At 39.7% G+C, this 288,358-nt stretch overlaps 1 protein-coding gene and 1 pseudogene across 2 annotated transcripts; one reads left to right on the forward strand and one right to left on the reverse strand.

Annotated features, from left to right (window-relative positions):
* Positions 1–6,288: 6,288 nt before the first annotated feature.
* AR (androgen receptor) lies at positions 6,289–176,149 on the forward strand. 2 transcript variants are annotated; one of them, XM_050776867.1, is made up of 8 exons: positions 6,289–8,543; positions 100,448–100,599; positions 137,729–137,845; positions 156,988–157,275; positions 163,070–163,214; positions 167,457–167,587; positions 168,453–168,610; positions 169,379–176,149. In XM_050776867.1, exons 1-8 carry the CDS (start codon positions 7,006–7,008, stop codon positions 169,532–169,534), a joined length of 2,685 nt encoding a protein of 894 aa, XP_050632824.1. In that variant the 5' UTR covers positions 6,289–7,005; the 3' UTR covers positions 169,535–176,149. The 2 variants fall into 2 exon arrangements, with proteins under 2 accessions (XP_050632824.1, XP_050632825.1); XM_050776868.1 differs by lacking the exons at positions 156,988–157,275; positions 163,070–163,214; positions 167,457–167,587; positions 168,453–168,610; positions 169,379–176,149 and adding an exon at positions 141,310–147,872.
* An 81,646-nt stretch (positions 176,150–257,795) lies between these two features.
* LOC126945798 (polycomb complex protein BMI-1-like) lies at positions 257,796–258,761 on the reverse strand (annotated as a pseudogene).
* Between the last annotated feature and the right edge of the window lie 29,597 nt (positions 258,762–288,358).

The following is a 288,358-nucleotide window of genomic DNA, read 5'->3' on the forward strand; positions in this document are numbered from 1 at the left end:
ATCTCTATCTATAAAATTAGAATACATATCTGGTTGTGATAAGTATTTTAAAAGAGATAGAAATAAAGTACTATATAATTTAATTATGATTAATCAATTTAGAGAAGAATTCCCAATATTGAATCCCAAAGAATTCAACATTTGGGCTGTTGTTTGAAAGATAAGTTGAATTTGGTCATGAAGGAAGTGAGGGGGGATGAAATTTCAGTAAACGGTAACAGCAAGGTCCAAAGACAGTCAGGTCTTCAGTAGTGTGGAGTATATTCAGAGGGAGCCCAAGATGTCTGATGTGGCTAAAAAGATTGGTGGTTGGTAGGAGGAAGAGGTGTCAGAAGAGACTGTAAAGAAAAATTGAAACTTGATTGTGATGGACTTTAAAGGCTAGGCTATGGGACTTGGACATGAATCTGCAGGCCAGTGGTTGCAGACTGGCAGCCCACTAACTGATTCTTATCAACAGACATGTGTTGTTTGGCCTGCAGAGGTTTGGCCTGCATGATTTTAAACCATCTGAATTAGTAGCTATCATTTTCAAAAATCAAGAGGTGCCACATTAAAATATGAAATACTGCTGTTCTTGAAGATAATGAAATATCTGGAACATTGAGGCCACATTCCTGACTGACAGCAATCAGTTGGAGCTGCGTAGTGGCTACCCACTTTACATGGGGCATCTGCTCCCTAGTCGATTACAGCTGCCACCACTCCCATTTATCTCTCTAATACCAAACTCTTTTCACTCATTTTTTTGTTACTTAACAGACATTTGGGTTTGAAACCCCAGATGCAGATAATTGAAGGTTATAGAGCAGAGGACAGATGCTATCAGAGTTGTCTTTTAAGGAAGAACTCTCTGTTCTCATTTTGTTGAGGATAGCCTGGAAGAGGGCAGCCAGGGGAGAAGTCAGCGCTGGAGCTATGAGAAAGGATAAGATGAGATGAAGGCTTCAACACTGAGGACAGAAAGAATATTGAGATGAGAAAGTAGTCCTTTATAAGCATCTATATAAACAAAGGAAATAGCAGATGTCCACAAATCAGCAGAGGCAAGAACTCTGAAAGTTTATTCATAAGCCCCTCTTTTCATCTCCAACCTAGTTCAAATGTAATTATTTAAATTGTTCTTCACTCTCCTTCCTGGATCATGAATGAGCTCCTTAAAGACAGGGTCCACAGTGTCCCATTGATCAGTGAATTCCAAGTGCCTAGCACAGAGCCTGGCAAATAGTAAATGCTTAACAAATATTGGTTCAGTGCATGAATTGGAGTGATTCTCTACTTTGTTCATAAGTTGAAAAAAGTTTATTACATTCCTAAATATGCTGAAATCACAGGACATTTGGCAAACCCCTAAAACCAAACTCCCAGTTTGGAAACAGAATTTTAATTCTGTGGAAATAAAATCCATTCATTTATTCAAAAAATATTTATTAAACAATGACCATGTCCCACACCAGGCTGAGTCCTAAGGAATCAATGATGAACAAAAACCAACATGATTCCTGCTCTTAGGAAACACACAGTTCAGTGAGGAAAACAGACTGTCAGAAGTCCTCTAACAGAGAAATACTGCGTGCTATTAAAATATATTAAAAGGTGAGTGGGTGAGGGACTTGAGCTAGCCTAGGTAGTTCAGGAAGTCTTCCCCGATGTGCTGATATGCATAGGCATTAACTAGATAAATAGAAGGATGAGCCAACATTGCAGGTAGAGGGAACAGAATATGCAAAGGCAGGAAGGATTATGGGGTCATTGGAGGAACTGAATAAAGGCCAGTGTGAGTGACTCTCAGAAAATAGGAGAAAAGGTGTATGAGGTGAGATCAGAGAGGCAGATCATGTGGGGTATGGTTAATGTTTTGGACTTTTCTATTAAGAGCAATGGGGAGCCAGTGACAGGAGTAAGTAGGGAAATAATATGACCAGATTAAACTTTCTAAAAAAACCCTCTATACAAATATATATTAAGAGTTAATTATTGATAAAGATTCAAAGGCAACAAAGTGGAGAGAGAATAGTATTTTCAAAAAAATGGTGCCAAAACAATAGGACACCTGTATAAAAAGTTGAGTATCTGTCTACAAAACTTAACTCAAAATGGATCACAGACCTAAATGTAAAACTGACAGCTATACAACTTCTAGAAGAAAACACAGATGAGAATCTGTGTGGTCTTGAGTTTGAAAATGATTTATTAGATCTCACACCATAATCTATAAGTGAACAAAGTGATGAGCTGGATTTCGTCAGAATTTAAAATGTTTGTGCTTCAAAAGACACTGGTATGATAATGAAGACAAACTACAGATAAGATATTGTTAAATCATATTTCTGATAATGAATTGTGTTCAGAATACGTAACTTAAAACCCCCATAATAAATTACAAGTAGCCCAATTTAAAAAAACAAAAAAAAGAGAGAAAAAATTTGCACTCTTCATCAAAGAAAGTATACAATTGTAAAATAAGCACAATGAAAAATGTTCTGCATCTTTATTCATGGGATAAATGAAAATTAAATGGGAAAGACGCCTCTAATTAGAATACTAAAATTAAAAAGACTGACCATAGCAAGTATTGGTGAGATGGAAATGTAAAATGGTACAATCACTTAGAAAGATGATTTGGAAGTTTCTTACACAAGTAGGTATATACCTACCCTGTGACTCACCCATTCTGTGGCTAAGTATTTACCTGAAATGAAAGATGAAATGAAAGAATACATCCATACAAAGACGTTTATACAAATATTTATAGCAGCTTTATTTGTAGTAGCCCCAAACTGAAAAGAACCCAAATGTTCATAAAAAGTGTGGATAAACAGAGTGTGGTACAGCAATGCAATAGAATACTACTTAGCAATAAAGAAGAATGAACTAGTGATATACATAACAGCTTAAATGTATATCAAAGGCATTGTACTCAGTGAAAGATGCAAGTAAAAAAAAAAAAAAAAAAAAAAAAAAAGAGTACCTGCCGTACATTTTCATTGATATAAAACTCTGGAAAGTGAAAAACAATCTATACTGACTGAAAGCAGATCACTGATTGCCTGAGGAGGAGTATGGGAGAGGTGGAGGGAAAATGTACAAAGTGGCACAATAGAAACTTTTGGAATCATAGATATGTTCACTATCATGATTGAATGATGGTTTCATGAATGCATGCGTGTATCAAAAATGATCAATTTATGCAACTTTAAATATGTGCAGCTTATTGTATATATCAATTATACCTCAGTACAGCTATTAAAAAAAAACCCTCTGACTGCACAATGCAGAACTGATTCTAGGAAAGAGTGGAAGGAGGGTGACTGTTTACAGTGCTCCAGGTGGAAGAGAACGGTGCCTTCTGGAAGTGAACTAGGTTGGCAACAGCAGAGATGAAATAAGTGGGCAGATGTGTGAGATACTTAGGAAATAAAACCCTATGGTCACCATTTTCCAAAGGTCAGCTCATCCTGGCTTTCCAGAGCAAAGATCTAGGGAAGACTTCATTAATAAATCCCTCTTGAAGTTGCAGAGGAAGCTTATAGCAGAAACTTACTCTCCACCTGACTAATCTGAGAGAACACCTCTGGTTCCATTTGATTACTAAAAAACTGCAAAGAAGAACAGGAGGAGAAAGAAGAAGAAAGCTGGTACAAACGGTGAACTTATATAATATTATTCAATAATTGTCTCTTGTTCTTAAAAGCAATGGGAAGAAAATAAGATTTGAGCTAGAAGATCACAGCTCAAAATCCAAATAAAGTATGTGGCCCTAATATGCTTACAGTAGTTAACTTTTCCTGATAATGGTATAATTGTTGACAGCACCATCTTTAAAAATAAAAATAACATAGTGATCCTTCAGATTTGTTGAATGCTTTCCTGTTTACAAGTTTGTACTATACACATTACGTCTTTTAAATGATACACTAGCTTTCTGAAGGTAGCTTATATTGGCAACACTTTTCAGATGTGGAAACTGTGAAGACAATGTTGGTGATGTGGAAACAACATAAACTTTGGAGTCTTTCAGACCCGGATTTGAATGCCAGACTGCTTTTTATTCAGAGTAACTTCAGAGCATTATTTCTCACCTTAATTTTTTTCAGGTCTCTTAGTGTCTGTATGTCCTCCTCACTCCTGTTCGTTGTTCATTCAGTGATTTTTGCACCTTCCTTCACTGTTAATCTGTAGACAAATAGTTCTCCTGACTCTGAGACCTATGTTAATTCCATTCTACCATCCTGCCAGCCCACTCAATTCCTATTGAGCAATGCTAGTTGAAAGTTGTGGTGGGATTAAATGTTGCAATGAGTATTCAAATAAGGTTGAAGTATCTATGCATTCTACTTACATATGGTTGAGGTATATTCAAGGAAGGCTGTAGCCATTAAAATCTCAGGGAACAATTTTTCACCTCCTCGGGTGAAAGGGTCTTCAGGCCTTTGTGTTCTGGAAGGTTCATTTATAGCCATTTCCCAAATAACATTGAGACGGATGAGTCTAGAGTCTAGCTCAAATGGCAATGGGCTGGAAGACTAGTTTAGTTTTTACTAATGTGGAACATAGAACAAAATTATGTCCTTGTTTCAGCCTGCTCATCTGTGAAGTAGAGCCTATCATATCCAGTCTCCCTTGCCTTTAGGTTTGAGTTACCTTCTTTGGTCAAGGTAAGTAAATGCCTATGATGTTTTGCTGTGCACAAGATAAAGCTACAACAAAGCTACAACCTGTCTTTTCTCTGTAGAAGACTGCAAAAAGCGAAAGAGACCCAGGCAAAAATCTCGGAATGACTTTTGAAACAGACAGCCTCCCCAGAATCAGAAGTCAAAGGAATTTAAAACATAGGGAGGCCCAGGGTCTCTACTGACATAAAAGAAAGCTGTTTTCGTTATAGGTTTACTTTTACATTTTCTCTCTCTTTCCATTCCCACCTGCCTCTCCACCTTTACACAGGGCTTATGGGACCTCCTCCACAAAAGAGCAGTTGCAATAACCCACATCATCCTCCACGCCTGGCTGTCCATCAAGAGGCGAAAAGCAGCCCTATATAGGTTCTATCCTTGGATAGTTCCGGTTGGAAAGTTTAAAATATGCAAAGGCAACTTGGAAAAGCAAGCGGCTGCATACAACACAAACCTTTGCAAAGCTCTGCACAAAATTGAGGGCCTATGCGTACATGGCAAGTGTTTTTAGTGTTTGCGTGTTTACCTGCTTGTCTGGGTGGTTTTGCCTTTGCAAGTCTGGATGAGAAATGCATGGTTAAAGGCAATTCCAGACAGGAAGAAAGGCAGAGAAGAGGGTAGAAATGACCTCTGATTCTTGGGGCTGAGGGTTCCTAGAGCAAATGGCACAATGCCAGGAGGCCCGATCTATCCCTATGACGGAATCTAAGGTTTCAGCTAGTATCTGCTGGCTTGGTCATGGCTTGCTCCTCAGTTTGTAGGAGACTCTCCCGTCTGCACGCTCTTATCAGTCCTGAAAAGAACCCCTGGCAGCCATTAGGAGCAGGTACTCCTATCGTCCTTTTCCTCCCTCCTCCTCTACACCCCGTTGGTTTTTTAGATTGGGCTTTGGAACCAAATTTGGTGAGTGCTGGCCTCCAGGAAATCTGGATCTCTGGCGCTTAAAGCTTGGTTTAGCAAAGCAGGAGCTATTCAGGAAGCAGGGGTCCTCCAGGGCTACAGCTAGCCTCTCCTGCCCTCGCCCACGCTGCGCCAGCACTTGTTTCTCCAAAGCCACTAGGCAGGCGTTAGCGCGCGATGAGGGGAGGGGAGAAAAAGAAAGGGGAGGGGAGGGAAAAGGAGGTGGGAAGGCAAGGAGGCCGGCCCGGCGGGGGCGGGACCCGACTCGCAAACTGTTGCATTTGCTCTCCACCTCCCAGCGCCCCCTCCGAGATCCCGGGGAGCCAGCTTGCTGGGAGAGCGGGACGGTCCGGAGCAAGCCCAGAGGCAGAGGAGGCGACAGAGGGAAAAACGGCCGAGCTAGCCGCTCCAGTGCTGTACAGGAGCCGAAGGGACGCACCACGACAGCCCCAGCCCGGCTCCAGCGACAGTCAACGCCTTTTGCAGCGCGGCGACTTCGAAGCCGCCGCCCCGGAGCTGCCCTTTCCTCTTCGGTGAAGTTTTTAAAAGCTGCTAAAGACTCGGAGGAAGCAAGGAAAGTGCCTGGTAGGACTGACGGCTGCCTTTGTCCTCCTCCTCTCCACCCCGCCTCCCCCCACCCTGCTCCCCCCTCCCCGCCCCGCGTCTTCTCTCCCGCAGCTGCCTCAGTCGGCTACTCTCCGCCAACCCCCCTTACTGCCCCTCTCCCCACCCTCCCTCCCCCGTCGGCCCAGCGCTGCCAGCCCGAGTTTGCAGAGAGGTAACTCCCTTTGGCTGCGAGCGGGCGAGCTAGCTGCACATTGCAAAGAAGGCTCTTAGGAGCCAGGCGACTGGGGAGCGGCTTCAGCACTGCAGCCACGACCTGCCTGGTTAGGCTGCACGCGGAGAGAACCCTCCGTTTCCCCCCACTCTCTCTCTACTTCCTCCTGCTTTCCCCACCCCGAGTGCGGAGCCAGAGATCAAAAGATGAAAAGACAGTCAGGGCTTCAGTAGCCAAAAAATAAAACAAACAAAAACAAAACAAAACAAAAAAAACGAAATAAAAGAAAAAGATAATAACTCAGTTCTTATTTGCACCTACTTCAGTGGACACTGAATTTGGAAGGTGGAGGATTTTGTTTTTTCTTTTAAGATTCGGGCATCTTTTGAATCTACCCTTCAAGTGTTAAGAGACAGACTGTGAGCCTAGCAGGGCAGATCTTGTCCACCGTGTGTCTTCTTCTGCAGGAGACTTTGAGGCTGTCAGAGCTCTTTTTGCGTGGTTGCTCCCGCAAGTTTCCTTCTCTGGAGCTTCCCGCAGGTGGGCAGCTAGCTGCAGCGACTACCGCATCATCACAGCCTGTTGAACTCTTCTGAGCAAGAGAAGGGGAGGCGGGGTAAGGGAAGTAGGTGGAAGATTCAGCCAAGCTCAAGGATGGAGGTGCAGTTAGGGCTGGGGAGGGTCTACCCTCGGCCGCCGTCCAAGACCTACCGAGGAGCTTTCCAGAATCTGTTCCAGAGTGTGCGCGAAGTGATCCAGAACCCGGGCCCCAGGCACCCAGAGGCCGCGAGCGCAGCACCTCCCGGCGCCAGTTTGCAGCAGCAGCAGCAGCAGCAGCAAGAAACTAGCCCCCGGCAGCAGCAGCAGCAGCAGGGTGAGGATGGTTCTCCCCAAGCCCATCGTAGAGGCCCCACAGGCTACCTGGTCCTGGATGAGGAACAGCAGCCTTCACAGCCTCAGTCAGCCCCGGAGTGCCACCCCGAGAGAGGTTGCGTCCCAGAGCCTGGAGCCGCCGTGGCCGCCGGCAAGGGGCTGCCGCAGCAGCTGCCAGCACCTCCGGACGAGGATGACTCAGCTGCCCCATCCACGTTGTCTCTGCTGGGCCCCACTTTCCCCGGCTTAAGCAGCTGCTCCGCCGACCTTAAAGACATCCTGAGCGAGGCCAGCACCATGCAACTCCTTCAGCAACAGCAGCAGGAAGCAGTATCCGAAGGCAGCAGCAGCGGGAGAGCGAGGGAGGCCTCGGGGGCTCCCACTTCCTCCAAGGACAATTACTTAGGGGGCACTTCGACCATTTCTGACAGCGCCAAGGAGCTGTGTAAGGCAGTGTCGGTGTCCATGGGCTTGGGTGTGGAGGCGTTGGAGCATCTGAGTCCAGGGGAACAGCTTCGGGGGGATTGCATGTACGCCCCAGTTTTGGGAGTTCCACCCGCTGTGCGTCCCACTCCGTGTGCCCCATTGGCCGAATGCAAAGGTTCTCTGCTAGACGACAGCGCAGGCAAGAGCACTGAAGATACTGCTGAGTATTCCCCTTTCAAGGGAGGTTACACCAAAGGGCTAGAAGGCGAGAGCCTAGGCTGCTCTGGCAGCGCTGCAGCAGGGAGCTCCGGGACACTTGAACTGCCGTCCACCCTGTCTCTCTACAAGTCCGGAGCACTGGACGAGGCAGTTGCGTACCAGAGTCGCGACTACTACAACTTTCCACTGGCTCTGGCCGGGCCGCCGCCCCCTCCACCGCCTCCCCATCCCCACGCTCGCATCAAGCTGGAGAACCCGCTGGACTATGGCAGCGCCTGGGCGGCTGCGGCGGCGCAGTGCCGCTATGGGGACCTGGCGAGCCTGCATGGCGCGGGTGCAGCGGGACCCGGCTCTGGGTCACCCTCAGCGGCCGCTTCCTCATCCTGGCACACTCTCTTCACAGCCGAAGAAGGCCAGTTGTATGGACCGTGTGGTGGTGGGGGCGGCGGCGGTGGCGGCGGCGGCGGCGGCGCAGGCGAGGCGGGAGCTGTAGCCCCCTACGGCTACACTCGGCCACCTCAGGGGCTGGCGGGCCAGGAAGGCGACTTCACCGCACCTGATGTGTGGTACCCTGGCGGCATGGTGAGCAGAGTGCCCTATCCCAGTCCCACTTGTGTCAAAAGCGAGATGGGCCCCTGGATGGATAGCTACTCCGGACCTTACGGGGACATGCGGTAAGTTTCTCCTTCCAGAAATGTCGCCTTTCGGCCCAGGGCACAGAGTCGCTCTGCATTCTGGGGTGTCTAGTGGCTCCTACCTGCGCGAACACTCAGACTGCCCCTGGGAGAGCTCAGCAGGGTAAACCTAGAGCTCTCCCCGTGGACTCCCGGCCTGCCAGAGGTTTAACCTGAGCTCTCCTAATTTCTGCTGCGTGTCCTGGGTGCTGATTCCTGCCCTCCCAGATTCTTCAACTCCCCCAACGGCCCCAAATTCTCGCTACCTCCTGGTACCCGAGTCCCAAACTTAAATCCTATTGTACGGGCCACCTTCAGAGACAAAGCTCATAAGCCCTCCACTCTTCCTTTCCTCCTGTCCTCCAAGTCTGAGAACCTCAATCAGAAATTTGGGCAATTTCTTCTCTTCGGGTCTGTTAGGACTTCCCTTTCAGCCTGTGCAGATTAGAGTCAAAAAGACTGGCCCAAGAGCTTCTCAGCGGGTCTCCTCCAAAGAGGTAAAATGAAATTCTCGGTTAGGGAAAGAAAGTGGTCTCTGGGTGCTGAGGTCTGCTATGTGAAGGAGTGAACTTCTTTCCCGGAAGCAACTGGGGACTTGCTCCAGGGCTGGAGGTCAGTAGAGATAATCTGAACCGTCATGTTTAGAGTAGGCAGAGGGGCAACTTTCTTGGTAAAGACTCCACAGGATTTGCATTCACAGTTTCTCAACGTTGGTTGACTATGTTGAAAGTAGTTGCTTGGGTAGGTTTTCTCTTATAAAGTGTTTATTTTCTCTGTGGATTTTAACAGATCCACAACCCCCTACTTCAGGTTTGCATCAGATCTATAAAGAGGAGAATATTCTTTTAATGTACAATTTAATTAGGCTTGAGTCTGACTTACAAAAGTGTTGGAAAACGTATTTTTGTGAAACATTTCCTGCTATTTCAGTGTGCCCCAAAATCTCCACTGGGGAGGGAGGAGTGGGGTTTTTTTTATTATATTCCTTCATTTTTAGGACATGTTGGCATTTTAGAATACATGCTGTTAGCTCTAACAAATTGAGTAAGAACTCTTAGTGACCTATGAGCCATAATCTTACCCCAGAGTTTTAATTAGCATATGAGAAAAGTGGCAGGCAATTGCATCGTGCTTATTAAAAATTATTCCTCACCGCAATTGTTGAGCTTCTTGGAGACCATGCTGAAGATTTTCTCCCCCAGCAAATTAAGATATTAGTTTATCTAGTGAGGGAGGACATACTGAATTGGGGAATTCACTCCTCAGGTAGACCAGGTGCTGATGTCCCTGTGGACTTATGTCTTATTCTTTGTTTCTATGGCTGTTTTCTTTTATCTGTGACTTCTCCGAAATTTCTTTGTTAGCCTTAACATCTTCGTTTGGGGACTTAAATCCAGCAATTTGCCTTCTTTCACTGATGCTTTCCTTGTTACAAGGTAGAGATAGCACACTATTAGTGAAGAAAGAAAGAGGAGGGTAGGATTTCATATTATTTTGTGGGCTGTTGAAGAAACAGCTTCTTACCAGGCTTTACATTTCATTAGGTTTTTAATGTTTGGCTTACAAGATTTTGAAAGGGTTCATTTGATATCGTCAAAGTATTTTCCAGTTAATTTAGACTCTTTATTTTTGTAATGGGTTTATCCTATGGGACAAAAAAAGTATTCTTCATTTTATAAGAATAAATTTTCTTGGCAGGGTTAATTTTTTTTCTAAGCCTGTCACTAGACGGTGGAACCCTTCTTCTACTGTAAACTTTTCTTGGGGGAAAATGTCTAAGGTGCATTTTGACCTGCCATGATACTAAACCCAGACTCTGGAACCTTCCATCTTCTGCATGCCTCCCCCACAACTTACTTACTTAGCAGGGAAAAAACTGATGGTTCCACATATTTCTTAAAAAATGTGTGCCTTCAAAGGCAAAACCAAAATTTTTAGGGAATAACTATAGAGAGCAAAAGTTACTCCCATCAGGTAGACAATGAGCTTGGTGATTTTATTTCAGGTCTTAATGAAAAAAGCTTCTTTATGAGGAAGATTATCATATCTTGGTGCCTCCTTGACAGTCTGCTTAAATTAATGACATAAACTAATGAGAATTTAGCAGTTCCTGCAGAAAGTACAAGATTTTTTTTTCTGGTTTTTGATTGCTGCACTGATTATGAGGAGTCTAGTTAAAAGGAAAACTGGTGTTCCTGTCTCGTAAGTTGACGAAGACTTTCCATTTCTAGGATAGAGAAAATCCTTAAGTCAGTTTATTGAAAATTAATCAATTTAATCAGAATGCAATCAATTCCAATCCAAAAGTTGATATTTTCTTACTTTCTCTTTTTTTCCCCTCACTTTGTAGGGGTGCAATTTGGTGAAAGGCAAGAGATTTCTTAAGCCAAATCAAGAGTGTCTTCCCTTTCTGTATTGCATGCATTATGTGCCATTTTTTAGCTAAAAATCTCAAAATTGTGCAGGCTTCCAGTGACCTGTTGGGTTCCTCCCTTTTCCATTCATGTGTGTGTTTATGCACATTAGTTAATTTTGTGAAGGGATTTTTTTAAACCTTAGTAACATCTGCACTCACTCTGTGTTCTTACACATTTACAATGTTTCTGCTGAGAGGATGGGAGATGCAAAGGTGGTCTCTTTTACTTAATTTAGCATGTGATTTAAACAGAAGGAAAAATAAAAAGTGATGGGACTTGTGTGCAACCCTGATGATATTTTGTGGAGTTGTCTGTCTTCTCTCTGAGATCAAACAGGACTACAACTTTGTTAATTGACCACTGGCTCCCTTGGCAGAGGTAGGGCTTCTTAGATTCCAGCAGGCAGCACAATAATATGACAAAAATTTATTCTTGGGAGTTGGGTTCTAAGAGAGTCTGCATGCCAGAATTAGAGTTTGGGGTTTAGAGAAATTATCCAGATGCAAAAAGAACATTTTAATTTTTCTCTTGGTAATTTGTTCTGGTCTCCATAGTAGGTAGTACTTTAGCAGTGCTTTGATATTGACAAGTCTTGTTCCCTTTTTCTATTAGATTTTTCAAAATAAGGCATTTTATTAATTCCTCTTTCCTTCTCCTCTCTCCTCTCAGTTATCAAGCATTTTTATGACTATCTTACAAGGGACAGTTTGTCTTGTAAAGCAGAATTTTCCTTTGAAACCAAGACAGACTATTTCTCCCCATAGGCTTCAAGAACCAATATTTTGGCAAGAAGCATCTTTTCCTTGTGGTCAGCAAATAGGTAGTGAGTTCTGTCTGGATTCCAACAATCAACACCTGAGGACCAAATAGCCACACTGGGTGGCACCCCATCTGGAAGTATACACAGGATGTAGCCCTCTTTCTTGTCCACAGCTCAAGTCAGCCAAAGATTAACACTGGTGAGAGATATTTTCGAAGAAGTTTGCAGGCTTCCAATTGCAGGGTCGTTTTGGGGTGCTTTCTTGCCTGTGCTAATTTTATCTCATCAGGCTTCCATTCTTTGAGCTGTAAACTTTGAAATAATATATTAGATTCGCTGGTACGTTTAATTTTCTTTGTCAAGTGTTTTTCATTCCAATAGTAATTTTTCATCTGGTGTACATATATGCATTTAAAACAAAAAATTCTTTGGTCTCCTTTCGCGTACATGCACTGTGGCTTGTACATGTGCAAGCCACTTGGTGGGATTATGTGAATTGGGGTTAGAAATGTGGACAATTTTATTATGATTATTTTTAATGGTGATATCAAGATCACCAGTTTCATTCAGAACCTTGCATAAGCAGGGAGCAGAATGTGGACTGGGTGTGGCAAAGCAAGGGCTTATTTTATAGCCAAACCTGAAATCACAACTCTGAAATATAAAAAAAAAAGCAAACAAAAAAATCAAGTTTTGTGAGCTTGGTCAGAGAAGGAAAAGAAAATCTCTCCCCACCCCCCACCTCCACCATTTTCTCTTTGTCTGCAGCTTCCTCAAGTGCTGCCTGTCCCCGATTTTCTTTTATTCCACTCCTTTCATGTTTTTGACATTGAAATACAGACTCTTCTTTCCACTTCTCAGGGCATTTTTCTCATTACACCTGTGGCATGCTCCTAAATAATTTCTTTAAAAAAAAAATCTGTAAAGTAGCCGATTAGATCAACCCCAGCATCTCTCCCTTAAGACCTAGATGACATGAGGGGATTGCAAAATGAATAGCTGGGTTTTTTTTACCTTGAGGTTAAAGCCTGGTTCAACAGTTGCTGAGGGAGTTAACTAGATGGCTTGAGGACTTGGCAATTTCATAAAGTATTTTGTCTTATGCTGTCTCTGTCTCTGTCTTGATCTCTGTCTCTCTCTGTGTACTGTAATGTTGGCCACCTTCTCTCAGAACCTGAGAGATAGCTCTGAGACCCTTCCCAGGTCGGTTCGGTTCAGACCTCGGTAGCCTGGTCACAAGCAGTACCTAATATGCATATGAGGGTGCGTGCTGTAAGTGTCCGGCTGGGCTAATCTGCTTAAGCTACATAAAAATTAATCATTTGAAAACAAAGAAAGATATTAAAGAAATTATTCTACCTCCGACTTCCCATATCAGCATTCCATCAAGTTCTGGGATGTTAAATTCAGAGAAAGTTAACCTCATCTTAAACACAAAGTTGACTTTTAAACAAAATTGCTTATAAAGTTCCGTACAGTTACCAGCATTGGTTGCCCTTTGTCATACGGAAGAGAATTATGAAATCTCATATTTACATAGCATTCTTAAAAAAAAAAAAAAAGACACAGTGTTTTCCAGTTTATTCACTGCATTCATGTTAGTTTGAGTAGGCCAGGAGGGGTGCTTAGTGATTACCCTTTTGCTAGGTAAAGAAGTAGAAAGATAGATTTTCTATGATGTTTGTTTACCACGTAGGGGAATCTCTCTAGATCAACACTCCCAGGCTTTTTCTTCTTGAAATTTCCCACCTGACAAATACTTTAGATTGTTACTCCTAAGGACTTCTCTCAGTAGCTGCTACATAGAGACGATAGTCTATGAATTATTGCTTGCACACTCATGGGTGATGCCACACGCTCTCTCTCCTGGCAGTTCTTGCTGCCAACCTGCAGGCCACACCAGGACTGAAGGCAGCTCATCTAGATAAGTTTATAGCATTAAAGTGCTGGGTCACTTGAGAATGTTGTCAATTTAGGTTACTTAGTACCTAAGTGTTATTTTTTAAATAATAGCTTTATTGAGACGTAATTTACAATCCATACAATTCACTTTTCTAAAGTGTACAGTTCCATGCTTTTCAGTATATTCAGAGTTGTGCAACCATTATTGCAATCAATTTTAGAACATTTTAATCACCCCCAAAGGAAACACTATGCACCTTTGTGTTCAATGCCTTATGTTCCCTCAGTCCTTAGCAACCAATAATCTACTTCTATCTATGGATGTGCTTATTCTAATATTTTGTATGAATGAAATCATGTAATATGTGGTCTTTTGTGACTAGCTTCTTTCACACAGAATATGTTTTCAAGGTCATCCATGCTGAAGCACGTATCAGTACTTTGCTATTTTTTATAGCCTAATAATGTTCCACTGTATGACTATACCACATTTTATCTATCCGTTTATCAGGTGATGAGCATTAGGGTTGTTTCCACCTTTTGACTATTATGAATAATACTGCTGTGAACATTCATGTACAAGTTTATTGTGGACATATTCAGTCCACATATTGTGGACATTTTCAATTCTTTTGGATACATACATAGGATTGAAATCTCTGAGTCATACGGTACCTCTATGTTTATCCTTTGAAGAACTGTCAAACTGTTTTCGAAAGTGTCTGCACTGTTTTACAATCCCATCAGCAACGTATGAGGGGTCCATTTCTTCCACATCCTTGCAAACACTTGTAATTCTCTTTTTTATTACAGCTATATTAGTGGGTGTGAAGTGGTACCTCATTGTGGTTTTTATTTCTATTTCCCTAATAACGAATAATGTTCAGTATCTATTCATGTTCTTATTGGCCATTTGTATATCTTCTTTTTTGAGAAATATCTATTTGGATCCTTTGCCCATTTTTTAGTTGGGTTTTTTATTATTGAGTTTTAAGAGTTTTAAAAAATATATTCTGGATGCATGTCCTTTAATAGATTGTGATTTGTGGATATTTTTTCACATTCTGTGCGTTGTCTTTTTTACTTTCCTTTTTTTTCTTTTTGTGTTCTTAATGGTATCTAGATTGAAGCACAAAAAAAGTTTTTAAGTTTGATGAAGTCCAATTCATCTATTTTTTTTTTCTGTTTTGGCGTATGATTTTGGCATCATATCTAAGAAGGCTTTGCCTAATCCAAGATTACAAAGATTTACACATATGTTTCCTTCTAAGAGTTGTATAGTTTTCGCTGTTTACACTTAGGTCTTTCATCAGTTTTGATGTAATGTTTATATATGATTGAGGTAGGGGTCCGACTTCATTCTTTTACACATAGATACTCATTTCTTACAATATTCTTGTTGAATTTTTCCTCACTTAACTGTCTTGGCACCCTTTGTGTAAAATCAGTTGACTGTAAATGTGAGGGTTTATTTGTGGACTCTCAACTGTATTCAGTTGATCTATATGTTTATTCCTATGCCAGTACCACATTATCTTGATTATTGTAGGTTTTTAGTGAGTTTTGAAATTAGGAATTTTGTGCTCTTTGACTTTGGTCTTATTTTTCAAGGTTGTTTTGGCTCTTGTGGGTCCCTTGAGTTTTCATATGAATTGGGATAAGCTTGTCAATTTCTACAAAGAAGTCAGCTGGGATTCTCACAGGAACTATATTACATCTGTAAATCAATTTGGGGAGCATTGCCATCTCAACAACGTTAAGTTTTTTCATCCATAAATATGAGATGTCTTCCCATTTATTTAGATCTTCCTTTTGTCAACAATTTTTTATTGTTTTCAGATGATAAGTTTTGCAGTTCTTTTTAAAATTTAGTCTTAAGTGATTTATTTTTTGATGCTATTATAAATTGAACTGTTTTGTTGATTTTCTTTTCAGATTATTCACTGCCAATGTATGAAAACATAATTGTTTTGTGTATTGATCTTGCATCCTGCAACCTTGCTGAAAATACCTGAGTTTTGAATACTTCTGGGACTTATGGGGAAGAGGGCTTCTGCTGTTTCACTGAACGTTAAAGCTTATTTCATTTCATCCTGTATGAATGCTGCATACAAGCCTTCTGTATGAAGGGGACACTGTTGTCATTTTTACTCAGCTATAAATTTGAACTGGTAATCCCATCCCCTTTCAGGATGAATAGGAGAGTGTTTTTAAATGTTCATCTCTTTAGAGAACAGCGGGAAAGAAGCCTAATAAGGTTTGGGTCGTTTATAATCCCTTTTTTAGAATTTGGATTTGGGAACTATTAGCAAGGGAGTGAGTAATAATAATAATTTCTATATAGAAAACTAACATGTAGAGGTGACAAATGAAATCACTAGCTATATTTGGCTTATGTTTAGGTTTTTATAAGCAGCTAAAATCATAATTTTGTGTTTTTATCTCTTGTCCTTTGGACAAAGTAAATTCCAATACTCCTTCTGATGTGCATTTCTAGATGGGGAAAGGATTCCTTTACTCTCATATAATTTAAGCTTCTTTTTAGAGATGTACTCCATAGCCATGAAGCAAAGATAAAATTCATCTATGTAGAGATTGAACTTTGTCTTCATTAACACTCTAGGCTAAAGGTCATAGCTAATCAGCTACAACTGTCATGTCCTGATAATTGTGAGTTAACTGCAGGCCACCCAGCAAAAGGTTTAGTTATAATCTGATAGCTGTCTGTAGAGATTACCCTAATAAAGGGAATTTTTTAAAAAAGAATCTGGCAGGGCATAGTAGCTCACTCCTGTAATCCCAGCACTTTGGGAGGCCGAGGTGGGCGGATCATCTGAGGTCAGGAGTTCAAGACCAGCCTGGCCAACATGGTGAAACCCCATGTCTACTAAAAATACAAAAATTATCCAGGCGTTTTGGTGGGCACCCATAATCCCAGCTACTTGGGAGGCTGAGGCAGGAGGATCACTTGAGCCTAGGAGGCAGATGTTGCAGCGAGCCGAGATCATGCCACTGCACTCCAGGATCCGTCAAAAAAAAAAAAAAAAAAAAGACTCTATCAATCAACCACTTTTCATTAAGCACCTGCTATGTGTCCAGCATGTACTAGGAAGAGATAAGATAAAAGGGGACACAATTCAGACAGAATCTTCTTGAGGTAATTGCTTACAAGGAGCTTATAGCCACTGAAAACAAAAACAAACAAAAACAAATAACCAAAACCCAAACAGAAATGCAGCACCATCATGCCATAATGCCTGTATGAGATCCTGGATTGTACGGTGTGGATTTTTTTAAATGTAGATATTTAAAAAAAAAAAAAAAAGAGAGAGAGAGAGAGAGAAATGAATCAATAGAGGCTGAAGTGGTCAACAATGTTACCTGTGGCTGCTTTTATTCCTTTGTGGCAGTAAGTAGGAGCATGTCTAAACTCAAGCAATAGATTAAAGATCCTGATGTATATTTTAAATAACAGAAGTTGGTACCTCTGGAAAGAATTAACTGGAGGCATGGGTTGAAATCTATTTCTGCTTATTAAATAGTGCACCCCAGTCAAGTTAGTTGCCAATTTTTTTTCAGTTTCTTTGGCTATATCATCGCACTTGTTGGGTACATGTTTTTGATGTCTTTATCTGAACAAGTCCGCAATAATATGAGTAATAAATTAGAATAGAAGGTGATTAATAGCTCTGAATTTGATATAAGATGCCCAGTGTGGTGGTCAGATCAAGAGTTGTTTTTCTGCCTTCTAAGTTTCCATTGATCCTGATGGATTGCACAAATAGAACAATTCGGGGAGTATGGGGGCACATGACGATCTTATAAGAGCTTTGCTGTAATAGACAACGTAACATTCTGAAACGGCCTACCACCTAACATGGGCTCTGGTTCTCTGCAGGTTGAGTGAGTTCCTTGCTTGTGGAACTGTAGTCCCGCTATCTGGCCGCTAGGGGGACTGCAAGTGCCCCGTGGCAGGATTTCCCTGGGAATGGTGAGCCTCCATTGACGGTTTCAACACACAGCCAAGGCCCTATCGCAGGATAACTTCAACCAGAACTGCTTAGCACCAGACAATAAATAAGCTACTATGGTACTTACTGTTTCATTTGGGATGTTCTTTCTCGAAGTGTCAAGCATTTTAAAGTAATATTTTGACTTTTTAATACCTCTCTTTGCATATGGAGCAGGACACAGCAAATATATTCAAGTAGCACTGTCCAGTTTATAGAGAAGTTTCATATTCCATTATTGCATTTCATTCTTGTTTCTACCCTGTACAAGTAACTAGAGTTTGGAGTATTATAATAGTATTCATACTATTACAATACTTTTATTCCCATTATAAAAATTATGCTAAGAGTGGTTAAGTTACATGTTTACAATCAAACAGCATCAAAGTGACAGATCTGGGATTTCAGTCTCATTCTTTCTTCTCCAGATCATGTGTTCCCTGCTTTTATCTCACAGCTCTTTTTACCTTATAGATAGGAAACATGAGAGTCAGAGAGGCAAAAGAACCACAAGTGGTGTCAATACTAGAAATTTATGAAGTTCTTAAGGCTTCTAGGTTTGTTACCCATCCACCAGACTGATGGATTTGGTTGTGTGAGAGTTCTGGGTGTCAATAACCTTGCCATTCTACTTTACAGACTGCATACATTCAATAAATGCCTATTAAGCATCTACTATGTGCCAAATTCTGTACTAGGCACCAATGATGTAGCAGCAAACAGAACACACAAAAATATCTGAATGGAGCTGACAGTTTAATGAGAGGAGACATGTAGTATACATCTGAGCATGAATAGTGTCATGCAGAATAACTTCACAGAGTATAGGGTATAGAGATTCATGGTGAGAGGGAATATTTTATATCTGCTGGCCAGGGAAAACCTTACTGGAAAGGTAAATTTTGAGCAGTGACCTGAAGGAAATTAGGAAATGAGCTGCTATTTGGACATCTGGAGTTAGAATATTCCAGGCCCAGGGAACCACAGGCACAAAGGGCCTGAGGCAGGAGAGCATGCTTGCTGTGATGGAGGACAAAAAGGCTCATATGGCTGGTTTAAATAAGTGAAGGATGGTAGACAATGAGATCAGAGTTAATGAGGTTGCATGGTAGGTCTTCCTTAAGACTTTGGATTTTACTCCTAAGCAGGGTGTATTGGAAGGTTTTGAGCAAAGTAACATGACCTGACTTACACTTTAACAGGCTCCCTCCTCTTCATAACATCTGTCACTCTGATATATTATACGTTTGTTTGTTTACTTACTGTATGTGTGGAGAAGAGACTGTGGGAGCAGCAAGGAGGGAAGCAGGGAGACAAGGCCACTGCAGTGATCTGGGTGAGAGGTGACCATGTCTCAGACTAAGGTAGTATTGGTGGAGAAGATAGGAAGTGGCTGAATTCTGGATGAGTTTTGATGGTAGAGCCAACAGCATTTACTGACAGGTTGGATATTCACTGTGAAAAAAATAGAGGAGATGAGGATGATTGCCAAATTTTTGGTCTGAGTAACTGGAAAAATGAGATTGCCATTTACTAAAATTGTGAAGACTGTATGTAGAGCAGGTGCATGGGCAGGATAGAAATCAAGAGTTTGATTTTTGACTTATAAAGTTTGAGTTATCTGATGAGCATCCTGATGGCTTCTCAGTTTTCATTCAGTGCCCTCAGCTTTTCTGTTCTTCAAGAAGATTAAAAAGGACCTTAGAGATCACCTAGGCTGTAGGTACCCTCTCCCTTCTTTCCTTTTACTTTATAGAGGTCTATAGAAGGGTAGGGACTTATCCAAGGTGAAACAGTGAGCTGGTGACAGAACTAGGGCACAAACCCAGTTCTCTTCGATTCTGATTCAGTAGATTTTTGTGTGTATGTGTGATTCTGAGGACTCATTTGGGCAAGAGTGAGTTTTTTGTTTGTTTGTTTGCGCAAACCTAAAACCAGGTGATTAAACTAAATAGTGACTAAAACTGGAAAACTATACAAATTGGTTGCTCTCCCCAATCAAACTGAAATATTATTATTAGGTTTTTACTGAACTACATACCAAAATATTTTTTTCCTGTAAAAACACAGTAAGTGGGCTTTTAAAGGCAATTGAGCTTTTATCAAAGCTAGAATCTACAGGGCACCTGGACAAAAATGGCCTAAAATCCTAAGAAATTAGAGTTCATGGAACCTGGAAGACCATCTTGTCCAGCTAGCTCATTTTATTGGTAGAGTGCCTGAGGCACCGAGATGGAAAGGGACTTGGCTAAGCTCATACAGCAAGCTAGTGCCTGACCTAGTCAGAGCCTGTTCTAAGTATTAGTTGTATGTTGTTTTCTTGAAAAAAGTCTATATTGGAAAAATGAAAATTCTTTGTTCCATACTGAGAACAAAGAATTATATATAATCATATATAATAATAATGATAGCACTTACTGAATGTTTGCTGTGTAAACTTCCGCACCTTGCATGAACTGATTCATTTAATTCGCATGTCAACTTTAGGAAGCAGGCCTAGAGACGTTAAATAACTTGTCCAAGGGTCACACAGCTAGGAAGTAGCAGAACTTGTGTGCACTCCCAGGAAGTCTGGCTTCTAACCACAAGGTTCTAACTACTGTGCAATATCAGCAGCTTCTCAGATTACTCTTCACCTTCACCATCCCAAAAGACTGGCGACATAGGTGACTTCATTATGCACTGCCCCTATTATAGTCCACTGATCCTCACCAAATAGCTGGGTGGCCTAGAGGTTAAAGTAGGGGCACAGTGATGGAAAGGGGTGGTTAGAAGAGGTTGATAACTTATGATAGGGATTGGAAAACAGAACTATAGGAATTATTGAAAAGGGCCTAGAGATCCCAAGGAGGTTGATCTCAGACTGCTACAAACCTGGGCAATTCGATGCCTGCTTAAATAGGAGAGTTAAGATAAGAAAAATAAAATTGCCAGTTTTTACAGTCAGGCATTGTTTTATTTCTTTTACATGTATTAATTCGTTTAATCCTCAAAATAATCCATGAGGTAGCTACAATTATCATTTCTATGTTATAGATGAAGAAACAGGCACAGAGCAATTAAGTAACCTGCCCAAGATTAGAGAACAAGTAAGTGAAAGTGCCAATATTAGAATCTAGGTGATTCAGCTCCACAACTTATGTTATTTTCCAATACATTTATGGAACGAGGTAATTTTCATATAACAGAAAGTGTTTAAAGTGCAAAAACATTGTGCCTGAACTTCAAACATTGAACAACTCATATCCTTAATATACACCAGCTGCTTTTAAGGACTCTTAGAAGTAAGGATACTTACCTAAAGTCATATGTTGAACAAGTAGCAGAACCGGAACTTGAATTTGAGACTCCAGACTGCCAGACCTCTTTCCACTCTATCACTTGGGCTCCCTTCTAACATTGATTTGTCTCTCTCCATTCTTCCTCCGTATTGCTCTGCCCTTCACCTTTTAATTACCTGTCTCCATCAACAAGATTGGACAGAGAATTGGGAGAGTGAGCAGAGTCCATTTCCTTCCAGAGACTGGACAAAAGGAACAAAATGTTGGGAAAAAAGTCAGCATGTGGATTTTGTGGGATTTACACTAAATAAGAACGGACACTTGCCAGGACTGACAAGATGCTACCTCAATCCCTCTAGGCCCCAATGTGTTATGCAGGATCCCATAAGAAGTCATGAATGTGGTTGTCAGATAATCTTTTTGTTACTGTGGAAATGGAAGCAGGATACTGCAAAAATCTGTCTCTCCAGGTTTTCTTTTAAAGAAGGTACAGTCTTGCTAAATGATAACTGTTTGGACATTTATTTGAAAATGGGCAGTGCAGGAGAGAAAGAATTTTTCCAAGCTTGTCACATTGGGCCATCTCTCTGAAGCATTGTCCAACCTCTAATTAGATGAGGAGACTGCATTAACCAAGAGTTGAGAGTAAAGATGGAAACACTTGATGTTTGGTGTTTGGGTGCAGAAAGGATTCCAAAGCATGTTCTGAGTTTCTTTACTCTGCCCATCCCTCCTTCCCTTTCATCTTTGTTTAAAAACCATGGTTAGCAAATGTGTAGTCTGTTTGCAATTGTTCATCTGAAAAATTTGTTTGATCAGCCTTTTGAAAAAAAAATCAAAATAGACTGAGATATTTTAGTCACCAACTATCTAATAATAGACCAAAAATTTAAACCATGCTCATACTTTCATATGGTATGTGGTTTGTTTTAGACGCTTTCTGGGCTTCGCTGAGGTGCTAGATTGACTCAAAGTATGGCAGGTCAGATGTGGAATTGAGCAGGGTGGACTCTTCTCTATGCCTCCAGATTCAGAATTTCCCATCAGAGATGATCTCATAGTGTTTGGAAAAACCAAGCTGAAGGCTTTGGGAATTAGGGTGGTGAAGGGATATGTTGTTTCCCAAAGCCTTCTCAGTCATTCCTTCTCCCCCAATTCAGATTCTTAACACCTCTTGCCGGGATTAGTGCAGTGATCCCACATCCTTTCTCTCTAGCTCTCTCTGCTACTCTCTAATTCCTATTGTATTTGTGCCACCAGATCTTTCCAAAGTTTAGCTCCAACCGTTTCTGTATACTGCTTTAAATGTCTATTAGTCTTTAAGCTCCATAAGGGCAGGAGTCCTGTCTTATTTTTTCCCTATTCTTCATGCTTAATACAAAGGAAGCTTTGTATGATTAAAATTTCGGCTTCTCCCCATTGGCTTATGGGTAAGTCCAAATTATTTAAATCTGGTGTTCAAGTCCTTTTATGATCTGCTTATTTTTCCAGCCTGAATTCCTGGAGTTCCCTTACAAAACTCTTAAAACCCAGCCAAATGGATCTAGTCACTGTCACTTTAAACCATCCTCACTCTCTTGTTTTTTGAACATGTTACTTTTATTATTATCCCTTTGACCTTGAAGGCTATCCCAATTTCAATACTATCCATTCTTCTATAACAGTCCCCTACAAAATGAATATTATCAACCCCCCAACCCAAGGAGAAGTGATCTATATGACACAACATGGTTGAAAGAATGTTGGTTTCACTACTTTATCTGTAAACCAGGGGCTAGAAATCTCTAGTTTATAAGATTTTGTGGAGAGGGGATCACATGTGATTATGGATGTTAGGCTCAAGTCAAGAGTGCATAAGACTTTTTGGATTTATCCCTTTCTTCTTTCTCCATCAATATGGTACTTAGTCCCTTAAGTACTTGTGGTACTTGTGTTAATGACTGATAGCATCCTTCTAAATATACTTCTAAACATCTGTCTCTTTTTAGGGCAAAGGTTGGATATATCTGCAAAGATTCTCTTTGGATATAAGATATCCACAGCACATAACTTAACAGTGTTGTACATAGTAGATATTCCATAAGTATTTCTTTATTAAATGATTCAGAGTCAATAGTAGTAAGTGACTGCCGAAGACAACTGATAGATTGTAAGTTCCATTAACAGAAATACAGTTAGCCCTCCACATCCATAGGTTCCATATCCACAGATTTAAGCAACTGCAGATGGAAAATATATTTTAGAGACACAGTAAAAATAACAATTCAACAGTAAAAAAAAAGTTATGTAAAACAACTATTTACATAACACATTGTATTGGCTATTACAAGTAATCTAGATATAAATGAAATATATGGGGGATGTGTATAGGTTAAATACAAATGTGACACCATTTTATATGTTTTAGGTAAGGAACATGAATATTTTTGGATTTTGGTATTCCTGGGAGTGGGGGAATGGAACCAAGCCCCTTCAAATACCAAGAGACTATTATATGGGATACAGAATAAAGGAATTGGTTGTCTTGCTCTGTTAAATTCTGGTCAGACACATTTGCAATGTGTTGTTCAGCCCCAATATTCATGGAGCATCTCCTTTTGTAAAGCATGGAGGAGCTATGAGAGAGACATGGAGCAGTGAACATAACTATTGTTTCAATGAACCTGAAGGATTATCATGGAATAAAGAAGTTAGATGTTTTTCTGTAGCACCCCAAAGGGCAAACGCAATGAGGACAGATTACAATTCAGTAAAAGAAAGAGGTTTTTTTTTGTTTGGTTTGTTTTGTTTTTGTTTTTTTTTGGTGTTTTTGTTTGTTTGTTTGTTTTTTTTTGTTTTTGTTTTTTTTTTTAGATGGAGTCTTCACTCTTGTTGCCCAGGCTGGAGTGCAATGGCGCAATCTTGGCTTACTGCAACCTCTGCCTCCCTGGTTCAAGTGATTCTCCTGCCTCACCCTCTGGAGTAGCTGGGATTACAGGTGCACACCACCAATCCTGGGCAATTTTTTTTTTTTTTTTTAGTAGAGATGGGGATTTCACCATGTTGGCCAAGCTGGTCTCAAACTCCTGACTGCAGGTGATACGCCTGCCTCGGCCTCCCAAAGTGTTGGGATTACAGGCGTGAATCAACGAGACCAGCCTGAAAGATATTTTCTTAGAAGAGCTTCTTTCATCCTTCATCAGAAGTTGTTAACATGGACCATATGAGTTTTGTTTGGTCTATATGGGGTGTGTGTGTGTGTGTGTGTGTGTGTGTGTGTGTGTGTGTGTGTGTGTATTGAATTACTTGCTAACATTTTACTTCAAAATTCAGATTTCCACCGTAGGGAATGAAGATCTGACAATACAGAACTTTCATTCTTACATGGTAATGACCAGCTGCAGGTGAAAAGCAGCTGATCCTCTGGATGGGCCATGCACTTTGCAGTTTGCCCAGGCACCAGTGACCCACTTTATTCATTTAAGTTACCTGCTTGACTCTTCTAGTCATTCGAGTATGTCATCCCTGTCAGATCGGAGACCTAAGCAAATCTTGAGTCCCTTGCTTACTCCAAGGGCTTTCACTCCTCGTATAGGAGGGGCTAAAGAAATGTACAAGCAACACAACAATAGGATCAGACCTGACTTTCAATTCTAGCACAGCCATGTAACATAGTTGGATGACCTCAGGTCAGTAATATAACCCCTCTGAGCCTCTAGATCTTCATTATCTGTAGAACACTCTCCTTACAGAGTTATTGTAAGAATGAAATAAAACAACTAGGATAAAGGGCATTACACTTAGTAGGTGCTGAAATATTGGTTCCCTTCTTCTTATTCATCACACCATTTCTGTCTGTCTATTGGCTGAATTACATAAATAGTAAATTCACATTCACTGAAGACATTTAAGAAGAGTCTGGACCCTTTGGGAACCATGTATAGGACAAAGATTTGGACTCATAGATTATTTTTACAGTCACTTTCTAACAATTTAAAAGCCTATGGATGACTCCAAAATGCCCATTTGGATGATTTGAGGCACACTTTGTGTAGTTAAGGATTTTAAATACATAACAGAGAGACTGAAGGGCCTTTGGGAAACAAGCTGGGGTAAGAGTCAAAATGTAATATGTTGACTGATGTTCAGGAATAGGCTTTGGCATCTGATAGATTTTGTTTTCAGTACTGCCCCTGGGTCTTACTAGCTTCCAGTTCTGGGCCACTTCACCTCTCTTGAGTTTTAGTTTCTTTATTTCTAAAATGAAGATACTAATGCTTCCTTTGTTGGGTTTTTGTGAAGATAAGTGAGATAATAAATGTAAAACATCTAGCCCAGGGCCTGGTGCATAGTAAAAGCTTCATAAATTGTACCTATTATTATTATTAGTAGTAGTAGTCCAGACAAACAGAGCTTGGGAAAATGCTAGACTCTGGCTGACATACATGGACTTTTCCCCAGGCCACTGCTGCCTGGCTTCCCCTTCCACAAAGCTTTGAGTCTCCAAAATGCTTTGGCTGGAATGTAAGCGTGAGGTCATTGCAGATAACAGGGGAGCATGATTTGCTTCGGTAATGCAAGTTATTAAGTTACTTCCCTCAGCCCAGCTAAAATCTCTTATTGGTTGATGTTTGCTTCAAAGTGTGAGACTGAGCTAGTTTGAGGAGAGAGGGAGAGTAAGAAGATTCCTCTTCTTGGCCAGAGGTCATGGTCTTCCACAAGGAACAGAATGACTCAACGCAAATTATGGGACCTCTTTGAGTTTGGGGCCCCTACATTTAAACCAGTCACTCCATTGCACAAATTGGTACCCTTCCCCCAACAAAATTACTGGGCAGGAATTTTCTTGACTCCTTCCATGGCCTGGAATGATCTCCCTTCTCATCCTTGTGATCCACACAGCTGGCAAATGGCAGGCAGCAGAACAAAAACAAGCCTCTTAGCATAGAGAGAGAGAGAAAGAGTCACAGCAGTACTGAATTTGCTTGGGAACCTAATGTTAACAAAGGATCTTCCTCTCAACACCCCAAACAGATTAAAACATTTTTTTTTTAACAGCAAGTTGTGTCTCAGAGCAGCTCTTTGCTTGGGTATATTTAAAGATCTGCTGAGTCATTTAAGAGCAGGCTGGCAGATCATAAGAGGCAAGGACTATACCCCAGTCTATGGGGGAGTAAGTTGAGAGGTGAAATCTGTTTGGCTTTCTCCCATGTGAAACAAACAAGGTGATCCACTTCCATCTCCCACAACTCTGGAGAGCATCTACTAAGGCTTCTTATTCTATCAACTTTGAACTCCTCAGTGTATAATAGAGTAAGGGTGAGAGGGAAGGAGCAGTTGTACCAGTGTGTCTGCTGTCTGAAATTGTAATGCCCCTGCATTGGTAGCTGAGAGTAGCATGGAAGTGTCAGGTTGATGGGTTCATTTCATTCTTTTCTTTTCAGTTTCTGGTCACATGCATTGTTACCATGGCATATGACAGTTGCTAGAAAGTGAAATAATTTTTTCTACTTTATTCTTAATTGCACTTCTAAATCTATTAAAGGAGAAATTAGCAGTCAGCAACTGTTAACTATAGGTACACATTGGGGTTTCCTTAGAGCCAATTTTCCCCTTAGTTTTCAACTTGTAAATCTGATAGATTTTGTCCTAAAAGTTGGCAAAACCTGGAGCTTCTCTTTGGTCCTGGCCTTTTTGAACCCTGTTCCACAGAGCCCAATCTTCTTTCTTGTTTCAGACAACTATCCTTCTCTTTGCCCACTGCCATTTTCCTTCATCTACTTTTCCCATCTCTAGCACCTCAGACTGTCTTCCCACAGTGGCACAGACTCCCACTCCACTTTCACTGTGCCATCTTCTTGCTATCAAAACCATCCTCACAGACCCTTACTTTGCTGAAACCACTTCTAGGAAGGGAAATCACAGTGGATCCATGAAGGATGCTTTCTGGATGACTTTAAAAGATTGGTATTAAGATATTTTATTAGTGGTGGCAACACTGACTTATTCAGGCAGCCATGCCCAGGATCTATAAGAAATCAGATAAGCTAAAAGTTGCTTGAGCTGGCAGGAGACCTAGTTCTCTGTTTTCCTTTCCCTCATGCATTTTGTTTATCAATGGTTTTCAGAGGACTTAGAGGCTGGCTTTGTTATAGTTAGTTGGTAAGAGAAATGGTGGAGGACTGGAAAATGGGAGTGGAACCATTGAGCATGTTATTACAATTCCTAGGATGTATAAATCGCTTGAAAGTCTACCAAGTACTTTCAGACACATTATCTTTTTTACTCTTCAAAATCAACTTGGAGGTAGGCACAACAGGGATCAAATCCTTAGTTCACAGATGAGTAAAACGAGACTGGAGGAAAATAAAGGACATTCCAAGGTAACTCAGACAATAAGCAATAGAACTAGGATTTGATTAGTTTTTTGGGGGGTGGGGAGGACAGAGTCTCACTCAGGCTGGAGTGCAGTGGCAAGGTCTCGTCTCACTGCAACCTCTGCCTCCTGAGTTCAAGTGATTCTCATGCCTCAGCCTCCTGAGTAGCTGGGATTACAGACATACGCCACAATGCCTGGCAAATTTTTGTCTTTTTAGTAGAGATGGGGTTTTGTCATGTTGCCCAGGCTGGTCCTGAATTCTTGGTCTCAAGTGATCCACCCCCATTGGCCTTCCAAAGTGCGTGGAACCACTGCTCCCGGCCCCGGACCATTAATTTTTGATGGTAGGTCCACGTTTTTTCAAGTTCACAGCTCAGATTTGCTATATAATGAATGAATGAGTATATATGTCATTTGGGAACATTATTCCAACTTTCGGTTGAAGATTTGTTTTATCAGTTGTGGAACTTTTTTTCATTTTTAGCATTATCAGTTTAGTTAAATGAACATTTCGTTCATGAATTCACTAATTAATTATTTTATTCATCAATACATTTCCTGAGTACCAACTTTCTATCAAATGCTGTGCTGGATTCTGAGGCTACAAAAAGAAATACGACACCATCTCATGACTCTAAAATATCACAGACTGGGGACTGACATCTCAGTAGTAAACATATGAATAGCAACTTATGAAATGCCATTAGAAAAATCTCAAGTTATATTCCTCAGTGAGTATGGCCATCCTAAAAATGAGAAGTCTTTTATTTTGGGTACATGAAAAAGAAGCGTTGTGAGAAATTGCATTTTAATCTAATCTTGTCTTACTAAGAACAGAAGTGAAATGTTTCAGCCTCTGTGTGTGTATTTGTGTGAGTGAAGGTTGAGTGTGTGATGATGGATGGGGCTGCGAGATTGCTAAGTAGGATCTATGGGGGGCCTTAGATGGTCCTGGTGAGTCCCAACTTTCTGGTTATGTATTTGGCTGCAGTATGGGAGTGACAAAGATTGTTGTTTAAGAGTTGATTTTAGATTTTTTCCAAGTAAATAGTCAGCAGACTTGGAGCATCATCATTCCACTTGCTTTGAAAACCTACCACTTAAGGCTCCTTCTTGTCATAGGTTAACTCTTTCTGGTCAAGTATTACTCTTTTTGAGCATTTGCCTGTCAGTGACAGGTGCAATGTTAGATGTTGTCTCTCTGTTTTCTTGTTTAATCTTTACTTTGATCCTAGGTAGCTCTTATTAGTTCCACTTTATAGGTAAGAAACTGAATTTCAGAGACTTTAATGACTTGTTCAAGATCACATAGTAAGTAACTTGGTAGTTGGGGACTTGAATTTTGATTGTTCAATTTTTTTTCGTTTCCTGGCCTCACTGCTGTTTTCACTATTCCACATCACTTCAGCTTTATTTTTCACAGAGGCCGTTAAATGTACCCTCCATCAGCCAAAGCCTCTTGCCTCCCTTCAACGTAACTCTTCTCTAGCGTGTTCCTAATAATCTTCTGAAAAGGTTTTACAGCCTTTCTGGGTACTGGGACCCAGAGTCTTAATCCAGGCTCTTAAGTGCCTTAGTTAACTGTAATATGGATAATCAAAGTCACAGCTAATTCAGGAAAAATGAGTTTGGGATGTGAATTTCCTGGGCAACATGTCATCTCTTTTTTACTCCCTTAGCTTCATAAACTTACCCACAATGTTCCCTGAGGACTAACAGTAATGGAGGGTGATGAGGAAAGGCTTTCCTCCCTTCCTGGTTTCCAAGAGTCCTTTAGCCAAATGCCACACCTCCTCCTGTTTCCCTAGTCTCTGTGCAGAGATGGAGGTGGGAGATAGACATGGGTTCTTTTCAGCCCTGAGTTCATGCCAGAGTTTTTTTTTCCCCTCTAGCTGGAGTGAAGTAGGAAGAGAGGTTCAATGTCCACCAAGAAGACCATGAGTGAAGAAGACTAAAGTACTTGAAAGAACATCAGACCTATGCGTAAAATACCAGGGTTTGTGTCCAGACTTTGTGGGTTACTATCTGTATAATTTTGGGCAAGTCAACAGTTCTGAGTCAGAGTTTCCTTATCAGCAGATTGGAAGATAAATTCTAATTATATGGATGAAACATTAAGTCTAGAAGTATTTTGTAAATTCAGAAAGGGCTTATAGATTTAAAGTGTAGCTGTTTTATCACATACTAAATCCTATACTTCAGGGATAAAACCTTCTCCTGTTTTTTCTAAAAGCCTGTGCATGTGTGGTGTAAGGGATGGGTTTTGCCCCTGTACCAGCCACTTAGCAATTGTAGTAACTGGGGGCTGAGGGCAGTGGCCTGCTTCTGCACTGAGCAAGTGTGAAAAGAGGGTAATGCATTCAGGGGTCAGCAGATGACAGGCAGAGTAGCCCCTCCAAATCTCCCTCCCATACCACAAAGCCCCTTATTTATTCAAACTTAACATTGGAAACTCATTTCAAGTAGGTACGTCTGTGTCTGGGCGTCTATTTTCCTTCTTTGTATATAGCAGGCATTTGTCAACTTGGTGAAAAGCATTACTCTTCTTTCCATTTCTGAGGACTAATTGTGCTTATTCGCTAGACATGAGTTCAAAACAGTGGGTTGAAAGAGGGCAAGTTTATGCCAAAGAATCAGAAGTAGTCATAATTTAGAGAGAATTCTAGAGGTCAGTTCCCTTTCGTGTGGATTGGGCAACTGAAACCCAGATAGAAAAGCGGATTAGACCAAGTTCACAAGCACAAACACGTTACTGGCACATTCAGATTGGAAGTTGAGGGCTTCTGCTCCCAGGTCAGAACTAAATGCCCTTTCCAGCTAGGGCGTTCTTTGATCTCAGTGATTTGGACTCTTTCTACTACACTCTGGGGACAGTGGGTTCTGAGATACCAACTCCAATTAAAGTAGGAATATGTACCAGCTCCTCCCCTTGGTTTTTTTCTAGAGGCCTGGCATTCAGAGGCAGTGTGATCTCTATATGTAATATTTTCACACTATTGTTTTTATTTAAATCACCTTTGAATTTGGGCAATTAACAAGGCAGTAATTGGCATCAGGAAGGTATGTTAGTTTGCTTATCTGCCCCATCCCCCCTCTTCCCGACCCACTGTACATTGCAGAATGTTTTATCAGCTCTGATTTGCCAAGTTGCTCTCTTCTCCAGTAGGTGCTGCAAGCAGAGAGGGATTCCTCGGAGGTCATCTGCTCCATCTTCTTGCCTATGCAAATGCCTGCCTGAAGCTGCTGGAGGCTGGCTTTGTACCAGACTTTGTACAGGGAACCAGGGAAATGAATGCAGAGTGCTCCTGACATTGCCTATCACTTTTTCCCATGATACTCTGGCTTCACAGGTGGGAGGTTCTTCAGCTGAAAACTTAGAACTCATTTTCTAGGGTAGTGAGTGTTGTAAGGTTTGGACTGTGACCTAATATTATGCAGCCATGACATTATCTATTAGGCATCTAGACCAGCTTGCTTGAATATCTTAGCATGTTGACTAATTTGGGGCAGACTACAGTGTGGGTGGAGGATTGTGTGTGTGTGTGTGTGTGTGTGTGTATGGGGTTGAGCAATTCATTATTATTAACATGCAAAAAGCACTTATTTCACTATGACAAGGTTGCCTTTTTCATGAATATTGGCCTACCTGCAAGACCCCTAGAGACAGTAAGCAACATACATGGTGTCTTCCAGTTTTCAGCCTTTGTGCAAGGAACAACTGTGGGTTTTTGCATGTGTGTTGTGGTTTGATGTTTGTGTGTGATTGTGTACCAGGGTATGTGTGTCTGTTACTGTGAGTTCACTTCTGAGCAGTTGTGACACACAGAGATCCAGAAACAGTGTCTTACTCTGTGTGCTCTGCTAGTGGGAACGTGTCTTCTCTTTTGTGCTCGTATCTCTGTGTAATCAAGTGTCTTGCTAAGTCAGTGTGCCTCTGTCTCTTTTTACCAGTTCTTCCGTCTTTGTGTCTCTATGCCTTCTTGCGTTTCTTTCCCCTGAGTTTGCACATGTCTCTGTCTATGTGGATATCTCTCACTCCAGGCCACTGTGTCACTGTGTCTGTATTTACAGCTGTTTCTTTCTGTCGGTGTGTGGATTCTTTCTGTCGGTGTGTGGATTTCTATGTCTGTTTTCATCTTAATTTGTGTGTCTAAGCAAGAAGACTGTTTTGGGGTGACTATTTCCGTTTATGTCATAGCCCCGATTGTCCCCATCTCCATGTGTCTCTGTGTGTATATGTTCTAATGTATCTGCCTACTTATCTTTATTCGTATTTCTCTGGGCATATATCCCTCTCTTGCAGTTCTTGGCCTTTGAAGTTTTTGGCTTATGTTTTTGTATATATCGACTAGAATTGGCCTCCTTATGTTTTTTGTGCATGTTTTAGTTTTTTGTATATATCCACTAGAATTGACCTCCTTATCATTTTTGTGCATGTATGAGTGAGCATATCCAACTCTGTCTTTGAGAAGCAGAACTGTCTATGTTTGCAGTCAATTGTGTTGGCTGTCCCTGTGTTTGTCCCTGTGTGTGCATTTCATTGTATGTGCACCCATTCATGTATCTTTCTGCTTCTATATGACCAGATACTTCTGTGTAGCTGTCTATGTATATTGGCTTCTATCTGTGTCTGTGTTGTTGGCTACATGTCTGTGCATATGCACCCACTGAGTTCATAAAAAGCTCACCTGCTCTCTAAGGAATCTACCAGATTGTTTTGTGAAATAACTCACATCTCATTTTTTACTTGCTTAGTTATCTTCTGGCTTGCCAGATGCTTTGGTACTTAAAAGTGTGTTGGTACGTAGGGGTGCATAATTTATTCATGTAGGATGTCAAAAGAGTCAGTTAAAAATTATACACAGTGTGTCTTTATTAACAGGACAGTTGTGTGTAGAGAATCCTTGAGAAATGAACGGTTAGATGATAAATCTTTTCATATTAATTTCATGATTTGAGTGAAGTAAATTTGAAAGGTACGGGCTGCATAAGAGCTATGTGCTTTTTAAAACTCAGTGTATTGATGGTGGAGAAAGCATTTATTTGTACTGCAAAGTCTTATTTGTGATGTTCATTACTGGGTTAGAAGGTGTTACTTTTCTGATTTTGTTTGGCTTTTTGAAGAGTTACTACAAATGACATCTTAGAGACAAAGAGCTCTGAAGGTGACTTAGAACACATGGAGTACAGATAAAAAGGAGAATGGAAAATAACAGAGAGATGGGCATATTCCTCATTTGAATGGAGTCAGCCAGGGGCTCAGGATGGGGTGCACAGGAAATGGAGAGGTGATGGTCATAGAGAGAAGCTTAGCAGGACCAGATCTTTCCTTGTCCTGGGCTGCTGTGACCATATAAGGAAGGCAGTAAGGGGAGGGGTAGGGATGAGGAAGAGACCAGCTCTCCCTTTCTTTCTGATGGAAGGTTACCACCTCTATTTAAAACTTCTGTTCTTTTGGTTCTCTTTCGTTGTTTGATTATATTATTTTCTGGTCTTGTTCTGCCATAGCAAGAAGGAAATTCCACACGTGGCTCACTCATTTATTATACTTGTTTCTTTGCATGATATTATAGAGAGCTTGTTAAGTGTCACTGCAAACATCACACACACTGATCCACTGATATGGGCAGGGTGGTCTTTATGCCAGCTCTGCTCCCTTCCCAGTGTATCTGTGGTGCTTAATGGGGACAACCATGATTTTTCTGATGTCAGTCTGTGATGTCAGTTGTCCAGTGTGTATGCAGACTGCTTAAAAGTACATACAGTTCCTTTGTAATTATGGTAGTCCCTGAGAAGGAAGTGCTCACTAATAAAAGACTAGGTTCAGTAGAAACATGTAAGTTGTCTAGGTGTTGGAAATTAATATAGTACTCTGCTAAGGGAATATATATCTAGAAGTTAACTGGATTATGCTCAATAAAAAGAGTACAAAAGTTTCATAAATATTTTTAACTAATTCTATAAGATTAGGAGAGGGATATTTCAGATATTCAAATAATTTTTTTAATTGACAAACACCTTAGACATATTATTTACATACAATTGACATAATAATTAAATCATTATGTCTGTTTTATGATAAAACAGGATCTTTTGGCTTAGTTTGAATTATTGAATGTAAAATAATGAAAATTTAAAAAAAACAGAAGAGGAATCTATCCTATTTTATAATTCAGACCGTTGAATTGAATTTTTCTTTTGTTGTATTGATTTCAATGCAGAGAAGTCTGTGGTGCTGGATTCCAGTCAAAAGATAAACATTTGTATGTGGGCTCTACATTGCAGCCAATCTTGATAATTTCAAACCTTGATTTTCTCATCTGTATAATGGTAATAATAAAGACTGTCTCAGTAGCTACCAAATGATTGCATATGACAAACCTCTCACTTATGTAAGGGAAAAAAGAAAAAGAAGGACAATGGGGTGGATTTTTCGTATAGTAAAATTTATTCAGTTAGGGTAATATTCTGAGCTTGTCTTCTGAAGCAAACCCTGCAAACTCTGGCCATTCTGTTTTGTTTAGGAAAGAGTTAATCAGTTCTGATTCTGCGTTTTCTGGGGAAGGAGGCTGAGTATGGATTGAAGAGGAGTCACTACTTTTCTGAGATGATATATCTGTGCTAAAAATTAGTAATGCTTTGCACATGCAACATACAGTGTTCAATTTTGTTAGTCAACAGATATTTAAGTGGCAGCTGTTATGACCTCAGGGGTGTAGTGACTTCCTTATATAATGTCCTTTAATTATTGAAAAAGAAATCTACATCAGATTATCAGGTAAAATCTTATTACATCAAATATTATAACAAAGATACTTTTTATATTCTCTAAAAAAAGTGGAGATCTCAGATGTTGGTTCATTTATCAATATAATATTGGATTTGAAAATTCCAGTATACAAAGGGAAAAAGACAGCTTCTTAAAGTTTATAGTGATTTTCTATGAACTTTCAATTCAGGTTTTTTTCTGTTTTACTGGTATGATAGAGCTAAATTTCGAATTGTAAGTAGTAGATCATTTGACTGCAGGGTAAGCCTTGAGATTGCTTCTTTTCAGGTAGGAAACTCTACTGTGTATTTGGCTAGTTCAACATATCATGGGTAGTCAAAAATAGTTACATATCCAAGTCAGCATTTTTTAAGTTGTTCAGTTGTGCTTAAAGATTGGTCCTTTCCAGGACCAATCCAGCTTTATCAAAAAGTTATTATGTACATCTAAAGTGTTCTGACATTTTAATGCTCACAGTAGCCGAATGATGTGAGTAGGAATCTTTGTCTTCATTTTATAGATGAAGAGACACAGAGAAATAAACTAACTGGGCCAGGGTCCTACCACTAGAATGTGACAGATGACAATTTGAGCCCAGCATATAGTTGTTTCCCTATAATATTCGTTTTATGATTGTATAGATATCTGCTGACCAACCTTAATCTCTGCTCCCTGAGATTAACCGTTCTACAAAGCAGAAACTGGAGGTCGTTCAAATGAAAGCTCTACACTTTTAGAGGGCCATTAACAATGCTCAAGTTAAAGAAAAGCAATCAAAGACAACTGAAATACTGGTACCTTCAGACAGTACATATGGATTTTTTTTTTTTTTGTATTATACTTTAAGTTCTAGGGTACATGTGCACAACATGCAGGTTTGTTACATATGCCATGTTGGTGTGCTGCACCCATTAACTCGTCATTTACAATAGATATGTCTCCTAATGCTATCCCTCCCCCTTCCCCCTGCCCCAAAACAGGCCCTGGTGTGTCATGTTTCCCTTCCTGTGTCCAAGTGTTCTCATTGTTCAATTCCCACCTGTGAGTGAGAACAGGTGGTGTTTGGTTTTTTTGTCCTTGCGATAGTTTGCTGAGAATGATGGTTTCCAGCTGCATCCATGTCCCTACAAAGGACATGAACTCAGCCTTTTTTATGGCTGCATAGTATTCCATGGTGTATATGTGCCACATTTTCTTAATCCACTCTATCATTGATGTACATTTGGGTTGGTTCCAAGTCTTGGCTATTGTGAATACTGCCACAGTAAACATACGTGTGCATGTGTCTTTATAGCAGCATGATTTATAATCCTTTGGGTATATACCCAGTAATGGGATGGCTGGGTCAAATGGGATTTCTAGTTCTAGATCCTTGAGGAATTGCCACACTATCTTCCACAATGATTGAACTAGTTTACACTCCGACCAACAGTGTAAAAGTGTTCCTATTTCTCCACATACTCTCCAGCACCTATTGTTTCCTGACTTTTTAATGATTGCCATTCTAACTGGTGTGAGATGGTATCTCATTGTGGTTTTGATTTGCATTTCTCTGATGGCCAGTGATGATGAGCATGTTTTCATGTATCTGTTGGCTGCATAAATGTCTTATTTTGAGAAGTGTCTGTTCATATCCTTTGCCCATTTTTTGATGGGGCTGTTTGTTTTTTTCTTGTAAATTTGTTTGAGTTCTTTGTAGATTCTTGATATTAGCCCTTTGTCAGATGAGCAGATTGCAAAAATTTTCTCCCATTCTGTAGGTTGCCTGTTCGCTCTGATGGTAGTTTCTTTTGCTATACAGAAGCTCTTTAGTTTAATTAGATCCCATTTGCCAGTTTTGGCTTTTGTTACCGTTGCTTTTGGTGTTTTAGACATGAAGTCCTTGCCCATGCCTATGTCCTGAATGGTATTGCCTAGGTTTTCTTCTCGGGTTTTTATGGTTTTAGGTCTTACATTTAAGTCTCTAATCCATCTTGAATTAATTTTTGTATAAGGTGTAAGGAAGGGATCCAGTTTCAGCTTTCTACATATGGCTAGCCAGTTTTCCCAGCACCATTTATTAAATAGGAAATCCTTTCCCAATTTCTTGTTTTTGTCAGGTTTGTCAAAGATCAGATGGTTGTAGATATGTGGTACTGTTTCTGAGGGCTCTGTTTTGTTCCATTGGTCTATATCTCTGTTTTGGTACCAGTACCATGCTGTTTTGGTTACTGTAGCCTTGTAGTATAGTTTGAAGTCAGGTAGCACGATGCCTCCAGCTTTGTTCTTTTGGCTTAGGATTGTCTTGGCAATGCGGGCTTTTGTTTGGTTCCATATGAACTTTAAAGCAATTTTTTCCAATTCTGTGAAGAAACTCATTGGTAGCTTGATGGGGATGGCATTGAATCTATAAATTACCTTGGGCAGTATGGCCATTCTCACTATATTGATACTTCCTATCCATGAGCATGGAATGTTCTTGTTTGTTTGTGTCCTCTTTTATTTTGTTGAGCAGTGGTTTGTAGTTCTCCTTGAAGAGGTCCTTCACATCCATTGTAGGTTGGATTCCTAGGTATTTTATTCTCTTTGAAGCAATTGTGAATGGGAGTTCACTCATGATTTGGCTCTCTGTTTGTCTCTTACTGATGTATAAGAATGCTTGTGGTTTTTGCACATTCATTTTGTATCCTGAGACTTTACTGAAGTTTCTTATCAGCTTAAGGAGATTTTGGGCTGAGACAATGGGGTTTTCTAAATATACAATCATGTCATCTGCAAACAGGGACAATTTGACTTCATCTTTTCCTAACTGAATACCTTTTAATGAATTATTTAACCTTAGATAATTTGGCTTTGAGCTAGAAAGGTAGAGAAAGATGGAGGAACCAATTCTTCCCTGGGTTGGTACTTATTTATCTTGCTCTTTTGAAGTCTAGGTCAATCGTCCTATTTGTTCTGAATGGCCCATTCATGTTTATCCATTTAGGGACAGCAGGTTTGGCACAAATGGATTGGTTTTCTGAGGTCTCATGTAGAGAGCTGCACTGACTGACTTCTGAAAGTCCCCTCTAACCCTTCAAATCTCGGGATCATTTGATCTCAAGCCTTCATTCATGCATACATTTCTATTTCCTTTTTGAGTACCAGCACAACACTGCAGGCTGACCCACTGGATGGATAGAATGGATAGAATGTTTGCCTACCACCCTTTGGCAAACAATTTGAGGGTGGCATTGTCACTATCTCATTGATATAGGGTCTCTTGAGGCCCAGAATGACAAAGTAATTTTCCCACTCTCACACAGCTAGTTATTGTCAGAGTAAATAGCAATTTTGAATTTGTAGAACACGTGGTTTTACCTCTATCATTTCTGTTTATTATGAAAATTTTAGAAGTAATAATTAATTAGAAGTAGAAATGATGATTAAAATAAATGCGTAACTACTAAAAAGTAGTTCATTGCAGCATCACCTAAATTCATCTCACCATTCTACCAGTAGTACACATTTCGCCATTGGGTTAACATTGTTTTGGATCTTATAGCTGTTGAAGAAGACAAAATTCTTTCCATTCTCTAGATTATATTTTCCCCATTTGTAAAACATAATGGAAGTGTATGGAAAATAGGAGTTGATAATTTTTAAGGCCTCTGTCAGCATATTGGCACATAGGATTCTTGTAAGTGGTGGTTTACTTCACTTCAGCTATGGAAGGCCTATGCGACACCACCCATAGAGGATAGTTTGAAAGAAACTGCTAGTGACTGCGTGTGTTTCCTTCCTGACATATTTGCTAGAAGGTGATGAGTTCCAGCTTTTTTTCAGACTTGGATCTGGCTTTCATTCCCCTTCTCCTCCCACCCTCTTAAACAACAGAGGCAGCAACCATTTATACACTTTCCAGAAGTAAGTAAGACTCTATTCCAGAAACACCCTATTTCAAAATGGAAATATACTCAGTGCCCCAATGACCCATTGGGCGAGTTTGAACGTGTGCATTCTCTGTGCTCCCCGTTTTAGCTTAGGCCTACTCCCTAACCTGTCATATGTCACCCAGCGATGGAGCCTAGGGCAATGAGTGCCATCATATCTGACTTTGTGGCCTCTCAGCTTTCAATGACTAGCTTTGTAGCAGAAGTTTAGCCTCTCATCCCCAGACCTTTGGAAGTAGTGTTGAGATAAAGAGAGGTTGAATTGAAGGTTGTGTTTTCTAGATTTCTTTCAATTGCTCCTTAGGCTTTAGAAGACAAATTCTCCTAAAAGACAGGTGCTACAATTAATCCAAGCAAAGGGAAAGATGTCAATAGAGCTGCCCCTTTTCGTAGAGGTGTGGCAACTGCTGGGAAGGAAGAAATTAGCTGGAGGCCGTGTGATCACTAATAAAACTCAAAGCGGTGTTTTTTTACTTCTTAATATGAGGTTGAAACTATAAGCTTAAATTGCTGACTTTCTGGCAGCACCAAACAGTAAGGAAACCACAAAGATAAACCCAAATAATAGAGCCAATTTTCTTTTTTTGTGGGGGTGGGGGATGACTTCTAACTGGTGATATGAGGAAGGATAAGAAAATGTTTATTTTAATCTAAAAAAAAATGGATAGCACATATGATCTTTGCTAAGTGCACTGAATGTATGTAGAGGAGACAAGTCTGCTAAAGGTATGAGAATTGGGCCAAGATTTAACACATTTTCAAAGCTCCATGAAGAAACCTACTGAACAGTGGGAGTGGAGCAGGTTGGGGATAGTGAAGTATTTGTAATTTAATTTTAAAAAGGAGAGGGAGAGAGAGAAAAGGAAAAACTGGGCCACCCATCCTTTGAAAAGAAACCTTGAAAGAGGTCCAAATATCCTTAGAAATCCTTGACTTCTTAAAAGTGATAAGAGTTTGTTTTTTCCCCCTGACAATTATAGAGGTCAGAGAGTTTTCTTTTCTATTGCAAAACATTGAGAGTGTGTAGAAATAATTGTAGGTAGCTTAGCCTTGGCTGTAGTCAGAACTTTTGTACTGTGACTTTAGGATCTGTATAGAATTGTATGATATGAGGATACACCAAAAACTCTATGGGCTATCAAAATGGGATAGCATTAAAAGAAATAGTGCTTTTGTTTAGAAGAAGAAATGAAATGCTTGTGTCCAGGTGCTTAAAGGAAGGCAGTGCAGACTTTCAGAAACTAGACTTTAAGAGCTATACTCAGATACTTAGAAGGTCTGATGGCTGAAGGAGGAACAATTTAAAAGAATAGCCATCTCTCCCTTCCCTGTAAATTAGACATAAAAGAATATCCCATTCATCTCAGAAATGTAATACAACATTTTAGCTTGCTAGTAACTTTACATGCTATTTCCTTTACCTCTTATATTTGAGGTGTCTATTTGGAGTGGGCTGTGTTTCTAGCTATTCTGTTTATCTGGTTTGTTTTTGTTTGCATAGGAAACTGGTGTACATTTTATTTGGGTAAATATCACCTCAATTTTCAAATAAAGCTTTATTTAAGTTTCACATGAAAAAGACAAATGAGACAAAGAAGAGAAAAATTGCATTGTCAGAATCAGAATTATAAGAAAAAAATCAAATAAACATATTTGAAATGTCCAGAAAACCTAGAGTTTTATGTATATTATACAGGAGAGATATTCTGTCATCTGGTTGCCAAACTATGGAGGGTGGGAGACTTAGAATTTTTGTCCAAAAGTATTGCTTCATTAGAAAGATACATGGGTGTGCTTCCACATCAGCAACATGACTGCAGACCGGGAAGTCCTCACGGAGAGCTGGAATATGGGTATTTTGGACTCTCTGGTAAGATGCGGCTTTTACTTCACTTCCTCAGTGGAACTACTGTAAATTTTCATTTTCCTATGGAATACCCTATTTGGTTCCATTGTATATAGTTGACAACTAGAATTCGTTCACTGTTGCTTGAACTCAACTGTAACTTCTTGGCACTATTCATATCTTCTGATGCGCCTGTGGAAGAGCTACCATAATGACTGTGTACATGGACAAAAAAAAAAAAAAAGAGAGAGAGAGAGAGAATTAAATCATGAGTTTGTGCCTTGGGAGCTACAGTTTAAACATTTGCTGGTTTTCTCACTTAATGAAAAATTTATTTGAAAATAACAGCACAGAAAGGAAGAAAGACAGGCCGGCAAGCATCCTCCTCCTAATATACTTATCCACTTTTGGATACCTTGATCTCAGTCTCAGAGGTCATATTTTTAGTAAAATGGCCACCAGAAGTAAAGGATTTTATTTTCCAGACTTTGGTGTTTGGAGCTGGTGTGCTGAGAGCTGGTAGAGAAAGCGCTACTCAGGTAGATGTACCAAAGGAGGATGGTTGCTGGTGGATATGGCAGAGTACCTTTTATGTGGTTATCTCTTCCTTGTAACGCTTGGCTGCATAACTCTTATTTTCTTTTCTATTTTTGTTCTCTCTCTTGGAAAAAACTTGGTGGTAAATTTTCATATGAGCCATATTGTCTTTTTAAATAGTTTTATTAATATAAAATGTACATACCATAAAGCATACCCATTTAAACTGTAAAATTCAATGGGTCTCTCTCTCTCTCTTTTTTTTTTTTTTTTTTTTGTATACTCAGAGTTGTGCAACAATTATCAAAATCAATTTTGAAACATTTTCATTGCCCCAAAAGGAAACCCTCTGCCCATTAGCAGTTACTCCCCATTTCCCCCACCCCCAGTCCCCTTCAACCCTAGGCAACCACAAATCTACTTTCTGTCTCTATAGATTTAGCTGTTCTGGACATTTCATGTAAACGGAATCATGCAGCATGTCACCCTTTGTATCTGGCTTCTTTCACTTAGCATGATGTTTCCAAGGTTCAGCCGCATTGTAGCATCTGCCAATACTTCATTCCTTATTTATGACTGAATAATATTCCATTGTATTAATGTATCATATTTGTTTTTTCCAATCATCAGTTGATGGACACTTGGGTTGTTTTCATCCTTTGTTTTTTTCTTGGCTATTTTAAATAATGCTGCTATGAATGTTCATGTACAAATTTGTTAATGAACATCTGTTTTTATTTCTCCTTGGTATACACCTAGGAGTGGAATTGCTGGGTAATATGGTAGCTTAACATTTAACCTTTTGAGGAACTGCCAGATTTTTCCAAAGCAGCACAATCATTTTACATTTTGACCAGAAGTATATGGGAGTTTTAGTTTCTCCACATCCTCAACAACACTCATTATTGTCATTGTCCTTTTCAGCTCTTTTGATAATAGTAATCTCAATGGGTGTGAATTGGGACCCCATTATGGTTTTAATTTGCATTTCTTTGAAGACTAAGGATATTGATCATCTTTTCATGTGCTTATTGGCCGTTTGTATATTTTTTGATCTTTTGCTCATTTCCAAATTGTGTTGTCTTTTCATTATTGAGTTGTGAGATTTTAAAATATATTTTGGATATGTTTGTCATTTTAGGGATGATACGTCACAGTTACATGATGTTTTCTAGAAAGCATTTGTGTTGTTCTACTGGTGTTACATATCTTAGCTGCATTAGCCACTTCGTTGGGTATGAATGCCAGCAGAATCTAAATGACCTTGGCTTCACTGCTGAGAATGCAACCCAAGAACAGAAATTTGTCAGAAATTTAACACTTAAGCCCCCCACTTCCCAAACTCATCTGGGACAAGGAGAATCTACATTTAAAGTTCTATATTTTGTGTTGCTGTGTTTGTTTTTTTTTTTTTTTACTTTAGCTTGGTTGGGTTTAGGATCTTTTCTTTTTGTTTTGCCTTAGGCATACCTAAGCAGAGGCAAGGGAGGAAAGGGATATGAAACTGATAGAAAAGTGAGTAAGCTTTATTCAGATCGGCATATTCATCTTAATATGGTTCAATTCGCTGAAGAAATATCTCAACTAAAACTCTGGAATACTTTGAAGTACCAATAAAATGTACCTAATGTACATTTTATTTATGTTTGGTCTCTATGTACTTGTGTGTGAAACAATGAGCACAAATAATTCCCTCCTTTTTTTTAAGCAATTTATATTGGTGATTTAAAAATAAAATAAATGCAAGTGGGAAGTCATGAAACCCCATGTAAAACGAATAAGAGCATATATTAAAATCCCACAGTCTTTAGTTTCAAATAGTGGTTTTGCTGTTTCTTAGCTGTGTGTCACTGTGCAAGTTACTTTGCTTCTCTGAGTCTTTATTTCTTTATTGGTGATGTATGTAAAAACCCACCTTCTCGAATTATTGTGAGGACAAAATGAATTAATTAACATAAAGTTCCTGGTGTATAATAAGTGGTCATATTTTGTATTTGAGCACAGGGCAACTGAGTTTTTGAAACTGCACATTAATGTTGCAGTCAAATCCGGCATGAAATTAGAGAGTGCATAGACAGAGTGGGCTGGGAAAATGAAAGGACTTTGAACATTTATATTCTGCTTTATTTAGGCATCAGTGCTTAATAATTATTGATAGTTTCTTCTGGTTATCTGACGTTTTGAAGAGACTATTACCTAGCAGAAATTTCTTGTAATAATAATCTCTTACACTTATATACTGTTTTGTGCCTTTAGAAGTACTTAATGCTCTTTATTTCACTATCCATAAATATTCTCTGAAGCAAGCATACAGTCAGTATCAATTCCATTTTTCAGATGAGACTGCAAGACATAGAGTTACTTGTTTCAATTCACATAGTAAAGTGACAGTTTGAACCAGAGCCCAGGTCTTCTCTCTGAACGTAGCTCTTTTTCTCCTTCATTATATCAGGCATAGCGGCAATGTATTATTTTACTAGCTTTTTATCTTGAATATCCTTTTAGTGACCTGCCTTTGGTGTTAGTGTGCCTATAACATTGTCGTTGAATATCTTAATACATTTAGTGGTCTTAGCAAGCAGTTTTGTCTTCAGAAGGACACTGAAATCTGTGGAAAGGACTGCAGAAGATTGGGTGGGCAGACACCTATCACTTTCTGGGCTGGTAGACTTTCTGTTGAAGCTATTTGCAAGGCTAGTTTGTATTATCGAAAAGCACTACTTCAGAAGAGGGTTGTGATGTCAAAGTAGGCACTTTGAGTGAAGAAAGGGCTGTAAGCATGGGTGGAAAATGTGGTAGATGATTGTCTTGAGTTATTTTCTTTAATGTCAAGCAGGCAGTCCTTGGAATGCAATTTCAAAAAGTGTTGTATAATGTTGAAGACACAGTTACAGATTTCCAACACGAAGCTCATAAATCTGCAATTCCCTGTCCTCCTAGGCACATGAAGGAAAATTTATGAGCTTCAGGTTTCTATGCAGCTATTAAAGCATATTTAATCTGCTTTGAGCTCAAGCTCCCTCTCATTTGCTCTCTTCGTTTGTTCCTCTTACATGAGCAAACTGCCTTTCTTTTTCTTTAAAAGTAGTAAGTAGATTTGTTTTCCTCCAGGTGTCATGAATGCAAACATTGTAATACCTCATCTGTTAGTTCAGTCTTTTGCAAAACAAAATGGCAGCACCCAGGAGGTTGAAAGAGTTAAATTGTTTCCTTCTCTGAGTGGTACCATAAGTTGTTAGTCTGCTACTCTTTCTCCCAGTTGGCACATGACCCTAACATCCAATCGCTAGTGATGTGGCCATTTTTTGCCTTATTTTGGCCTTTCCTCAGCCACCAGTCATCAGTTCTCATGCATATTTGTCAGACCCTGCTTCCTCAACTCCACAGTTCTTAGTTCATCTTAAGCAAATCACTGTCTTTTCTCTAAAGATCCTCAAGGAAAATAAAAAGCATCTCCAGGGGGAATTTACTGCCTCATAGCCCTGACAGAGATTTCTGACCAAACCCTAACCAAAAAATTTCTTCCCTCCATTTGTCTTTTATTGTTTTTACAGGGGAGATATGTAACATAATAACAATTATATTGTACATAATAATTACTTTTACAAATAATAATATCTGTCATCAAAAATATACAGAGCTTTGGATTTCCTTAGTATGGCACTTCATTAAGTTGTGGTTTAAGAATAGCTATGATTATTACTTTTGTGATAATTACGTTCCATAATATGGAAACTTATAAAATTACCTTTAAAATGTTACTCTTATTCTGGCCACAGGATGGAAAGATGTTCGCTAGTTACTCATTTATAACCTGAATGTACTTTTTACTGAATCTAAAGGTATCATCTTTGCTTGGCAATTCCCATGACTTGTCTTTCTGACTCTTCAGATCTCAGCTTAAAAGCTCTCTCTTCAAAGAAGCCTTCCCTGACCACTCTGGTTTTGTCTTCTTTCCCATTACTTGCTGTCATAGCATTCTGTTTGTTTCTGTTGAAGTGCCTGTTCCAATTTGTCATTATGAATGAGTGTTTTTGTTCTGTTGCTTATTATCCATTTTCCCCACTAGATTGTCAACTGTGTGAGGGCAGAGATCATGATATTTTGTTCACTCCTGTATGCATTCCCAGCACTATCAGACTTTCTGGCACATAGAAAATACTCAGTAAATATTTGTTGAATTAATAAGTCATAAGGAAGAGTTTATATTTTAACTCTTAGTTGAATAATCTAAGCCAAGAATTATCAACCTGGGTTGCACATGAGAATCACCAATGAAGCTTTAAAACAGTGACAAGGCTATCCCAATCTATTCATTAATTATCTCCAGGTCTAAACTTTAGCATGTATATACATTTTTAAAAGCTCATAAGTGATTCTTACGTATAGCCAGTGCTATCTGTCTCTTCTCCTGTTCTTTCCCCTCCTCTCCTTACTCCTTTCTCATAGTTTTAAGATAAGCATGGCCCCACAACAAGCCTTTAATTCGCATGGCAGTTTCTAGGGTTTATCATGGAAAATGAGCCAAATTGCCTTCAAGAAGTTTTTACGTACCTCTTATATAGAGTGTGACATTTTATATGTACCTCTTATAAAATGTGAGCTTTTAAGAGTCATATCTTATTGCAAGAAATTTCAATGTCGAAAAAAGTATTGAATATTTATAAAGTCACAAATACAAACTTTTATATGATTCTCAAACCTGTGAAGTTATGTCATGTTCAGGCCTTCTTTACAGCATGTGGCTCTCAGCCCTGGTACTTTCCTTAACCATAAACCTCATATTTGCCCTCTATAGGGAGAGGATTGTGATTATAATTACTCATTTTAAATAATGTATATTAGTAATGTACCTTATTCATATATTTGTTGAGCACCTCCTATGTGCCAACCACTATGCTAGAAATTTTTTAATATTCTTCAAAATCTTCAAGATATTAACATATCCCCATTTTACAAATGAGGAAACTGCTCTCAAAGAGCTTAGTTTACACAGCCAGTAAGCTGCTAAGCCTAGATTGGATGGAGGGTGTGTGAGAAAAAAAGCAGCATCCATAAGGTTTTCATTCTCCTACCCTGTATGATAGAGGTACTAGAAATTATTAAAGAAACAATAGAATTTTACAAGACTTTAGGAAGGGAGAATGTGAAGGGTACAGTTCCCAGTTGCTGGAATGAGTATTGGAGTACCAATACATGGCTTGCCATGGGGTTTGGACTACCTATCTTAACTCCTTTGCTCCTCCCAATCTTGATCTCATTTGTTTGAAAGATCATCTGCCCAACATAAAAATGCATTTCTAATTCTGTAATTTAAGTCAGTGGCAAGATCAGATTCAGTTAAAGTTTACTTTCCTGACAACTATTTAGGATGATATCTATTTTGCAAAACTCTAGTGATAAATGTATGCACACTTACACATCATACAGCATCTCTTCTGATTCTGACTAAGATGTGACGGAGCTGTGCAGATGTGATGGGCTCTTTGGAAGAAAGGTTTGATATACTACTAATCTAAGGACTGAATTTTCTCTCTCATCTTTGTTTTTGTCCCTTTTGAATGATGATGAGAGCAGCAGCACATAACATTCTTTTGTGCTAACAGTATCTCTGCATCACATTGATCAGGAGAATTGGCCCTGGAATGGTATCTTCTCAGCTGATTTTCAGGAAAGATTAGGTGATTATTTTCTCCATAGGAAGAGGATGTTTGATGTGTCTTGGCTTTGGCAAAAGGAAGCTTGTCGACTCAACTGTAAGTAGATATAATTGCCTTTGACTTCATCTGTTTCAGTCGTTGTTCATACTCAGGTCCTCCAGAAGGCCTTTAAGCATTTTTATTGACTTTGTGGTCTATTACACAAAACTAAAGATACTGATTCTCAGTCGTGAGTCTGCTTCAAAATTGCCTAGAGAATCAAAAATAATTGTACCAGTTCCTGTTCCTGGACATTGTGATTCATTTGGTCTGGTATGAAGGCCAGGAATCTGTATTTTTAAAATTCACTCAAGTAATTTTTGTATATAGCTATAGTTATGAAATTATAACAATAATGAAATAATAATAATGAATAATGAAATAATAATGAAAATCTGTGGCTGAACTTGTCCACTCCCCTATCCCCTGCAATACTTCCCCAAGGTGGCATTTAAGATGGGCCTAGAAGGTTATATAAGATTTGAATATTAAAACATGGATTGAAAGTGAGGACTTTTTGAGAGGTGACAATGTGCTAGCAGCCCTGGCTTGCTCTTGGCACCTCCTCGACCTTGGCGTCCACTCTGGCCACACTTGAGGAGCCCTTCAGCCTGCCGCTGCACTGTGGGAGCCCCTCTCTGGGCTGGCTGAGGCCAGAGCCAGCTCCCTCTGCTTGCAGGGAGGTGTGGAGGGAGAGGCATGTGTGGGAACCGGGGCACGGGGCTCATGGGCCAGCTCGAGTTCCTGGTGGGCACAGGCTCCGCCGGCCCTGCACTCAGAGCAGCTGACTGGCGCCGTGGGCCCTGGGCAGTGAGGGGCTTAGCACCCGGGCCAATAACTGCGGAGGGTGCACCAGGTCCCCCAGCAGTGCTGGCACACCAATGCCACGCTTGAATTCTTGCAGGGCCTCAGCTGCCTTCCCGCGGGGCAGGGCTCAGGACCTGCAGCCCACTATGCCCAAGCCATCCCCCTGTGGGATCCTGTGTGTGCCAAGCCTCCCCAACGGGCACCACCCCCTGCTCCACAGTGCCTGGTCCCATCTACTGCCCAAGGGCTGAGGAGTGTGGGCATGTAGTGCGGGACTGGTGGGCAGCTCCACCCACAGCCGCAGTGCCAGATCCACTAGGTGAAGCCAGCTGAGCTCCTGAGTAGGGTGGGGACTTGGAGAACTTTTATGTCTAGCTGGAGGATTGTAAATGTACCAATCAGCACTCTGTGTCTAGCTCCGGGTTCGTGGATGCACCAATCAGCACTCTGTATCTAGCTAATCTAGTGGGGACTTGGAGAACTTTTATGTCTAGCTGGAGAATTGTAAATGCACCAATCAGCACTTTGTGTCTAGCTCAAGTTTGTAAATGCACCAATAAGCACTCTGTGTCTAGCTCAAGGTTTGTAAATGCACCAATCAGTGCTCTGTGTCTAGCTAATCTATGGGAACTTGGAGAACTTTTGTGTCTAGCTAAAGGATTGTAAATGCACCAATCAGCACTCTGTGTCTGGCTCAAGGTTTGTAAATGCACCAATCAGCACCCTGTCAAAACAGACCAATCAGTTCTCTGTAAAATGGACCAATCAGCAGGATGTGGGCAGGGTCAGATAAGGTAATAAAAGCAGGCTGCCTGAGCCAGCAGCTGCAACCACTCTGGTCCACTTCCACACAGTGGAAGGTTTGTTCTTTGGCTCTTTGCAGTAAATCTTGCTGCCGCTCACTCTTTGGATCCACAATGCCTTCATGAGCTGTAACACTCACCGTGAAGATCTGCAACCTCACTCCTGAAATCAGTGAGACCACGAACCCACTGGGAGGGATGAACAACTCCAAACGCGCCACCTTAAGAGCTGTAATACTCACCGCAAAGGTCTGCAGCTTCCCTCCTGAAGCCAGTGAGACCACAAACTCACCAGAAGGAAGAAACTCTGGACATGTATGAACATCTGAAGGAACAAACTCTGGAGATACCATCGTTAAGAACTGTAACACCTGCCACAAGGGTCTGCAGCTTTATTCTTGAAGTCAGTGAGACCAAGAACCCACCAATTCCGGACACGTTTTCACATGGAGATAATTTGGAAGAAAAACTTGCAAAAATGTGAGAACATTGAGAACTTTTATTTTCCAAGGAAAGAAGTGGCAGCTTCATTTTTGGTCATTGCAAACAGCAGTGCCATACATGAAAGGAAAGTGGTGGTGCTCATCAACTTAGAACACTTGAGACTCTTTTCTGCTTATAAAGAAAAAGTGTCAACTGTAAAGTTGATTTATTTATGAACCATAGGCTACTATGAAATCTCTGTTCACAGCTAGAGGCCTGGGAGAGTAAGATAACTACTTGTTTATTCCATGAAGCCACTTACTGGTTCTTTTCTATTGCACATACCTCAAATGAAGCATTTCAATAGAAGAACCACATTCTATTCACTTGCTTCATTTTATTCTGATTTCTGTAAAAACTCAAAAATTCCTCAAGCAGTGTTTCTTTGCAAGGCAACAATCTTCAGTTCTGTTGCAAAGGTCAGGAGTGATAGAATGAAAATGGTACTAGATTCAACAGAACTTTGGTATTTGCATGGCTATAACATTGCCATGGGGCTGCAAGACTTGTGAGAGCTTGATATTTTGCTTGTTGATGAATGAGTCTGTGTTGGTGCTGGTGGAGTGATTTGAGAGGTAGTTCTCCACTGTCAATCAAGAGGTTGGTTTTGAAAGCTGATTGCCAGTAGTCATTCTGCTAACCACTCTGGTTCTCCTTTAGATAGAGACCTACTCAGATTCAAGTCTCATGTACTTTGTGGCATAAACATTGTACACACCAGATGTATTGAACAACCACAAAGAAAACTATTAGGACTCAAGTAGTATGTCAGAGAGTAGTCATTGATGATGTATAATTCTCCACTTCCAAGAAGATGTAAGCGCGCTGTTGAGTGGCTACATCCTACATATTTTGGCCAGAATTTAGGAATACACATGTGCTCTATACATTTTGAGGTACTGCCTGACCCCTAGAGAATCCTCGTGAAGTTTTTCTGGTGTCAGTTTGGTCTTAATGTTTAGGAAATGCCCACAGACGACTCCTGCTTTCTGCTTACTCATGTAGTAAACACAAAGCACAGGACTAGTTTGTCTTCTGGATCAAGGAGAAATGAGTTAGCAGATATAAAACAAATCAGAAAGGAAGTAGTTCTCACATATTTAACCATAAATAGTTGCTGGATGTTCATTAACTCTATAGCATTTGTTACTACTTATTGGGGATCCTGGAAAGAAAATATACTGTCCATGTCCACTGTTCACTGAGGGCCCCCCGCCACCGAGAAACTCCCTGTCTTCATCACTCACTCTCCACATTCATTGACCTAGCGGAACAGTTCATGAATGAGTGAGAGCTTGAGCTATATCTTAAAGGATGGAGTTGGATTTCAAGGCAAGAGGTATAAGAGAAAATTCAGAGACAATATTGACTATGATCTTTGCGAAGAAAAGTGCTTTGGGAGATAAGGTTGAGGAAAAGTACGTTTGAATCTTCATCCAGAGGTAGCCCCTAAGTATGTTGACTTTGTTGAAAGAGTACTTGACTTGGATTCAGACAGATCTGCATTTGACTCCTGTTTTGCCATTTATAAGAACTTGAGTAATTATTGTTTCTGAATAAGAGTTTATTTAGCCAAGCACTCAGTAAATGCTTGAATGTGAAAATTTACTGCCCTGTTTTTCTATTGTCAGATGGTCCCCTTCCTTGGATAACTTGGTAATCGTTGATAACCTTTTCTCAGGAATCAGAAGGTAGAAGGATTGGGAAAATATAAGAAACAAAAAGGCATATTCTTATTTTTATTTTCATATTGTCTTCCAACTCTCCAAGGCATCTTCGTTTGCAAGGCTGACTTATCTAATACTTGTTGGGTAGAGCAGGTCTTTCTTTGGTTTTCCCCTGTTTGGGGTTAAACTCTGAGTAACGTTATTTTCTAGGTCTCAGCCAACTTTGAAGCGCATGAACTCACAGTAGCCTCACGAGGGTCACTTCAGCAGTGAGAAGTTACCTTTCCCATATAAAAGTGTAAGAGTTGATGGCGGCCAGGCGCAATGGCTCATGCCTGTAATCCCAGCATTTTAGGAGGCCGAGACGGGTGGATCATCTGAGGTCAGGAGTTCAAGACCAGCCTGACCAACATGGTGAAACTCTGTGTCTACTAAAAATACTAAAATTAGTTGGGCGTGGTGGCACACACCTGTAATCCCAGCTACTCAGAAGGCTGAGACAGGAGAATTGCTTGAACCCGGAAGGCAGAAGTTGGAGGTTGCAGTGAGCCGAGACTGCACCACTGCACTCCAGCCTGGGTGACAGAATGAGACTCTGTCAAAAAATAATAATAATAAGAGTTGATAGCAAAATAACTATCTGTAGCGTAAACCTCAGTATTCTTTATCATTCAGTGTCAACATTATTACCAAAAAAACGATAAGCAATAGGGACTGAGCTTCTGTGGGGTGGAAATGTGAAGTGGATCTTGGCATGATATAACTTGTGATTTGGCTTCCTTTATAAACATTATCAACTACCTCAGCTCTATCAATCACTTGGCAGTCCATAGTGAACATTATAACTCAAATGACTAGTCGAGTCTGTTCATTGTCCATGTAAAGGCGTATACCTGAAGTGAGAAGTCTGAGGTAACTTAGCAATAAGTTTGCAGTACAGTGTTTAGTGAAGCCTGAAAATTCAAGGCTTCGAGTCATGCCAGATTGCTCCATAACCATAGCCTATCTCTGTCACAAGTAAGAAGGTTTAAAAATCACATACCATTATTGGTCACAATGTTTGGAGATGGGGAAGAGTTTGTGGATGGATCATGGCAGTGCATGGACAGTGATTAGCCCACAGCACAGCCAGTGAGCACTGTTGTACCCAAAGCACGTAAATCACCACATATACTATCAATATATTTATGGATGACAACAGACACTATAGTTTTATGTCAGTGCTTTCTGCTGCTGAAAACAAAGTTAGTTAAGGGTACCTTTTGTATATTTGCAACATATCTCCACACCTGTTCCTTTGTCTCCTTCTTGCAAGTTCTTTCTTTCAGCTGACTATCCGCTGTTCCTACTATGGCTCCCAGTGGCTTTTCAAGAGGGTGATTGTTTTTTAAGAGAAGATCCTTGAAGGACAGAGAAAGCCTGAATCGTTCAAAATAATGAATTACTCAGGATGAAATTTCAATAATTTGCAAGTTTGTGGAGACAGATATTTTGGGGAAGCATAATTTTCTATGTACCCCTCAAATCATGGCTGGAGATGACAGCCTCTTCCACCTCCATATAAGACCATTTCATTTCTTTCTACTTTTTTCTCCCTCCTTCCCCCCAAAACACAAACATACACATATCCTGTGCTTCAGCCACCCAGAACTTCTTACTATGTCTTTTCAATTCTCTGTGGCTTTGCATGTTCTGCTCCTTCTGCCTAGAATGCTCCTTTCCTTTTCTTACCTGGAAACACCCCAATTCAAATGTCACCTTCCTTATTTATACCAACTTTGTCCATAACTCCTTTATCACACTTCTTCTTGTGATTAGTCTATTCACTTGTCTGCTGTTACACCTCTATGAGAGATGAAAATTCCTTCTTCATCTCTGGAACTCACGCCCTTAGCATATAGTAGACAATCTGTAAATGTTTGAAGGTTGAGTGAATTAATGAATGACCTTCAACCTTCCAGGCTTCCAATTTTCTCTCTGAAAAGGACAGCTAAATGAAAACTCATAATTTTAGAAGATGAGGTTAGACAGTTGGTAGGTGCATGCAGAGACCAATTATTATTTAGGCATTATAGAAGTGTATAGTTCTTGTATGCTGAGTGCAGTGTAAGAGTGGCCCCAAATATAGTTAATGCCCACTCCAGACCCAGTTATTATAGAGTTGGCCCCAGCTGTATTGCTTCTATTTAAGACTGAGATAAGAAATGACACTTTCCTATTTTTTTACCTTATTGAAAGGGTAGGGGCTGGCTGTTATCAATCTCAGTTCACTTGTTGATTGCATTGGCTTGCCAAGTGAGAATATTAGCACCCCTGCACATTTCTATAGTTCTGCCACTTATGAGATCCTTCCTTCCCATTGTCATATTTAATAATCAGGATAGCCCTATAAAATATGCATTCTTATTTCCCAGATGAGGATACTAAGGCTCAAGTAGGAGAACTTACTTGTTTAGTAAGATCGTACAACTAGGAAGTGGGAGAGGCAAGAGTTGAACCCAGATCTTCGTAGCTCCCGGTACATCGCTCTGTCTACTGAGTCACACTGGAGCAGCCAGGAGGCAGGAAAATCATCTGGGGAATGTGGTGCCAACGTGTGATGTTTGCCTAAATGTGTGCATCCTTGCTGGAAGCCAGCCATGATTCCATGCTGCATAAGTATTCATTAATGTTCATTTCATTTATTTGGCTATCCATATGCTTTCCAGGGCGAAGGCAAGCTAGGACAAGGGCAGACAAGCAGCCTTAAAGTTTGGGTGCTTTCCTTCAAAGCTGGGCTGCCTGTTTGAAAATCAAACATTTTTGGTGATAGAAGATGGTTCCAGTACAGATTTTATTCATTACTGCATCTACATGGACAGACATTTTCCAAAGCATAGCTGAAAATATGTGTAAGTCCCAGAATATTTCCTGATTTAGACACAGACTTTGAGCATGATAACCACATTTAGCATGTTAGGAAATTCTGTCAGAATGCATCTGGAAAGGCTACCTTTCCAGAATGAAATGAAAGAAAAAAAAAAAAAAAAAAAAAAGGATGGACTTTGAAACTGATTAGATTTGGGTTATACTCACTCACAGTGTGACCCTGGCAAATGATTTAACTTATCCGAGTTTCACTTTTCTTATTCTTTGAAGTGAAATTTTAAAATGTCATCTTGCCTGACTTTTGTGAGAATGAAAATGAGATCCCACACCAGGAATTTAGAAGCTACTCAGTAAATATTGCTTCTCTCCTTTCCCCTTCCCGAGTCCTGTCCCCCAAGTCATTCATTAGTTATTCAGAGGCATGCATTCTGAAATCTGCCTACTGCTCCACGTTGAAATGCTCTGCTCTTGCAAGGACTGATTATCTATTTTTCTGTCTTCCAAGGCCCCCTGTGTTCCACTCCACCCTCCCAATTCTGGGGGCTTCCAAAGTGGGCAGGTACAGAATGTTCTGTGGAGCATCGGAGGCTGTTACTCAATATCCTGGCCAGCACTCTCAACTGCTCTTTGCACATACTCCATATGAAGGCAAACTCCAGATCTTGGAGTCCATGTTTGTGTCATGCATTGCACTGCTTCTTTTACCCAAATCCATCTCAAGGGTGAGTAGACCAAGCTCAGACTTGTCTTTGGAGCAGATTTCTCAAGCTGCCCATGTCCCCACACTGCTTGATTAAAAGGAGGTGCTTCAAACTCTTTGGCTTTATATAGACTAGAAGCAGAATGATTGGTGGTGCCTCTGTTCTCAAGGTATCCCAAAGCACTTTGTAAGGAAATATGACAAGCACTGAGGCCACGCAGGCTAGTACAACAGCCGCCACCCAGCACTTCACAATTAGTCATGCCCAGCCTGGGATCATCAAGCCTGTTTTTGTTGGAAGAGCAAGAGAGGGAGGGAATGCTAGCTGGCAATTTCCCCCGGTACCCTTTATGAAAGTGCCCTTGGCTCTTCCAATTTCACCTGAATAACCAGCTCAGGCAAATTTTCCTCTATCAAAAAGCAGAACGTTATAGTGACAAGCTGATGCCTGGCTGATGCCCCAGGACATTGACCAAATAGGCTTGGCCTCACAATTGGTTTTTATTCCCCATATCCTTTCTTCCCTTTTGTTCTTTTTCTATGTTTCTTTCCCCCATCGCCATCTGCAGAGTGTCCTCAGTCAGAAGTCAGCTGTGGGGTGGACAGTTTGTCATTTAAAATCATCCCTATTCTGTCTACCCTTCTTATCCCTCACATAATTGCTTTTAGAGCAAGGACAATTCTGGAAGTGAAACTACAATAACACCCTGGGCTCCTTTCCCTCTAGTAGTACTCAGCACACTTGCAATTACATGTTCAAATTTGTCTTTCTTATTTCTGTTTAGGTTCATGAAGGCAAGGGACATGCCTGTGTTGCTTACTTTCTCTTGGCAGGCACATATAGCAAGTCTTCAAAAAATGCTTGTTAACTATAAATTAAGTGTTTAAGAAGCCCATCGTTAGTATCTTTGCCCCTGCCTTATTTGTAAACAACCGGCCCCTTCTATTTGTAAGTTACCTTGTTTTGATTTCCATATCCCCCAAAGCAAACTTTAGCTCATGGCCTTAGAGTGTGTATATTAGTATGTTAAAATGAAATCAACTCTCCTCCCCCAAGCCTTCTAATTGACATGAATTTGGGAGTTGACTTGCATTGGCCTTTGTCCTGACAGCCAACAGAGTCCTCTTCTGGTGTATTCACTGTTGGCTTCCATGAAGATGCTATGGAGAAAGTTTGCCATTGACATACATTTTGAGGGCAGACTCAACCTGAGTAGACCGGATTGAGCTTTCCCGATCTGCCTGCCAGAGATCACTACCTGTGTGTTGCTAAAAAGAGAATTATAGGAGTCCTCTCAAGGCAGAAAGAACTAAAATTAGACATGGCAGCCATGCCTTTGGTGTGTATGGGGGTGGGATACAGGCAGCCAGTTTCCCCTCTGTTTTCTCCCTTGCTTACACAGCCAAGGAGTGGAGCCAAGCCTCAAAGGGAAGAGCTGTATACTGGAGCATGCCAGTATACAGGTTCCTGGCCCTGGCTGAGTTACTATTTTATATATTCCAATAGAGAAGCATAGAAGACTTCTAGGTTGCCACTGTCATTTGAAATTGGGTATTTTTAAAAGAGAAACTTGAAGACTCAAAGAAAGCTTTCTTTTGCCTCCCCTTACAGTTGATTTTTGAGCTTCATAAAGCTACCTAGTCCAAAGTACCCACACTCTTATTATTTTTGTCTTTCCTACCGGTTTTTTTTTTTCATCTTCCCAGGTGTTTGATGATCACTAAGAGCTTCAACATTGCTCACCTTGACCAGGTATGAAACCAAGAGTTTTGTTTAAGGCATAAAAGAATGTAGGAACTCAAGGACTAGGTTGAGATGGGGAAGGGGGACGAAGGCTTCTTTTTTCTTGGGTTAAACAGAAATGACTTAGATCTCAGAGTGAAAGCCTTGAATTGTCACATATATCACTGGCAAAGACTAGTTCTTTGCTATGATAAGAATTGTTCATCATCTCGCCCCTGAGGATTTAGGGTCAAGGCCTGGCTACACCTTTTAATGATCTCAGTCATATGACTTAACCTCTTTAAAGTTAACCTTTGGTGAGCACTGTGCCCCCTGCAACCCCAGTAAGGCCCAACAGGGCTCTCCAAGGAGGCAAAATTCTGATGATACATTTCTGTTTAGTGAAAATGGGTAGGGAAAATTATGTCTTAGAATCAATTAACCAAACATAAAATCCTCCAAGGGGCTTGGTAGGATGCCTAGGGAAGAGCAACGAGATAAAAACTCCAGGCTGGAAGGGCATTGTTGCAGCACTGTCATTCTCCAGTTTCTCTTGGAGTTGTCACTACCCTCTCCTTTGTTCTCACTGCTGACATCATTTGTAAAATAATTTCTTCCCATAAATAAACAAGACGTACAATCCTCTAAATGACTAAAGAACAGTTATCTAGAAGAACAGTGGAAAGTATTTTCTTCACCTAAGGGATGATTCTCTTTACAGAGGTGGAGTAAAGGATGTGCGAGGAGGCATAATCAAGCTAAGAGATGAATGCTGACTTAAAAGGCATGACATGTGTGAAACTAAGATAATGTGTTCAAGAGTGATGCTTTGTTGACGCAGAACCCACTGAATTCCTTACTATTATGTTTGACTGACTATCAGCTTATTAATAAAGAAATTGTGGTTTGAGTGTTCATTGAAATTAGCCATGTTAGGTTTATGTGGGGATGTGAGGATCTATGTCTACCAATTGCAGCTTCTGATGCAGATTGGAGGCAGAAATCTGGCCTGAACAATAAGTGAGAGTGTCAGCTCTACAGATATCTCACATGCTAAGCAAGCACAATATAGGGCAATCCAGGTTTACACAAAGGATTAATTTGGGAACAATTATCCTCATTTTCACTTTCTTAAACGATTTTGAATAAGGTCTTTTAAGTAAGAAGCTCCCTGAATGCATTTAAAATATGGTTTGATTATGTACATTTAAGATTTTTCTACCTTTGTAGGAGTATCTCTGTTGTATAAAAACACAAAATTCCGGAACTTTTGAAAAGATGTGCCTCTCTTCATACATTTGTCATTCTTGAAAGATTGTAAAATGAAGTGACTGCATATCATGTCATGTTCCCTATTGATTTCTTTTCTCATTTTAGGAATATTCCCAGAATAAAAAAAAATTTTTTTTAATCTACTAAGCATGCTAGGTAAGACTGAAGATGAATCTATTTAAGTTATGTCAATATCTATTTATAAAGATTTTTGTGATATTCTTTTTACTGTAGAACTTGAAGCATATCCTAAAGGGAATGGTTAGCTATGTCTGCAAACTGTGGCAATGACTTACTGAGTAATTGCTAGCAACTGATTTTTGGTGCTTCTTGTTTTGATAGTATAGCAGTGCGAGTAGGTTTTAGAAAAGCAAAACTAAGAAAATCCAGGGAAATGCCATTTGAGAATTTCTAACTTTAAAAAACAAATAAAATAGTGTCAAGAAAAAATATTATCTAACTAACCCCAAAGTCTACAATGTAACTCTTTTATTTTGATAATGCTGTTCTAACTCTATCTACTTCAGTCCATTGCCATCCAGCTGGTTTAGGAATCAAATTCCCAATGTTTCATCACTGTTAACATTACTGTTTTACTCTTCACTTTAGTTCTTAAATGGCATAGTGTCTTAAATTCCCTCAGCCTCTTTCACGTTTGATTTCTTTGGAAACTTTTTACCTTTTCATTGAAGCCCATATGATCTTTTCTGAAACAGACCCTTATCTTTACCTTCTTCTTTGGAGTCTTTCTCCTACTTGAATTTCTGAACTTCTTAAAATGGCCGCTTTGGATTGGTGTAATAAGTTTTCTTTTCTTTCTTTCTTTCTTTCTTTTTTTTTTTTTTTTTTTTTTTTTTTGAGAAGGAGTCTTGCTTTGTCACCAGGCTGCAGCCTGTAGTGCTGTGGAGCAATCTTGGCTCACTGCAACCTCCACTTCCCAGGTTCAAGCGATTCTCCTGCCTCAGCCTCCCAAGTAGCTGGTACTACAGGAGTGCAGCACCATGCCCAGCTAATGTTTGTATTTTTAGTAGAGTTGGGGTTTCACCATGTTGGCCAGGATGGTCTCGATCTCTTGACCTCATGATCTGCCAGGCTCGCCCTCCCAAAGTGCTGGGATTACAGGCGCGTGCCACTATGCCTGGCCAGTAATAAGTTTTCTTAAGTGCTTTCTTAATGTTCTGATATTTTAAAAAAGATCTGGACTATTTTGTCATACAGGCAACAGAATGTTAAACCATTTCATAAAGCAATGACAAATATACATGATTTTTCATCAGTTATAAATGCTTTTCCTTTATAACATTGAACATGTTTTTGCAACTGAAATAAGTGTGATTTTCATTTTTAGAAGGCACATGATAAAGTTAAGGCAGTGGTTAATTAATTTTTTCAGATTAATTTTTCAGAAAAGTGACTGTTTCTGTCTGTTCACTTAACCCCAGGCATCAAACGACTTTAATCAGAAAGAACTGAAGAGTAATTTGGTTATTTTAGTGCCCTTTTTTGAGACAAAGTCTTATTCTGTCACCCAGGCTGGATTGCAGTAGTGTGCTCATGGTTCACTATAGCCTCAATCTCCTGGGTTCAAGTGATCCTCCAACTTCAGTTTCCCAGATAACTGGGACCACAGGTGGGCCCCACACTCTCTGCTAATTTTTTTTTTAATTTTTCATAGAAATGGGGTCTCACTATGTTGCCTTGGCTGGTCTCAAAATCCTAGGTTCAAGCAATCCTTCCACCTCAGCCTCCTAAATTGCTGTGATTACAGGCGTAAGCCACTACACTTGCCCTATTTTAGAGCTTTGTCAAGCTTTGGAAAGAGAACCATTTACAATATAATAGGTAAATTATGGATATTTGTGGCAGTTTTTATCATAGTATTTGTAGTAAACCACAGCCCCCCCTTTATAATATTTGTATTTAATAAAAATGAAAATATTACTTTTATCTTGAACAACAAACATAAGTTTTAACAAAGCAAGCATATTTAGATTAGCACTAATAACCAAACGAAAACCTTTATAATGATAGCTGTTTTTAACATGATTACAAAAAATTTGCTACACAAATTTTTATCCTAATCAGTGTGAAAAACGGAAAATATTAGCTTATAGGGCCAACTTAGTCTTCAGAGTCCTCTTCCTACCTACTACTGCTAATAAGCCAATGAAAAACTCCCTGATGTGTGTGGTTGCTCAGGCCTGTAATCCCAGCACTTTGGGAGGCCAAGGTGGGTGGATTGCTTGCACTCAGGAGTTTAAGACCAACCTGGGCAACATGGTGAAACTTTGTCTCTACTAAAAATACAAAAAATTAGCTAGGTGTTGTGGTTCACACCTGTAGTCTCAGCTACTCAGGAGGTTGAGGTGGGGGGATCGTTTGAGCCCAGGTGGTCGAGGTTGCAGTGAGCCGAGATCACAGGACTGCACTCCAGCCTAAGCTACAAAGTGAAACCTTGTCAAAAAGAAAGAAAGAGAGAGAGAAAGAGAGAGAGAGAAAGAGAGAGAGAGGCAGGCTTCTCCGCTTTTTCAGTTCCTGAATAATTTTCCAATCTAGAATGCAAAAGATTCTGAAGGAAGACAGTTACCATTTCAGATTGGCAGAAGTTGTGACTTTAATCTGGACTTGAATATGTTTTACATCAAAGGGTTGCCTCAACAGTGCTCAAACCTGCCTCTCTGAAAACATGCTGAGCGCAAAGGTTACTTGAAGTCTTAGCTTGAGTACTTAAGAGAGTGCTATGGAGGGATTGTTGAAGAGAGCTGTGTCACAGCTAATTCTTCTTTAGTAATTAAAGGTTTAGAAAACTCTTACACTGCATATTGACAAATTTAGCAACAAAATGAGCTTGAGAAAAAAATCAAGGCCTGCTGTGGAATCTTTTTTTTTTTTTCTCTAAAACAAACAAACAAACGAAACCTTTTTAGAAAGATTATGCAACTGTATTATCTGTAACTACTGCAATGGTGTAAATTCTGATAGTATAATTTGCTTTTTAAAGCTATCTTTACTTCAGTGCAACTTAGATTAAATTTATTTTAAATTTAAACGATATTTTTCTCTTTGTTTATTATTTTATAGTAAGTTTCCCATAGAATTCACAAAATTCATTAGAAAAATTTTCTTTTTTTTACTTCCTTAGGTCATTAAGTTTCTGATTTGTCAGTGGATTTCACAGAAACCCTGTCTTTCCAAAAATATACAAAAAAAAAAAAAAAAAGCCAGGTGTGATGGTGTGTGCCTGTAGTCCCAGCTACTCAGAAAGCCGAGTTGGGAGGACTGCTTGAGCCCAGAAGTTGTGGCTGCAGTGAGCTATGGTCACACCACTTCACTCCAGCCTGGGCAACAAAGCGAGACCCCATCTCCAATAAATAAATAAACAAATAAGTAAAAAGTTTTTCACCTTGAAAAGCTTATAAACATATGAAACACCATTAGGGTCTCTGATATAGTTTGGATGTGTGTCCCCGCCCAAATTTGGTTTTGAATTGTAATCCCCAGTGTTGGAGGTGGGGCCTGCGGGGAAGTAATTGGATCATGAGGGCAGTTTTTTCATGAATGGTTTAGCACCATCCCCTTGGTGCTGTTGTCGTGATAGTGAGTAAGTTCTCATGAGATCTGGTTGTATAGCACCTCTCCCCTTGCTCTCTTGTTCCTGCTTTCACCATGTGACATGCCTGCTCCCCCTTCACCTTCAGCCATAATTTTAAGTTGCCTGAGGCCTCCCCAGAAGCCGAGCAGATGCCAGCACCATGCTTTTTGTACAGCTTGCATAACCATGAGCCAATTAAACCTCTTTTTTTAATATAAATTACACAGTCTCAGGTATTCTTTATAGCAAGGCAAGAATGGACTTACACAGTCTCTTTTGTATCAGGGAGAAGGTCTCCTGGGTGACTCCACTTCTTTTCTTGTTTATGTATCCTTCCAGATGATGTATTTATTTCCTTTGTTTTTCAATTGATATTTACTCTTAAATTAAACTAATTTATTAATAAAAAGCATTTTAAAGTCTCATTTTAGATTATTTTGACTATCTGATTTTTTAAATGGAGTAAAAAAAATCTACCTTGGCCTCCATATGCAATCAAGCAAGAAACACATTTTAAGCATATTATTTGCCTTGTGGATTCTGCCTTCCTCGATGTGTTCAGTCTGTATATATTCATTTCTCCCACACTGTAAGAAGCTAGTCAGATGTATAATTGGATTATCATGCTACATGATCTTAGCACACTCATTTTAAGCTTACATAGACTAGTGAGCACCACTCATTACATGTCATTTCTCTAGAGAAACTAGTTGGGCCATGGCTGCAGGACTCTCACTTGAAGAGACACATGTGGTGATGTTTTCTCAGGCAATTAAGCAATAAAGTGTACCCTGATTTGCACTGAAAATAAAGATTCCTTTAAAGGGAGCAGTTCTAGTTATCTCTCTCTTTAGATACCATATGCTAAACGTTTTTCTATGCACTAAAACAATAACTAGGTTTTATACTCTGCCTTACAGCCTACTTCACACCCATTTCACAGGGAGAGGAACAGAGAGGTAAGTGATTTGCCCCAACTTACATAACTAGGAAGTTATTTACTCAGTGTGGAAACTTGTTCAGACAGTCATTTCATTGAAATGTAGGAAGAGTTTCTGGCACTTCTCTTGAGCAGGAGTCAAAAACTTCTTTTTTGCACTAGCCCAGATAGTAAATATTTTAGGCTTTCTGGGCCATATGGTCTCTGTCAAAACTCCTCTACTTTGTTGTTGTAGTGCATAAGCAGCTATACACAATCCTGAAATGAATGGGTGTGGCCGTGTTCCAGTACAACCTTACAGAAAAGGCAATAGGCTGGATTTGGCTCTGAGACTGTAGTTTGCTGACCTCAGCTCTTGAACTGAGCTCTTTAACTGACCTCAGCTCTCGAACTATGGTCCAAGATCCCGTGGTCCTGTTTGGTACCTCCATTTGCCCTCCTTTTCACTCTCTGGGAGCATAGCTAAGTTCAAAATTGAATTAGGTACTTGTAGTAAGAGTACACTTATAATCCTGGGATCTTCATGTTGCCAGATATTAACCTCTTGAAGTTTATCACCACAGCCTGGGCACTTTTCTGATTTGCTCACTTCTAGCCCCACGTTTGGGCCCCTTCACAAGCAAACATGCAGATTTTCCAGAGAGCTGTATGCTACTGAATGTAGAAAATTTGGCTCATACTGGCCTATGGACTATCTGCTCACTGCCCTGATAACTATTTTCCAAGGGAGTGGGTGCCCTACCTTTCCTACACAGAGTTTTTTTGCTAGTCTTGCCCTAAAAATTCTAGGTATCCCTTGCTTTTAGGATAAATATGTTTCACTAGGACCAGCCGAAAAATGAAAAATAGAGTTATCCAACTACCACTTTAAAACTGGACAAGGATTTTTGTTGCTGTTGTTGGAGGGGGTGGTAAACATCATTTTGGCAGACCAAATATACTTTTGGTGTAAGGCAGCCTTTTGCAAAGACAGAACACTTGGACAAGATTTTGAAGTCCTGGTTGCCTTTACTACTGATTTAACTACAGTATTTGTGGACTTGGGCAAGTCACTTCCCTTCTGTGAGCCTCAGGTTATTCATCTTTGAAATGAGTATAATACCTGTGATTATAATTACTTCTCTGGATTCTGCAGAGAACTGAAGGAGATAATGGATGTAAAAGTACTTTAGTGCCCAGCACTGCTCCTTATGAAAATGAGGAAATAATTGAGATGAGTGAGCCATTGAGACAACCGTACAAAAAGTGCTGAAAACTCACTGCTTAAATAAGCACCTCTTACTGCTTTTGTGGCACTTTGTAGCAATGTGTTTTTATTCTGATTAGAAAGTAATGTTTGGTTTTGTTTGGCTCTTTGCTCAGTAAACCCATAATAAGGATACCTATTTGCCCTTGGACCATCAGTTCAAATATTATTTTACTACTATGGAATTATTTGGCTCCAGAAGCCACAGTTTTCTTAGCTGCTCCCCATCCCCACTCTCACCTCAAATTTTTTTTTCACTTTATTTTTTTTTTCTTCTCAGGGAAAGGTTTGAGGCAAAAAAATGCCTTCTTATGATCCAAAACCAAGCATGGTGGTGATTTATTCACCAAGCGATTCCTGAGTACCTGTGTGATGGACATGGTAGAATCTTTGTCCTGATCCATGCCTTCTGATATGCAGCCAGTAGCCACTTGTGGTAATGGAGCAACAGAAACATCACTAGTTCAAGTGGAAATGTGAGATGAGAAGTAGGAGGTGGAGAGAACTAACCAGAAGAGGGTACCCAAATAAACCAGAAATAGGTATTTGTTAGAGAAGGGGCCTATTGAGTGGGTGGCAGTGGTATGTGTGGCATTACTTGCTCCTGTATTCTCTGCTTTTTACTTAGTTGTGGCTTTGGTGGTATAGTCTCAGATCTCTAAGTTATGCAGGTAATATTGTTATGTATCATGTTTTGGCAATGTAGACTGAATACTTGCTCATAAGAGTACAGGACAATGAAGATAGTTTGGTTTTATTTACTGCATGGAAAGTACAGGATGTTTAGTAAACAGATCCATGGCATAGTGAGTTCACCACTAAAATCAGACTCTGAGAATGGGTTTGATTTAGATGGCTAGTTTAGAATACTGGATTCAGGCCACTTGATTAAGAAAGGCCATTTTGGCTAATTATAAGCCACCAACATTGTGTTTTCAATGTTAAAGCTTATATTTGTCTTCCAGTTACCAGAATGTAAGCTTCTTGAGGAAGAAAAGAGGAGTTTTCTTAATCTCTGAACCTATACCTGTCTTTCTTCTGTGACTAGCCCAGTGCCTGGCACCAAACAGGTGCTCAATCAATGTTGATTCTATGCTACCAACAAAAATGAGTTCATGATGTTTACTATTCGATAAATGAATGCAATTTTAGAGTCAATTTTTACTACTTACACTACATGTAGATTTTCTTTTTAGAGATTTCACAATGCTGATTTTTTTCAAAATAAGCTTGAAGCTAAGTGACAAAGCTGAATGATGATTTGTTTTTTATTTTTAATTCTAAACTTACAATTTTCCATGTCATTGCCAGAAAAATCATTAAATAAATTATGATATACTCATATGGAATACTTTGCAACCATTAAATCAACCATTAAATACTATGCAACCATTAAATCAGCCATTAAATATGTTGGTATATGCAACATATGCACATTTGCATATACCAACATATTTAATGGCTGATTTAATGGTTGCATAGTATTTAATGGTTGATTTGCACATTTGCATATACCAACATATTATATAGTTGAGTGAGAAAAGTTAGTTTCAAATGACTATGTTAATATCCCCTGACTCTTGCAAAAAGAAAACCATACATTTGAATGTACATATACGCATATGTTTATACGTGCATAGAAAAAGCTATGGGGGGATATACCTCAAGTTGCTAAAAGTGGCTCCACCTGGAGAGGGACATGGAAAGGAGCTGGCTAAAAACTGAGGTTTGTTACGTTATACACCCCTGCACAGTTTGATTTCTTAAAAGCGATGATTATAAATTCCTTTTGTTATTTATAAAAATATTATTTAAAACTTTGGTACTAAAAACAGAGCTCCATCAACAGATCAATGGATAAAGAAAATGTGGTACGTATATACAGTGGAGTACTATTCGGCCATAAAAAAATGAGATCCTGTCATTTTTGCAACAAAATGGATGGAACTGGAAATTATTATATTAAGTGAAATAAGGCAGGCACAGAAAGGCAGACATTGCATGTTCTCATTTAATCTGTGGAATCTAAAAATCAAAACAATTGAACTCATGGATATAGAGAGTAGAATGATGGTAACCAAAGGCTAGGAAGGATAGTTGGTGGGGCAGGGGAGGGTGAGGTGAGGATGTTAAATGGGCACAAAAAAATAGAAAGAATGCCATTCTAACTGGTGTGAGATCAGGAAACAACAGGTGCTGGAGAGGATGTGGAGAAATAGGAACACTTTTACACTGTTGGTGGGATTGTAAACTAGTTCAACCATTATGGAAAACAGTATGGCGATTCCTCAAGGATCTAGAACTAGATGTACCATATGACCCAGCCATCCCATTACTGGGGATATACCCAAAGGATTATAAGTCATGCTGCTATAAAGACACATGCACACATATGTTTATTGTGGCACTATTCATAATAGCAAAGACTTGGAATCAAGCCAAATGTCCATCAGTGACAGACTGGATTAAGAAAATGTGGCACATATACACCATGGAATACTATGCAGCCATCAAAAAGGATGAGTTTGTGTCCTTTGTAGGGACATGGATGCAGCTGGAAACCATCATTCTCAGCAAACTATCACTAGAACAGAAAACCAAACACCGCATGTTCTCACTCATAGGTGGGAACTGAACAATGAAATCACTTGGACTCGGGAAGGGGAACATCATACACCGGGGCCTATCATGGGGAGAGGGGAGAGGGGAGGGATTGCATTGGGAGTTATACCTGATGTAAATGACGAGTTGATGGGTGCTGACGAGTTGATGGGTGCAGCACGCCAACATGACACAAGTATACATATGTAACAAACCTGCACGTTATCCACATGTACCCTAGAACTTAAAGTATAATAATAAAAAAAATTTAAAAAAATTAGAAAGAATGAATAAGACCTACTATGTGATAACACAATAAGGTGACTATAGTTATAATGATTTAATTGTACATTTTAAAATAACTAAAGGGGTACAATAGGATTGATTGTAACACAAAGAATAAATGCTTGAGGGATGTATACCTCATTCTCTATAATGTGATTAGTACACATTGCATGCTTCTATCAAAACATTTCATATACCCCATAAATATATACACCTATTGTGTACTCACAAAATTTTTTAAAAAACTGTACATTAAAGAAAAACAAAAATAAAAACTGTAGTTCAAGTTATAAACAAAATAAAAGTAATTTGGAGGAAAACTATCTTCAGTTATATTGGATATTTGGGGGACATTTTTGTATGTTAGTTAGCAAAAATCACTTGAAAAAAAGGATTCTTCCTTCCATGATTCAAGGGAGCATAGCAAAAAATAAATGAAATAAAATAAAATAATAAAAAGAGAAAAAGAAAATTATTCCATAAATTCTGCTTACTTATTTCTGGCAAACTTGTTGACAGCACATGTGACCTTTTTGGTAAAAAGACATATTTTTATATTTTTAGTTAAGTTTCAAATATAAATTGTTTGTGTTTTTAAAATAAATTAAATGGATGACTTCAGCCAGGTCATCATGAAAACACATGAGATATTGGGTTATTCAATGACTAACAGTGTGTACGTTTTCTTGGTATTTATTCATAAACTGGGGAATAAAAATACTTTTTGGCTCATTTACTCCCCAAATAATTTTATGTCTCCCAAGGAGAATTGTAAGTTGTTTGATAGTAAATGCTATGTATTTTGTATCCTAGTGTATGTATGGGATTTCAGCGTTAGAAGAGCTCTTAAATGCCGTCTTCATAGTCCAACCTGTCTTCTGATGCTTGAAAGCCCCTTGCAATAGGAAATGCAAAGTAGAGAGTAGATACTCAATAATGTAGTTATTGAATTATTTAGAAAGAGGCATTTTGAGCCCATAATGTATAATAGGTACTTCTAGATTTATTATTTTATTCTTTGCAGAGCTGCAGAAAACGAAGAAAAAAGTTTATTTCAGATTCATGTGTTTATTTGATTAATCTCTTCATAGGTTTCATTTTTCAGCTCCTGTCAGAAAATACAGATTCTTATAAGGTTCACCTTTACCCATAAGAATAATAGTATAAAAGGGTTAATGTGAAATACAATCACTTCACAGACTGTTTCAATCAAATAAGAGCTCGTAGATAATTCAGTCCACCCCACCCCATTTTACAGATGTTGAAATTGAAGCCCCCACCAAAAGTAAAAGACTTGCTCAAAGTCACACAGCAAGTCAGTGGTGAGCCTAATTAGGCCCCCTGCCTTCCATTTTGGTGAGATTCCTGTGCTGATAGTCATACCCATGTCAAATCCTCTTCGGCAGTTATGGCTTGCCCACAGTAATGTGTCCTGAAAAATATGACAATAAATTAAGTTGGAGACAGAACCATAACCTCTTTATAAAAATTTTCTGGAAAGTTTACATGACAGTACGTAATATATAATTAGAAAGGATAATTCTTATTTCATATTTATCTTTTTGTTTCAGAATAATAAACTAAGCTATCTCTACTCAGTCCATTTTAATACAAAAATATTTTTAACCAGATTGAGTTTTTATGCTTTTTAGGAACTTTTTGTCTACCTCACTTAATTAAAATACTAGCTGCACTAATCACTTACTGTGGTAGGCAGAATTCTAGAATGACCCTGATTACCTTGTCCTTGTATGATTCCTTCCTCTTTAAGTAAGGATAGAAACTGTGAATATGATATCACTCCCATGATTAAGCTTTGTTACATGTCGCAGTTAACTTTAAGAAAGGACCAGTCACACAAGCCGTTTGAAAGCAGAGAGTTTGGGATTTTTTTAACTGGTGACAGAAAGCCACGCAGAGATTTGAACATTGAGGGTAATTTGAATTTGATATGCCAGTACTAACTTGAAGATAGGGGAGGCTGCACGGAAAGTGGCCTTTAGGAATGATCCCTGGCTGACAGCCATCTAGAAAATGAGGGCCTCAGACCTATGGCCATAAAGAATTCTGTCAACGAACTTGAACTTGGAAGTGGATTCTTTCTCCAGAACTTCCATATAAGAGTCCAGCCTGATTGACACTGTGATTTTGGCCTTGTGCGACCCTGAGTAGAGAATCCAGTTGACTTCTGACTTAAAAAAAAAGTAAGATAATAAATGAGTATTGTTTTAAACTGCTAATTTTGTGATAATTTGTTACGCAGCAATAAAAACTAATATATTTACCATACAAGTCAAGGCATTTATCCTTTCATGATTCAGTTTCTTTTTACCTGACATAATGGAATTAATTTATACTGTTGTGAAATTGTAGTTGAGAAACACGACTTCCAAAGTAATAAAATACATGTATTATTAATTTTAATAGTATTAATAGTAATGATACTGATTCTCCGAGGCCTATACAAATCCTTTGATACACAAATGAATAGTAAAGGAACATAAGTTGTCTCTAGGTAGACTTTCCCACAATGCAATTTTAGGATACAGAAGTCATATGCCTATTATTCTACTATGGCAGAGAAAATAAGGAGCCTGGAAAACTGTTCATTTGCATCACATACATCTTAAGAGCTCACTCTGAACCTGGTACCTTAATAAGCTCTGTAGACAGTATAAAGAAGAAAGGAATCAGACATGGTGTCTGACCTCAGGTGTCTCATAATGGAGTAGAAGAGGTAAAATATGGGTCACACTAACTCTACTGCAAAATAGGAAGTGCTCATTGCCTTGAGATTGACAAAATTTGATTAAGAGTTCAGAGGACATTTTCTGTGAACTGGGCCTTGAAAAATAGGATATGAGTAGGAGAAGATGAAGAAGGAAGGCATTCCAGCTAGAGAGAAGAGCACAAGCAAAAGAATAGATAACCTTGAAAGTCATCATATGGGATAATTCAAGAGTTCAGTATAATGGAAGTATAACATGCATAAAAATAAGTGTAGTAGGAAACGAGTTTGAAAGTACAGATTGGGGTTAGTCATAGAAGGCCTTGAATTTCAGGCTGAGGAGTTTTAACATTAACATTTGTTTTTGAACAAAGGGGTTAACTGATCACATCTGTGATTTAGAAAGAAAATTCTAGCAATAGTGTAGATAAGGTTGATGGTAAAGTTTGGAGGGTGGTGAGGCAGAGACTGGAGACAGGGAGGGCATTTAGGATAGAAAGATGATGAAGAGATGATTTAGAAGAGTTGTTTTGGAAAAGGAGGAGAGAGAAAATGTTTTAGATGTGTCACAGAGATAAAATGGGCATGGCATGGTGCAAGGAGGTAAAGCCCAATAGCTTTGTAAGGTGCTGAGATAGATTGAAATCACAGAGTTAAGAAGTTTTAGAGTCAGGATTAGTACCAAGACAGCTTGGCTCTAGATCTCATACTTAACCATTATGGTATAATCCTGAGAGGGTGGGTAACAGCAATAGTCAGAGGAAAGAACCCTTTTATACATGATGGTACAGGAACAGCACTGTCTTCCAACCCCACAGCTGCTCTTTAACAGAAGGTCAGAAACTGGGGAGAAATTGTGTGTGTGTGTGTGTGTGTGTGTGTGTCTGTGTGTGTGTGTGTGTGCCATTTCTGGAACTAAGGATGGGAAGTAGATTAGATGAGGCCACTGCAGTGGAGTCTGCAAGTTGCTAGCACTCACCCGTTCCAAGAGGCCTTAAGGGTGTTGACCTGTTCCCTGGGCATCACCACATTCTACAAATTTATGTTCCTCTGAGAGAATAGGGTGATTCAATTTCACTGTGCCTGAAGGTTACTTTTGGGGTTCATGTTTGTTTGTTCTAACTCTATGCTAATGATCTGTCAACTGTTTGTCACTTTCTCTAACCCTTAGGATGTCTAAACTGATCTGTTGGGAAATGTGTAGCATTTACAGGATGGTAGGATTTGTAACATGCGATCACAGGGCTGTCTATATAGAGTCCTTGGGAAGGGGAGAGAAGAGTATTTCTGTTACAAATGCAGATTCCTAGGGCCCTCCTCAAACTTACTGAGGTTCAAGGATTGATATTTATAATAAGCACATATCCATTTTCAATAAGCATGAAAGTTTCATACCCTCTTTTAATGTTTGAAATCCTCAAATAAATTAGTCATTGATGCCAGAGTATTACATAATTATGGCACAGAATGTGTTTCTCTGAATGACACTTTCTCCCAGAGATTCTGATATATATTCCTCTGCACTCACCCTGTTTGATAATTACCAGTATATGGACCATTTACCTGAAGAATAAGAGTAGGGTTTTCTACTATTGTTGAAAATGTTCTCGACTCTTAACAACTTGTGTGTGACTGTAACAAGATCACACAGGGTAAACAGTATTAGCTTATTCAACCACTGGCTGAAGAAATTTAGGAAAGTGAACACATTTTTCTTTACATTTCTCTTTGTTCTGTGAGCCTTTTATGCTGGAATAGTTTTCACTGCAGGCTGTTATTGTCTGCCCCCAGAGGAGGGAGTTGACCTAGCGATGGTAACTGGAGAGTGTTTTTTGAAACCTCTTTCCTAGGTTGGTTGCCAATGGCATCTTTGGAACAGTGTCCTTCACTTTAGTCCCTCAGGGACCAGTGTGAGAATGGGAACTTTATGATCTGGAGCTGGTTAAGTGAAGTCCAAAAATAATTAGGAAAGTGTTTCCTTCCCTGGGAATGAGTTCAGTAGGAATCTCAATATATTGTAGAGCACGAAGGACTCAGCATCAGGCATTTGCAAAGGATTCTTCCAGTTGCCTGTGTTACAGAGGACACAGTTGGAATTTCCTTTTAGTGTTGAGGGGAGATGTGTACATGATTGTGAGATGACTCACCCTTTTTGCTTAGATGGTTCCACTTTCATTGTGGACAGACTCTTTGGAGGGCCAGTTTGGCATGCACGTGTGTGTTCATTCCATCCTGGAGCATTCTTTATGAGAAAGCCATTTGTTGAGTGGTTTGCCATTTTGTTTTACAGCCACTCTGTGGGCTATGAAATGGTCATCTGGCCGCTTTATTTGTCCCTAAAAAAGCAGTTTTTCCCTTTCTTATCTTCAAGGCTGCCAAGCAGCAGAAAGAGTAACTCAGGGAAGCCATGTGATAGCCTTTTATCTGTCTGTTCAGAAACTGATGATGTATCGGATTTGATAATTCATGAAATGTGAGGTTTACTGGTTTGCATTTGCCTCAAAATGGGCATGCAATATTTTGTCAGGTAACATAATAGATAATTGGCATTGCTTTATTGAAGTGAATTAATTCAATAAGCCTATAAGTGCCTGACATGTGCCAGGCACTGTGCTAGGCATTCTGTTAATAGATGAGACAAATCTCTGTCTTTTAGGTGTTTTTAGTCGACCAGGGGAGACAAAACACCTTTAAAAAGACAAAAACACTTTTTAAATTGCTATTTTAAAAAAAAATTCATAGTGTACGTGAATATAAGGTGCTGAATATGTGATTGATTCTGAGGGAAAAGAGTGATAAGGGAAAATTCTCAGAGAAACTCAAGCTGAGGGAAGAAAAGCACCCCAGACAGAGGGACTAGGCTAGAGCTATGCTACTACATTGCATTTAAGGGAATGGCACATACTTCACTATTGCTTCAGCAGAGAGCAGGCCTGTGTTAGGTTACAAAGGGCCTTGGATGACATCCTGTGGGGTTTTAAAATTTTATTTAATTTTTAATTGACAAAATATAATTATATATTTCAGTGGGGTACAATGTGATGTTATGATGTAGGTATGCAATGTAGAATGATTAAATCAAGCTAATTTGCATATTTATCACTTCACATACTTATGGTTTGGTTACAACATTTAAAATTTATTCTTAACAATTTTGAAATAGACAACACATTATTATCAACTATAGTCACCATGTTGTGCAGATTTCAAAAACTTCTAACAAATACTTTTTGCCCTTTGAAGATATTGAACTTTGTCTTATGAACATAGTCTTAGAAGGATTTAAAAAATAATTTGCTATTCACTGAGTACTTCTTATGTACACTGTGCATGAAATGAGTATTACTTTTTCTAATATTAGTTTTCTTGATTGAGGCTTGGCAATTATTAGTTTGTATGCCTGTAGAAGGATTATAAACAGAGGTGTATCCCAGTAGGATTTGCATTTTAGAATGATGACTGCGAGTAAAATACAGAGAAGTAAAACCAAAGATAGTGGGATCATTCAGGAGTCTGTTTCCTACACTGAACAGTAGTTGAGCAAAAAAAGGATGGGCAGAATGTGTTGCTTCTGGGTACTGCAAATTCATGGCACTTGAATGAACAAGTTTAAGCCTTTTATTGGCTCTTTGTGCATATCTTCAACATGTATGACTACAAAGAGACCACACGGTTTTGTTGTTGTTGTTGTTGTTGTTGTTGTTTTATCTGAGGTGGAGTTTCACTCTTCTTGCCCAGGCTGGAGTGCAATGGCTCGAATTTGGCTCACTGCAACCTCCGCCTCCTGGGTTCAAGCGATTCTCCTGCCTAAGCCTCCCGAGTAGCTGGAATTAGAATCATGTGCCACCACTCCCAGCTAATTTTGTATTTTTAGTAGAGACAGGGTTTCCATGTTGGTCGGGCTGGTCTTGAACTCCCAACTTCAGGTGATCCTCCCGCCTCAGCCTCCCAAAGTACTGGGATTACAGGTATGAGCCACCACGGCCGGCCCACACGGTATTTTTGAAAGAACAGTGAGCTTGGAATTAGAACACTAGTGTCTGGGCCCTGGTGCTACTGCATAAGTAATTATGAATCCATAGCCATCTTGTTGCTCTTCTTCTCTAAGCCTTGGTTTCTTTAGCTATAAAATGGAAAGTTGAAACTTTCTAGCTACTTCTTTGAGTTATGAGTAACAAGTTAGGTAATACACTTGAAAGAGAACGTGCTATACAAATACTGGTTCTTAAGACAGCTGTTGTTAATGTACTGAGTATTATGCTTACCTCACAGGGTTGTTGTGAGCATCAAATGGGATAATGGATTTGAAAGCATTTTGTTTAAAGTGTGATTCAAATGTTAAGAATTAGTAAAAATAGTAAAAGAGAACAATTCATTCTCCATCCAGATGTTCCGTCCCCACTTATGTGCTCATTCAGAGTTGTACAGAAAAACCTCCACGTAATTTTCACAGACTGGAGTTCCACATGTAACAGAATCATATGGGACCAAAAAAGCTCTCTATTGACTTCTTTCCTGCCATATTTTGGCTCTGGGACCAACAAGACACCCATTTTGCATGAGCTGCCTGCCACCAACTTTGGGCTCACATCTAGTTCTGTTGCCCATGTGCATGCTGAATTTGGGCCCATGTCCCCAGATCTAACATGAAACTCAAGTTTCCTTCTGTTCAAACTGTCCAGGCATAATAGTCTTGAAGTGTGATGCCCAGGAGAGCTGTAGATTTTTCACTGGCCAAAAATCAACATGAAACCAGATGTATCTGTAAATCTAGTTTCATGCCACTTTGTAGTCAATGGAAATACACTAGCAGGCAGACAAGACCAGAGTTTACTATTTCCAGCGGAATTAATAGCCACATGGAAACTTTGCCTTTGGTATCTGTGAGATGGAAGATAAAGGTGAGAAATCAAAGCAGTTCCCACCTCATCCTCTAAATTCCAACATAAAGAGGCCTTGAATATCCTTCTATCTTATTGTATATTTCATTAACAGAAGTATGTTCCTAATTACTTAGTCATTCTATCTCCATTCTCCTTTGTTTTAACTTCAGTGGTGCCAGGTTAAGATGCTCTGGCTTTCAGCTTTCATGGAGCATGGCATGTTTTTAAACTTATTTTTAAGGACAGGTATGTTGGGAAGATCCTAGTTCCTCATCTCTTTGCTCCTGGCAAGGAAATTTAGAATTGCCTAAAGAAAAGCTGTATTGGCCAACATAATAATAAATCAGTATTAGTGAATCTAAAGCGTATTGGAGAACTTTGTAACATGAGTTGAAATTCAGACCTGCAATGAAGTTTTTTTTAAAAGATTTAAAATTGAAATAATAAAAAAAGTTAAAAACAAGTAAAACATATCAGTAGTTAATCATTCTACCAAAATTTGGTTTTACGTTTGCATATTTAACCATTTTTATTTTCTGTATTTGTCCATGAACATGTGTTTTTGTATATTGTTTATATTAAACATGGTTTTAATCATGGCTTATTTCTTTTATGTTTTACTTCTTTTCCTTTGACATAAAATATTGTATTTTTAAAATTTTAACTGCTTCTTGGTATACCATTCCAATATAGGTGGCTACATAGATTGAAGTTAAAACTAATTACAATCAGAGAAAATTAACAATTCATCCCTTCAGTCTCATTAGTCACAAGTTAAATACTCAATAGCCACATGTATCTAGTTGCTACCGTTTTGAATAGAACAGATATAAGACATTTTCATCAACACAGAAAATTCAGTTGGAAAGTATTGCCCTGGAGTAAATGTGCCATACTGTACTAAATCATTTTTCTCTTGTTGGACATCTAAGTTATTTCTTATTTTTTTAATATTTTATATAACTTGACGGTGAATATACATACGTACATAGCTATTTGCTTTCCTGAATTATTTCTTAGAATCAATTTCAAAAGTGGAGTTATCAGGTCAAAGAGCCTGAGAAGATTTTTTGGAACCTGTAGTGTATTGCCATAGTCCTTTCACAAAAGTTTATGTCAACTTAAAGTACTTCTAGCAGCAAATGATTGTACTAATTTCGCTGCAATCTCAACAACACTGGACATTATAAGTTTTTATTCTACCCTATTTTCCATTAAAAGATAACTTATGCTTGATTGACTTTGCATTTTATTTTATTATTAATAATGTTGTGGTTTCCTTTTTTCTGATTTTATTTTTAGTTAAGGTATCCTTTAATTTTAACCTGATATTTTTCTCTAAAAATTATTCTAAGAAAAGACAAAGGTGATGTCAAATATATCCTGAGTTTTCATTTTTTCTTGCATGGAATTTGTATATTTGCACCTTTGCCCATTTATATTATGATTTCTTAGTGTCTTCCCTATCAATTTTAATGAAGATTTCATGTATATCAATTTTTCCACAAATATAATCTTTTTAAAAATATATTTTTTCCACGATATAATTCTAATGTATTCTCCGAAATGTTGGAAAAACTTAAGTAGTCATCAAAGCATTTGAAGATTTTTTAAAGGTTGTTTTTATACCAGTCTTAAATGTTAATTTAAGGGTCGTAAAAAGAGGTGAAAATTAAATCATTTTTCAGTAAGGGGCAAGACCATTTAACTCTTGGAAAATACAGGAAACATGTAGATTTCTAGAGGCCAAGAAGGAGGTAGGGATTAATTATTTTGTAACTGCCCCCAACCTTCTAACCTATAATGAAAGAACCACTGAAGGCCCTTAAATATTTTTAGGCTTAATTGGCTGTCCTTGTACTTAGGGCACATCTAAAAATCCTGAGGCAACCACTTAAGAGAACATGCTTTTGTTAATTCACAGGGAGCTGTCCTAAGAGTGTCCAGAATCCTCTGTAGTCTTGGGCCTGGTGCTTGAGAGACCCAAAGGAAAGGTCAATGGAATTGCAGCTTAGTGTTAGAGTTTTCATGGATCACACTAATTAGTTAATGTCATAAAGGTCTCTCTCCTGTTATGGGAAAAAGCAGCAAATAGGAACTTCTGGTAGGGTGCTTAAAGTTGGTTTGATATTTTTCTTAGTAATTTTAACTAATAAAAGTAATACATGCTTATGGTAGAATGATAAACCTGAACGAAAAGGTATGAAAATGTAGAAGTTCTCCTACTTATGACGTCACCCCTTCTTTGCACTCCCAGTTTCACTCCTCAGAGGGTAACCATAGTGACTAGTTTCTTGTGTTTGGTTCCTGAGATTTTCTGTGCATATATATTGTTAGATATATGCATATTATATTTTCAAAATTCCTATCACATGACAACTACTGTTCTGTAACTTAATTTCTTCACTTAATTAATAGACCTTATATATGCTTTTCCATATCAATATATATAGATCTATATAAGTTTTCCTAAAGGTTGCACAATTTTCAACTGTATGGCTGTCTTGTAATTTACTTTTTGTTTCGCCTACTAATGGATATTTCATGTTTTCATAACTCTTTTGATATTAAAAGTAGTGCTGCAATTAACATCCTTGAGAGGCAGTATATATGGTGTTTAAGGTGAATGGCTCTGGAGCCAGACTACTTTGGACTGAATATTGATGCCACCAATTCCTTGCTGTATGACCTTAGGCAAGTTGCTTAATTTCTTTGCCTCAGTGTCCTTGTGTGAAAAAATGGAGGCAATAATGGTCACTATCCAGTAGGGTTTTTATGAGGATTTAATAAGTTAATAATGCACATTAAGAACTTAGTTATTTTTAGATTAAGTAGTGAAGGACTATATAATTGTTAGTATAATTGTATACCTTTATTAGCATACTTTTGCATGTATAGCAATAAGACAAATTCTTAGATGTTTAACAGTTGGACATAAGGAGTGTACACATTTTTAGTACTGGTAGATGTTACCTTTTCCCTGCCAAAAATTGCAAATATTTGATATTAACTTTTAAAATCTTAGTAAATCTGATAAGTATAAATAACAATTTATGATCATTTTAAGTTGCCTTTCTTAATTTTGTGTGAAAATGAGTATCTTTTCACATGTTTTTTGGCCATTTATGTTTCTTTCCATGTGAACTAACTGTTCTTGGCCGTTGCCTATTTGTTGTTCCTGTTACTATATGGCTTTTCATCTGTTTCTCATTGGGTTATGGAGCTCTTTGTATATAAAAGGATTTAGCCTCTTGTTATATGTGTGACAAATACTTTTTCCAATTTATATTTCAACTTTGCTTATGTTTTCCTATTCATCAGTCTAAAATTATGTAGTTAAATTCATCATTGTTTTTTCTTATGGCTTTGGAGTTTGGAGATCATGCTTCAAAGGTCTTTCTAGGTGGGGTTGATTTAAATCAGGTACTGGAAGTATTTTTGCCAAAAAGACTCATGAATTATAGATGTTAGAGCTAAAAGGGACCTTAGAGATTTGCTAGTTCAACCTCCTTTTCTTCATACCTTTTTAATTTTTCTCTGCAGATGAAAAGAAGTTTAGTCCCAAAGAAAGAAAGGACTCTAAAGGTTCTCCAGTAAGCTAATGGCAAAAATGTAGACTGGAACTTCTAGCTCCTGATGGGTATTTCAGTGATCATTCAATTTAACCAGATGGTTTCACAAAAGGAGCTTTCTACTAAAAAATAAAATACATATTTAAGCAACTCAGATAAATATTTTTTATTTATCAGATTAATTTTTACTTAGAGATTCATCAGCATATGTACTATATATGTACAAATCACCTATGTGTTTTGGATATTTAGTTGAACAAATGTGCAAATATTTTAACCAAAGGAGCATACCTATTTTCATTTTACTTTCTTAATGGTTTTAGTTATGAATGTGAAATGTGTACTTACCTTAACAGAAATTAAGTAGATTTTTGGTCTGACATATATGAGAACTGAAAAGCATTGGCTTGGCTGCTAACTGCATTCTCATCTTTCTTTCCCTGCTTTGGCAAAGTCTGGGATTAAATCTAATACCTTTTAAACTGTTTGGGACTTCAGCCAGAGTGACCTGTCTTGAATTCAGAACTGTGCAGATCATTCCCCATTCTAAGGTCCTCTCATGGCTCCTCATTGCCTGTAGGATGAGATCCAAGTACCTTAGCATAGCTTACGCACTGCAGTCACTTGACCTCTAGCACCTATGCAGTCTTCCAGTCTTATTTCCACATTCCTTTGCACATGCTGTTTCCCCATGTGGGGCAACTTTTTTCTTGCCTGTCTGCCTGCCTAAGCCAACTTAAATAAACATGATTTCTGTAACTTCTGTGAAGCCTTTTCCAATCTCTCCATTCCAAGACGAAGGTGTTTCTATAGGCATGACTTCTGGAATGGCAGATCAAGGATCTGGTGGACCCTCTACTCAGTAAAACAACCATTTAACTGGTAAAAATGATTTAACTGGTAAAAATGATCAATCAACCATTTAAAATCTTCAGAAAATATCCTAAGGGCACATAGCAAAAAGAGAAATGTTTATTCAAGAAAAGCTATTAAGCCTCAGTAAAACAGCAAGAGTCTATGGCATTTGAGTCATGACCTGTTCCTATTCCTTCCCTTAGCTCCATTCTACAGGCAAGTGCAACCAAGAAGACGTACGCTTCCTCTCTTTCAAAATCTTACTCCATAGTTATAATTTCACCCTACAATGGGGCAGGCCACAAGCATCTCTTTTTTCCCCCCAGCCCTATATTACAGAAGCACTGTTCTAGGAAGGCATAGCTGAGAGGATTGGAGATTCCTTCCTCACCCACTTTCTACATATGAGGGCTTTGCCCCAGGGATGGTAAACCAAGAATACAGGGGTCCTGCTTGTGCCTGCCTCAGCTCATCTATAAGGTAAAACTTCCACACTAGGAAAGGCTAATTAAGAGGACTAGGGAATATACCATTATCCCCAGGGTCCACTTGTAGAACAGGGGAGTTATTCTGGGAGAAGCAGGTCACTGCCCCACTTGTGGAACAGGGGAGTCACTCTGGGAGAAACAGATCACCGTCCCTGCTCCCAATTCTATTGCAGTGACAGAAGTTCTGTCCCAGGGAAAGGCATTAGGATGGAGAACTCTATAGTTCTCCCTGAGGTGACTGACTTTATTTGGAACAGAGCATGAAGAAGCTTATGCCTAAGGGCACTGTCAAAAATAATGCAGATCTTGGTGGTAAGCAATTAAGAGTGGATTGGTAGCTCCATGATACTAGTAGCAACAAGCAAAACAGCAGACCAACATGGAGGATACCAGAGAACCAGACAAAGGAATCACTAAGAAGAGCCCTTGTGGAACTACACTCACTGCTGGGTGTGTGGAAAGTTATGCATGTGTGCTTTACTGTACCCTCTCAAAAGCAACCTAAACAGGATGTGGCGTAGGCTCTAAAGCATTCCTCAAGCCACACATGGATCCATCAGTAAAATATGGAGGGCTTAAGGTTAAAAAGGCTTAAGTACAATGTCTGGCCCTACATTTTCTAAATGTTATGCCACCCTGACCAAGGGGCAACTCCTACAAAGCCAGGCATAATAATAAAATCATATTTGTCTCTTTTGGAATGGATGACTGTGCCTAAAACTGTGCCCTTTGAAAAGCAACTAGAGAGATAATTTCTGAAGTGTTTGTCCCTACCTGAATGTGGGCAAAATTCTAAACTCCCTGAAGTGTGAAAGTGTTTTCCAAGTCACATGCACATCCAGTAGTGGTAAAGGGTAAAAATCTAACTGACTAAGAGGGCTTCACAGCAACATTAACGAAAAAGTGGTTTATGTAATCTTTGCCTACCTCATAATTCCCTAGGCATTCTATGCTATTCTGTACTCAGAAGGCTTAAAAGTCAGGTTAGGGAAAGGAGGCCTTTGAGGTTACTGTGCAGAGGCAGTGCTGGGAAAGGAATGAAGTTCAATAAATTTAGGCCATCATGGTTTAAAGAATGGATTATGTAGATAGGAAGGATAAAGGAAACCCAGAGTCAAGAAAAGTAAAGCTTTTCATTGGTGCTATGCCAACCCATATCTGAGCCTGAGGCAAAAGGAAAAATGTGCTCCCCAATATACATTTATACAAAATATCAACTAATTTTATTTGTTGAACTGAATTTAAAAAGTCAACAAAAATTAAAAATAAAAAAATCGTGACTATATTCTTAATAAGTGGTTTATGTAAACCCAGAGTTGACCAATGGGATGCCAGTCTCAACCATAAAAACAAACAAATAATGTGAGTAGCAACACCAGAAGTTTCAAAGTGTCAGGGAAACCAGTTTCACAGAAGTGGTTCAGCCAAGTCACTAAACAAAGAAATGACTAAGCAAAAAACAAAATGAGTCTCAGAGAGGGTCAGGTCAATATCCAGAGTTGTTACAATATAGTAACTAAAATATTGTTTTGAACTAAAAATTTTGAGGCATGCAAAGAATGAGGAAAGTGTAACTCATACATGGTATTATATGAAAAAATCAACAAAAAACTATCCATGAGGAAACAAGGATGTTGAACTTAACTAGGCAAAAACTTTAAAAATCAGCTATTTAAACATATTCAAAGAACTGAAGGAACTATGTCTAAAATACTAAAATAAAGCGTAATAACAATTTCTCATCAAGTAGAGAATGCTAATAAAGAGATAGAAGTTATAGAAAAAGAAGAAAATGGAAAATCTGGAGTTGAAAAGTATAACTGAAATGAAAAATACACTAGAAAAGGTCACAAGAAGATATAACTTGGCAGAAGAAACAATCAGCAATTTAGAACATAGATCAATATAGATTATTCATTTTTAAAGATAGAAGGAAAAAAAGAATGAACCAAACTGAAGATTCCCAAAGAAATGTAGGACATCTTAAAGGCACATCATTAGGAGAAGAAAAGAAGAAAAAGAAAAGAGCAGAAAGAATATTTTTTAAAAATGGATAAAATCTTCCCAAATTTAATGAAAAACATCAATCTACACATCAAAGAAGATTTTTTTTTTTAATTTCAAGGAGGAAAATGTAAAGATATTGATACTTAGATACATCATAGTCAAAATATTGGAGCCAAATATAAAGAGAAAATTTTGAAATTAGCAAGAGAAAAATGAAACGGAACCACAATAAGATTAACAACTGATTCTCATCAGAAATAGCAGAGAGCAGAAGGCAGTGCAATGCCATATTCTAAACATTGAAAGAATGAAAAAACTGTCAGCCAAGAATCATATATTCAACAAAAGTATCTTTAAAGGTAAAAATGAAATGAAGACATTCCTAGGTAAACAAAGGCTGAGAAAATTTTTTGTTAGCTGACATGCCTTGAAAGAAATACTAAAAGCTTCCTAGACAGTAGCTTGAATCTGCATGAAAAAAGCAATTCCAATAAAGGGAAATTTGTAAATAATAAAAAGGTATCATTATATATTATTTTCCACTTAACTTACTTAAAATCAATTTCTTAAAGCACTATCTGTAAAAATGTATTGTTATTTGATAATAAAATGTAAAAGAGGGGAGTGGGAATTAAGCTAAATTGGAGTAAGGAAATGGTATCATATGGTAAATTGAATTTACAGAAAGAAATGAAAAAAATTAAGTGGCAAATATGAAGATTAACAAAAACTTCTATAAATTAATTGTGTTCTCCTTCCCTTAGCTTCTGTAAAAGACATAAGACTATTCAAAATGACAATAGCTTAAACGCATTGTTTTATTGGTAACAAATATAGACAAATTATGTACAACAATTATTATTATACAAGGAGAGAGAATGGAGCTATAAAGGATTAAAGTTTTTATAACCTACTGGAACTAAGTCAGTATAAATCTGATGTCGATTCTGTTAATTTAAGATATATGTTAGAAGCCCCAAAGTAATCACTGAGAAAATGATGCAAAAATACAGTTTTAAAAAGTTAAAAACATAGTTTAGCTTATGTATGCCTAGTATTCCATTTTTTTTTTTTATACTTTAAGTTCTGGGGTACATGTGCAGAACGTGCAGGTTTGTTACATAAGTATACAAGTGCCATGGTAGTTTGCAGATCCCATCAACATGTCATCTACATTAGGTATTTCTCCTAATGCTATCCCTCCCACAGTCCCCCACCCCCCTCGACAGGCCCTAGTGTGTGATATTCCCCTCCCTGTGTCCATGTGTTCTCATTGTTCAACTTCCACTTACGAGTGAGAGCATGCGGTGTTCCGTTTTCTGTTCTGTGTTAGTTTGCTGAGAATGATGGTTTCCAGCTTCATCCATGTCCCTGCAGAGGACATGAACTCATCCTTTTTTATGGCTGCATAGTATTCCATGGTGTATATGTGCCACATTTTCTTTCTGCTTGTTCCTAGGAGAAAGTGGCTGAAGCTTCCAGAGAGAAGCTGAGAGTAGTTTAATTCTTTTTGCCATAAACACGGCAACCCAGTTTTCTGCAAGCTGTGTTAGTTTGCTCTCTCCTTGGTTCATCCATTCATTTATTCATAGCTTCCATAAATGTTTAACAAACATTAATTAGGGGCCAAGCCATGTACTAGGCGCAGGGGATAAAACTGTGGACAAAACAAGCCCCAGCTACTCTTAAGGAACTGATAGACAAATGGACCAGCAAACAGGCTGGTCCTGTTTTGAAGGCAAAGTGCCTGGTGCTCCTGATCTCATGAGCACAAAGCATTTAGCCTAAATCTCATCCTCCTAAGGCCTCAGAAACAAGGCCTTATTTTAATAACTGCAAGTCAGTCATTTGAAGACTAAATCATAGAATCCTAGAAAACTAGTACTGGGAGCAAAACAAAAGAATGGGATGAACATGAAACATATATTCAGAAGTTGTGGTGTGTAGGTGTATAAGCCAAGCTCTTTTCTTCACTTGCTTGCTAAGTCACTTAGCTTTTCTGCCTTTTTGTTTGCTCTGTCTGGAAATTGAGTTAATGAAATATATCTACATGATAGAGATATTGAGATGATTAAATAAGATGCTGCTGTCACCCAGTATGCCCTTACCTGCTGTACTTAGAAGTATCTGTAATTCATTTTCTAAACTTTTTGTATGAGTGCTTCATGCATGCCCACCACCATGGAAGCTACCTTAAGACAGTGAGGGCCTTTGTTTAACTTGTTTGTACTGTATCCTCAGTCTAATGGTGTCTGGCTTATAGTAGGCACCGAATACAATTTTATTGACAGAATGGATTATAATGAATGTGAAGGCATTTTTAAATTTATGAAGTGTTGTGCATATTGTTGTTAATTTTAAGCTGTTCAGTTAAAGAACCCCTAATTCAACTCTCTTGAGTTTTATAGATATCATAGAAGATATATCTTCCCTTGACACAGAAGCTTTCCTTGAAGCTTCCCTTGACTCATCTATTTGCCTCACAGAGTGATTGTGCAGATCCCACAAGATAAATTTATGTGAATGTGCTTTATGTGTTTGAAGCGCTCCACAAATACGGGTTTTATAAGTTGAGAAAATAGAGTCAGGGAGAAAGGTGACTGATCCAAGGTCATGCAGCGAGTTAGTATCAGAATTTATGATGGAATTTCAGGCTCCCAATTTCCAGTCCAGTATACTAAAGCAGATTCCAGAGAAGAAACAGTGGAGAGCAGGCACTGACGAGGGACGAAGAAAAGCAGGCTCCGTCTGGCTGCAACTTGTCTCTTCATGGCAAAGAGAAACTAGGACAGTACTATGCCAGAGACCACATGATAACTTTGCAGAATGGAAAGAGCTTGTTTACCAAATTGAACACTTTATCTGTGTTTATCTAACAATGACAGTTCCACCAGCTCCTTACCAGCTCACTTTTGCCTAGTTTAACAATATACCAACTATGACACATTTTCCTTCTCAGTTTTTATTCTAGATTACATTTTGTTCAACTTCATCTTAATGTGTAGTATAGAAAGAGTAAGGTAAGAGTATAACAAGTGGTTATTTTCCATTTCTACTGAGGACAGAGAAATAATCTAAGGGATTTGTATTAGATATGAAGAAGTTCATGGCCGGGACATGAGAGATACTGTGATAGAATGGATATTGTTAAGTCTTTGGTAGTTTTTGAGGGGAAAAAAGAGAAATTTTTTATTTGTCTGATAATAGTTTAGCAATGTCTTAATTTAGGATTCAAAAGTTGTTCAGGGTCCATCTTGGCCTTCAAATTAAGATGCCTGTTGAGAGATAACGTTGTTGTTTTCAAACTCCATTCTGTGACTTAAGAATGAGAGAAGGAGGAAGAAAAGAGGAGAAAATTGGAGGGAAAAGTGCCCAGGCAGTGTCAAGGCTAGACACTGTAAATTTATCAATGAAAGCCACATGGTGGATGGGAATCAGATATGTGCATCAATTATTTGTGTTCTAATCCATAGAGAAGTACCGTATAATGCACCAAGATATTAGATGCTTTGAAAGAAGACCATATAAGTGGAGATGTGTTCCTATTCTATCTAGGGATAGAGTCAGAAAGGGCTTCATTGAATAAGTGGCAGCCTCTTGGGCTGAGACCTGAGTTATGAGATGATGTGGCAAAGGAGACAGATGATTGGGGGCAAGGTGGGGTCATTGAAGTTGGAGGCAGTGACAATATAAGCAAAGCTACAGGGGCATGAAACAGCAAGGTTAGATTAGGGAATTGCAACAGGGTGGTACTGCTGGAAGGTCACATGGAAAAGATTATGAGAGTATTGAGATAAGAAGCTAGAAATAAGCTTTGAATGCCATCCTAGTGCTTTGAATTTGTATCCTGCAAGCCAAGTGGTTTTCACTTGGTCATTTAATAAAATTGCAGATTCTCAGGTCTCACCTGTAACTTCAGATTCAGAAGAGTCTGTGCTAACTGAAGGTGGAATCAGTTTCCATATTGCTAATTAGCTCCTCAGAGGATTCTAATATATCAGTGAGTTACAACCACTGCTGTAAGCCATAGGTAGTTATTGAAAGCTGCTAGGGAGAGGAGCCACAGAAGCAGATGTTTTAGATAGGATCCCTCTGGGGTTCTGTGTAATTTATGGACTGGACTGGAGAGGATCAGACAGGAAACAGAAAGACTTGAATAAGGCAGTTGCAGTTAGTTTGGAGGCAAAGATTCTCTCTCTCTCTCTCTCTCTCTCTCTCTCTCTCTCTCTCTCTGTGTGTGTGTGTGTGTGTGTGTGTGTGTAATTGCAGGAACTATTTAGGCAGTAAAATTAACAGATATTAGTCACTGATTGACTGATTGGATGGCAGTGATAGGTGGGGTGCATTGAGGGAATTGTATTACATTAAGTCCAGGATGACTCATGGTTTTCTAAGTTGAGTCATTGGGGATTGCCATCCAATGTGAGAAACTATATCGTCTAATAGTTGATCTTGGAGTTAGACTTGGATTAAAATCTTGAAGCCATCAATTGCTGTATGTGGTCTTGGGCAGAACACTTAAGGTTTCTAGACCTCAGCTCTTTCTTCTATAAAATAAGGATAATAATGCATACCTCATGCATTTGTTGTAAAGACTAAATGAGGTTAAATTATGTAGAGTGTAGTATAGTAACTAGGACATACAGTGGCCCAGTAAACGTCAGCTGTTATTATTGTGCTATATGTTGTGGTGTGTACTGGAGTGAGATGGGGTAGGGGATTTTTTAGTCTCTGACAATGACTCCTCTCCCCATGATCAAAATCAGAAAATCAGTCTCTTATGTGCTGAGAAGAGAGACACTTCTCCCAAGTGTTTAAGGCTAATACCTTGCCTTGTTTTGCCTTGGGCCAGACCTCACTACACATCTGTTTAAGAGATCAGGGTAAGCTCTGTTCTTGGTGAGTATCTCAGTGGGGCTGTTTTTCTAGTTCTTGTAGTTTCTTTGGGCCAACATGAAATGTCTAACCTTGGCTTCTTGGTTGTGGATTCTCATCAACATTTCACTGCTACCCAAGTTGTGTCTGCTCACATGATGCTATCTTCCTTCTTTTGGGTTTCCGAAGCCCTCAGACACTTGGCTGAACACTTTTTTCACATTTCTTAAGCTATATCATCTGTGTTTTCCCTGCCACAGACAAAGTCACAAAAGGACTTTAAGATAGGGTCTTTTTCCCCCCAGGGTTTTTATACATTTTGAGTAAGGGCAAGTGGTAAATGCTGCTTTTCTGCCTTAACCAGTAGTGTCTGACAGAGGAGGCAGCATGATGATTGCAGAGCTCACTGAACTGAAAGTCAGATGCCTTACCCACCTGGACTCTAGTACCAAGGGGAAGATGGAGTGGGATGAGGAAAATGGGGATAAATTATCATTTATTTTGAGTGTGCCAGGCCCTTTCCCATGTATTGTCTGGTGCATTTGTCACAATTCTCTTTGGGTTTGAAATGTGATTTTCTTCATTTTATAGATAAGGAAACTTATGGGAAGGGAGATTAGGTTCATCTCGTGCCCAACTTTACATGGCTAGTGATCAATAATAGTGAGATTCAAACTCAGGTTTCTCTGTTCCAAAACCTTTGCTTTTTCATCTTTTGACACTGTAACTTATTAGAAGATGTCTTTGACTCTGAGTCTCATTTGCCTCAACTGTAAAATGGAGCTCTGTAACCCTTGCTCTGTATGACAGTAAATCTCCTGAGACCAGATTTATGATAGGGGACAAGGATATTTGTATCTTTGGGCCCCTAATGTATTGAAAGTGCCTCTCAGTGCCTGGCACAGAGAAGGGCACTCAATAAATATTTACTAATCATTTTCCAGAAAGAGGGTAGCTCCATAATGAGCGAGATTCATTTTGATGGCTGCTGTAGTGTTTAATGTTTTTACCACCTGTTAAAATGATTTTGGAGTATAGATGGATAACTGATGATGGTTGTTATATAGATTTTTTCATAGGTTGCCTGTTCCAAATTCTATGCCCTGGAAGAAGCTAAATATCCAGAATTTGACAGGAAATATTATTCTACAACAGATCCCTGGCATAAGAACGGTAACACCTCTGTTCTATTCTCAGACTTGCCTCTGAATAACTGTTTCTCCTAGTCAATTCTCTGTCTCTATCTGGGATTGAAACTTCCCCCTGAACAATGAGGGAGTTGAACTAGTTTAGCGGGGTTCAGCCTTGAGTGGCCATTACAATTATTTGGGGATCGTTGAAAAAAATTGGATGCCCAGATTTTTGTCGTTGTTGTTGTTGTTTGTTTTTTAATTATACTTTAAGTTCTGGGATACATATGCAGAATGTGCAGGTTGGTTACATAGGTATACACGTGCCATGGTGGTTTGCTGCACCCATCAACCCGTCATCTATATTAGGTATTTCTCCTGATGCTATCCCTCCCTAGCCCCCTAGCCCCAGACAGGCCATAGTGTGTGATGTTCCCCTCCCTGTGTCTATCTGTTCTCATTGTTCAACTCCCACTTATGAGTGAGAACATGTGGTGTTTGGTTTTCTGTTCCTGTGTTAGTTTGCTGAGAATGATGGTTTCCAGCTTCATCTGTGTTCCTGCAAAGGACATGAACTCATCCTTTTATATGGTTGCCTAATATTTCATGGTGTATTGAACTGCTTACCCCAGTTCAATCAAATAAGAATACAGAATGTTGAGAGGAGCATCAGTATTTTAAGAAGGCCACCTAGTGAGTTCAATGTGCAACCAAGGATGAGAAACACTGAACTAGATGATTGGTAAGGGCCATCCAACTTTTATAGTCGACAAGAGACAATACTATAGAGTATGGTGGACAGGGCATGGGCTTTAGAGTTAGCCAGGCATGCATTCAGACCCTGGCTCTGTTACTTACTAGTTGTGTGATCTTGAAGAAATCAAAATGGAGATACACTTTGTCCCTGGCAGTAATAGTTGTGGGGATTAAGCACCGTTGCCAGTGCTTAGGACATAATAAACCCCCAGTAAATAGCTTCTTTAGTATCAGAAGTTCAGATGGAAGATGTGAGAAAAATATTGGTTCAGTAAGATTTAATATGTAGATTAAAATCAAGTATTTAAAAAAATTTTCCTGTTTCTTTAGCAATGGATTCCAGAAACATAATGTTTCTGGAAATAGCTCTGAGTCCTAAGATTTGATGACATTGCAGAAAGAAATCTGGCTAGTTGTCCCAAGGCTGATTGGCTATGATGGCTAAGAAGCCATTGGAAAAAAAATTGGCTCACAGAAGACAGCAGATGTGGCTTGGGAAATGCAAGGACATGACTCTAATAAGGATTTGTCCCATTTATGAGAGTGATTCCAGGAGAAAAGGACAGATTTGTATTGTCAGTGGGATATGCTGTTAAAAAACACTTTTGCTACCACCACTCCAGCTGTCTTGGCATGTTTGTTGGTGATGTAAGCTACAGAAAATGGAAATCACCAAAAGGGCTATAGCAGCCTGATGCATAGTGACAAGTAATTGTTCTATTCATGGTTATGTGTTGTACAGAGCACTTGCTGCATGTCAGGTTTGAGGTTTGAGTATGCATTAGGGCCATGGACACCCCCATCTTCTCTCTAAGTAGATTTCAAAGTAAATATTTGATGAGTATGTAAAATATTTAGTTTGGTCAGTCATAGGACTGAGAACATGGTGGGGGTTACCTCCTAGTATCTGCAGGCAAAAAAACTTTTTTCTTCCTATAGCAATTGCCATCTCAGCCCCTTTTGCAGCGTTTCTCTTGCTACACTTTGCATTAACCATCTGTGCACTTGTCTTAGCCTCAAACAGGCCATGAAAGCTCCTTGAGGATAGGGGCTATGTCTTTTTCATCTTTATATATGCATCATTTAGCAGAGCTGCTCCTTTATAATGTACTAATTACTGAATGAAGGGATCCATAGATGAATAAATGAATGCAAAGTAGGAGTGACCTCTCTTCTGTCTTTCTTCATGATGGGGATTAGTGTGTGTGTATAAGGGAATAATCGTGTCACATAAAATATAACCTTACTTAGAAGGCAAGACTTCCAGAATGGTGGAATGAGAACCAACCCCCGCCCCCATAAATTCACCCTTTCATGAAAGCAATGAAAACACTAGGAAACGTTGTGAAAATTAACTTTTCCAGAACTCTGGGAAGGAAACAAAGGTTTCCAACAATCTGAGAAGAATGTATTCAAGAAAAACTTCGGTAAGTTCTCTGATCACAGTGGAAATAATAAACAATTAGTAATAGAAGGATATTTGGGAAATTCACCATTTGTAGAACATAAACAGTGGATCAAAGAAGAAATCATAAGGGAAATGAGAAAATACTTTGATATTAATGAAAATGAAAATACATTATACCGAAACTTACAGGATACAGCCAAGCTAAAGCAGTACTTAAAGGGTAATTTATAACTGTGAATGCCTACATCAACAAAGACAAATGATCTCAAATCAAGAACCTAACTTTCCACCTTAGGAAACTAGGAAAGGAACAGCAAACTACAAAGAAAGAAGGAAGAAAGATTAATAAAGACTAGAAGGGAAATAAATGAAATATAGAATAGAAAAACACTAGAATCAATGAAATTAAAAATTGTTTCTTTGAAGAGATCAACAAAATTGAAAAAACTTTAGTCAGATTGAATAAGAAAAAAAAGAGAGAAGATTCAAATTATCAAAATGAGCAGTGAAACTGGGGCCATCACTACGTACCTTAAAAAGAATTCTCAAAGGATTAAAAGGAAATACCATTGCATTAGTTTATTCTCACACAGCTATGAAAACAACTACCTGAGACTGGGTGTTTATGAAGAAAAGCGCTTTAATTGACTCATAGTTCCACAGGCTGTACAGGAGGCGTGGATGGTGAGGCCTCAAGAAACTTACAATCAGGTGGAAGGCTAAGGGGCATGAAAGACATGTCTTCACACAATGGCAGGAGAGAGAGAGAGAGCAAAGGGGGAAGTGCCACAAACTTTTAAACCATCAGATCTCATGACAACTCACTCACTATCATGAGAACAGCAAGGAGAAAATCTGCCCACGTGATCCAGTTACCTCCTACGAGGTCCCTTCCCCAACACTGGAAATTACAATTCAACATGAGATTTGGGTGGGGACACAGAGCAAAACCATATCAACCATACTGTATGCCAAAAACTTAGATGATCTAGATGAAATGGACAAATACTCAGAGAAACACAAACTATCTGAAGTGTCTGAAGTGACCAGTGAAGAAACAGAAAATCTGAGTAGTCCTGTAACAAGTCTTGTAACAAAACTGGATTAATAATTAAGAAACTTCCCACAAATAAAAACCCAGGTTCAGATGTCTTCACTGGTGAATATTATCAAATATTTAAGGAAAATTTAATCCTTCACAAATTCTTTCAAAAATTGGAAGAGGCTGGAACCCTTCCCTTCCCAACTAATTCTGCACAGTCAGCATTACCCTGATGCCAAAACCAAAGATATGACACAAAAATAAAACTGCAGGCTAATATCACATTTGAATATAGATAACTTTCTAAAAATCTTAACAAAATGCTAGCAAACTGAATTCAACAACAAATAAAAAGGTTTATAAAGGGTGACCAGGTAGGATTTATCTCTGCAATGTAAATTAATATTCAAAAAGCTAAGAATAGGAGGAAACTTTCTTAACTTTGTAATGGACATCTCTGAAAAACACACAGCTAACATCATACTTAGTAGTGAAAGACTGAAATTTTTCCTTGTAAGATCAGGAACAAGACAAGGATGACTGCTGTCACCATTTCAATTTACCATTGTATTGTAGGTTTATTGTAGGCTCAAGTCAAGCAAAAAAAAAAAGTAAAAGACACCCATATTGGAAAGGAAGAGGTGAAATTATCTATATTCACAGATGACATGATCTTATAAAAAGAAAACCCCTAAAGAATCCATGACAAACTATTAAAATGAGTAAACGAGTTCAGCAAGGTTTCAGAATACAAGATTAATGTGCAAAAATCAATTGTATTTCTGTGCACTAGCAATGAACAATCTAAAAATGAAATTAAGAGAACAGTTCACTCACAATATCATCAAAATACCAGAATACTTAAAAATAAATTTAACAAAAGAAGTGTAAGACTTGTATGCTACAAACCGTAAAACACTGTGGAAAGTAATTAAAAATCTAAATAAATAGAAAAACATCCCTTGTTCATGTGCCAGAGGACTCAATATTGTCAAGATGGAAATACTCCCCAAAGGTTGAAGGAAATCCCTGTCAAAATCCTGGCTGTTTTCTTAGCAGAAAATGAAAATCTGACCCTAAAATTAATATTTAAATACATAGAATCTAGGATAGCCAAAATAATATTGAGAAAGAAAAACAAAGTCAGTGTACCCACGCTTCCTGATTCCAAACCTTACTACAAAGCAGTGGTAATCAAGAGCGTATGGTATTGGCATAAGTACAAACAGATCAATAAATGGAATACTATTGAGAATCCAAAAATTAACTCTTACATTTAAGGCCAATTGATCTTCAAAAGTGTTGTTAAGACAATTTAATGAGGAAAGAATAGTCTTTTCAATAAATTGTACTGGAAAAATTGGATATCCACATGAAAATAAAAGATGTTGGACCACTTCAAACCTGCAAAAAAAAAAAAAATGATCTAATGGTGTATCATGGATCTAAATGCTATAGAGCTAAGATGATAAATCTCAGAAGAAAATATCAGAGTAAATCTTTATGACCTTGAAGTAGGCAATGTTTTTTTGGCTGTAACACCAGAAGCACAAGTAGTAAGAGAAAAAAAAAAAATTGGACTTCATCAGATTTGAAATTTTTGTGCTGCAAATGATGCCATCAAGAAAGTGAAAATCTCACCCACAGAATGAGAGAAAGTATTTGCAAATCATATATCTGATAAGGGTATTGAATTTAGAATATATAAAGAACTCTTGCAACTCAATATAAAAAGACAACCCAATTTTAAAATGGGCAAAGTATTTGAATATAAATTTCTTGATAGAAGATATACAAATTTAAAACTGCTCAACTTCATTAGTCATTAGGGAAATGCAGATCAAAACCAAATTGAGATACCGGTTTACACCTATTAGGATGGCTATAGTGAAAAAGAACAAATAACAAGTATTGGCTTTAATGTGGAGGAACCAGAACCCTTATACATTGGTGGTAAAATGTAAAGTCGTGCAGCCCTTTGAAAAACAGTCTGAAAGTCTTTAAAAATTTACTATTTGTTATTTGGTTTTTCTTCACTTTTAATTTAGGTTCAGAGGTACATATGCAGGTTTGCTATATAGCTAAATTATGTGTCACAGGGGTTTAGTGTACACATTATTTCATCACCCAGGTAATAAGCATGGTACCCAATAGGTAGTTTTTGGATCTTCACCCTCCTCCTAACCTCCACCATCAAGTAGGCCCCGGTGCCTCTTGCTCTCTTCTTTGTGTTCATATGTACTCAATATTTAGCTTCCACTTATCAGTGAGAATATGCGGTATTTGGTTTTCTGTTCCTGCTTTAGTTTGCTTAGGATATTGGCCTCCAGATTCATCCACGTTGCTGCAAAGGACATGATCTCATTCTTTTTGCATAGTGTACTATGGTGTACATGTATCAAAAATGTTACTGTTTGACCTAGTAATTCTATTCCAAGATAACTACTCAAGAGAAATGAAAACATGTCCACACAAAAACTTGTACACAAATGTTCATTGCAGCATTATTTATAATAGCCAAAGAGTGGAAGACAAATGTCTTCCAAATGTGGGCTCCAAATGTCCACCAACTGATAAATGGAAAAACAAAATGTGGTATATCCATGCCATGGTTTATCTGTCAATAATAAGAAATGAAGTAATGATACATGCTACAATGAACCTTGAAAACATTATGCTAGGTGAGAGAAGCAACTCACAAAAGACCACACTGTATGATTTTATTTATATTAAATGTCCATAAAAGGAAAATATTTAGAGATAGAAAGGAAATTAGTGTTTCCAGGGTCTGGGAGGAGATGGTATAAGCAATGGCTGCTAATGGGTACAGGATTTCTTTTTGGGGTGATATAATTGCTCTAAAATTAGTTTGAGGTAATAGATGTGAATATGCTAAAATGGGTGAATTTTATAATATGTGAAATATAACTCAGTAAGCCCATTAAAAACAACCTAATTAAATTAAAACCAAGCTATAACAGAAATATTATATAGCCTTGGCAGTTTAGAATAGTGGGAAAATATGGAGTTGGGGCAGGGAAATAGTCGCAAGTATAATTCTGGTTTTGTCACTACTAGTGTATGGACTTGGATGAGTCATTTCCTTTCTCTAAGTCTCAGTTTGCATATATGCAAAATAGAGGTAATGACACCTACCTCAGTGGTAGCTTTTCAAAACCTTGTTCTCCCTCATCTCTCCTCTACAACTTTCTCGTAAGATTATTACAGTAATAACCATTTATTAAGCACTGTGTCAGCCATGGTGTGGGACCACAACTTCACTGAATCCTCATTGCAATCTTGTGGGGTCTATATTTCTTTGCCCGTTTTACATGTAAAGAAATTGACGTCAAAAGAGTTGTTCAAGGTCATTCTGTTAGCAAGTGGCAGAGATGGACATGAAAACTAGATGTTCTACCTATATGTCTTTCCACTTCAACTAAAGAATTTATTAAAGAGAATTAAAAAGCTATGAACTAAACGGGTAATACTTTTAATGGTAAACATTGCTGTCCTCGTGAATGAACACACACTAAATTTCAAATCTCACGATGGCAGGGAATAAAGATGCTACCTGTCTTAAGCCATTACTTCACCAACTTCTCCACCAAAATATTCCTTGTAACCACAAATAAGTAAGTACAATAGATCTATAAGGAGAGAATAATTGAGAACTCTCTGATTTTATCTTAAAAGTCATGTAGGGATGTCATGTTCCACAATGTAATTAATACAATATATTTTGTTACTAAACATAAGGAAAAATATTATGTTCCATAAAGATGTTTGGTGGTTGCCTCAACCTCTTTTAGTTTGAAAAGTAGGTATGTATGAGAAAGATATGTGTTTACATGTCTACCCTTGCCCTCTCTGTCTCTTCCCCTCTCTCTCTCTCTCTCCCTCCCTCCCCACCCCCTCTGCCCTACACCCCCCAACCCCCACATGTATTTACCTTTCTCTAAAAGCTCTGCATAACCAAGAAAAATGCTCTTTTTTATTTTTAGGATGTTAGATATTTCATTTTCTTATGGTAAGACAAAAGATTAAGGCAACCAAGACTTACAATGTATCTACCGTGTGGCAGGCACTGAGGCAAGGGCTTTTACATGTGTTATTTAATGTAATTGTAATTCTCACAAAAGCCGTCTAGAGTTGAAAATATTTCCAGCTCTAATTGAGGCAAATGGAGCACAGAGAGCCTTAATTATTTCACCCAAAGTTCAGTGGTAGAGGCAGGATTCCAACCCAGGTCTGGTGGGCTCCAAAGCCTTGTTGGTTTGCCATTCCTCTCGCTAACAAATGAAACTGGTCTGTGACTTTTGCATTTCACCCCGCTTCCACAGTCACTGGTGGGACTTATTTAAATTAATCAGATCCTTCAAAGTATCCCCAAGTCCTCCTTTAAAAAGTAAGTTAGGGGGCAGGGGGAGGAGCAGAGGAGAGGAGATAAAAAGGAAAGGAGTCAGAGAGAGAGAGAGAGAGAGAGAGAGAGAGAGAGAGACCTGGTGGTCTCAGCTGGGTGCCAAGGTTTCCTAAGCCCAAGTTCCCCATGGTTGAGCCTGCATTAGCAGGCTGACAGCTTCTAGTAATTCACTTTTATTTAATTAATAGTGAAACTGTTGAAGAATTGCAAGTGGTGTTCTAGTTCAGAAACCTTCCATTCTATGGGGCATTGCTTTTGCCTCAGACTCATAAAACCAAATGCCCTGCCTCAGGATAATAAGTGAACATGTAACCCACGAGAGGTAAGAAAAAACACAATGTCACGTGCAAATTCTGCACTTGTTCTCAAAGCAAACCTCTCCTGTGTTTGCAATTAGGATGTTATCTAGGAGCATATTCAAAACTTTTGAGGTTTTTATTTTAGTTTTTCTTTTATTATGTGCTGTTTTAGTAATATCAAAGAATACATGTAATATATGTTATATGGCATAACAATAAAATTAATGTTTATGAGCCCTGATTAAAGAATCAACAACATTAACATCATCATTGCAACAACCCTATTAGAATGGAAGCTCTGTGAAGGCATGGATTTTTTTCTGTTTTGTTCACTGCTATATCCCCAGGACCTAGAGGAGTGTCAGCCACATAATAGGAGCTTAGTCAATATTTTTTAAATAAGAGCATAAATCTACTTATATCCTCTTTCCTCTTATCATCACTCCCAGCCTCCCCTCAGAGGTAGCCACTATCCTATTTTAGGGTTTTAATATTCCCTTGCATTTTGTTAACTTTTCACATGTGTATTCCCAAATAATATATTGTTTGCTTTTGCTTCTTTTTGAACTTTATATAATGGAATCATATTGTATGTATCCAATTGTGAGTTATGACTTTTACGCAACATTAGTATTTGAGATTCAACTATGTGTAGCTCGATTCCATTCCTTTTCATTGCTGAATTGTATTTTATTGGATATGTGTGCCATAAATTATTTTTCTCCTGTCAGTTGATGTTTATCTTTTATGCTTTTATAAACAAAACGGCTATGACTGTTCCTGCATGTGCCTCCTGGTACATATGTGCCCAACTTTCTCTAGGATATAAGCCTCAGAGGGGGACTGCACTTGGAATTTTCATTTCCAGAGCCCAAAGTTTAGCTCATGAGTCAGAGCTGCAATGTGCCCTTTGTCCACACTAGGTCAGGATCAGTGGGAGTGCTACCCAAAATATTTTCCTAGTGGGGGAATCAGGGAGAGGCAGAGACTGACCTAGTGAGGCCAGGAGTTACTATCTCAGGTCTCTAGTCAAAATGGGTTGCAATTAGTAAAAGTTCAGATTCTGAATCCCCTTCATTATTTATCTTCTTCTTCCTCCTTTACAGTTATTTTTGTTCAAGGTGCACTTTATTAAACTCATACCTAACAAACAAAACTCTAATGAATATTTTGTCTTTCATTGATTGTAAATTCAATTAGATTCTTTGAAAAAATTTTAACTGTATTTTCACTTTAGCATGGATGAAAATTTCGATTTCTTTAAAAAACATTTTTAATAATAACACAATAAGGTCTACCCTCATAACAAAATTTAAGGGCACAACACCATATTGTTAACTATAGGCACAATGTTGTACAGCAGATGTCTAGAATTTTTTTCTTCATGCTTAACTGAAACTTTATAGCCATTGAACGGCAACAGTCCATTTCTATTTCTTAAAAGTCCTTTACAAAATGAGCTTTCTGCATGTTTCCATTTTGTTTATCTGATAATTTTTTTTCGTTTTTTATTATACTTTAAGTTCTGGGATACATGTGCAGAATGTGCAGGTTTGTTACATAGGTATACACGTGCCAGGGTGGCTTGCCACACCCATCAACCCGTCATCTACATTAGATATTACTCCTAAAGCTATTCCCTCCGCTTGCCCCTCACCCATCACTGGCCCCAGTGTGTGATGTTCCCTGTCCTGTGTCCAGGTGTTCTCATTGTTCAACTCCCACTTATGAGTGAGAACATGTAGTGTTTGGTTTTCTTTTCTTGTGTCAGTTTGCTGAGAATGATGGTTTCCAGCTTCATCCATGCCCCTGCAAAGGACATGAACTCATCTTTTTATATGGCTGCATAGTATTCCATGGTGTATATGTGCCACATTTTCTTTATCCAGTCTATCATTGATGGGCATTTGGGTTGGTTCCAAGTCTTTGCTATTGTGAATAGTGCCTCTGTAAACATACGTGTGCATGTGTCTTTATAGCACCATGATTTATAATCCTTTGGGTATATACCCAGTATTGGGATGGCTAGGTCAAATGGTATTTCTAGTTCTAGATCCTTGAGGAATTGCCACACTGTCTTCCACAATGGTTGAACTAAGTTACAACCCCACCAACAATGTAAAAGCGTTCCTATTTCTCCACATCCTCTCCAGCATCTGTTGTATTCTGACTTTTTAATGATCATGATTCTAACTGGCATGTGATAGTCTCTCATTGTGGTTTTGATTTGCATTTCTCTAATGACCAGTGGTGATGACCTTTTTTTTATATGTTTGTTGGTTGCATAAATGTCTTCTTTTGAGAAGTGCCTGTTAATTTCCTTCACCCACTTTTTGATGGGGTTGTTTTTTTCTTGTAAATTTGTTTAAGTTCCTTGTACATTCTGGATATTAGCCTTTTGTCAGATGGATACATTGCAAAAATTTTCTCTCATTCTGTAGGTTTTCTGTTCACTCTGATGATAGTTTATTTTGCTGTGCAGAAGCTCTTTAGTTTAATTAGATTCCATTTGTCAATTTTGGCTTTTGTTGCCGTTGCTTTTGGTGTTTTAGTCATGAAGTCTTTGACCATACTTATGTCTTGAATAGTATTACCTAGGTTTTCTTCTAGGGATTTAATGGTTTTAGGTCTTACGTTTAAGACTCATCTTGATTTAATTTTTGTATAAGGTGTAAGGAAGGGGTCCAGGTTCAGTTTTCTGCATATGGCTAGCCAGTTTTCCCAACACCATTTATTAAAGAGGGAATCCTTTCCCCATTGCTTGCTTTTGTCAGGTTTGTCAAAGATCAGATGGTTGTAGATGTGTGGTGTTATTTCTGAGACCTCTGTTCTGTTCCATTGGTCTGTATATCTGTTTTGGTACCAGTATCATGCTGTTTTGGTTACTGTAGCCTTGTAGTATAGTTTGAAGTCAGGTAGCGTGATGCCTCCAGTTTTGCTCTTTTTGCTTAGAATTGTCTTGGCTATGGGGGCTCTTTATTGGTTCCATATGAAATTTAAAGTAGTTTTTCTAATTCTGTGAAGAAAGTCATTGGTAGTTTGATGGGATTAGCATTGAATCTGTAAATTACTTTGGGCAGTATGGCCATTTTCATGATAATGATTCTTCCTAGCCTTCAGCATGGAATGGTTTTCCAGTTATTTTTGTCCTCTCTTATTTACTTGAGCAGTGGTTTGCAATTCTCCATGAAGAGGTCCTTCACATCCCTTGTAAGTTGTATTCCTACATATTTTATTCTGTTTGTAGCAATTGTGAATGGGAGTTCACTCATGATTTGGTTCTCTGTTTGTCTGTTATTGGTGTACAGGAATGCTTGTGATTTTCACACACTGATTTTGTATCCTGAGACTTTGCTGAAGTTGCTCATAAGCTTAAGGTGATTTTGGACTGAGACGATGGGGTTTTCTGAATATACAGTCATGTCATCTGCAAACAGAGACAATTTGACTTCCTGTTTTCCTATATGAATACCCTTTATTGATTTCTCTTGCCTGATTGCCCTGGCCGGAACTTCCAATACTATGTTGAATAGGAGTGGTGAGAGACGGCATCCTTGTTTTGTGCTGGTTTTCAAAGGGAATGCTTCCAGTTTTTGCCCATTCAGTATGATATTGGGTCTGGGTTTGTCATAAATAGCTCTTATTTTGAGATATATTTCATTAATACCTAGTTTATTGAGAGTTTTAGCATGAAGGGGTGTTGAATTTTGTCAAAGGCCTTTTCTGCATCTATTGAGATAATCATATGGTTTTTGTCATTGGTTCTGTTGATGTGATGGATTATGTTTACTGATTTGCGTATGTTGAACCAGCCTTACATTCCAGGGATGAAACCCACTTGATCATGGTGGATAAGCTTTTTGATGTGCTGCTGGATTCGGTTTGCCAGTATTTTATTGAGGATTTTCACATTGATGTTCATCAGGGTTATTGTCCTGACATTTTCTTTTTTTGTTGTGTCTCTGCCAGGTTTTGGTGTCAGGATGATGCTGGCCCATAAAATGAGTTAGGGAGGATTCCTTCTTTTTCTATTGATTGGAATAGTTTCAGAAGGAATGGTACCAGCTCCTCTTTGTACCCCTGGTAGAATTCGGCTGTGAATCCATCTGGTCCTGGACATTTTCTGGTTGGTAGGCTATTAATTACTGCCTCAATTTCAGAACTTGTTATTGGTCTATTCAGGGATTTGGAGGTCTATTTAGGCTTGGGAGGGTATATGTGTTCAGGAATTTTTCTATTTCTTCTAGATTTTCTATTTTATGTGCCCCAGAGGTGTTTATAGTATTCTCTGATGGTAATTTATATTTCTATGGGATGAGTGGTGATATACTCTTTATCATTTTTTATTGCATCTATGATTCTTCTCTCTCTTCTTTTTTATTAGTCTGGCTAGTGGTCTATCTACAAAATAGATAGACTGTTTATCTGATATTTATTTTGTAATTATCTAATAATAATCATCATTATCATCAGCATCATCATTGTCATCTCCTTTACCCATACATACATTTGTGTCTTTCAAATAATAATCCCATCTTTGAAGTACATCCTCATCTGTAGCAGTCTTCACTCTGCTTTCTTATATCATTTACTATCTTATTTTATAATTATTTACTTCCCGTCTTTCTTCTCTAACAGATAGTATTTTTTTAGGGCCAAGGAAATATCTCGATCACCACTATATCCCCAGCATCTACCCCTGTGCCTGGTCCATAGGGCTAGATGCTAAGAGTTGAGTTGAACCAATCTACCTAATCTTAACCTTCAGTAGCACAACATGGTTTGTCAGTGGTTAAGAATCTACACTTTGGAGTCAGACTCACCCAGGATGGAATCCTGGCATTGCCACTTATTATTAATAGATACATGACCTTGAACAAGTTCACTTAATTGTTCTTAGCATCAGTTTCCTCTTCTGTGATATAGGGATGATACAGAGCTACCTGGTAGGTTGTTGGAAGAATTAAATGAGATGATATGTATGAAATGGCCTGGCACATAGAGTGCCTAAATACACGTTGTTCTGATTTTATTTGGACTGTTTGTGTTAGTAACAGAAATCAAAAAGGTGGAGAAAGGAGAAAGGTACTTGGGAAAATTTTCTATTTCTTCTCCATGTTTCATTCAGGACTGAGGAAGGGGGCACAGTTTTTACCGAAGGAAATGACATTTTTAGCCAAAGGAATTATGATCTTAGCATTTAGCTGAATTGTATATTGGAAGTAAGCTCCTTCCTTGTGGAACTTATGGCCTTGCTAGCCTTGGTTTGTTGGAAGTGCTCTTGCTGGCTTTCTAGTTAGGGTAGGGAAAGGAAGGCTTGTGGGGAGTGAAGATAGGCCATGATATCAAGCCACTGAGTGTGCAAATCAGTAGAACTTTTCGATTGCTTTCTGTTGTACTTGGGACTTGAATAAAGGCTGATATTTGTGTCTTGCTGGTAAAGTGCTTGTAAAGTGAGTGAAAGTTTTCTTTGTTCTTGTCCTGCCAGAGCTGTTCACTTGGGGCTGAGGGGAGGATAACCTTTCATGTTTTTATTTTTTTTTATTCTGATGACTGTGCTGAGCATTTGAACGAAATGGCCATTGGTGGAAAGTAAAGGTGAATGGTGAGAAGACAATAGGATAATGGAAACTGTGATGGACTTGGAGTCAAATTCTTCTGAACTTCTCCTCTCCAAGTATTACTTCTTTCATCTGTACAATGAATATTAAAATGAGAAAATAAGCTTGTCTTCACAGAGTTATTGTTAGGTGTTGAAATCACCCGACACAGCAAACAGGCTCCCATTAGGGCTCATTTTCCTTCATTCCTTAGTAAGGAAGAAGTACTTATAAAATACAGCAGTTGTGCTCTTGTGAATGATAGCATGGGCAGTTGTCATCTCTCTGAGGCAGATTAACCCAGAATGCCACTTGAGTTTTGTTTAATGCTTAGGCATAAGACATAGGAAAGACAAAAGTTGACCTTTGGGTAGTGAGAACAATGTTCCATTTTGTTCAAACTTGAATTTTTTACTATAGGAGACTGAGAATTAACCTTCCATGAAGGTTTTAGGATTTGCTTTCTGACTCTTCTCTTTCATATCCACCTGAAAGAGCTTGGGCACAGATGTTCTTGGAGAAAGGTAGTTAAACAAGGTGACTTCTGAAGCTCCATCCTTGCCCAAAGAACTTATGAGTCCCTTAGTGGCCAAGTATTTTGATGGTAGTAGCCTAAAAGATGTCCAGGATCACCGTGCATCATTTTTTCAACAGAAGCCTCAGGCATAGGGATTATGCTTGGTACTTTATGTTGTGGAATGGAATCCGGCAGATGTCCATGTGATCTAGAGAAACACCTAAGGAAAGTGAAGAAATGGGGGAAAAAATAACAAGACTTGTATGATAATACTAATCACTATCCTTGTGTATTTATTCCAAGGACATTTTCTCCATTATCTGATTTATATTACCACTCACAGCAGCAGCTCAATAGGATGGGAGATATTATCCCTATTTTATAGATGAGATTTGAGGCTCAAGGAGCTAAAACAAGGAACATCAAATTCCTTTGATATTTGGTCTGATTTTGTTATAGTTCTCCCTTTGGATGAGGTAAAGTCACAAAACTGGGTTCATATCATTTAATTAGTCTGAAAATGTTGCCTGAACACCACCTTAAGTTAGATATCTTAACCTCAGGTTTCCTACTTTCATTGCTGCCTCTTATAGACATAGACTATGAGATTGGCTAATCCCAGAGAACTTCCCTAATCCCTTGGCAAGATCCAAAAAGGCTCAGTCACACCCTACTACCACCATCTTTAGGAGAAGTCTCAGAAAATTCAGCTTCACACTAACTCACTTGAGCATCAAATAATAGTAGTTTATGCATGCAGGTTAATCCTGAAGACCTCAGACTTCACTTGCCTATTTCTGCCATTCAATGACATGTGTTGCGTTGGTTTTTTGTGTCTTTCCAGTTTGGAGACTGCCAGGGACCATGTTTTGCCAATTGACTATTACTTTCCACCCCAGAAGACCTGCCTGATCTGTGGAGATGAAGCTTCTGGGTGTCACTATGGAGCTCTCACATGTGGAAGCTGCAAGGTCTTCTTCAAAAGAGCCGCTGAAGGTAAAGGGACATGCACATGCACTTCTGTTTCCCTTTCTCCTTTACCTTCCAGAGAGAGACACTAACCTTTCAGGGCCCAGTATTTTATCATCTCAGAAACAGAGTCATTGGCAAGGCCCTATCAAATAACTTAGGAGCCTAAGGAAGCAAATTTTTGCACTTGCTAGTTCCCTGGTTTCAGCAGCCTTGTTTGTACAGGCAATGTAGGCAGTGAAGGTGGTCCCAGCTGGGGCTTGGGGCTCAGTGGGTCCTAGAAATGAAGGAAAAATTAATGATTTGAAAAGATTTAATTTCCTCCCTTCTTGTTTTCTACTCTGCTGGCTAGTAAAGGAAAAATTTGTCCTTATTAGAGAGGTTAGAAGTGGAGAAACCCCAACTGAGTCCCCAGCCTGTTCCTTGGGATGAATATGAGACTGTTTCTTAGCAAAGGCTTCCTGGCCTCGGCCCCAGAAAGAGAGTGTTCTCACTCTTCAGCAGACTATCAGTCTCTGCACCTGCTCCCTCCTGTTGCTGCCTCCTTGGGACCTGTCTTTGCGTTAATAGTTCCTAGGTAGGTAAGAACTCAGAGTGAAGAAACACATTTATTCTCTTCTCCAGAGACCTGACCTCAAAGCCTGTCCATTAGTCCCTAACCTTAATCTAAGGTAGCATCTTATATCTGGCTAAATTGGCTCAAGCCCTAGCTCCTTAGTTTTATTTAGCTTAGAACAACTCATGTCTGCTCAACCCCTAAAGGTGCTCAGCCTACATTCTGCAGTAGAAACTCCCATTTTCAGGCCTCTTATATATGGTAATGTCTCTTCCTCTAACCACCCAGGGCTTAAGCTTCCTGCTTATCCACTTCACTCTCCACCCTGTATCGAGGGCTTTCTTCTCAAAAGGACATTGATGAGGAGCCCCTAGAGAGAGATTTTGTGCTCTGGGACCAGACCCGTTGTTAAACGCCAGTATTCACCTCTGCCCCGACTTTCCCCAAAGAGGTACTTCCCGCCAAGGCCTTTCTCTTTCCTCTCACTGGCTGGAAGTGTTGAGTTCCACGTCAGAACCAGAATAGAGAACCTTTCCTTCTATAAGGGCTATAAACCTTGAGAACAGTCTTAAAGATAGGTATGTAGGCCACACCATTCACCACAAATGTACTGATACTCATCAGAGGATGGAAGAAGCACCAGAGAGTTTGAAGCATCTAGAGAAAAGGTAGAAAGAGAATGCCCTTTAACTGACCTCCTCGATGATAGTCAATCACAATGATGAGTGTTGATTCATCATTTTGGCTGGGTGGCAGAAATATCTATAAAACAGAAGCTGCCGTGTTGTTTACTTCCAGTCCTTGGGGCCCACAAGAAGGCAGCTATCATTTGGTATTACTAAAAACATGCCCCATGTTCAGCTCATACCCCCAAATGACCCATTGCTACTGTTTATGCTGGGCTAGCATGAAGCCCAGGGCCCTAGTGTCTAGGTCTGGTCAGTGAGGCCTAGAGCAGAGCCTAAAGAGCCTGAGAGCAGTGCCTTCCTTTCTTCAGAGTATTCATGAAAGGATGGCTGTCAGAAAAGGAAGTGAGGAGGGGCTCCAGAGACTTCAGACCACCCCAACTTCCCCAATGAGACCCTGGCACTTCCCCATAACCTCTCACTCAGCGGGCCCTGTCTATAGAGCAGAAAATGAAACAGAGCAGTCATCTAGAGGTAGTGTATCAGCAAGCCCAGGCACCACAGTAATAGCAACCATATCAGATGGGAAAGGAGTTCAAGTGAACAAACAAGCAAATTCAATAGTCAGATAGGTTAGATTATACTTGATGCTGTTTCTGGGTTTTACAAATCTGGGTTACCAAATTGTTATTTTCAGAAAACAGAGGAAATGCTCTATCACATTGTGAAAGGGAAGATTTTACTGTCGTATCATATATCCTACATGGGAGCTTTCTGCAGAAGTTAGAGCTGAAGGAGGGAGACAGGCAGAAGGGCAGCTGGCAGGGCTGCCATGAGGTGGATCCTGTGCCATTTGAGAACAGGGAAGAAAGCAATGAAGTTGTGGGGAGGGAATCACTCAACTCACAGAACATACAGAAATCCAGCAAGGTTTCAAAATGCTCTACACCCTAGAGTCTCTTAAGTTAGGGAAACTCTCTGAGCTCATGGGGCCAAATGCTCTTGCCTGCTTGAAATATGAAAAATCAACAATGGATTCCTTGCAAAACCAGGAAAAGGGAACCTTCTGAGCCCCTTGGTTATTTTGAAATACGGACCATAAATTTCAGTCCTGAGCCCTTTGAAGGTAGGAGAAGGTGGTTTAGAAAACACAGACACAGACACATACACACACATCCCCCCAAAATAAAGCAAAAAAAAATACTGGTGTTTTCTTTCTCCCCACATCTGTAAAGTTGTTGGATTGATTTTACTGCCATCGTTATCCCTATTTGAAGGCAGGGGGCTGTCTTATTACCCAAAGAGGACATTTATTGATTTGATTATCTTTTTCCATTTTTACAGTGCATCTTTTTCACCCATATGGCCTTTCTGGAGGTGGTTCTCAATCTGGCTTGTTGAGGCATCAAATTACACCTGTCTTAGAGAGAGTAGAAACACAAATCTTTCTCTTCCTCATTTGCTTGTTGTAGTCAGTTAACTCAGACTGTGTATTCAGACTCTTGATTATCACTTAATTCATAGTTTCAGAAATCTCTGGAATGGGCACAAGTACAGGACTTAAAAGCCTGGAATCTCAGACAGAAATATATTTCTAGCTTTGATGGTTTATAACACATGGGACTTTTAGGCTGTCATTGATGCAGGGCTCAGCACAGAGTCAGTTGTAATCTGGCCAGGTTTTGTTGTTGAGGAAGAGTGGGAAGGGGGAGTCCTACATTTTCTCCTTGTCAGTAATATTGGAGAATTGGGGTGAGGGTGAAGCTGGGCAGGGAAAGGTCTGCATAGAAAAAAGGGTCTGGCGAGAAAAAATCATGCTACTAAGCCATGAGGGTAAAATGACCAAGTTATGGTTGACAGAAACTTGGTCATAGTGTGTGGGGGGAGGGTAGGGGGTGAGGGCAGAGAGAAAGTTGGTCTAAGTCTGTGTTGGGGGGCAGTGCTTGGTGGGATGAACTCTGGGTTAGAAACAGGCATGTAGGGAAATAGTTGGTTTATGGTGTGGGTAGGATGAATGGGGCGGTGAAAGGGAAGGCATTTTGAATGCTAAGAGACCAGGAAGTCAAAGCAAAGCAATACCCATAAACAGAGGTAAGGGCTCAGAGAGGTTTTAGTTGTATAGTCTTGGGTAAGAAATTTCCCCTTTTGAACCTCAGTTTTCCTTGACTGTAAAACAACGGACTTGAACTAGATATTTCAAAATGTGCTTCCAACTTAGACATTTTGTGATCGTTCTACAAATTACAAACATAATCATCATCATTTCAGCAAACTCACGTGTATTTATACCTGCATATGTTTTTGGTCTTGCTTTCCTAGAAGATGACTAATCCAAGATCCTAATCAATTAAAGAAGCAATCTTCAGATGGGGATAGAGCCAGCTGAGAGAGTGTACTATGTATGGAGTGGGTTAAAACTCAGGACTCTGAGATTTTTACCTTGTGATCATTGCTGGGTAACTTCCTTTCTTTTCTATTTCTCATCTGGAAAATCAGGATATGAATCCCCATCTCTACCTCATTATGTTTCAAAGAGGGTTAATTAATCCATCATGTGCATTATGTGCTCAAGAATTTACTATTTTTCAGATATTTTCTAGTAAAACGTTGGAGATTATATGTCCATTTGTTTTGTACACATGGAGTGCTGTTTGGTACACATCATAAAATTGAAACTGTAGTTTACATTCTGAACTCAAAGAATTACACCATCCTCACTGATGTTTACAATAGGTCCCAATTTAGTTTCTTTGGCAAATTTTATGTAAGTATGGCTTTGATTCTCTCTCTCACCCCAGGTTTTTGTTAGGGAAGAAATGCAAGTGAACCCTCATTGAACTCTTTCTGTCCTTTAAATCCATTCTTTCCCACCTCAACTCATGTGGAATTGAATGTTACCTCTAGTTTGGAGTCTAGCAGAGAGTTTTTGGTGCATATCAGTGTCCCCTTCACTCCCTGACTTTTTGAGTAACATTTCCCAGAGGCAAATTAACTCTGCTAAGAGGATCTGCTTGCAGCTTCAACAGAGCCTTCATCAGGTATCTTTGGCCAAGGAGTTGACTGATCCTGACTTTGCGAGTCCTAGAGATCTTTTCACAAAACTCCTCTCATGTTTCTGTCTCTGGTTTTCTTAAAAGTCGCAGACAGACTTTAGATTTAGGGGTTGGTTAACTTTTTGTAAAGGGCCATGTAGTAAATATTTTAGGCTTTGTAGATCATATGGTCTCTGGGTCAACTACTCAGCTCTGCCTTTGTAGGATGAAAGCAGCCATGGATAATACTTGAACTAATGGGAGTAGCTGTGTTCCAATAAAACTTTATGGGCACTGAAATTTGAATTTCACTTAATTTTCACATATCATTTAATATTATTTTTCTTTTTAACCATTTAAAAATTTAGAAATCATTCTTATCTCGTTGGGCCTCACAAAAACAGATGGTAGAGTGGATTTGGTTTATGGGCTGCAGTTTGTTGACCTCTGCTTTAGATAATCACTTCTGTACTTATAAATCTGCAAAGGTTTTATGTTTTCCCATCTCTTGGTATTTTAGTAGCTCTCTAGGTTATCTAATTTAAAAATTTTTTCTCAGTAGGCCAAAGTTTGCACATCTTGTTAGCACAGAATGCCTGGCCTAGTGGCTTCTTGGCCCTGAGCCTTTTACTAAACAGGAGAAAAACTAAATGTCTAGAAATGCTAGAAGAGGATACTATTTTGTTTTAATGATCTAGTAGATCACTCCTCCTTGCAATACCCAGAGGAGAAACTGAAAATATATCAAGCATTTTCTAGACTTCTGTGTTGTAAATGTGTGGATAACTATGAACTATACATGAAAGAACTTTTCTGGATGACACATATATTCCAGATGGCAAAAAGGAAGCACTTTGGGGACTCTCTGGTACCAAGTATCATGGAAAAATTGTGTGTCTCATAGAAAGTAGATCCCAGGAAGCCAGCTGAGTTGTGGATCTGCCATATATTACCTCATGATTCTGTCTTCGCACACTCACTGGCTTAATTCTGGGCCTCCCCATAACACGACTAGACCACAGGCTTGCAGAAGAAATAATTTAGCTCTGTAACTCATTGCAGTTGGTGCCCACCCAAGTCTCTGTCAGTGCCCAGTTCGGGAGCCATGCCAAGAATTTGCCATTGCTGCTTCGTAGTGGCCCTGTGCCTGCTTATTTATAGCCTGTGCATTTTATGAAACAGAGATTAATAAGAAGTTGCCATAGTACTTGCACCATTATGTAAATATCTGCAATGCTTACATAGCCTTTGTCACTTGCAAGATCTTTTGAGTCCATTGCCTTCTGCTACCATGCCTTACCAATTTCCTAGTCCCTTATTATTATTTTTTAATTTATTATATTTAACTTTTGTGATACATGTTCAGAATGTGCAGGTTTCTTATATAGGTATACACGTGCCGTGGTGGTGTGCTGAAACCAACAACCCGTCATCTGCATTAGGTATTTATTCTAATGCTATCCCTCCCCTAGCCCAGTGTGTGATGTTCCCCTCCCTGTGTCCATGTGTTCTCATTGTTCAACTCCCACTTATGAGTGAGAACATGCAGTGTTTGGTTTTCTGTTCCTGTGTTTGTTTTCTGAGAATGATGGTTTCCAGCTTCATCTATGTCCCTGAAAAGGACATGAACTCATCCTTTTTGATGGCTGTATAGTATTCCATGGTGTATATGTGCCACATTTTCTTTATCCAGTCTATCATTGATGGGCATTTCGGTTGATTCCAAGTCTGTGCTATTGTGAATAGTGCTGCAATAAACATACGTATGCATGTATCTTTATAGAAGAATGATTTATAATCCTTTGGGTGTATACCCAGTAATGGGATTGCTGGGTCAAATGATATTTCAGGTTCTAGATCCTTAAGGAATCTCCACACTGTCTTTCATAATGGTTGAACTAATTTACACCCCCACCACCAATGTAAAAGCATCACTATTTCTTCACATCCTCTCCAGCATCTGTTGTTTCCTGACTTCTTAATGATCACCATTCTAACTGGCATGACATGGTATCTCATTGTGGTTTTGATTTGCATTTCTCTAATGACCAGTGATGATGAGCTTTTTTTCATATGTTTGCTGGCCGCATAAATGTCTTCTTTTGAGAAGTGCCTGTTCATTTCCTTCACCCATTTTCTGATGTGGTTGTTTTTTTCTTGTAAATATGTTTAAGTTCCTTGTAGATTCTGGATATTAGCCCTTTGTCAGATGGATGGATTGCAAAAATTTCTCTCATTCTGTAGGTTGGTTGTTCACTCTGATGCTAGTTTCTTTTGCTATGTAGAAGCTCTTTAGTTTAATTAGATTTCATTTGTCATTTTTGGCTTTTGTTGCCATTACTTTTGGTATTTTAGTCATGAAGACTTTGCCCATTCACAATTGCTACAAAGAGAACAAAATACCTAGGAATACAACTTACAAGGGATGTGAAGGACCTCTTTGAGGAGAACTACAAACCACTGCTCAAGGCAATAAGAGAGGACACAAACAAATGGAAAAACATTCCATGCTCATGGATAGGAAGAATCAATATCGTGACAATTGCCATACTGACCAAAGTAAATTATAGATTCAGTGCTATCCCCATTAAGCTACCATTGACTTTCTTCACAGAATTAGAAAATACTACTTTAAGTTTCATATGGAACCAAAAAGAGCCCATATACCCTAGACAATTCTAAGCAAAAAGAATAAAGCTAGAGGTATCAAGTTACCTGACTTCAAACTACACTACAAGGCTACAGTAACCCTTATCAATTTTGTATTGCCTGTCCATATTCTGCAGCCAGAAGCTTCTTCAGTCCTTTAAGGGAATTTCTGGGTGACTATCAAACTCTGGTAGTTCATTTTTGCAGTTGACTGTTATTGTGAGGATAAGTGTCAGACTCACTCTCTCTTCAGAGATAGAAATTATGTATTAATTATCTGGATTCTAGACCCACAGCAAGGAGCAAACTGCTCCTCAAAATAACTGAATTCTTCGAGAAGTCATCATTGTAAAACAATATCTTCAGTTATAGTAGCCATGTGTGCATGCTTCTGGAAACTGTTTTTCAGATTTTCATCTTCCTTCCCTGTCTCTTCATAGCTAGGCAGCTGCTTTCAGCCTTGTACAGATGCTAGTGAGCTTTGTACCTACAAACCTGAGAAAATTGAACTGAGATTTGGAGGTGAATGACTCTTGATAAAGGGAACAAGGTTTAGAATTATCAGTCCCTTTGCTCCCAGGCTGTGTTGTGACTACTTAGGCACTCCAGTGAAATCACTATTCCTCCTATCTAGACTAATGCCTGTCCCTGCAGAGCACCTCATGAGAACAGGCCTGGTAGTAATATCCTCATGCATTCAGTCAGTAAATATTTACGGAGTGCTTACTACATGTAGGATATTGGGCTGACATACTCAAGGTACAGGGCTTGCTTCCAGGAGGTTATAGTTTATTAATCATAAAAGTGGCATTTTTTTTTGAGACGGAGTCTTGCTCTGCCTGTCGCCCAGACTGGAGTGCAGTGGCATGATCTCGGCTCACTGCAAGCTCCGCCTCCCAGGTTCATGCGATTCTCCTGCCTCACCCTCCCGAACAACTGGGACTACAGGGGTGCACCACCACACCTAGCTATTTTTTCTTTTATATATATATATATATTTTTTTTCAGTAGAGACAGAGTTTCACCATATAGGCCAGGCTGGTCTCGAACTCTTGACTTCGTGATCCACCCACCTCAGCCTCCCAAAGTGCTGAGATTACAGGCGTGAAAATGTGACAATCTTTAAAGCTCTTCAGTGGATGAAAGGCCACCCTATCTACTGTCCATTTGAACTTTGCAACTATCTTGGTACAGAGTGAGAAGTTATTCTCTTGGTTTTCCATATGAGTAAACTGAGGCTTTGCCAGTTCATCAGCAGGTAATAAATAATGTATCTGGAATTTGAACCCAGGTCTTCTGGGGTCAAAGGCAGCATTCACTCTGTTCCATCACAGCAGCTCCTCAAATAAGCCAACATAGAAACCAAGTACTATGCCTAGGCAACAAGAAAGGCAGCAATGAAGAGCAACAGCAGAGTGAAATATGAGAGAAGGAAGTTAAGAAAGATGTTAAGTACTGTGGGGAGTAACCGAGAAACCACCAAGTATCGCTAACATCACAGGGAGCTTGTCTTCCTAAGAAAACTCCAAGCACTTAAAACAGCTGGTAGTTCATCAGCAACTCTCTTTATTAGATGTATGAGGGACATGTGGGCCATAGTCCTTCTACCAACTTATATGCTTCAGGGGGAAGTTCTGATTCTGATGAGACCCAGCATGGTCGCTTTTAATTCACTGTTGTCACACAACTATAGAACAGGAAGCACAACTTAACACCTGTGCTCATGAGAATTTTGCTCCTTATGACCAAGCTAAAGAAAGAGCTTAGACAGGATGTGAGGATATAAATGTAGATTCATGGTTCCTTGGCTCTTTGGTTTGAGCCTTCTCAGCAGAGCATGCCACAGAGTGTTTTCCATGGGGCCAGTAGCAAGAGAAATCCATTTCCCTCCTCCTCGATGTCAGAAAACAGAGAATATTGTCCTTCAGGATAGAATTAAAAAGTCATAGAGGCAGCAACTTGTTTTCCTATATTAGGGTTTTAAAATTCTGTTTTTCCTTCCTCTCCTGAGTCACATCATTGTGTGGATGGACCTTGATTTCATTGTGGTATCTGGATGTGGGCCCTGAAGGCCATGGACTTCTAACAGTTCCTTAAGTTACAGAAGCACATTCCTATAGGTCACAAGCTCATTTACTTACAGGATGGTTGATTCAGTCACAGGTTATTTCATGAAAATACTTAAAAGATTTGCAGTGTTCAAAACTACAGGATCTTTAAACACTAAAACTTGAAGGAAGGGAATTTGGAAATCAAAAAATCTGGTCAAACCGTTTCATGGAAAAGTAAAGTGAGGCTCAGAGAGAGGAAATTACTTTCCTGGGTTTCTATAGCATATAAATGGCAGAAGTGAGAGCCTCCCTGCCATTTCTAGTTTTCTGCCTGAGAGATCCTCCTGCTTCACAGCTAATTAGCAGAGTTACAGAGGTCATTACCTTGCAATTCTCAAGAATTATGTGAGGCAGTATAGTAAGCATTTATGGCCCTTGGTTCCCAGAAGGAGCTTAGTCCCTGATAGTCCTCTCTGCCTTTGCTGCCATTGTGTGAGACCATCTTCTGTAACTGTATGTCTTCCCCCCTAGTAAGTTAACGAGTAATAAAGGTATTCCGTAGTGAGAGGACTCTGTAAGAGAATTCTTGGTGTAAGGATTGTTGCAAGGTTGTTTTGTGTGTATGTGCATGTATAAACATTTTTAGGGAGTGTATTCATAGCTTTTACATGGATCTCAGAGGCTCTGTAACAGAAGATTACAGAATACTGGTCTTGTCTTTGGTAAGGATTTTATAGACCCATAAGGGAGTATTCTGACTACAGTAATATCCAACATGGCTATTTAATGCCTGGCATTTTCCCCACATAACATACGTTTATTCAACAGTCAGTGCCTACTGTGTACATGAGACCTATACCAGGCACTGGGATAAGAGACATGAAATAACAGCTAAAACTGTTTATTGAGCAGTCAATATGCATTAGATGCTTTGTAGGCATTTTCTTATTCAATCTGTATACCCTCAATTTACAAATGAGGGAACCGAGACACAAAAGAGTTGAGTGATTTGCCCAAAGTCATACAAATAGTCAGTGGCTATGTGGTGAATAGTTACCAACATGAAAGAGTGAGATTACTGCTGTACTAAAAGTAGGCACATAATTCCCTGAGCAGATAGTATGAGAGAATGATTTATTTTACCTGGAAAGTTTAGGAAGGCTTCACAGAGGAGTTAAGGGTTGATCTGGATCTTGAGGGATGGATAAGAATTTGCCAGATACAAAAAGGTAGAAAGAGAACTTCAGGAGGAGGGAACAGGTTGAGCAAAGACAAGGTGATATGAAAGCGGGAGGCTTGTTTGGGGAGCATTATGGAATCTCGAAGTCATTGTGGGGAATCTCATCAGATGCAGCAAGCTGCTTGACAGGCCTTCAATTGGCTCTTTGTACCTTGCTCCCTCCCCATGCTGAGCTGTCCATAGCTGCCTTAGGCTGGTGTCTGGGATTTTCGGAAGGTTACTATCCAGGTAGTGTAACAAGATGCAGTGTAAGAGCACCAGATCGGGGCTCTGGCTCTGCTACTGACTTAACACCTGGCATTAAGCATGTCTAGTTCCCTCTTTGTACATTAAAATCTCCATTGGAGCAGTAACATGGTTGTATTAAATGATCTTGAAGATTTTAAAAATAAATATATAACAATATAAATCGTTAACAATAATTTTAGTAGTAAATCTCTAAAATTTTACAGATAATCCAGATTCATCCATTGGCCAATGGTTCACTTTGTATGCATAATTTTTTGGGAAACAGGCAGACCGAATTTCAATCCTTAGTTGTAAGACTTAATACATATGTGACCTCAAGCAAATTATATTGAATGCCGCTATAAGGATAATAATATCTTACAGAACTATTGTAAGAACTAAATGATGTGTAATAAAGCTCCTGGTACTCAGTAAGTTTTGGATCCTTTTCCTAGAGTGACTCTTGGTCATAGGCACGCATATACTTGCAGAGGTCCCTGAGTAGGCAGAAAGAACAAATGAGAGATGGTATCTGTGGTATTCCCCAGGTAAAGGAGGCCTTGGGTTGGTGTAAGATTTCACTTCACTTTAGAGTTACTTAATTAGGGACCAGAAAGGCCATCGCATCTGTATGAGAATATAACAAAGGTCAATTTCTTCCTCTTTACTTTTTACGCTGTGAGTAACATTCCCCAGCCAGCCCAGCCGGCACGTGTTCTTTGCCTCTCCTGACTTCCAGACTTTGGTCTTGAAGGTGTCAGAGCTCTCTGTGTATCTTTGCCCCCAACAGGAAAAGTCTGACCTCCCCAGCAAATTCAACTCCTAAGCCACTGTCCAGGAGAAGAGCTAGCAAGGTCATAAATTATTCTCCATATTTTCCAGCCATTGGTTTCCCTTGTCCAGCCAGAGGTGTGTCTTAAAGTATGCTGAGGCTAGATTCAATAGAAACCTGAGCCAGCACCTGTGTAACTAATTTTTAAAACTCCCTTTCCTGAAGCTGGATGAATATTTTTTAAAACTAAGCTGGATTATCTTTTATCTAGCATGCCGTTTCCTACATTCCTAGTGCTATGGACCTCTTGGAGGAATGTAGTTTGGTTATAGTGGTATTGTCTTGCTTGTCTGTTGTGGGGGAGGAGGACATTTCTTTCAAAAACAAGGTAATACTTCAGTCTGGACTATTACTATTTTGTTTAAAATGAAACTATGGCACTGTACTGGTACTCATTCTGCTTCCTATAGGTTAGCTTTACATCCCTCTGTCTTCACCCACTCTACAGTTCTGATCCTTTTAAAAAGCAGCCAACCAAAACCAGCAAGTACATACTGCTTATCTCTGACTTCTACCTGAATCAACTTCAGATCTTGTCCAAAGCTCCATCTGAAGAGAGGGGGATAACACCCTGCCAAGAGCCCTCAGGGCCCATCAGTAAGTAGACATCCTGTCCTTGAGGTCTCTTAACTCTGCTCAGCTTCAGAATACAGAAGGGGTTGGTTCTTCATTTGTGTTGTTTATAACTAAAAGCCTCCTACTTCCCGCTTTTTTTGCATAGCTTCTTCTGCCATCCCACCTGTGTAGCCTCTTCAACTCCCCTAAAACTCCTCTGTAGCCCGTGTCACTTGGAAAGAGTTTTCTTTGTCTCTTTTGCAACTTGACAATGACTAGCCAGCAAGTTTAAGTTCAAATTATTGTTCCATGGGAACAGAGATAGATATAGGAAACAAAAAAAGGGATATGGAGGTATGGAGTAATTTCCCACCTACCTAGTGAGCACTACTGAGATATTCAAATGCTCTCTACTCAAGAATTCTATTGATATAAACGTAAAAAACTTGATCTTAGGTCTAATATCCATTAGTAGTGTGACCTTGGGAAAACGATACCACTCCCAAAGGCTTAGTTTTTTTAACTATAAAATAGGAATAATGATGACCACCCCCAGAGGATTCATAAGGATAACATGAGATAAGGCAACTTGAAATTTCCTAGCATGGCGATAGACTTTTGAAAATAAAATGAACCAAACACTGATAACAGTACTTCCTAGTGCACAAATGAGAAATCAGTCCCTCATCAAATTACAGCACATTTCCAATGCTCTGATTATGTCACTGTAGAAATGCTAATGTGGATTAAATAATTTGTCTGTTGCTATTTATATGGATAATTTGATAGTAATTATTTTTGGACATGGATAGTTTTGAAGCCTTACAGATGAGTCCATCCCCAAGTACCCAAAACTAAAGAAAGTTGGCTAGAGTGATGGCAAGGTGGCAGCACAGAGCTCCCTGGGTTCTGGGCCCTGTCCCCTAGCTAGGGAGAACTCCAGGCTATAAGCATTTGTACTCTCATAGTCCAATGGCAGGGAAAAGGGTTGAAGGTGAGTACTTTTCACTCATTTATTTTTTCAACAAGCATGTATGGTGTCAGGCCTTGTATGCATCCACAGACAAATGTGAGCTAGCCCTGACCTCAAGGAGATTTCAGTTGCAGCTTTAGCACTGCAAAGAGTATCTACCTGCGGCAGATACAATGTGATGGGACATGGCGGAGGAAAAAATCTATAAACAGAGCCTCCCCATCCCCAGGCATGGAAACAATCCTAACCCAGGCTGGCATAGTACAATGGGCCTGTCTCTATCAGCAGGTTTGGAAGCTTTAACAACAACAAAAAAAACAATAATAATGATGATGATAATCATAGTGCCTAATGTTACCAAACATTTTCCGTGTGTTAAGTACTATACTAAGTGCATACTTAATCCTCACAACAACTCTATAAGGTAGTAGATACTCTTACTACTACCCTGATTTTACAAATATGGAAACTGAGGCACAGAAGACTGAGAGAACAGGAATACACCTAATTCACCTCAGTTCAACAAACACCAAGCATCTGTTTTATGTCAGGCCTCGTGCTGGGTGCCAGGGAGAGAGAAATGAGTAAAGCATAGTTTCAGTCCAGTGGGAGCAAATGACAGCATACAGTGGACACATATATTGCAGCCCTTCTGCTTTATGCTAAGAACTCATTGTCAGTGATGAATCAAACACAGTCCTTCTCTCAAAGATCTTAAAGCTTAGTAGGAGATATCTGTGTGAAAACAAAAATTAAAGACTGCTGTGATAAGTGTCATAAGAGATAAGTGGAAAATGAGAGAGAGATCACTGTAGCAGTTGATTGGTTTAAATCAAAGCCCCCCAAAAAACAGTGTTATTGAGAATTATAGAACAACTAATTGATTTAAATCAAAGCCCAAACAGAACAGTGTTTGCTAATTTTATTTCAGGTTGGTTGATAGATTTTCATTTTTTATTCCATCCCGACAATGGAAGATTAGTGCTTGTTTCCCACCCAAGGATACCAGGATATTTCAGGGACTGTATTACAATATAGTTAAATTATTCCTTTATCTCAAAGCACACCCACACTTTCCCCTATCCTTTCCTTTACTCAGGCTATCTCTTCTGCCTCAGGTGCTTTTTCTCCACATTTCCATATTCTTAAGTCCTACCTTCCTTCAAGGCCTCACTCGAATGCCTCCTCCTCCATGAAGCATCCACCCCATCGAAAGGTACCTCGCCATCTCCTGTACTCCCACATCACTTCATGGGTGTCTCTCTGTGGTTCTTACCACTTCCTGCTTTATCTTTCAGTAATGCACTTACAGTTCTCTTTCCTCCACTAGACAGAGCTCTTCAGACAAAGATTCACTTGGCTGAAACCATGATTTTACTTTAAACACATTGAAAACCTCTACCGGAATGCATTGTGTCTGGTGGGCTTCAACCTTAATTCTTAAGTATGTGAAAATACATTACCTATCTGGAGGTTTACACTTTCTGCTAATGACTTTATTTTTAAGTCCACCACCCTAACACAACAAATGCTTAAAACATGTCTTCATTTCCTTTAGGTCTGGCCCTCATGTGTGCATATAATTTATAGAGTCACTGTTTTGCTCGGTTGTCCTCATGCCTCTATATTATTGGAGGTTTAGATTGTTTCCACACACTTAGGTTGTATTCATGTACATTTTTTTTTCTTTTTAAATTTCCCTAGCATCCATTCCCACCATTGGAAATTCAGGGTCAAAACAGGGGTTGGGAATTGGAGCATGTGTATCACAGATAACCAATCATGTGTTATGACTTAAGAATTTATGAAAGGGCCCTCTACCTGAAGATATCTTGCTACTGATGCTGTCTCACAGTGTCTGAAACTCCCATCATATGTGGAATTGTTTTGGAAGATTTTGCCTCCTGGGGCACATTCAGCCATAATCAGGAAATAGTATTGAGCATTAGACGGTCAGTATGTCCATTAGCAAGACTGTGGAAGAATGGAATCACCAATATTATATTTTATAGGGGATACAGAATTCAAGAGAAGTTCTGAAGAGAAAATGCTTATCTAGAATAGGAAGGCTTAGATACAGCATGAAAGCTGCAGGCTTTGAGGAGCCAGAGGTCAAATGAAAGCACTGAGTATTTGTTTATATGAAAGAACAGAAAGGGAAAAGAGAAGCAGAGGAAGGGATAGTAGAGAGAAATGAATAAGTTTTATCCATTTAACTTGGAATTGTGTTTGGCTATGGGCACAACAGAAGCAGTGAGATCACTTTATTTTATTTTATTCTTCATAGACAGGGTCTTGCTATGTTGCGCAGGCTGGAGTGTGCAGCTCTTCACAGGTGTGATCATAGTGTACTACACCCTCGAACTCCTGAACTCAAGCAATCCTCCAACCTCAGCCTCCTGAGTAGCTGGGACTACAAGTGCACACCACCACACCGAATGAGATCACTTAAAAACTAGGGAGAGATGTGTGAGTTCTGGGCAACCAGTAGTTAGAAAACCAGGAGGGGTTTGGAAATCAGAGAACCAGCAGAGGCAGGAAAACTCAGGGCAGCATGGCAGATTTAGTATATACAAGTAGGTTCACACCAGTCATCAGACAGAATTGTAACTGCTGATGTGGAGTAGAGGCTAGCTTTGTCTGCTGTTTGATACCCAAACCTTTAAGAATAGTAGGTGTATACGGGGAATTGGAGGGAGATAGGTGGCTGTATTTACTAATTGGTTGATTTCACTGAGATGGTTTGGGTATTGTGGCTTCCAGATGCTCATATTTTCTTTTTTGGGTAGAGACTCCAACATCATTACAGAACTATAAATTACATATGGAAAAGAAAGGCCTCCTATGTTAGAATAGAAAATAGAATGCTGTGGGGTTGAGGGACAGAGGGTCTGTCTAGGAAGTCAGATAGCATTTTCCCGTTCTGTCCCTCAGAGTTCCTTGTCCCCATTGAGACTCAATTTCTCTTACTTTGGTTTCTAGTGTTACCACCCACTGTTCTTTTCCATCTCAACCCTGAGTATAAGTACAGATCACATTCCTTGGGTTCTTAGAACATAATAGAAATGAACTCTCATTCATCAAAATGCCCATTAGTAAATACTGAGGGAGAACAAACTAGAAATCCAGTATAGAAAGTAAAAATAGGATTATATTCCTTGCAATCTCAGAAAAAACAATGAAGAGCTTTCTTCGGGCATTAGACACCTTCCCATAAGGTGGCTGACTCTCTTTTAGTCATGTCAACTTGACCAAATCTTCACTTGGTAGCACTTCTTTCTTGTTCATTAACCCATCTGCTATGCTCCTATGGGGTCCTAGAGAAATGCCACTCATGTACACGCATATCCAATAACACAAAGATCACTCTCGACTGGCAAGCCCTTTTATGATGCTGTGAGCATTTGATACCCTTGTTGCTAGTAATATCAGTGAGTGACCTGACCCATTTTTGGAACAGAATATGATCAGTATATTGCCTCAAAGAGGCCCTCACTGTTCTAAAAAATATAATTCCAGAGTTTGCTGACTCACACCGTGGAATATGTGCAAAAATGAATCCTGCAGATAAGCCTTTCTCTGACTAGTTTCAGAATTTTTTTCTGGGTAATTTTAAAATTATTTTTTTATTTTTGTGGGTACAAAGTAGGTGTATATATGTATGAGGTACCTGAGGCATTTTGATACAAGTATACAGTGTGTAATAATCACCAGCGTCAATGGGGTATCCCTTACCACAAGTATTTATCCTTTCTTTGTGATACAAACAATCCAATTATATTCTTTTAGTTATTTTAAGATGGACAATGTTATTGTTGACTGCAGTCACCTTGTTGAGCTATCAAATACTAGATCTCATTCATTCTAACTATATTTTTGTACCCAGTAGCCATCCCACTTCCTCCCCTCCCACTACCCTTTCCAGCCTCTGATAACCATCATTCCACTCTCTATGTCTATGAGCTCAATTGTTTTAAGTTTTAGCTCCCACAAATATGTGAGAAAATGCCAAGTTTGTCTTTCTGTGCCTGGCTTATTTCACGTAATATAATGTCTTCTAGTTCCATCCATGTTATTGCAAATGACAGGATGTCTTTCTTTTTTATGGCTGAATAGTACTTTATTGTACGTATGTACCACATTTTCTTCATCCATTTGCCTGTTGATGGACAAGAGTTGCTTCCAAATATTGGCTATTGTGAATAGTGCTGCAATAAATGTGGGAATGCAGATATCTCTTCAATATGCTGATTTTCTTTCTTTAGGGTGTATACCCAGCAGTGGGATTGCTGGGTCATATGATAGCTCTGTTTTTAGTATTTTGTGGAACCTCAAATCTATTCTCCATAATGGTTTTACTGACTTACATATCCACCAACAGTGTATGAGGATACTCTTTTTTCCACATCCTCACCAGCATTCATTACTTCCTGTTCTTTGGATGAAAGCCATTTTAACTGTGGTGAAATGAGATCTCATTGTTGTTTTGATGTGCACTTCTCTGATGATCAGTGAGGTTGAGGACCTTGTCATATATCTGTTTGTCATTTGTATGTTTTATTTTGAGAGATATCTACCCAGATCTTTTGCCCATTTTGTAATCAGATTGTTATATATTTTTTTCCTATAGAGTTACTTGAGCTCCTTATATACCCTAGTTATTAATACTTGGTCAGATGGGTAGTTTGCAAATAGTTTCTCTCATTCTGTGCATTGTCTCTTCACTTTGTTGATTGAATCCTTTGCTGTGCAGAAGCTCTTTAACTTGATGTGACCTCATTTGTCCATTTTTAGTTGCCTGTGCTGGTATGGTATTATCCAAGAAATTTTTGGCCAGATTAATGTTTTGGAGAGTTTCCCCAATGTTTTCTTGAAGTCGTTTCATGGATTGATGTCTTAGATTTAAGTCTTTAATATGTTTTGATTATTATATTTGTATTTGCTGAGAGATAGGGCTCTAGTTTCCTTCTGCATATGGATATCCAGTTTTTCCAGCACCATCTTTTGAAGAGACTATCCATTCTTTAATATACATTCTTGGTACCTTTGTTGAAAATAAGTTCACTGTAGATGTATGGACTTGTTTCTGGGTTCTCTGTTCTGTTTCATTCATCTATGTGTTTGCTTTCATATGAATACCATGTTGTTTTGGTTACAATAGCTCTGTAGTATAATTTGAAGTCAGATAATGTGATTCTTCCAGTTTTGCTTGGTTCTTTTTCCTCAAGATAGCTTTGCCTATCCTGGGTCTCTTGTGGTTCTATATACATTTTAGGATTATTTTTTCTATTTATGTGAAGAATGTCATTGATATTTTGATATAAATTGCATTGAATCTGTAGATAGCTTCAGGTAGTGTGGACATTTTAACAATATCAATTCTTGAAATTCACGAGCATGGAATATCATTCTATTATTTGGATGTCTTCAATTTCTTATATATGTATTATATATATATTAGTTTTCATTGTAGAGATATTTCATTTATTTAACTAAATTTATTGCTAGGTATTTTATTTTATTTTTACCTATTGTCAATGGGATTGTTGTCTTGATTTCTTTTTTAGGTTGTTCACTGTTGGCATACAGAAAAGCTACTGATTTTTATATGTTGATTTTGTATCCTGCAACTTTACTGAATTTGTTTATCAGTTCTAATAGGCTTTTGGTGCAGTCTTTAGGTTTTTCCAAATATAAGATCATATCATCTGCAAACAAGAATAATTTGACTTCTTTCTTTTCAATTTGGATGCCCTTCATTTCTTTCTCTTGTCTGATTGCTCTAGCTAGGACTTCCAGTACTCTGTTGAATAACAGTGGGGAAAGTTAACATCCTTGTTTTGTTTCAGATCTTATAGCCAATGCCTTCAGTTTTTCCAAATTTAGTATGATACTAGCTATGGGTCTGTCATATATGGCTTTTGTTATGCTGAAGTATGCTCCCTAGTTGTTTGAAAGTTTTTGTCTTTTAAGGAAGATAAAAATTGAATGTTATCAAATGCTTTTCATGCAACAATTGAAATGATCAAGTGCTTTTTGTCCTTCATTCTGTTGATATGATATATCACATTGATTGACTTAGATGTGTTTTGAGCCATCCTTGCAGCCCTTGGTAAATCCCACTTAGTCATGGTGAATGAACTTTTTAATGTGTTGTTGAATTCAGTTTGCTAGTATTTTGTTGAGGATTTTTGCATCAATGTTTATCAGGGATATTGGCCTATAGTTTTCCTTTTTGTGTGTGTATATTTTGGATTTTGTTATCAGGTTAATACTGGCCTTGTAGAATGAGTTTGGAATGATTCTCTCCTCTATTTTTTGAAATACTTTGAATAGGATTGATGTTACTTTTTCTTAAAATGTTTGGTAAAATTCTGCACTGAAGCCACTGGGTCCTGGACTTTTTACTGCTGAGAAGACTTTTTGTTACAGCTTCAATCTTATTATTTGTTTTTGGTCTGTTCAAGTTTTAGATTTTTTTCGTGGTTCAATCTTCATAAGTTGTCTGTTTCTCGAAATTTATCAATTTATTCTAGGTTTTCCAATGTATTGTCATATAGTTGCTCATAGTAGCCTCTAATGATCCCTTGAATTTTTGCAGTAACCATTGTAATATTTCCTTTTTTTAAATCTCTGATTTTATTTGAGCATTCTCTTTTTTTTTTAGTCTAGCTAAATATTTGTCAATGTTGTTTGTTCATCCACAAAACCAACTTTTCGTTTCACTGATCTTTTTTGTATTTTTTCCTTTTAATTTTATTTATTTCTACTCTGATCTTTATCATTTCATTTATTCCAGTTATTTGAGTTTGGTTTGCTCTTGCTTTTCTAGTTCTTTAATATGCATTGTTAGGTTATTTATTTGAACTTTTTGATGTAGGTGCATATTGCTATAAACTTTCGTTATAATATTGCTTTTGCTGGATCCCATAGGTTTTAGTATGCTGTTTAGTATGTTTTCAATTTGGTACATTTCAATAAATTTTAAAATTTTCTTCTTTATTTATTGACATAGTCATTCCAGAGTATACTGTTTAATTTCCATGTGGTTGGTATAGTTTCCAAAATTCCTCGTGTTTTTGATTTCTAGTTTTATTCTATTGTGGTCAGAGAATAAGCTTGATATGATTGCAATTTTTAATACTTTTTTAAAAACTTGTTTTGTGGCCTAAGATATGATCTGTCATTGAGAATGATCTATATGCTGAGGAAAGAATGTATATTCTGCAGCCATTGGATAAAATGGTCTTTAAATATCTATTATGTCCATTTAAGACATAATGCAGATTAAGGCCAATGTTTCATTGTTCATTTTTCTGTCTGGATAATCTTTTCAATGCTGAAAGTGGGGTGTTAAAATCTCCAAATGTTATTGTATTGGGATCTTTCTCTTCTTTCAACTCTGATAATATTTGCTTTAGATATCTGGGTGCTCCAGTGTTGGGTGCATATATACTTAAAATTGTTGTATCCTCCTGATGAATTGACCCTTTTATCATTATATAATGACCTTCTTTTTCTCTTTGTGTAGTGTTGGTCTTGAAATCTATTTTGTCTGATATTAGTATAGCTGCTAATTTTTTTGGTTTCCATTTGCATGAAATATCTTTTTCATTCCTTTATTTTCAATCAATGTGTTTCTTTATATTTAATAGGTGAAATATGTTTCTTGTAAATAAAAATTATTTTAACATATTTTAAAAATAATACTTTTTTAATAATAACAGTTATTATTATTTTTTAAATTTTCATTAGTTTTGGGAGCCCAGGTGGATTTTGATTACATGAGTGAGTTCTTTAGTAGTGGATTTTGAGATTTTAGTGGAGCAGTCACCTGAGAAGTGTGCATTACCCAACATGTAGTTGTATGTATATTATATATACAGTATATATATAAAGCATATATACACACTATATATAGTATATATGTACATATAGTATAAATATATAGTGTATATATGCTTTATATATAGTGTATATATGCTTTATAATTGTATATATATGCTTTATATATGTTGTGTATATCTAGTATATATTGTATATATAGTATATATAATATATAATGCTTTATGTATTGTATTTATATATTGTATAATATATAAAGCATATATAGTATATATACTATATATAAAGCATATATTTTGTATATATATTATATATGTTGTGTATGTATATTATATATATAATTAAATTCTGGGATACATGTGCAGAACTTGCAGTTTTCTTGCATAGGTATACATGTGCCATGGTGGTTTGCTGCACCCATCAACCTGCCATATACATTAGGTATTTCTCCTAATGCTATCCCTCCCCTAGCCCCACCCTACTCCCTGACAGGCCCCAGTGTGTGATGTCCCCCTCCCTGTGTCCATGTGATCTCATTGTTCAACTGCCACTTATGAGTGAGAATATGCGGTGTTTGGTTTTCTGTTCTTGTGTTCGCTGAGAATGATGGTTTCCAGCTTCATCCATGTCCCTGCAAAGGACATGAACTCATCCTTTTTTATGGCTACATAGTATTCCATGGTGTATAGGTGCCACATTTTCTATAACCAGTCTATCACTGATGGGCATTTCGGTTGGTTCCAAGTCCATGCTATTGTGAATAGTGCTGCAATAAACATATGCGTGCATTTGTCTTTATAGAAGAATGGTTTATAATCCTTTGGGTATATACCCAGTAATGGGATTGCTGAGTCAAATGGTATTTCTGGTTCTAGATCCTTAAGGAATTGCCACACTGTCTTCCACAATGGTTGAACTAATTTATGCTCCCACCAACAATGTAAAAACGTTCCTATTTCTTCAAATCCTCACTAGCATCTGTTATTTCCTGACTTTTTAATGATCACCATTCTAACTGGCATGAGATGGTATGTCATTGTGGTTTTGCTTTGCATTTCTCTAATGACCAGTGATGATGAGCTTTTTTTCATGTGTGTTGGCAGCATAAATGTCAAGAAGTGTCTGTTCATATTCTTCACCCACTTTTGGATGGGGTTGTTTGGTTTTTTTTTTCTTGTAAATTTGTTTAAGTTCCTTGTAGATTCTGGATATTACCCCTTTGTCAGATGGATAGATTGCAAAAATTTTCTCCCATTCTGTAGGTTGCCTCTTCATTCTGCTGATAGTTTCTTCTGCTGTGCAGAAGCTTTTTAGTTTAATTAGATCCCATTTGTCAATTTTGGCTTTTGTTGCCATTGCTTTTGGTGTTTTAGTCATGAAGTCTTTGCCCATGCCCATGTCCTGAATGGTATTGCCTTGGTTTTCTTCTATGGTTTTTATGGTTTTAGGTCTTGCATTTAAGTCTTTAATCCATCTTGAGTTAATTTTTGTATAACATGTAAGGAAGGGGTCCAGTTTCAGTTCTCTGCGTGAGGTTAGGCAGTTTTCCCAACACCATTTATTAAATAGAGAATCCTTTCCCCATTGCTTGTTTTTGTCAAGTTTGTCAAAGATCAGGTGGTTGTAGATGTGTGGTGTTATTTCTGAGGCCTCTCCTGTGTTCCACTTGTCTATATATCTGTTTTGGTACCAGTACCATGTGGTTTTGGGTAATGTACCCTTGTAGTATGGTTTGAAGTCAGGTAGCGTGATGCCTTCGGCTTTGGTCTTTTTGTTTAGGATTGTCTTGACTATATGAGCTCTTTTTTGGTTCCATATGAAATTTGAAAAGTAAACAGTACAATAAGATGTAAATAGAAACAACAAAGTGATAACAAGCAGAGAGATGAATTAGAAAAAAAATAGTTTTTTCTAATTCTGTGAAGAAAGTCAATGATAGCTTATTGGGGATAGCATTGAATCTATAAGTTGCTTTGGGCAGTGTGGCCATTTTCATGATAATGATTCTTCCTATCCATGAGTATGGAATGTTTTTCCATTTGTTTGTGTCCTCTCTTATTTCCTTGAGCAATGGTTTGTAGTTCTCCTTAAAGAAGTATTTCACATCCTTGTGAATTGTATTCCTAGGTATTTTATTCTCTTTGTAGCAATTGTGAATGGCGGTTCATTCATGATTTGATTCTCTGTCTGTTATTGCTGTATAGGAATGCTTGTGATTTTTGCAAATTGATTTTGTATACTGAGATTTTGATAAAGTTGCTTATCAGCTTTAAGGATATTTTTGGGTGAGGTGATGGGGTTTTCTAAATATATGGTCATGTCATCTGCAAACGGAGACAATTTGACTTCCTCTCTTCCTATTTGAATACCTTTATTTCCTTCTCTTGCTTGATTGCCCTCACTGTAACTTTCAATACTATGTTGAATAGGATTGGTGAAAGAGAGCATCCTTGTCTTGCACTGGTTTTCAAAGGGAATGCTTCAGCTTTTGCCCATTCAGTATGACCAATATGTAGTCTTTTATTCCTCACCTTCTCTCAACCCCTACCCCAACGGAGTCCTCAAGTCCTTTACATCACTGTGTGTTATTGCATCCTCATAGCTTAGCTCCCACTTATAAATGAGAAAATGCAGTATTTGGTTTTCTATTCTTTGCTTACTTAATTAGAATAATGGCCTCCAGCTCCATCCAGGTGTCTTGTTTTTCATTCATTCAGCCAGTCTACATGTTTTGCTTGGAGAGTTTCGTCCGTTTAGATTCAGTGTTATGACTGATAACTAAGGACTTACTCCTGCCATTTGGTTGTTTTCTGGTTGTTCTGTGGTCTTCTCTTCCTTTTTTCCTTCCTTCCTGTCTGCCTTTTAGTGAAACGATTTTCTCTGGTGGTGTATTTTATTTTATTTTCTTCCTTTTTATTTTTTATTTTTTGTGTGTGTATTTGTTGTACGTTATTGATTTGAGGTTACCGTGAGGCTTGCGCATAATATTTTCTAACTCATTATTTTAAACTGATGACAACTTAACACTCTATTGTGTAAAAAATCATGGAAAGAGAAAACTAATAAAAACTGTACATTTTAACTTTATCGCTCTGCTTGTTATCACTTTGTCATTTCTATTTACATCTTACTGTACTGTTTATGTCTTGAAAAGTAGTTTCAGTTATTATTTTTTATTGGTCCATCTCATAGTCTTTCTACTCAAGATATGAGTAGTTCACATACCACAATTACAGTGTTACAATATTCTGTGTTTTTCTCTGTACTTTTAATTACCAGTGAGTTTTGTATTTTCAGATAATTTGTTATTGCTCATTAACATTCTATTCTTTCAGATTAAAGAGGTCCCTTTAGCATTACTTATAGGAAAAGTCTGGTGTTAATGAATTCCTTCAGCTTTTGTTTGTCTGTGAAAGTCTTTATTTTTCCTTCATGTTTCATAGGTATTTTCACTGGATATTCTATTCTGTTCTAAGGTAAAAGGTTTTTTTGTTTGTTTGTTTGTTTGTTTTCTTCAGCCCTTTAGGTATGTCATGCCACTCTCTCCTGACCTATAAGGCTACCACTGAAAAGTCTGCTGCCAGACATATATGAGCTCCATTTTATGTTACTTGTTTCTTTTCTCTTGTTACTTTTAGGATCCTTTCTTTATCCTTGGACCTTTGGGAGTTTGATTATTAAATGCCTTGAGGTGGTCTTTTTTGGATTAAGTCTTCTTGGTGTTCTGTAACTGTCTTGTACTTGGATGTTAATATCTTTCTCTAGGTTTGGGAAGTTCTCTGTTATTATCCCTTTGAATAAACTTTCTACCAAGATGTCTCTCTCTCTCTCTCTCTCATTCTTAAGGCCAATAACTCTTAGATTTGCCCTTTTGAGGCTATTTTCTAGATCTCGTAGGTGTGCTTCATTGTTTGTTATTCTTTTTTGTCTCTTCTGACTACATTTTCAAATAGCCTGTTTTAAAACTCACTAATTCTTTCTTCTGCCTGATCAATTATGTTGTTAAGAGACTCTGAGGCATTCTTCAGTGTGTCAGTTGCATTTTTCAGCACCAGAATGTCTGCTTATTTTTTTAAATTATTTCCATCTCTTTGTTAAATATATCTGACAGAATTTTGAATTCTTTCTCAGTGTTATCTTTAATTTCCTTGAATTTCCTCAACACATCTATTTTGAATTATCTGTCTGAAAGGTCACATATCTCTATTTTTCCAGGATGGTTATCTGGTGCTTTATTTAGTTCATTTTGTGAGGTCATGTTTTCCTGGATGGTGTTAATGCCAGATGTTTTTCAGTGTCTGAGCATTCAAAAGTTAGGTGTTTATTGTAGTCTTCACAGTCTGGGCTTGTTCATACCTGCCCTTCTTGGGAGACTTTCCAAGTATTCCAAGGGATTTGGATTCTGTGATCTTAGTCTTTGGTCACTACAGCCATATCTGCTTTATGGAGCATCCCATGCTCAGTAATGCTGTGGCTCTTTCAGACTCATAGAGTTACTGCCTGCATGCTCTTGGATAAGAGCCAGGAAAATTCCCTGGATTACCAAGCAGAGACTCTTGTTCTCTTCCCTTACTTCCCCCCAAACAGAGTATCTGTCGCATTCTCTTTTTCTCTCTTTCTCTCTCTCTCTCTCTCTCTCTCTCTCTCGCTCATTCTCTGCCGACCTGCCTGGATCTGGGGTAGGGATGACATAATCACATTTGTAGTCACCACCAATGGGACTGTGCTAGGTCAGACCCAAAGCCAGCACAGCACTGAGTCTCGCCCAAAGCCCACAGAGACCACTCCCTGGGTACTGTCCGTGCTTGCTCAAGGCCCAAGGGCTGTACAAGCTGGTGAGGCCAGCCTGTCTTATGTCCTTCCCTTCAGGGTGATGAGTTCTTCAAGCAGGTCAAGGGATGGTGTCCAGGAGCCAAGGCCTCGAGCTGTGACTGAGCTGGCACCCAATCCATAAGACAACGATTTTTTCCACACTTTCCTTCCTTTTTCTCAAGCAAAGGAGTCTCTCCCTGTGGCCACCACCACCCCCATGTTCATGGCAAGTATTGTCTGGCTACCACCAATCTTCACTCAAGGCCCAAGCGTTCTTTAGTCAACTTAAGGTGAATGCTACCAGGGCTGGGTCTCTACCTTCAGGGAAGTGGGCTCCTCTCTGGCCCAGGGCAGGTCCAGAAATACCATCCAAGAGCCAAGGCCTGAAATCAGGTTCCCCAAGAGCCCATTTGGTGCTCTACCCCCACTGTGGCAGAACCAGTACCCAAGCTGCAAGACAAAGTCCTCTTTACTCTTCCTTCTCCTTTACAGAGACTCTCCCTATAGCCACCACAGCTAGGAATATGCTGGGTCACTCTTGAAGCAAGAACAGCTCTGAGTCTCACTCAAAACTCCTGGCAAGTGCTGCCTGGCTACCACTGATTATTCAGGGCCCAAGGGCTCTTTAGTCAGCAGGAGTTGCATCCTGCCAGTACTGGTTCCTTCCCTTCAAGGCAGCCGATTACCTTCTGGCCCAGTGTGTATCTAGAAATATCGTTTGGGAGCTAGGGCCTGGCATGGTGACCTCAGGACTCTGCCTGGTGCCCTTTTCTACTGTGGCTGATGTAGTGTCCAAATTGTAAAACAAAGTCCTCTGTACTCTCCCCTCTCCCATCTTTAAGCAGAAGGAAAGTGTCCACCCTGGAGTTGGGACATGCATTGCCTGAGACTGGAGGAGGGGTGGCACAAGCACTCTCTTGGTCACCTCAGCTGGTGTTTCACTAGGTCACATGTTCCCCAAGTCCACTGGCTCTGAGCCCAGCACAACACCAGGAGTTGACCAAGAATTGCAATTCTTGTGGTTTAGACTGCCTTTCAAGTTTATTTGGGACTGCAGACCACTTTAGCCCACAGTGACAGGGCTTGCCAGAATTTAGTTTCTGACTGCTGAGATGGGCAATTTGCCTCTGATTAGGATGGATCTAAGTGCTCCTTCTGTGGGCACTGGCTGAGTTCTGCTCCATGTTGCTTTCTGCTGTGACAGGGCAACATTGAGTGCCAATGCAAGTCCCACAATCACTGTAATCTTCCTCTCCCAAGCCTACTCTGAACACCATGTGGTTGCTGCTGGGAGATTGGCGAGGGATGTTGTAGGCAATTCAAGAATGTCTTTCCTACCCTTTTCAGTGCTTCTTTCCTTAGTATGATGTTAAAACCAGTTACTGTGATTGCTCATCTGATTTTTGGTTCTTAGGAAGGTGCTTTTTGTGTGGATCACTGTTCAATTTGTTGTGCCTGCAGGCAGGGGTGGGGGACAATTGCTGGAGGCTTCTCTTTAGCCATCTTGCTCCACCTCTTCCCTAGTATTAGAAATTTCAAAGCAGTTAGGATGAGGGTAGAAGGAAAGGGTGCTTGGAATCAGAAAATCCATGTCTTAGCTTTGAGCCTTAGGAAATTCATTTGACCCTTGTAAGCCTCTGTTGCTTCATCTGTAAAAGAGAAATAATATAGTGACTGAAAATATCAAAGGTGATAATGCTGTTGAAAGCACTATAGAAAATGATGAAATATCACATGAGTATTATTTTCTAGTTTCTAGGAGTCTCCTTACCATTGTACAGGACAACCATGTCTATTTTTAAATAAATTATTATTTGCCTCTGAGCACCCCTGCAAAGAGTTGCCTATAGGAGAAACAGCTTAACTTGCAAATCACTCCACTGTTTTCTTTGTGCACAGTTTATTAATACATAAGGCACATGTCCTCCAGTCTGTAGTAACATTGGAATGATTACCTCTTTGGAGTACCTACCAGAGCTTCTCAAAGTGAATTTTGTATATCACCACCAAAAATAGTCTGTTGCAGAGATAACCTCCAAATTCAATGACAATATTTCCAATCACTTTTGCATGATACAGAAATAGACAAATATATAATTTTGGTTATACAGATAATTATTGTCTCCCAACAAGTGATTAGTAGTCAGAAAATGGCCAAGAAATACCATGGGGTGTGCCTTCCCATAACAACTTATCTTTGGGTTTTAGTTGCAAGGTTACTAAAAGCCTGTGTAGGGTTCATGGCAAAAGTAAAACTTGTTCCAAGAGCAAGCCCTTGTTTCATTGTCTAATGTTCTTAATCCCCAGCAGACATGATTTGGATCTGGCATTTGGCAACAGGACAGTTTCCAAAGTTGCTGTATGCAACTTGAGGAAGAGAGGTGATATTATTGGAATGAATTTATTTGTTGTAAGTTATAAATATATGGGCTTTTCCAATCCCATCACCCTTAAAACTTTTTCTGCAGTAAGGGTGTCTCCCTTGTCTTTAATATGCTTGCTTTGAGTTCATGGATGAACATTCTTGCTTGGCTGACATGTGGACTCTCTGAAATTGTTCTAAGGTCTTTTTCTTTGTTTTTTTCTTGATTCCCAAGCTGCCAAGGGTAGTACTGGTAGTGGTGGGCAGACAAGGAGGTGATAGCAAGCTGAACTTTGTCCTCTGGCTTCCCTTGACCCATTGCATTCATTATCTAAGGGACTCCAAGTCAGCATTCCACAGAATGGCCTTACCAAACTCACTGAGACTGAAAGAGAACCAAGATTCCAAACAGCCAATATGAAAGGAAAGAGAGAGAGACTTAGGGTTTGCAGAATGGGATACTCTGTTGATTATTTTTATTCCATACAGATACTAATATTCTTTAGGAAAACATTAAAATCACATGATCTTCCAGGACCTGGGCTGCTTCTTTAAGAAGCATGTTACAGAGAGCTCTCTTGGCCAACAACATATTGAAAGATAAATTAATCAATCATTCATTCAAATAAGGTATATTCAGAATTGAGGTATATTGTAGCCAGACAGTGAGACTATAAAAAAGAATGCACCTTACCCTTGTCTCTTGCACAATCTAATGAGGGAGATAACCACTCTTCCAATTTATAGTGACCTATAACATTTCATACGCTGCTGAATATCTTTACATGATAATGACACAATAGAAAGATTGCAAAATAGACAGAGGCTGGGGGAAGAAGGATTGAGTGTGAATATAGCCTCTCATAAATCGAGGGGGAATGGTCTGCATCTCCTGATCATGCAGAGGTAATAAATACAGAAATGATTTCAAACTAACAAACCAAATGTGCAGAAAATACTGAGAATATAGTGGGCAGGATACCTGAGTTTTAGTTCTATCTCTGTTATTGACTCATTGTGTAATCTGGGTCAGGTCTGTTCTGCTCTCTGGATCTCACCCTTTCCTATCTGTAAAATGAGATTATTGAATTAGACGATATCTATAGAGGTTCTCGCCTATTCTGACATTCAAGGAGTTTTTCTTTAAGTAATAATATATGTGATCTGTATAGTGCTTTACACTTGACATGATATTTTTGCATCTATTATCTCATGTGAGAAAATCACTGGACTGCTGGACTGGGAATGAGGACACCTGGATTCTTGTCCCTATTTTGACACTGATTCATGGTGTGACCTTTAAGCAAATTCTCTGAGTTTCAGTTTCTCAATCTGTAAAATAGGGAGGTATGAGGATTGGACTAAATCAGTAGGTCTCTAAAATGTTCCACAAAGCCCTGGGGTTGGGGACTCCTACAGAGTTTCGCTAAGGCAAACCACAAGGCTAGGCCTGCATAGAAGAGGAGAAAAAGAGTGACCTGGCAAGAGAAGTTCCAAGTTTCCTATGCCAACCCCAGACAGATTAGGTTTAATTTTATCTGTTTTATAAACAGAGCTTCTATGTAATGTTTTATTGGTAAAAAGACTTTACTATAAAAAACTCAACTAGTTTGATTTTTTAAAATTGCACATATAAGTGAGATCATACAGTCAGTATTTGTCTTTCTGTGGCTGGCTTATTTCACTTAGCATAATGTCCTCCAGCATCATCTATGTTGCTGCAAATGACACACTCTTCTTTTCATTAAAGGCGATATAGCATTCCATTGTGTATGTACACCACATTTTCTGTTTTGTAACTTTCATTTTAGGTTCAGGGGTTCATGAGCATGTTTGATACATAGGTAAACTGCATGTCAGAGAGGTTTCTTGTACAGATTATTTCATCACCCAGATAATAAGCATGGTAGCATAGTACCTAATGGATTTTTTTTTTCTGATCCTCTCCCTTCTCCCACCCTCCAACCTCAGGTAAGCCCTGGTGTCTGTTGTTCCCCTCTTTGTGTCCATTACACCAGATTTTCTTTATCCACTTATCCATCCATGGACACTTAGTTTGCTTCCATATGTTGGCTATTGTGAATAATGACGAAAAAAGTCAAACTCATAGAAGCAGAGAGTAGAATGGTGGTTAACAGGGACTGGGAGGCAGTTCAGTGAGCTAGGAAAAGAGAGCTAATAAAAGGGTACAATGTGTGAGTTATATAGAAGGAATAAGTTATATTGATCTATTGCCCAGCATCGTGACCATAGTTAAAAATAATGTATTATATGTCTTAGTATTGCTAAAAGAGTAGATTTTAAATATTCTAACCACAAAAAATTATAAGTAGGTGAGGTGATGGATATGTTAATTTACTTGATTTAATCTTTCTACAATGCATACATATATCAAAATATCCCACTGTATCCCATAAATATATACTATTATTATTTGTCAATTAAAAAATTTAAAAACTTGATTTAGATGAGCTCTAAGGCCTTAAGTATTAAAATATTATTAAAGTGATATGTAACCAAGTATATTGCTTGGTAACTTCATTTTTGTTGTTGTTTTAACAAACCAATATATTGTGAATATACTTCCAAGTGAAAAGAAAAAAAGACATTACAGTCATCATTAATTACTGCAAAATATTCCTTTGCATGAATATGGAATAATTCATTTAATCATTCCCTTAATGTTAGACATTCAAATGTTTCCAACTTTTTCTGTTTAAATAATGCTACAATAAACTTCTATTTTGTGCTTATTGTATTATTTTCTTATAACACATCCCTAGAAGTGGAATTCCTAGAAGTTTATACACATTTCCAATTTTTTTCCAAATATGTGGGAAAATTTCTCTCTAAAGTATTTATGTTCCTACCAGAAATACCTCTTTACCAACACACAGTGTTTAATCTGTACCAATCTGGCTTGAGAAAATGATATTTACTTTGTATTTCTGGGATTTCTAGCTAAATTAAATAATCTTCACATGCTTATTGGTCATTTTTATTTCTTTGAATTGCCTCTTCCTGTCTGTTGCCCATTTTTCTATTGTGCTGTTTATTTTTATATATCAAATATATTGACCATTGATTTTACATACTTGATGCTAATAATTATTCTTAGTTTATGGTTTGTCTTTGAATTTTATAATGGTGTTAATTTCACATGAGAAATTTTAAATGTTTTCTAATGAAATGTATGAAGTCTCTTTTCACTTATGTTTTCTTCATTGTCAATACCTTAAGATGCCCTTGTCTACCTTTAAACATTTTGAAATTTTCCTCTGTATTGTCTAATAGTACTTACATGATTTCCTTTTTTAAATTGACATATTTAATCCATTTGGAATTTATTTTGATTTTAACTAGTAATTTAACTTTATTTTCTTCTCCAAATGATTCACTAGTTGTTCTGACATTATTTAGTGAATAATTCATCCTTTCTTCACTGAATTGGAATGGCATATTCCATATACTGTGTCTGGTTTTGGCTTTTCTGTTCTCTTCCACTGATCAACCTAAGCTGGAGCCAGTATCAAACTGTTATAATCATTATGGCTTTAGATACTTTAAATGTACAGCAGGGAATGTCTTATTACTCTTATTTTTCACAAATATCTTGACACTGTCTCATGTTTTATTCCTTCGATAAATTTTGGGATTATTTTGTGATGATTTTGTCTGAGTTGTTTTAAATTTTTAGATTTCACTGGGGAAGAACTGAAATCCTTGAAATACTGCTTCTTATTAGCCAGGAATATGGTACAACTTTGCATTTAATTCAGGTCTTTCCTTAAATACCACAATGAAGTTTTTTGTTTTGTTCATATAGGTCCTGCATTAACACTGTTTATATAAAGTGTGAGAAAGACTATAGTCCTCAGGCTTCTCTATAGGTTAACAATGAAGATGATGACTCAACCTTTTCTTTATTTGCATAATGTGATGCCACTAATAGTGGGTAACTTCCCTGTCTTACCTCCTCTGTTCCAAACAGGATTTTTTGGAACGAACAAGTTAAAAGAATCGTAATCAGACACTAACCCCAAGCCATACTGCATGGCAGCACCAACAGGACTGACAGAAAACAACAGAAATAGGAAGGAAGCCTGCAGAAAAACAAACTTGAAAGCTGTCTCATGGCCTTTGTTCCTGCTGGAGCTTTGAGTCATACTTAAGTTTTATGATGGAAGAATAGGAGTGTGAAGAAAGATACAGAGCACCATCAGACAGTCAAGAATTTCAGAGCCAGCTGGCATGCAGTGGACCTCATGCCAGCCCATTTTGTTACTATTTAGGTAGTCAAGGATTTAAGATTCTTCTAATAAGACAGTTTTTATGCATTTAAATGAGTGATTTCTTTGCAGCTCTAGTGTGTGGCCTTACCTACTTCAACATGAGAAGATTTTTGTATTTTGTCACTCATTTCACAATGACTTATAGTGAGCCCTTCATTATACACTGTGGATACAACTTTGCTGTTGGAAATTAACAGTGTCAAACAACTGGGTATAATGTTTGTAGTATCTGAGGAGGGAGAGCTGCCTAGGAAGTTGTATTCCCTGTGTTAATTTTTCAGTCTCTTAGGTTATAGAAGACCTTCTAGAACCACCTTACAGCAGGCCTAGATCTCATTTACACACTTCTTCTGTCACCTGAATACAGAGAAGGGATCCACAAGGTCATATACTTCCTAGACAAAGAGCAAAGATTTCTACCACACTCAGAAGACTTTGTCTTCAGACTGTAATCACCCACACCATATTTCCTTTGGATCCAGTTTCCAGATTTTTGTGCTGGCACTAACACCAACTTGCTGTGGCTTGGGGCATGTAATTTCAATATTTTGTGCCCATTTTCTTAACTGAAGAGTCAGGCATCACACTGGGCATTTTAAGATTCTTTACAGCCCAATGATTCTGTGTTTCTAATTAGGCCCAATGGGTTAGAGCTATAAGGAAACAGTGAGTTTCCTGGAAGGAAAGGACACATAACACAGTCCAGAGATAAAACGGGCTGCATTCAAGAAAAGATTGGGCAATACTTTGCAGGGATGCTACAGAGACAATTCAAGCCTTGTATGGAGGAATGGATGTGATACAACCAAAAAGTCTTTAAAAATTCTTTCCAACTAATCTGGGATTCATAACCTTATGGACTGTGATTTGCAGCAAACCAAGGATGTGATGCCAGGCAGAACAATATCTCTGATCAACATCAATGCAAGGTTCCTCAACAAAAGACTAGTATTGTTTCTGGAATGCAAGGATGGTTCAACATATGCAAATCAATAATATTAACAGAATGAAGGACAAAAACTATATGATCATCTCAATAGATGCAGAAAAATAATTTGACAAAATTCAACATCATTTTATGATGAAATCTTTCAAGAAATTGGGTATTAGAAGGAATGTTTCTCAACACAATAAAGGCCATATCAGACAAGCCCACAGCTAACATTATATTCAATGACCAGGAATGAGATAAGGATGCTCACTCTCATCACTTCTATTTAACATAGTACTGGAAGTCCTAGCCAATTTCATATTAATGAGTCTCATTTTCTTCATCATAGAATGAAGTATGTAATAATCCCTATTATACTTACTTTGCACAGATTATTATTATTATTTTATTATTATTTTGAGACAGGGTCTCACTCTGTCACCCAGGCTGGAGTGCAGTACCACAATCACAGCTTACTTAAACCACGACCTCCCAGGCACAAAGGATCCAGCCCCTCAGCCTCCGGAGTAGCTGGGACTTCAGGTGCACACCACCATGCCTAACTAATTTTCTTTTTTTCATTTTTTTATAGAGACGGAGTCTCACTATGTTACCCAGGCTGGTCTCAAACTCCTGTGCTCAAGCAATCTTTCCACCTTGGTCTCCCAAAGTGCTGGGATTACAGGAGTGAGCCACTGTACCTGGCCTTGCAAATTATTATTAAACTTTGTAAACTAATCAAATGAGAGTGATTATTGTTACTGTTAAGAACTCTAATAGCCTCATTCATATATTTGGAGAAATTGAATAAATAGGAAAGAAATAATAGCAGACCAATGATTTTACCTTGGCTCTATCATCATTTGGGGAAGTGATAATTCAGATAGGAGAAGTGACTTGTAAGCAGTCTTGAGAGATTGCCTGTTCCATCCCCTATATTTGTCCTTAAACCAAATTGTACAGATAAATAAGGTCTTATTTTTAGGACTTACAGAAAAAAAGATTCCTTTCATATCCATCTTTGGAATCCTCAGCCACTTCTGTCACTATTAAATGTCATTTTAAACGTTAAATTCATCATTCTGCTTTGAAGGAACACATGTGTCATGTGTACCTATTTGTATGTTTTGGTGTGTTTTATGCTTTATATGATCACCCACATATGCACAGATAATTAGTGTGCAGGTGTTGTATTCCCTGTGTTAATTATTCAGTCACACACTCTCACACACCTATGCACTCACACATACATGAATACACACATGTTCATTAGAATGTTTATGCTTATGTTGCATGTGACTGGCAACATCAGTGCCTTTCTAAGGCAATATTAACCACTTTGAGTTTTGGGAGAGCTTTAGAAAACAAAGACAAGAGACTAAATGATTCTAGATGTAAGAGACAATGTTGCAATAAGTTACTATCCTAAAAAGACAGAATACAAGGACAAGAGATTATTATTTTGGATAATTTCTTGCTTACCAGTAATACTTAAGTCCTTTACATTAAAAAAAAAAAACTCTAAATATATTACAGAAGAAATCCAGATGTCCTTCAAGATTCTTAGAGTTGGAAAAGATTTTAATGACTTTCCAGTCCAATCTATTTCATGTAATCAATGGGATCAGAGAGGCAAAAGGACTTGTCCAAGGTCATATAGTGAGTTAGTGATAAGGCTGAACAAGGATTCAGATGTTGGGGCTTCCAGCCCACTGATCTGTCTCTCATCTGGGACTTGTATATTTTTGTTCATTAGAGATTTTCCTCTGTAACCTCAATATCCAATGCAGGGCCTTGCACATAATAGATTACCAGTAAATGTTAAATTAATATGTCATGGCTTTGGTTTTACTGGGCTTTGCACTTACTCCTGAGTAAATTGTAAATAATATCTATGTTTTAGGTCTCCTTGTTTTAGACCAAGATGTACCCAGAGAAAAGGTATGAACTATGCTAAGGAAATTATCTGAGTCCCAAATTGAAAAAAAAAAAAAAATCATGCTTTTCCACTATGACCTCTCTCATTCACAGAGTGATTCTCTTTCAAAAGGGCAATGTAGAACCATTCTGGCATTCTGGGAGCCATATTCCATTGGCTGTGCAATCATTTATTGGCAAACTGGGGTCCAGGAAAGTATTTTCCTGGGGAAGATGAGATTTCTCAAAGAAGTCATGCACTTTCTAACCTAAGCTTATTTCAGTAATCAGTGTAGCAAACTGGTCTTGAGGATTGCAGCAGTACCAATACTGTGGGAGTGTACCAGTTCTAGAACAGCTACAGCATTGGAATTGAACTCACTAGAATTGGATACAGGACCTGTTTTTGAGGAGCTAACACCCAAAGGCTGAAAGCACTCGTAGCACTGTCCTTTCTGTGCACATATCGTAGTCCTCAGTTTGCAGCAGAAAAAAAAGCTGTTAGCAAATTATGTGCTCTGTTTATGCAAATAAAATCCTGTGGTATACTAGAAAGAGCACCGGCCTAGAGGCCTTAGTTTTCTCATATGTTAAAAAACCCTAACACAGGCCTGGTTCATAGTAGGCACCCAATAAATACTAGTTTTTTTCCTTTGGGGGCCTCTGATTCAGTGTGCTTCTTCAGGTAATTCACTTCCCTGGAACTCCTCCTTGGAATGAGAGTTGTTCTGTTGTGATTTTTAACAGTTCCTTCAAGCCAAGCATTTTGGAATCCTTTCATAAAGGGAGAAAGGAAGGAAAGGAGAAAGGAAAATTAAAGGAAAAAAAAGGAAATAAAAAGTTCAAAAGGAGGAAAGGAAAAAGAATCCTTTACTACAATAAATCTAATCTCATGCTCTTGCAAGTAGCACTTTAAGTAAAAGAAGTTCTTTGCTGACCTGGTTACTACTGAACCTACTACATAAAATAGCCTACTGTAACACATGCATTTCTGTGCCTAATCTTCACCTTTTAGACTTAGTAAATGTAGAGGAATGCTGATGTATAGTTAAATTTATGTTTTTAGTTGCTTTTTTTTTCTACTCTCAAATGTCAATCACTCTTTAGTTTCTCTTTCTTTTTCCGACCGCAAGTATTCTTCCTCTGCCTAAAGAAGCTTCCCTAAAATCCCAGTCTATCCAGTAAATCAAAGCACAGCAATAAATTTGAGGAAACAATACCAGAGACAAAAAGGAGTGAGGGGATGCAGAAGCTCAAGCTGGAGCAGGATTGTAAGCATGAGAAGTTCTGCGTGCTTCAGAGCAGCGAAGGATGTATTTTTGCTTATTCCTGCTGGTGACTCTTTGTCTATGCATCCATCTGCTGCAATTGCATGTTTAGTCAGTCAATCCACGTTTGTTGAGAGACTGCTGTGTGCCAGGATTGTGCTAGCATAAAGGAGCGAAGTATTGAGCAAAATATGTTTGAGCAGCTGTAATTCTGAGGATCTCTAGGTCTGAGCATGTGTATGTGTATGCACTTCTGTGTATCTGTGACAACTCCAGGTGTGCATGACAGTGATCTTTGTTACTCTGTTGGCTTCATCAAACTTCCTTTTAGTTGCTGTGATTCACTACATAGAGTGGGCTTTATCTCTGATTTTTATAACCTGCATGACTAGGGGTATGATCACCAGAAATCTAAAAACAGTTAGAAATCCCATGGAGTTATCTTTTATAGAAGTTTTCCTGTACTAATATTATGAAAAATAAGCATCTTGTTAACTTGAGTGTAATTCTATGCATGATTACAGGTGTCAATAGGAAGAAACATTGACTGAGTTCAGATCTCTTCTACGCCATGCTAAAGGGGTGACAAGTTCCACAATGGATCATTTTCTCATGGGCATTTCTGGCTTTTGGTAAAAGTAGGGCATCTTATTTTAAAAACCAGTGAGTAGTCCTAATAATGGAGGTATCATCAGGATCTGAATTGTTCATCCCTAAAAAAAAAAAAAAAAAAAAAAAAAAAAAAAAAAAAAACAAAAAAAAAAAAACACCAATGGAAATCAAATAATATAGTGCCAAATTAAACTGCTTTAATATTTAGGTTCTGTAGGATCAAATTGTTTGGTGCCATACTCTGTCCACTTTTCTGTCCACTTTTCTCATGTGATAGGATATAATTTTATATCTTTTCTGTTCTAGAAATACCCAAAGAAAGAGACTCTGGAAACTCATTAACAGGTCTGTCCACTCTTGTATTTGTTATCCCAGGGAAACAGAAGTACCTGTGTGCCAGCAGAAATGATTGCACTATTGATAAATTCCGAAGGAAAAATTGTCCATCTTGCCGTCTTCGGAAATGTTATGAAGCAGGGATGACTCTGGGAGGTAAGATACTTTTTTTTCTCTTCTTCCTCCTCCTTCCTGTCTCCCCTTTTCCTCCCTCATTTTCTAGTCTCTCTTTAAACCAGATTTTCTTCTTTGATGCTTCCAAGGGGACCAGCCATGCTCCAGACACAGGCTGACCCTTTCATAGCCAACGTGGCCATCAGCCAGCTGGTGCCTTTTTTTTTTTTAATCCTTAACTATACCAATCCCCATTCTGGGGCTCAGCATTAGAGCAGGAGGTGTGAAGCAGGGATAAGGAGCCAACAGAGGGTGAGTGAGGATGCATGTGACTGGGCAGGGTCCCCAGGGGACTTAATGGTACTGACCTGATGTTGTTCAATGGTAGCTAGGATGAGAGAACTAAGAAATCCAGAACAGTCACAGGTGCAGGATGACCCAGGCATAGGTACAGGATGACCCAGGCACAGTCTGACCCTGAACACCTGGGAATATCCCTCAGCTAACTGCTGCCTATGTTGTAGGGCCAGCCACCTGGAATGAGAAGCTGCTTCTCTTTGGAGCCTGTGACTAGGCTGACAAACAGTGCCAATTTCCTATCCTATCTCTCCCAAAGATAAACAGGTGTTTTAATCATTTCCTTTTCTTTGCAAAGCTATTGATCATTTCCAAAAGCATTTTTTTTTTCAGTAGGACAGTAACATTACAGAAGGAAGATACAGCTCTTTCAAGGGTGTTCCTCTATCATAAGGCTCTCTGTCCCATGAACCTGTCTGCCATGAGTGTTGTCATCATTCCAGAAAGGCTTGACATCAGTTGATTGACATTTATATTTTCCCTCTCCAAACTCCCCCATCTCTCCATGTTTACATCTGCCCAATGCCAGGGTCATCACTGCAGCCTGCTGCTTCCAAAAATATGTGTCTTTCCTTAGAAAAACAAGATCATTAATCTACTTCAATTTGGAAATGGAATTTGAAGAAAGGCAAGCCTATTTCTGAGTGCCTGCAACTGTAGCCTCATATCCGATTATTCATTATTAGCCTGGAAAACCCAAGTGCCTAGAATCCAACCCTTTCCCCTATCCTCTTAAGGCTAATTTAGACCAGTTGTCTATCTCTGGCTTTCTGTGAGTTGTTCAATACCTTGTCTGCCTATGTGCACATCTATAGACAACAACTAGTGCTCTTATCCTGGAACAGGGCCATGTGTGAATCTATATGTAGATAACTATATCCTTCCCATCCTCACAGGGCAGTGGTATTATTTAAACAGAACAAAGTACCTCAAATGAATTGACCCAGGCTGGATGAGAGACAATTTCAAAAGAATCATCTCAAGTAGCATCCAGTACTCCCAAACATCACAGGTAGATGTTCTGTGAGTGGCTTTCCAAGCATCCTATCAAATGAGAATCAGATATCTGAGAAAACTCAACCTTGTTTTGGTTTGCTTAGTGTACCCCAAAGAAATCCAACAATTGAGGTCTACAGTGGAGAAGAAGTAGGACTGGGGTCAGGGAGTACAGAGGTAAAGGCAGGAAGGGTGACAAAGTGATTGACAAGAGAAAATGTTCTCCATATGAATGTTGCAGCCCCATGTTGAGGGTTCTTATACACTCAGCTTTCAATTATTTAGCCTTCTGCGAATTATGTATAGTATAAGAGATAGAGACTCTCAGGTAGGGAACCTCTTGGCTGGCCATCTGGCAATATGAATTGCAAGTCCACTTTGATGCAGGTAAAGTTTAATGGTAACAAAAGTCCTCATAACATTTGGATACAAATCTTAACATTAATTCCATGTCTCAGCCAACATTCTCCATTATAAATCAGGCTGTGATATGATTACAGTGACCCGCTTTTGAAAAGGAGCCTGTGTATAACAGATAATTTCACTATACTATATAGTACTCAGATGCAGGTTTGTAAATTAATTTATTGGTGAGAATGGTTCAGTACATTTTCAAATTGATTTATTAGTAGAGTACTCAAATTTGAGTGGGCTTGGTGAACACAATGAAGACAAGCTGAGAAGTGTTGTGACTGGCCTTCATTTCAGTTGCAGGCCCATGATATTTTGAGCATCTTCCATGTACAAGGCACCATGCTAGTCATTAGAGCTTGAGGCTGGCAAACTTCAGGAAATGTTCACAAGATACCAGCATTCTTGATGTTGTGTAAATAGCCTTGCCTTTAGAGTCAGGCAGATCTAGTTTAAAGGCTCAGCTCCTTTATTTAATGTGTGCCCCTCTGAGCCTCAAGATCTTCGTCTGTGATTTAGAAATACCATGCTCATAGAATTATAATGAAGATCAGATGACATGATGAATGTGAACATCCTTGATAAATAGCAAAATGCTAGACAAATGTGGGGGCTTAATATGTCATTGAGGTCACTAGTAATTTAGCTGGAAAGGCTGTAACACAGCACTTCCCGATGGCTTTTACCCTAAGTAACTTGGTATGCCATATAATATGTAACAGATCCATTGCCAGAAAACACTCTTGATTACCTCAAACCAAAAAGTTCCACCAGGATCCTGTTCAGAAGCTAATTTTAGTAATTAAGGGAATCATATGCTATGTTCAAGTACCATGCCAGTAAAAACCCAATTGTGTACCTTCTTAAATCACTGCTTGAAGAGCAAATCTTTCCACTTTGGTGAATGAACTTATCTCCACATTCCCTGCCCTACTGACACAACTCCCTCCCACGTTTATTGTTAACTTACACATTCAATGCACAGCACACCTTTACTCAAACAACGGAAAAGAAAGTGTCAATACAAAGTGGCCCTTGTCTATTCCTTAAGGAGTAGACTTCCATTTTCATGAGATTTGGATTTAGCATAGACATATTGATTACCTTGAAGAAGAATTCATATAATTTTATCTTCTGATTCTCATCACTCAAATCAAAATTATATAATATATCCCAAAATGACAACTAGAAATGTGGCCTTGGGCAAGTCCCTTCTCTTCTCTGATGCTTGGTTTTCCCATCATAGAATTGGAATTGTGGGCTTCACCAAGGACCTTTCTGGTGCTAACATTTTGTGATTCTGTGTAAAAAGCCACGCAGAAAGGATTGTTTTTCAGCCCTTTCTTAGATTGTCTGTTCCCTGCTCCCAGAAGTATAGATAGTGAGACTTGAGTGCTTTGATACATCGTAATTGTATCTACCTCCATTCATACCTACTTAAGATATCTGTCTAAAAGTAGACTAGACAGATTATTGAGAGAGTGGAGGGCAGAAGGGCTGTCTCTGTATCTTAAAGAAGCTGGCACTTTTCAGCTGATGGCTGCTTGGTCTTGAGGCCTCAAGATCTCTAATCTGGCTTTCTCTATAGTGTTTCATTCACTGTTTGGTGATGGAATCTCTTCAGCTCAGAGATACTTAATAGATATAGCTTTTTATTTCCTGCTTCCAGGCCTACCTACCTGTTCCTTGCTTTTTTTTTTTTTTTTTTTTTTTTTTTTTTTTTTTTTTTTTTTTTCTACTAGCTGCTGTTGTTTCTGAAAGAATCTTGAGGGTGGTTGGAGTCTCAGAATGGCTTCCTTAAAGACTACCTTCAGGCTCTCAGCTGCTCATCCACAACAAAGATAAGCCTTTATTTGTAGATGATTCATTCCTGGCTGCATTTGAAAACCACATATTGCTAATTGCTTGAAGAATTTAAATCCCTTGACTACTTTTCATTTCAGAAAACCCTTACAAAAAAAGTCCAAATGAGGACCTTCCCTCCAGTGAATTAGCTGTGGCTTTCTCACAGTCCATAGTTAGGATTAATGTAAAGCCATCTCTCATTTTTCTGGACACTTCCCAAGGATACACTCCTTGTTTCCAAAATGGAATGAGAAAGAAAGAAGTGCCCTTCCTGCCATCTTCTCCCCTGACCCTTTTCTCCTTCCCACTTTCCCTCCTATTCCTCCTCAAACATGATTTATTTCTGTGTTTTGCAACTCTTGAGTTCTCATCATTTAGTAAATGGTGTTGGCCCCTATTGATTCCTTCCTGTCCTGGACCATGGAGAGTAGTAGGCCTTTCAGAAATTTCAGGTAGCAGCCAAACCCCGGAAGAAGAGAAGGAACACGGAGTCCTAGACCATGTGAGAACCTGAGGTGTGCAGCATTTCCTTCACAGATTCGTCTAGCATATTTGAGAAGTATCTTTCCCACTAGGAGACTGAACTCTGCATCTGAGAAAAAAAAAAAACTTAACATATCTACAGGTTTTGACAACCTCTATGAATTACCTAGTTGAGAGGATGGCTCAAGGAGCCTATGGCCATGGTCTGATGTCATTATGGACACTATGAACATCCTTGAGGTTTCCATTGTTGAAGACAGCCCTGATGCCAGCTGTCTCATCATTCCCCATGTTCAAGAGCATCCCAGCATCGCTACCTCAGGATCCCATGTCCTGAATGCAACAGAGTGATTTCGCTGCTGAATTACTATTCATGGCACGGCTCTTCACAGCATTTATTCATCCATGTCCATCCGTCCTTCCAGCCAGCCAAGAAGCTCATGCTTTCATCTTTTCATCCTGAGTACCAACTATGTGCCAGACACTCTGCTAGGCATTTTGGGGAAGCAGAACTGAATAAGATATCATTCCTTTCCTGAAAAATTTAAGCAAGAGGAGAAAGGTAGTGATGAGGAATATACCTTAGCCATAAAGGAAAAATAAGAAATCACTTAGAAGAAGTTGAGTGAGATGGAAGGAAAAGGACATCCAAAGCAAAGGGTACAGTTTGAATAAAGGCAGAGAGACATGAACAAAATGCATTGAGGGTTTGAGGAACAGCAATTGGTTTAACACGGCCAGAGCTGGGGAAATGGTAAAGGCAAGCTGAAAGCACATTGAAAGCAAACTTCGTTACTATACTAGGTAGTTTAGACTTCAAAGAGTTGAAAATCTATGACCATGGGACAGGTATGATGACATATTATTTTGTTTATTTTCATGTTTCTTTAAAGAAAACTGGCAGCAGCACAAATGTTTTGTTGATGAGGGCTTAAATTTTAGAAAGTGAGACAATTTTAGAAAGGCCAGCTAGAGAGAAATTTTTAGCATCAAGTTTTGCTAAACACCTAGAATTTATTCCTGGAGCTAGTTACCTCCATTTGGGTTGTTACCTGCAAGTACTGACCACGTATATGAAGAAATACTGGTTTAGACCAAGGCAATTGGCTGTATAAGAGGCCTACCCTCATACCAAAAGCCAGTTTCCTTGGTCTAGGCCAGTGTTTACCAGTATGTGTTCTGAGAAAACTAGTTCCATGACATGTTCCATGAAAAATACGATTTCTATTGTCAAATAAGTGAGGGAAACTTGCATATTATGGTCCTGCTCAGGAAGATTTACAGTCCTTATTAGCATATCGCAGGTCCTGGTGAATACTGCAATAAAGTAACCTGAGGAGCTTTGTAACTCAGGATTCCCAAAGTTGATTCAACCACAGAACCTCATTTATTCACATAACACCTGTTATCCTACAAAACCACTGTTCTCTAGAATACACTTTCGAAAACTTGGGTATAATAAAAACTCTATCCTATAGGCAGAGAATACCTCTAGCTCAGGTCATCATTTTGCAGATGTGTGTATCATTAAGAATCAATCCATAATGCATTAATGATCAAAAGCAGACCATCCTTACCACATGGTGCATAAGATTATGCTATTAGCTACTAAAGCCACTGAAGTTAATCATGTTGGGTCTGTAATATTGTTGTCATGCACAAAGGATAGGCTGCAAAAGTGTCCTAGGCCAAAGAATGGCTATTGCCCAAGTTATCTAATGTCTGCAGGTACATATTCCTGACCTAAGGATTGTGCTAAAGAAGTTATTTCTAAGAAATATAGTGACTTCCAGCATCATGCAGAATGATCATTTAATATTTTGAATATCTAGACATTTTGCTGTAGAATTTAATAGTCCTTTTATACACTGTCTGACCAACATTTTGACATTTACTCAGAATCCCATCACAGTGCTACCACATAACCTCATTACTAAAGTAGGAGGCCTAGAAATCACAGATTTGTAGAAACCATCCAATGATTGAATCCCCTCTACCTCCTGTTCAGCAGGCAGCAGAGTGTCATAAATAATTAACAATGTGGAACTCAGTTACTGGGATTTCTTCCATTCTCCTTTGGCTCTCTAGACTAGATTCTAAAGACCCTCAGGCTGGTAATGCAAGTGGTAAGTCTCATTTCTGAGAAATGCTGCTTCCTACACACAGTTCTCTGATACCTGAGTGCTTTGACTGATCTGCATAACTGAGGCATGCACCAAGGAGCAGAATTACTCTATAAATTTTGGCATCAATATGTGCAACGTGTGACTCAGCACTTTGAAACTCTGGGGATTTTTTTGTTCGGTTGGTTTTTGTTTTAAGAGGTCCTGTGGTATAGTGGAAATAGTATGATAGACTCAGATACAGAGAGGCCTTGTTTCTAGTCTTGGTTCTGTCACTTACTATCTTGATGACCTTGGGCAAATGACTAGAACTCTCTGAGCCTCAGTTTCTCCAACCACACTGTAGGAATAATAAAATCTTGTTTACGGCATTTTTGTAAATACCTAGAGAAACTGGTACACAGTAGGCACACAGTAAATGTCACCATACCCTTCAGTCCTTCTTTTGTGGATGAAAAATGGTCTTTGTTTGTGCTCCCAGTAACCACTGGGGTCTGTTCTCTCTCTCTGCTGGACAGTGTGGCTTCTGGTTCTTGTTTCTTTGTTCTTTGGTCTCTAAATTACCCTTGAAACAACCCTTGAAATTTCCACTCGATGACCTAAATTGTCATCCCTAAGTTGGTTACATGCATATTTGGTGACACTTTGGAGGGGAAAAGCTTTATGTCTCTCTAACTGTAGTTCTTAAAGGAATTTGCATATGGAAAAACAAGAGACTCCATCTCTTAATTCCTCCAAACCAAATTATCTGGGATAGTACATATATGTTGTACTCTGTCTCTTAGCATTTGCTCTTAGAGAAATATGGTTAGAGAGAAGTAATTTTTTCTAATCATAAAAATTAATGATACCGCATATCTGATACTTGAATGAGTACCTCCTTGTAAAATTTCTACTTAAATCCTTGAGTTTTTAAAGTGTAATAGCAATAGAAAGATTTTATTATTGTTTACTTTTGCTATGAGTGCTCCAAAATCCCTCAGTAGCTCTTGAGAGAGCAAGATGATGTCATAGGCAATATTTTCCAAAGGTAGTAGGCAGAAAACTAAGTACACAGCACACAATAGGCCATATATACAAAGGCAAGTATTTTACAAATATAGTAATTCAAGAAAAAAGTTTCATTTTCACTGGTAACCTGACTGTTTGTTTAAAAACATTTTATTATTTATTATTTAAAAAGAGTGTCACTTGTTACAGATTGTGGGATGTGTTCCTTAAGATCACAAAAATGTAAAATATTTTCTTTTTATATTGAACACATACATAGACAACTAACCTGAGCAAGCTGCTTTTTAGAGACATTTGCACATCTTTTGGGATCACGTTGTTAAGAAGTAGAACTAAGGGAAAAAGACACAGCCACCCAGAAACCGGTAGAGCTTTCAGTTCATCTGTTATTAATATTTCCATGACAACAGATATCTAGGAAGTAAACAGAAAATAGCATCGCTATCCTGCGTCACCTTTTTTGGAATCAGGTTCCATTCTTCTCAGTCCAGTTCATCCTTCTGATACTTTTAAGATCTCAACCAAGACATAGAAATATCATATTTTCCCTTGCTTAATACCCCATGGAACCAATGCCCCTGTGGCTGAAGTAAAAATTAATTGTTGAGGGACATTTCAGCCCTCTAGCAGTCAACAATTAAAAACATGTAAGCACCGAGCACCTGCAGAAAACTTGCACTGGCATTTGGATCTAAGAAGAAAATCTGCATCTTAAACAACATGAAAAGTCGCCAGCCCAAGCTTGTGCAGTGAAGTGTCATGCTGGCCACAATGAAACCGAAAGAGACTGATGACTCTCCTCAGGGTGGAAAATGAGGCATGGAAGCTTTGATTAGTGAGCTGTTAGGCACACAGACATTAATTTCAAAGCATTCTCATCTCCAGTCTGAGTAATAATTCTTGTAGTATTATGCAATTGTTTGGCTGCTGCAAGAAATTCAGCAGACTCCAACAAGTAGTCTTTCTTGGTCTCTGAGTGACTGTAACTTAAATTCTACCTCCCTTCTCTTCTCCTACATCTTCCCACTCCCCACCCGACCTCACCCCACACACACACACAATTCTTGTACACTGTGTTCAGAGAGATGCACACACACATATATATGTATATATATAGTATATTTGTCAATAAAGCAGAAAAGAAGAAAGAACTCCAATTAACAATTTTCCATTTCCCCATCTCACCTCTGTCTTACAAGTAGATAGGAAAAGAGAAAACCCCAGTAAAAAATGGCAACCACCCGCCTCCCCAACTTTACATGCTGCTTCCTATGTTAGAGGACTTGGCTTAGGCATCTGATTGTGGAGCCTGCTAGATACAAGCCCATATTTAGACTGCTACATTCAACAATGTCTCTCTTTCATATTAGAAAAATTCCGGCTTGGCAATTACAAGCATCTCAAAATGACCAGACCCTGAAGAAAGGCTGACTTGCCTCGTTCAAAATGAGGGCTCTGCTCTAGTGGATAGTCCGGAGAAACCTGGAGTCTGAGGCTTAGGAGCTTAGGTTTTTGCTCCTCAACACAGACTTTGACGTTGGGGTTGGGGGCTACTCTCTTGGTTGCTGACTCCTTCCAACGGGACCAATAGTGTTTTCCTACCTCACAGGGATGTTGTGAGGACGGGCTATAGAAGTAATAGTGGTTACCATTCATGTAGTTATGAGTATCATGATTATTGTTTCCTGTAATGCGGCTTGGCATTGGCAAAGTGCTTTTTGATTGTTCTTGATCATATATGATGGTGGCCAGGCACTGACTCAGGCAGATGCAGTGAAGCTCTGGCTCAGTCGCTTGCTTTTCGTGGTATGTTGCTGGGAAGAAACTTTGCTGATGGGACTCAAGGTGTCACCTTGGACAAGAAACAACTGTGTCTGTCTGAGGTTCCTGTGGCCATCTTTTTTTGTTTATTAGGCAATTCGTATTTCCCCCTTAGGTTCTAGTCTTCCAGATCCCTGCCAAGGACCTAGATCTTAGCCTCAGGCCCCATCACTGAGCTGAAGGTAGTAGCTGATCCACAGAAGTTCAGTAAACAAGGACCAGATTTCTGCTTCTCCTGGAGAAGAAGCCAGCCAACCCCTCTCTTCAAACACACTGGGATACTAGAGTCAGACTTTCCCTCTTACATCTAGCCTTACTGTAGCCACACTCCCTGATTGCTCTTTCACATCACATGCTTCTCTTTGTCAGTTGTGAGGCCCTCTCATTCTTCTCCCAAGCCAGACTCAAACATTATATTGATGTCAAAGAAGAATCACTTAGAGTTTGGAATATCTTGTTCTCTCTCTGCTCCATAGCTTCCATATTGAAACCAGTTTCTTTCTCGTGGAGAAGTGGAGTCTGTGAAGCCAGAGACAGGCACATACGAGAGTCAGAAGCACTCTCCCTGACTTGCCTGGGGCCTGTCTTTCCCACCTTCTTCTCCAGTTTGTCTAAACTCTCTCTCTCTCTCTCTCTCCCCCCCTACACACACACACACACACACACACACTTTTTTCTCTTTCCCCTGACTCAGCAACATTCTGGAGAAAAGCCAAGGAAGGACTTCAGGAGGGGAGTTTCCCCTTTCTCAGGGCAGAATTTTAATCTCCAGACCAACAAGAAATTCCCTAATGTGGATTGAAAGGCTAATGAGGTTTATTTTTAACTGCTTTCTATTTGTTTGAATGTTGCATATTTCTGCTAGTGAAATTTTCCCTTAATAAAGCCATTAATACACCAATCGTATTTTCTTATTTACAACAGACTGAGAGAATTAATGCTGTTAACATTGGACCTTTTTTCTTTTTTTCTGTTCCTTTTTTTTTTTTTTTCCTTTTTTTCTCTCTTGTTTGCTTTCCAGGTCATGCTGACCTGTTCAGCTTGGACTGTTTCACATTTGTTTTTAATGTCAGTTTAAATGTAATTGTAAAAGCATGTATGCTCTAAATTCATGTAGTTACTTTTTTCAGTGGAAAAGCCTGGTATTCGAAAGCATTTCCAGGCTCCGCAATTTCATATGAGCAGGTTTTTGGTAAAATCTTTTGTCCCTCACTCAGGATGGTATCTGGACAGTGAGCCCCTTTCTTCTGGCTCAGTAGTCAGAGAGAGGAGACTTGGAGACAGTTTCTGCCGGATCCTGTGCTTTGGCAAGGATGTGCAGCATTGCATATCATTCTATCATTAATTACGTTTACTCCTCCATGAACTAAAAACCATTAGACTAAATAGTCCAACATAAACCTTGAAAGATAAAATTTGATATTCTTTCGCCTGGCCATTTCTCTGACCCAGAATTGGGGCTGGGAGGGGAATGGAGACTTGGGGGAGAGAATCAAGGAGGCTTCTTGCCGGGGGGAATTTGGCATGCACTTATTAATCCCATTTGGTTGTACTCCCTACTAATCCCTCACTCCATACCTGCCAAGGATTGGCTTTGCTCCCTGCTTCTCATCCCTGTCCTAGTTCTTCCTCAACTATCTCCATTTCCCACCACTGATCCTTCTCTCCAGTAAGATGCTATTCAACCTGATGAAATATAAAGAGTAGCACCACCCTGGAAGTCAGGATACCTTAGTTTTAGCTCCTGCTCTACCATTATCTGTGTGAACTTGGGTATGAGTTAACCTTTGCCCTTTAATCTGAACAGTCTTTAAGAATTGGTTTATAGGAGAAAGGAAGGGATAGACAAGATCCAAGGCCTTTGAACCCTTTTTTGGAAATGAATCCTTTTCTTCAAACAAAATTTGACTCAGAGTCCCAAATATAGGTACAGAATAAAATGCTGCTGTTCTTGTTTGAAAGGAGGTGGGGTGCTTGGAGCCACATGCTCAGGCCCACTTTGCCACCTCTCAGGAACCCTCGAAAAAACTTATAGGACTCTTGGGGCTCTACCATTGTACTAGACTGATGTCTGGGGAGTCTTCTAACTCCAATTTTCTCTTCTGTTACATTTCAGTCCTTGTGAAAACTCTATATGTTTCATCAGTTCACTTTTTCAGAAAGTTCACCTGCTTGGGGTAAAGGGCATGCAGTGGAGAATGTGGGGCTCAGTAACTAGCAATAGTAAAAAACATCATTGGCTGGCTTACATAATTTACTCTGTTCTAAGCATCTTAAACACATACTCATCTGAAAAATCACAACAACCTTGTGAGGTAGATCCTGTTATTATCTTAGGATTCGGAAACCTGCCAGCTTGACTCTCAACCTTTGACTTGAGACCAGTCGCCCAAGATGGAAAGTTATACTTTTCACAGTTTACCACCATAAGCAGTTTTTCAGAGTGACTTCTAGCTAGAGATCCATTCTTAGAAAAAGTCAGAACCTGCCCATTAGCATGCACTATCACCGGGCACAGAGTACCTTCACTGGGTTCATCCCATTTCCTCCTAAAAATAGTCCTATGCAGTAGTCAAGTCATATCATCACCATTATATAGATGAGAAAGCTGAGGTGTAGGAGAAATCAAGAGATCTGTTCAAGGTTACACATCCCATAAGACTCTGAATACCACCATCAAGAATAATAAGCCTTTTATGTGAAAAGCATTTTAGAACTTCAGTGTCATTATTGCATTCTGCCTCCTGGAGTTCAGTGCACTTTTTCACCATGCTTTAATCTTGGAGTCCTGGTGGTACAGAATCTGCCTTCTACTCTCAGGCAACACCACAGTGTCTTTATCCCTCATAACAAACATATGATTTAAGTAATGATATTATCCCCATTTTACAAATTGGTTAACTGAGATACCGAGAGGCTAAGTCTTGCCCAAAGTCACAAAGCTAGTCAGCGATAGAGCCGGAGTTACAAATGAGGCAGCCTGACTCCAGAATATTTGCTCTTAACTACTACTCTTTATACATATGTAAGGAAACTAAAAGCCAAAGAGGGAAAGACGTCCCTGAGGTCCCACATTGAGTTCCCCTGACTCATCCAGTATTCTTCTGACCTTCTAATCCTAAAGTTATACAGTAAGATCCCTTGACTCTAATCCTCGTAGATGGAAAGATGGCTGGCATGATTTAAGCTAGAGGCCACAAACTGGCTTTCCCGGAGCCAGAAATCACCTGCAGAATTCTGTTTGTCCAGCACAGTGTTTGTTTAGAAAATTGACATAGACTGCCCCTAGGCAGGGCATCAATCACTGTCACTGTCCCCAGCCCTCCCTATTTATGTTTGCCAAGCTTTTTTTTTTTTCTCATTTATGTGTCTGCCTGACTTGTGAAGGTATTTGAGTTTATGACTTTTAGATTTAAGCATTGGAATATATAAGCACTGCACATACACACATACTCACATGCATTCACAGAAGTATAGCCTAGTCTAGCTTCACAAAGAATTTGTAGCCCTACACCAAACACACCTTTATGTTTACTTAACATTTAGAATTAGATTTAAGATCTGAATTTAGTTTCACAGGCATTCAAGTGTGGAAGAATCTCGGTTATTATTTTTTGTTTCATACTGTTTCACTCTTGCTTTCCCTGCTGTGTCTGGACCCCTGTCAATCCTGCTTTCTGCCATTCTCCATGCCTGAGTTAGGGCCCCTGCAAGCCACTCACTCATTAATCTTTAGGAATAGATGGAGAGTGGAAACCAGTTTGGAGGGTTCACCATGTGCCAGGCATCCTCTCATTTAGTTCTCATAAGTGTCCTAAGAGACAGGTGGCAGCACATTCGTTTTATAAATGAGGAAACTAAATCTTAGAGAAGCTCAACAAAGACCTCAAAGTCATTAAGGTACTAATTAACGGAGCTGGGATTTGAATGCAACATTGTCGGACTCCAGAGCCTATTCTTTTGCCCTATACCACAGTTCCTTACAAGGAAGATGTATTCGTTTTCTATTACTGCATAACACATTGCCACAAATTTAGCAGCTTCAAACATTTATCAGCTCAGTTTTGTAAGTCAGAAGTCTGGCACAGCATGGCTAGATTCTCAGTTCAGGGTCTCTGAAGGATGAAGGTGTTTACCAGGATGCATTCTAATCTGAAGCTCAGGGTTCTCTTCCAAACTCATGTAATTATTGCAGGATTCAGTTATTTGTGGTTGTAGGACTAAGGTTCCCACTTCCTTTCTGGCTACCAGCCAAGGGCCATTCTTAGCTCCTGGAGGCTGCCCTCTTTCCTTTTCATGTGGACCCCAACACCTTCAAAGCCAGCAACAGAGACTCTTCCTTGTGTTGAATGTTTCTCACTCTACGGATGTCTTTCCAGGAGAATCCCAGTCCTGTGAGGGCTCACCTGACGAGGTCAGGTACATCAAGAATAACCACACTTCAAATTCAACTGAATTAGCACCTTAATTACATCTGCCTAGTTTTTTCAACAGCACCTAGGTTAGTGCTTGACTGAATGACTGGAAAGAAGGATGTGTATGCTCAGGCCTCAGAATCTTGGGGGCCATCTTAGAAGTCAACCTACCACAGACGTTGATTGCTTTCATGTGTCAAATTTCATAGTGAGATAGGGAGAACAGAAATATCCTTGACCTTAGATAGAGCGATTCAAACTTTCTAAGACTTTGGAAACTTCACATCACTTTCACCTTTCCCTTGATCATGGTTGAGAAGGCCTATGTCTTGGAGTGGCAAGGAGTGAGACTGGAACAGTACCTAAAGGTTAAGGAGACTAAAGAAGTTACAGATTGGTCACATCTGCTCCTCCCTAGGAATGAGCCATGGAACCTGATTTGAATTTTTTTTTTTCTCTGGTGCTATAGAGATAGCTCCCACAGGGGTCTAATGCCCCAAGGCTGAAAAGTTCGTTCCCCATAGGATCCAGGCATGATATCAGACCAGGTGTTACAATCTCCTAAAGAGGAGGTATGGACAGGAAAGCCCCTTGCCAATGACCCTTTCTTGTCACTGCTCTGACTCAAGACTAATAGGGCAGAGATAGTGAGCAACTCACATACTACTAAAACTATCCACTTATACTGCTCCCTTTCTCCTTGCTTTATCACTCCATTTAAGTAAGCCAGTGAGTCTCTGCCTCGACACAGTGGCAAGCTGATCTGTATCTTATATGGAAGAATTAGATTTGACTCTGGGGCTCAGGTGCAGAGGGCAGGAGGGGCATAGGGGTGGCCCTCATGGAAGAAAACAAGTCCTTGGATACTGAGTAACAGCTGAGACTAGCAAGCCTCATTGTCCAGGATTCCAAGTCGTCTAGCAACATCCTTGCCTCTGCTGCAGAGAGAACAGAGGATCCCCCGGCAGAATGAATGGAGTCTGATTTCAATTACGTTCAGTATAGTCACTCTCTTTAGGCAGAGAAGCCAGAACACCTGGTGCAGCTAGGGCCACTGTGGTCACAGGGACAAGCACACTACCTGGGTCCTGGAGGCAAGTGGGAATGCAGCTTCTCTTCCTTAAGCAGATGCCATATAGGCCTGGGGAGGAGAATGTGAGAATACCAGCCAAGTTCTCATTGGCACTATACGGAGAAAGGGGAATTATTTCATCTTGATGGATTCTCCCCACAGTCTCTGCACATATTGATCTTACTTGTAATGAGTTTGTTCAGATTCACGAGTCATCATCCCAGGGAGATCTGAGTCATTGGTGGGAAAGTCGAGGTGACAGATTATATCTCGCTGATCTCACTGTCACCAATTGCTCTGTGTGTCCCTCCACCTTTTGAAAAAGCCCATGGAATCATTTGTGTATAATTAATTTGGATTTATTTCTTATTTATCAATAGCTTTAGTGGGGTATTGTAAATGGGAAAGCTACCCCAGAGAACAGTGTACATTCACAGTATTATTCAATAGAACTTTCTGAGATGATGAAAATCTTCTATATCTTATGTTGTCCAGTATAATACAGCCGCTAACTACATGTAGCTTTTGAACACTGAAAATGTGGCTAGTGAGACTGAGGGATTCTATTTTTAATTTTTTAATGTTGTAATTAATTTAATTTTTTAAAAGTTTTGCTTTCTATTTTATAGCTTAATAATTAAACTAAACTTACATAGCCCACATGTGGCTAGTTGGCCACTATACTGGACAGTACAAGTCTAGAAAGATCTCAGAGAGACACATGCTGAGATACAGCAGGAATAGGTTAGTCAGAAAGAGAGCCAATGTAACATAGGGAATTCTGGATTGGGAATTAGAGCCCTGGCTCTAATCTCAGCTCTGCCACTAGGTGACCTTGCCCTCTCTGGCTTCAGCCTCCCCATCTTTAACTTGAAAGGTTAAACTAACTAACGTCAAAAGTCCCAAAATCGTGGCTATGGACTGAATTCAATTTGGGATACATAAGTTTCAGGAATTTTTTAAAAAATCTATTAATGCCTTCTAGGTGTGTGTATGCACGCTTACAGGCATGTACCCATGCACAAGCATGGGACGGCAGTAAGGCATTCATTCCAGTTCACCAGTGTACTAACCATTCACACATACACACACACACACACACAGACACACACACACACACGCATGCATACACACCCTACTGTATTGCCTATGTAGACCCTGAAGGTCTTTGAATCTGTCACCATTGGATAAGATAATTTCTAACGACCCTTCCCGTTTTGTCATGCTGAAAATCTTTAAGCCACTATAGTGTCCCCAATCTATTTCAATTTGGGCAGATGACTGGAGTATTCTCATAGCTTCCTGTCTCTTCCCCTCTGAATTTGATACTGGTTATGAAGTTTGGCGTCAAGGATGAAGAAGGGAGGCAGGGAGGATATAACCCCAGCCCCACTCCTTAACTCCGCTTTTGGATTAGAAGTAGCGTTCAGGGCTTCAGATTCCTTGGGGAGGAAGTAGAGATAATATGGGCTTTGTAATCAGAAGATGGGGTTCAGATGATTGGGTTCTCACTTTTTCGATAGCTGTGTTACCTCAGTTTATTCATTTGTAAAATAGGGATAAGAAATATCTTTAACCTCCTAAGATCATGTGGAATTAAGTGATGTAACGTGATGAAGCGAGGCATGCAGAAGGCCCTGAAAAAATAGTAGTTACCCTTAAGGGAACTAAATGGTCTGGCAACTTGTGAGCTCAAAGCTAGAAAGGCCCGGTGATGGGGAAGATGGGGTCTTTCTGCAGGAACTACAGCAGGGGAGCAGAACCTGTAGGCCACCAATCTGTGGAGCTGTGTCCAAGAACTCATGTTTGCAACAAGTTCACCAAATGACAAGATATTGTGGGGTCCAGGCCTCTAACTCAAGAAGATGGTCTTGGCCCAGATCATACCTTGCAGCCTGTGCCTTTGGTGGGATGTGAGTGTTGGCAGTGGCTATGCATATCTCCTTATTACTGGCTGTGCCCAAGCCCTGCAGAAATGATTGTTGGACAAGGTCATCTTGCACTCAGGGTTGGTTTTCCAGGCTTCCTTGTTATTTTCCCCTTAGTTCTTCTGTGCTCCTCTTGCAACACCAACCCCACCATTTCCCTCTTCCCTACCTTAGTTGTTGGTCCAAACATGTAATCCATTCTTGCAGTGATTTATTGAGTGATACCGTAACTGGAGTTTGCATTGAAGGACTTATTTTTCTAATTAGAACTAAAAGTCAGTTCCAGGCTGGGTGTGGTGGCTCACGCCTGTAATCCCAGCACTTTGGGAGGCCGAGATGGAAGGATTGCTTAAGGCCAGGAGTTTGAGTCCAGCCTGGACAACATAGTGAGATCCCATCTCTACAAAAAAACATGTTAGCCAGGAGTGGTAGTGTACACCTCTGGTCCCAGCTACTTGGGAGACTGAGGAGGGAGAATTGCTTGAGCCCAGGAAGTTGAGGCTACAGTGAGCTTTTATCATGCCACTGCTCTCCAGCTTGGGTGACAGAGGGAGATCCTCCCTCAAAAAATAAATAAAAACTACAAAAAAAAATGTCAGTTCCAGGTTGTATCTTTTTTCACAGGGGCCAGACACAGATGAGGAGTAGGTTTTGTTGTATTTATCCATTCAAATTGAGCAATCAGCTTCTCTCTTTGGTTTATACCTTTCTTATTTATTATTATTATTTTAAAAGGATTAGAGATAAAGTGCTTTATGGTCTTTCTCAGTGCAACTGCTTATGCTAGACCTCAGAATTATGACCTCTTCAATTATTTATATTTCCGTCTTTATAAATACTGGAAAAAAATAGTACAAAGTAAACATCGGGATGCCTAAGGACCTCTAAATTGTGTGTGAGCACCTGGGGAAGATGGTTCTTAAGGTTTGAGTTTTGGATTATTGTGGTTGTCTTAAATAATGTTATTTCTATCATTCCTTCCAATGGCTGTCTCCTAGCATGGTTCCCATTTTACAGACTGATGGTAGAGGCAGAAAGATTCTCTCACTTCTTTGATAGTATTGAGGATTTCAGCCTTTCACCGCTCCTCTCCCCTTTGCTAAAAAAGAAAAAAATCAATATGTATGTTATAGTGTATGTTCAACTATGAGCAACTATGTGTATTCAATGAGAAATGGAATACCATAAAATTACCATAGTTGAACCAAAATGATAGGATAGAATTCGATAGTCTGAGGATGGAAGGGAACTTCAAGGCCACTTTAAAAAACCCCATTCCTATATAATGCTTGAATTCTTAACCACTGTGCATCTAGTATTTGATCATTTCCAGTGATATGTGTGCCTGGCAACTTTTCCATCTCCCAGCGCTTTAACTATCAAAATGTATGTATGTGTGTGTGTGCATGTATGTGTGTGTGTTTAGAGACAGAGAGAGACAGAAAGAGAAAGAGAGATTAAAATCCAAGTCACTGTTCTTTCTGGGACCCAAAAAACAAGTGTAGTCATTCTCCATTTCTAGTCTCTTTCCCTAGCAATCGGCTAGACATGCTAGACATAGACACATGTACATCACTCCTTTGATTTACAGCATTCAGTATTTGTCTATCACTTATAAGATAAAACCCATACTTACTTTTTATTTTTATTTTTTTAGAGACAGTGTTTTACTATGTCACCCAGGCTAGAGCATCAGTGGCACAATCATAGCTCACTGCAGCCTAGAACTGCTGGGCTCAAGCAATCCTTCCACCTCTGCCTCCTGAGTAGCAGAGACTACAGATGTGCACCACCGGACCTGGCTAATTTAGTTTTTTACTAATTTTGTGGAGATGGTGTAGTGTCTTGCTATGTTGCTCAGGCTGATATTGAGGTCCTGGCCTCAAGCACTCCTCCCATCTCAGCCTTCCAAAATGCTGGGATTACAGGTATGAACCACCTTACTCAGCCAGATTTCTTAATATGATATACATGCTCCTTTAAAATCAAGCACCATCTTTGCTTTCAACCCCATTATTAACCACTTTCCCATATACGCAACATATGCTTCAGTCATACTAGTCTCTGGTTGTTCCCCAAACACTCCTCAGTGCTTTTGTTTATGCCCTTTCTGCCCACCTTTGCCTGGTGAAATCCTCATCAATCTTCAAATTCTAGGTCAAATACTATCTTTCATATAAAGCATTTTCTAAACCCACCTGTGTAAAAAGATTAGTGGTTTCCTATTTTGTTGATGCCTCCATTGCAGCATTTTCCAGTCTGACTTTTTCTAGAATTGACTGTGGCAAGGCTACCAGCCTGGGCCAGGGCCTGTGTCTTTTCTGTCACCCAGAAGCAAAGGTCTAACAATGGATATCTGCTGAATGAATGAATGAAAATGAATCATTAATATAGTAGTAAATGAGTTAATTAAAGGTTCCAGGTATGAATACTGAAGCCTGCATTGAGGCAGAGCTGAATCCAAGACTATGTTAGGTTGGTCTGGCACAAGAATCAGAGCTTTCCTCTGCAAGCTATGAAAAATTTGGGTTTAGCACGGATTTGGGATGACGAATTATACATTCAACCAGTGTTGAATGAGCACTTGTCCTTAAAGAGTTTAGAGTCTGTGACCAGGGAGAATGATGATTTTCTTAGCTCGGGCAGTTTTTCTAACAAGGTAGTTGCATTGTGTGTTTTTGAACACTGATGATAAATTCAAGTTTCTCTTCCTGCCCCATAGCCCGGAAGCTGAAGAAACTTGGTAATCTGAAACTACAGGAGGAAGGAGAGGCTTCCAGCACCACCAGCCCCACTGAGGAGACAGCCCAGAAGCTGACAGTGTCACACATTGAAGGCTATGAATGTCAGCCCATCTTTCTGAATGTCCTGGAAGCCATTGAGCCAGGTGTGGTGTGTGCTGGACATGACAATAACCAGCCCGACTCCTTCGCAGCCTTGCTCTCTAGCCTCAATGAACTGGGAGAGAGACAGCTTGTACATGTGGTCAAGTGGGCCAAGGCCTTGCCTGGTAAGGAAAAGGGAAGTGGGAGCATGAGATAAGGGGGATCATATTTAGTGAACGCTCCTATGGGCCAGCCACCATGTCTGGTGCTTTTCTGCCCATTAACTCAGGTAGTCTTCATCGTAACCCTATGGGAGAGGGATTGTTATAAATCTCACTTTAAACATACAGGGATTGAGACTCAGAAAGCAAAGAGAAAGATAGTATTATAAGGTGTCCTATGTGGCCCACATTGATGCACAGCAGTCATGCTTTCACATTTAACTCACAGAAATGGTCAGCAAAATTTCCCTTAATCACAAAATCACATAGACATACCCATATATGCCTTAGGATGCTCTTCTATATTTGCACACACAGGCTCACCCCAAAGATAATCTCCAGCCTGACTGACATTCTGTCTTCAGTGTCACCTTTAGGAACTATATCATGGGAACTCTCATAATATGATATGGTAGAAAGAACATGAGGTTGGGAATCAGAACACTTCAGATCTACTTTTAGTTCTGCTAGTAACTTATTGTGTGATCCCTTCCCCTTCTGGGTCTCAATTTCTCTATCTGTATAATGTATAAGGCATGGTTTGTACCAAATTGATGGTTTTCAAATTTTGCTTCAAGAAATGCTTTGTGCACTTTAAACTACCTAAGGAATCATAATAGGAGGAAAGATTAGGTGATAGTGAAAGAATTATCAACTGTTGGTCTAACAGAAGTTGGATAACAGAAGTTCCCCAGTGATGGGGAACTCACTTCTTTCTTATGTCATCTGTTGCTTAAACAAGTCTGGTTATTAAAATATTACAGCTTAAGGAATTCTTAGAGATCCTCTATCCAATGATTCACAAACTTTCATTTAACAGCCAAGTGCTTTATTTCTCAAAAGAATTGTACACAGATATGAGTGGAGCTAGTTTATTTAAAGCCAGAGTCTGTGGCTTGGGCCTCACCAGTTCAGCCTCTTTCTCTCTATCCCAGGGAAGCCCCCAGGTCACTCTTGCAAAATCTTAGGGCTCCGAGGAACACAGTTTGAAAACCAGTGAAGTATATGCTCTTTAAAGATTCTCCTAATCTTGCAATTATGATTTAAAGACTCTTTTGGAATAATAACAACTAAACCTTCTCTTGTGGAGTCAAAGATTAACCGGCCTTTCAATAATAACTGCCATTCAGGTAGAAATGTATAGTGAACAGAGCAATTTTGTATATATTACCTGAATTGATTCTTATAGGAATCCTATAAAATGAGATTCTTTCTCCTGTTTTACAGACCAAATAGGGAAGCTGTGAGAATAATGTGATTGACCTATAGTTACATAGTCAGAAAATAGCAGGACCAGAACTTGAGCCCAGGTTTTCTCCTGATTCCAAATCCTCCCTTTATTCCACTCCACCTGTAGGCTGCAGCACCACTGCAGTTCTGTAACTCTGGGCTTTACAGTGAGGGGCCAAGGCTTCACTGAAGGCCACTTGGGTCATACTGTGGGCTTGCTGCATTTGAAGACATTGCATGTTGGCTGTCAAGTCTTAGATTTGTATTTCCAACTCACAGGTTAGGCCTGGTCACAGCCCTAACCATCTCTTGCACCTTCTCAGCTTGGGAAGCTGAGGTTGACTAGGCAATAAGATCACTGGGAAGGAAACCCAAGGACTCTGACTGGATATGTTCTGTGCCAAAGCAGAGGGTTCACACAGAGAGGAAAAATATAAAAAAGAAAAAGGAGAAAGCTGCTTTAATTCTTATCACTTTTTCATCTGGATATTTTGATATCATGTGTTTGACAAAGATTCAAAGTTTAATCTTCCCAAGCAGTTTCCAAACACTTATCTCATTTTATAAGTTACAGAGCTTTTTCATATATATGATCCCAGTTAATCCTCACAACAATTCTATGAATCATAGAGACTATTATTTCCATTTCACATGCCAAGGCTCAAAGAGGATAACTAACTTGCTCCATTTGGTCACTTAACACATGGAACCAGAACTTGACCTAGACCTTCAGGTTTCTAAATTGGTTATCTTGACAATAACCTAGTGCAAAACTCTATAGCAGAATTTGTATGACTTGGGATCACTGGGGCTTTCCTTCGCCCAGCCACCAGGATGGAAAGCCCCCTCCCCTTACATTAACAAATCTGCAAACCAATATCAGTTCACCATCTAGCTTGCCAGACTAAATGATCTCTGACTCCGAATCTTTTAAAAGAATAGCTTCAAAAGAAAGCCAATTACCACATTCATAAGAACTGTTCTTCATATTATCTATAATTACCTACAAGTTCAAGTAATTCACTAATTCAATAGATTGAGTTCTTGACCTGTAAAATGAACTGTGCTAGGCCCCTAATAAGATAAATTTTGTTGTAAGTTTGCTACGACAGTAATGATGTATGGAAATTGCCTAGTAGAGTACCTGGCACATTAATAAATGATAACTATTAATGTAGAGTGGGTGAGTAGACTGGGTGTGCACAGTATATTTAGAATCTAATTTATCTGGTTTGGAATCCTAGCTATGGACTATTTCTGTGACCTTGAGTAAATCACATGTCTTCTCTGTGCTTCTGTGTCCTCATTTGTAAGATGATAGAATAATCGCTACCTTTCAAATTGTCGTCAACAAAGAGATTATGTATAAAGAGCACCTAGTAAGGTAGCCTGAAACATAGTAAATGCTCTGTAAATGGTGGTTTATTATTATGAGACTTGAGTGCTAAGCCACTGCTTTAATGAAACTCAATTTTAGCTACCACTTGCCTTGCCTGCTCATGCATGGACCACAAGGTGAAATTGTCTTCTCTGAAGACCTTGGCAGGCAGATGCACTACAGCAGCAAAGATTTCCAAACTGGCCTTTCTTTGAGCCTATTCTCCCAGACCAGACATGAGACTACAAGTTTCTGCTGCACATGAAAAAAATATGATGTCAGTTGGATTCTAGTGAGAAAACAGAGTGTCTAATAAACTGCTTCTGCTCCCTAGCCTGTTTAATGTGTTTCAAAACCTGAGAATGACTCCTCTCTGTTTCTCCAGAACAGCCTAACACAATGGCAAATGGGCGTTGAGTGAATGCATACTTAAGGAAATCTGTAGGGCTGCGGCTACTCTTTCCTCAAGTAATCCCTTGATAGTCATGCAGGCTACTTCAGAGATTGGGCATTAGAGAACAGAGTCAGGTATTATAATCAGATTAGACTCTAGGGAGATTAGCCAGCCATATTGCTGATATGTGCACAGTTACTGGGCTTCCGTGCTAAGCAGCTCTCATTAAGCACAGTTAATTAATATTATGGCCAACTTAAGCTTTCCCTTTTCTCTCCTGTTTGTTAGTTCGGCAGCATTTTAGGGAGAAAAAAATAAGCATCAGTATGGACAATTTGCTTCATACCTGTACAATTTAATTCTCATCCTTCCATGGGCCTTCACATTCACACACTCCACTAGAAGACCAAGGTTCACCAGCCAAAGACTTTTCTTGCTCCCCACTGCCTCCTATCCAAGATATTCAGGGTTCAACCTCCCAGGCCTCTTCTCTAAGAGATCCCTGGTTGCTACATGCCTAGACCCTGCTTCTTATTTCCTACTGAGAAGGGTCAGTCCAAAGCATTCTGTGCTACAGAAGGGTTCCAGACAGGAACTACTCTGGGATCTGAGGCTCCAGCCAGTCTGTCAGTGTGTCATTACGGTGAAGGTGGGAAGCACAGGCCTGGGAGCTAAGACTGCCAAGATGAGGTACTCTAGAATCCCTGATATCTGGAAGGCTTAGGATCTAAAGGAAAAGAACAGGGAAATGGGGCTATATGAGTGGACAGGGACCAACCAAGCAGAACAATGTATCTGGATAATGTAGACTTCAGACCTGATCCTATGGCTGACAAAAGTTGGTGACCTTGGTGGTTCCTGAGCTGTAACCTTCAGCAGTGGAGTAGAAAAAACACTGGAGAACAGAATCAGAACACCTGGGTTCTAGTATTAGTTCAGCCACATATAAACCATATGACCTTGGGCAAGTCAATTTATTTCTCTGGCCCTCATGTTCCTTGTTGGTAAAATAAGTGTCACATCACCTAACCTCTGGGATTATTGTGAGAGTTAAATTAGGTCATCAACAGGAAAGTGAGAAGTTTGGTCTACATTTGGGGAAGCATTCCTAATGAGGTATGATGACAAAATTTCAGATAATTCTGGATTTGTTAGTGAGAAGAGAGAGTGTTGGTAGCGATGAGCTCTGAGGTGATGCCTTTATAACTTTAAGCATCCAACTGTTTCAGAACCTCCAGGAGAACATGGCCATGTCTGTACTACCTGTGTGTTATTGTAGAGGTAGCATCTGGGAGCCTCTGCTCTCTGAGCTTAAGGGAGGTAATTTGGAGATCATTTAATTCTCATTTTATAAAAGGAAAACAAATTGAGGATCTTTAGGCCATTTGTTTAGGTTTCTTAAGTGCCCACTCAAATACGTGGACTGTACTAAGTACTAGGGAGGTAAACTTGAATATGAAGATATGGTCCCTGTCTTCAAGAAGCTCTAAGTCTTGTGGGGGAGACAGACATGTATGTACATAGATTTCAATGCTGTGTAATGAGTGTTATAACTGCGTGAGGCTACACAAGGAGCAATGAGAATGTAAAATAAGAATCTTTAAGCCTTCTTCTTGGATGAGTTGGAAAAGCCTTCACAGAAGAGGTAGCCTTTGAGTGAAGACTTGAAAGATGAGTAGGTGTTTAACCGGATGAAAGACCTGAGAAGGAGGAATGCATTCTAGGCAAAAGCAACTGCCTGTGCAGAGATAACAGAGATATAGAGGCATGTGAGAGGGCAAGTGGCAACAGATCAGTCTAGGCAGCAGGTCATAAAGGGCCTGTTCATATATAATGATGGCAGTAAGATGGGGATGGCAGTAAGGTGGGAAACCAGTAGGGCCAGGCTACCTATTGAGTAGAAAAGAATGGAAAGGAACTGCCAGGCAGAAAGTGGGATGGACGCAAGAAAGGGAACATGAAAGTGGTCAACAGGAGGCAGTGGCTGTCAAGACATCTCTCCATACACTGTACACTGTATGTAATATCCGTCTCCCAGGGTTGTTAGAAGGGTCAAACCAGCTCATAGCTGGAAAAGAGCTTTGTGAAGTGAAAACTGCTGTTTATGTGGGAGAAATGATGTTATCCTGCATCTTCGGAAAGGTAGAGTGATCAAGAGCACAGACCTTGGAATCTGACTGCTTTGCTTTGGAACTTGGTCTACCAATTACTAGCTGTATGATCTTGGACAAGTTCCTTAATCTCTCTCTGACTCACTTGTACTGGTTCACAGAATGGAGATAATAATAGTACCTACTTTACTAATTGTTGTGAATATTAAATGAGATAATATAAGTAAAGTGCTTAGAAAAGAGTTAAATGTGCCCCATAAATACATACAACTATCATATACCCAAAATATTTTTTAAGTTTTTTTAAAAAAAGCAATCCAATGGAAATCAAAAGAAAAAAAGAGTTTGCTCATATATGCAGTCAATAAGTGTTAGATTATTTTTCTCTTACAACTGACAATGCCCTTTTTTTTCTCCATCATCATCTCATTTGAGCAGCTCAGTGATGTAGGGAGGACAACGAATATTATCCTCACCATATAGTTTGTGCTTTTCCCCACCACCCCTCAGTGGCCAGTCTGGATGGTCCCTGGGGATCCTTAGGGGATGTCCAAATGCCAGAGCATCTCTGCCCAGCAGGGGCTCAGACTTAGCTCAGCCCGTCAGTACCCAGATTGACCACTGCCTCTGCCTCTTCTTCTCCAGGCTTCCGCAACTTACACGTGGACGACCAGATGGCTGTCATTCAGTACTCCTGGATGGGGCTCATGGTGTTTGCCATGGGCTGGCGATCCTTCACCAATGTCAACTCCAGGATGCTCTACTTTGCCCCTGATCTGGTTTTCAATGAGTAAGTGCTCCTGGGGCCCAGACTTCACTAAAATACAGCAGCTTGGCCAGACCCAGTTGGTGGTGATGGTGATGGAGTGACAGTGAAGCTTACCTCATTTGACCTGCAGGTGTGGCATTGGATGCCCCAGCCAGCCAACTCGGTATGAGGCAGCTTTGCCCTAGCTTTCAGCCAACTGGTAGGAGCTGAGGAGGATGGTGCTGAGACTACCCCTTTCACACCCAAGAACCAATCCTGGTCGTGTTTCTGGTCTCCTTTACAGCTTATCTCAGAACCACATGGAAAGATTCCTCCCCTTCACTTTGAGCAACATATAAAAGAGGCAGAAAGACTCTGGCTTTAAGGGCTGAAGTTTCTTGGGTTCTGTTGCTACCACCAAAGGCTACTGCTAGTCACCACTTGCTGAGCAACTAGTTTGTGCCAAGAATATGCTAGATACTTTCTAAATCCTATCTCATTGAGTCCTCATGGTGACCTGACCTCCCCTTTTTATAGATAACTCTATGTTTTTATGGACGGGGAAAGTCAGGCTCAGCAAAATAAAGTGACTCACCCAAAGTCACAGAGCTAGTGCCTGTTGGAGAGAAGATTCAAATGTATTTCCGTGTGAATCCCAGCTCTTCTGCGTCATGGTGGTAACTGATGGGGAGGAGTACCTCTACCACTCTCTGTCTGTGTGACCTTGGTACTGCCATTTTCTTTCTCTTAAACAGCTTTAATTAATACCTGCCCTGCCACTAGCTCTATATAACATCATGAATTTGGCCAGTGGCTCAGATTTTGGAATTACATTTTTCTCCACTAAAATCTCAGTTCTAGTATTTTCTTAATCAGCATCTTTGGGAAAGACCCTTAACTTTTCTGACCCCCAATTTCTTCATCAATTAATGATAATAGAACCTTCATAAGTAATTTCTTATGATAACTAAATGGGAACTGACAGATGTGGAATGTCTGGCCCATAGTGGGCAAGAAGAAAAAAAAAAAGTCCCTTTCTGATCCACCGTTCCCTAAGAGTGATATTTTTTTTCCCCCCAAGATGGAGTTTGGCGCTGCCACCGAGGCTGGAGGGTGGTGGTGCAATGATCTCGGCCCACTGCAACCTCCACCTCTCTGGTTCAAGCAATTCTCCTGCCTCAGCTTACCGAGTAGCTGGGCTTATAGATGCCAACCAGCATGTCCAGCTAATTTTTGTATTTTTGGTAGAGATGGGATTTCACCATGTTAGCCAGGCTGGTCTTGAACTCCTGACCTCATTATCTGCCCACCTCAGCCGGGCATGATAATCTTCTCTATGTCTGCTGTATGAGGTCCCTCGATGGCATAATGAATGGAGCTGGCCAGAGAAATCTTCCCAAGGACCTTGAGCTAGTCTCCCCACAGAGAATCCTTCCAGTCAGGACAGGAATTGACCTTCCCCCCTCTTCAGCCCTCTAACCCAGAAGAGTCTTAAAATAAAATCTACAGGCCAGTGGTTCCTTCCAGTACAGCACTGCAATGTGAGGGAGAGTGAGCGTCCCCAGCTGCCCTCTCCCAACCCTGCCAGCCTGGTAGCCAGAAGCTAAGAATAACCACTAGGCTTTTGGCACAAACTGCTTTGTGGTTTTCAGACCTCCAAAAAGTTGCCTATGATGCCATCTTCTGGGGCAGGCCTTGAAAAGCCCCCTAACTGTTCATCTCCCATCCTCAAACCCCTGCTGCCCTTAAGCAATTGAATCAACTCCATGAGCACCTGCTCTACCTTCCCCAGAGCTCTGAGACCTTTGGAGCTTTGAAAAGTGATAATTGGCTGTTCTCTAAATCCTCATTTCCTTTTCTACCTCTTAGTAAGCATGTGGCATCCCACCTCAGCTTCCTGGTCCAGTCTTGTTCAGCTTATAAAAAGGCCTCCCCACAGGGTCAGAGGCCTAGACCCATCAAATCCCAGGGCTCCTGAAACAATAGGACCCCTATTCCTCCTGTAGGAAGCCACTATGTTAGAACTCTCAGGGTGTCTACAAACATCTAGATAAGTGTTTCTCAACATGGATTATTTTGACATATTGGGAAAAATAATTTTGTCAATATGTAGAATATGGTTGACATACCTGGCACCAGCCTACTTTATACCAAAGAGGATTCCAGTCATTCTGACAGCCCAAACTACTCCCACGCATTTCTAACACCCACTGAAGAAGCAGTACTCTCCAGTTGAGAGTGACTAATTGCTGCCAGCCTCCCTAAGGTGCTAATGGGGAGCCTCAGACCCAAAGAGGGAGATAAGAACTTGTTCAAAGTAGGTCAACCCATTTGCTGATCTCTTCAACACCAAACTCTATTATCAGCCCTGTTTTTTCCTTTCCTTCTGTCTTTGTAGAGATCACATGTTGTGAGGATAATGAGCCTGAACTTTAGCTGTGTGACCTTGGGCAAATTACTGAACTTCTATATGCCTCAAATTTTATCTGGAGACTGCTGAAGAGTATTATAATAGCACCTTTCTACATGTCATTTATGGAACACCTGCTATGTGTCAGGCACTGTGCTTAGTGTTTTCCAATCTTCATTTCTCATCTTATTTTCTCTCTTGCACTCCCACCAACCCTGCTCTCCTCCTAAATTCCATTCCTGCCTCATTTTTATACCCTCCATTCTCCTCTCTCTTCCTTCCTTTAACTGTCTCCCTAGTATTTTTTCCCTTTTTCCCCCTTTCTTGTCCCCTTCCCCTATGAATTTCCTCCCTTTCCTTTCCCCTTCTCTTTCCTCCATTCCCCACTTTTTCTGCCCCGAGGCCTGCAGCAATGTTAAAGGAATCCTCATTCCAGCATTGTGATTTCAATGGTAAAAAAAGATTGCAGCATTGTCATCAACAGAGGTGGGAAAGTACATTGGAGACTGGAGCAGGGCCAGACCTCAGGGTCAGCCAATCTTACTAAAAAATTCTCTATAGTGAAAGAGCTTGGAGCAACACTGTTCTGCTCAATTGATTTGTGATACCATCTAAACACTTCCTCTTTCCAGTTGGGCTTCAGCCTGAGTTGAATAATTCTACACCATCTGCCCCCTTCTCTCTTTCTCCAGGACAGCCAAGATCTCTCTGAGATAGGATGCTGAGTTTCCACCCAGACAATACCAGGCCTTCTCATCCTGTGGAGTAGGCTAGTGGCTTGGAAACCAAAATGTCAAACCATAGCCTTTAGGCTCCATCTGGGAGGTCTTTGTCCTCACCACTTAAGTGGGTGTCAGATTTCCTTCCCTTTCTGCACATGCTGCACAATCAATTTCTGTCTTACACACACACACACACACACACACACACACACACAATTTTTGAAGTGCTGAAAACTAGAAAGCCTACTAGCATGAGGATGCTGTGTCTTCTCTTAGAGGTATGCCATGGTCAGCCATGGAACTGAGAGGTTGCTCTTCCTTGAAAAGTTGGCCAAGCATTGGCCACCTCCCCGTATAATTTATAGGTGATAATGTGGTGATCTGTTCAGAAGTAACTATAATAAATGCAGCTCACATATGTCTACAGTTTCCAAACTGTGGTAAGGAGCAGCCAGCATATGAGGGAATGGGCTCCCCTTCAGCAGGGGACATTTAAATTAGACATTCAAAAACACTCCCTGGCAGATTTAACATTGAAACTCATTTTGAAAGAACAATGTGGAATCTCCTTCACTGGAAGTTTTTGAAGAAATATTAAATTTCTAGTATTCCAGGCCAGAGGCAAAGGGGTCAACAGGATGACCAAATACTTCGGGTCACTTGCAAATCCTGGTGTCCTGATGTTAAGAGCTGACTACTGGGGCTTCTCCTAAAAATCCTTCATGTTGAGCTGCCTGGGAGGCAGGTTCTTGTTCTGGCTGTAGCTGGGATATTAGAACTGTAGTCAGGGAGACCATGTGCCTGCCCCATTGTGTTCATTTGGTTAGGCTTTCTTGTCCCCGACTCAGAAAACAGAGGGGCACAGAGACCTGGAAATTCCATGTGCTAACCCATATCCTGGCCAGGGAAGATAGTAGTAATCAGGATGTCAGGATTTTGGAAAAGAGAGAGATAAAAAACAAAAAAAACAAAAACAAAAAAAAACAGACCAACAAACAAACAAAAACCTCATCCTGATCCCTGAAGCACCAGCAGGAGAAACAGCAAGCTCTTCTTGGAGAACCTGGGGAGGAAGGGCAATCAGAGACATTCCCTCTGGGCTTATTGCAAGCCTCCCCTCATTCCTTTTTCCTCTATGTATCTCCTTCCCAGGTACCGCATGCACAAGTCCCGGATGTACAGCCAGTGTGTCCGAATGAGGCACCTCTCTCAAGAGTTTGGATGGCTCCAAATCACCCCCCAGGAATTCCTGTGCATGAAAGCGCTGCTACTCTTCAGCATTAGTAAGTGCCTAGAGGTGCAGGGAATGCCCCTGAGGGCACAGAGACTCAGAGAGGACCACTTTTGCCATTAAAACGTTATTAGGGAGAAGCCAGCTCCTTGACATTTCCCTTCTTCATTTCCCCTCCCCATCCCCACTGTACTCTCCTTCAGTATCATTCTTCTAACAAGAAACAATTTCATGACTAGAAGCCAATGTATTTGCTAGAAGTCAGCTTCCATCGGATTCCCCACCTATCCCTAGTCTATCTTTGGGACAAGGCCTTTTTGACTGGTTATAGCAGGTCTGTGAATTTCTCCACAGCTTCTGCTATAGAAACAAACATGGGCCACCTTGTATTCCTTGCAGGGCAGTAAAGCAGGAGGCATTTCCTCCTGGAAAGATTTCCTCTTCTGCCAACAGGAGGAGGTCTATGTAAGCAACTCAGGTAGGATTTTTTTGGCAGCCAAGGAACTTTTCTTTAATATCTTTTCTAACAAGAGCCCTTTCTTAGCCTCTGTTGAGGGAGAAAGGCAAAATTTGATATTCAAAGCTATGTGTTTTAGTTGTCTAAATCAGGGTTTAACTGTAAATGACATAAAAGCTTAGGTCCTAAAAAATGAGTATATGAGAAGAGTAGAAAAAGAAAAGATTCAAGAAATTTGATTTACTTGACTCCCTTCAGATTGGATCCAGCTATCCTTTCCCCTGAGATCTCCCTGACAGACTGAAGGCCCCAAGCCCACAGACTTCAACTAACAGGAAGCCAAGTAGATGGTTCCCTGTGGGGGTGGGGGTCAAGTTTGTGGTCAGAAAACTTGGTGCTTTGTCTAATGTTCCTTCGTGGGCATGCTTCCCCTCCCCATTCTGTCTTCATCCCACATCAGTTCCAGTGGATGGGCTGAAAAATCAAAAATTCTTTGATGAACTTCGAATGAACTACATCAAGGAACTCGATCGTATCATTGCATGCAAAAGAAAAAATCCCACATCCTGCTCAAGGCGTTTCTACCAGCTCACCAAGCTCCTGGACTCCGTGCAGCCTGTAAGCAAATGATGGAGGGTGCTTTATCAGGGAGAACAGCCTGATAGAGCCAATGATAATATGCTTCTCTAGGGTCTGGCACCACCTGTTGGGAGGTGCTTCCATTCCCCTCTGGCTTTGAGTGTGGTCCAGGAAGAAAATGTGGTGAAGAAAGGAACACGGGTCACAGTGTCCCAGCTGGATATTGTGAAAGGGGTGGAGGAGTTGAGAACAGAGCAGTTGGGACTCAGGGAAGGGACTTACAGCAGATGAATTCTCTAGGCAGACAAAACAGACCTGGATGTTTCTTCCCTCTTCTTTGAGTCATGTTCATGTGAGTTTGTCTGTGTGTGTGTGTGTGTGTGTGTGCGTGTGTGTGTGTGTGTGTGTGTGACAGAGAGAGAGAGGAGAGAGGGAGAGAGAGAGAGAGAGAGAGAGAGAGAGAGAGAGATGGAGTGCAGAGGCTGGGGTGAGAGCACAAGCTGGAGAAGTCTTGAGTCAGAAAGCTTACAATGGTATAAGACATCGCTTGGGAGCCCTCAGTGACTCCATGGAGACCATCTCTCTCTCTCTCTCTCTCTCTCTCTCTCTCTCTCTCTCACACACACACACACACACACACACACACACACACACACACACACGACCTCATGGGGGAGGACCAAGGAAGGACAGGGAAGAGGGAGGAAACAAAAGACTGAAAGACCAAAAATCAAAGGTTAGGGAAGAGTCTAGCAGAGCCCACCTCCTTGTCAACCCTGTTTTTCTCTCTCTTATTGTTCCCTACAGATTGCGAGAGAGCTGCATCAGTTCACTTTTGACCTGCTAATCAAGTCACACATGGTGAGCGTGGACTTTCCGGAAATGATGGCAGAGATCATCTCTGTGCAAGTGCCCAAGATCCTTTCTGGGAAAGTCAAGCCCATCTATTTCCACACCCAGTGAAGCATTGGAAATCCCTATTTCCTCACCCCAGCTCATGCCCCCTTTCAGATGTCTTCTGCCTGTTATAACTCTGCACTACTCCTCTGCAGTGCCTTGGGGAATTTCCTCTATTGATGTACAGTCTGTCATGAACATGTTCCTGAGTTCTATTTGCTGGGCTTTTTTTTTCTCTTTCTCTCCTTTCGTTTTCTTCTTCCCTCCCTATCTAATCCTCCCATGGCAACTTCAGACTTTGCTCCCCATTGTGACTCCTATCTGTGTTTTGAATGGTGTTGTATGCCTTTAAATCTGTGATGATCCTCATGTGGCCCAGTATCAAGTTGTGCTTGTTTACAGCACTACTCTCTGCCAGCCACACAAACGTTTACTTATCTTATGCCACGGGAAGTTTAGAGAGCTAAGATTATCTGGGGAAATCAAAACAAAAGCAAGCAAAAAAAAAAAAAAAAAAAAGGCAAAAACAAAACGAAAAATAAGCCAAAAAACCTTGCTAGTGTTTTTTCCTCAAAAATAAATAAATAAATAAATAATTACACACATACAAACAAATATATAGAAATCCCCAAAGAGGCCAATAGTGACTAGAAGGTGAAAATTGCAGGCCCCTGGGGAGTTACTGATTTTTTCATCTCCTCCCTCCATGGGAGACTTTATTTTCTGCCAATGGCTGTTGCCATTAGAGGGCAGAGTGACCCCAGAGCTGAGTTGGGCAGGGGGCTGGACAGAAAGAGAGGAGAGGACAAGGAGGGCAGATGGAACATCAGTACCTGCCCACAGCCTTGGCCCCTGGGGGCTAGACTGCTCAACTGTAGAGCAATTCATTATACTGAAAATGTGCTTGTTGTTGAAAATTTGTCTGCATGTTAATGCCTCACCCCCAAACCCTTTTCTTTCTCACTCTCTGCCTCCAACCTCAAATTGACTTTCAATAGTTTTTCTAAGACCTTTGAACTGAATGTTCTCTTTAGCCAAAACTTGGTGACTTCCACAGAAAAGTCAGACCACTGAGAAGAAGGGGAGCAGAGATTTAACCCTTTGTAAGGCCCCGTTTGGATCCAGGTCTGCTTTCTCATGTGTGAGTCAGAGAGGAGCTGGAGCCAGAGGAGAAGAAAGTGATAGCTTGACTGTTCTCCTGCTTAGGACACTGACTGAATAGTTAAACTTTCACTGCCACTACATTTTCCCCACCTTTAAAAGACCTGAATGAAGTTTTCTGCCAAACTCCGTGAAGCCACAAGCACCTTATGTCCTCCATTCAGTGTTTTGTAGGCCCGAACTTCATCACACTGCATTTCAGCCATGGTGGTCAAGCCTGTTTGCTTCTTTTGGGCATGTTCACAGATTCTCTGCTAAGAGCTCCCCCCATCAAGAAGGTTAGCAGGCCAACAGCTCTGACATCTATCTGTAGATGCCAGTAGTCACAAAGATTTCTTACCAACTGTCAGATCGCTGGAGCCCTTAGACAAACTGGAAAGAAGGCATCAAAGGGATCAGACAAACTGGGTGTCTTGTCCTTGTCCCCCAGAGATGACACCCTTCCAGTAAGTGGAGAAGTTCTCACTTCCTTCTTTAGAGCAGCTAAAGGGGCTGCCCAGATCAGGGTTGAAGAGAAAACTCAATTACCAGGGTGGGAAGAATGAAGGCACTAGAACCAGAAACCCTGCAAATGCTCTTCTTGCCACCCAGCATATCCACCTGCAGAAGTCATGAGAAGAGAGAAGGAACAAAGAGGAGACTTTGACTACTGAATTAAAATCTTCAGCGGCAAAGCCTAAAGTCAGATGGACACCATCTGGTGAGTTCACTCATCATCCTCCTCTGCTGCTGATTCTGGGCTCTGACATTGCCCATACTCACTCAGATTCCCCACCTTTGTTGCTGCCTCTTAGTCAGAGGGAGGCCAAACCATTGAGACTTTCTATAGAACCATGGTTTCTTCCGGAAAGGTCTGGTTGGTGTGGCTCCAATACATTGCCACCCATGAACTCAAGGTGTGCCCTGGGACACTGGTTTCATCTAGTCTTTTGGCACGCCTGTGTTCTGTTGACTTCATTCTCCAACCCCAAGTGCAAGGGAAAATGTCCACCTACTTTCTCATCTTGGCCACTGCCTCCTTACTTAGCTCTTAATCTCATCTGTTGAACTCAAGAAATCAAGGGCCAGTCATCAAGCTGCCCATTTTAATTGGTTCACTCTGTTTGTTGAGAGGATAGTTTCTGAGTGACATGATATGATCCACAAGGGTTTCCTTCCCTGATTTCTGCATTGATATTAATAGCCAAACGAACTTGCAAAACAGCTTCTTTAAATAACAAGGGAGAGGGGAACCTAAGATGAGTAATATGCCAATCCAAGACTGCTGGACAAAACTAAAGCTAACAGGTTCCCTTTCTGGGATGGGATAGACACATTCTGGTTTTCTTTATTACTACACCATCTGGCTCATGTACAGGATCACTTTTAGCTGTTTTAAACAGAAAAAAATTCCACCACTCTTTTCAGTTACACTAGGTTACATTTTAATAGGTCCTTTACATCTGTTTTGGAATGATTTTCATCTTTTGTGATACATGGATTGAATTATATCATTCTCATATCTCTCCTTGTAAATACTAGAAGCTCTCCTTTACATTTCTCTATCAAATGTTTCATCTTTATGGGTTTCCCAGTTGTGACTCTTGTCTCTATGAATATATGTTTTTCATTTGCAAAAGCCAAAAATCAGTGAAACAGCAGTGTAATTAAAAGCAACAACTGGATTACTCCAAATTTCCAAATGACAAGACTAGGGAAAAATAGCCTACACAAGGCTTTAGGCCTTCTCTTTCTGTGCTTGGATTTGAGTGAACAAAGGAGGTTTTAGCTTGGCTCTGTTCTCCCATGGATGAAAGGAGGAGGATTATTTTTTTTTTCTTTTGGCCATTGATGTTCTAGCCAATGTAATTGACAGAAGTCTCATTTTGCATGCACTCTGCTCTACAAACAGAGTTGGTATGGTTGGTATACTGTACTCACCTGTGAAGGACTGGCCACTCAGACCCACTTAACTGGCGAGCTAGAAGATGAGGATCACTCACCGGAAAAGTCACGAGGACCATCTCCAAACAAGTTGGCAGTGCTTGATGTGGATGAAGAGTGAGGAAGAGAAAAAGAAGGAGCACCAGGGAGAAGACCTCGTCTGTGCCAGGCAGCAGACTGCTGCCGGGATCACGAACTCTGTAGTCAAAGAAAAGAGTCGTGTGGCGGTTTCAGCTCTCGTTCATTGGGCAGCTCGCCTGGGCCCAGCCTCTGTGTTGACATGGGAGTTGTTGGATTCTTTGTTTCATAGCTTTTTCTATGCCACAGGCAATGTTGTTGTTCTTGGAAAGTTTATTATTTTTTTTAATTCCCTTACTCTGAGAAAGGGATATTTTGAAGGACTGTCATATATCTTTGAAAAAAGAAAATCTGTAATACATATATTTTTATGTATGTTCACTGGCACTAAAAAAATATAGAGAGCTTCATTCTGTCCTTTGGGTAGTTGCTGAGGTAATTGTCCAGGTTGAAAAACAATGTGCTGATGCTAGAGTTCCTCTCTGTCCATACTCTACTTCCAAATGGATATAGGCATACATAATAAGTTTTATTCGACTTGTACTTTAAGAGAAAATATGTCCACCATCCACATGATACTGACACAAATGAGCTAACATTGAGCTTCAAGTAGCTTCTAAGTGTTCGTTTCACTAGGCACAGCACAGATGTGGCCTTTCCCCCCTTCTCTCCCTTGATATCTGGCAGGGCATAAAGGCCCAGGCCACTTCCTCTGCCCCTTCCCAGCCCTGCACCAAAGCTGCATTTCAGGAGACTCTCTCAAGACAGTCCAGTAACTACCGGAGCATGGCCCCTGCATAGCCCTGGAAAAATAAGAGGCTGGCTGTCTACGAATCATCTTGTGCCAGTTGCCCAGGTGAGAGGGCACTGGGCCAAGGGAGTGGTTTTCATGTTTGACCCACTACAAGGGGTCATGGGAATCAGGAATGCCAAAGTACCAGATCAAATCCAAAACTTAAAGTCAAAATAAGCCATTCAGCATGTTCAGTTTCTTGGAAAAGGAAGTTTCTACCCCTGATGCCTTTGTAGGCAGATCTGTTCTCACCATTAATCTTTTTGAAAATCTTTTAAAGCAGTTTTTAAAAAGAAAGATGAAAGCATCACATTATGTAACCAAAGATTACATTGTATCTGCTAAGATACCAAAATTCACAAGGGCAGGGAGGGAGCAAGCATTAGTGCCTCTTTGATAAGCTGTCCAAAGACAGACTAAAGGACTTTGCTGGTGACTGACTTATAAGAGTTTTGTGGGTTTTTTTTTCCCTAATAATATACATGTTTGGAAGAGTTGAAAATAATTTTGGGAAAATGGGTTTATGGGTCCTTCACTAAGTGATTTTATAAGTAGAACTGGCTTTCCTTTTCTTTAGTAGTTGCTGAGCAAATTCTTGAAGCTCCATCATTGCATGGTTGGAAATGGAGCTATTCTTAGCCACTGTGTTTGCTAGTGCCCATGTTAGCTTATCTGAAGATGTGAAACCCTTGCTGATAAGGAATCATTTAAAGTACTAGATTTTGCACTAGAGGGACAGCAGGCAGAAATCCTTATTTCTGCCCACTTTGGATGGCACAAGAAGTTATCTGCAGTTGAAGGCAGAAAGTTGAAATATATTGTAAATGAATATTTGTATTCATGTTTCAAAATTGAAATATATATATATATTTTATATATATATATATACACACACACATATATGTAGAGTGTGTGTGTGTGTGTGTGCGCGCGCGTGTGTGTGTTCTGATAGCTTTACCTTTCTCTGGATCTTTATATTTGGTTCCAGATCACACCTGATGCCATGTACTTGTGAGAGAGGATGCAGTTATGTTATGGAAGCTCTCTCAGAACAGACAAGACGTGTAGATTAATCAGATAACTAAAAGTTTTCTCCCCTATTGGGTCTGACCCACAGGTCCTGTGAAGGAGCAGAGGGGTAAAAAGAGTAGAGGACATGATACATTGTACTCTACTAGTTCAAGACAGATGAATGTGGAAAGTGTAAAAACTCAATGGAACTGATTGAGATTTACCACAGGGAAGGCCCAAACTTGGGGCCAAAAGCCTACCCAAGTGATTGACCAGTGGCGCCCTAATGGGACCTGAGCTATTGGGAGAAGAGAACTGTTCTTTGGTCTTCACCATCCTTGTGAGAGAAGGACAGTTTCCTGCATTGGAACCTGGAGCAAGCGCTCCATCTTTCACACAAATTCCCTCACCTGAGATTGAGGTGCTCCTGTTAATGGGTGTCTGTGTGCTGTAATTCTGGTTTTGGATATGTTCTGTAAAGATTTTGACAAATGAAAATATGTTTTTATCTGTTAAAACTTGTCAGAGTACTAGAAGTTGTATCTCTGTAGGTGCAGGTCCATTTCTGCCCACGGGTAGGGTGTTTTTCTTTGACTAAGAGATTGACACCGGGATCTGTTGCCCAGGGCCTCCCAACTCAACCATTTCTAGGTGAAGGCAGAAAAGTCCACATTAGTCACTCCTCTTCAGACATTTCAGCTGAGATAACAAATCATTTGGAATTTCTTCACCCATAGAAAGAGTGGTAGATATTTGAATTTAGTAGGTGGAGTTTTATAGAAAAAAACAGCTTTTGCTCAGTTTTGATTTATCCTCATTTGATTTGGCCAGAACGTAGGTAATATGCATCGATTGGCTTCTGATTCCAATTCAGTATAGCAGGGTGCTGGGTTTTTTCTTTTCCCCACCCGTCTCTTAGCCTAGGGAATTAAATAAGAAGCCTTAGAATGGGTGGCCCTTGTGACCTGAAACACTTCCTACATAAGCTACTTAACAAGATTGTCATGTAGCTGCAGATTCCTTTGCCCACCAAAGACTAGAACACACGCATATCCATAAACCAAAGGAAAGACAACTCTGAAATGCTGTTTCTCTGGTGGTTCCCTCTCTGGCTGTTGCTTCACAGTATGGGAACCTGTACTCTGCATAGGTGACAGGCCAGATTTGCATTCTCTTACAACCTTAGCCCTTGGTGTTAGCTGTCCTACAGTGAAGTGCCTGTGGAGTTGTTCTATCCCAGAAGCCACTTGGATGCTGAGAGCAGCCACCATCAGAACGACCCACGCGAAAAAAAAAAAAATTAAAAAGTCCCCTCACAACCCAGTGACACCTTTCTGCTTTCCTCTAGACTGGAACATTGATTAGGGAGTGCCTCAGACATGACATTCTTGTGCTGTCCTTGGAATTAATCTGACAGCAGGAGGGCGCAGACTATGTAAACAGAGATAAGAATTAATTTTCAAAGTTGAAGGGAAAAAAAAGAAAGAAAAAAGAAGAGAGAGAGAAAGAAAGCATCGTACAAAGATTTTCTTAAAAGAAACAATTTTGCTTGAAATTTCTTTAGATGGGGCTCAGTTGTCACAGTGGCACTTGGCCTCCACTGGGCAGCAGGACCAGCTCCAAGCGCTAGTGTTCTGTTCTCTTTTTGTAATCTTGGAATCTTTTGTTGCTCTAAATACAATTAAAAATGGTAGAAACTTGTTTGTTGGACTAAATGTGTGACTTTGGGTCTGTCTCTGCCTCTGCTTTCAGAAATGTCATCCATTGTGTAAAATATTGGCTTGCTGGTCTGCCAGCTAAAACTTGGCCACATCCCCTGTTGTGGCTGCAGGATCGAGTTATTGTTAACAAAGAGACCCAAGAAAAGCTGCTAATGTCCTCTTATCATTGTTGTTAATTTGTTAAAACATAAAGAAATCTAAAATTTCAGATGAATGTCATCAGAGTTCTTTTAATTAGCTCTTTTTATTGGCTGTTTTTATTGAAGTCAAGAGTTGGTATCATGCCCAGTTGTGTTTTATGCTATTTTGGTTTTCATATATTTTTAAAAGTCTTTGCACAAGGCTTACAAATTTGCCCTGTGGTGGCCTTAGCATAAGCTGACCTGGGACCACCAAAATAACAAGGAATTTGGGCTAGAAAGCACAGATGGACACTGGCGGCCCATCACAACTTCTCTTGAAAAACACCAAACTTGGCTGGGCGCGGTGGCTCAAGCCTGTAATCCCAGCACTTTGGGAGGCCGAGACGGGTGGATCACGAGGTCAGGAGATCGAGACCATCCTGGTGAACATGGTGAAACCCCGTCTCTACTAAAAAATACAAAAAACTAGCCGGGCGAGGTGGCGGCGCCTGTAGTCCCAGCTACTCGGGAGGCTGAGGCAGGAGAATGGCGTGAACCCGGGAGGCGGAGCTTGCAGTGAGCTGAGATCCGGCCACTGCAACTCCAGCCCGGGAGACAGAGCGAGACTCCGTCTCAAAAAAAAAAAAAACAAAAAAACAAAAAAAAAAACACCAAACTTGTCAGCTGGGGAAAAGCCACACAAAGCCCAGTTGCCTACTTTCACAACCTTATCCATGTGGGAGCATAAAATGGTGGCATCACTGCCCAGTTCTAACCAAGCTTCAGTTAAAGAATGGGTACCTTCACATCCTCACTATTTTTCACGGGCCTTACCATCCTCAACCACCCAAGTAAAATCTAAATCAGCCTTCTTTTGGGTTCTTCAGTTCAAGTAAGGCCTCTTCTTGTGGCCTCTCAGTGTGAATACTTACGAGGTTCCAGATTGAATTTTTGGGCCTGAGATACAAGGCATCAATGAGGTGTGACAAAACATGTCAACGAATAATAAGAAAATTCTCTATTCTTCCATATCCTCCCCTGTAATAAGGGTTGTCAGAATGCCTTCTTTCTCGGCTGAGTTGAAGATTCAGTGAGAACATATGTGACACAGCTGGTGGGCTATTAAGCTCTGGCTTTGCTCCCTGTTAAAATGCCAGAACCCTTGAGAGGGATCCCACATTGAGCCATGTTTATCATTGACCACCTTAGAATGGATGGATTTCTCAGATTTTTCCTGAGATCAGTGCTTGATGGAGAGGAGAGGAGAACAATAGATTCTTGGGATGTGTGCTTTGCATGTGTTTAAGAGACAGAGAGTATGTTTATTTGCAGGTTGTGTGTGTAAATTCAAAGCATGCCTCCAGAGGATTTTCTCTGACCACCATTGCTTAGGTCCTGTTCGTTTGCATCTACAGCGAATGACCTTACAGCCATCTGACTTGGCTTCACTCACCACTCAGCTCCTGCCTAAAGAGACAAGGTGGTTAGCATCCACCATAGGTTTTCCAAGGAGTAGCAAAGCACAAAGGACACCTAGTGGGTTGAAAAGAGCCTAGAGGCAGGAGTCCTGTATGTGACTTGCCCATAGTCATGAAGCTAGTGTATAGCTAGGATTCTCCCCTGCTGATTTACTATTTGACTCTAGGCAGCAATCTGCCCTTTCTGGACCTCAGTTTTCTAATCTGTAAAATGTGTGGAGTAAAACTACATGAGATGGGAAGTCCCTTCTAGTGCGGACGCCATGGTTATTGAAAACTGCAGCAACATCTTTCTTAATCATAAGGGGAAAGAAAAAGACCATTTACTACTCCTAGAACAGTTTTGGAGCTAAATATTCACATTTGTACTCAACAATTATTTACAAAACAACTAGTGTGGGGAGTGTCAAAACAACAACTGAGTCCTGTGGAATAGATATTATCAACCCCTTGATGGATGAGGAAGGGGCTCAAAAGGGAAATAGTTTCCTATTGAGATTATCTCATAAATGGCAGAGATAAGTAGGAGTTAAGCCCCAGTCCATGCACTGTCTGTACCTTCAATTAGTTTACACTCTATTAAATGCCTTTGCCAGATCACTCTGGAACTTCAATGTATAATACACAACCCCAGTCCTCCAACATCACTCTCTCCAAAGAGATTGAGCTAACCTCTAATTTAGAATTCCTGCCTGTAGAACTAGAAGGGATCTTAGACATTATCTAGCCCTAACTTATTCTTCACATGGGGGAGCTATGCAAAAAAATTTGAATGTCACTGTGAACTAGGACCTGTGTCAAGGGACCAGCCCTAGAACACCCAGCTCCTGGTCCCTTCATGTGCCTGCAGGAAGCATACCAAGGTAATAGGGCACCTGAGAACTTCTACCATCCCCTTGCATATGGGTTCAGAGCCCTAGTGAGAGAGCTTCCACCTCTTGTCTGGCTCCTACATATACAGACCCAGGATCTCTACACCAACTACAGCATCTACTTCACCTACCACCCACTCCCAGGTGTTTTCTTCGTGCCACTCTAGGGGAAGGTGAAAGAAGGAGAAAACTGTTGGGGGAGCTGGAATAGGGACTATAGAGGCAATGAGAACAATTTAGCAAGCATGAGGTATGAGAACTTTCTGAATTAACAGGCAGATGCAGATGGTTCAAATTCTCATATTATCCCGCCACCGATTCTTTTTCAAGCCACAACTTCCCTCCTTCCCTTAGCTCCTTCCCCACAGGGCTTCAAGCGAGGAGAAGGTCATTAGGGGAACCGCATATGGCTGTCAACCACAAGGCTTCATGCCAAACAAGGAGGTTTAATCCAAACTCTATGCAAATAGCCCTCCCCCACACCCCCATTAAAGTACTCTGGATCTGAGACCAGAAAACAGCCCAGCAGAGGAAGCAGATGCTGTGCGAGGCACAACACTCACTACCTGGGCAGCAACACTTGTTTCCAAAGGAAGCAGGCCCTTTTGATGTGCGTGCACAGTGCCACGGGTGGCTAATGTCTGTGTTGGACTATATTGTGGGATAATTCCACTGTCTCAAAAGACTGCAAGGATCCCTCACAGGGACATGGTATTCAGTATCCCCCTCACTTATTTGTTCTTTCCTTTATTCAACAGCTATTTATTTGACACAGACAATTGTAATAAAATGTAATGGATGTTATGTTGAGGGAAGTTGGGGATTTTGCTGAGGTACAGAGGAAGGAGGCCTAGCCCAGTCTAGTAGAAAGGTCAAGGAAGAGTTCTTAGAGAAGTCTAGGCTGTGAAACAAGTTGCATGAAGATGGGGCTGGGTGTGGAAAAAGGGGCATTCTTACTCAGACAAGAGACAGTAGCCTAGTAAGGGAAACTCTGATCATTTTAGCCTGAGAGAAGGGTTTGAAGAAGAGTATGGTTTTGAGAGATGAAGGTAAAGAAGGAGGCACAAGCAAAGCCAGCAATGGCCTATACGTCACACTAAAGAGTGACATATAGGCCTTTATCCCAAGGATGAAGGGGAGTCACAGAAGCCTTTGCCACCATTTCAATTCCTAAAGCACTGTCAGACACATAATCTCATCTAAACCTCATAACATCATGAAGAGGCAGGGGAGTCAGGGATCAGACCCATTTTGCAGAAAGGAAAACTGGCTCATCAAGATGAAGTGATTTGCCCAATGGCTACTCCCAAATAACTGATAGTCCTAAGTCTAAACTGGAAGCCCCAATTCTCCTGATTTTCAGTCTCAGTCTATTCACATTACACCAATCTATCAAAGGACCTGGCAGTGCAATTCTTGGAATGTGTTTACATGACTCTGTAGTGAGAGCAGGCATTGCCTACTATCTCACGTGAACCTGGCATGGTCTTCCTGAGGTGACATTCAATGGCACAGGACTCCCAAATTGCAGACAGGTGACCCCAGAGAAAAGCAGTAGCATCATCTAAAGGGGTCGTGCAGTCTGTGGAAAGCCAGCCAAATTGCTGCTCAATGGGTATGGGGCCTCATTAATTCATCCAAAGAGGAAGTCAGAAAAAAATGATGAAGGAAAAGAGACAACTTTTCACCTTCCTAGAGGAAGTAACATTTGCCACCAGCCTTGAACAATGAGATGAAATTTCACAACAGAAAATGGTAACTGGGCAGGCAACCAAAGAAGAAGGAACAGATGGACAAATACACAAGAAGCAGAAAAGAGTATGGCTTCTGTTTTGGGGCAGTCAAGACAAATGGGAACTAGTGGGGAGTAACACTTGGAGATGAGTCTGGGCTAGGACCCATTGTGAAAGGCCTCAAGTCCCCTGTTAAGAAGTAGGTTTTCTTCTATAGGCTAGTTATTCTCAATTGCCACATGTGAAAGATAATGACCACGTGTAGCATACTCTCAAGGGAGCCACTAGGGCTGTATTCAATTCCTGACACACTTAGTTCCTTTTTCTCACACTTAAGAAAGCAAATATGAGTGCAAATAAGACTGACAGTATTGAAAGGAAAAATCTGAAACTCTTATAGTATGTTTAAATTATCCTCCAACTTCAATGTTTAAAATATTATCAACAAATTATTTGCCACACCTCACATCTGATTACAGAACACTAGTTGAGATAACTAAGGATTTTTGAGCAAAACTGTAACATAATGAGTTTCAGTAGATGGAAACTATGCTAAAATTTATTGTGTGAGAATATGATAGAAGATGAATAGAGATTGATTCCAGGGCAAATTAACAACAACAACAGTAAAATTTACTGAGTACTTACTATGTGCCAGAAATTGCTAATGCAAAGTTCTTTACACCATATATGTTCTATAATCCTCACCTCAATCCTACGAGTTGAGAAGTTACCTTCATTATATATATAAGGAAACTGAGGCTCTGACTCAATGTTATTGCTGACCTAGACCGAAGGTTACTTTTAAGTAATAAAGCCTAAACTTAAACTCAAGTATATTTGTAAGCAAATCCTGAAATTTTGATCACTACATTACATTTTATTTCTTGAAAGTCTGGTTTGTTTTCTCAAAATCTTTCCAAAGAGCCCAATGAACTCAAAAGCAGGCAGCATTATAAACAGGAATAAAGAGGAAGGCATGTAAATGGAATTGTCTTTATAACCACCCACTCTGAGAATGACAGTAATGCCTCGTGTATAAGAGCTCAGGATTTCCACAGAGCAGCTGCCTCTTCCACAAACTTCAGGTGGGTATTATTGGGAGAATGAATGTTCTTCTCTAGCCCTACCATCTCCCAAGTGTCTTACTGAGGCTTTTGCTCCCCCTTCTTGTCTCTGGTTACAGGTACCTGTGGTGCAGGAGTTCACTGGTTATCTGAAGAACCTATGAGCATATTTGTCTATAAAGGCAGGCAGAGAGTAAGAACATTGAACCAGGAATCAGTATTTCAGCTGCTGCCACTAACCAGCTTAACTTAAGTAGGTCCTTTCCCCTTTCTGGGCCTCAGTCTCCCCATCTGTAGAGCAAGAGATAAAGGATTTGTTTTTTCTTCCAGCTATAATATGCTTCCTTAGTCTCTGAAATTGTTGGCTAAAACCAGAATTTTGTCAATCTGGTAATCTCTCACTTTGTCTCACTCCAATGCCTATAATCTTATCCCCACATTTTAGAATCCTTTATCCTAGAAAAGAGCAATGACAGAGTTTTCCATACTTGCAAATGTCCAGCCATCAGCCTTCTGACTATACACCCAATAACGTATTGTGTGTTGTTCCACAACAGTCTCCACCTTATAGTACACCACCCTGCCTCCTACTCAGACACACCTGTCAATCTTCGTGGGAATATATTTCTGCAAATGCCCCTTTGGCCGTTCTGTATACTTATTTTGATATGGGCCAAACACTCTGTCAGACATTTCTCCCATTCAGAATAAATGTGGGCAACTGTGACTGCTTGAGGAGTTTCTGAGGTGAAGGTGATATGTTCTTACTGGAACCAGAATATAGGCAATGCCATGGGATAAGCATTAGTGGGCAAGAGACCAGACCAGAAGCTTCCCTTTGGGAATAGAACAATACATCTTATCAGCCTTTTTTCATGTGGTTCTCTCCATATGAAATGCCCTACCCCAATTCTGCCTGACAAAATTTTTCCTCCCCATTAAGACTCAAATTAAAAGCTAGCTCCAAGATGTTTTCTCTGATTTCTCCAACTGGAAATGAGCTCTCTATCCTTTGAACTTGGAATCTCCATTCTCTTAGCCCAAACCACTAGTTTGGCTTGCAGTTAGTATGATAGCAAACCACTGCTATATAAATAATGCTTTACACCTTATAGCACTATGTCATTGAAGACACACTGGAATCCTAAAGGAAAGCAGAGCAGAAATTAATGTCTCACTTAAGTATGTGACAGAAAAGAAGCATTGTTATTTTAGAAGTTGGCTAGAGACTTCTATTTCTAGCAGTGTGTCTTACTGGATACTGTGAATGACCCTCCCAATAAAAACTATTAAAATGCTAAGTGAAATATAAAAAATAATCTTTTAAAATTCATTGCAGAGCTAGTGTGATAGTAAGGAATCCACAGAGGCTAAAAAAGAAATGAAAGCAGGAACCCTGGAGGTAAATTAGTGTCAAAGCCAGACTTTGCCCTTAGAATCTTACCAGACCCTGGGAGATTCTGAGTTTCTACTTTGATGGCTGTAAAATGTTAGGGAAGCAGGAGGTAAAGACTGTGCCAGCACAAGATGCAGAGACTTACAGGAGACTTCCACATAAAGCTGGTACCCTAAAGGACCATAATCTCAGTGTAAGTGTAGATAAGAAGTAAATCCATCTCACAGAAGAGAATAGCAAGGAAACCTGCTTTGCTTGACTTTGACCCCAAGTGAAGTGGGGAAATAAACCTCTCATGAGAATTTGTAACCACAGGTGGTCCTCATATAATTTTGTAGTCCTAATTCAAGATACTTGTGAGGTATGAAAAATCAAAAGCTGAGATCCCAGATCTGCAATTCTCATGGGTGATTAGCAAAGGCAAATCCTCTATGGAGAATGCAACTTTCATCCAGCCTCAAAAATTTCTACAGATAAAGGTCCAAAGAAAATGAGCATCTCACAGTCAAAAGTTACAAAATGCACAAAGAAACATAACACTCTGAGTAAAAGCGCACAGAAACAAGAAAATCAGAATCAGACCCACAGACTTCAGAATGTAAAACCATCACACGTAGAATATAAAGTAAATTTTATTGAAAGTGGTTAAAGAGATTTTTAAAAATTGATAGAAATATGAGAAAGGAACAGGATACTATAAAGGACAACCAGTTGTATTTGAAAAAGGACAAAATAGAATGTCCAGAACTAAAAAGTAGAAAAGGGAACTCAAACATACAGCAATAGATTAAAGAAGAGACTATGTACAACTCAAGAGAGAATTAGGGAAGTGGAAGATAGATGCAAATAAAATATTCATAGCACTTTCTGTAGCACTGAAAGGCAATGAAGGCTGGGCGTGGTGGCTCAAGCCTGTAATCCCAGCCCTTTGGGAGGCCGAGACGGGTGGATCACGAGGTTAGGAGATCGAGACCATCCTGGTTAATACGGTGAAACCCCGTCTCTACTAAAAAAAAAGGACAAAAAAAAAAAACTAGCCGAGCGAGGTGGCGGGCGCCTGTAGTCCCAGCTACTTGGGAGGCTGAGGCAGGAGAATGGCGTGAACCCGGGAGGCGGAACTTGCAGTGAGCTGAGATCTGGCCACTGCACTCCAGCCTGGGCGACAGAGCGAGACTCCGTCTCAAAAAAAAAAAAAAAAAAAAAAAAAAGAAAGGCAATGAAATGAAAGATATAGCAGGTTAAGAGGCATAAAGGAAGAGAAGACAGATCTAATTTACATCTAACTAGAGTACCAGAGCAGTTATAGAGTAGAAAAGAGGTGATATTCAAAGATTTAATACCTGAGAATTTTTCAGCATTGTTACAAGACATTCATCTTTAAAATCTAGAATTCTGAAAAATTCCAAGCTAGGCAATTTTTTAAAAATCCACACGAGACAACATCATAGTGTTTTTACAGAACACTAAAGAAAAAGATAATATTATAAAAGCAGCCAGTGAGAAGGGGGAAATGACAACAAAATAGATCAGGTACAAAATAAAACTAGCCATTATATTTAAGATTAACTTACCAACACTAATAAGGGCTACCGAAGATAGTGGAAAATACCTGTAATGTACTGAGATAATTGTGTATCTAGCAGAATTATCTTTAAAGAAAGTTAAAATAAGAAAAATTTTAACAAGATCCATGCTAAAGAAAGATCTAAGTTATGTACTTCAGATAAAAAGAGAATAATTCTGGATGGGAAGTTTGAGATGCAAAAGGTAAGAGCAAGCAAAGACATTGGCAAACGTGGGGATAAATCTCAATATACATTAACTATTAAAAACGATAGTGATGTCTAAACTGTGGGAAAATAGCAAGATAAAATTAAATAATTGAACAATTTGTACAATGGTAGGGAATCATTAGAGTTAAAAAATTCTAAGATCTTTAAGGTGTTGAAGATGAAGATAAAGATACTCATTAACTTTAGACTTTACTAAGTATCTACATTAAAATTACTAAGATAACATACAGCCAACAGACACATGAAAAAATGCTCATCATCACTGGCCATCAGAGAAATGCAAATCAAAACCACAATGAGATACCATCTCACACCAGTTAGAATGGCGATCATTAAAAAGTCAGGAAACAACAGGTGCTGGAGAGGATGTGGAGAAATAGGAACACTTTTACACTGTTGGTGGGATTGTAAACTAGTTCAACCATTATGGAAAACAGTATGGCGATTCCTCAAGGATCTAGAACTAGATGTACCATATGACCCAGCCATCCCATTACTGGGTATATACCCAAAGGATTATAAATTATGCTGCTATAAAGACACATGCACACGTATGTTTATTGCGGCACTATTCACAATAGCAAAGACTTGGAACCAACCCAAATGTCCATCAGTGACAGATTGGATTAAGAAAATGTGGCACATATACACCATGGAATACTATGCAGCCATCAAAAAGGATGAGTTTGTGTCCTTTGTAGGGACATGGATGCAGCTGGAAACCATCATTCTTAGCAAACTATCACAAGAACAGAAAACCAAACACCGCATGTTCTCACTCATAGGTGGGAACTGAACAATGAGATCACTTGGACTCAGGAAGGGGAACATCACACACCGGGGCCTATCATGGGGAGGGGGGAGGGGGGAGGGATTGCATTGGGAGTTATACCTGATGTAAATGACGAGTTGATGGGTGCTGACGAGTTCATGGGTGCAGCACACCAACATGGCACAAGTATACATATGTAACAAACCTGCACGTTATGCACATGTACCCTAGAACTTAAAGTATAATAATAATAATTAAAAAAATAAAAGAATTTGTTTTGGAAGAATTATTTGAATACTTGACATTATATGACAAATCAATAAAAATACATTTAAACGTAAAAAAAAAAATGGAAAAATATATACTAGGCAATACTAACCAAAGAAAGCTTATACATTTATATTAATAACAGACAAACTTTATGACAAAACATTACTATAAATAGAGAATAATTTCATAATGTTGAAAGTCCAGTTTATTAGGAAGTTAACACTATTTTAAATGTGTATGCGTCTCATAACAAAGCCTCAAAATATGTAAAGCAAAGTGTGACATTAAATTTAAAAGTTAACAAACTCAATATTATAGTGAAAGATTTTTAACATGCTTCATTTGGGAATTGATAGATTAAAGGAAACAAAATATCAGTAAGGATATAGAAGATTTATATGGCAAAATTAAGCAAGCTTAATTTTTTTGTCATATGTAGAGTTTTATACCCAACAGAAGAGAGTGCATATTCTTCTCAAACACATGTAGAATGTTTATGAAAATAGTCCATGTCCTAGGCCAGGAGTTGGCCCTTGGGTGAAATACATGCTGCTGCTTGTTTTACAGTTTATTTTTTAAAAACAGCTGTATTTAAATATAATTCACATACCATATTTTTCACTCATTTAGAGTGTACAGTTCAGTGGCTTTTAGTATATTCACTGATTTCAGCATCCACTGCCAAAATTAGCTATAGTACATGTTCATTACCTTAAAAGGAAACTCCACACCTCTTACCTGTCACTCTCCAATCCCTCCATATCCAGCCCCTATCCCCCAGCCCTAGATGGCGACTAGTCTACTTTCTGTCTCCACAGATTTGGCTCTTCTGGACATTTCATATAAGTGGAATCAAACAGCCTGTTATCCTTTGTGACTTCACTTAGTCTAACATTTTCAAGGTTCATCCATGTTGTAGCACATATCAGTATATCATTTCCTTTTATTGCCAATTGATACCCATTGTATACATACATAACTTTGTGTTTATCCACTTATCATTTGGTGGACATTTGGGTTGTTTCTTCTTTTTGGTTATGATGAATAATGCTACTATGAACAGTTGTGTACAATATTTTGTGTTGACATCTGTTTTCTTTTCTTTTCTTTTTTCTTTTTTCTTTTTCTTTTTTTTTTTTTTTTGGATATATACCTAGGAGTGGAATTGTTGGGTCATATGTGGTAACTCTAAAATTAACATTTTGAGGAAGTGCCAGCGTGTTTTGACAGGGCCTGAAACAGTTTATTTTCCCACCAAGTGTGTGAGGGTTCCGATTTCTCCACATCCTCAATAACATTTGTTACTATCTGTCTTCTGGTCCTCACCATTTCAGTGGGTGTGAAGTGGTATTTCATTGTGGTTTTTATTTACATTTCCTTGATGGCTAATACTGTGGAGCATATTTTCATGTGCCTACTGGCACTTTGTATATCTTCTTTGGAAAAAGTTCCATTCAGATAATTTGCCCATTTCCAAAGTGGGTTATTTGTTTTTTATTATCAAGTTTAGCATCTTTTTATATTCGAGAAAGAAGATCATTATGTGAGTTGAAAAAAAATTTCCTCCATTTTGTAGGATATCTTTTCACTTTCTTCATGTTGTTCTTTGAAGTATAAAGTTTTTCATTTTTTTTAATGTATTTATTATTATTATACTTTAAGTTCTAGGGTACATGTGCATAACGTGCAGGTTTGTTACATATGTACACTTGTGCCATGTTGGTGTGCTGCACCCATCAACTCGTCAGTACCCATCAACTCGTCATTTACATTAGGTATAACTCCCAGTGCAATCCCTCCCCCCTCCCTCCTCCCCATGATAGCCCCGGTGTGTGATGTTCCCCTTCCTGAGTCCAAGTGATCTCATTGTTCAGTTCCCACCTATGAGTGAGAACATGAGGTGTTTGGTTTTCTGTTCTTGTGATAGTTTGCTAAGAATGATGGTTTCCAGGTGCATCCATGTCCCTACAAAGGACACAAACTCATCCTTTTTGATGGCTGCATAGTATTCCATGGTGTATATGTGCCACATTTTCTTAATCCAATCTGTCACTGATGGACATTTGGGTTGGTTCCAAGTCTTTGCTATTGTGAATAGTGCTGCAATAAACATACGTGTGCATGTGTCTTTATAGCAGCATAATTTATAATCCTTTGGGTATATACCCAGTAATGGGATGGCTGGGTCATATGGTACATCTAGTTCTAGATCCTTGAGGAATCGCCATACTGTTTTCCATAATGGTTGAACTAGTTTACAATCCCACCAACAGTGTAAAAGTGTTCCTATTTCTCCACATCCTCTCCAGCACCTGTTGTTTCCTGACTTTTTAATGATTGCCATTCTAACTGGTGTGAGATGGTATCTCATTGTGGTTTTGATTTGCATTTCTCTGATGTCCAGTGATGATGAGCATTTTTTTCATGTGTCTGTTGGCTGTATGAATGTCTTCTTTTGAGAAATGTCTGTTCATATCCTTTGCCCACTTTTTGATGGGGTTGTTTGTTTTTTTCTTGTAAATTTGTTTGAGTTCTTTGTAGGTTCTGGATATTAGCCCTTTGTCAGATGAGTAGATTGCAAAATTTTTCTCCCATTCTGTAGGTTGCCTGTTCACTCTGATGGTAGTTTCTTTTGCTGTGCAGAAGCTCTTTAGTTTAATTAGATCCCATTTGTCAATTTTGGCTTTTGCTGCCATTGCTTTTGGTGTTTTAGACATGAAGTCTTTGCCCATGCCTATGTCCTGAATGGTACTACCTAGGTTTTCCTCTAGGATTTTTATGGTATTAGGTCTAACATTTAAGTCTCTAATCCATCTTGAATTAATTTTCGTATAAGGAGTAAGGAAAGGATCCAGTTTCAGCTTTCTACTTATGGCTAGCCAATTTTCCCAGCACCATTTATTAAATAGGGAATCCTTTCCCCATTTCTTGTTTCTCTCAGGTTTGTCAAAGATCAGATGGCTGTAGATGTGTGGTATTATTTCTGAGGCCTCTGTTCTGTTCCATTGGTCTATATCTCTGTTTTGGTACCAGTACCATGCTGTTTTGGTTACTGTAGCCTTGTAGTATAGTTTGAAGTCAGGTAGCGTGATGCCTCCAGCTTTGTTCTTTTGACTTAGGATTGTCTTGGAGATGCGGGCTCTTTTTTGGTTCCATATGAACTTTAAAGCAGTTTTTTCCAATTCTGTGAAGAAACTCATTGGGAGCTTGATGGGGATGGCATTGAATCTATAAATTACCTTGGGTGGTCTGGCCATTTTCACGATATTGATTCTTCCTATCCATGAGCATGGTATGTTCTTCCATTTGTTTGTGTCCTCTTTTATTTCACTGAGCAGTGGTTTGTAGTTCTCCTTGAAGAGGTCCTTTACATCCCTTGTAAGTTGGATTCCTAGGTATTTTATTCTCTTGGAAGCAATTGTGAATGGAAGTTCATTCATGATTTGGCTCTGTGTTTGTCTGTTACTGGTGTATAAGAATGCTTGTGATTTTTGCACATTAATTTTGTATCCTGAGACTTTGCTGAAGTTGCTTATCAGCTTAAGGAGATTTTGGGCTGAGACAATGGGGTTTTCTAAATATACAATCATGTCATCTGCAAAGAGGGACAATTTGACTTCTTCTTTTCCTAACTGAATACCCTTGATTTCTTTCTCTTGCCTAATTGCCCTAGCCAAAACTTCCAACACTATGTTGAATAGGAGTGGTGAAGGTTTTTCATTTTGACAATGTTCACTTTATTATTATTTTTTGCTGCTTTTGCCTTTGGAGTCATAGCTAAGAAACTACTGCTAATCTAAGGTCACAGAAATTGACACCTATGTTTTCTTGTCAGAATTTTTCAGTTTTAGCTGTTTACATTTAATCTTTGACCCATTTTGAATTAATTTTTATATATTGTGCAAAATAGAGGTCCAACTTTATTCTTTTGCATGTGGATATCAAGTTGTCTCAGCATTATGTGTTAAAAGATTATTCTATCTCCCATTGAATTTTCTTAGCAAACATGTCAAAAATCAATTGACACTCAGTTTAAGAATTTAGTTTTAGATTCAATTCTATTCCATTCTTCTTTATGTCTATCATTACTTAAGTCCCACATTCTCTTGATTGCTGTAGCTTTGTGGTAAGTTTTGGAATTGGAAATTGTGAGTCCTCCAACTTTCTTCTTTTTTCAATATTGTTTTGGCTACTTTGGATCCTTCATAATTCCATATGAATTTTAGGATAAGCCTATCAATTTCAAAAAAAATGACAACTTAGATTTTGATAGAGATTGCCCTAAATGTGTAGCTCAGTGTAGGAGGTATTGCCATCTTAACAACATTAAGTCTAACAATCCATGAACACATAATGTCTTTCCATTTATTTAGGTCTTCTTTAGCTTCTTTCAACAATAGTTTGTAGTTTTCAGTGTACACTCCTTGCACCTCCTTGGTTAAATTCATTTCTAAGTATTTTATTATTTTTGATACTATTCTAAATAGAATCACAGTTTAGATTTTGTCATTTGCCTCCTCACAGTATAGTTTGACAAGCTTCTCTGACCTTTTTAGGTCAGAGAAATTGCAAATTGGTAGGAGGAATTTGTGGTTTGATCAGCTTTTTGTTTTTTTTTTCTTTTTTTTTTTTTTTTTTTTTTTGGTAAAACAATTTCCATTTCAGAGGTGTACCTATCTTAACACACAAAGTATCTGATTATCTCTGCTGTGGCAAAAGCCATTGATGATCATTGCTAGATTCACTAATTAAATAGGAAATGTAAAATAATGATATTCTAATTCCATCACTCTTCATTAGCAAGCTGGAATAATTTTATAAAGAAAATTTTCTTGATCTACTAGTTAATTACTCAATGGGGCAGTCTATATAAGAAATTACTCTATTTAAATATTTCAATATTAAATGAAATGATTACTTCTCACAGGCTGAAGGAATTAGAAGACATTCAGGTGGAAGACACTTGGACTATCAACAGGAGAAAATTTATACTTGTTCAAAGCCACACTAAAACCACTATACGGCTTAAATCTGAAACTGAAATCCAAGTCTTCAACTTCTAAATTCCATACTCTTCTAATTCACTGTGTTCACATACAAGGGCTTATCTCACCAAGTTTCCCAACTCTGTATCCTCCACAATATACAGTTTAGTTCAGAACAAAGTAGGATAACATATTTTCACATATGTGTGTATTTATTCAGTAGATATTTATTGAGCGCCTACTTCAAGATAAGGAGTGAAAGTATCCATTGGCTCTAGCAATCCAGATATCTTTGCTAATCACTGTAAGACAATTCCACTGGAAAGTTTGAATGCCTACAGCATGTTCAACACTATGTTTGGTGCCCTCAAATATTTTTTTCATTCCATTTAATAGATAATCAGTGTGTATGATTGATTCTTGTCCTTTGATTAAAATATGTAGAATCTGGCCGGGTGCGGTGACTCAAGCCTGTAATCCCAACACTTTGGGAGGCCAAGGCGGGTGGATCACCTGAGGTCAGGAGTTCAAGACCAGCCTGGCCAACATGGTGAAACCCCATCTCTACTTAAAATACAAAATCAAAATTAGTTGGGCGTGGTGGTGGGTACCGGTAGTCCCAGCTACTCGGGAGGCTGAAGCAGGAGAATGGCATGAACCCGGGAGGCAGAGCTTGTAGTGAGCCGAGATTACACCACTGCACTCCAGCCTGGGCAACAGAGGGAGATTCCAACTCAAAAAATAAATAAATAAATAAGTAGAATCTATTGTTATTAGTAATGAATGTTATATTTTAAATTAAAATTAAACAAATACATAAAGTAATGAAGTCTGTGCCTCTTATACAACTCCTCAACTTAGAGGTTATTTTGAAAATTAAAGTGGTACCCCCTTGCCTATATGCTATTTCATTAGATATGAGAGATCTATAGCCAAAGCGAGACCATTCAGTTACTCATTCATACATCACAGAAATCTTCAACAAGATCAGCTGTGTCTCAAGCTTTGTGATGGCTACTGAGGAGGCAGAAGATATGAGATATGGCTTTGAGAAATTCATAGTCCTAGTAAATAGGCAACAGCAGTACAATGTAGTCAGGGGTGCAACTAAGAAAAACACAAAGTTTATGAAGAAGCAATTGGAGGAGAAAATCATCAAGGTGAGAAGAGGAGGATCCAAATGATGTATCATAGCTGCACACTGGGCCCTTCTGATTTGGAGTCCACAGACAGTTTAGTCGAGAAGATAGTATGTTCAATAAGTTAAAAGGAAAGAAAGGCCTAGAGCCTATCTGTTCCCCAGTATTGCACAGGGGAACTATCTATACTGCTAAACAAAAGTCTAGCTGCCTATCACTGAGCAAGAGCTGCCTAATGACTTCTCTACCTCCAGGATCTGCTCACCTTGATTCTCTTGCACATGATCTGCTAATGTGTCAGGTTACGGCTGCAAAAATGAACAAGACTCTGAAAATTTTAGGATGTCAGCAGGAGCCAAATTGCAAATGCCAGTGTCTGTTTTCTTCCTCATGGTTAGACTAGCACTAAGGGAGGGAGGGCTAGAAGATTTGAGAGAGAAATTTTCCTGCTATCCCATTATGCCAGCAGACAGATAGGAACTTACAATTTACCTTCTGTCAAAATTCCCTTTATGACTCACTTTCCAGCCCACTCTTCTTCCAGTCTCAGAGCAGGATATGGCCCAATGGCAACTGGATTGGGTTGATCCCAATCTCTCATTTTTTTCTCCTTCATTCTCTCTCACTTTTCTTTCATTCTGTCTCTGTCTCTCTCTCTCTCCTTTCCTATCTCTTTCCTCTTCTCTCTCATCCTGTCTTTCTCTTCCTCTCCTATTTCTTTCTTCTCTTTTATCCATATTTTCTTTATCTCTCTACTGCTTCCCTTCTCTTAGTGTTCTTGTTCTTTCTCATTTCTACTGCCCCATCCCTCTTTCCCAGCTTAGTCTCTTTCATTATCCCTCCAATATAAATCTTTCTCTCCTCTCTTCCAATCTTCTGCTCTCAGATTTCACAAGTTCTGTTTTTGTAAAGCTCTACCCAATACCTGCTAGGTGCCTGTACAAAACCATCCAAGGAATACAATTAACTTTGAATTGTACTAGGGCTGATCTTTGCCTCAAATATTCCAATTTGACAGATATTTATAGAATAATCTCTATGTACCAGACATTATGCTTGATTTTATTATTCATAATTTCATAGACTCTTCACAACAACCTTGCAAAGAAAGAAAGGACTATGATTCTCATTTTACAAACAAAGAAACTGAACTGAGTAGTGAGGATCAGAGAGAAAAGGTGGCATGAGTAAAATCACATACTAAGAAGATGCAGAATTAAGTTTTGTGTCTGGCTCCAAAGCCTATTAAATTCTTAATTTACCTGCCTGAGAATGATTAATACCTACACCAGGAACTGAGACAGAGAGCAGAGGTGAAAGATAGGCATGAGGAGGAAATGGAACAAAAGGAATGGCCAGGTGATATAAGCCCCAACTTCCCCTCTGCACAATTTTCCAACCCAAATTTGCCACACTGTTGACCTCCTTCTCAGCCAGGTAAAGTGGCCCAGTTTCTATGTAAGTCTTGACTACAACAGAGATGATCTTGATGGTTTAGCCCCTTCAGCCAATGCAACCTGAAAAGAAATTTTACTCCTCAGACGTGGGGTCTAACAGTGGATTACTGTGCTGTTCATCCCACTTCCCCCAAGTCTCCTTTGCTGATGATTGAATCTGATACCCAGTGGGCAACGAATAAGACATGGGCATCAGTGTACCCTCAAGTTTCAGTGTTCTGTCCCCTCACCTCATGTTTGTCTAGTGACTTGTCCTGCCTTGCCTAGGCTGCTTGCATCTACTGTGTCATGTCACTGCAGTCAAAATAGTCTTTCCCTAGGATATTTGGTTCCCACCAGTCCCATGTCACCAAGATATTGAGGACCCTGGGAGTCCTATAAATGAATAATGGAAAAAAAAAAAAGAGTTTAACTCAAAGAAATGCCTGAGTTTTGCATCCTCCCCCATAACATTATCTTGCTTCTACAGCTACAATCCAGACTGGAATTAATTAGGTAGTACACATTTCTCAGGTACAGCATAACCTTTCCATGGGGAACTCTGACTGACAGTTTCTAATTTATAAGCTTTATTCTGGTGCATAGACAAACACTGCCATGCTCAGACTGTATCTTTTGAAGGTTATAGCATTTAGACCCCAAAGCTCTTAATTTTATTGGAAGTGGGAGAAAAAATGTCATACAAATATTTCATTTTGAAGCATAATGATCCCAACACACACCTCTGACTACAATAATTACCACCCACTCAGTTTCACCATAGTCGGAGAATCAGCCACAGGAGGGCCCAGCTCCCTGCTATGTCTGTTTTTGGAGTCCCCAGGCAGCAGAAGTGTGCTTTTTCTTACCCCCAATGGTTTGTTGACTATAATCTTTATATAACATATGAACTGGGGCCGGAGAGGGGATTTTGGCTTCAAGTTTAGTATGTTCAGTGTAAATACAGAAGCGTCCTTCCAAATATAATGGTGCCATTGAGACATCATCCTAGCTCAGAGTCCCCTGGTGGGAAGGCTGGCACAAGTACCTGATCATCCAAGCCTAGATTGAGTAAATGTTGCCTGGAAGGAAAAGAAGGAAGAGAAACCAACAACCAGAGGAGCATACAGAATTTGGTACCAAGAGAGCTGAGGGGAGAGAAATGGATATCCCAAGAGAACCACTGGGCAGTGCTTCAACAAGAAAGGCTGAAGAGTAATCTCAGGGGAAAGGACTATGTTGGTTAAAACAAGGGTGAGATGACAAAGAAATGGGAAATTGTGTAAGGAAGGTGTCTGGGAAGAGAAACACTTGTGTATGGGGACTGGAGAGGATACTATCCAACTCAGAAGTGAGAGAGTTACCTGAGGGCCAGTCGTAGCCAGAACCCTAGTGGTGGCAGCCAAACCTACTAGAAGGAACCATGTTTCTTTGAGGATAAAAGAAGAAAAGGAAGCCCACCTGGACAACGGTCTAGAGATTCGGGGAATGAGAAAGCAGACTTGCCTGGGTCATGAATAATAGCTGGAGGTTTCGCTTGAACTCTCTATTGGAGCGTTTACCTGTAGGTCACTACAAGAGGAGAATTTGTCTTTCTCAGTGCAAGAGCCTCCGGCTTTGTCTACCAAAACCTTATCCAAAGAGGAGGTTATGAATAAGGACTTAGGGACCCAGGTGTTGAAGAGAAAAGGGTTGGTGAGGCCTTGGCCTTTTCCACATTGTAATTCCATATGGAGCCTTTTTTTCAGGGACTCCCCCAGAAATCTTCATACATGAGTTCTATTCCTGGTTCTATCACCAGGTTGCCGTAGGTGAGTCACTTCATGTCTATAATTCTTAGTTTCCCCTTCTGTAAATTTAAGATAATAATCTTAATCTCCCAGGTGGTCGTTGAAGTGTCTCAATAAGTCTTAAGCAAATGTAATGCAGCTGTGACTCTCTCCTGCTATCCGCAAGAGGGCAGATACAGGAAATCCTAAGGTTGTAATACCACTTGCCTTTTGCTCTTGGATGGGCTGGGCCTTGCGCAGGAGTGGAGTAGGAGTCTGGTGACACCTGCAAGATTGAAGATATGCCCAGTGCAGCTGGGAAGTCACCTATCACCAGCTCCTCATCTGCATTACTACACTGAAATAGAAAGTGTCTTTGACCTCCATTAGTGGAAGCTGTCTCTCTCTAAGTCATCTGGATTTTCTGACACGTGGTTGAAGTCCCTCCACTCTCCCTTTCTCCCTCCTTTCCTCTTCCCTGCCTCTACTTTAATTCATCAGAATAGCTATGAGAACTATCCTCTCTGGGGCTCTGCCCACCTCCAGATTTCCATTCTCGGTGCAAATATTTACGGCTATATTTCAGAGAATACATAGCCCCAAATCTCTCCACTTGTCCTTTCAGCCTTATATAGCCTTTAATAAATGTGTGGGGGGGCGGTGGGGGTGGTAGGCACCAGAATTTGTTGAGTGCTAAGTATATGCTGGACACATTGTCAAACACATTGCATTTGTTTTCTCATTTAATCAGAACAAAGGTCGTATGATCACTTTACAAATGAGAAAACTAAGGCTGGGGGTAAGGTCATAAACTTATGCAAGGTTACATAGTGAAAAAGCAGCAAAGTCAACACTATGGTTTTTCCACTCCAAATCCAATGCCCTTGCCACTAGGCATCCCTCTGTGAAAGCCTGGCCTTCTGCCTTCACCTCAATCATGTTTATGTGGCAAAGGGTCCCCTTCTGGTTTTACACACATGTGAACCATCATACAGAGTGGAGACAGGAAGCCATTTACAGGTGACCTCCACATGCACTCACACTGGGCATTCTTTCAGTTGTCACTCCTCAGCCCCTGATAATCAGCAGGCAGATACTGATGACTCTGTTAATCATGAACACCTTACAGGTCCTCAGAGCCTCCCAGAATTTGCCTAAATAAGGTGCCTTCCATGACCTGGACCAGATACCAGGGACCTGACCCTCCTTTCCTTATTCCTATCCTGATGCCATTACCCCCTTGTAGGTTTAGCTCTCACTATTATTCTTAGCCCAGGGTCCCTTGGTGGACAGACTGGCAGAGGCATCCTGATCTTTCTAGTCCGGATGGAGTAAATGCTGCCCAGAAGGAAAGCAACCTCAGTTTTGCGTCCATGAATCTCACAAGTGGAGCCTTAAGGTCCACCCCTGTTCCCTTCATTGTCTTTTTCTGTACAAAGCTAATCAAGGTTTCAAATCAGATAGGCCACCAAAGTTAGCTAATTTCAGTCATTTGGCAGTGATCTGCCACAAACTTGTACCTCGGAAGGATAGTGAACCAGCCAGGCCCAAGAGCTCAGCCACAGCTGGCTATGGGAACCCACAGAGTGTGCCTGGCCATTCTCTAGCCCTGCAGTTTTATTAGCTTCATTTTTTATGTGCGTTTTAACTCTCTGAATGCAGCCAAAACCAACATCAAATAACATCAAGGAACATAAGGTCATGACCCCCCCTCCACAGCGCTCAGCCCCCCAAATCATTTAGAGGCAGTGTCAACAGAATACACCACAATTTTTCCCCTGCCTGTCTTTTCAGAGGGTGGCAAAGACTGTTTCTGCTCTGTGAGCTATTCTCAGACATTGCTGCATCAGAACTCACTGTGAGAGACGTTTCAGGTCACCATAACCCAAAGAGCAGAAGGAGGGGAAAAAAGGAGGGGTAGGGGAGAAATAAAATACAGCCAGCAATCAATCTTCAGATCTCTGCCTCCCTGAGGCCATGAGTACTGGGCCCAATGGTCCTGGCCAGTGCCTTCTGCGAGGGACAGTTGGAGGAACCAACCGCCTGATTTTCTGCCTCATTGTCTCCCTCCTCCCTTCTTCCTCCTTTCCTTCTTTATCTCCATCCAGGGCCAGGTAGGAACAAGCATTCCAACAGGTCCCCCACATGGGCTACTAATCCAAGCCACCCTAAGGGATTCACCAGTTCCTTCCCTTGAGTTTTTAGGTAGGGAAGTCAAGAGTCCCAGACAGGTCTGGGAAGTTTCTCAGCACTGAAAACTCGGCACTGGGCCTGAAACCAGATGTGGGAGCCAAGCCACCCAAGCTGAAGGAGTTCTCCATTCTAGAGAAATTTAGAAAATCAGTTCAGATTATAGTTTTCCTGACCCATACTGCTGGGAGGCAGGGAAAGAACTCTAGGATTGGCTGGATACAGCCTTAGGTTTTCAGTCAGGAGCCAAGGGTTCTAGGCCTGACTGTGAGTCCTTAAGAAGTCATTTTCCTCTCTTGGTCTCAGAATCCCCCAGAAACAAAGCAACCACTCCTTCAAACACATTTTCTCAAAGTGGAAACTTTTTACTTTTTAAAAACAGATAATATGTTTACATTTGGGATGGTAAGTCTTTAATGAAGAGATCTTAGTGGTAGCAGTATGAAAGGAACACCATGTGACAAAGAGAAGAGAATTCTTAAACTTTTGTTACGTGCTTGCTCCCTTAGGAAACAATGGCTCAGGCCCTTCTATTCCCACACTCTTCTCCAACCTTTCTCCCTCTGTTAGAATCTGGTGAGCTCTCTAATGTCTACATCTGTAATGTGGCTAGTGGGTCTCTAGATACCCTACCACTCTAACATCCTATTATTATCTAGCCTCTGAGTTTTCTTCCCCGCACTTCTTGATGAAAATATTTGAGTTTAATAATTTTTCCTCAGTGAATAATTTTGACTCTTTCTATATATAGAACTTATCTCTATCTCTACCTCTACTTATCTACCTATATCTGTCTACTTATCTACCAACCTATCTACCTCCATACCTCCCTATGTTAAGTAGAGCATTTAGAGCATTAGAGTTTCTTGTGCCAGTGAAAAACAAGATCAACAGTAATTCCTCTTACAAATGTAATCTATTTTTCTGTGGACCTTTTTCTTATCAAATGAGCTCAAAATATAAATAAGTTCATTTTGTCCAGTGGTAACAAGAACAGGTCAACAACATCTCTCTCCTTCAAATGGGGAGCTATCGCTAAAATGGAGTAGAAAAAGCTATTTTATTATGGCCTATAAAAAAATCCTACACCCAAATTAGAAACTACAATAGATACTTGGGGTTCCAGTCAAAGACAGTTTTTCTTCTGCAGACAGGTAAGGTTAAAAAATGCTTTCCCAACCCTTTCCCCTAACAACTGTCCATCTCTCAGGCAGTGAGCGGTTAGAGACAAGGAAGGAAAAACTGGAAGAAAGCTCTGGGCAGTCTTATGACCTCTATCCCAGAACAGGGAGATGGGTGAAAAGGGAAACATTTAGGTCATCTTCCTCATCCATTTATCTTGGTTTATCGGGTTATATCAAAAGTTCTTAAGCTTTCTTGGTTGCCAATGTTCCTAGCATCTCATTAATTCACAGTGCCTCTAGGTCAAAATAAATATCTAACAGTTTCATTTTTTCAGAAGTTAAGTTCACAAAACTCAATAAGTATTTATGCCCTGAATAACTTAATAGCCACTTAAAATCATAATACATGTAAATTAAAAGAAAAATATTAATATGCATATTAATGGAGAAAATATTTTTATTTTATCTTAAATAGATACCTTTCAGGCAGTGCACAGCTTCTCAGATCTTGAAATCAGATTGGACACCACCACCTGCATTTCCTGTTCCACATGGATTTTCACACAGCATTTGATTTTTGTCACAGCAGCCATCAAAAGGAATGTAGTACAATCTAATGTTGAAACTGTGAACTGACACAAGCTAGTAGCGTGTGGAATGTCTGACAGATGTCTAGTATCATTGTGTTCCCCTCAGAAATGTAAAATATCCCACGAAGACCCTGTGAGTTCACAATTGTGCCCCGGGAAACCTCAGCTTATAATCTGGGAAACCTAGGGTTAGATCAACAAATTCCTGGCCATTCTTAGACATAACTTCCTTCCTTCTCCCTTCACTGGCTGAAATGTATTTTCTTAGTTCTATCTCCCCAGAATACGCTTTGCTGTAATGGTAATCTGAGATAAAATAAAAAGTATGTCTACATCCTCCATAAAATTGCCATTGAAAGTATATTCTACTCTTTCCCCTTACAAGACATGTTTCTTATTGTAGTTAGAGAGATCTTTTAGAAAGTGCACATCAGACAAACCCATCATATTGGAAAACATTTGGAATATTGGCAATAGCAAGTGGTGGTGAAGATGTAGAATAATGGGAGCTCTCATATATTGTTGATGACAGTGTAAATTGGAAAGCCACTTTGTAAAAATATTGGACATTATCTACTAAAATTAGACATATCTGTACTCTATGATCTAGATATTCCACGAAAACTGTTATGACCTGAAAACTAAATACTTATGCATTTTTTAAATTGTACTTTAAGTTCTAGAGTACATGTGCACAATGTGCAGGTTTGTTACATATGTATACATGTGCCATGTTGGTGTGCTGCACCCATTAACTCGTCATTTACATCAGGTATATCTACTAATGCTATCCCTCCCCCCTCCCCCCACCCCAAAACAGGCCCTGGTGTGTCATGTTCCCCTTCCTGTGTCCAAGTGTTCTCATTGTTCAATTCCCACCTATGAGTGAGAACATGTGGTGTTTGGTTTTCTGTCCTTGTGACAGTTTGCTGAGAATGATGGTTTCCAGCTTCATCCATGTCACTACAAAGGACATGAACTCATCCTTTTTTATGGCTGCATAGTATTCCATGGTGTATATGTGTCACATTTTCTTCATCCAGTCTATCATTGATGGACACATGGGTTGGTTCCAAGTCTTTCCTATTGTGAATAGTGCTGCAATAAACATACATGTGCATGTGTCTTTATAGCAGCATGATTTATAATCCTTTGGATATATACCCAGTAATGGGATGGCTGGGTCATATGGTACTTCTAGTTCTAGATCCTTGAGGAATCGCCACACTGTCTTCCACAATGGTTAAACTAGTTTACAATCCCACCAACAGTGTAAAAGTGTTCCTATTTCTCCACATCCTCTCCAGCACCTGTTGTTTCCTGACTTTTTAATGATTGCCATTCTAACTGGTGTGAGATGGTATCTCATTGTGGTTTTGATTTGCATTTCTCTGACTGCCAGTGATGATGAGCATTTTTTCATGTGTCTGTTGGCTGTATGAATGTCTTCTTTTGAGAAGTATCTGTTCATATCCTTCACCCACTTTTTGATGTTTTTTTTTTTGATTGTAAATTTGTTTGAGTTCTTTGTAGATTCTGAATATTAGCCCTTTGTCAGATGAGTAGATTGCAAAAATTTTCTCCCATTCTGTAGGTTGCCTGTTCACTCTGATGGTAGTTTCTTTTGCTGTGCAGAAGCTTTTCAGTTTAATTAGATCCCATTTGTCAATTTTGGCTTTTGCTGTCATTGCTTTTGGTGTTTTAGACATGAAGTCCTTGCCCATGCCTGTGTCCTGAATGGTGTTGCCTAGGTTTTCTTCTAGGTTTTTTTATGGTTTTAGGTCTGACATTGAAGTCTTTAATCCATCTTGAATTAATTTTTGTATAAGGTGTAAGGAAGGGATCCAGTTTCAGCTTTCTACATATGGCTAGCCAGTTTTTCCAGCACCCTTTATTAAATAGGGAATCCTTTCCCCATTTCTTGTTTTTGTCAGGTTTTTCAAAGATCAGATGGTTGTAGATGTGTGGTATTATTTCTGAGGGCTCTGTTCTGTTCCATGGGTCTATATCTCTGTTTTGGTACCAGTACCATGCTGTTTTGGTTACTGTAGCCTTGTAGTATAGTTTGAAGTCAAGTAGCATGATGCCTCCAGCTAAAATAAACTTCATGGATGACAGGAAAATGAATACATTCTCAAGTTAAGTACATTTAAGAGAATTTGTTATCAGTATATTTACCCTAAACAAATAACTAAAAGAAGTTTTTAAATCAAAATAAATTATAACAGAAGAAAGCTTGGAACTTTTGAGAAGAAAAAACATTGCCATGAGTAAAAATAGGGGTAAATTTAATAGAATATCTTACTTCTTTTGAGTTTCTTAAATCAAGTATTTGGTGATTGATGTAAAAATTATAAAACTGTCTAATGTCATGCCCAGTGAATACAGAAGAAATATATAACAAACTATATTTTTAAAGTAGGAAGGATAAAGAGACTTAAAGAAAATGAGATTTCTACAACTCACTCAAAATAGTAAAACTATGATACCAGCAAGCTATGGTGAGTTATGTATGTATATTGGAATATCTGGAGCAATTACTAAGAAAATGATGCAAAGCAATATACTCAAAAACACTAAAAATAATTTAAGATGGAATCCTTAAAATGATCCGATAACCTAGAAGAATATAAAAAAGATAACAAAGGAACAAGAAACAGATAAATTAAACAGGAAAAAAAATAGTGCAGACTAAATGATATTTACCTTAAATATAAATGAGCTAAATATAAGTAAAAGAAGTTTCAAAAGTGGAAAAATAATTGATTCAATAATATGCTGTCTACAAGAAACCTACTTCAACTACAATGGCGTTGTATGCTAAAGGTAAAAGGATGGAAAAAGAGATACCATGAAAATATTAATTTAAAAAGCAGGAATATCTATATTGATATAAGATAAAGCCTACATTAGGGCAAAAAAATATGATGGACAAAAAGGGACATTACATAATAATATAAAGATCAGTCCACTGGAAGGACATACAATTCTAAATGTGTATGCACCAAAAACTGATACTCAGATAATGATGAAAAAAATGGTAGAGTTGAAAAGAGAACCAGACAAATCCAAAACTGTAGTTGAGAACTTCAACATTCTACTCTCAGAGATTTATAGAACCACTCAACAGAAAATCAACAAAACAGTATATAGAAACACTGAACCACACAATCAACCAAAATGACTTACTATATATACCCAGCCAAAAAACTATTATCTATAAGAACTCTCAAAACTCAAAAGTAAGCAATCTAGTTAACAAATGGGCCAAAGAATGAGAAGACATTTCACTGAAGAGAATATACAATTGACAAACAAGCACATAAAAAGTGGTTCAACATAACCATAAATTAGTGAAATGCAAATTAAAACAACATAAAAACATCACTACACACCTATAAGAATGGTTAAAACTAAAGACAATGGCAATACCAAATGCCGTGAGAACATGAACAAACTGGATGAGGTACATTTCTGGTGACAATTTGAAATGGTACAACTACCTTGGAAAATAGTTTATCAGTATCTTAGAAACTTAAACATGTATTTACCATACAATCCAGCAATTGCACTCTTGGGCATTTGTCCCAAAGAAATTAAAACTTATGGTCACACAAAAATCTATACACTAATGTTTACAGTATCTTTATTCTTAATAGTCCAAAGTTGGAAACAATCCAATGTGCTTCAACAGATGAGCAGTTAAGCAAACTGTGCTAAATCTATACCATGGAATACTACTTAGCAATAAAAAGGAATGAATTAGTGATAAATGCAACTATTTGGATGAATCTCCAGGGAATTATGCTGAGTGAAAAAAGCCATTCCAAAAATGCCACATACTGTGTATATGTGATCATTTATATAACATTCTGGAAATGAAAAAATTAGAGAAATGGAAAATATGGAGAACAGATTAGTAGTTTCTGGGGTTCAGGTATGAGTGGGATGGGGGAAAAGGAAGCAAAAGGCAAGTATGACTGTAAAAGGGCAACCAGAGGGACTATCGTGGTGTTCTCTATCTTCACTGTATTAATGCCAATATCCTGGTTGCAATATTGTACAATAAGTTTGCTAGATATTGCCACTGAGGAAAACTTGGTAAAGAGTACAGGGATCACTCCGTATGATTTCTTACAACTGCATATGGATCTATAATTACCATAAAATAGGAAGTTTATTTTACAAAAAAAAAAAAAAAAAAAAAGGCCCTACAAAAGTCAGGATAGTGATTACCTTTGAGGGAAGGAAGAGGGTTATGATCAAGTCACAAAAGTGTTTCTATGGTCTTAGCAATGTGTCATTGCAAATTTATTGACTTGGGAGATGGCTATACAGATATCATTGTATAGATATTTATTGCATTGTGTAAACAAGTCTTATGCACCTTTCTGCATACGTGTCATATATCATAGTGGAAAAATATTTTTAAAATACACATTGGATAATTTCATTTATTTGTTTAAAATTCTCCAATGGCTTCTTTTGCTCATAGGATAAAAATCCAAACTCCTCATACAGGCCTACAGAGCCTTCTTCACCAATCAATCTCCTCATGCTCTGTGTTCCTGACATACTCACTTTTTAACAGGTGCTCCTTTGTTAGAGTTTTTGCACACATTTTTCCATCAGCCCAGAATGTTTGATTACTCTCTCTACCTCTCTTCACCTATAGATTTCAACTAAAATCTCCAAGAGTTCATCAAATCCCCTCTGTGACATGCTTTACTGGCTCCCTGTATTTCACCTTACTACCACCTTCATAGTTTACAATAGTATATTGAGTAATAATTTGAGTACTGCCTGTGTCCTCTTTGACTCCTAGGCCTCCAGACCTAAGGCTTAAGCTCCATAAGTGCAAGAATCCTCTCTGTCTTGTTTCACACAGTGCCTAGAGCAGTTCCTCCTAGAATATAACAATAACTCAATATATATTTGTGGAATAAGTTGATTGAAACTCCATTATGTCATTCTGTGTTACTTTTGGAGGCAACATAGTATGTCGAAAGGTTCTTTAGACTAAAATTGATCAAATCTTGGTCAAATCTTGACTCTAACGTATCTCAGATGTTGATCTTGGGCAGGATTATTTATCACTATGATATTTAATTTCATCATCTTCAAAATAAATAATATCTAACATGGTTGTTGCAAAGTTGAAAGGAAATAATTCATGTTCTCTTTTCATATACATCAGGGGAATCTTTGTTTAGCATAAATAACTTGTTTTCTTTTCTCAAACATAGAAATTATGTAGCCCACCATATTTCCCTTTTTTGCTCTAGCCTGTATGAAGCTCAAACACTAAACTTATCAGAGCAAGCAGTCTAAGTGCCTTAGTTGCATTAGATGAGATCTAAGAACCTTGGTGATGGCTATCTTTTCTGGGTCTTTCTAGGGTAGTGCTCAGGATAGATAGAAGATTATTCACTGAATGAGCCCTTAAGGACTGAAAGATTCTTCCAACCATTGGCTTCTGCACGTAGGAAGCAAGTAGTTGACTACTTAGCATGATCTGATAAGCCTAAGCAGAGTTGCAAATAAATATAATTTTTATTATTCTAATGCTTACTCATTGCCAGAGGATACTGCCAGGCAGTATCTAAGTGCTGTAGAAGAAAGTGGTATGATCAATTAGTGATTTGTGCACAGGCACAGGAAGGGGGAATGGTGGCATCTTTATTACATGACTATCATTCCAGATCTTAGAATATATTTCCCTATCACCTGACCCAATGCATGAAATTCCACCACTGGTGTTCTTTGCCTCTGGGAAGGCAAAGGGAACAGCCTGCAATTTATTAGCAGGCCTCATAGTAAAAACTGGTTGAGAGACAGCTTGAACCTGATGGTAATGGCACATAGTACAAAAATGGCTCCTGAAAGTTCAGAGCATGGAGGAAAAATAAAACTTCGTATTTGAAGGCTGTATTCAGTGCTTGTCTGAGCCTCCTGGGGTCTCTACACCCTTTAGAAGCCACCACACAGAAGTGATAATGCTAGAGGTGATACTCACCTTGTTGTGTCATTATGTTGTATTCTTAGATATGTCACCTGAAGCCTGTGGGGCTCCAAAACCGAAAGTCTGTAGAGAAGTATTTATAGATAACTCAGTTTCCACAGACCAGCTAGGAAGACTTCCCTCCCTCACTCCTCCTGTCCACCCCTTGGTTTCCTCCTTCCCTCTTTTCTAACCTCTTCCCTCCTGCTCCCACTTGTCTCCCCAAACTCTTTCATGCTACTTCCTGTCAAAATTCCCAGCTGTGCCCCTCTGTGTCATCAGGATGTGTCCCCTACCCTGGATCCCTTTAGGAGCCTTGATTCAGAAACACTTATGGACTGCAGATGCCAAGTTATTATTCATTACAAAGAAGCTATTTATCCACTGAGGCTAGCAAATACAAGCTGAAAGTGTGGTTTCCAGTGGAAATCCTTGGAGTAAGATCATGGGAAGCATCTAGGGGACACAGAGAACACAAGATAGGCCACTCCCTGGTCTTTCTCCTCCTCTACAATTCTGAGAGCAGCCTGACTGCACCAGGCTAAACATCCCATTCCCTTGTGGACTTACACACACACACACATGCCCACATACACACACAGGCAACACATCCCCAGACTCAGGGAAGATTATTGTGATCTTCCTTCCTTCCTCCCTTAAAACAGGAGCTCTATGAGGAAAAGATGGTGTTTAGCTCACAGAGGGCCTGGCGTTGAGGATGTAACAATTTGGGGACTGACTGAATGAATGCACTGGAAGAACTTTAAAGTCCGCTAATTGAAGCTCCTGGTTTACATTTATTACATACTATATTGCAAATATTGAACCTGGTTTCAGGAGGGGAAAGGCTGCAGAGTGACTTAAGGGCAGAGCTAGGGTTTAATTCTAATCCTTTAGATCTTCAGACAAAAGTTCTTTCTGCTATAGAGAGCTAGAATTCATGAATTTGAACTTTGGCTCTGACACTTCCTAGCTGTGGTAACTTGGGCTTTTCCTTCTATGTATATAAAATGAAGATAATAATAGTACATAGCTCATTGATGCCTTGTGAGGATTAAATAGGTTCATCCATTTTTAGCACTTAGAATATTCCAGGTCCATAGAAAAATGTTTAATAAATATTAGGTATTATTATTTTGCCTGGCTAACCACTCACTCCTCTCCCTTCTTCCTGTATTTCCATAGCTCACTCAAACCTATTGGTCTTTTTTACTCCCTTCAACTTTCTCCCTGCTACTTATTAGTCTTGTGACCTTGGGCAAGTGACTTAACCTCTCTGAGCCTCATAAGCCTGGCTTACAATAGGTGCTTCCTAGACCTCAATTCCTTTCTACCTCTTCCTACCTTCTTTAGTGCTCTCTTTCATGCAGGAACTTTGGTCTCAAACTCTTTGCCATTTGTTGTGGTCTCCAGTACATGGATTTCCTACTGCCCCACCTTTATTGTGTGTGTGCATGCATACACACAGAAAAAGAAAGAAGAAAAGAAAGAAAGAAAGAAGAAAGAAAAAGAAAGAAAGAAAGAAAACAAATCAGTTTATATTCAGTATTTTTTTAGTATTTTCTATGTGTCAGCTCTCTAAGGGGCACTGAGACTATAACGATGAATATGACATGGTCTCCACCCTCAAAGGGATCACTTTCTAGCAGAGGAGACATTCACACACACAAGCTATTTATTCCATACCCAGAGCATATGGGAGCTAAGACAGAGAAAAAATATGAATTCTAACCTTATTTAGAAGGAACGAGAACATGGGAAGGAAGGAGAATCAAGGAAGAAAATAAAAAGGTGTATAGGTCAGAGTTGCAGGGAACAGAGCAGTGTAGAGAACAGAAGAGAGTGCTTCTGGCAGGGCAAGTAGAAAATGTTCAACACAAATGAAGAATATTGGCAGGGGATGAGATTTAGAATGTACCTTGAGTGTGAAGTGCCTGTGGGCTCTCCAGGTGGAGATAGCAGTTATAGTTGGCTAATACCGATCTAGAGTTTAAGAATGAAGTTAGGGATGAAGAGCTGGATTGAGGAAAGATTAACACAGAAGTAAGACTTGAGGCTCTGGGATAGAGGAAATCAGATGGTTAAAGTAGGCAGGGAAGACGCAGTTCTCAGAGGCCCTTCTTTTGGAGCTATGACTGTGGCCCAGCCCAGAGAAGCTTCTAGAGTATTTATTTCAAGAGGAACTCTTAGAATCTCATCAATGCTCCCCTACTCTGTACAATGTGAATTAGAAAAAGATACCCTCTTTGGGCAGACCAAGTACATAAAGATGTCCCTTCTGGGTGGGTACAGAATTATGAGCAGCCATTTGGCAAGTAGGACAAGTCTGCCTTTTAGTCTTTGCTTGCCTTCTCAGCTGATCCCTTTTGTTGTGTAAGGTATAAGTAGTGCCACCCTACAATGTCGTCTTGAGTACCACGACCAGGTGGCTAGATGCAGGTGGAGAAGGTCATCACTGTTAGTCTGGCTTTCTCTGAGAGAAAGTTACCTAGGTTCTCATACAAGGAGCAGGGCCTCAAGTCTTCTACTTTGGCTGGAAAAAAATATTTTTTTTCCAGAATTTTCATGGTTGTTATCCAAAGACCACAAGTTTTGGTATTTTAGGAACTTAAGCAGGAATAAGTTTTCATGATATAATTATACAGCAGTTAAACAAAGACTTTTGGTTTGGGGTCTTGTCCTAAAAAATGCCCACCAAAAAAGTCTTAGTTGGCTTTACTGAGAAGGTACAAGTACTAAACCATCAGCAGATGTTTATCTGTCTGCCTCACTCCCTAAACCTTTTGTAGCTGGATGAGAGGCTGTCACAGTAGCCCCGGAGTCCAGCTACTCAGAGATGAAGTCAGACTCCCTGGATCCAGGCCTTATAAACTTGCTGCTAGTTAGATTCATAATCACTGACCTGGGGTGTGGGTGGGGGGCTGACTTTAGGGGACTGAAGGTACAAGGTAGGCAACCCAGGCAGAAACTCAAATGCCAGATTTGGGGTCCCAGGACAGTACCATAGCAGTAGCAAAAGGAAGACAAGTTGGACTTGTTTGGGGCTGGTACTATAGACCTGATCCAAGCCAGATTGGGTTAACTGATTAGGTCAAAAGGGCCCTAGCTATTCTAGGAGGAAGGAGGTAAAGGTTGGAACCCAGGTAGGGTCTGATAAGAGAAACTCAGATGTCTTGTTGTCTATAGCTGCTCCCATTAGTCCATAAGCCACCTATTTCTTGCTCAAGCCAGAGAGTTGGTTTGAGGGACAGCTAGCATGTGGGTTGAATTCCTCTTCCCTGCCCTTGTCTTAGCTTAGATGAGCATGTAACTGGACACTGGAACTGTCAGCAGCAGAATAGGTTGCTTATGACTAGGCATGTCAAAAACAGGAGGCTGATTAAACTCTGGCCAATCATCCCATGAGCTAGGCCCCAAATGCTGGTACTAAGTGCCAGCTCTGGCCTATGGGGCTTACTATGCCTCTGGGAGTAAGCTCTGTGTTGCCACAATTTCTCTTGGCAAGAAGGAGCCCTAGATTTTACATCAAGAGCTTCAGGTTCTGGCTCTGGCTCCATGACACATTTGAAATATGACTTGGGGCAAATCTCTTCTTTCTCTTTGTCTCAGTTTCTCCATATGTAGCATGACAGATTCAGACCCTTCTAGTTCTATTACTCTGCAGCTTTTCAGAGACCTTGACCTGACTTCTTCTTCCATCAGTCCTTTCCCTCTCTTTTCTCCCTCCTTCCCTTCTCCTTTCATCTGCATATTCTCTGAGGGACCCTCTGGCCTTAATTTGTGACATTAACTATATCAGGAAAAATTCCTATACTTCAAGAAGGGCTTTAAGGAGGTTACATCTTAAACCAGTATTTTTCAAACTGTGAGTCACAACCCACTAGTAAATCATGAAATCAATCTGGTGGACAAGAACTGACACTTTTTAAAAGTGAAATAAAATAAAATGGAATATATCAATGTGCCTGCATATATTAAGGGTATTTTTAGTGAAACTTTTGTTTTTATATTAGGTTGAACAATATATAAAATTACCAACATGTATGTATACACATGTATGTATATATTTGTGTATGTACACATACACACACAGTGAAGGCATTTACTGGTTTATACTATAAAATGTATACCTTACTATGAGTCACAGTAAAAAATGTTTAAAAGTCACTGCCCTAAGAAGGAGATAGCCAATGGTGAGTTATGTGGAGATACTGGAAGAGGCGACTATGCAGGGGCCTTTTGGGACCCATCACTTCTCAAATATAGGTAGAGACCTTCTCTATTATCTATATAATCTTCCAATTCTGTTTATACACCAGGTCTGGTGCATTTTCAGTAGTCCTGTCCTCCTCATCAAGACAATAGAGTGTGTGCAGGGGACCTTTTCTGCAGAACCATCCGTAAGAGTGAAAAAGAGTAATGAGGCCTTCTGAGAGTGGTGATTTGGGGCCTCCATCATTGGTCTTCAGTGTTTGCTGGGCCAGTGGGCCTCCACTCACCCTGATGTGCCCCCCGCCACAAGTAGGGATGCACCACATGGGGCTTTACAACACCTCCTGTATCTGCCTGTTCTCTCAACATAGATTCTTTTTTGGACAGGAGGAGGGGCTCTTGTACTCCCAGAAGAGGATAAAATGTCAACTCTGTTCCCAGTGTTATATGCAACAGAATTGTCATCAGCTCCTCGACAGGTTGGGGGGTGCCAGGGACATGATTAGAAAGCAGAATGAAGAATATCTGGCATGCAAGTCTGTTCTGAAGGGAATGAATAAAAGTGACCAGCCAGCTGTTGCAGTTCCTAATCCCCTCAAGACCTGATTCACTGGCAGTTGTTTCCCCTTCTTGGCCTCCCTATGTGAAGAGGACATTGACCACTGTTAAGACGACAAGGTCTTTCTGGCACTGAGTCTGCCACTTTCTCCAATAATTTCCCAAGAAAGAACCTCCGAGGAGAATAAAATAAATCAAAGCTCAGATGCCTGACTTGTAATGTGAGTTTAATGAAAGAGAATGGTCAATAAGCTCTCACTCCTTCTCAGGCACTGAATAACCTTTCTTGTTTATCATCATAGATTTCCACGTAAAGAAGGGTAAGCAATGGCTGGGCTAGAAATCATGGGAAATTTACATAAGGAAAATCTTAATCCCTGAATATCTATATCCCCTGCCTCCAGGGTTTCAGGGTTTCAGTCTTCCGTCTTGACCTCCTTATGTTTAAATCCTTCAAGATCCACCTAACTTCTACATCTTCTGTTAAAATTTCCTTTCCCCATCCTAAATTGGCATCGTCATTCTCCATACTGCCATAACACTTTTTCTGCCCTTTTATAATTCTCATACTTTCTGACTCATATATTATACTATGTGTGTCCATGTTCTAGCCTTCGGAGTCAGACAGAACTGAATTCAAATACAAGCCCCACTACTTACTTCGCGATCTTGGGCAAATTCCTTAACATCTCTGGACCTCCATTTTTCATCAGGAAAATTACTGTGACAATAATATTCATCTCATAAGGCTGTTCTGTTGACCAAAAAAAAAAAAAAAAAGCGTATTTAAAATGCTTTCCCAGACTTCCAGCTTCATATCACAACAAAAAGGAAAGTCCGGAACAAACCGAATACCAATGAATTTTCTTGGACCCATCAGAGAACTGGCAATGCAGAGCAAGTCATCACTCCAAAATTTGGTAAAACAGGTGAATTATGAGACTTATAGCCATGATTTCTAGAGCAGAAGTCCCTGGATCCATAAACTCATAAGAACATTTAAATGATCATTTTGATAAATTACAGGAGGCTGAGTGTGAATTAGTGTGAAAGTGGGAGCCACAGGTTTTTTTTGGGGGGGAGCACAATTTTGTGGAGTGTATCTTCAGGGATCTCATCAGTTTATCATGGTGAGGAGTCAAGAAAAATCTCCTGATGGCTCTGGCAGGAAGAAGGAAAAAGTAATCATCATTTTAAAATGCACCCAGAACATTCTGCATAACAAAGGCCTACTTTCCAGGGGAAAAGGCTGGACAAGAGAATTCCATATCCAATATAATTATCTTTCAAAAGTGAATAATAAAAAAGATTATCTCAGAAAAACAAGAACTGCAGGAATTTGTTGTTAGCTGACCTGCCCTGCAAGAAATGTAAAAAGTTCTTCAAGGAAAAGTAAAATGATATAGATGAGAAACCAGGATGCACATAAAGAAAGAGCTTTGTAGAATAAATAAATGAAGGTAAAATAAAATATTTTAATTTCTCATTAATTGATTTAAAACTGTCCATTTAAAATGATACTAGTAACAATGTACTGTGCGATTACAGAATATGAATAAGTGAAATGAATAATAGCAATATTATAAGGGAAGAGAGGAAGGAATTATGACCACTATAAGGTACTGCACTACACATCACATAAAAATGTTATAACATTATTTGAAAGTGGACTCAGATAAGTTGGACTTAGGTTATATTTCAAATCCTAGCATAATCACTGAATTTTTTAAAAGTCCAATTGTTGTGTTAAGAAAGGAAAAAAGTGGAATCATATAAAATGCTCAATTAAAACCAGAAAAGGCAGAAAATGAGGAGAAGAAAAAAATAAAGAGCAAGTACAACAAACAGAAAACTGTTACAAACATGATATATATTAATTCAACTATATCAATAATCACTTTAAATGTGAATGGCCCAAGTACAGCAATTAAAGGACAGAGATAGTCAGAATGGATTAAAATAACAAGACCCAACTATGTGGGTTGGGTCTAAAAGAAACCCACCTTAAATCTAAAAACTCAAATAAATTAAAAGTAAATGGATGGGCTGGATGCAGTGGCTCACACCTATAACCCCAGCACTTTGGGAGACAGAGGCAAGAGGATCGCTTGAAGCCAGGAGTCCAAGACCAGCCTGGGTAACATAGCGAGACCTTGTCTCTACAAAAAATAAAAAAATAGCCAGGCATGGTAGCACATGCCTGTAGTCCCAGCTACTTGGTAGGCTGAGGCAGGAGAATCACTTGAGCCCGAGTATGAACTATGATTTTACTACTGCATTCCAGCCTGGGTGAAAGAGCAAGACCCTGTCTCAAAGGAAAAAGTAAAGAAATGAAGTAAAAAGCAAGAAAAATTGAGAAAGATATATGTGAATATAATGATGAAATACTTTCACATAGTAAGAGTTCAGTGAATGATTCTTACAATTGTTTTTGTTGCTGTTGTTATCGGACTTAGAGCTCCTAGGTAACTGGGGCCTAATCTGTTTCATCACTGCCTCCCCAGCACCTGACACAGAGCAAATGGGAGGAAAGGAAGTCAGATCAATTCACATAAAGTGGATTAAGTGCCTATACTGTGCCAGGCCCTGTTTCAGGGAAAGAGAGGTCATTTAAATGCCGATTCTGTTATTGAGTAGCTCCCGGTGAAATGCAGAAGATAAACTTTCACTCTTTCAACAAATACTTTTCTGTAAATCAATAATGACAAGTACAATGTGGTCAGTGTTTTACATTTTGACATCTTTGAAATCAGGAGGCATTTTGAGACCAATGATTTCTTAGCAATGTGCTGTCATTTCATTGAAAGCATTTCTTTTAGTGTTACATAAAATGGTGGTGTAATTTCAATCAATGGCATCTTAGATTTGAGGAAATATGGCAATAAATTATGTACAAGGCCTTCAACAACCTTGAGCCATGAATTTTATTGATGAGAAAAACCAAGGTTTAGGAGGGTTAAATAATTGTTCAAGATCACAAAGCTGGTAAGTAGCAGGTCCTTGTGACTCTAAAATACATGCTTTCTTTTTCACTGCAGCACTTCAAGAATTGAGTAGGCACTCAATACCAGTTTGAGCATCTAAATGAATGAATGAATAAATGAGTAACAGTAAATGTCAACCTTTGAAATAAAGTGTTTCATGACATTTTGTTGCTGTCCACTAGAAATATGTGAGCTTCATAAGTAATTTTAAATTTTCTAGTGACTACATATTTAAAGTCTTTAAAAATCAAGTGAAATTAATTTTAATAATACATTTATTTCATCTACTATGCCAAAATGTTATCATTTCAACTTGCAATTCAATTAAAAACTGTTAATGAGATCATTTACATTTTGTTTTTCATACTAACTCTTTGAAATCTAGTATATATTTCATACTTACAGCACATCTCAATTTGCAATAGCTACATCTCAAGTGTTCGGTAGCCACATGTAGGTAGTGGCTACCTCATTGGATAGTGCAGGACTAGAGCACCAAGAAGATCTTACTGCCTCTCTTCCTGGCTCACTGATGCCAACAAGCTTGCCTCTAGAACTTTCTTCATTTGGCTATTAAATGACTCTTTCCCTCTCCTCAGTGCTTTAGTAATCATCATACATCAGTGTTAAGGACCTTTTTTCCTGTTTTTATTTTTTACATTTTACTTGTTAACTTATTATTATAAAAAATTTCTGACACATATAAAAGTAGAGAGAACAGAATAATAAACTCCCATGTACTTAACCTTTTGCCCATCTCGTTTCATTTTCCATACTCTGCTGCCTTTCCATGCATTTTCCTCTCAGGGCATTTTAAAGTATGTCATTTAGTCCCTAAGTGTTTCAGAATGCTTTTTTAAACAGAAAAATGTTTCTATTTTAAACATAGCCTCAATTTTGTTTTAAACAAAAGCCCAGTACTCAATGTCATCATTAGAGTCTTTTTGGATTATTACCCACGTATTTCCCTCTAATCTGTGCAAGGCCCTGGCAGGTGGGATGGGAGATGAAGATTCAGTGATCTTGGCTAGTCACTCTACCTCTCCGAAACTTCAGTTTCTGTAAAATTGAGATAAAATAGCTACCACACTGGACTGCGGTGGTTATTCTGTGAGATACCCCAGGTATAGCTCTAAGCCTAGTGTCTGACAGATAATGGAAGCTTAATAAGAGAAAGGTTAGTGGTAAAAGGGAAGTCTTAACCAATATAGACTAAAGCAGATTGATATCCTTCATTGTTCCGGGTATCATGCTTTTATCAATGCATCTTGTCATTTTCCTAGCTTTTTGTCACAGTCATATCCCATTATTGAGCCAAGGATGTTGCTGTCAATTAAAACCCCTTTGTCATTTTCACAGTTGCTGCTATTGAGCCCTGACTTTGCATTTTGTGATGCACTTTTACCCTCTCACAAATCTTTCCCTCCTTGCTCAGCTACTCATTGTCTCACCTTGGGATAATCGTAATAGTCTCCTAAGAAGTCTCCTTGCCACTATTTTAGTCCCACCCCATTCTACTGGCTTTGAGGTTTCAACTCAGAGAGAAGGACCAATTGTTTCCCAGCTCCTTCAGGGATCTGGAACAGGAAGGATAGGAGACAGGGTCTCCTAACTGCTTTTCCTACTTTCACATGTTCCTTTTTAACTCATCCTTCTTTAGCTACCAGAATGATCTTTCTAACACAGAGATCCACATGCCACTCTCCTTCTCAAAACCACTCATAGGGCAGGTGTGGTGGCTCACGCCTATAATCCCAGCCCTTTGGGAGGCCGAGGTGGGTGGATGGATCATCTGAGGTCAAGAGGTCGACACCTACCCAGCCAACATAGTGAAACCCCGTCTCTATTAAAAATATAAAAATTAGTCAGTCGTGGTGGTGGGTGCTTGTAGTCCCAGCTACTCAGGAGACTGAGGCAGGAGAATCGCTTGAACTGGGGAATCGGCAGTTGTAGTGAGCCAAGATCACGCCATTGCACTCCAGCCTGGGCAACAGAGTGAGACTTCGTCTCAAAACAACAACCATAACAACCACCACCACCACCACAACAACAACAATATTCAAAGGCTCCTCTTATTCTCTAGAATAAAGTCTAACTGTTGAACAAAGCATTCAAGTTCCTCTAAGCTCTGATCGTATCCTCCAGTGGCTTCCCACTTCATTCAGAAAAAAAGCCAAAATTCTTATTGTGGCTTACAAGACCCTACATGCTCTGCCTCCCACCTTGCCCTATAATCCTAACCTCTCTGTCCTTGTGTCCTACTACTCATCCTTGCTCACTCTGCCACAGTCTTCCAACTTATTCCTTGAACATAAGAAGTATGTTCCCACCCTGGGATCCTTGTACTTATCACTCCCTCTGCCTGGAACTCTCTACTCCAGATATTCACATGGCTCATTTGTTATTTTTTTCAGCATTTTATTCAAATGTCATCTTCTCAGTCATCGCACCTTATTTAAAATTACAGCCCCAGCGGGCCCCCACATCCCATCCTTTTATGTGCTTTACTTTCCACCATACCATTTAATATGAGTATATAATATTTTTGTATTTACTGTGTAAATTCCTATACTAAAAACTAAGCTGCATGAAGGCAGCAAGTTTTGTTTGTTGTTCACTGCCATATTCCTGACACTACCTTCACCTTCCCATCTGGAGGTATTCTTTACACATCTTTTTTTTTTTTTTTAATTTTATTTTATTTTTTAATTTATTTATTATTATTATACTTTAAGTTGTAGGGTACATGTGCATAACGTGCAGGTTTGTTACATATGTATACTTGTGCCATGTTGGTGTGCTGCACCCATCAACTCATCATTTACATCAGGTATAACTCCCAATGCAATCCCTCCCCCCTCCCCCCACCCCATGATAGGCCCCTGTGTGTGATGTTCCCCTTCCTGAGTCCAAGTGATCTCATTGTTCAGTTCCCACCTATGAGTGAGAACATGCGGTATTTGCTTTTCTGTTCTTGTGATAGTTTGCTAAGAATGATGGTTTCCAGCTGCATCCATGTCCCTACAAAGGACGCAAACTCATCCTTTTTGATGGCTGCATAGTATTCCATGGTGTATATGTGCCACATTTTCTTAATCCAATCTGTCACTGATGGACATTTGGGTTGATTCCAAGTCTTTGCTATTGTGAATAGTGCTGCAATAAACATACGTGTACATGTGTCTTTATAGCAGCATAATTTATAATCCTTTGGGTATATACCCAGTAATGGGATGGCTGGGTCATATGGTACATCTAGTTCTAGATCCTTGAGGAATCGCCATACTGTTTTCCATAATGGTTGAACTAGTTTACAATCCCACCAACAGTGTAAAAGTGTTCCTATTTCTCCACATCCTCTCCAGCACCTGTTGTTTCCTGACTTTTTAATGATTGCCATCCTAACTGGTGTGAGATGGTATCTCATTGTGGTTTTGATTTGCATTTCTCTGATGGCCAGTGATGATGAGCATTTTTTCATGTGTCTGTTGGCTGTATGAATGTCTTCTTTTGAGAAATGTCTGTTCATATCCTTTGCCCACTTTTTGATGGGGTTGTTTGTTTTTTTCTTGTAAATTTGTTTGAGTTCTTTGTAGGTTCTGGATATTAGCCCTTTGTCAGATGAGTAGATTGCAAAAATTTTCTCCCATTCTGTAGGTTGCCTGTTCACTCTGATGGTAGTTTCTTTTGCTGTGCAGAAGCTCTTTAATTTAATGAGATCCCATTTGTCAATTTTGGCTTTTGCTGCCGTTGCTTTTGGTGTTTTAGACATGAAGTCTTTGCTCATGCCTATGTCCTGAATGGTACTACCTAGGTTTTCCTCTAGGATTTTTATAGTATTAGGTCTAACATTTAAGTCTCTAATCCATCTTGAATTAATTTTCGTATAAGGAGTAAGGAAAGGATCCAGTTTCAGATTTCTACTTATGGCTAGCCAATTTTCCCAGCACCATTTATTAAATAGGGAATCCTTTCCCCATTTCTTATTTCTCTCAGGTTTGTCAAAAATCAGATGGCTGTAGATGTGTGGTATTATTTCTGAGGCCTCTGTTCTGTTCCATTGGTCTATATCTCTGTTTTGGTACCAGTACCATGCTGTTTTGGTTACTGTAGCCTTGTAGTATAGTTTGAAGTCAGGTAGCGTGATGCCTCCAGCTTTGTTCTTTTGACTTAGGATTGTCTTGGAGATGCGGGCTCTTTTTTGGTTCCATATGAACTTTAAAGCAGTTTTTTTTCCAATTCTGTGAAGAAACTCATTGGTAGCTTGCTGGGGATGGCATTGAATCTATAAATTACCTTGGGCAGTATGGCCATTTTCACGATATTGATTCTTCCTATCCATGAGCATGGTATGTTCTTCCATTTGTTTGTGTCCTCTTTGATTTCACTGAGCAGTGGTTTGTAGTTCTCCTTGAAGAGGTCCTTTACATCCCTTGTAAGTTGGATTCCTAGGTATTTTATTCTCTTGGAAGCAATTGTGAATGGAAGTTCATTCCTGATTTGGCTCTGTGTTTGTCTGTTACTGGTGTATAAGAATGCTTGTGATTTTTGCACATTAATTTTGTATCCTGAGACTTTGCTGAAGTTGCTTATCAGCTTAAGGAGATTTTGGGCTGAGACAACGGGGTTTTCTAAATATACAATCATGTCATCTGCAAACAGGGACAGTTTGACTTCTTCTTCTTTTCCTAACTGAATACCCTTGATTTCTTTCTCTTGCCTAATTGCCCTAGCCAGAACTTCCAACACTATGTTGAATAGGAGTGGTGAGAGAGGGCATCCCTGTCTTGTGCCAGTTTTCAAAGGGAATTTTTCCAGTTTTTGCCCATTCAGTATGATACTGGCTGTGGGTTTGTCATAAATAGCTGTTATTATTTTGAGGTACGTTCCATCAATACCGAATTTATTGAGTGTTTTTAGCATGAAGGGCTGTTGAATTTTGTCAAAAGCCTTTTCTGCATCTATTGAGATAATCATGTGGTTCTTGTCTTTGGTTCTGTTTATATGCTGGATTATGTTTATTGATTTGCGAATGTTGAACCAGCCTTGCATCCCAGGGATGAAGCCCACTTGATCATGGTGGATAAGCTTTTTGATGTGTTGCTGAATCCGGTTTGCCAGTATTTTATTGAGGATTTTTGCATCGATGTTCATCAGGGATATTGGTCTAAAATTCTCTGTTTTTGTTGTGTCTCTGCCAGGCTTTGGTATCAGGATGATGTTGGCCTCATAAAATGAGTTAGGGAGGATTCCCTCTTTTTCTATTGATTGGAATAGTTTCAGAAGGAATGGTACCAACTCCTCCTTGTACCTCTGGTAGAATTCAGCTGTGAATCCATCTGGTCCTGGACTTTTTTTGGTTGGTAGGCTATTAATTATTGCCTCAATTTCAGAGCCTGCTATTGGTCTATTCAGGGATTCAACTTCTTCCTGGTTTAGTCTTGGAAGAGTGTAAGTGTCCAGGAAATTATCCATTTCTTCTAGATTTTCCAGTTTATTTGCATAGAGGTGTTTATAGTATTTTCTGATGGTAGTTTGTATTTCTGTGGGGTCGGTGGTGATATCCCCTTTATCATTTTTAATTGCGTCGATTTGATTCTTCTCTCTTTTCTTCTTTATTAGTCTTGCTAGTGGTCTGTCAATTTTGTTGATCTTTTCAAAAAACCAACTCCTGGATTCATTGATTTTTTGGAGAGTTTTTTGTGTCTCTATCTCCTTCACTTCTGCTCTGATCTTAGTTATTTCTTGCCTTCTGCTAGCTTTCGAATGTGTTTGCTCTTGCTTCTCTAGTTCTTTTAATTGTGATGTTAGAGTGTCAATTTTAGATCTTTCCTGCTTTCTCTTGTGGGCATTTAGTGCTATAAATTTCCCTCTACACACTGCTTTAAATGTGTCCCAGAGATTCTGGTATGTTGTATCTTTGTTCTCATTGGTTTCAAAGAACATCTTTATTTCTGCCTTCATTTCGTTATGTACCCAGTAGTCATTCAGGAGCAGGTTGTTCAGTTTCCATGTAGTTGAGCGGTTTTGATTGAGTTTCTTAGTCCTGAGTTCTAGTTTGATTGCACTGTGGTCTGAGAGACAGTTTGTTATAATTTCTGTTCTTGTACATTTGCTGAGGAGTGCTTTACTTCCAATTACGTGGTCGATTTTGGAGTAAGTACGATGTGGTGCTGAGAAGAATGTATATTCTGTTGATTTGGGGCGGAGAGTCCTATAGATGTCTATTAGGTCTGCTTGCTGCAGGGATGAGTTCAATTCCTGGATATCCTTGTTAACTTTCTGTCTCGTTGATCTGTCTAATGTTGACAGTGGAGTGTTGAAGTCTCCCATTATTATTGTATGGTAGTCTAAGTCTCTTTGTAAGTCTCTAAGGACTTGCTTTATGAATCTGGGTGCTCCTGTATTGGGTGCATATATATTTAGGATAGTTAGCTCTTCCTGTTGAATTGATCCCTTTACCATTATGTAATGGTCTTCTTTGTCTCTTTTGATCTTTGATGGTTTAAAGTCTGTTTTATCACAGACTAGTATTGCAACCCCCGCTTTTTTTTGTTCTCCATTTGCTTGGTAAATCTTCCTCCATCCCTTTATTTTGAGCCTATGTATGTCTCTGCGTGTGAGATGGGTCTCCTGAATACAGCAGACTGATGGGTCTTGACTCTTAATCCAGTTTGCCAGTCTGTGTCTTTTAATTGGAGCATTTAGTCCATTTACATTTAAGGTTAAGATTGTGATGTGTGAACTTGATCCTGCCATTATGATATTAACTGGTTATTTTGCTCGTTAGTTGATGCAGTTTCTTCCTAGCCTCGATGGTCTTTACATTTTGGCATGTTTTTGCAATGGCTGGTATCAGTTGTTCCTTTCCATGTTTAGTGCTTCCTTCAGGGTCTCTTGTAAGGCAGGCCTAGTGGTGACAAAATCTCTAAGCATTTGCTTATCTGTAAAGGATTTTATTTCTCCTTCACTTATTAAACTTAGTTTGGCTGGATATGAAATTCTGGGTTGAAAATTCTTTTCTTTAAGAATGTTGAATATTGGCCCCCACTCTCTTCTGGCTTGGAGAGTTTCTGCCGAGAGATCTGCTGTTAGTCTGATGGGCCTCCCTTTGTGGGTAACCCGACCTTTCTCTCTGGCTGCCCTTAAGATTTTTTCCTTCATTTCAACTTTGGTGAATCTGGCAATTATGTGTCTTGGAGTTGCTCTTCTCGAGGAGTATCTTTGTGGCGTTCTCTGTATTTCCTGGATTTGAATGTTGGTCTGCCCTACTAGGTTGGGGAAGTTCTCCTGGATGATATCCTGAAGAGTGTTTTCCAACTTGGTTCCATTTTCCCCCTCACTTTCAGGCACCCCAATCAGACGTAGATTTTGTCTTTTTACATAATCCCATACTTCTTGCAGGCTTTGTTCATTTCTTTTTCTTCTTTGTTCTTTTGGTTTCTCTTCTCGCTTCATTTCATTCATTTGATCCTCAATCGCTGATACTCTTTCTTCCAGTTGATCGAGTCGGTTACTGAAGCTTGTGCATTTGTCACGTATTTCTCGTGTCATGGTTTTCATCTCTTTCATTTCGTTTAGGACCTTCTCTGCATTAATTACTCTAGCCATCAATTCTTCCACTCTTTTTTCAAGATTTTTAGTTTCTTTGCGCTGGGTACGTAATTCCTCCTTTAGCTCTGAGAAATTTGATCGACTGAAGCCTTCTTCTCTCATCTCGTCAAAGTCATTCTCCGTCCAGCTTTGATCCGTTGCTGGCGATGAGCTGCGCTCCTTTGCCGGGGGAGATGTGCTCTTATTTTTTGAATTTCCAGCTTTTCTGCCCTGCTTTTTCCCCATCTTTGTGGTTTTATCTGCCTCTGGTCTTTGATGATGGTGATGTACTGATGGGGTTTTGGTGTAGGTGTCCTTCCTGTTTGATAGTTTTCCTTCTAACAGTCAGGACCCTCAGCTGTAGGTCTGTTGGAGATTGCTTGAGGTCCACTCCAGACCCTGTTTGCCTGGGTATCAGCAGCAGAGGCTGCAGAAGATAGAATATTTCTGAACAGCGAGTGTACCTGTCTGATTCTTGCTTTGGAAGCTTCCTCTCAGGGTGTACTCCACCCTGTGAGGTGTGGGGTGTCAGACTGCCCCTAGTGGGGGATGTCTCCCAGTTAGGCTACTCAGGGGTCAGGGACCCACTTGAGCAGGGAGTCTGTCCCTTCTCAGATCTCAACCTCCGTATTGGGAGATCCACTGCTCTCTTCAAAGCTGTCAGACAGAGTCATTTGCGTCTGCAGAGGTTTCGGCTGTGTTTGTTATTGCCCTGTCCCCAGAGGTGGAGTCTACAGAGACAGGCAGGTTTCCTTGAGCTGCTATGAGCTCCACCCAGTTCGAGCTTCCCAGCAGCTTTGTTTACCTACTTAAGCCTCAGCAATGGCGGGCGCCCCTCCCCCAGCCTCGCTGCTGCCTTGCCGGTAGATCACAGACTGCTGTGCTAGCAATGAGGGAGGCTCCGTGGGTGTGGGACCCTCCCGGCCAGGTGTGGGATATGATCTCCTGGTGTGCCTGTTTGCTTAAAGCGCAGTATTGGGGGGGGAGTTACCCGATTTTCCAGGTGTTGTGTGTCTCAGTTCCCCTGGCTAGGAAAAGGGATTCCCTTCCCCCTTGCGCTTCCCAGGTGAGGCAATGCCTCGCCCTGCTTCAGCTCTCGCTGGTCGGGCTGCAGCAGCTCACCAGCACTGATCGTCCGGCACTCCCCAGTGAGATGAACCCAGTACCTCAGTTGAAAATGTAGAAATCACCGGTCTTCTGTGTTGCTCGCGCTGGGAGTTGGAGACTGGAGCTGTTCCTATTCGGCCATCTTGCTCTGCCCCCCCCTTTACACATCTTAATGTAGTGCTCCCACAGTGTTATATATTTATCCCTATGGTAGCACTAATCACTCTGGACAATATCTTTCTATTTCTTTCTCTATTTCCCTCACTAGTTCTGGAGCTTCCTGTGGTATTTTCATGGAGTCAGTGTCTATTATTTAATTTACTTTTTAAAGTTTCATTTTGTTTTTAATTGACACTACAGCTAGATTTTAGAGCTGAGGTATAGGACTTTGCACTTGAAGAAGATTAATACATCTTGTCAGCTGTGGTCTGGAACCCCAGTCTACATTCACCCTCCTTGGACTGAGGATATTACCCTGGGCTCTTTTTTCCTGACCCTACCCATTTATAGCCTGTTTGCATTTGTAACCTTGATTGGAATATTCTCTAGCCCTCATCAAAGCAATTGGTAAAATTATTGGGCAAAATGTTAAGATAGGGTTGGGGAGGGAGTGCTTTGTGTCAAACTAGCAAAGATGTCATCTGGAAGGACTCTACTGTATAGGTCCATTCATGCAGTCACCTCCACACACATCAGCCTGAGCTATTCTCTACGTGAGATTTTTATATTTTCTTAGATTGCTCACAGAAGGCAAAGAGGCCTGAACCACCCTATACACACACCCTCTGGGCTCCAACACTGATGTTTCCATTTCACGGGATGCTCAGAGGCTTGAGGAGCTCCAACATCAAGGCACTTAAGTTAATTGGATAGTGTCAGAGGCCTTCTCTCTCCTGGTCCTGTGAGTAGTAGTCTGAGAGATCTTGAGGGCAGGCATCTTATCTTTCATTTCTATATCCCTGTTACCTGGTAAGGGCTTAGCACAAAGTAGGCACTTATCCTGTGATTAATGGTGAATGGATGAATGACCAAATAAACCAATAAATAAAATTACTCATAATCTAGAATACCAGAGGGAAAAAGAAAGCTACTTCTTAGGGCTATCTAGCAAAAAGCATCAGGTGCTAGCAGCAAAAGACCAAAAGGAGAAAACAATGGTAAGAGTCTAGAGGCCATGTAACTTCCTCACTCTTGTATTCTAGGTTATCCACTTCCATTTTCCTGATGAAATTATTAAGAAACCACTCAAAGTTCAAAGGAAATCTATGTTCATGAGAATATAGGAAAATGAGAAACCTTGTCTTCTACTGAGAAGCATATAAATTGCTCTGGAAAGCAGTCTCGATGCAGCAATTCCATCCCTAGGAGCTAAACCTAAGGAGACGGAGAGACTATTAGACTACAAGCTCCGGCACAGCAGGAAATTAACATGTTTTACCCACCATATTTCCCCAGAGCCTAGCACAATAAGTACCTGTAAGCATTCAATCAATCTTTCCTGAATAAGTACATTTTAAAACACGTATTTTATACACAAGAATATTTTTTAATTTTTAAGTGTTAATATAATCCAATTCATCATTTTTTCCTTTTTTAATGATTCATGATTTTTTCACCCTAAGAACACCTTGAATAACCCAGTGGTTCTCAACTTGGGGGCTAGTCACTTTGTAGGGGACATTCGGCAATGTCTAGAGATTTTCTTTCTGTTTTTTTATTTTTGAAAATGGAGTCTCCTTATGTCACCCAAGCCAGAGTATGTTGGCTATTCACAGGCATGATCACATAATAGCACACTGTGACCTCGAACTTCTAGTTTCATGTGATCCTCCCACCTCAGCCACCAGTGTAGCTGGGAGTTCACGTGTCCACCATCACACCGGGCTACACAAGAGTACTTATTATGATGTTTGTACTACTGAAAAGTTATCCCTGGGACAGAGCTCCCAGAGAGAGGAGCAGGCTGCCATCTTTGCTGTTTGGCCAACTTAGCCTTTCTTGCTTTCAGTCTTTGCAGAGTCTGAAGCGACTAGGGCCTGCAGTGGCCTCCCAGCATAGCACAGCTGCTCTACAAGTGGCCAGACTGCTTTTTTAAGTGGGTCCTTGATCCATTTCTCCTCCCTGGGCAGGACCTCCCAGCTGGGGTCTCCAGCCTTCTTCCTACAGGTGCATTCAGGCTGGCAACAGGTCCATACCTCCCTGTGATGGAGTTCCCAGAGGGAGGGGCAGGTCACCATCTTTGTTGTTTTGCAGTCTTCTCTGTTGGTACTTTCAGGTACTGGAAAAATCAAAGTGACTAGGAACTGGGCCAGAACCCCATCATACTGCAACAGCCTTGTGGAAAAGTGTCCAGACTGTTACATAGGTGCCCATTCCCATATTTCCTCACTGGGCAAGTCCTCCAGGCCTGGAGGGGTTAGCCAGCCCCCGCCAGGGTTATTGAGCCAGTAGCAACTCTGCAGCTCCCTGGACAAAGTTCCCAGTGGGAAGGGTGAGTTGCCATCTTTGCTGTCTTTCAGCCCTTTCCCTTGCTGTCTCCAGGTTTGGAAGAGTCTGTGGGGACCAAGGGCTGGTTTGGACCCCCAGCACAGAGTAACCACCTCACAGAAAAGTGGCTAGACTGTTATCCATGCAGGTCGTGGTTCTCACTTCTCCTCAATGGGCAGAGCCACCCAACCTGAGACTCCAGCACAACCAACCTGCCCTTACCTGATCACCACAATCAGAGGCAGGCCAGCATTTCTCTGAGGAGGAAATCACAGAGTCAATGCACAACCACTCCACCACTACAGTTGCAGTAGTACAGCCATAACAGTCCTCAGACTTCAGACTACGGAGGGAATAAAAGGTCTAGTCATTACACTGGCACTTCCAGCACACCACAGCCATTATACGAAGTACAGCATAGCCCCTCTTCCCTGGAAACCTACACCACCCACTCTTCACCAGACAGGGGCCCTGGCTCATGGATGCAGAACAGCCACCCCACCCATGGATGAGTATGACCACTGGTAGTGGCCCAGAGTTTCCCCAGGGAGAGGTTATCAGAAGCATATGACAGCCCCTCCACCATTGCCATAGTAACAGTTCTATCCCTGCTGCCCTTCATCTGGAGAAGAAACAAAGAGCTTGAGGGCTACATGCAAGCTTATGGCATGCCACAGGTACCATACAGAGAGGAAAACAATCTCTCCTCCCTGTGAGCCTTCTGCCCTTGCTCCCCAACAAGTGGAACCCCAAGCTCACAACAGCAGTGCAGCCACCCCACACCAGTGACTGAACACCCCCAATAACAGTGGCTCTGTGCTTCTTGGAGGCAGAGCTCCCACAGCAACTGAAAGCTTCTCTACCACTGCTTTTGCAGTGGAACTGCTCTTGCTACTCTTACACTAATGAAGGAGCAAAGACTCTAAGTGCCTTATCTACACCTCCAACAAACTGCACTCAACCCAAAGAGAGGAGGCTAGTCCATCTCCCATGGGTTCCACTTACTTCCTTGCTGATCACCACACAGAGAACCCCTTAATTAGGCCCACAGCACAGACCTTCCATCCTGGGCTAATTGCACCAAGCAATTGCTGACCTGCAACTCTCTGGGGTGGAATCCCCGGGAGGCAAGCAAAGGACTCTTGGTCACAGCCACTACTAAGTTCCCTTTCTCTGTTGCCTCCAAATTGGAGCATGGGGACATAAACCCAGATATCACCCTAGAGCTGTGGTGGGCAGCCCAAAAATGCCCAGCCACAACCTATGGCCAGCACTCAAGTGGGAGAGGAGCGCACACTTTCAGACCATTGAGAGGGAGCACAGCTGCAACTGTGAGGAAATATAGGGGAGCCATGTGACTGGGAACGAGTCTACCAACTAACCAATATACCTAAAAACTACCTATAGATCACGCCCCAAAGCTTCAACACAAAGAAAAATACCTCACTAACATACGCCCCTGTGAAACCAAAGGCAAGAAGTCAGCTGCAAATAAGGACCCTGCACAAAGCCTTAGCCCTGTGAAAACATTCAGAAAAGAAGTCCATCAACTGTGCTCAATCTACAATTCAGTAAAAGGAACACTCACAGGCAGAGATGAGAAAGAACCAACACAAGAACTCTGGAAGTGCAAATGGCCTGAGTGCTGTACATCCTCCAAACAACCACAACAGTTCTCCAACAAGGGTTCTTAATGAGGCTGAGCTGGCTGAGATGACAGAAATAGAATTCAGAATATGAATAGGAATGAAGATAATCAAGATTCAGGAGAATGGCAAAACCCAATGCAAGGAAACTGAGAATCACAATAAAATGATACAGGAGCTGAAAGATGAAATAGCCAGTATACCCTAACAAATATGACAGAGCTGGGAAACACACTAAAAGCATTTCACAATGCAATCACCAGTATTAACAGCAAAACAGACCAAGCCAAGGAAAGAATCTCAGAAACTGAAGACTGGCTCTCTGAAATAAGACAATCAGACAAAAACAATGAGAAAAGAATGAAAAGAAATCAACAACACCTCCAAGAAATACGAGATGACGTAAAGAGGCCAAATCTATGAATCAGTAGCATCCCTTAAAGGGATGAAGAGAAAGCAAACAACTTGGAAAACATATTTCAGGATTATGCCCATGAAAACTTCCCCAATTTTGCTAGAGAGGCCAACAGTCAAATCCAGGAAATATAGAGAACCACTGCAAGATTCAACATAGCAAGATCATCCTCAAGACACATAATGATCAGCATTTCCAAGGTTGAAATGAAAGACAGAATGTTAAAGACAGCTAGACAGAAAAGGCAGGTCACCTACAAAAGGGATACCATGGGCTAACAGCACACCTCTCAGCTGAAACCCTACAACCCAGAACAGATCGGGGCCTATATTCAACATTCTTAAAGAAAAAAAATCTTCAAGCAAGAATTTCATATCCAGCCAAACAAAGCTTTCTAAGTAAAGGAAAAAGAAGATCCTTTCCAAATAAACAAATGTTGAGGGAGTTTATTAACACAAGACCTGCCTTACCAGAGATCTTGAAAGAAGCACTAAATATAGAAAGGGAAGACTGCTTCCAGCCAATATAAAAATGCACTTAAATACACAGACCAGTGACACTATAAAGCAATCACACAATCTGGCATAATAACCAGCTAACAACACAATGACGGGATCAAATCCACACATATCAATACTGACCTTGAATGTAAACAAGCTAAATATCCCAATTAAAAGGCACAGAGTGGTAAGCTGGCTAAAAAACAAGACCTAATGGTATGCTGCCTTCAAGAGACCCATCTAACATAGAATGAAACCCATAGGCTCAAAATAAAGGGATAGAGAAAAATCTACCAAGCAAATGGAAATCAGAAAAAAAGCAGGGTTTGCAATCTTAATTTCAAACAAAACAGACTTTAAACCCACAAAGATCAAAAAAGACAAAGAAGAGCATTATATAATGGTAAAGGGTTCAATTCAACAAGAAGACATAACTATCCTAAATATATATGCACCCAATAAAGGAGCACTCAGATTTCTAAAGCAAATTCTGAGAGACCTACAAAGAGACTTAGACTCCCACACAATAATAGTAGGATACTTCAACACCTCACTGACTGAAGTAGACAGATCATAAAGGCAGAAGATTAACAAAGATATTTAGAACCTGAACTTAACATTGGATGTAATGTATCTAATAAACCTCTGCAGAACTCTCTACCCAAAAACAACAGAATATATACTCTTCTCATCACCACATGACACATCACCTTAAATAAACCACATACTTGGATATAAAAAATCCTCAGCAGGTGCAAATGAAATTAATGCATACCAAACACATTCTGAGACCGCAACATAATAAAATAGTAGTTCAGATATTTAAAATAACTCAAAACCATGCAATTACATGGTAATTAAACAACATATTCCTGAATGACTTTTGGATAAATCATTAAATTAAGGCAGAAATCAAGAAGTTCTTTGAAACTAATGAGAACAAAGATACAACACACCAGAATCTCTGGGACACAGCTAAGGCAGTGTTAAGGGACAACTTCCTAGCACTAAATGCCCATATTAAAAAGTTAGAAATATCTTACATTAACAAGATAACATCACAACTGAAAGAATTAGAGAAGCAAGAGCAAATCAATCTCAAAGCTAGCAGAAGACAAAAACAACCAAAATTAAGGCTAAACTGAAGGAAACTGACACAGGAAAAATGATTCAAAAGATCAATGAATACAGGAGTTGGTTTTTTTGAAGAAATTAATATGATAGGCCACTAGTTAGAATAATAAATAAGAAAACAGAAAAGATTCAAATAAACACAATTATAAATGACAAAGAGGATGTTACCACTGACCCCAATGAAATAAAAGTAAGCAGAAACTACCATGAACACTTCTATGCACACAAACTAGAAAACTTAGAGGAGAGGAATATACTCCTGGACACATACACCCTCCCAAGACTGAACCAGGAAAAGATTGATTCCCTGAACAGACCAATAATGAGCTCTGAACTTGAATCATAAATAAATAGCCTACCAATCAAAAAAAGTCCAGAACCAGATGGATTCATAGCTGAATTCTAACAGATGTACAAAGAAGGGCTGGCACCATTCCTACTGAAACTATTCCAAAAATTCAAGAAGGAGGGAACTCCTCCCCAATGCATTCCGTGAGATCAGCATCATCCTGATAACAAAACCTAGTAAAACACAACAAAAAAAAGAAAAAGTCAGGCCAATATCCTTGATGAACATTGTAGTAAAAATCCTCAACAAAATACTTGCAAACTGAATTCAGCAGGAAATTAAAAAACTAATCCACCATGATCAAGTAGGCATCATCCCCAGAATGCAAGGTTGGTTCAACAAGCAAATTAATAAATGAGATTCATGGCATAAACAAAACTAAAGACAAAAAACACATGATTATCTCAATATATGCAGAAAAGGCTTTCAACAAAATTCAAAACCCCTTCATGTTAAAACTTATCAATAAACTATGTATTGAAAGAACATACCTCAAAATACTAAGAATCATCTATGACAAAACCACAGCAAACATCATACTGAATGGGCAAAAGCTGGAAGCATTCCCATTGAAAACTGGCACAAGACAAGGAGGCTCTCTCTCACCACTCCTATTTTAACATGGCATTGGAAGTCCTGGCCAAAGCAAACAAGCAAGATAAAGAAATAAAGGACATCTAAATAGAAAGAGAGGAAGTCAAACTAACCCTGTTTACAGACAACAAAATTCTATATCTGGAAAACCCCATACTCTCTGTCCAAAAGCTCCTTCACCTGATAAACAACTTCAGAAAAGTCTCAAGATAGAAAATCAATGTCCCAAAATCACTAGCATTCCTATACACCAACAATAAATAAGCTGACAGCCAAATCAGGAACAAAAATCTCATTCACAATTGCCACAAAAGAATAAAATGCATAGGGATACCCCTAAGCAGGGAGGTGAAAGATTGCTACAATGAAAATTACACTCAAAGAAATCAGAGATGAAACCAAAAAATGGAAAAACATTTCACGCTCATGGATAAGAAGAATCAATATCACTAAAATGGCCATACTACCTGAAGCACTTAATAGATTCAATGCTATTCCTATCAAACTATCAATGACATTCTTCACAGAACTAAAAAAAAAACTATTTAAAATTCATACAGAACCAACTAAGAGCCTGAATACCCAAGACAATCCTAAGCAAAAAGAACAAAGCAGGAAGTTTCCCGTTACCTGACTTCTAACTCTTATGCAGGGCTACAGTAACCAAAACAGCATGGTACTGGTGCAAAACAAACACATAGACCCATGGAATGGAATAGAGAGCCCAGATATAAGGCCACACACCTACAACCATTAACGATAACAAGCAATAGGTAAAGGACTCTTTATTCAATAAATGCTCCTGGAATAACTGGCTAACCATATGCAGAAGATTGAAACTGAACCCTTTCCTTACACTATATACAAAAATCAATTCAAGATTGGTTAACGATGTAAATGTAAGACTCCAAATTATAAAAACCCTGGAAAGCAACCTAGACAATACCATTCAGGACAGAGGAACGGGCAAAGATTTCATGATGAAGACACCAAAGTAATTGCAACAAAAGCAAAAGTTGACAAATGGAATGTAAACTTAAGACCTTTTGTGCAGCAAAAGAAACTATCAGATTAAACAGACAACCTACAGAATGGGAGAAAATTTTTGGAAACTATCCATCTGACAAAGGTCGAATATCCAGCATGTATAAAGAACTTGCAAATTTATGAGAAAATAAACAAACAAACCCATAAAAAGTGGGCAAAAGACATGAACAGACACTTTTCAAAGGAAGACACACAGGCTGGGTGCCATGGCTCATGCCTGTAATCCCAGTACTTTGGGAGGCTGAGGCTGGTGGATCACCTGAGATCAGGAGCTCAAGACCAGCTTGGCTAACATGGTGAAACCCCATCACTACCACAAATACAAAAAATAGCCAGGCATGGTGGCATATGTCTGCAATCCCAGCTATTCGAGAGGCTGAGGCAGGAGAATCACTTGAACCCAGGAGGTGGAGGTTGCAGTGAGCCAAGGTTGTGCCACTGCACTCCAGCCTGTACAACAGAGTGAGACTCTGTCTCAAAAGAAGAAGAAGAAGAAGACCCACATGCGACCAACAAGCATATAAAAAAAAAAAGCTCAATGTCACTGATAACTAGAGAAATTCAAATCAAAACCACAATGACATACCATCTCACATATCAGAATGGCTATTATTAAAGTCAAAAAATAACTGTTGGGGATGAGGTTCCAGAGAAAAGGGAATGATTATACATTGTTGATGGAAGTGTGAATTAGGTCAATCATTGTCAAAGCAGTGTAGCAATTCCTCAAAGAGCTAAAAAGAGAAGAATCATTCGACCTAGCAATTCTATGACTGGGTACATACCCAGAGAAATATAAATGGTTCTTTTATAAAGATGCATGCACATGAATGTTCATCGCAGCACTATGAACAATGGCAAAGACATGAAATCAACCTAAATGCCCATCAATGATAGACTGGATAAAGAAAATGCAACAGGGAGCAAGATGGCCGAATAGGAATAGCTCCAGTCTCCAACTCCCGGCGCCAGCGAGACAGAAGACAGGTGATTTCTGCATATTCAACTGAGGCACTGGGTTTGTCTCACTAGGGAGTGCCTAACAATCAGTGCTGGTGAGCTGCTGCAGCCCAACCAGCGAGAGCTGAAGCAGGGCGAGGCATCGCCTCACCTGGGAAGCGCAAAGGGGAAGGGAATCCCTTTTCCTAGCCAGGGGAACTGAGACACAAAACACCTGGAAAATCGGGTAACTCCCACCCCAATACTGTGCTCTACCAAGGATCTTAGCAAACGGGCACACCAGGAGACTATATCCCACACCTGGCCAGGAGGGTCCCAAGCCCACGGAACCTCCCTCATTGCTAGCACAGCAGTCTGCAATCTCGCGGCAAGGCAGCAGCGAGGCAGGGGGAGGGGCACCCGCGATTGCTGAGGCTTAAGTAGGTAAACAAAGCCACTGGGAAGCTTGAACTGGGTGGAGCTCACAGCAGCTCAAGGAGTCCTTCCTGTCTCTGTAGACTCCACCTCTGGGAAAAGGGTACAGCTAAACAACAACAACAACAAAAACAACAAAAACCAGCTGAAACCTCTGCAGAGGCAAACGACTCTCTCTGACAGCTTTGAAGTGAGCAGTGGATCTCCCAACACAGAGGTTGAGATCTGAGAAGGGACAGACTGCCTGCTCAAGTGGGTCCCTGACCCCTAAGTAGCCTAACTGGGAGACATCCCCCACTAGGGGCAGACTGACACCCCACACCTCACATGGTGGAGTACACCCGTGAGAGGAAGTTTCCAAAGCAAGAATCAGACAGGTACACTCGCTGTTCAGCAATATTCTATATTCTCCAGCCTCTGCTGCTGACACCCAGGCAAACAGGGTCTGGAGTGGACCTCAAGCAATCTCCAACAGACCTACAGCTGAGGGTTCTGACTGTTAGAAGGAAAACTAACAAACAGGAAGGAAACTCACACCAAAACACCATCAGTACATCACCATCATCAAAGACCAGAGGCAGATAAAACCACAAAGATGGGGAAAAAGCAGGGCAGAAAAGCTGGAAATTCAAAAAATAAGAGTGCATCTCCCCCTGCAAAGGAACGCAGCTCATCACCAGCAACGGATCAAAGCTGGACGTAGAATGACTTTGACGAGATGAGAGAAGAAGGCTCCAGTCCATCAAACTTCTCAGAGCTAAAGGAGGATATTTCATATCCAGCCAAACTAAGTTTCATAAGTGAAGGAGAAATAAAATCCTTTACAGATAAGCAAATGCTTAGAGATTTTGTTACCACCAGGCTTGCCTTACAAGAGACCCTGAAGGAAGCACTAAACATGGAAAGGAACAACCGGTACCAGCCATTGCAAAAACATGCCAAAATGTAAAGACCATCGAGGCTAGGAAGAAACTGCATCAACTAACGAGCAAAATAACCAGTTAATATCATAATGGCAGGATCAAGTACACACATCACAATCTTAACCTTAAATGTAAATGGACTAAATGCTCCAATTAAAAGACACAGACTGGCAAACTGGAAAAAGAGTCAAGACCCATCAGTTGCTGTATTCAGGAGACCCATCTCACATGCAGAGACATACGTAGACTCAAAATAAAGGGATGGAGGAAGATCTACCAAGCAAATGGAGAACAAAAAAAAGCGGGGGTTGCAATACTAGTCTCTGATAAAACAGACTTTAAACCATCAAAGATCAAAAGAGACAAAGGCGGCCATTACATAATGGTAAAGGGATCAATTCAACAGGAAGAGCTAATTATCCTAAATATATATGCACCCAATACAGGAGCACCCAGATTCATAAAGCAAGTCCTTAGAGACTTACAAAGAGACTTAGACTCCCATACAATAATAATGGGAGACTTCAACACCCCACTGTCAACATTAGACAGATCAAGGAGACAGAAAGTTAACAAAGATATCCAGGAATTGAACTTAACTCTGCAGCAAGCAGACCTAATAGACATCTATAGAACACTCCACCCCAAATCAACAGAATATACATTCTACTCAGCACCACATCACACTTATTCCAAAATTGACCACAAAATTGGAAGTAAAGCACTCCTCAGTAAATGTATAAGAACAGAAATTATAACAAACTGTCTCTCAGACCACAGTGCAATCAAACTAGAACTCAGGACTAAGAAACTCAATCAAAACCGCTCAACTTCATGGAAACTGAATAACCTGCTCCTGAATGACTACTGGGTACATAACGAAATGAAGGCAGAAATAAAGATGTTCTTTGAAACCAATGAGAACAAAGATACAACATGCCAGAATCTCTGGGAAACATTTAAAGCAATGTGTAGAGGGAAATTTATAGCACTAAATGCACACAAGAGAAAGCTGGAAAGATCTAAAATTGACACTCTAACATCACAATTAAAAGAACTAGAGAAGCAAGAGCAAACACATTCAAAAGCTAGCAGAAGGCAGGAAATAACTAAGATCAGAGCAGAACTGAAGGAGATAGAGACACAAAATACCCTCCAAAAAATCAATAAATCCAGGAGTTAGTTTTTTGAAAAGATCAACATAATTGATAGACCACTACCAAGACTAATAAAGAAGAAAAGAGAGAAGAATCAAACAGACGCAATAAAAAATGATAAAGAGGATATCACCACAGACCCCACATAAATACAAACTACCATCAGAGAATACTATAAACACCTCTACACAAATAAACTAGAAAATCTGGAAGGAATGGATAATTTCCTGGACACTTACACTCTCCCAAGACTAAACCAGGAAGAAGCTGAATTCCTGAATAGACCAATAGCAGGCTCTGAAATTGAGGCAATAATTAATAGCTTACCAACCAAAAAAAGTCCAGGACCAGATGGATTCACAGCTGAATTCTACCAGAGGTACAAGGAGGAGCTGGTACCATTCCTTCTGAAACTATTCCAATCAATAGAAAAAGAGGGAATCCTCCCTAACTCATTTTATGGGGCCAACATCATCCTGATATCAAAGCCTGGCAGAGGCACAACAAAAAAAGACAATTTTGGACCTATATCCCTGATGAACATCGATGCAAAAATCCTCAATAAAATACTGGCAAACCGGATCCAGCAGCACATCAAAAAGCTTATCCACCATGATCAAGTGGGCTTCATCCCTGGGATGCAAGGCTGGTTCAACATACGCAAGTCAATAAACGTAATCCAGCATATAAACAGAACCAAAGACAAAAACCACATGATTATCTCAATAGATGCAGAAAAGGCCTTTGACAAAATTCAACAGCCCTTCATGCTAAAAACTCTCAATAAATTCGGTATTGATGGAACGTATCTCAAAATCATAAGAGCTATTTATGACAAACCCACAGCCAATATCATACTGAATGAGCAAAAACTGGAAGCATTCCCTTTGAAAACTGGCACAAGACAGGGATGCCCTCTCTCACCACTCCTGTTCAACATAATGTTGGAAGTTCTGGCTAGGGCAATCAGGCAAGAGAAAGAAATCAAGGGTATTCAGTTAGGAAAAGAAGAAGTCAAATTGTCCCTGTTTGCAGATGACATGATTGTATATTTAGAAAACCCCATTGTCTCAGCCCAAAATCTCCTTAAGCTGATAAGCAACTTCAGCAAAGTCTCAGCATACAAAATAAATGTGCAAAAATAACAAGCATTCTTATACACCAGTAACAGACAAACACAGAGCCAAATCAGGAATGAACTTCCATTCACAATTGCTTCAAAGAGAATCAAATACCTAGGAATCCAACTTACTAGGGATGTAAAGGACCTCTTCAAGGAGAACTACAAACCACTGCTCAGTGAAATCAAAGAGGACACAAACAAATGGAAGAACATACCATGCTCATGGATAGGAAGAATCAATATCATGAAAATGGCCATACTGCCCAAGGTAATTTATAGATTCAATGCCATCCCCATCAAGCTACCAATGAGTTTATTTACAGAATTGGAAAAAACTGCTTTAAAGTTCATATGGAACCAAATAGAGCCCACATTTCCAAGACAATCCTAAGTCAAAAGAACAAAGCTGGAGGCATCACGCTACCTGACTTCAAACTATACTACAAGGCTACAGTAACCAAAACAGCATGGTACTGGTACCAAAACAGAGATATAGACCAATGGAACAGAACAGAGTCCTCAGAAATAATACCACACATCTACAGCCATCTGATCTTTGACAAACGTGACTAAAACAAGAAATGGGGAAAGGATTCCCTATTTAATAAATGGTGCTGGGTAAATTGGCTAGCCATAAGTAGAAAGCGGAAACTGGATCCTTTCCTTACTCCTTATACAAAAATTAATTCAAGATGGATTAGAGACTTAAATGTTAGACCTAATACCATAAAAACCCTAGAAGAAAACCTAGGTAATACCATTTAGGATGTAGGCATGGGCAAGGACTTCATTTCTAAAACACCAAAAGCAACGGCAACAAAAGCCAAAATTGACAAATGGGATCTGATTAAACTAAAGTGCTTCTGCACAGCAAAAGAAACTACCATCAGAGTGAACATGTAACCTACGGAATGGGAGAAAATTTTTGCAATCTACTCATCTGACAACGGGCTAATATCCAGAACCTACAAAGAACTCAAACAAATTTACAAGAAAAAAACAAACAACCCCATCAAAAAATGGGCAAAGGATATGAACAGACATTTCTCAAAAGAAGACATTCATACGGCCAACAGACACATGAAAACATGCTCATCATCACTGGCCATCAGAGAAACGCAAATCAAAACCACAATGAGATACCATCTCACACCAGTTAGAATGGCAATCATTAAAAAGTCAGGAAAGTGGAGAAATAGGAACAGTTTTACACTGTTGGTGGGATTGTAAACTAGTTCAACCATTATGGAAAACAGTATGGCGATTCCTCAAGGATCTAGAACTAGAAGTACCATATGATCCAGCCATCCCATTACTGGGTATATACCCAAAGGATTATAAATCATGCTGCTATATAGACACATGCACATGTATGTTTATTGCGGCACTATTCATAATAGCAAAGACTTGGAATCAACCCAAATGTCCATCAGTGACAGACTGGATTAAGAAAATGTGGCACATATACAGCATGGAATACTATGCAGCCATAAAAAAGGATGAGTTTGTGTCCATTGTAGGTACATGGATGCAGCTGGAAACCATCATTTTCAGCAAACTATCGCAAGAACAGAAAACCAAACACTGCATGTTCTCACTCATAGGTGGGAACTGAGCAATGAGGCCACTTGAACTCGGGACGGGGAACATCACACACGGGGGCCTATCACGGGGTAGGGGGAGGGGGTAGGGATTGCATTGGGAGTTATACCTGATGTAAATGATGAGTCGATGGGTGCTGACGAGTTGATAGGTGCAGCATGCCAACTTGGCACAGGTATACATATGTAACAAACCTGCACGTTATCCACATGTACCCTAGAACTTAAAGTATAAGAAAAAAAAAAAAAAGAAAAAGAAATTACTAATACCTAGTTTTATTGGAACTAAATTCAAAAGGCTGTTTGCAAAATAAATAAAGAACAGATAAGCCACCACATAAAGCCAAAAAAAAAAAAAAAAAGGGAAAATGCAACACATATACGCCATGGAATAATATCCAGCCATAAAAAAGAATGAGGTCATGTCTTTCGCAGGAATATGAGCAGAGCTGACGTCAATTATCCTTAGCAAACTAATGCAGGAACAGAGAACTGAATAGTGCATGTTCACAAAGAATCAACAGACACTGGGGCCTACTTGAGGGTGGAGGGTGGGAGAAGAGAGAGCACAAGAAAAAATAACTATTGTTGCTAGGCTTAGTATATGTGTGAAAAATAATCTGTACAACAAACCCATGACACAAATTTACCTATATGACAAATGTGCACATGTACCCCTGAACCTAAAATAAAAGCTAAAAAGAAAGAAAAATTAGAAGCAACCTAAATACCTCCCAAGAGAAGTACCTATGGGATATTATGTCATTAGCAATGATGCTTTAGATCTGAATGTTTTACGAATGCATATTTTCAATAGTATAACATTGCATTAGACACACACACACACACACACACACACGTGAGTTTGCCGATCTAAAATTTTCAACAGAATGTCAAATAATGGTTTGTGCCTGAATGGTGGGACTGTAAGAATCTTGAACTTGCCTTCCTTTTTTAAAATGTTTTACCATGTATATGTATTCTTCTAAAATAAAGTGTTAACATAAAAAGATATAAGCTGTTAAGGGGACTGGTAAGAAGGAGGCTCTTGGAATATCAGAGCCCTTTTTGCCATCAGTCTTTTCTCCAAGACTGTCAGGAATACGGCCAGTTTTAAAGAGCTGATTGCTGACGGTCACTATTGGAATCAGGCCAGCCCTCCAAGGATGAAGAAGGGGTTGTGACATAAATGACTAGAGGCCCGTTGATCCTGGAAATTCCTGAGCCATCAGAGGAATCAGGTTGATGTGCTGATGTGCCCTTGCTTGGACTGACATCCCAGGGCTTCATCTCTGGTAGCCAACTGGAAATCTTACTCTATCCACAGCTTAATGAGCCAGCCAGTATGTGGGGTTCTCCCTGGCAGAGGCCCAGGTAGGCTGAGGGAGATGTTGCTATTGGAGCTGCTTTCTCCACCAAACAGCAGTGAGCTACTGGTGCTCACTGATCAAGGTCATTTTCATACCACAGGCCTTGAGAACTGCCCCCAGGAGCACCCACAGAAGGTGGCCCCTACCCTCCTGAAGGAATGAATGAGGGACTTGTTGTCTCAACAAAATAGCAAAACAGGCTCATGTAGAGAGAAGAGAGGAAATTACTACTAAAGCTTGAAAGCTAAAAGAGATGGAGGAATATTTCAGGCCATGGAGTTAGGCTCCAAAAAGATGTCAACAGGCTGAAGTAAGTGGTTGAACCTGACCAGATGATTGACAGTTACAAATGGAGAGGCCTGCATTTGAGTGCAGAAAACCAACTGACTCTTCACAGGACAGAAGAGACTGTCCTACACACAGTCTGCAGAAAAGGAACTTGAGATTTTGCCTTACAGGCATCATCACTGAGATAATAAAGCCCAAAAAATCTAATGGGAACTTAGGCTGCAATAACACATGTATAGTGTTTAGATCAAGGGAAGCAACAGCCCTTTTCCACTCTGTACTGGTTAGACCCTTACTGAGGGACTTCCTTTTGGCTCAGACTACCATACATTAAGTGGGTGCATACAGAAAGGAGTGAACAAACAAGGGTGTATGAATATTCTGTATGCATATGTAGGATGTGTAGAGAAGGGAGTGAACAAACAAGGGTGGGGGCTGAAAGAATTTGGAGCTATGGCCATTTATGCTAGTGTTTTAGTCCATTTTGTGTTGCTATAAAGGAATACCTGAGACTAGGTAATTTATGAAGAAAATAGGTTAATCGGCTCATGGTTCTGCAGGCTGCATAAGCATAGTGCTGCTGTCTGCTTGCATCCTGGTGAGGCCACACGAAGTTTACAATCATGGTGGAGGACGAAGAGGGAGCAAGAGAGTGAAGAGGGGTCCTGGACCTTTTTAAACAACCAGATCTTTCATGAACTAACTGAGTGAGAACTGACTCATCACCAAGGAGCTATTACTAAGACATTCATGAGGGATTTGACCCCAGGATCCAACACTTCCCACTAGGCTCCACTTCCAACATTGGAGGCCACATTTCAACATGAGATTTGGAGGAGACAGACATCCAAATCATATCAGCTGGAGAAGAGAAGACTTAAGAGAAGTGGGCTTTTTGTAGACCTCTAAGATATTGTCAGGAACAGAGAGAGCAGATGGAGTCTGAGAGGTTTCAGAAGGCAGAAATGAGACCCTTGGGTGGGAACCAGCAGGAAACAAATTTCAGCTCAACACAAGGAAGGAATTTTTAACTGAGCAGCCTATAAATGAAACAGGTTGAGAGGAGACACAAGGAGTTGCCTGAGAGACAGGCAGACAGACAGACAAGACAGAACTTTCAGGAAGGTGGGGCCAGATGAGGGAAGAAGTGGGGAGTGGGTGGAAGAGGCCAACTGCCTTAAATGTACATTCACTGGAACTCTCATTACAATGACAAAGCTCTCATTATAGTGACCTTAATAGTTAAACAATCTTTGGATTTCTAAGTGCTTCCTAAATGCTGATTATTTTTTAATTGATTCCACCTGAAAGGTACTAAATTGTCCAGTAAATCATTTATCTCTTCCTTGGGGGTTAGGTATTTGTTTTACACAAGGAGAGAGCACAGCACCTGTGCAAGTGTCTCACCATCCAGGGAAGACAGCTACAAATCGAGACAGCAATAGCCTTCTGACTCCCCACACCAGCTCCCAGCCTGCCCTTGGGATGCAATTTCCAACCTTGCAACAAGGAGTGCTACAATATCACTTTGGTATGCGGTGCAAAGAGCAGGCAGCAGCTGTGAAGGCAGGCCAAGGGGGCCGGGGGATAAGTACTTAACTAACCAACACACTTGCCAGGATCAGCACCTAAAAACACCAAAAGAACTCTCAAGATGAGAGTTTCCTGTTAACTGGACACTCCCCTATTTATTCTCTTATTTAATCCTCACTCATTCATTAAACAGCTTTTCACTGAGTACGCACTATATGTCAAGCACTGTTCTAGGCACTGGGCATGCAGAAGTGAATAAAGCAATCAAAGATCCCTGCCCTCATGGAGCTGACATTTCAACTGGAAAGACAATAAGAAAATAAATTATAAAGTATGCAAGAAAGCAATAAATGCTATGAAAATATGTAAAGCTGCATAGAGGGAATTAAAAGTACCCAGTGAGGTTCTCTCCCTGTTTTACTGATTTAAAAACTTGAGTTTTGAGAAGAGAAATGAACTCGCTAGTATAGTAACCCAGTCTGTGGGACTTTTTTCTATTTTGTCATACTGTCTTCAGGGACACACAACTAAGGAGTTGGGAGCCAGAGGGTTGACCTGCTGGCATGTTTGGGGTGGGGAGTGTCCTGTATTAGGCACGAGATCAGGAAGAAGGTTCTAATAGGGCTTAAAAAATCCACCAGACTAACAGCTTTGCTTGCTGGCCAGGGCTTCAAAATGAGACTTCCGGTACCATCCTAGACAGGCCAAAACACAGTGGGGAAAAGTGAAGCATGCTAGAGAGAACTAGGATTCTTGTATCCTTAGAGTGCAGTTCCAGCTCGCTGAGTACTGTGTGATGACATATTCATCTCTTTTCCTTTCTGGGTCACGGACCCAATTTGTACAACCAAGGACTCGATGAACTTTCTAAGATCTCTTTCCCCTTTGACATTCTATAGCTGCTGAGCTTAGTGGTAGATCTGGGCCAGTTACTCAAAACTTTCTATAAGATTACTTAGTTATTTTGGTTTCCCCTGGCCCATAAGTGAATAGTACCAAGACCCAAAGTTCCTAAATGCTCATTCTTCAGCAAGGCAAAAAATGAAAGAAGCTAAGGAGACTATATCCAAATCCACAGTTAAACTCCAGCCGAGCATACTGAGGTGGAACCCAAGGAAATTGAGTCAGTAATAATGTGTAAGACAAATAAGAAGATATAATCCTGGAGCCAGAGGGAAAGAGAAAGAAAAGGCCTCAGCAAGGCATGGAGAAAGCACCCTGGTAGCTTCCCCAATAAGACTCCTGGTTCCCTGACACTCCTCCCATCTTCCCCTCCAGCCTATTCCACCACCTACAAATGCAGTCTGGGTTGTACTTGCTGCCCAGATCTAGCTTATCACTACCATCACCTTCTGTCCCTATTCCCCTATGTGCCCAGGAAACCACAGCTTGAAGAGGAAGGTTTAAAGGGTTATTGCATAGTGCAGAGTGTCTGCACTGATGTCAGAGGCCTGATTTCTAGTCCCAGCTCTGACCCTGACTAACTCTGTGGCCTTGGACAAGCTCCTCTCCTCTCAGTGCCTTGTCTGTAACTTAAAGGGTTTGAAATGTTTCTTAACTTTTCGTGGAATCACAGACTTCTGAGAATCTGACGAAATCTGTGGATGCAGATGCCACAATTTAGCATATAATTTCAAGTGACTCAGGGACTTGTAGGCTAAGAATTCCTGCCTGATGGCTAAGGGCTCTTTCAGCTCTGAGTCTGTGGTTCTGTGATCTGGGCATGAGGCCAAGATCTGCCTGCCCCTTCCGGAGGAAGAGGAGGAGGAATCCACCTTCCAAATATATCCTTTAGCTTGTGCTTCCAGCTGCTTTTCACTTTAACCCATGATACTCTGAGGCCATAAGGAGTTCTTGCTTCCCTACAAAGCCTGAAACTGAGTAACAAAGACAAAGGCAAAGTGCTAGAACTTCCTTCAAAACCCAATGGCTCTGAGCTTCCTTCCTAGAGCCTCTTGGGCCCCAGTCTAAAATTAAAGGCAGAGGTAGGAGGGCCTCTGGTTTAGGCAATAAATAATTCCGGAAAGGCTGGCTTGCACTGCTGGCTGGCAAGCCTTGTCCAGACTGTACTGTCCTACGGTGGTTATGAGCATGTATAGGACCTTAGCCGGAGGCCTGAAGCTTTAATGTCAATATAGGGATGATAACCAGCAGGTAACACTAGGAGAGGTCCCACAAGTACTTGGATTTTCCCCAGAGCTACTGCTATAAGCCAAGCTCAGAATGTGGGGTGTGGGGAGAGGGAAGGACAGTATTACCAGTACATTCTGAGGTCAGCCTGAACAAGTGCTGACTTTGGACCTTGGAGATATCATCCTGATTGTAGTGAGGCCCATGCCCCCTCTTTTGCAGCTCCCTGCTATTCTTTCCCTGGAACTCTGAAGTAGAGTTCCCCTATTGTGACCCTGCCGATAGATTAGCCATAAGGAAGTGGGAGGTCGGTCACAGTGGATGCCAGGCTCCCACCTGCAAGGAGGACTAGAGCTCCTTCCCCATTACTAAGGCTAATCTCATATCTTCTTTTAGGTTTAAATCTATATGGCCACCTGACTATTAGGTATCAAAAACAAAGATGTCAGGCCAGGCATGGTGGGTCATGCCTGTAATCTCAGCACTTTGGGAGGCAGAGGCAGGCAGATCACTTGAGATCAAGAGTTCAAGACCAGCCTGACAAACATGGTGAAACCTGCCTCTACTAAAAATACAAAAATTAGTCAGGCATGGTGGTGCGTGCATGTAATCCCAGCTACTTGGGAGGCTGAGGCATGAGAGTTGCTTGAACTTAGCAGGCGGAGGTTGCAGTGAGCCGAGATTTAGCCACTGCACTCCAGCCTGGGTGACAGAGCAAGAACCTGTCTCAAAAAAAAGGAGGGGGGCCCATAATTTTTTTCAAATTCAATATATCCCAACTTAGCTCATTATTTTTCTTCATATTCTATTTGTATCATTTTGGAGACTTTAACGTGCAAGTAACAGAAACTTAAGTAAAAATGATTAAATTTTGGTAACAGTGTATTGGCTTTATCTGACAAGTACTCTGTTCTGGTGTTGGTCAATTCAGTGGCTCAATGGTATGAAGAATCCAGGTTGGGGGGGTGGAGCAAGATGGTTTAATAGGAACAGCTCCAGTCTCCAGCTCGCAGCGCGAGCGACACAGAAGACAGGTGATTTCTGCATTTTCAACTGAGGTACTGGGTTCATCTCACTAGGGACTGCTGGACAATCGGTGCTGGTCAGCTGCTGCAGCCCGACCAGTGACAGCTGAAGCAGGGCGAGTCATCGCCTCACCTGGGAAGGGCAAGGGGGAAGGGAATCCCTTTTCCTAGCCAGGGGAACTGAGACACACAACACCTGGAAAATGGGGTAATTCCCACCCCAATACAGCGCTTCACCAAGGGTCTTAGCAAATGGGCACAAGAGGAGACTATATCGCACATCTGGCCGGGAGGGTCCGACACCCAGGGAGCCCCCTCATTGCTAGCACAGCAGTCTGCGATCTAACTGCAAGGCAGCAGCAAGGCTGGGGGAGGGGCGCCCGCCATTGCTGAGACTTAAGTAGGTAAACAAAGCCACTGGGAAGCTCGAACTGGGTGGAGCTCACAGCAGCTCAAGGAGGCCTGCCTGTCTTTGTAGGCTCCACCTCTGGGGACAGGGCACAGCTAAACAACAACAACAACAATAAAAGCAGCAGAAACCTCTGCAGATGCAAAGGACTCTGTCTGACAGCTTTGAAGAGAGCAATGGATCTCCCAACACAGAGGTTGAGATCTGAGAAGGGACAGACTGCCTGCTCAAGTGGGTCCCTGACCCCTGAGTAGCCTAACTGGGAGACATCCCCCACTAGGGGCAGACTGACACCCCACAACTCACACAGTGGAGTACACCCCAGAGAGGAAGCTTCCAAAGCAAGAATCAGACAGGTACACTCGCTGTTCAGCAATATCCTACCTTCTACAGCCTCTGCTGCTGATACCCAGGCAAACAGGGTCTGGAGTGGACCTCAAGCAATCTCCAACAGATCTACAGCTGAGGGTTCTGACTGTTAGAAGGAAAACTAACAAACAGGAAGGAAACCCACGCCAAAACCCCATCAGTACATCACCATCATCAAAGACCAGAGGCAGATAAAACCACAAAGACGGGGAAAAAGCAGGGCAGAAAAGCTGGAAATTCAAAAAATAAGAGTGCATCTCCCCCGGCAAAGGAACACACCTCATCACCAACAACGGATCAAAGCTGGACGGAGAATGACTTTGACGAGATGAGAGAAGAAGGCTTCAGTCCATCAAACTTCTCAGAGCTAAAGGAGGAATTATGTACCCAGCGCAAAGAAACTAAAAATCTTGAAAACGGAGTGGAAGAATTGATAACTAGAATAATTAAAGTAGAGAAGGCCATAAACGAACTGACAGAGATGAAAACCATGACACGAGAAATACGTGACAAATGCAAAAGCTTCAGTAACTGATTTGATCAACTGGAAGAAAGAGTATCAGCAATTGAGGATCAAATGAATGAAATGAAGCGAGAAGAGAACTCTAAAGAAAAAAGAGGAAAGAGAAATGAATAAAGCCCTCAAGAAGTATGGGATTATGTAAAAAGACCAAATCTACGTCTGATTGGGGTGCCTGAACGTGAGGGGGAAAATGGAACCAAGTTGGAAAACACTCTTCAGGATATCATCCAGGAGAACTTCCCCAACCTAGTAGGGCAGACCAACATTCAAATCCAGGAAATACGGAGAACCCCACAAAGATACTACCTGAGAAGAGCAACTGCAAGATACATAATTGCCAGATTCACCAAAGTTGAAATGAAGGAAGAAATCTTAAGGGCAGCCAGAGAGAAAGGTCGGGTTATCCACAAAGAGAAGCCCATCAGACTAACAGCAGATCTCTCGGCAGAAACTCTCCAAGCCAGAAGAGAGTGGGGGCCAATAGTCAACATTCTTAAAGAAAAGAATTTTCAACCCAGAATTTCATATCCAGCCAAACTAAGTTTAATAAGTGAAGGAGAAATAAAATCCTTTACAGATAAGCAAATGCTTAGAGATTTTGTCACCACCAGGCCTGCCTTACAAGAGACCCTGAAGGAAGCACTAAACATGGAAAGGAACAACCGGTACCAGCCATTGCAAAAACATGCCAAAATGTAAAGACCATCGAGGCTAGGAAGAAACTGCATCAACTAACGAGCAAAATAACCAGTTAATATCATAATGGCAGGATCAAGTTCACACATAACAATATTAACCTTAAACGTAAATGGACTAAATGCTCCAATTAAAAGACACAGACTGGCAAACTGGAAAAAGAGTCAAGACCCATCAGTCTGCTCTATTCAGGAGACCCATCTCACATGCAGAGACATACGTAGGCTCAAAATAAAGGGATGGAGGAAGATCTACCAAGCAAATGGAGAACAAAAAAAAGCAGGGGTTGCAATACTAGTCTTTGGTAAAACAGACTTTAAACCATCAAATTTCAAAAGAGACAAAGGCGGCCATTACATAATGTTAAAGGGATCAATTCAACAGGAAGAGCTAACTATCCTAAATATATATGCACCCAATACAGGAGCACCCAGATTCATAAAGCAAGTCCTTAGAGACCTGCAAAGAGACGTAGGCACCACACAATAATAACAGGAGACTTTAACATCCCACTGTCAACATTGGACAGATCAACGAGACAGAAAGTTAACAAGGATATCCGGGAATTGAACTCAAATCTGCAGCAAGCAGACCTAATAGACATCTATAGAACTCTCCACCCCAAATCAACAGAATATACATTCTCAGCACCACATCACACTTACTCCAAAATAGACCACATAATTGGAAGTAAAGCACTCCTCAGCAAATGTACAAGAACAGAAATTATAACAAACTGTCTCTCAGACCACAGTGCAATCAAACTAGAACTCAGGACTAAGAAACTCAATCAAAACCGCTCAACTACATGGAAACTGAATAACCTGCTCCTGAATGACTACTGGGTACATAACAAAATGAAGGCAGAAATAAAGATGTTCTTTGAAACCAATGAGAACAAAGATACAACATACCAGAATCTCTGGGACATATTTAAAGCAGTGTGTAGAGGGAAATTTATAGCACTAAATGCCCACAAGAGAAAGTTGGAAAGATCTAAATTTGACACTCTAACATCACAATTAAAAGAACTAGAGAAGTAAGAGCAAACACATTCGAAACCTAGCAGAAGGCAAGAAATAACTAAGATCAGAGCAGAACTGAAGGAGATAGAGACACAAAATACCCTCTAAAAAATCAATGAATCCAGGAGTTGGTTTTTTGAAAAGATCAACAAAATTGATAGACTGCTAGCAAGACTAATAAAGAAGAAAAGAGAGAAGAATCAAATAGATGCAATAAAAAATGATAAAGGGGATATCACCACCGACCCCACAGAAATACAAACTACCATCGGAGAATACTATAAACACCTCTATGCAAATAAACTAGAAAACCTAGAAGAAATGGATAGCTTCCAGGAAACTTACACTCTTCCAAGACTAAACCAGGAAGAAATTGAATCCCTGAATAGACCAACAGCAGGCTCTGAAATTCAGGCAATAATTAATAGCCTACCAACCAAAAAAAGTCCAGGACCAGATGGATTCACAGCTGAATTCTACCAGAGGTACAAGGAGGAGCTGGTACCATTCCTTCTGAAACTATTCCAATCAATAGAAAAAGAGGGAATCCTCCCTAACTCATTTTATGGGGCCAACATCATCCTGATATCAAAGCCTGGCAGAGGCACAACAAAAAAAGACAATTTTGGACCTATATCCCTGATGAACATCGATGCAAAAATCCTCAATAAAATACTGGCAAACCGGATCCAGCAGCACATCAAAAAGCTTATCCACCATGATCAAGTGGGCTTCATCCCTGGGATGCAAGGCTGGTTCAACATATGCAAATCAATAAACGTAATCCAGCATATAAACAGAACCAAAGACAAAAACCACATGATTATCTCAATAGATGCAGAAAAGGCCTTTGACAAAATTCAACAGCCCTTCATGCTAAAAATGCTCAATAAATTTGGTATTGATGGAACGTATCTCAAAAACATAAGAGCTATTTATGACAAACCCACAGCCAATATCATACTGAATGAGCAAAAACTGGAAGCATTCCCTTTGAAAACTGGCACAAGACAGGGATGCCCTCTCTCACCACTCCTGTTCAACATAGTGTTGGAAGTTCTGGCTAGGGCAATCAGGCAAGAGAAAGAAATCAAGGGTATTCAGTTAGGAAAAGAAGAAGTCAAATTGTCCCTGTTTGCAGATGACATGATTGTATATTTAGAAAACCCCATTGTCTCAGCCCAAAATCTCCTTAAGCTGATAAGCAACTTCAGCAAAGTCTCAGCATACAAAATTAATGTGCAAAAATCACAAGCATTCTTATACACCAGTAACAGACAAACAGAGAGCAAAATCATGAATGAACTTCCATTCACAATTGCTTCAAAGAGAATAAAATAGCTTGGAATCCAACTTACAAGGGATGTAAAGGACCTCTTCAAGGAGAACTACAAAGCACTGCTCAGTGAAATAAAAGAGGACACAAACAAATGGAAGAACATACCATGCTCATGGATAGGAAGAATCAATATCGTGAAAATGGCCATACTGCCCAAGGTAATTTATAGATTCAATGCCATCCCCATCAAGCTACCAATGAATTTCTTCACAGAATTGGAAAAAACTACTTTAAAGTTCATATGGAACCAAAAAAGAGCCCGCATCTCCAAGACAATCCTAAGTCAAAAGAACAAAGCTGGAGGCATCACGCTACCTGACTTCAAACTATACTACAAGGCTACAGTAACCAAAACAGCATGGTACTGGTACCAAAACAGAGATATAGACCAATGGAACAGAACAGAGGCCTCAGAAATAATACCACACACCTACAGCCATCTGATCTTTGACAAACCTGACTAAAACAAGAAATGGGGAAAGGATTCCCTATTTAATAAATGGTGCTGGGAAAATTGGCTAGCCATAAGTAGAAAGTGGAAACTGGATCCTTTCCTCACTCCTTATACAAAAATTAATTCAAGATGGATTAGAGACTTAAATGTTAGACCTAATACCATAAAAACCCTGGAAGAAAACCTAGGTAATACCATTCAGGACATAGGCATGGGCAAGGACTTCATTTCTAAAACACCAAAAGCAACGGCAACAAAAGCCAAAATTGACAAATGGGATCTAATTAAACTAAAGAGCTTCTGCACAGCAAAAGAAACTACCATCAGAGTGAACAGGTAACCTATGGAATGGGAGAAAATTTTTGCAATCTACTCATCTGACAAAGAGCTAATATCCAGAACCTACAAAGAACTCAAACAAATGTACAAGAAAAAAACAAACAACCCCATCAAAAAATGGGCAAAGGATATGAACAGACATTTCTCAAAAGAAGACATTCATACGGCCAACAGACACATGAAAACATGCTCATCATCACTGGCCATCAGAGAAATGCAAATCAAAACCACAATGAGATACCATCTCACACCAGTTAGAATGGCAATCATTAAAAAGTCAGGAAACAACAGATGCTGGAGAGCATGTGGAGAAATAGGAACAGTTTTACACTGTTGGTGGGATTGTAAACTAGTTCAACCATTATGGAAAACTGTATGGCGATTCCTCAAGGACCTAGAACTAGATGTACCATATGACCCAGCCATCCCATTACTGGGTATATACCCAAAGGATTATAAATCATGCTGCTATAAAGACACATGCACACATATGTTTATTGCGGCACTATTCACAATAGCAAAGACTTGGAATCAACCCAAATGTCCATCAGTGACAGACCGGATTAAGAAAATGTGGCACATATACACCATGGAATACTATGCAGCCATCAAAAAGGATGAGTTTGTGTCCTTTGTAGGTACAAGGATGCAGCTGGAAACCATCATTCTCAGCAAACTATCGCAAGAACAGAAAACCAAACACCGTATGTTCTCACTCATAGGTGGGAACTGAACAATGAGATCACTTGGACTCGGGAAGGGGAATATCACACACCGGGGCCTATCATGGGGAGGGGGTAGGGGGTAGGGATTGCATTGGGAGTTGTACCTGATGTAAATGACGAGTTGATGGGTGCTGACGAGTTGATGGGTGCAGCACAGCAACATGGCACAAGTATACATATGTAACAAACCTGCACGTTATGCACATGTACCCTAGAACTTAAAGTATAGTAATAATAATAATAATAATAATAATAATAATAATAAAGAATCCAGGTTGTTTCTGTCTTTCTGCTCTATTATCCTTAGCATGTCAGCTACTACTATTATGGTGAAAAGATGGCTGCCATAGTGCGAGGCATCAAATTTCCATACACTAATAGCCAAAGGCTGAAAAAGAGAGGCAGTCTTTCAGTTTCACTCATCTTTAGACAGCAAAAATCTTTCCTGTCACTTCTCTACCTTTTGGTGAAGATCAAGTGAAGTAACCTTTCCTCCAAGCTCCACAACAGACTTCTCCTCACATGTCATTGGTAAGAATTGCACTATGTGCTTTATGTGCTTTAGCCGTTAGGATTATATTCTTCAGCAATACAACAGAAAAACAAACAACTGAAACAAAACATAAAACAAAATGGATGTCCTAAATATAGTAACATTATTTCTGTATAGAAGCCCAGGGGCAGGCAGCCCAGGGCCAGTATGATAGCCTCACGAAGTCATCAGAGACCCAGAATCCTTCCAGCCTTCTATTCTGCCATTCTTATGGAATTGCCCATATCTACATGACCCCAAATGGCTGTTGGGACTCCAGTCATGACATTCATATTCAGAAAGGAAGACAGAGGAGACAGAAGAGAAGACACACTATCCATTTTAAGGAGCCTTCCCAGAAATCGAATACAACACTTCTACTTAAATCTCATTGGCGCATGGCCACCGTGGTGAAACCCTGTCTCTACAAAAATACAAAAATTAGCCAGGCATTATGGCAGGTGCCTGTAATCCAAGCTACTTGGGAAGCTGAGGCGGGAGAATTGCTTGATCCCAGGGTGGGCGGGGGGCGAGGTTGCAGTGAGTCAACGTCATGCCATTGCACTCCAGCCTGGGCGACAGAATAAGACTCCTTCTCAAAAAAAAAAAAAAAAAAAAAAAAAAAAAAAAAAAATCTCATTGGCAAAAACCTAGTGTCATTCCTACATCCAGCTGCAAGAGAATTTGATAGCAATGAACCCAGCTAAAAAGTGGCACTCTGTTGCAATGAAAGAAGTGGAGAACGAATATTGGGGACAGCCTCCAGCACTCTGAAACACACGCCACTTCTTAATCAATTAGTAGCAAAGGAAATGAAATTGCCATGATTAGTTTAGACCAGGGTTAGAAGAGACCCAGTGATTCCCAACCAGAGGTGATTTTGGTCCCCAGAAACTTTGACAATGCTTGGAGAAAATTTTAGTTATCACAACTTGCGGGGAGTAGTACAACCAGCATCTGCTAGATACCAGGGGTGCTGGTAATACTGTACAATGCATAGGACAAGCACCACAACAAAGATTGATCACACCTAGTTTGTCAATAGCACTAAACATTGAGAAACCTTGGCTTAGACTCATCAGTATCTACCACACACCTAACCTTGGTCTTCCAGCTGGAGAACTCAGGCTTCACTAGGCTTCTCTATGTCACTGAATGCCATCATAAGGTATCCATTTGCCCCAGCTGAAAATTTGGAGAATGTCCTTCCTCTACTTAAATCTCTATAGTGGTTTCTTATTGCCTTCAGGATAAAGACTAAAACTGTTACTGTGATCTGTGAGAACCTACATGATCTGGCATCTACCAGCTTTATATCACACCACTCTCCCTCCTTGCTTTCTGTGGTACAGCCACATTAGCCTTTTGTTTGTTTCTCAAATGTGCCATATGGTCTTTTTCACCTTTCTGCCTTTGCCTCATTCTTCAGCTCCAACTGTGGTAGACTGATTGCATTACTGGTCTCAGTTATTCACCCTTCTCTTTATCCATGCTCTTTGTTGGCATGTGACATTGTAGTGCCCTTCTACTCTGATTCTAGGCCCAGTTATGTGATTTTCTTCTGCTAATTGAAGGCTGGCGTAAGTGACAGCATGCAAATTCTGAAGCTAGGTATTAGGAAGCATTGTGTGTGTCTTCTCATTCCTGTAGCCAATCCAGCACAAGCCCAGCCTAGTCATCACAACCCTAGTTGACCTGAAGTTATTCGAGTGAGAAATAAATGTCTATTGTTATGCAGCATTGAGATCAGTGACTGTTTTGGAGCATTAGTAGCGGACTCATAAACCCCTCAATCCAATATTACTCAAATTCTGTTAATCTACTACCAAATATCTTTTCTATCTGTTATACTGACTCAGGTCTGTACTTCAAAATGTTCTCTCGTCTCCCTATTTTCAGTTTTCCCTTCCTCCAGCCAGTCCTCCACTTTGCTGCCATAATTATTATGCAGAGAAAGAAAAGAAAACAAACAACAAAATACGATCATGTGACTTCCTGCTTAAAACTCTTCAATGGCACCTCATTTCCCCAAGGATAAGACCCCTTAGCCTGGCATTGTAGGCTTCCCTTTTATGCCACTCTTACCTGTAAAACTTCATCTACCCTCTCCTCCCTGCTATCTTCCAATCACAAGGTTCAAACATGTTCTGTTTTATCAGGTTCCCAGGCATTTACTCATCCCACTGTTCCCTTTCCCCTCACCTCCCCTGATTTAGGTGAAATTCTTTTCAGCTTTCTAGGCAGAACACAAATGCCAGCTCTTCTGTGCAGCCTTCCTTTCCCCCCACCACTGCTAGAAGATAGCATCCCCCTCCTTTGTACTTCCATAGTGAGCTGTTTAGCTCACACATCCTTCAGCTTCGAGTTATAATTAGCTCCTTAAGCAATCACCTGCCCTACTCCTTGTGAAATTCTTTGTGTAATTTTTCCCTGACACTTTCTCACTCTCATGCCCTTCCCATACCTAACACAAAACCTGGCACAAAGTTGGTGCTCAGTAATGAGTATCGCATTGAAAGAATTCTCTAAGTCCTTGATGCTAGATTTGTAAAGTATTATATTAGTAGTTATATCCCCCAATATTATCCCCCCTCCCCTAACTTCGTATTTCCAACTATAATCATCCATCAATGAGAATTCATTGGAGGCAATTAGCTCTCCTTTTGAAAGTGATATGACACCAGGAAGGGAAAATGGCATCATTAGTGTTTAACCTAGGCCTTCCTTCCCATATATCTACCTAAGATAAGGTAATAAACATTTTTTTGTTGATAAGGTGGAGCAGGAATGCTGTATAGAGTTATACAGGATGCACACTGCAACTCTAAGGGGTACCACTCAGCTAGGTATAGACACAACCTACACAACTAAGACAGGGCCTAGGAGTAGTGATTCTGAAACAAAGAGCACAAGGGAGAGAGAGAAATCAGAGAGAGAAACTGAGGAGGCCAAGCGAGGACAGGATAAGTGAAGAGAGATGAGAAGAGAGAAATGATGGAAACCAAGAGCTGGAGGCTATAGCAATTTGTACATGTGCCTCTAGTGTATGAGCCTTCCTTCTGCAGCAATCTTTGGAAATGAAGACCACTATCCAGGGCAGGATTGCCTTAGAAAGAGTAAACACACTCTTTGTGTGTGGTCTGCCTGCTAATTCCCTGGCGTCAAATCTCCGCAGCCTTTTCTTCCATCCCCCACTTCATTCTTTAAGGGGTTTCCAAGTACCTCTTTCTGTGTCTCCATTCCCTAGCTTACCGCCGACTCTCTGTGTGACCTTGGGTTGATCCTTTCTCTTCTCTGGGCCTCTAGTTCCCCATTGATAGCATAAGCGGTGGTTGGATAAGCTGTGTTACAGTGGCTCAGTTCCAGGATACTGTGTATCTATGATCCCATAATGTTAAGGTGTGTTTGTGTGTTTATGCATGTGTACGAACTCGGACATGTCTCTGCCCCTTGGGCTTCAGCTTCCTAATTTATAAAATGGTAATATTTGACCCAGGCAATCCCTTAAGGCCCTTGCAGTCTCTAAATATCACAATCGCATCATTCTGTACTTTAGATGACCACCAGGCCTTCTCCTTAAGTCAGATCCTAGGGCTTCTCCTTGTATCATTTCTGTGCCTTTGTTATCCTTCTACCCATTTTCTTTGTAGTTCAACGATGTTTCCCTTCTCGGAACTCCCAGAAAGCAACATGCAGATTCCCAGGCCCCTCCCCAAAGCTAAGGAGCCATGTTTCCTTCTGGCCATATCACTCTCAGCTTCAAAGGGCTATAAGAATGCCAGCAAATTACCTCCTCCCCACTCCAGCCATCACAGGAGGAAAAAAAAAAAAAAGCCATCTGCTTGGAGCAGTCTCCCACTACTAATAGTTTTTTTTTTTTTTCCAGTTGTCTTGAGAAACTAAATTATTCTCTAAATAAACCCCACTTAAGTTTATAATAGATGTGATTTAAATGAGAAAATTATCACCTTCTCAGCCTGGAAAAAGCACTTCAATTCCTCTAGGGAAGAAATGCCTTCATTAGCCAGGGCCTCTCTCAAAACTTTCAAGGCTAGGGCCTCATGCTGGGGGTGCCACTCAAAATATATATTAAGAATACAAAGTCTAGGACACTGGAGTGAGCTCAAATTAGCCCCAGACCACCGGTGGGACACAGGCATTCAGGGATCATTGGGCTTTCAAGGGGATCATCCTACACAACCCCCTGCCCTCATGCTGGGCAGCCTCTTTTTCAAGCCAGACAGATGAATCTCTCCTGGTTGTAAGGGTCTTTGGATATCTCATTTCACAATTTATGCCAGAATTACAGAGCTGTAAGGTTCTTAGAGATCATCAGGTCTAGCTACCTTGTTGCAGAGATGGGGATACTGAGGCCTAGAAAAAAAAAGAACTTACCCAAGGTCACATAGTGAGTCAGTGGCAAAGCCATAGGAAAAGCAGCAACCACATTACAGTTTGATTTTGCCAATTTTCCACACTTCATCCTTCACCCTTTATGGCCTAACACTCTAGTTGAAGTCATCCTTGTCATAGTTTTTGGCTCACGTAAATTCCAAAGTTTTAGGCACAAGGGGAACTACCAAAGAGAGGGCCCTACTCCTTCCTTCAGTTTGGTTCAAATAACTTGCCAACCACACCTGATTCTGCTTGGGACCTTGGTTATCTGACAACATAAGCCTATGACCAGCCTCTGTATTCTTTTATGACTGCTCTGGCTTAGTTCCCAGCCTCTTTCTCTATAATCAGGCACAGCTGCCCCATCCTTTCCACAGACAGGAACTGCTGTAGGTCATGAAAGCTTCACCTCTACTCAAGAAACATCTTTAAGAGCATGCCCTATGAGAAAGGAATGGAATGGGATGTATCATCCCTGGAGATCTTGATGACTTAGCCTTCTTCCACCCCAACTCCTGTCCTCCCAAACACCTTCCCTCCCAATCAGTTCCCTCTGCTGATAGCTAGTCCAGTGAGTTCTAACACCCATAGGTTATCATGAATAAAACAGGAGGTCTGGAGACACATTTTAGGACAACATGAAAGAGGGTATTAAATTAAATTCTACAAAAGTGATGTGTATGTAGCAGAACTTACAAAAGCTGTCATTGTGGAGTCTTGGGAAGGGAGAATATGAGGATCCCACTTGTTGCATTTTGTTTTGCATTCATCATCAATTCATTCATTCATTCCCAAACAGCCACCAAAAGTCTACTGTAGGTCAGGCTCTGTGCAAGATGCTAAGGATAAAGAAATAAGGCATAGACCCTTGCCCTCAAGGAGGTTCCAGATTAGTGATGGCCATGTGCAAAGTGTTGAATAAACCTAAATGAATCTCTAATTTTGCTTAGGGGACTCAAGCAACACTTCATAAAGGAGATAAATTTGGAGTGATTTTGGAAGGACAAAAGAGAGTTTTCCAACAGGAGAGGTGGGAAAGGGTGCTCCAAGCAGAGGAACTAACACATCAAAAGCCCATAGCTGTATTGTAGAAGCTAACATTTATTGAGAACTAGCTATGTGACAAGTACCTTATGAACTAACTCATTCAATCCTGACAACAACCCTATAAGGTAGGTAATGTTATTATCCCATTTACAGATGGGTAGTTGAGACACAGTGAGGTTATATGACTTACCTAAGGTTATCTTAAGTAGACAATAGGGGAGACAGTATTGCACCCTTGAGAGCTGAAGCTCTTAACCACTACATGATATTTATATATCAAGTAAATAATATCTAATCTCTTTGAGATGCCAATGGGAAATATCTTGGCTAGCACATGGAGTTGAAGGGGGTAGGGACACAGAGGGCGAGCACAACAAGAAGCAGGTAGGTCAAGTCAGCAACAAAGGGCCATGTGGAGGAACAGTGAGGAGCCACTGGAATGAGGGAGACATCTGCATTACGTATGACTCTCAGGTATAAATGCAGGTGTACATGGCATATTTCATTTGCTTACCTCCATGTAAGCCATTAATGTCACCTCCCACATTGGTCCAGGATCCAGCAGGCTTATGCAGCATCCAGAGAAATGGGAGAAGGGCCTCTAATCTTCAGTTTTTCATTGCCACTGCTGACATCCCTGTTACCTAAGCCCAGTCAATGGACTATGAATGAGGCAGGCTGAAAACTGTACTTGAGGACATTCGGCCCTAGGCAACCCCTGTCTTTGGCCTTGGGTTACAAAGAGCTTGTGAGTCCCAAGAGAGTGCTCCATAGGTACCTTTGTTATACTTCTAATATTTTATTACTATATTTATAAATATACAATGCTGTTTCTGTACCAATACAGCCTTGTAAAACAAGCATAATACCATCTGATTCTTACAAAAGATACTCATTTTAAAAAGACAGTAAAATAAACAAGAAAGGTGGCATTTGTGATTTAGAAGGAAGCTAGGAGGGCAGAAATGTAGTTTCCTGGCTGGTGGTGCTAATGAGGCCCCACTGAAGTGGTAGGGGTGCCTAGATACTTGTCTTCTGGCCACAAAGAACTGCTTTGCAAAATTGAGCTTGTTAATAATATTTTATTTTCTTGTCATTATTTCCTTCTTTGCTCTGTTTTTAGTATTTAATACAATTATTTGTGAAATGACAGCCAATTTCACCTGTGCCGCAAAGAAGCAGAAAAGATGTGTGGCAGACTGCTTGTCCTTATCCCGTATCTACTCTCTTATTCCTGTCTAACAGAACATTAATTTTGTTTGAGGCAGACGTGTGCCCAGCTGAACAAACTACACTTCTCAGCCTCCCTTGCCTTGTAGAAGTGCAGCCAGATGACAGGTATCCAATGAGATATAAGCAGAACTCACTGTTGGGATTCTAGAAGTTTGTTTTTTTAAAGAGGGTGGACTCTGTGGGCACACAAGTTTTGCCTTTTTCCTGTCCTCTTCTTTCTTCCTGCAATGCAGGCATAATGCCTGGAGCTTCAGGAGCTATCTATCCTGTAGATAGATACCTATATCATTAGGATGATGCTACAGGCAAGAATGGCAGAGCATAAAGACACAAGGGGCTGAATATCCAGTGGTTCCTGGATTTGCTAGCTTTTGATTTCTTGTTAAATGACAAAAGCAAACTCTTTTGCTTGTTTAAACTTCCGGGTTTCTCTGTTTGCTTATTTCCTTTTATTATTTGTGGTCAAATGCAATCACAAATTTATGTAGTTTTCATATCTTCTTGAGCTAGAGTTGAAATTCGAATAGTGGGGCAGTGGTGTCTGCTGAGAAAGAGATCATCCTGAGAGGGGAGCTGTGGACAGCCAGTCCTTCCCCTCCTGCAGGCCTTCCTTCTCAAGCTCTTTTTTGTCCAAACCTGGGATTTTCTCCGTGCTCATTAAATTGAGAAGTCTGTTCCCTTACAAGGGGTGACAGTGAGAATCAGTGCCTTCAAGGGAAAGTAAAACCCAGTAGATAAAATATGGGCATCTGATACAAACTGTACCTTCCCTCCTACACCCTTGTCTTTTGGAACTCTTCTTTGGCAAAATCTAGGATGTTCCCAGTTCTGCTTTTTAAAAATATGCAAATGTAGTGATTTAATAGTGATAAGCAAGACAAAATGATAGAATTGTGCTTCCTTTACAGACAGGGGACAATGAAATGTTTAGTCACAATTTTTTCATATAAACCTGAAGCAATATTCATATAGAATAAACAGCCTACATATAACTGACAGATGATAAATATACACAGTTTGACCAAAGCAAAATATATATGGAAAATTGTTGGAATTATTCATATTTTGCATTCAACATGCTCACTCTATTTTAAAATTAATACATGTAGAAGATCATAATGAATTATTTCTATTATCAGACATTACAGAGAAGGTATATTCCATTGTTTGTAACTATTAAAGTAACTATTAAATTAGAAAATGCTACTATACCCCATACTAAAAAAAAAGTTCTGATTCATTTAAAAATTTAAACATTGCATTTTAAAAATTGCTATAGAATTATAGTTACTGACAGGCATTTTTAAAACACACTAATTCCACCATAGCCAACAAGTAAAATTTAGAACGATATACGTAATTTTTATATTCCTTGGTTAAGAGTTTTTCTTTATTATAGTAATAAAATTTAAAAGTAAAAAATGTATTAGTGGAAATATTTCAACATTGTAATGATTTGTCAATTTCTTCCAATTGAAAATAATTTAGAATTGTGTATCCACATTTAAAATGTTACATGATGATAAGCAAAATTCAAATACAGAGTATCTGCCAAGTCTGAACTAGTTTGGATAACTTGAACAACCATTTTTAATTACATGAAACACAATATTTTCATTATTATATTTATAAATATACAATATTGTTTCTGTACCAATACAGCATTGTAAAGCAAGCATAATGCCATCTGATTCTTACAAAATACGTTCATTTAAACAAGTCGGTAAAAATAAACAATAGTAGCCACTTTTAAAGCACACAAATTGTAAAACTGCTGTTTACTTTCTTAAGATTGTTCTGTGCAATAACAGAGAAGTAAAATCAAATGAAGAACTCAAAATGGTTAAATATGCAAAAAATGGTTACTCACAGTTACATCGCAGCGTTCGATGTGTAGTCTATGTACCACTCTATGCATATTCTTTTTATTTTTTAAATTTCAAAATAAAAAGCATGTGTTGTCTACAGGTTCATAAAACAACATAACAACAAGAACAATCCAAGAGCATGTAACACAGATGTTAATGGAGATTGACAAACTATGGACCAAGGTTTTATGTCTATTTTAGAGTGTTTTCACATTCGAACAGTGTTTACAGAAACCACTTCACACAGAAGAAAACATTGCCTGCCCACACAAAAAACAGTTATTTTTAAGACAATCTTTCTTTCCAAGTAATGTATATATGAATGTCACACCTAGTCCATCTTTTATAGTCAAATTCAATGTCACTACAAAAGAAAGCAAATTTGACCACAGTCACATGTATTAGTGTTTGTAAAGCTCTAATGGCATAGAAATACCTATATAAATTAGGAGCTTGGCTGAGCACTATGGCTCATATCTGTAATCTCAACACTTTGGGAGGCCAAGGACGGAGGATTGCTTGAGCCCAGGAGTTTGAGACCAGCATGGGCAACATAGGGAGACCCCCATCTCTACGTTTAAAAAAAATTAAATTTGCTGGACATGGTGGCACTCACCTGTGGTCCCAGCTACTTGGGAGGCTGAGGTGGGAGGATAGCTTGAGCCCAGGAGGTCTAGGCTGCAGTGAGTTGTGATCACACCACTGTGATCCAGTCTGGGCAGCAGAGCAAGACCCTGTCTCAAAAAAAAAAAAAAAAAAATTAGGAGCTGGATTTTTTTTTCCTTAACAGCCTCAGTTATCAACCTAAGAATGAAGTTTCTAATAACTCATTTTCTGATGACTTTTTAGGTCTTGGCAGAGAAAGGTTCATAGCTACCAGTGGGACTGTTCCTGGTGCCACACACTGGGCGTGTGAGGAAACTGAAGATGAGGAGACTGGATTGGAGTAGTAGGGCTAGGCAAACAAGAAGAGCTAGAGGAAATAACTCCTACTGGGCCATTGGCCTTGTCACTTCCAAAGTCACATTCTAGTTCTCCAGCAGTTTTGTCAGTTCATCTCTCTGGCAACTAAGCTTCATTCTTTTACTAGTAGGTCAAACACCGTACTTTAAAGGAAGAATTCCATTTCTTCCATATATAAATGTAAGTAATATCCATTAATGTATATTTATCCTTTAAAGATTCCTCTTTATACATGACGTTCATCGGGAAATATAAGGTATGTTCCTTAGGTTCATCACAGTCATTCTGGCTGGGCATTGTAAACAACTTTTGTCATTCACCTCCTCCTTAAACTTCTCTTTGTCTTTGTTTACTTCCTCTTCTGGTAAAAAAAAAAAAAAAAAAAAAAAAAAAAATCCAATGGATAAGCTTATTGTTTCATCATCAGTTATAATTCTCTTATCTTCATCTGCAACTTCTCTATTTTCATTAGAGCCATTGGCAGCAACAGCTGAAGAAAGAGATGCATAAAGATCCCTTCTTATTTTATTTTTGAAAAGGCCTGGAAAAAATTTGTATACAATAGATTGAGGATTTTTATCTGACGTTATATTCAGGAGCAAAATGGTTTTGTGAACTTGGACATTACAGGACAATATCTGCTGATCTATAGGTAACACAAAATACAGGTTTCACAGAAGGAATGTAGATATTCTATTACGGTTCTGGCATCAATTAAGTATCTTCCACAAAGCACACACATTAAGTGGGGATTTAGCTCAGTGATTTTGACTTCGATTGTTCAATGCATTTTTGCATTATGAAAGATCTCAGAAAAGCAGCCACTGAGAGGTTATCAAAGTGAGTGAAAAAGCAATGAAAATTAAAAGTCATTCAACAGAAAATGAATGTGGGCCAACTGGCCATCTTAAAGTGAGCTGCAGATACCACTGTCAACAGCCAAAGAGGAGCCTCTGCTTTGTGGGTGTTCAGCTGGGCTACCTCCCAAGCCTGTCTCCTCTTCTGTGCCCTGGGGAGGGAGCATGAGGATGAAGTGCGATCAATAATAAGTACTGTTCTGCTGGGCTAGAAGGTATTTCTAATTCAAATCAGGGCTTCTTTGACAGCATCCCCTCTACTCCCACCCCCACCCTCACCCTTGCCAGTTCTCTTTCAGCAAGGGCAGCTGTTTTCCTTGTGTGATGGTAGGAAAAGAAGAAAGGGGGCCTACTAACCTGGCTAGAAAATAGAGGGAGTGTCTAGAAGGCAGAAAATTAGTAATAATCATGGTTGCCATGGATTAATCATTTTCTTTTTCCCAGGCAATGTGCTATGGGTTTTTTATGTTTATTTCTCATTAACCCTAGTAAGAATGCTATGCCATAGGTGCAATTGTTGTTCCCGTTCTATAGAAACTCACACAGAGAGGTTAAGAAACTTGCCCAAGATGACCCAATCAGGAAACTGAAAGCTGCAATTTTAACTTAGAAGCACTACCCAGGTATAACCTGAAAAACTTCCATAGTATTTTTTATCGTCTCTGGGGAAATCCCAAGCATTTCAAAAGGTATTAAAGATCTAGTATGATCTGGCCCTAAAATACCTTTTTGGCCAAACCTGAATCAATTCAAAGGGACCAAGTCTGTTTGGGCTAGAAGTTTTTTAGAGATCATCTAGTCTAATGTCCTTCTTATATAGATGGAGAGACTGAGGCGTAGAACTCATTCCTAATGGTAGTACTAGAACTGGGACTCAGGTCTTCAGAATCAGTCCAGTATTTCTTTTCTGGTGTGCCTGGCCAGGAAGAAGTAATTAATAAATGTTCATTAAATTAATAGATAAATGGATTAAAGTTACACCTAAATGACAAGTGGTTCCGATAGTGCTGTGGGAATGCATAGAAGGGATAGAGTAGGACGATTGATCTTAGACCAGAAGCTCCTGGGAGGTAAGAACAAAGTTTCCTGGTCCCTTTCTATATACATACATATCTTACTTGTATATGACCCAGTCAGTACCACCAGGAACCTAGAAAATGCCTCATGAGGACAGTGATTGATTCATCTCTCAAAAGGTTGCATCTGTCTCTCTCTCTCTCTCTCTCTCTCCCTCCCCCCCCACCGTCTAATACACGCGCGCGCACACACACACACACACACACACACAATTTCTCTCTGGCAGAGTATCCTGTAAGAAAGCTGTCACGCAGTAGTATAGAAGAAAGAGCATAGGAAATGGAGTTAGACCTAGATTTGGATCCAGACTGCTACTTAAAAGCTGTGTGGACTTAGACAAATCTCTTAGCCTCTGTTTCTTCATGTTTCCAGTTGGAATAATAAAACCTACCTCATGAAGTTGTTGAGAAGATTAAATGAGATTATTTTATCAGCTAAGATTGTGCTAACTTTGTGTAACAGAAATTCTCCTAAATTGGCTTAGATAAATAAGGGCTTTATTTGTGTCACTAAAAAAAGCATGGAAGTAGACCACAGAGGATTGGAACAGTGGTTCTAAGGTTTTCAAATATCAGGTTTTTAGAATTTCTGGCCCCCAAATCCTTAACATGTATATTTCTTCCTTGTGCTCTCAAGTTGCATCACATTCTAGGCACGAAAGGAAAAAGGGCAAAAGGCACAGGATGAGTGCCAGCTCAATCTATCATTGGCCATGATGGGTCACATTATCACACCTAGTTGCAGGGAGTTTGTGGAGAGGAGTATTTTAAGTGGATGCATTACTTACCCAAACAAAATTATGGTTCTGTTTAGAAGGAGGAAAGAACGGATAAGAGTAGACAACTTGCTGAGTCTATCACAATGGTATAGGTCAAAGTTTTTAGACACAGAACCAGTTTTCTATATAAGAGATGTTTAGTAAATGTGAGTGACTGACCTACAAACCTGAAAAAAAGTTCAAGGAATAGATGAAGTCAAGGACATTCTGGCTCATTAGTGGGGCACTCAAGACCCAGGGTCCCACCTTGGAGGTCTCCACCAAGGTGTCTACTGGGAAATCTGTAAATGCACACACACACACACACACACACACACACACCAAAATATAACAAAATCTCACACATTAAGTTCTTGTCCACTGGCTTTAAATCATTCCTGAAATTTCACTATTCAGCTCACTCTTTTGAGCTGAGGTATTGTCTCTAGGTTAAAATACCAACATGGAAGTCCTAGCCAGAGCAATCAGGCAAGAAAAAGAAATAAAAGGTATCCAAATCAGAAAAAAAAAAAAAGTCAAACTATCTTTCCCTGCCAATGATATAAACTTTGGAGAACTCTAAAGACTCCTCCAAAAGACTTTATATTTAATAACTGAGTTCAGCAAAGTCTCAAGTAACAAAATCAATGCACACAAATCAGTAACACTGCTGTATACCACTAAACAAACTGATAATCAAATCGAGAACTCAATCCTTTTTACAATAGCTGCAACTTAACAAAAAGCATGAAAGTTATCCACAAGGAGAACTACAAAACACTGCTGAAAGAAATCATAGATGACAAAAACAAATGGAAATACACCCCATGCTAGTGGATTGGAAGAATCAATATCATGAAAATGGCCGTAATGCTCAAAGTGATCTACAGATTCAATGTAACTCCTATTAAACCACAGAATTAGAAAAAACAATCATACATTTCATACGGTGCCAAAAATAGAGCCCAAATGACAATCCTAAGCAGAAAGAACAAATCTGGAGGCATCACATTACCAAACTTCAAATTATACTATGAGGCTATAGTACCCAAAACAGCACGGTACTGATATAAAAGTATATATATAGACCAATAGAACAGGATAGAGAACCCAGAAGTAAAGCCAAATACTTACAACAAACTGATCTTTGACAAAGCATATGAAAACATAATGTGGGGAAAGGACACCCTATTTAATAAATGGTATTGGGAAAACTGGATAGCCACATGTAGAAGAGTGAAAGTGGAGCCCTAACTCTCACCATATACAATAATTAACTCTACGTGGATTAAAGACTTTAATCTAAGTCCTGAAACTATAAAAATTCTACAAGAAAATCCAGGCAAACTCTTCTGGACATTGGCCTAGGCAAAGAATTTATAACTAAGACCCCAAAAGCAAATTCATCAAAAACAAAAATAAATGAATGGGACCTAATGAAACTAAAAAGTAGCTTTACAGCAAAAGAAATAGTCATCACAGTAAACAGATAATCTAGAGAATGGCAGAAAATATTTGCAACCTATGTATCCAACAGAAGACTAACATCCAGAATCTACAAGGAATACAAACAAATCAGCAAGAAAAAAAATCCTTTAAAAAATGGGTAGAGACTCTATGAGGGGCATGCCCAAGATGGCCGAATAGAAACAGCTCAACCCTCCAGCTCCCAGTGTGAGCGACACAGAAGATGGGTGATTTCTGCATTTTCAACTGAGGTGCAGAGCAACACCTCACACCTCATACGGCTGGGTGCACCTCTGAGACAAAGCTTCCAGAGCAACAATCAGACAGCAACACTCGCTGTTCAGCAATATTCTATCTTCTGCAGCCTCTGCTGCTGATACTCAGGCAAAAAGAGTCTGGAGTGGACCTCAAGCAAACTCCAACAGACCTGCAGCTGAGGGTCCTGACTGTTAGAAGGAAAATTAACAAACAGAAAGGTTACCCACACCAAAACTGCATCAGTACGTCACCATCATCAAAGACCAAAGGCAGATAAAACCACAAAGATGGGGAAAAAGCAGTGCAGAAAAGCTGGAAATTCAAAAAGTCAGAGCGCATCTCTCCCACCAAAGGAACGCAGCTCATCGCCAGCAATGGAACAAAGCTGGATGGAGAATGACTTTGACGAGTTGAGAGAAGAAGGCTTCAGTCAATCAAACTTCTCAGAGCTAAAGGAGGAACTATGTAACCAGCGCAGAGAAACTAAAACCCTTGAAAAAAGATTTGACGAACAGCTAATTAGAATAACCAATGTAGAGAAGTCCTTAAAAGAACTGATAGAGATGAAAACCATAACACGAGAACTACGTGAGGAATGCACAAGCTTCAGTAACCGACTCGATCAACTGGAATAAAGAGTATCAGCTATTGAAGATCAAATGAATGAAATGAAGCGAGATGAGAAGTGTAGAGAAAAAAGAGTAAAAAGAAATGAACAAAGCCTCCAAGAAATATGGGATTATGTGAAAAGACCAAATCTACCTCTGATTGGTGTGCCTGAAAGTGACAGGGAAAATGGAACCAAGTTGGAAAACACTCTGCAGGATATCATCCAGGAGAACTTCCCCAACCTAGTTAGGCAGGCCAACATTCAAATTCAGGAAATACAGAGAATACCACAAAGATACTCCTCGAGAAGAGCAACTCCAAGACACATAATTGTCAGATTCATCAAAGTTGAAATGAAGAAAAAAATGTTAAGGGCAGCCAGAGAGAAAGGTCGGGTTATCCACAAAGGGAAGCCCATCAGACTAACAGCAGATTTCTCGGCAGAAACTCTCCAAGCCAGAAGAGAGTGGGGGCCAATATTCAACATTCTTAAAGAAAGCAATTTTCAACCCAGAATTTCATATCCAGCCAAACTAAGTTTCATAAGTGAAGGAGAAATAAAATCCTTTACAGACAAGCAAATGCTTAGAGATTTTGTCACCACCAGGCCTGACCTACAAGAGATCCTGAAGGAAGCACTAAACATGGAAAGGAACAACAGGTTCCAGCCATTGCAAAAACATGCCAAAATGTAAAGTCTATCGATGATAGGAAGAAACTCCATCAACTAATGAGCAAAATAACCAGCTAATATCATAATGACAGGATCAAGTTCACACATAACAATATTAACCTTAAATGTAAATGGACTAAATGGTCCAATTAAAAGACACAGACTGGCAAATTTGATAAAGAGTGAAGACCCATCAGTTTACTGTATTCAGGAGACCCAGCTCACATGCAGAGACACACATAGGCCCAAAATAAGGGATGGAGGAAGATCTACCAAGCAAATGGAAAAAAACCAAACAAACAAACAAAAAAAGCAGGGATTGGAATCCTAGTCTCTGATAAAACAGACTTTAAACCATCAAAGATCAAAAGAGACAACGAAGGCCATTACATAATGGTAAAGGGATCAGTTCATCAGGAAGAGCTAACTATCCTAAATACATATGCACCCAATACAGGAACACCCAGATTCATAAAGCAAGTCCTTAGAGACTTAAAAGAGACTTAGACTCCCATACAACGATAATGGGAGACTTTAACACCCCACTGTCAACATTAGACAGATCAAAGAGACAGAAAATTAACAAGGATATCCAGGAATTGAACTCAGCTCTGCACCAAGCGGACCTAATAGATATCCACAGAACTCTCCACCCCAAATCAGCAGAACATACATTCTTCTCAGCACCACATCACACTTATTCCAAAAATGACCACATAGTTGGAAGTAAAGCACTCCTCAGTAAATGTAAAAGAACAGAAATTATAACAAACTGTCTCTCAGACCACAGTGTAATCAAACTAGAACTCAGGACTAGGAAACTCAATCAAAACCACTCTACTACATGGAAACTGAACAATCTGCCCCTGAATGACTACTGGATACATAATGAAATGAAGGCAGAAATAAAGATGTTCTTTGAAACCAATGAGAACAAAGATACAACATGCCAGAATCTCTGGGACACATTTAAAGCAGTGTGTAGAGGGAAATTTATAGCACTATATGCCCACAAGAGAAAGCAAGAAAGATCTAAAATTGACAGCCTAACATAACAATTAAAAGAACTAGAGAAGCAAGAGCAAACACATTCAAAAGCTAGCAGAAGGCAAGAAATAACTAAGATCAGAGCAGAACTGAAGGATATAGAGACACAAAAATCTCTCCAAAAAATCAATTAATCCAGCAGCTGGTTTTTTTAAAAGATCAACAAAATTGATAAACTGCTAGCAAGACTAATAAAGAAGAAAAGAGGGAAGAATCAAATAGACGCAATAAAAAATGAGAAAGGGGATGTCACCACTGACCCCACAGAAATACAAACTACCGTCAGAGAATACTATAAAGACCTCTACGCAAATAAACTAGAAAATCCAGAAGAAATGGATAATTTCCTGGACACTTACACTCTCCCAAGACTAAACCAGGAAGAAGTTGTATCCCTGAATATACCAATAGTAGGCTCTGAAATTGAGGCAATAATTAATAGCCTATCAACCAAAAAAAGTCCAGGACCAGACGGATTCATAGCTGAATTCTGCAAGAGGTACAAGGAGGAGTTGGTACCATTCCTTCTAAAACTATTTCAATCAATAGAAAAAGAGGGAATCCTCCCTAACTCATTTTACGAGGCCAGCATCATCCTGATACCAAAGTCTGGCAGAGATACAACAAAAAAAGAGAATTTTAAACCAATATCCCGGATGAACATCAATGCAAAAATTCTCAATAAAATACTGGCAAACCGAATCCAGCAGCACATCAAAAAACTTATCCACCACGATCAAGTGGGCTTCATCCCTGGAATGCAAGGCTGGTTCAACATAGGCAAATCAATAAACGTAATCCAGCATATAAACAGAACCAAAGACGAAAACCACATGATTATCTCAATAGATGCAGAAAAGGCCTTTGACAAAATTCAACAGCCTTTCATGCTAAAAACTCTCAATAAATTCGGTATTGATGGAACGTATCTCAAAATAATAAGAGCCATTTATGACAAACCCACAGCCAATATCATACTGAAAGGGGAAAAACTGGAAGCATTCCCTTTGAAAACTGGCACAAGACAGGGATGCCCTCTCTCACCACACCTATTCAACATAGTGTTGGAAGTTCTGGCTAGGACAATCAGGCAAGGGAAAGAAATCAAGGGTATTCAGTTGGGAAAAGAAGTCGTCAAACTGTCCCTGTTTGCAGATGATGGGATTGCATATTTAGAAAACCCCATTATCTCAACCCAAAATCTCCTTAAGCTGATAAGCAACTCCAGCAAAGTCTCAGGATACAAAATTAATGTGCAAAAATCACAAGCATTCTTATACACCAGTAACAGAAAACAGAGAGCCAAATCATGAATGAACTCCCATTCACAATAGCTTCAAAGAGAATAAAATAGCTTGGAATCCAACTTACAAGGGATGTAAAGGACCTGTTCAAGGAGAACTACAAACCACTGCTCGGTGAAATAAAAGAGGACACAAATAAATTGAAAAACATACCATGCTCATGGATAGGAAGAATCAATATCGTGAAAATGGCCATACTGCCCAAGGTAATTTACAGATTCAATGCCATCCCCATTAAGCTACCAATGAGTTTCTTCACAGAAGTGGAAAAAACTACTTTAAAATTCATATGGAACCAAAAAAGACCCCGCATTTCCAAGACAATCCTAAGCCAAAAGAACAAAGCTGGAGGCATCACGCTACCTGACTTCAAACTATACTACAAGGCTACAGTAACCAAAACAGCATGGTACCAGTACCAAAACAGAGATATAGACCAATGGAACAGAACAGAGCCCTCAGAAATAATACCACACATCTACAGCCATCTGATCTTTGACAAACCTGACTAAAACAAGAAATGGGGAAAGGATTCCCTATTTAATAAATGGTGCTGGGAAAATTGGCTAGCCATTAGTAGTAAGCTGAAACTGAATCCTTTCCTTACTCTTTATATGAAAATTAATTCAAGATGGATTAGAGACTTAAATGTTAGACCTAAAACCATAAAAACCCTAGAAGAAAGCCTAGGTAATACCATTCAGGACATAGGTATGGGCAAGGACTTCATGTCTCAAACACCAAAAGTAACAGTAACAAAAGCCAAAATTGACAAATGGAAACTAATTAAACTAAAGAGCTTCTGCACAGCAAAAGAAATTACCATCAGAGTGAACAGGCAACCTACAGTATGGGAGAAAATTTTTGCAATCTACTCATCTGACAAAGGGCTAATATCCAAAACCTACAAAGAACTCAATCAAATTTACAAGAAAAAAACAACCCCATCAAAAAGTGGGCAAAGTATATATGAACAGACACTTGTCAAAAGAAGACATTCATACAGCCAACAGACACATGAAAAAATGCTCATCCTCACTCGCCATCAGAGAAATGCAAATCAAAACCACAATGAGATACCATCTCATACCAGTTAGAATGGCAATCATTAAAAAATCAGGAAACAACAGGTGCTGGAGAGGATGTGGAGAAATAAGAACACTTTTACACTGTTGGTGGGACTGTAAACTAGTTCAACCATTGTAGAAAACAGTGTGGTGATTCCTCAAGGATCTAGAATTAGAAATACCATTTGACCCAGCCATCCCATTACTGGAGATACACCCAAAGGATTATAAGTCACACTGCTATAAAGACACATGCACATGTATGTTTGCTGTGGCACTATTCACAATAGCAAAGACTTGGAACCAACCCAAATGTCCATCAGTGACAGACTGGATTAAGAAAATGTGGCACATATGCACCATGGAATACTATGCAGCCATAAAAAAGGATGAGTTCTTGTCCTTTGTAGGGACATGGATGCAGCTGGAAACCATCATTACCGGTAAACTATCACAAGAACAGAATTCCAAATACCGCATATTCTCACTCATAGATGGGAATTGAACAATGAGATCACTTGGACACAGGAAGGGGAACATCACACACTGGGTCCTATTGTGGGGAGGCTATAGTGGGGAGGGATAGCATTAGGAGATATACCTAATGCAAATGACTAGTTAATGGGTGCAGCACACCAACATGGCACATGTATACATATGTAACAAACCTGCACGTTGTGCACATGTGCCCTAGAACTTAAAGTATAAAAAAAAAAGGGTAAATGTCATGAATAGACATTTGTCAAAAGAATATATACAAATGGCCAAGAAACATAAAAAAACTCATTACATCAAACATTACTACATTGTCTTCAGGTAAATGCAAATTAAAATCACAATGAGATACCACCTTACCCTAGCCAAAACGCTAGGTAAAAAGTCAAAAAACAGGATTGGTGTGATTACCCACACCTGTAATCCCAGCATTTTGGAAGGCTAAGGTGAGAGTATTGCTTGAGCCTAGGAGTTTGAGACCAGCCTGGGCAACATAGTGGGACCCCATCTCTTCAAAAACTAATAATTTTAAAAAAATTAGTTAGGCCTGGTGGTACACACCTGTAGTCCCAGCTACTCAGGAGGCTAAGGTGATTGAATCTCTTGAGCCCTGGAGTTTTAGGCTGCAATAAGCCATGATTGTGCCATCACAATCCAGCCTGGGTGACAGAGTGAGTGAGACTCTGTTGCAAATATATATATGTATATATATATATATATATATATATATATATATATATATATATTTTTTTAATTTAAAGATGTTGGTATGGATGTGGTGAAAAAGGACCACTTATATATTGCTGGTGGGAATGTAAATTAGTACAACCTCTAAGGAAAACAGTATGGAGATTTCTCAAAGAAGTAAAATTAGATCTACCATTCAATCCAGGAATCCCACTACTGATATCTACTCAGAGGAAAAGAAAATGTTAATGTAAAAGAGACATCTGCATGTGTGTTTGTTGCAGCATTACTCACAGTGGCAAAGGTATGGAATCAACCTAAATGCCCATCAACTGATAAGTGGATAAAGAAAATATGGTATATATATATACCATGAAATGCTACTCAGCTATAAAAAAACAAAATGCCTTCTGAAGCAACATGGCTAGAAGTAGAGGCCATTGTTCTACATGAGGTAATTCAGGAATGGAAAACCAAATACCACACAGTCTCACATACAAGTGAGAGCGTGCAAGCTATGGGTAAACAAAAGCAATCAGAATGGTATAATGCACATTGGAGACTGCAAAGGGGGAGAGTGCAAGGGAGTGAGGGATGAAAACCTACCTATTGGGTACAATGTGCACTACTCAAGTGATGGGTACACTAAAATTCCAGACTTTACCAATATACAATTCACCCATGTACTGAAAAAATTATACCCATAAAGCGATTGTAATAAAAAAAATAAAAATATATAAATAAATAAAATGCCAACATGTTATAACTTTAGGTTGGATAACATGTTGGTCTCTTAAGCCCTTTGTTTAACCGCACAACTTAAAATGTGAGCATTAGATGTGCCCTGAAAGACTACGGGTCACTTATGAAAAGGTGGAGGTGGGATTTGAGAAAGTCCAAACAACGGAGGAAGCTCTGTGGAGACAGGCAACCAGGTTTAGAGTTAAATGTTGGGCACGGAGAACGCAAAGGGAAGACATAAACCCTGCCCACTTGACTATTTTTCTTTGTGATGGACCTGCTGAGTTGCTTTTAAGTCAATTGTGGGACATAGACACACCAACAAGTTTATCAGACTCTTGGGGCCCAACTCTGCTGTCCAAGCCACTAACAAAAGTTGACCTTATACTTTTTCCCATTACCATGGTTGGGATTTTTTTTTTTTTTTTTTACTTAGAAAATAAGAGTCAGGAGGTCTGTGTTCAGTTTCTAACTCTAGCAGCCACTTGTTGATAACATGGGGAAATTGTTTAGCATATGCATTCCAAAGTTTTACTTCCCCACATATCAAATGAAGATAAGAATCTCCACCTAGCTCACAGAATTATTGTGTGGATGAAATCTCATAATTGAAGGAAAGTACTTTAAAAATGATAAAGTCTAATGTGTTATTCAAATGTAAGAAATTACTTTCTGGATTTATCTATTCAGTAATTCAACAGTATTTATTGAGAGCTTACTATGCTTTGGAGTCTGTTTTAGCATAGGGGACACTACTGTAGGAAACAAAAATTTTATTTTTATAAAATTTTAATTCTGTTAAGAGATCTAGAAAATAAGGAAATATCGACTAGTAGAACGTAAGTGCTATGATGGAATTAAAAAAGGTAATGTGATTAGGAGTAACTTGTGAAGTAAAGAAAACTATTTTAAAATTCATATGGAACCAAAAAAGAGCTCAAATAACCAAGGCAATCCCTAGGCAAAAAGAACAAAGCTGGAGGAATTACAGTACCTGACTTCAACCTATACTACAAGGTTACAGTAACTAAAACAGCACTGTACTGGTATAAGGACAGACACATAGACCAGTGGAACAGAATAGAGAACCCAGAAATAAGACCACACTCCTACAACTATCTGATCATCAACAAACCTGACAAAAACAAGCATGGGAAAAGGATTCCCTATTTTATAAATGGTGCTTGGATAACTGGCTAGCCATGTGCAGAAAACTGAAACTAGACCCCGTCCTTACAACTTACACAAAAATCAACTCAAGATAGATTAAAGACCTAAATGAAAAACTCAAAACTATAAAAACCCTAGAAAACCTGGGCAATACCATTCAGGACATAGGCATGGGCAACGATTTCATGATGAAGATGACAAAGGCAATTGCAACTAAAGCAAAAATTGACAAATGGGATCTATTAAACTAAAACACTTCCACACAGCAAAAGAAACTATTAACAGAGTAAACAGACAACCTACAGAATGGGAGGAAATATTTGCCAACTGACAAAAGTCTAATATCTAGTTTCTATAAGAAACTTAAACAAATTAACAAGAAAAAAACAACCCCATCAAAAAGTGGGCAAAGACATGAACAGACACTTCTCAAAAGAAGACATACATGCGAGCCGGGCACAGTGGCTCAAGCCTGTAATTCCACCACTTTGGGAGGCCAAGGTGGGTGGATCACGAGGTCAAGAGATCGAGACCATCCTGACCAACATGGTGAAATCCCGTCTCTACTAAAAATAAAAAAATTAGCTGGGTGTGGTGGTGCGCACCTGTAGTCCCAGCTACTCAGAAGGCTGCGGCAGGAGAATTGCTTGAACGAGGAGGCGGAGGTTGCAGTGAGCTGAAATCATGCCACTGCACTCCAGCCTGGCAACAGAGCAAGACTCCATCTCAAAAAAAAAAAAAAAAAAAAAAAAAGACATATATGTGGCCAACAATCATACGAAAAAAAGCTCAACATCACTGATCAATAGAGAAATGTAAATCAAAACCACAACGAGATGCCATCTCACACCAGCCCAGAATGGCTATTATTTAAAAAGTCAGAAAATAACAGATGCTGGCAAGGTTGTGGAGAGAAAGGAACACTTTTGATGGGAGTGTAAATTAGTTCAACCATTTTGGAAGACAGTGTGGCAATTCCTCAAAGGCCTAAAGGCAGAAATACCATTCAACCCAGCAATCTCATTACTGGGCACATACCCAAAGGAATATAAATCAATCTATTATAAAAATACATGCACATGTATGTTCATTGCAGCACTATTCACAATAGCAAAGACATGGAATCAATCTAAATTCCCATCAATGATAGACTGGATAAAGAAAATGTGGTACATATACACCATGGGATACTATGCAGCCATAAAAAAGAATGAGATTATGTCTTTGCAGGGACATGGGTGAAGTTGGAGGTCATTATCCTTAGCAAACTAATGCAGGAACATAAAAGCAAACACTGCTTATTCTCATTTATAAGTGGGAGCTAAATGATGAGAACACATGGACACATAGAGGGGAACAACTCACACTGGGACCTACTGGAGGGCAGAGGGTGGAAGGAAGGAAAGGATCAGGAAAAATATCTAATGAATACTAGGCTTAATACCTGGGTGATGAACTAATCTGTACAACAAACTCCTTACCTATGTAACAAACCTGCACATCCTGTATAGGTACCCCTGAATTTAAAAGTTAAGGAAAAAAGGAGTGATTGTGCCTATCAATTAGTTTGGTGAGGAAAAGAGAAGCTACTCTGTGGATTCCAGTTGTGAAGAGTTTTCATGTAGGAATTAGGAGATGATACAACTGTTGCATGAACTAGGGTAGCAAAGGTGAGGTATGCTGCTAATAATGATTGTATTCTGAAGCACAGAAGTGGGTGGTTTCTAAGAGCTCATGAGAAAATTGCTAAAATTCTCCAGAATCCTTCTGGGATATTCCCATCTACAATTTTAGTCATAGTGAAGCAGGTAGAGAGACCTTAAGAGCTCACTGGAAAAATGCTATAAGTCTCACATTTGCTTACATGTCTTGCTGCAACTGCCTCCACAGAATAACATCTTCTAATTCCAAATCTGATGCAAGTGCCCTTTGTTGGCAAACTGTAACCTAAAACCATATAAAGAAGAGGATTCTGAGAAATATGGTTCTGAAATTGATAATATCAAGTCGACAGAGACAATCCAGCATATTGGGAACTACTTTAGACTGTGTCATGAAAAGTCTTTCTGACAGGACCTTCACAAATGATTATAGAATGTATACTGCACAAAGGCACTCAACTGAGAACAGAGGGGCTGAAATTCAGCCCATTATCTGCTTGACAAGACTCGAGCCCTGGCTTGGGGTTTTGTCAGAATAAAGAGTGCCGCTTCCTAATCAATCCCTGAAGTTGCCCTTTTTACAGTTTATCTTGGGTGGGGAGGTGCCTTTTAATAATTTACACAAAGGTACTATATGTCTTGGCAATCCTCTCCTGTCTCAGAAGATGACAATCAAGATGTGAGATGTGACCTGACCATGATGGGACATGTCTATCTCACCCTCTGTTGTTACCACCTTAAGGTCACAAAAGGGCCCATATATTAGCCTTCCCCTGTGCTGGTTGGCGGTCTGGCTGATTAAAAGAAAGTTTGGCTGGCTGGCTTACCGACAGAATTACTGACTGGTTAATCAGCTGCTGTATTAACTAAATTTCTGATAGGCTGGCTTACAAACACACAGAGTGAGTGGCAAATTTATTTAGTTGATAGGATAACTTTTGGATTCCCTGACTAATTGAATGATTAGCTCACTGACTTATTTGTGATCTATTGAACAAGCTTTCTGTGTGTCTGATTAGTGGTCTGGCAGGCTGATTCCTTAGTTACTGTTTTCTATCATACAGATGATTGATAGATTATCTGATGGACTCTCTGATAGACTGATTCATTGACATACAAACTTGGTGATTCTCTGTCTGACACTCTGACTGACTGGCCTACTGGCTGGTTTCATACTTGATAACAGATTATCTAGCATTCTTTCCAACTGACAAGTCTTCAGGCCTACAGGCTGACTGACAGGCTAGTCAATTGTGGGTGGAAATGGTCAACTGGATAGCTCTTATTTTGTCTGAAAGACTTTCCAATTGTGTATTCATGTAAAGAGACAAGGGTGAAGAAAGAAGACTGATAATACATACAATTCAAGACACTACCCTATGCGGATGAAAAAGGAGGGCAAATTGGTGACAGCAGAAGAAAAGGGCATTTGCTAAAGGGGTTAACAGCTTTTTCCTGATAGTTCAAAGGGGAAAATCAACCCATTAATAATGAGGTATGGAATTAATGTTAGCTCTAAACTGCCTGAGACACAAAGCTCATTACTCAACTTGATCGTTAACAAGGAAAACAACAGATGACACTTGAATAATAAAGAAACAGTAAAATATCGGGAATGGTCATAAAGGAGTCACTTATTGAGCCAGCAGGATGAAGACTGAGAGGGCACAAATCCCAGAGCCCGCTGATTAAGCCCCAAACACTTAGTCATAAAAAAGCAAGCCCAGGAAGAAGAGAAACTCAAAAGCTATACTTGTTTTCTAGTAGAAAAAAGGTGAAGGTATTATTCTCTCTTTATTCTCTGATTAAACTGAACAGCTGAATCTTTGAAATCTCCTTTTCCCCAATTCCCTTTGACTTTATACTAAGACATACCAACTGGTAATTTACATACTGTGGTCTATACATTATTTATTTTGTATTAGATATAAATTGTGATGCCTGCTTACTCATGGTTTCTTATAGACAGCTGGTCATGACTTCAGACCCTACTAAAGGAAAATGTGACTTTACTCTCATGTATGGCCATAGCTATTAGACTATGGTGCAAACTTAGTAAAATTTTAGCCTAACCATAGATTTGCCAGTGAACTATTACACTTTCTACTACAAAAAGATGTGCTGGGGCAACTCTCTAACTTTTGAGAAGTTGAACTAAGAAATACAGAGAGAAGGGGGCAATTAGCAGTACCAGTACAGTAGGCCAGAATATGAAAGGTTATCAGGTAAAGAGAGACAAGAGCAACAATGATGAATCTATTTTAAGCCTAAATTATGTGGAAAAAGAACCACAAGTAAGCAGAAGCCAGGAGGCAGAGAAAAGGGTATAAAAGTGGCCATAATTGAAAAGGGAATAGAGAAAATATTGAGAAACTGAGTTCCATTCATGGAAGACTACTAGCATGAGAAACCATAACGTCCAGTTGCTGAAGTCCCTGGAACTTCTTTGACCTATTCTGTAGTTCTCCGTACTACTGAATACCAGATGATTTGCTTTTCTTGGTCTCCTGGACACAAGTCCTTAAAATGGATCCTCTATACTTCAAAAAAGAAGTGGACTTCTTATAAGCAAAAGTACCATATAAAGTCTGTACATAGAAACTCCTAACGTCTTCCTCCTTTCCCCATCTAGATTTCCTTAGAATTTAATCCTTTTACCAAAATGTTCCCTCTTCTCCATCCCTTCCATATCCCCAAGAGTGTTAAAGTAAAATATCAGATATAACCCTATTTGCTTAGATATGTAATGCTACTTCCCAAGCCCACAAGTATTGGATTTCTAGTGATTGTTAATATTTTTACAGAATTTTCACATTCCTTTAAAATTTTATATTACATAACCCTTAGAAGTGGGCAAGGTAGCTGTTTTTATGCTCATCTTTGAGATGAAGTAACAGAGACCGAGGATAAAGAATGAGTCCAAAATCATACAGTAGTCAAGCTAAGACTAGAACCCACTTCCCCTTACTTCCAGTCCTCTACTTCCTCAAATGTTTAAAGAGTCATTCTTTAGGCCCGAGTTCTCAAAAGTGGGGTATGCCTATATCAGGAAATGTATAAGATAATATGTTGTGCAAAATAAACAAAATATTTTATATAGACTTCTGCTTCTAAGAAGGTGGAGCAGATACAATTTTCCCCATTCCTCACAATAAGTACAACTAGAAACCCGAATGTGATATATAAAACAAACATAAAAAGACTGAAATCTACAGAAGAGAAGGCAGATTGGCAAGGGACATTGAGACCTGAGGAACAACATGGTGATAGGTTCCTTTGGGTTTTCCTTTTACTCATATATCTAAGACATGGAGCTGAAGAAGCCAGTAACCCAGAAATACCAATGGGCACAGACCAAAAATGCTACAATAAAAGCCTGCTGTTTTTATCCAAAAGATCAAGGAAGGAACAATCTACCCAGTCAGAAGATTTTAGACAATAACCACTCTACTTCAGCCAAACAATGCAGAAAAAAATGATGAAATAATATCAATCTTAGTACGGGTTTCCTGATAAACAAAACCAATAGCAGGCTTCTATCCTTCAGAGGTGTGAAACAATAAATTTCTGTCATTTAAGACAACCAATATAGTCAGGTGCCACATGATGATATTTTAGCCAATGATGAACTATATATATGATGATGGTCACATAAGATTATAATACCATATTTTTACTGTACCTCTTCTATATTTAGATACACAAATACTTACCATTGTGTTACAATTGCCTACAGTATTCAGTACAAAAACATGCTTTACATGTTTTTAGCCTAGAAGCAAAAGGTTATACCATGTAGCTTAGGAGGGTAGTAAGATTATTCCATCCAGGTTTGTGTAAGCGTACGCTATGATGCTCACACAGTGAAGAAATTGCCCTATGATACATTTCTCAGAACACATTTCCCATCTTCAAGTAACACACGACTACATATGGTATTGCGTTATGGCAGTCAGAGCTGGCACATACAAATACTATGACAGCAGATAAGGCATTCCATAAATCCGAGGATGACAGTTTTAGTAGAAACATGTGCTGAGAAGACAAATCCATATCCAGAATGTCTATTCAAATAATAACAAAATGGTGCCCCTTTTATGATGGAAAAAGTTCAATGTAATCAATCTATCACCAGGCTAGTCGCCCTAGAGAATGGTGCTGTACTGGGGACACAGTGTTGGTCTCTGCTGTTGACGAATTGGGTACTCAGCAGTGGTTGTAGCCATGTCAGCCTTGGTAAATGAAAAACCAAATTGTTAAGTGCATGCATAACATCCATCTTTGCCTCCATGTCCAGTTTGTCCATGAACTCACTGGGCAATGATTAGAGTGACTGGGGAACGAGGCTTACTGGTATCCACAGAATGGGCTATCCTATGCACTTAATCATTACAAACCCACTCAGAGAGGTCTATCCATGCCTATTCCCCAGACCTCCTTGTCACAAATTTTCCAATCATGTTCCTTCCAAGTCCCTGATTATCCATCCGAAACATTGGTCATGATGCATGAACCAGTATACAATCACATGTCTGGTCATTTCTCCTTTCAAGTAAAATGACTGAACAGGTATACTACTAGAAATTATTTCCACAAGGAGGATTTTTTTCTTTACCACCGTCCTTCAGGCATGTCCCAGAAAGAGGATGTGGTGCTAAAGATGTCCACTTTGTGGTGGTGCCTCCATACTGCAGAGAAGCATCTGTAAATCCGGCCCTAGCTTTCACTTGCCCTATCAATTGGTTATAGGAAACTCCTCAAAAGGCTTAGGTTGAGGCTGGGAGAAAGAAGGTAAGATAGGAGGAATCAGGGCCATGCACATTTGGGCCACTTCTTTATGTAACTTTGTTGTGCCTTCAGTCCTATTTGAGGCTTCTGTGCACATCCACATTTATGATTTGGTGGGTCAAACAACACCCCGTTTCTGATAGGCAGCTCAGATATGGTAACTTGGTGGCCCATGGTTAAGCGGTCAGATCTTATTAAGGTCCAGTAGCACACAAAAGCCTCTTTCTCAAAAGGATTATAGTTACCTACAGAGGATTACAAGGCTTTGCTCCAACATCCTAAGGATCTGAGCTGTGATTCACCTACAGGGGTCTGCCAAAATGTCCAAATATCACTATCCACCACTACCACTTCAATTACCATTGGATATGCTGGCTCATATGGCACAAGTGGTAGAGCAGCTTGCGTCCTGACCGATTTTGATGATCCTACCTCTTGTGTAAGTTCTCTTGAAGTGTTTGATACCTGAGACTCCTCCGTTTCCGCTTTTCCTACTCCTCGCGTTCTACCTTGTTTTTTTCGCTTCTTTTTAGCCACTTTTTTTTTTTTTTTTTTCATTTTATATTTTTTATTTTTTCATTTTTTTTTTTTCTTGTACTGCCGTGACCGCTGGAAGCCTGTACCTGTTGCAGAGCCTTCTCTTTTTCTCAGCCCCACTCAAAATCAGCAGCTTTTTGGGCCTCTAACACCAAAATGAGGAATATGTTGTCTCCCAAATTCAAAGAATTCCACTAGGCACAGGACCACTTTTTTGTTTGTAGCAGGAGTGAGATGTAACAACTTATCCTTCACCATAGAAGAGATATCTCAACATGCCCTACACCACTGAGCCCCTGTACATTTTACTGAGGTAGAAGGCCCCTGAATTTCTGCTGGATTTATCTCTCATCCTCTGACATGCAAATGCTTTACTGACAAGTCATTGTAGTTTCTACTTCTTGCTCACTATGTCCGATGAGCATAATGCCGTCGATGTAATGGACCAGTCTGATGTCTGTGGAAGGGAAAGGTATCAAGATCCCTCAATCTAAATTATGACATAAGTCTGGAGAATTGATATATCCCTAAGGTAGGACAGTGAATGTGTACCGCTGGCCTTAACAACTGAAATAAAACTGTTTCCGGTGGTCCTTGCTACAAGTTATAATTAAAAAAAAAAAAAAAAAAAAAAAAAAGCATTGGCCAGATTAATAGCTGCATCAGAAAATTTGTTATTCTGCTCAAGCAATGAAACTACATATGATACAGTAGCTGCAATTGGAGTAACCAGCTGGTTAAGCTTATGCTAATCCAGTGTAATTCTCCAAGACTCACCAATTTTCTGCACAGGCCCCATAAGAGTGTTAAATGTAGACTGAGTGGAAAACCTAAGCTTCCACCCCTGTAAGGCTGTAATGAGGTACTCCAAAACCTCCCAGAGTGGTGTCAGAAAAGGCTAAGTAGAAAATTGAAACTTTCACACAGCTGGCTATTAACATGCCCCTCCATCACAAAAGCATTAGTGGAGACCACTCGGCAGCCTAGACTTCTCCCATCAATTGCCAGTAATAAGGAGTCCCACCACCTCTTAAGTGTAGTGGTGTCAGAGTTGTACTAGTGGAGAGTCAGGACTTTCGCTATTACCAAGTGATAAATACATTTCCCCCAGCACAGTGTACACAAAGACTTTGCGAAAGTCAAAACTCTCACCCCCACCTAGCAGTAATGAAGAACTCTGCCCTTCTGTCAATAGAAGCTGTATGAGAACTTCTACTTCTACCTGGGAGTAATGAGGTGGCAACCTTTCTTCCCTTGCCAGAGTGGCCTTTTTAAAAAGTCAGTTAAAACACAATTTAAATCAGGTTTAAATAGTGTCCAGAGGCTCCTAACATAACTGAAAATGCTCATGTTTTAATAAAAAATTCTCATTATACCAAGAACCAGGAGGAACCCAAACAGAATGAAAAGACAATAAATGGATGGCAAGACAAGATGATAGAAATGTTAGAATTATCTGGAAAGTGTTTTAAAGCATCCATGAAAAAATGTTTTTAAACACAATTACAAATATACATGAGACAAATGAAAACATAGAAAACCTACCCCCAAAAAACAGGCTCAGCAAGAAAAAGGAAGAAATTAAAAAGGAAAAAAACAAAGATGAAAGAAAGAAAAAGTGAAAATGAAAATACAAAGAACAAGCAAATGGAAAACTGGAACTAATATATACAATAATTGAAATAAAAAGTTACAGGGATGGACTTAACAGCACAATAGAGACGAGGGGACAGAGGAAAGAATCAGTGAACTAGAAGACGGAATAATAGAAATTATCTAATTTGAACAACGGAAAATAAACCAAAAAAAAAAAAAATAGTGAACAGAGCCTACAATACATATGAGACTATAACAACAGGCATAACATTTGTCTCATTGGAAGCTTAAAAGAAGAGGGGAAAGAAGGAGAGGCAGAAAAAGTGTTCAAAGAAATAATGACTGAATTTTTCTTAAAAATTGGTGAAAAACATGAACCCATGGATTCAAGAGGCTGAAGAAATCCCAAACAGGCTAAGCCCAAAGAAATCCATGCCAATATACCTCATAATACAACTTCTGAAAGGTAAAGACAAAGAAAAGTAATTTTAGAGCAACAAGAATCAACACGTTATCAGTAGGAGAAAAACAATAGGAATGACAGCAGATTTATTGTCAGAAACCAAGCATACCAGGAAGAGATGGCATATTCTTAAGTACTAAAGGAAAACAATCCAGAAACCCATAACCAATGAAAATTTCTTACAGAAAAGGAAAAAAAAATGAAAACATTCTCAGATGAAGGAAAACAGAGAATTTGTCATCAGCAGAGCTGCCCCCCCAAAAAATGGTTAAAGGAAATTATGTAAAATAAGGAAATTAATAAGATAAGAAACCTTGGACAATCAGGAAGGAATAAATGACAGAATAAGCAAAAATATGAGTAAATGCAATAGGCTTTCCTTCCCTTGCACTTTCCAAATAATGTGATAGTCTACACAAAATTATAACACTGTCAGTGTGGTTCATATATGTGTAGAGGAAATAATTTAAGCAATTATATTATAAATAGGGAAAAATAAACATATATATACATATAAATGATATATCTATATATATACATAAAGGATATGTATATATATATGTAAAGGTTATATACAGAGAGAAATGAAATATAAAGAAATATATGTAGATATATTTACATATAAACATACCTATATGGAGAGAAAGAGACAGACTCTAGCAAGACTGACAAAAAGAGAAGATACAAATTACCAATACTAGAAATCAATATATAATATATACACAAATCAAACTGTTGGAAACCAACACAAAGAGATGCACACAAAAGCTATAGAGATAAATCAAAATATAATTATAAGGAAACGTTCAAGTAATTCACTTGAAGGCAGGAAAATAAATCCAAGGAAATAAAATACAGAGAAAACCAGAAAAAAAAAAATAACAGGCGGACTTAAGTCCTAACAGATGGACAATTATATTAAATAAAAATGGCCTAAATACATTACTTAAAAGACAGAGAATGGATAATGTGAGTGACATCAGCAAGATGGTAGACTAGGAAGCTCCAGACCCTTGTTCCTTCAGGAAAACAGTAAAATAATAACTGTAAGCTGCCTAAAATAACTTTATAGGCACCATGGAAATCAATCAAAGGTCTACAGCAACCAAAGAAACACCAACTTATGAAAAAGCCAAATTCAAATAGAGGGAAGTTTTGTAGTGTTTTTACTTGCCCTTGCCTCATCTTCTCTGTCATGGCATGGTCAGAAGGAAGCAGTAACTTCCTGTTTTCCTCTCTCAGACTAGAAGGAGCAGAGCAGAACTTATTTGCTGTGTTCTAACCTCTCTGTGGACTGCTAAGGGAATAGTTTTTGTTTTTCCTGGTTTGATTGTCAAACTGGGAAAGATTGTGTGAGTTGGATGTCAGGCTACAAAAGATTGTGGAAGGCAATAGTGAGTAAAATAACTGAAATAATAAAATGTACTAGAGAAGATCAATATCGGATCTCGGCAGGTAGAAGAGAGAATCAGAGAACTTAAAGATAGGACAATTGAAATTTTCTAGTCTAAAAAGCAGAAAGTAAAAATAATTTTTAAAAAGTGAACAGTGTTTTAAAAATTCAAGGTGGCAGACTAAGGGTTTTCTAGCACACCTTGCCCATTTGGAAACAGCAAAACATGTGTAGAGATTCACGCTGTGAACTTTTATCTTAGAAGGAATATAGAAGTTAAACAGAAAAGAAAGAAAACTTCAAATACTGGGAAAAAGAAGGCAGGCAGCATCCTGCCTGGTGGGATCTGGGAAAGATGGGAAAGGGGGAGTGAGTGTCTCTGTAATATACATTCCCACTAGGAAATGATGCAATCCAGGCCATAGGGGAGCAACTCAACTTTCCCAAGCCCTGGATCCAATTTGTGGAGCAGCCTGGAGACTGTGAGAAGGAACAGCACTGGGAAGTGTCACACATACACTACCATACCTGGGCACTGATAGAAGGAAGCCATTATCCAGCCTAGTTCATAGCAAGCTGCGTGGAATTCACCCATCTAACAAGGACAGCAGCCACCGATTTGGAGAGTCGGGCTGGGGACTGGCAATCTGGTCTTGAGTGGAGGAGGGGCCCTCAAGGCCAGAACTGGGAGGCAAATGTGGCATGAGCTCCATCCATGGGTGGCAGAATTGGTCTTTTTAACTTCTTGGGACTGAAGCAAAAGGAGATTTATCTGAGACACATGAGTTTAATGTGGGCAGCCAGTTTTATGGCCTGGGGCAGGTTTGCAGACTGAAAACAAACTGAGTGTAACCTGGCTAACTGCCCTGACTTGCTGCCAGGGTCGGGCTATGGCAAGGAGCTTCACTGGGTCTCAAATGTGAGACCAAAGCAGGTCAGACTCCTACTCATTTGGCTGTGGAGTTGGAACTGCCCCTTCTTCCCCACGCTAAGACTTTGGTGGAGCAGCGGTTGCTCCACTCACCTGGGCATTTTTCCAGAGGCCTGAGGACTTCCTCTTGACGTCAGTCAAGGCCAGCACTTGCACCTGCCATTAGGGGGCCCAAGTGCAGTCCCCAGGTCCAACCCCATCCAACTTTGCCCCCTTGCTTCTGAGGCAGAGCATGAGACCAGACTACTGACCATTTTACAGCCCAACCCATTGCCTGGCACATCCTAACACTTCTGGTTAACAAAGGCCAAGCAGTAGCTCTACTGTTACCACTGCAGCTGGCTATCACCTGCAAGTGCCACCTACTGGCCAGGAGACCAACCCATAGTCCATTACGACATCTGCTGACACAAATACATACCATTGGGGAACGAGATAAACTTCTTATGACCTCTACTACCACAATAGACCATGCCACCTCAGCTAATCAGGAGACTGTAAACCTGATCACTAACCCAGTACCCTGGCCACTACAACTAGCAATTAGGAAAGTCACAAACTAAAACTATTTATAACTAAGGAAATCATACAGAGACTTCACTACTCAGTGCACCCAGACGCAAAACAAAATGACCCTACTCAATGTACATCACAGTCACATGCTCAAAGAAAAAAACAGTCTCATCCTAATGAAAGAACATTCAAAAATAAAAAGTGACTGTTCCTCCATATGTGAAAAATTCAGTGTAACAATACTGGAAATATAATAAAGCAAGGTATTATGACACACTGAAAGGAACACAAGGAAGGAGCACAGTAATTCTCTAGCAATGAATCCTAACAAAAAAAATTTAAATGCCAGATGAAGAATACAAAATACTGATTTTAAAGAAGCTAAATTAGATACAGGTGAAATCTGAAAATCAATACAAGGAAATCAGAAAATCAGTTCAGAGTATGAATGAGAAATTTACCAAGAAGGTATATATCTTTAAAAAAACAACAGAACTCCTGGAAATGAAAAATTTGTTGAAGGAATTACAAAATACAATAGAAACCTTCAACAATAGATGACTAAGAAGAAGAGAGAATTTCAGAACTTGAAGACAGATCTTTTGAATTAATCCAGTCAAACAATATAAACAAAAAAGAATGAAAGGAGTGAATAAAGCCTTCAAGAAGTGTTGGACTACATAAAACAACCAAATCTACAAAACACGGGCATTCCCAAGGGAGAAGAAAAGGCAAAAAGTTTAGAAAACCTATTTAAGGAAATAATTGATGAAAACTTCCCTAGTCTAACAAGAGATTTAGACATCCAGATACAGGAGGCCCAGTGAACATAAGGAAATACATTGCAACGTGGACTTCACCATCACACATAGTCACCAGACTATCTAATGTCAACGTCAAGAAAAAAATCCTAAAATCAGCAAAAGAAAAACATCTAGTAACCTATAAAGAAAACCCCATAAAACTTACAATAGACTAATTAGCAAAATCCTTGCAAGCTAAGAGAGATTGGGATCTTATTTTCAAAGTGCATAAGAGAAAAAAAAAAGCTACAAATGACAAGTTTTCTATCCTGCCAGAATAAACTTCATAAATGAAAAAGAATAAAGTATTTCCTAGACAAGCAAATGCAGAGGGAGTTATTCATCATTAACTAGTCCTACAAAACAATTCTCATAGGGGTTCCAAACATGAAAAAATGGTTGATACTCCTCCATCTTAAAGAAACACGCAAAAGTACGAAAATCACAACTCATAAAACAATTGGACAAAGCAAGAATTTAAAAAATCTAGTGGCAATGTTACAGAACTCCATCAAACCAGAAAGATACACACACAAAATAAACAGGGGGTGGAGCAATATGGCAGAATAAATGGCGTCAGTTATCTCCTCCCCACCCTGCAAGGGCACCAATTTAACAACTATCTACACACACACACACACACTCACACACGAATCAAAAACTGGTGAGTACTCACAGTATCTGGTTTTAATTTCATATCACTGAAATAAGCACTGAAAAGGTAGGAAAAACTGTCCTGAATCACCAACTTAGCACTTCCTTCATCCCCCAACAGTGATGGCATAATGTGGAGATCATTCCTTTGCCCTGGGGAGAGGGAGAGCTAGCAACTGTGATGCATTGAACTCAGTGCTGCTCTTATTATATCAGGAAGCAAAAATGGACAAAACTCAGCTGATGCTTGCCCAGGCAGGAAGCATTTAAACCAGCCCTAGCCAGAGAGGGATCACCAATCATAGTGGTCAGAATTTGAGTTCCCGCAAGCCTTGTCCCCATAAACTAAAGTGTTTTGGGGCCCCAAATAAAGATGAAAATCGGTCTAGGCCACAAGGACTGCAACACCTAGGCAAATCCTAGAGCTGAACTTGGCCAAAATACACTAGACTGTGAGGGCATGTGATTTACTGAGACATCAGCTGGGGCACCTAGGGAGAACAGGCATCATCCCTCCCCTAACATCAGGCTGCACAGCTCACAGCTATAAAAGAGACCCCTTCCCTCTGGTGAGGAGAGAAGAAGAAAGAGTGGGAAGGGCTTTGTCTTGAATCTTGGATATCAGCTCAGCACAGCAGGATAGGGTGCTGGTCAAAGTTGTGAGGTACCCTTTCCACAAGCTAGCTCCTGGATGACATTTATTGACACATGCTGGGCCAGAAGGGAACCCACTACCTTGAAGGGAAGAACCCAGTCCTGGCAAGATTTATCACCTGCTAACTGGAGAGCACTTGGGCCCTGAATAACCATCAGATACCCAGGTACTGCATTAAGGGCTTCGAGTGAGACTTGATAGCTTCAGATGAGGCTTAACACATTCCCAGCTGTGGTGGCTACAGGGCAAGACTCCTTCTGCTTGAGAAAAGTGAAAGAAAATGTAAAGGGGACTTTTTCTTGCACCTTAGATACCAACTCAGCCACAGGGTCCCTGAATCCTGGATTTAGCTCTCAGATGGCATTTCTGGACCTGTCCTGGGCCATAGAGGAACCCACTCCCCTGAAGGGAAGTCCCAGGTGAGGCGTCATTCACCACAAGCTGACTGAAGAGCCCTTGGGCCTTAAAAGAACACTGGTGGCCGAAGCGTGCGGATTACAAGGTCAGGAGATTGAGACCTTCCTGATTAATATGGTGAAACCCCATCTCTACTAAAAATACCAAAAATTAGTCAGGCTCCGTGGCGGGCACCTGTAGTCCCAGCTACTCAGGAGGCTGAGGCAGGAAAGAATGGCGTGAACCCAGGAGGCAGAGCTTGCAATGAGCCGAGATAGTGCCACTGCAGTCCAGCCTGGACGAAAGAGAGAGACTCTGTCTCAAAAAAAAAAAAAAAAGAACATGAACATTGGTGGTGGTCTCACAGTGGTCTCCTCATGGGCCTGAGGGTGGTGGTAGCCACAGAGTGAGACTCCACTGCCTTTAGAGGATGAGGGAAGAGAGTGGGAAGAACCGAATCTTATGGTTTTAGTGCCAGCTCAGCCACAATACAACGGAATATAAAGTAGACTTCTAAGGTTTTTGACTCTAGACTTCAGCTCCCAGACAGCACCCCTGGACCTGCCGAGGGCCTGGGGGGAACTCGCTGCTACGAAGGGAAGTATATAAGCCTAGATGGCTTTGCCACCTGCTGATTGTAAAGGCCCAGGGCTTTCAGCAAACATAGGTAGTAGCCAGGGAGTGGTTACTGCAGGCTTTGGGCAAGACCCGGTGCTGTGCTGGCTTCAAGTCTGACCCAGTGCAGTCCTAAGGGTGGTGGCCACAGGGATGCTTATGTCACTCCACTCCCATATCCAGGTGGCTCAGAGGAGAGAGAGAGACTTCATTTGTTAGGGAGAAAATAAGGGGAAAGAACAAGAGTCTCTGTCTGGTAATCTAAAGAATTCTTCCAGATTGTATCCAAGACAATCAAGGGAGTACCTCTACAAGGCTCAAAGAATGACTACAAGGCTTTGGGTCCCTTCTAAAGCAGATATAGCTTAGATCAAAACACTCAAGTCCTTTTGAATATCTGGAAAGTCTTCTTAAGAAGGATGGGTACAAACAAGCCCAGAGTGTGAAGACTATAATACTTAACTTTTCAGTGCCCTGAAACTGATAAATATCTACAAGTACGAAACCACGAAAGACACAGAATAGCCAAATTTATCTTCAGCAAAAAGAACAAAACTGGAGGAATCATATTATCTGACTTCAAATTATACCACAGAGCTATAGTAACTCATATAGCATAGTACCTGCATAAAAAAAGACACATAGACAAATGGAACAGAATAGAGAACCCAGAAACAAACCAACACACCTATACTCATTTTTGACAAAGGTGCCAAAAGCATGGACTGGGAGAAACATAGTCTCTTCAATTAATGGTGCTGGAAAAACTGTATATCTATATGCAGAAGAAAAATCTAAACCCTTATCTCTTTCCATACAGAAAAATCAAATCCAAATGGACTAAAGACTTAAATCTTAAATCTGAGATCTCAACTATGAAACTACTACAAGAAAATCTTGGGGAAAATCCCCAGGACATTGGTCTGGGCAAAAATTCCTTAAGCAATACCCAACAAGCTTAGACAACCAAAGCAAAAATAAACAAATGTGATCACATCAAGTTAACAAGCTTCTGCACAGCAAAGGAAACAACAAAACAAAGAGAGAAAACCACAGAACGAGATAAAATATTTTCAACCTACCCATCTGACAAGGGATTAATAACCAGAATCTTTAGAGAGCTCAAACAGCTCTCAAGGAAAAAAAAATCTAATAGTCCAATTTAAAAATAGGCAAAATATTTGAATAGACATTCCTCAAAAGAAGACATACAAATGGCTATCAGGTGTATAAAAAAGTGCTCAATTTCACTGGTTATCATAGAAATACAAATTAAAACTACAATGAGATATCATTTCACCCCAGTTGAAAAATATAATATCCAAAAGACAGGGAATAACAAATGCTGGTGAGAATGTGAAGAATAGGGAACGTTAGTAAACTGTTGGTAGAAATGTAAATTAGTACAACTGATGTGATGAACAGTTAGGCATTTCCTCCAAAAATTAAAAAAGAGCTACTCTATGATCCAGGAATCCATCTCTGGATATACACTCAAAAGAAAGGAAATGAGTATATTGAACAGACATTTGCACTCCCATGTTTGTTGCAGCGTGACTGGCAATAGCCAAGATTTGGAAGCAACCTAAGTGTCCATCAACAGATGAATGGATGAGGCAAATGTGGCACTTATACACAGTGGAGTACTATTCAGCCATAGAAAACAATGAGATTCAATCATTTGAAACAATATGCATGGAACTGAAGGTCATATTCTATGTGAAATAAGCCAGGCACATAAAACAATCATTGCATGATCTCATTTTTTTTCAGGATCTAAAAATCAAAATAATTGAACCAATTGAGATAGAGAGTAGAAGGATGATTACTAGAGGCTGAGAAGGGTAGTCAGAGGTTGAGGGGGAGGTTAGGATGGTTAATGGGTTAAAAAATAGAGTGAATGTATGAGACCTAGTATTTGATAGCATGACAGGGCGTCTGTAGTCAATAATAATTTAATTGTATATTTTAAAATAACTAAAACAGTAGAATTGGATTGTTGTAAACAAAGAGTAAATGTTTGAGGGGATGGATACTCCATCTTCCATGATGTAATTATTATGTATTACATGCCTGTATCAAAACATCTCATGTAACTTATAAATATATGTACTACTATGTACCCACAAAAATTAAAAATATGAAAGAAAAAAGGAAACAAATTTTATAAGACAACTAGATAAAAATTAACAACATGAGAGAAACAAAACCTCACATATTGATATTAACCTTGAACATGAATGAATTAAATGCTTCCATTAAAATATATAGATCTGTAGAATAAATTTTTAAAATGACTCAACTATATGCTCCTTAAAAGAAACTCACCTTCCCTGTAAAGACACTTAGAGACTAAAAGGAAAGAAACAGAAAAAAGATATTCCATATAGATGAAACCCAAAAGTGAGAAGAAGAAGCTGTACTCATATCAGATTAAAAATGCTTATTTCAATAAACCAGTAAATATAAGACAAAGAGTCAGGCATAGTGGCTCATGCCTATAATCCCAGCGCTTTGGGAGGCTGAGGTGGATGGATTGCTTGAGCTCAGGAGTTCGAGACCAACCTGAGCGACATGGTGAAACCCCATCTCTACAAAAAATACAAAAATTAGCCAGGTGCTGTGGCACGTACCTGCAGTCCCAGCTATGCAGGAGGTGGGAGGATTGCTTGATTCCAAGAGGTGAAGGTTGCAGTGAGTTGTGATTGTGCCACTGCACTCCAGCCTGGGTGACAGAGTGAGACCCTGTCTCAAAATAAGATAAATAAAAAGACAAAGGACATTATAGCATGTTAAAGGGAGTCCATTTCCAAGGTTGCAGTGAGTCCAGATCATGCCACTGCACTCCAGCCTGGGTGACAAGAGCAAGAGTCCATTAAAAAAGAGAGAGAGAGAGAGAGAGAGAGAGAGAATCTATTTCCATTCATATAAAAAAAATTAAATTTCTGCCTTAATTTCATTGCTTACCAAAAGATCTTTTAGGAGCATGTTGTTTAATTTCTCGGTATTTGTGCAGTTTCTGAAGTTCCTCTTGTATTGATTTCTGGTTTTAATCTGCTGTGGTCTGAGAAGATTCTTGATATAACTTCCATTTATAAAAATTTGTTGAGACTTGTTTTGTGGCTTTATACATGGTCTATCTTTGAGAATGTTCCACATGCTGACAAAAAGAATCTATATTCTGC

The sequence above is a fragment of the Macaca thibetana genome, chromosome X, assembly GCF_024542745.1.
Source record: "Macaca thibetana thibetana isolate TM-01 chromosome X, ASM2454274v1, whole genome shotgun sequence".
Lineage (NCBI taxonomy): Eukaryota > Metazoa > Chordata > Mammalia > Primates > Cercopithecidae > Macaca > Macaca thibetana.

Excerpts from the sequence above, each read along its gene's own strand:
- AR (XM_050776867.1), top strand. The coding sequence starts at position 7,006 with ATGGAGGTGCAGTTAGGGCTGGGGAGGGTCTACCCTCGGCCGCCGTCC. Across the intron at positions 8,544-100,447 it reads GGACCTTACGGGGACATGCG|TTTGGAGACTGCCAGGGACC; the intron begins GTAAGTTTCTCC and ends GTGTCTTTCCAG. Across the intron at positions 168,611-169,378 it reads TCCTGGACTCCGTGCAGCCT|ATTGCGAGAGAGCTGCATCA; the intron begins GTAAGCAAATGA and ends TGTTCCCTACAG.